General features: G+C 39.2%; 17 protein-coding genes, 3 long non-coding RNA genes, 1 other non-coding gene and 1 pseudogene across 35 annotated transcripts; 11 read left to right on the top strand and 11 right to left on the bottom strand.

Annotated features, from left to right (window-relative positions):
* Positions 1-4,151: 4,151 nt before the first annotated feature.
* On the bottom strand, positions 4,152-23,787 carry LOC144646596 (exportin-2-like). 2 transcript variants are annotated; one of them, XM_078506246.1, is made up of 32 exons: positions 23,562-23,787; positions 20,811-20,956; positions 20,387-20,432; positions 19,597-19,652; positions 19,424-19,489; positions 19,179-19,258; positions 18,583-18,673; positions 18,023-18,130; positions 17,043-17,135; positions 16,815-16,907; positions 16,613-16,687; positions 16,385-16,514; positions 16,100-16,165; positions 15,806-15,915; positions 15,296-15,388; positions 14,537-14,621; positions 13,578-13,639; positions 12,719-12,861; positions 12,157-12,260; positions 11,838-11,935; positions 11,639-11,697; positions 10,589-10,680; positions 9,718-9,837; positions 9,328-9,407; positions 8,704-8,801; positions 8,500-8,585; positions 8,250-8,331; positions 7,490-7,538; positions 6,724-6,818; positions 6,475-6,572; positions 5,581-5,714; positions 4,152-4,920 (listed from the first exon to the last, which is right to left on the bottom strand). In XM_078506246.1, exons 1-32 carry the CDS (start codon positions 23,638-23,640, stop codon positions 4,831-4,833), a joined length of 2,907 nt encoding a protein of 968 aa, XP_078362372.1. In that variant the 5' UTR covers positions 23,641-23,787; the 3' UTR covers positions 4,152-4,830. The 2 variants fall into 2 exon arrangements, with proteins under 2 accessions (XP_078362372.1, XP_078362373.1); XM_078506247.1 differs by having other exon boundaries at positions 12,157-12,254.
* A 23,788-nt stretch (positions 23,788-47,575) lies between these two features.
* On the top strand, positions 47,576-50,708 carry LOC144646594 (acyl-coenzyme A thioesterase 13-like). 2 transcript variants are annotated; one of them, XR_013569455.1, is made up of 4 exons: positions 47,576-47,740; positions 48,882-49,066; positions 49,971-50,372; positions 50,403-50,708. XR_013569455.1 is itself a non-coding variant. In XM_078506243.1 (3 exons), exons 1-3 carry the CDS (start codon positions 47,576-47,578, stop codon positions 50,158-50,160), a joined length of 540 nt encoding a protein of 179 aa, XP_078362369.1. In that variant the 3' UTR covers positions 50,161-50,708. The 2 variants fall into 2 exon arrangements, 1 of the variants encoding a protein (XP_078362369.1); XM_078506243.1 differs by having other exon boundaries at positions 49,971-50,708.
* A 124-nt stretch (positions 50,709-50,832) lies between these two features.
* On the bottom strand, positions 50,833-68,785 carry LOC144646593 (ATPase family AAA domain-containing protein 2-like). The gene is made up of 20 exons (XM_078506242.1): positions 68,649-68,785; positions 68,329-68,486; positions 68,161-68,207; positions 67,789-68,045; positions 66,038-66,371; positions 65,507-65,647; positions 64,905-65,092; positions 64,411-64,552; positions 63,856-64,004; positions 63,263-63,511; positions 62,614-63,001; positions 60,183-60,616; positions 58,589-58,807; positions 58,144-58,243; positions 57,516-57,715; positions 56,808-57,053; positions 56,636-56,672; positions 52,798-53,541; positions 52,085-52,320; positions 50,833-51,620 (listed from the first exon to the last, which is right to left on the bottom strand). The coding sequence occupies exons 1-20, from the start codon at positions 68,736-68,738 to the stop codon at positions 51,564-51,566; spliced, it is 4,416 nt and encodes a 1,471-aa protein (XP_078362368.1). The 5' UTR covers positions 68,739-68,785; the 3' UTR covers positions 50,833-51,563.
* Positions 68,786-70,566: 1,781 nt separating this feature from the next.
* On the bottom strand, positions 70,567-89,175 carry LOC144646591 (uncharacterized). Of its 12 annotated transcripts, XR_013569454.1 has the most exons (16): positions 89,048-89,175; positions 88,859-88,947; positions 84,608-84,682; positions 82,359-82,418; positions 82,194-82,237; positions 80,382-81,427; positions 76,993-77,291; positions 76,229-76,312; positions 75,735-75,824; positions 75,235-75,293; positions 74,979-75,160; positions 73,692-73,806; positions 73,305-73,426; positions 72,811-72,911; positions 71,590-72,379; positions 70,567-71,397 (listed from the first exon to the last, which is right to left on the bottom strand). XR_013569454.1 is itself a non-coding variant. In XM_078506230.1 (15 exons), exons 3-15 carry the CDS (start codon positions 84,650-84,652, stop codon positions 72,299-72,301), a joined length of 2,328 nt encoding a protein of 775 aa, XP_078362356.1. In that variant the 5' UTR covers positions 84,653-84,682; positions 88,859-88,947; positions 89,048-89,175; the 3' UTR covers positions 70,567-72,298. The 12 variants fall into 12 exon arrangements, 11 of the variants coding, with proteins under 11 accessions (XP_078362356.1, XP_078362361.1, XP_078362359.1 ...); XM_078506230.1 differs by having other exon boundaries at positions 70,567-72,379; XM_078506235.1 differs by having other exon boundaries at positions 70,567-72,379; positions 74,979-75,139.
* A 4,048-nt stretch (positions 89,176-93,223) lies between these two features.
* Positions 93,224-127,230, top strand: LOC144646595 (multifunctional protein CAD-like). 2 transcript variants are annotated; one of them, XM_078506244.1, is made up of 41 exons: positions 93,224-93,372; positions 94,484-94,753; positions 95,288-95,433; positions 95,547-95,700; positions 96,161-96,332; positions 98,291-98,729; positions 98,841-98,972; positions 99,971-100,204; positions 100,401-100,622; positions 101,229-101,417; positions 101,670-101,903; positions 102,651-102,788; positions 103,195-103,368; positions 104,200-104,247; positions 105,623-105,705; positions 106,026-106,272; positions 106,843-106,941; positions 112,816-112,917; positions 113,459-113,581; positions 113,678-113,860; positions 114,315-114,533; positions 114,875-115,042; positions 115,572-115,754; positions 116,201-116,305; positions 116,917-117,150; positions 117,730-117,978; positions 118,743-118,907; positions 119,388-119,519; positions 120,457-120,658; positions 121,009-121,124; positions 121,510-121,725; positions 122,450-122,651; positions 123,235-123,392; positions 123,557-123,631; positions 124,056-124,197; positions 124,541-124,611; positions 124,843-124,968; positions 125,203-125,358; positions 125,669-125,770; positions 125,894-125,988; positions 126,517-127,230. In XM_078506244.1, the coding sequence occupies exons 1-41, from the start codon at positions 93,270-93,272 to the stop codon at positions 126,617-126,619; spliced, it is 6,711 nt and encodes a 2,236-aa protein (XP_078362370.1). In that variant the 5' UTR covers positions 93,224-93,269; the 3' UTR covers positions 126,620-127,230. The 2 variants fall into 2 exon arrangements, with proteins under 2 accessions (XP_078362370.1, XP_078362371.1); XM_078506245.1 differs by lacking the exon at positions 104,200-104,247.
* On the bottom strand, positions 107,317-111,806 carry LOC144646599 (integrase/recombinase xerD homolog). The gene is made up of 2 exons (XM_078506248.1): positions 111,133-111,806; positions 107,317-108,764 (listed from the first exon to the last, which is right to left on the bottom strand). The coding sequence occupies exons 1-2, from the start codon at positions 111,644-111,646 to the stop codon at positions 107,749-107,751; spliced, it is 1,530 nt and encodes a 509-aa protein (XP_078362374.1). The 5' UTR covers positions 111,647-111,806; the 3' UTR covers positions 107,317-107,748.
* Positions 127,231-128,021: 791 nt separating the features above from the next.
* LOC144646590 (uncharacterized) lies at positions 128,022-132,810 on the bottom strand. The gene is made up of 2 exons (XM_078506229.1): positions 131,764-132,810; positions 128,022-128,950 (listed from the first exon to the last, which is right to left on the bottom strand). The coding sequence occupies exons 1-2, from the start codon at positions 132,144-132,146 to the stop codon at positions 128,230-128,232; spliced, it is 1,104 nt and encodes a 367-aa protein (XP_078362355.1). The 5' UTR covers positions 132,147-132,810; the 3' UTR covers positions 128,022-128,229.
* A 1,017-nt stretch (positions 132,811-133,827) lies between these two features.
* On the bottom strand, positions 133,828-139,063 carry LOC144646589 (uncharacterized protein C6orf62 homolog). Its single transcript, XM_078506228.1, has 7 exons — positions 138,798-139,063; positions 138,374-138,460; positions 137,439-137,528; positions 136,778-136,903; positions 136,163-136,297; positions 134,919-134,978; positions 133,828-134,189 (listed from the first exon to the last, which is right to left on the bottom strand). Exons 1-7 carry the CDS (start codon positions 138,924-138,926, stop codon positions 134,124-134,126), a joined length of 693 nt encoding a protein of 230 aa, XP_078362354.1. The 5' UTR covers positions 138,927-139,063; the 3' UTR covers positions 133,828-134,123.
* A 233-nt stretch (positions 139,064-139,296) lies between these two features.
* On the top strand, positions 139,297-141,091 carry LOC144646588 (failed axon connections homolog). The gene is made up of 2 exons (XM_078506227.1): positions 139,297-139,741; positions 140,212-141,091. Exons 1-2 carry the CDS (start codon positions 139,305-139,307, stop codon positions 140,639-140,641), a joined length of 867 nt encoding a protein of 288 aa, XP_078362353.1. The 5' UTR covers positions 139,297-139,304; the 3' UTR covers positions 140,642-141,091.
* Positions 141,092-142,287: 1,196 nt separating this feature from the next.
* Positions 142,288-144,345, bottom strand: LOC144646587 (uncharacterized; annotated as a pseudogene).
* A 17,067-nt stretch (positions 144,346-161,412) lies between these two features.
* Positions 161,413-164,943, bottom strand: LOC144646580 (tubulin alpha-1 chain-like). Its single transcript, XM_078506215.1, has 6 exons — positions 164,783-164,943; positions 164,282-164,504; positions 162,883-163,031; positions 162,399-162,791; positions 161,957-162,244; positions 161,413-161,795 (listed from the first exon to the last, which is right to left on the bottom strand). Exons 1-6 carry the CDS (start codon positions 164,783-164,785, stop codon positions 161,493-161,495), a joined length of 1,359 nt encoding a protein of 452 aa, XP_078362341.1. The 5' UTR covers positions 164,786-164,943; the 3' UTR covers positions 161,413-161,492.
* Positions 164,944-165,667: 724 nt separating this feature from the next.
* LOC144646581 (tubulin alpha-1A chain-like) lies at positions 165,668-168,529 on the bottom strand. The gene is made up of 6 exons (XM_078506216.1): positions 168,369-168,529; positions 167,895-168,117; positions 167,079-167,227; positions 166,598-166,990; positions 166,183-166,470; positions 165,668-166,037 (listed from the first exon to the last, which is right to left on the bottom strand). The coding sequence occupies exons 1-6, from the start codon at positions 168,369-168,371 to the stop codon at positions 165,738-165,740; spliced, it is 1,356 nt and encodes a 451-aa protein (XP_078362342.1). The 5' UTR covers positions 168,372-168,529; the 3' UTR covers positions 165,668-165,737.
* A 2,333-nt stretch (positions 168,530-170,862) lies between these two features.
* On the top strand, positions 170,863-175,005 carry LOC144646579 (tubulin alpha-1A chain-like). The gene is made up of 6 exons (XM_078506214.1): positions 170,863-170,984; positions 171,265-171,487; positions 172,023-172,171; positions 172,549-172,941; positions 173,727-174,014; positions 174,367-175,005. The coding sequence occupies exons 1-6, from the start codon at positions 170,982-170,984 to the stop codon at positions 174,664-174,666; spliced, it is 1,356 nt and encodes a 451-aa protein (XP_078362340.1). The 5' UTR covers positions 170,863-170,981; the 3' UTR covers positions 174,667-175,005.
* A 1,707-nt stretch (positions 175,006-176,712) lies between these two features.
* LOC144646578 (tubulin alpha-1D chain-like) lies at positions 176,713-179,565 on the top strand. Its single transcript, XM_078506213.1, has 6 exons — positions 176,713-176,872; positions 177,046-177,268; positions 177,559-177,707; positions 178,055-178,447; positions 178,675-178,962; positions 179,168-179,565. The coding sequence occupies exons 1-6, from the start codon at positions 176,870-176,872 to the stop codon at positions 179,471-179,473; spliced, it is 1,362 nt and encodes a 453-aa protein (XP_078362339.1). The 5' UTR covers positions 176,713-176,869; the 3' UTR covers positions 179,474-179,565.
* A 1,805-nt stretch (positions 179,566-181,370) lies between these two features.
* LOC144646577 (uncharacterized) lies at positions 181,371-188,325 on the top strand. Its single transcript, XM_078506212.1, has 7 exons — positions 181,371-181,504; positions 183,216-183,294; positions 183,847-183,893; positions 184,586-185,097; positions 185,687-185,752; positions 186,542-186,723; positions 187,197-188,325. The coding sequence occupies exons 1-7, from the start codon at positions 181,467-181,469 to the stop codon at positions 187,830-187,832; spliced, it is 1,560 nt and encodes a 519-aa protein (XP_078362338.1). The 5' UTR covers positions 181,371-181,466; the 3' UTR covers positions 187,833-188,325.
* Positions 188,326-189,661: 1,336 nt separating this feature from the next.
* LOC144645648 (acid-sensing ion channel 3-like) lies at positions 189,662-197,686 on the bottom strand. The gene is made up of 8 exons (XM_078505204.1): positions 197,524-197,686; positions 194,231-194,815; positions 193,566-193,820; positions 193,037-193,190; positions 192,483-192,545; positions 192,083-192,257; positions 191,382-191,473; positions 189,662-190,608 (listed from the first exon to the last, which is right to left on the bottom strand). The coding sequence occupies exons 2-8, from the start codon at positions 194,798-194,800 to the stop codon at positions 190,466-190,468; spliced, it is 1,452 nt and encodes a 483-aa protein (XP_078361330.1). The 5' UTR covers positions 194,801-194,815; positions 197,524-197,686; the 3' UTR covers positions 189,662-190,465.
* A 3,743-nt stretch (positions 197,687-201,429) lies between these two features.
* On the top strand, positions 201,430-202,781 carry LOC144645647 (uncharacterized). The gene is made up of 2 exons (XR_013569320.1): positions 201,430-201,618; positions 202,492-202,781. It is a non-coding gene; the product is annotated as an uncharacterized LOC144645647 (long non-coding RNA).
* A 1,873-nt stretch (positions 202,782-204,654) lies between these two features.
* LOC144645646 (uncharacterized) lies at positions 204,655-206,895 on the top strand. Its single transcript, XR_013569319.1, has 2 exons — positions 204,655-204,930; positions 206,595-206,895. It is a non-coding gene; the product is annotated as an uncharacterized LOC144645646 (long non-coding RNA).
* A 1,746-nt stretch (positions 206,896-208,641) lies between these two features.
* LOC144645645 (uncharacterized) lies at positions 208,642-209,862 on the top strand. The gene is made up of 2 exons (XR_013569318.1): positions 208,642-208,811; positions 209,511-209,862. It is a non-coding gene; the product is annotated as an uncharacterized LOC144645645 (long non-coding RNA).
* A 1,102-nt stretch (positions 209,863-210,964) lies between these two features.
* On the bottom strand, positions 210,965-211,075 carry Trnai-uau (transfer RNA isoleucine (anticodon UAU)). The gene is made up of 2 exons: positions 211,038-211,075; positions 210,965-211,000 (listed from the first exon to the last, which is right to left on the bottom strand). It is a non-coding gene; the product is annotated as a tRNA-Ile (tRNA).
* Positions 211,076-211,170: 95 nt separating this feature from the next.
* LOC144646575 (mitochondrial ubiquitin ligase activator of NFKB 1-like) lies at positions 211,171-218,032 on the top strand. Its single transcript, XM_078506211.1, has 3 exons — positions 211,171-211,342; positions 215,594-215,808; positions 216,519-218,032. Exons 1-3 carry the CDS (start codon positions 211,235-211,237, stop codon positions 217,213-217,215), a joined length of 1,020 nt encoding a protein of 339 aa, XP_078362337.1. The 5' UTR covers positions 211,171-211,234; the 3' UTR covers positions 217,216-218,032.
* Positions 218,033-219,798: 1,766 nt separating this feature from the next.
* Positions 219,799-232,007, top strand: LOC144646574 (merlin-like). The gene is made up of 17 exons (XM_078506210.1): positions 219,799-220,002; positions 220,128-220,256; positions 221,252-221,464; positions 222,088-222,156; positions 222,909-222,991; positions 224,153-224,228; positions 224,987-225,121; positions 225,377-225,451; positions 225,603-225,716; positions 226,368-226,490; positions 227,185-227,316; positions 227,839-227,927; positions 228,689-228,797; positions 229,158-229,261; positions 229,893-229,941; positions 230,073-230,165; positions 230,715-232,007. Exons 1-17 carry the CDS (start codon positions 219,940-219,942, stop codon positions 230,763-230,765), a joined length of 1,707 nt encoding a protein of 568 aa, XP_078362336.1. The 5' UTR covers positions 219,799-219,939; the 3' UTR covers positions 230,766-232,007.
* Positions 232,008-235,714: the final 3,707 nt, after the last annotated feature.

Below are 235,714 nucleotides of genomic sequence, written 5' to 3'. Positions count from 1 at the left end.
TTGACAAGGGATTTTTTTAGGGGTTATTTTTGGTCCAGAGATTTTTTTGGGTAATGTCGGAAGAGTAAGGGATTTTTTTGGGTCCTGAGTTTTGCCTTCATTCGATCATCCCCGTCATTTACAAGTCGGAGTACTCCTTCTGGGCCAGTACTAGTGTCTACACCACTTAATGTGTAGTATCTATCACCAATAAAGAAATGTTGATAATTATTTTAGAGTAGTATAACTTTTAGTTGTTATCTCAATTTTTGTTTCCCCTAACGTACCGGTACTCAGTGGCACACAATGATTTTAATATGTACGCACCGCGGACCTATTCTTCTTTTGAAAATGACGTAATCACGGCGAGGCTTCTTCTCTGTTGGGGAAACCTGGGTTCGATTTACGTTTCGAGAGTTGATACTTGCCCAACACGTTTCGTTTTCAGTCGAGTTTTATACTGGATTTTGACTGAGAAAAGAGCCTTTAAAGTGTTGTTGTGGATTCTGATATTGAACAATGTATTGTTTACAGTGGCTCTTGCCTCTTCTGCTGATTCCACGCCCGGCGAACTTGCTTTTGTTGCACAATCATTCGATGTTCATGACGCTGTACTTGGCGAGTTTTTTCCTGGAAAGACGCCCTTGTACAATTTGTACGATCGTTTTCATCGCTGCTGTTATTCTTATATGCTACAGTGGGATTGGAAACTGCTTGTTCTTCATGGAGTGCAGTACGTAGCAAAAAGTAAGCTTGATCCAAGGATTTCGTTTATTTAATTGCAATTCATGAGAGCGTATCAAGATCACAAGCCGAGGAGTAGATAGGATAGGATCATTCATGTACTTTGATGTCTGCTCGCTACAATTCAAACGACCACAGCGATTTATCGCTCAACATGCGAGATTAAATGGCTATTTTCATGTGGAGAATTATTTGACGAGAGTTATTTTAATATCATCTTCGTTTCAGTTTGGTTACCAAACTTAAATTTGAGACTAAAAAGTAAGCTTAACTACGCAATCCAAGTATAGAAACGTTGTGTTTTCACAATGCACGGATTTTCAGTACGCCAACAGTGGATTCACTTGAGTCGTTTCTGTCGTTTTAATCATCTGTAGTCTGTACAAAGAATGGGATAACAGCTTTTCGTATTAATTTCACACATTTGTACTACAAGAAGTGCATTCCTAAATACGCTGTTTACAGTACGAAGAGGCGACTTCTGGCTTTTCGCGTTTGTACCCGTGATCACAGTCTATTCATGAATTTTGCGAGAATCAAACTACTTTTGTCGTTATTGCGAATAGATCGGATCAAGTTGGAGCTGCAACCATTTCACTCAAGTTCACTTTATACCGCACATCATCTGCAAGCTGTGTATAATTTTGGAATGCAAGCAAACCGAGGACAAAGAAGCCACTAAAAGTCATCACGAGAAGAATTACGTCGTTTCATTTCAACCCGGAAAACTCTTGTTTAATTTACAACTGCATTTATAGCAGTTGGATTTATACGTGGTTGACGAGTTCAGATAAGTTAATAAAATTGTGGCTTGATCTCCAACCTTTTTTCAAAAGTTAACACAGAACAAACATATTAACTTAACTACAATTTCTCTTGCTCCTGAAGAATGTTAAATTTGTTGGTGTTGTACATGACAACAGCCTAATTTTTTAAAAGTATTGTTTTCTAGATTGATCTGGAGTTTCTAATACCCTGACTAACTGTTGAATAGTGGCAGAAATAACGAGTTTATCTTCACCTGCAGCTGTGGGTGTTTTCAAAATATGTAAATTATGTTTACGTCCAACAGAATGGGATAGTGTTTTTTTTTCCAAAAAAATGTCAGGTTGACATTATCACTACCACTAGACTACTTGAACTCAGCCAGTTGGAAGAAAGTTGACCAATTAAAACAGGCACGTACCAAAACCCTAAACAACAAAACCAAACCACCGAAACAAGCAAAACGAAACCACCAAAACAACTGAAACAAAACAAATTCACTGAAACAAGCAAAACCAATAATGATTACCATTATTGAGTGCTAACCGAAAACAGGCAAATCAGAGTGCATAGTAGGCTAACCAGAGTGTTAGTAGGCTAATAGTATGGATTATTAGAAGGCTAACCGGAGTGTATATTAGGCAAAGTAGGTTAAACTGAGTGGATAGAGTGATTTTACTTCAACCGTGAAATAGTTACTAATCAAATAGATACTATTAGACACTCATTCTATTGTTTTCTTTTGTTTATTTTTCACTATTTAGCACTAATTGTTAGATGTTGTTTTACGGGTTAAATAAAATCACTCTAGTACTGTAAGTGGCAGAAATCTTAAAGTTTTTCAAATTTTGGCTGTTTTGGTTGTTTCAGGTTTTAGTACTTGCCATTAAACATTAATATTGAGAAAAGTGTCTAGCAAACTTTTTCATAAAAAAAATTTGGGTCAAAACTCACCAATCTAAAATTGACAAAGTTTGTGAGAGGTCCACATCTTTGGTGGGTTTCAGATTTTGTTGAAGAACTGTAATCGATTGTATCTGTAAATGTTATTGGTGTGTTTGCAATAACACACCAATTCTTCAGCTGACTGAGAAGAAACTCAATAATTTGCAATAGTTTGGTTAAAAAAGGTCAACATCTTTTGTTCTTGATTTATGTTTTGATTGGTTAATTTTGTTCCAAGTGGCCCGATTCAAGTATCTAGTTTTTTTGTAACTGAAAATCGACTTTCCTGTTCAATAACTATTACTTCTTACACCCATGTGCCACAGCCACGTTGATGCAAACTAACAAACTGTGAAACAAACACATTAACAAGTGACGTTCCAAGACACCTTTGTTTGTCTATAATCAGTGATCAGGATGTTTATTTGACAGACTGTACAAACCCACCAAAACATAAAATCACACAGTTGCCAGAATGTCAAGTTTATAGCTTCACAGAAGGTGGATTTATTACTGGTAGTTGCAAAAAGTGCCGCAAAATCTAATATTACTGTAGGAAGATTGACCCATAAAAATTTACAATTAGTTAGAAATATCAACCTAAGCCTGATAACAATTTGTGTGTAAGAGATGTCAGTGAAAAGTTTAACATGTCACTATAAAACAAAGTAAATGTAAAGAACAATGTATCAGAGGTATATTAATTTTATTTTGAAGAAATACTTTGTAAATATACAGTATTAATTTAAAATACAAGGCAAACCTTTTTATGTGAATGTTTTTGTTGTATTGCCAATATTGAAGAAATTCCATATCAACACCCCTTCTTTCTTATCTTCCCAGACATAGAACCCACTTGGACCACACTTAATACAAAAAAATTTTGCCATAGAAAAGAGGGTTGTGCCAAATCATTTGTGCATTGGGGTAAGGAGCAAAAAAAAAAAAAAGAACTCTTCGACCATAGCAATACCCTTCCCTTCAAATGCCTGGGCTTTAGTAAAAAGTCGAACTTTTGATACTGAAAATTTTGCCTTCTCAACCACTTCCCACGTTATCTGCTTCCAACCTCCAAACCCTTTTTCCTGGAGTACTGTATTGGTACGGTTCAAATGCACCTGTGTCCAGTGCTTTCAAGAGAGGGGAGGGAAAAGACCTGGGGGGGGGGGGGGGTACTTGGGTAAATTTTTGTTGGGTATTTTTTTTTGGCCTCTCAGAACCCCTACCCCATTATAGTCTTATTCTATGGCCAATTATAGACCCCATCTTAGTCACTTCTGGGTAAATTTAATTTTTATGACCCCAACTTAGTCACTTTCTGGGAGCTGTTTGTCAAATATTGAACAACAGCAATAAATACGGTAACATTTTTTTCGGCGAATATTTCCGTTCATAAATCACAACTTGCCAGATTTTCGTACTCTCAAAATCCGGGAAAAGTGTGACCCCATTCTAGTCACCCTATAAAAAATGCTTGAAATGGCGACCCCATTATAGTCAGCCCAGTCGGGAAAATGCGACCCCATCCAGCGGCACATCCCCATTAGCCCATTTATAGGAAGTGCCCCCCGGGGGAAAAGAGTAACGGTAACCTCTTTGCTTCACTGACTTAGAGAAGAATTTGTCTGCAGACATTGTAATCTCTAAACAAGCTTTGAACAAGAGTCAAACAGAGCCACAACTTACTTGCAAGATCATTCTGAAACAAGACTACAGTGTAAACAAATCTAACAGTTTTTTTATTCAGAAACATCTACATTTGCTATACACTTCTTTTAACTCTGTGCAAACCAATCTATTCATTATAATTATAATAATTTTACACAAGACTGTACACTGCTCCAACGTCTATGCCACTTAATTAAATGAACCAGGCTGTGATTTGTTGGCTATGATACACCTATTTCATCAGTTAACAAATTTAATCTGGTTCACTGAATGGATAACAGCACAAGAATGAAATGAAAACCAGCAACCATGAGAGTTACGGCAACAGTAACTAATCTATTCATGGCTTTGGACGCATCCTGCTGTTTTTAAGTCCAGCAGTTAAGTCCTGAACTTCCTACAGTTTTGTACAACAAATCACGTGTCGTAATTAGGTGGTGCTGTACTCATGCAACACCTAGCACTTGCTCCAGTAAGAGCTCTTTGCCATATATATTGCTGACAAAGAAGCCAGCCATTATGGACTACCGCCCAAGGTAATAATTTTAGCATCTGGGTTTCTGTGGCGTCTCTTCATGATCTGTCATTCCAGTGACAAAAAGTTCATGAGTCAACAACTACTTGAGCATCCAAGGAGAATAAACTAAATAACTCTTGTCCATGCTCCTTTTGTTTGTGAAGATCCAGCTTGTGTGATTTCAACTAATTTTATTCTTCATTATGTTGTTTTCATCCCAGCGTAATGCCAGCTTCTTGAAGATACTTCTGCAGGAAGCCTAAAGCATCTGCGTGCAGCTCAGACTTGATCTTTGCATCAATCTGTACGGGACATTAAATTTGTTAGACTGTTAGAATATACAATAATTTCATTAAACTAAAACACATATCCAATGCCGTCACTAGCTTAGTGACTCTTTTTTGCAGCAGCACTCAATATACCACAACTGTTGACTGATGGTTTAAAGAGAACTTCTGCTCTTGATGCAAGTTGACGTTGCATGAGTTGTTTTAAATAATGCCTAAATTGCAAATTTGACTGCACAGGGGAAAAATTATTTTTGTTACAGCCATAAACAGAAAAGATTAGAGATTTTAAATTTCCCGCGCGGCGCCATTTTGGAACTTATGACATCAATGCGTTGTGCAATTGTTTAACACAAAAGAACCTATGCCTGCTCGCAATACTAGAATTCAAATGAAAAAACTGCGACTTTTAACAAGCAAAACGGTTTTAGACTGTGGTAAATTTATTATTTTGCCCAGAACTGTTTTACAGCGGAAGTTCCCTTTAACATGTATGCTGTTCACAGCGATGTTATTTAGTCTTGATTGTAGACATGAAACTTGCCTCCAGTTACCGGTAGTTATTTGGACTGCAATCTTATTACAAATAGCTTTCTGTAATAATTGCATAAACTAATTATAATTGAAAATGATTATTATTTTAAGTAACTGGATGGTAAAGTTATAATATCAAACCTTTCCAGGGTGTGCTGCTGACAGCTTCTGTAGTGACTGTGCAAGGAAGACTTTGGCATCAGGAATTGTTCCAGAAAATGGATCCCTCTCCTTCTTACCGGCAAATGCTAGCTGGGAGTAAGCTGTCTGATAACCTGTTAAAAAGAAATCATCAATTTCATTATTATAACTACACAACTCAGTTTGAAAGCCTAGTAGCCCATTAGGCCAGAGCTTATCCCAGTTTCCATAGTATGAAGCAACTAGGAGTATTTCTTCTCCCCCTGGATGGGATTGCTAGTCCAATACAGGGTTACCCCCCAGCATTAAATTTGCCAGTACCAATGAAAAGAGGCACAATGAGAGTAAAGTGGTTTGCCTAAGAACACAATGCGCCAGCCAGGGCTTGAGCCTGGACTTCCCAACCTGACCTCCAGTGCATTAACCATTGGGCCACTGTGCCTCCCTCAGTTTGAAGAAAACGTTGGTTAAATGTCTTTAGCAATAGGAATCTAGCTGTAGGTACCAAAGTCACGGGTTCCCCAGGCACCAGACAAATTGATTGCCAGTGCCGGCGGTGTTCAGCATCTCAACTGAATTTTTAAGACCAAAAAAACATCAGTTATTTCCAACCAATGAGCACCAACTTCTTTACTCTTGGACAAAATGTGCTGTTCCAGGAAAATATCCATCCCCATTCTAACGAGTGTAATGGGAAAGGTAAGGGGGAATAGCGCATAAAAGCCAATGAGTGCTAAATCTGGAATTTCCAGGAGGTTGGGAGGGGGGAAGGGGGTCAAACCAAGAAACCTTTTGTGAGAGGGACATGGATATTTTCTGGAACAATGCAATAAAAGTATCCATGACAACTCCACCACAGTCTTTTCAAATGCCTAAGTTATATGGTTACAAAACCTGGCGTGTCTTCAATTTCTATGAAGTGCTCGTCATCAGGAATGGAATCATCTTCAGGTAACTCAAACAAACCAATCAAAGCTTGTAATAATGGCACCCTACAACAGCAACAACATATTATGTAACATTGATCAACACTGTATAAACAATAAAATAAATACACAACAAAGGGTTTACACAAATTATTTTCAGTAGAATGAAATATATTATATTATTGTAACAATGGTTGGCAAGTAATATATGCTTTACCAAAGATTGCTGTAAGTATCTAGAAATTTCGGACATTCAGCAAGTAACTTGGTCATTCCAACAGCACAAATCCTCTTTTCAGTTGACCCAGATACCTGCAAGTGTTAACAAGGACCAAATGTCTGAGATACTAAAAGGACTTTAGCCTTGATATTATTTAAACCAAAACTCTTGAATGAACACAAAAACATTTTGAACACAGCAAGGTTATTCACTGAGACTACTGTCAACTTCTTTTATAATAATTGTTAAGAACAGTATTACATGCACATGACTGTGATTTTGATGTTTTCATCAATGAATTTTCAGGACTTAGATTTTTCACTAGGAAGGAGTTAACTAAACAGCATAATTTTGCAAAACCATTATTATTTTTTACCCTTCATTGCTATGGATATGCTTTTGTAGTTAGGTAAGTGGGCAGGTTAAATCTGTGTTCAAGCCTCATGGCCCATCAGGCTGACAATTGTCTCCAGTGTCTATAACATGAAGCAACTAGAATTATTTCTACTCCCTCCTGGATGGGATGCCAGTCCACTGAAGGGTTACCTCCAGCATTAAATTCACCGGTACCTATATATACACCTGGGTGGAGAGAGGCACTATGAGGGTAAAGTGCCTTGCCCAAAAAGTACACAACAAAATGACCCAGACCATGGGTCAAAATCGGACTGCTCACTCCAGAGTCCAGTGCACTGACCATTGGGACACTGCAACTCCCTGCCCCTGTACTGTACGAATGCACAATATTATATAACTTTCTTACCTTCTGTACATCAGGGATTAAAATTTTTTCCACAATATTTCCAAAAAGTCTGCAGGTAAAAAAAACAACAATAACATGTACAGGTGCCAAAAACATTACAATTTAGAAATAACAGGGCTCGAGACTAACGGTAGCCAACTAGCCAAAGGCTAATAAAAATGCAGTTTTGGCTAGTAGGTTTTGGCTTTTCACTAGCCAAAATGGCTAGTGAAAAAATCAGGCATTAGTGGCAAGAAACCGCATTTATTAAAATCGTCTCTCAGAGAATATAACTAACAAGTAAACTGTTGACATTATAGAATGTGTTGACAAAAACGCATTCACATGTGCAATTGTTATAGTAAAGAACAAAGCCCAATTTTGTAAGAAAAAAACATGAAGATTTAAGGAACATTTTACGGCTCAAGGTTTAAACATTATCGCACATTGTTTTCACCCTCCCCCCCTTAAAAGAAGAACTATGCATAAACATTGTAGCTTGTAGAAAATAAGTTTTGGCTAGTGAAGTCAAAGCTGTCACTAGCCACTTGGCTAGTTAGCAAAAAAGTTAGTCTCGAGCCCTGAATAAAATAAGCCAGATACAATAACTGTTTTTGAATGTAACGGTACTATTGAATGTGGCTACAAGATTATTGCCCCTTGTAGAATAAAGTTTAAAGGTAAATAAAGTTCATTTATTTTTTCATTTGTTTGTTTGTTTGTTCATTCATCCCTCCCTTAGCTAGAGGTAAACTAAGAGCAGATTTTGTTGATATTTTACCCTGGTTGAATGGTGTCTATAATCTCCATCAGAGCAGTACCACCATACTTTGCAGCATAAAGACACAAGAACACCAGCAAACCTGCAATAAGAAATTAATTATCACAGAACAATGTTAAAATACAGCTTAATCCTAGAAAAGAGCAACAACAAAAGAAAACAATTTGGTGGTAGAAATGTAGGAAGGTATCCAATCAACAGAAGTGGAGAACAACGGAGAATAAGGAAGCAAAGTCTTGGATAATGTTACCTTTAACAAATTTTGTAGTTTTTGAGCTCTGCAACCGTTGAAATAGTAGGATAAACACAGACTGAATATGTTTTGATAATGCAGAACTGTACAATGAAAAAAAAAAAAACAAGTGGAGTCATTAACAGTGAAACCAATCACATAATAGATCACTGTACACTAATAATGGTATTATATTGACGAGAGAGGATGCAGTGAACTTACGGCTCAAAGTGTTCCACCATGCTTCCCAGCAGATAAAATCCTTCATGGTCATTGCTCTTTGACGCAATCAGCTTTTGGAAAACACCTAACAGTCCCATCTTTTAATAATAAATGACAACAGAAAAATGATTATTAACAAAGACATGGTGAGGCATACTCACTTTAAGAATTGTACAATAGGCGTTTAGCTATTAAAGAATGGCACTAGAAAAATTTTTTTGAAGTCCTACCAAAAATTTCCTTGTCTTGAAGTTTTAAATTTAAAGAATGTCTTGGAGTCAAAAGATCTTAAGGACCCTAGTCAGCCAGACCATTGTCTTTGTTTACATACGAGAATTTCGGTATTACCGGGTATGTTTTACCTGGAGCGTGTCTAAGCCTGACAGCAGAGATCACTGTGAAACTGTTAAAATAGACTTCCAGTAACACAATTTACAGCACTGTAATAAGATTTCGCTTCACAATACAATTTTTATAATTTAAAAGCCATGAAAGATGGCGGACTCACTCCTTCTGACTAGGTTCCCTCAAGTGCACTAAAATCTCAATGTGACCAAACTGATGGAGGTCGAACCACAGATGTACAGGTATGTTGTTACTCTCACAGAATCATTTTAGACAAACCTCTTTCTTTGACTCAATGATAATCTTGCTTCCCTTTTCAATATAAGCTTGAAGCAAACGGACCAAGGGAGGTATGTTTCCTAAAAATTATAAAAGACAGTCGCTCAACATAAATGGAATAAACTTCAGCTATTAATAGTACAAACTTACCAATTTCTTTAAAACCTAGCCAAATAAAAAAGCGCAAGAGAACTGCTTGCATGTGGATGCATGCAAGCCTTGGGGCACATGCACACCAATGCATATGTGGGATATATAGTGTTGACCATCTTTACTTTCTGGGATAAATTGCCTTGAAGTGCTGTTGTAAAGACACTACTATCTAATCACACTCACTTAGTTCACTTAGTTATCAGCAAATAAAATTCCCAATTATAATTGTGACTGTACCATTTCTTTCCCAGAGGACTGGAGACAGAAGGAGAGGGAACAACTTCATGTAAGGCTCTGGAATATCTTGACGAATTTCCAGCAACAATGATAACACTTGGAAAACATATGGCAGGAACTCTGAATAAAACAAAATGGCATCACATTAGTTTTTTTTCCTTTTCTTTATCAGGGCTTTTCCTGAAAACAGTTTTTTATTGTACACTGCAGGAGTGTATACCAGTTTCCATAGCATGAAGTAAATAGGAGTATTGTTAACATCCCCCCTCCCTCCCTCCCCCCCCCCCCCCCCCATGCCACAAAGCACGATGAGGAGCATGTTGTGACAAACAACAATTCCAAGACTTTTTACTGAATGTTTAAGAGGAAATCCGCCAGGACTTCGAGTAGTTATTGGACAAAATTATGTACCAAAACTATTTACACATGATTGCAAGCTTTTATGTTACTGCTTCAAATATCTTATCGAAAGAAATCTTTTCTAACAACACCAAACATCGAAAACAAATTTCGAAGTTCCGCTGAATTCCACTGAATCGCTTAAGATGAATTTACAAAATGGCTACAATGAAATTTTGCCTATACCTTGTGAACTTTGAAATTCACTTTCTCAGACTCTGATAAAAATTGTTGTTGGTGTTATCACGGATAATTACTTACATCTTTACCTTTTATTAAGGGTACGCAATAGGATTTAAATTTTTTGGGTACTTGATTTTTGTCCAACTTTAATAAATATTACTTGACTTCCTAATGGATTTCGTCTTAATTATTTTTGAATACTCTATCCACGCCTGCAATTTCAAAAGATTTGCAAAATTTTCAAGAACTCCCTCTTCTCTACAAACTCTGCAAGTTACTGACTACAAACCTGTCACATCATTTGAAAGAATCTCTTGAATTACAGGAAACAGTGTTGTCTCAAAGCCAGTTACAGCAGAGGCATCAGCTTTGCATATTACCCTGATAATAACAAAAGAACCATACACATGTGACTACACATAGAAACAATGCTATAATGTTTTCTATAAAAGTTTATCAAATTAAACATGCTCTGCTTTGTTGTGTGGTCATTTTGTGGGGTAAACATGGCTACATTTTGCTGGCTTTATTAAATAAAAGAAATAGAAAATGGCTGTGATGTTGTAACATAACTTGGGATGTAGACTCAACAGAAAAAAGAATTGAAGTAACAACCCCCCCCCCTGAAAGTAGGGATCCCTGAGAGTAGGGACTCCCAAGAGAAATGGCCACTGACAGTAGAGACCCCCAAGAGTCGTGACCACTGAAAGAAGGGTGCCAGGAGAGTAGGGACCACTGAAAGTAGGGGCCCCCAAGAGCAGGGACCACACAAAGTAGGGACCCCCGAGAGAAGGGACCACTGAAAGTAGGGACCCTCCAAATGTAAGGATAGAAAAGGCTTCTAAATCAGAAAGTAACAAGGTTGGTTTAGTTTGAAACTTTGTGGTATATAAACCATCACGTGTGGCTCAGGTTAAAGTTAACTCACAAACTCCCCCAATCTCCCTAGAGCCTGCATCCCCCTTGACCAGCAGTCAGGAACGCAACAGCTCTGGGCGAAACATCAAAACCAGAACCAGAAATTTCTGGTTCTGGTTTGCTTGTGTGCATGCATCGGAGATTGTGGATAAAATGAACAACTTTTCTACAGCCAATCAGATTTGGCCATCTTTTTGGCAGGCTTTCAGTATAACCCAGAGGTCTCAATCCCTGGTGTAGACCAGAAGGATTGTAGCCTCTGGGGATGAGATTGAAACTTTCTCAAACTGTGTTGTTCTTATTTTGAAAAATGTGCGTGCTTGCATCAGACTATGTACATGTAAACAAATGCACCATTTTCCATTTCTTCTTATTATTTTATGCCTGGACTAGCTAGGACTTGGCACATTTTATAACAAACCTGATAGCACAACAGATTGCCTCAAACAGATAGTGGTTAAACTGTGGTTTGCTGGGATTCTGCAATCACAGAATACAAAATTCAGATTTCCATAAAATATCAGCAATCAAACAATGATAGAGAAGGCAACATGTGCATAATTAGTGTGTAGATTAGTTACCAATAAATGGAGTGGATTAATACCTTCAATCAGACTTACTTTGCTGACAAGAATGAGTTTAGATGCCAGATTATTGATAAGCACAGCAACATAAGGCAACATGGCTTCCTGAAGCAAAGAGAACGACCTCATAATAGCTGCAAAACAACATACAATTCACTTAGTGTTAACTTGAACCAAAAAAAATATTATTTAGTTTATACATTTATATATATATTTTGTAGTTAGATTCCAGATATAGAGCTACCCTGTAGATAAGCTGGAAATAAACCACTATTTCATTTCCCACAATTAGCAGGGCTATTCAAGGTGAGAGGTGAAAACAAGGCTTGCCTAAACAATTGTAATTTCCTTGTACCTTTCATGACATATTCATTCTCCTGTGAACCAGGAACTAAAAGCAAGTTAAAGAGATTTGATAACATCTCTTCTAAGAATGGCTGAACTTCTGCCTTGCTGATTCTGTAAAAAAAAAAAAAAATTAACATGTGAACATGAACATGTGCATAAAAACTTTAATCCACAGATTCTTTATTATCCACTCTAAACCAGTCAAATAAGAAATATCTAATCTCATTAAAAGAAAAGAAAACACCCACTTTGGATCAGTTGTGGCATTAAAATATTCCAGTTCTATTATCTCTACAATATATAGTTGCAACAGCCAAATAATTGAAGTATCTGGAATTTGAATATTTTTTCAGGAAAACAAATCTAATACAAAACATGGCATTACAATTTGCATGATTTCAGAAACCAAACAACATGTTATGGTGAAATAAGAAAGGTGTTTGACGATAAACTTCAGTTACTGATTTTTTTTTCAATAGCTTTTGATTGTATCCAAGGATTTTACTGAGCTCACATGCTACATGCAGTATTATAACATAAAATGGTAAGGGGAAAAAAACTGCACATACGGAAGTCCTCCTTGGCCACCAGGACTCTTCAGTGTGAAGAGTTTCTCCAGGCAGTTTGCTGAATAACTGTGAACCACATGGCTTTTGGCTGTCAGGTGCTTGACAAGTAACGGCAGACAGGCCACCAGTACTTCACGGGAAAGCTGAAGTGATGACAGAATCAAAAAATTATACAAAGTCATAGCTGCAGCATGTCAACCGCTTGAACAGTCACAAACTCATGACCGGTAACTTATATATTTTAATCTTACCGTTGAATCCCGATAACTCGAACCCTCCCTCTAACTCAAACCTTTTTCAATCCCCCTTCAGGCCATTTTCTTACTTATTTTACCCTTGATAACTCGAACTCCCGATATCTCAAACCTTTTTTGATTTCCCTTGAAGGTTTGAGTTATCGAGATTCAAATTTGGTTGTATGTCAAGACAAATCCTGGTGTTGATTATTTTCTTCAATAATTATTCTTTGTTACACCTGTTTACTTGATGATGTGTTCTTGATACTGCATGACCATCAGTGACCATCACTTTCAATGAAGCATTTAAAGACATATTCTCTTTACTTTCAAATGAAGGTTTTAACGAAACACCACTATCCTAATCATAAATCAACCATTTCATAGGACTTTAATGTAGTTTATTTTACAGATCTGCTGTCAGTAGTTATAATGCATTGCATAATTACCGGTAGGTTGGAATTTCTTGAAAAAGAAAATTGCCACTCCAGACGCTAAGTTTTATCAAAACTTTTATCTGAAACTCCCTGATTTTTCTCTGATTTCATATGGGATCCCTGTAGTAAAATGATAAGACATGCAGCGGCTATGTTATTATTATTATTACACTTTTACAAACTTACCATGTTTCTAAAGATGATCACATATTTAATGGAATCTGCCTTCAGAACTGGATGATCATCGACTGGGAGAAAAAAAGAAACAATTAACAACATCTCAGGTGTAAGGAATATTACAGTCAGCTTATGCCAATATTTTATTTACAGATCTTTGTTCTATATACTAGAAGTTGTATATCCTTAATTAAGCTGGGGTTCACTAAAATTTGAATGAGGTGGTTTGAATAGAGTAACTGACTGTTTGAAAAAATCTTTCTTTTATTACTTAACTTTAGGAGAAAACATAGCCAACTTCTCTAAGCAAAGTAGCCAATGCTTTGCTGGGCTTATTTTTTCTTTTAAATGAACAATAATATTAAAGGGACTGTGTTACGGATTTTAGCTTAATTTAGGCATGGGAAATGACCATCATATTTGTTAAAAAATAAAAATAACCTCTTAAAATTTTTTTCTTCTAGATTTATTTGTTTTCAACCGTTTGGAGCGTGAAAAAGTTACATTTACATCGTCTAGAACTTTCAACCTCTTCAGGGTTCTCTTCAGGACATGATAATCTTAAAACATTGAAAGAACATTTCAATAACACATCATATACAAAAGACGGTACGGATGACCAAAAGCGACTAAGAATGAAACAGATTGCGATATGGGTTTTTGAAATATTGTTGGGCTGAACAGTTTTCAGAGTTAGTCTCGTTTGCTTGAAGCTTTAAATTATAACGCCAGGGAGACACATTTGGTTGCAATGAAGCTATGGTTTTGTCATTTAGATTCAAAGAAGTAATTTCTTTGCAAAAATTAAGTTTCATAGTGAGTATTTGGCAAAACTTAAAAAAATAAACTTAACTCGGCCATGACAAAGTCCCTTTAACTATTTTGATGACTTAAGTTGACTACAAGAGCCAAGAGACAGGGGACGACAATGAAAATTGCCATTGAGCTGCAGATACTCTGCTACTCACCATTTTTTATCTGTAGTTCTGGCAAAATATTCTCCGTGAAAAAGCTCTGTAAATTAACAAGTTCACTGGCTTGCGTCGTCCCATGCTGGGGGGAAAAGATTTTAATGTTAATCGTATCAGTTTCTATAACAAAATTCTTCAATTTTGATTGGTTCTGTGCATGCCTATTTGCTGCGTAATCGGCACACCATCACTGGGTGTCCAATTACAGGTATCCAATTTGAACAACTTTAAATTGGATATCTGTAAATGGACACCTATGTCATTCGCGCGTCAATCACGCACATTTAAATGGTTTTTTCTTGCTGTTTTCCTAGTTTTTGTACAAGCAATTGAATTTACCTTTGGCTTTTTCTCACAGAAAAAGTTCTCAAAGACTTACTAACCTTGAATTTTGTTATTGATAATTATGATTATTTAGTAATTGGACCTCGTGTCGTACAATTCAGAAAGTAATCCTGCTCGTAATTTTAAATCGGTCTCGCACTGCACGCTTGGCAGATTTTAAAAATACTCGCTCGTTTACTCCTTGAATTGTACTCCACTGGGTCCAACTACTATTACAAATGTTTTAGTTGAAGACTGTGTCACAGTAGGTTCTTTCTGCAAAATATCACTCACAGGTTTAGATTTCCAATAAGAGCTGCTGGACTTCAGCGTAGCCCTTGTGGCAGTTTCGGAAAGCTATGACCTTTATATACCTAAATGATAATAAATTATCTTTCCTTTTTTGGTTCAGGTAAATGTTGTTGTTGATACCTTAGCAGTTTGTTTTTTGCAAGCCAGTGACGTGACAAGAAAGATGGCAGCATCTTTAGCTTTCCAGTTCTTCTCACTGTCTAACTGATATTGCTGAAAACAAGAGAAACATATTTACTAATAAGGAGACATAAAACTTGGCTTGGAAAAAATTGTCTTAATGTACCAATAAATTCTCTTTTGCGCTTTTCAGTAACACACAAACTCTGAAGTTTTTAGATAGCGTCAATCATAATTATGGTGACAATCAACCAACTTTGAAAAACAGAAACAAAGAGAAAGGATTGAAAACTACCAATCACACCTGACAGATGTGACCTTTTGACCTGGTTGAAGTGAACTTTTTTCCTGTGAGGCCTACTTAGATGATTGACCGCAGTCTGCTTAGATGATTGACCGTAGTGAAAACCATAAACCCGTTTACCCGTTGATTGAGTAGAAATCGCATATGTTATTGAAAAGCGCAATAAAAGAAATATCTAACAATCAGCAAGGAGGGTTCAAAGTTACCTGAAGCATTGCCACTACATGGTGAGAAAATATTTCTATGACCCGCTGTTCATGGAATTTACACAATCCACGTACAAGGTCGGAGGCTGCACGACGTCTTGTGTCTACATCTAAAAACAATCAGATTTTGTAAACTTGGTAATCTTTTAACAAGTTCATAAAACAAGTAAAAAAACAATAGCCAAGGGTGAAAACATTGCCAACTGGGTTGTTACAAAAGCATTAGAAGTTTCTTTTCAATTTTCTTAGTTCATACACCATATGTTTGACTCTGGCGAAATTTTCTTAGCATACCTGAGCCCTCAATGTCTCTTCTGATATACTCTTCTGGGTTGTCCTCAAAAACTTCTTCATCTTCCTCTGAAAAAAAAAGTTTACTTAGTAATTTAAGACGTTGCATGTGCAGTGTCCTTGGTACATCTATCTGTTGGTCATACACTTTGGAGGAGAATGAATTCAAATTGCATGAAGGAGAGTTAGATCAACTTTCTCTCAGACCTACAGGCACCAATAAAAAGTGGCAAATATCGATAACCAACAACAAAGAAACTCTAATGGCAGTATAAGGTTAAGACCTACCTCTAAACTCTATGTTTGGAACAACCACATTCTCACATATGCTTTTTAAAGTTTCTTGTTTTTCAAACAGGTATTTATAGTGATTTCTCTCTGATGCTGAAGCAAGGAACCCAATAGCATTACTGACAACCTGTAAAACAAAACATGACACAATGTAAGATCTACTGCATACAATAAAATTCTTACAACCAATACTGAAACAAGTTACTTCATGACAATGACACTTACAATGTCGTGTTTTGCTAGTTTTTCTGTTGAGACAAGGAGTTGCCAAATAGCTTCCACAAACTTTGGCAGGTAATTCTGAAAATAAATCATTGAAAGTTTTAGATACAAATTAGACAAGTCACTCTAGCCAGAGGAATGGTAAGAGCTGAACGCCAAAATAATCAAGACAATGCAAATACAAAGGGTTTCTTTATGGTTTTACCTCAAAATCTTCATCATATTTCTGTGCATACAATGCTACATTGTCACAGACTTGCGATTTGATCAAATCTAAAGGTCCAGTCTCATCGGTCTCCTAAAAAAAGTGAACAGAAAAATTGAATCATTAACAAATAGGTACACAATTTTGTAATTTGGAGTAAAAAAAAGCCAACTGTTGCATTCAAAGAAAAATGCCTAACAGCCAGATGAATGAAGAATGAATTAAAACCTCTAGTTGCAGTTGCTTGCTGTCTGTTGTGAGGAGAATGAGAAAGTTTTTCATCCACTTCTCCATGTTTTCCTCAAAGTGTTCAGGCAAGTCCTATAACATTTATTACAAAGAAAAAGTTAATAATCTGAAAATTTCCATGCAGAAATAAAATAAGGCAAGAATTGCTAACAAAGCTCAATACAATGGATTACAGGGCTCATAGAAAAAATTGCAACCATTTTTTCAAGGACTTTTCAAGGTCTTTTCAAGGACCAAACTGAATTTTCAAGGATCACCCCCCCCAGGAATGTAATTTCACATTAATGCACATTCCCAGTCCAAGGTAACAGGTTTTAAAGGTTTTTAAATGCCTAAAATGCATGCGGAATGTGCAGGACAATTAAGAGTTCTATGCAAAACCGCTGGTGAATTTGTTTCACTGACATTTGAACTCATGTGCGCACTTGGATTACTTTACTTCTCAATTTCCCTTTATCAGCTGCTTTTACACCCGGCTTTTTCAGTGTTTGAAGCTGCTTAACACAGGAAAAGACCAAAGTCTGTGTACAAAGCAATTCTCTTTCGACCCCACTACATTCAAAGTTGAAGAAAATTCAAGGACTTTTCAAGGAAAAATGGAATTCAAGGACTTTTCAAGGACTCCCCCTAAAATTCAAGGACTTTTCAAGACTGTGCAAGCCCTTGGATTAGCAGACAGAAGTCAAGAATAATAAAAGAGAATCACAATGCATTCAGTGCGCAAAGAAAGTCTTGTCTCTGGCTATGTCTTTGGGGCTTCAAAACCAACTGTTTCCACATTTCTCACCTTTCGTAGGTGCAGCTGCAGTAAGGCACAAAGAATGGCCTTCAGACTAGTGTACAATGGCTCCAACTTGCCAAAGAGCAAGATGGAAAATCCATTTTCTTTACACACTAAAATTGGATATAAATTTTGTTTGCTGTGCATGACAAGTTTAGATTGATATGAAAATGATCACCTGAAAGTTTAAGCTGTAGAACACTTTGCAGATGAGCAAGATGGAGCTGAGGATGTCTTTAAGTTTTGCAAGGTCACCGCCGCATCTATTGGCTTCTTCCATAATGGCCTGGAAAACAATGGAAAATTATGAGTACATGAAGAGAGTTTTTTCATCCAATACATCCCACTCTACCTAAGATCAAGCAGTCATTACAGTCATTAATGACAGATTTCCAAATGTGGGGTAAGAAGAAAAGCAAGGGAAGGAAACAAAATGACAAAGTTAGTAAACACTAAGTTATACTTGCAGAGCACACAGAGAAGCCAGTGAAGACTGCTCTCAGTGTAAATGGAGTAATGGTACCATTAGGTTAAGATTGCTGATTATTACTCTGGTTTATAAGCATTAACAACTTTGCATATTACCCCTCCAATCTCCCCTCCCCCCACTCACTCCACCAGGACTCTGTAGAAAGATGTATTGGGAGTGTGTCTTGCCTAAGGACACAACATGAGTGCAAAGAGTAGATTTGTCTACTTCTCCAGGGTACGAGGAACAAGCAATCATAACGCACTTACCTCAAACAGATTTGTCAGATGCTGTGCAAAACCATCCAACACTAACTTAATCTCAGTCCACAGTTCCTGAGACTTGAATTCATGACGATATCTACAGAATAATATTTAAACAATGTATCAGATGTACTGATTGAAAACAGTCAAGGACCACTGTATGCCCTCATGGAGTAAACACATTAGCTGATTAGCTTCTAATTAACAATTAGACTACGAGCCCGAGTTTTCTATGAGCAAATAGTCAACGAGGCGCAGCCGAGTTGACTATCGCTCATAGAAAACGAGGGCGAGTAGTCTAATTGTTTTAGTAGAAACTCTAAAGGATTGCAGTCCAAAACATACAATATTGTGCACCTTGAAGACAAAAATCAAGAAAATTTACAGCTTAAAGAGCTACGCGAGCGCGCGACTGTTTTCTATCGGCGAATAGAAATCAGTGGGAGAACCAATCAAATTCGCGGATTTCCAAAAGAACACAGCTGAGTTTCTACTAATTAAAGATAGCACTGAACCCTGAGTTGGTGTTTTCCCTTCATGAAATTCTTTAAATTGCCTTTTTTTCACAACTTATCACTTACGATAAAGCACAGCATACAAACCTCTTAAACAATGAGTGGGCTGTCTGTAGAACTCCATTGATTAAGTGAAAATCTCCACTGCCAAACTTGGCTACAAGTTCCTTTAAAACACAAGAACAAAAAGAAACTCATAAAATTGTAGCTACCATTCAATACTTTCAAAGTCTGTCAATATTAATTGTTGACGATACGTGGGCTCCTCATTCCAGCCATTCATGTCATCACTGAAAGTACAAGTTAGGCCTTTTGTTTTTCAATGTACTTACTGGTAACAAGTTTGCCCACTTATCAGGAAAATCTTCTCGGCCTATCACACTGACAGCATCACTTAGCTGGAAAAAATCAATCAAACAATCAATCAATCAATTAATCAATCAATCACGTTATGCAACTTGGACTGCAAAGAAGAGGATATGAGACAAGCTGACAGCCTCTTTACCTGTTTCTGTAGCTTTTCTGGACTTCTAAGCATAAGATCAACAATCTCTCTTTTAACTATAAACATAAAAAACAAATTATTATTGAACAACACGGTTACACCAATCAATACTGACTTATTACTTTTTTTTTCTTTAGGGGGATGGCTCTACATGAGGATTAGGTTCCTCCCAGCCCAACCCTTTTGCATTCTTTTCTATTTTTTGCAATAAAGTTGTTATAAAATTATATTTACATTCTTATATAATTATTATTTTATGACACATTGTGTCAAATGATTTAAGGTCATTGCCCTGTATTGCATTGCGCATCCTTACTGCGCAGAAGTTTACGCGTAATTAGCGCGCGCGCGCGAGCACATCAACAAAATGGCGGTTTTTTTCTATGCGGCTTAGTCCGCGAGAGAAGTAAATTGTCACTTTCTCCTAAACGAGCCTGGTAACCTATCAATTTTTTCTCATATTTTGGGTGTAGCGATCAAATTCTTTCTGTAAAATGAAAACAGATCAATTCATGTGTTTAAAAAATAAATTATCGCTAAAAAAGTGTACTTTGCCAGTACTCGCAGAGGAATTATAAAGGAACTATATGGAATATACATGGTCGTCCTGCTCCTAAACGAATCTGGTGACCCCCCTTTTTTATTTCAAAATTTAAGTTCCCTTGAAGTAATAAACCAGTAGGCGAAATTTGGTTAAAAATCTATGTTTAGTTTTATTTCGGGGCAATGACCTTAAGTAACAGTAAACTATCTCATGTGTAAGATGGTAGTGACATTGTCTAAAACATACTTGTTTCTCTATCACTTTCACTGATCTTGTTGGGCTCATCAGGAATCTAACAAAACATAAATAATATATACAATGGCTAAATCAACGTTGTTTTACGAGGGTTGCACGTAACAGTCTTCGACTGACAAACCTGTGGCCCTCGGATTCCCGATCGAATATGAATAACTCACAAAAAATCCATTACAGCCATCAAGATGATAACTTTTGGCTTTCACCTGGTAAATCAGGTAACTTATAAACAAAGGCCTAAGAATTAATAGTCATTGTACGTTTTTAATCATTTTCAAGTCATGAAGTGCTTTCAAAAATGAAAGATGAATTTAACATCTTATGATCAATGCATGTTTCATCCTCTGCGTGTGGTGGCTAAACATTTCCAAATTTCAAGATAAATTAAATCAGCTATTTAACTGATTGAACTCACAATTCTCCAGTTTCGTTTCACACTGTTCTTGAATGCAATCGCCGCAGCAACTCTAATCAATCCATCTGCAGACGCATTGTCCACTATGTTCAGTAGAAGAACATTGTATTTCTCCTTTCCTTCCACTGATTCAAGAAACTTCTCAGCTGTTGTAATGAAAAAGCCACATAGAATTGTCACATGATGTACACAGAATGACTTTGTTTTCTCTCAGTATCTTAACTTGTAACATCATTCAGTTGTTAAGGTATTCATTGGCATATATATGTGAACAACTTGGACATCTTCCAACCAGAATTACCCTTCATACACTGCTGCTATGCATGGCTGTTGTTGACTATCAAACTATAAATTGTACCTGCGCATGCGTAGTCAATCAGCTAGTGACTTATCACTTTGCCAGTTAAGCCTAGTTTTCACTGGCGACGCAAGCACAAGTGCAAGCATAACAGCTCTTATTTCTCCGTGAAAACGGCTTTGACTCAAGGGGCAAGCACAAGCACAAGGATCAAAATCTGTCTTTTTTGCATGATTGCGCTTGTGCTTACGCTTGTGCTTGTGTCGCTAGTGAAAACCAGGCTTTAGCCACTAGATTCAGTCAGGGGAATAAGTGCGCCAACCTTCGTTGAAGCACTCAAAGAGTTTCGAATTATTTCATCCAATCAAAAACTAACGTGATCGCTCACAAGTACTCTGAAAGCAATCATGCATACAAATTTGTCATGTTGCTAAGCAACTTCAGGGACAAAAGCTGTGGGCTCAGTCACTTCTTGGAGAAGTGATGTCGCAATTTATTAACTGGCACTTGTTCCCCTGACTGAGATTATGGAAAATCCACATGCCCTTTCTTTAAACCCCTGCTACATTAACAGTGGAGTTGGAGCCACAATCACAAGGTTCTATACAAGAACTATAATAATTTATAATCTATAAACTGATGATTTGAAGTGTTTGCTCTTGGTCAATTCCAACCATCACCATTCGCAGGATAAACCGGGTGATTCCAGCCAACTCTCGCTTTTACGTGTGATTCTCACACCATACCAACCAACTCATATACCGTCGATTGCATCTATCTGTGAACGCTTGCGCTAAAAACATGTATTCAAATGACGTCAAACGTCAGCGTTTCGGGTGTCAAACTTTGAAGTTTAGCAGACCGTAACGCGAACTTTTGCACTCAAAATACTCACCATTAACACTGAATACGGACGAAACTTTACACTAGAAATGATTCAAGTGAACCTGCGTATGTATATCGACACAGAGCAGCATCAGTTTCTCAGAAGAAGTCTCTATATCTAGTATTTCCGCCATTTCGAAACCGGAATGTGTTGAACTTTCGGCGGGAAAGTTGCTGTTACGGTCTGTTAAACTTCAAAGTTTGACACCTGAAACGCTGACGTTTTTGACGTCATTGGAATACATGTTTTTAGCGCGAGCGTTCACAGATAGATGCAATCGACGATAAGTGTGATTCTTACTACATGTCTTGAAGTTTGATTTCATGAAATAATTCACAGGTTTATCTCTTTTGCCTGGCTCACAAACCCTACCCTCAATTAGTATACTAAATTGTGCTGTTCAGTCTGTTCAATGCAGTTTCTCTTGTTGGTCGATGCTTGGGTTCCAAACAACACACATATTTACAATTACTTGAAAATGTTATTAGCTTAGATGCCCTGTTAGGGCAAATTCCGACAGGCGACACGGCTCAGAAACGGCGACATGAAGGAGCTGAAATGACGACGAACGACAAGATGCTCCCGTGAAATAACGACAGCGACAAAGAAAAGAGCAGAATCGATAGTGACATCGGCTTTTTTTTAAAGTGGCTTGTAGGCAAAAAAGCCTGACCTTGTAAAGACCATTCTCGTGCATTGAACGACTGCAATCTTACGCTCTAACATTTCATTTTTAGGCTGCCTAAGTTGATCCATCATTCTGAAAATAATTCACTCCATGTTCTCTTTGTACCGGCTCAGAATAAAGGAAAACACGTCTTAGTTACTTCTTTTTTTTTTCAAGACCCCCCTAGGAAGGTTTCTCCTTCGTCTGTGCCAACAGATCTAATTGACAGATCCAAGAATAGGAAATCTTTTGGCGACAGAATTACGATTATTTTAGTTTATGATATCTGGACTCAACCATTTCCGATATTATCATTTGCTATGGACGAATTCGAAATTCCGACAGCGACATGCGAACCTTTTGAAATTGCAACATAAAAAGGTTTGAAATTCAGACGGGGACATGAAGACCCCCCTAACAGGGCCTCAGCTTACTTTTATTGAAACTTACAAGAAATTTCAAGAAAAAAAGAGACCTAATTAGATAATAAGTGGCCACTCTAAACAGTCAATTCACTTTGCCAATGTTTTAATTTCTTCAATGATTTAATCATCCCGAGTTTCTGGTGCATTGAAAGGCAAGAATTAAACAATATTTTAACATCAACTGTTACTTCGTTTTAACCACGTGCATAACCCAAGCCAACGCGAGCCTAATCAGATTCCCGCTAAAATAGAACATTACGAAGCTAGTCTGCTAAGCTTGATTCTAGTACACATGTACATGTACGTACCATTTAAATTTGTACAGTAAGATGAACTCGCACTTTTGCGAACGCACTGCTACGCGCTACAGTATAAAATAATCACAATACATAGCTTATAGTGTAAGTTTAAATTGATTTCTTCTATCAAACGTCAACGTTCAAAGATTAATCTACAAAATTCTGGCGAAGCCTACCTTGTTTCCGAACGTTTGCCTCTGGTGATAACGTATTTTTCAAATTCAGCGCCACTGCGTTCGCATCTAAGTCGGCCATCTTTAAGCAGTTACAAGAAACAATAAATCTCAGTGTTTAAACTTCAACTAAAACGATTTATAAACGAAGATTCAAGGAAAGATTGTTTCACAACTTAGAGCGTGAAAATTTCACGTTTTTCAAATCTTCCCGAAATGCGCCATTGGATTTACGCATGTCACATTTCAGTGACTCACATGTTTCGTCCCCAGTCTATCCCCGGAACAAAAATATTTTCCCTTTCATTTCCATTTCATTTTCTTTTCACTTTTTTCTAAATAAGGAAAAATTTATGACTGGTTGTAACTGGTCGGAAAAAGGAGACCAATCTTATGGTTAGGGTGTATTTGACAACTCTTTTATCACAACTTGTTTTTCCTTAATTTAGCGCCTTGACACCTTAGTAATTTACAAAATCCATTGGAAATTGAAAAACAGTTGTTTTGTTTCCCTTTTCAACAAACATGAATGAAAAAAAAAAAGATCTGCCAAGTCTCCCAGATAAATCTGGCATGATGAAAGTACTGAGCCTCCTGAGCAGATGTTCTTTGCGCCCATCACGTTCCTCCCCCAAGTGAAGCACAAACAGCTTTTGCCTAGCTATGAGGCTAGAAAGTACTTTACAGCCCAGGGGGGGGGGGGGAATTAAAGTGACGGGGATGATCGAATGTGGGCAAAGATCAAGACCCCAAAAAATCCCTAGGGCTTCCAACATAACACAAAAACATCCCTAGATCAAAAATTTACCCTTCAAAAATCAACAGCAAAACACATTTCTTTGTACTTTATTCGCAGAACTACGCAGCCAGCTACTACCACAAATCTTCAGATTGTTTTGAATACCCAAAAACATCCCTACTCAAATAAAAAAAAGTACTTGCCAAATTTTCCTACCCAAAAAGTAGACTAAGATGTACTTTCAATCAAATGCTGATCTCCTAAATTAGATTTACCGTACTAAGGACAGCATTTATGTTAAGGTGGCTCGACCCAGTTTTTTTCTAGCGATACCTATCAACTTTGAAACCCTCATACTTCAAGGGATTAATGTCAATGACATATCCACTATATCACATGGATTACACATAGACTGAACTGCAATATGATATAAATTTTTGCGAGATCAGAATAAATATCACGTGACAATGACGTCACACGGGTTTTTGCTCTGAATCGAATTTTAGCCCTTAACCGCATTTTCTCTCGAGATCGTCCACGCTACGTCTACCTTGGGTGTTTGCCTTCAGCTCTGCGGAGTTTCATCGAAATCTACAAGAGGAATTTTGAAATATCTTGGAATTTGTTTTTAGATGGTATAATTTATGCGTAAAATAAAGACAAGACTTCATATAAAGAAATTTGCTTCTTTTTTGATGTTTAATGGGAGGCTTTAACCCTCATTCCTTTTAAAAATGTCCCATATCAGATATCCAAACCGTAAAAAGTAGGTAGACTTGCGCGATTTCGAAAAATATGAAATATATGAATCATAGTGAAGCTCAATGCTTAGCTCTATTTACCAATTTTACACCTATTTTCGCAAAAAGCACGATTATTTCAAAACTCGTCGATGAGTTTTCCCCAAACTTTTTCAGGGTGGCAATTGATCAGTACACTACACAATCCCTGAATTTGATGCTCATTGAAAAATTCTAAGGTTGTCTAACATAAACGCAAAATTAAGTAAATATTGAGGCGATCTCGTAGTTTTGAATAATTTTGTGCTCTGGGATTTCCTATTGTTTCGAGTTGAGCACAACATCGAATTCCTGTGCACCACGCGTGAATTAACTACGCTTGGCCACCTTCCGAAAGCTTATCGAAATCTTTCGGAATATGGTAATATTCTCGAGTTCAAGTAAACAATAATGAATTAATGAAACTCAAAGCCGGTTATGTTCTGACGCCATTCCAGTCATTTACATGACTTGACAGCGTACTTAGAAACTTACCTCGTTTACATTTTCTTTCTTTTGATGTTTAAATCTCTTTAGCCTAGCATTCCGTACTTCTGAATTTCTTGTTCTTGACATTTTTAACTTTCAACTCAGCCAAGACGTCGACCACACAAGAAAAGTTGTGGCGTGACAATTTCTTTTCCATTGTTTTCTTTAAAACGGACCATATTTCGGAGCATAGGCGTACGGGCGATTTTTTGCCAGGGGGGGCGGTGAACCATTTGCCCAAAAAATTATCGCAAGTTGCCCAAATTTTTACGAAAAAGTCGAGAAAAAACGAGGGTCCTGCGATGCACTAATATAAGCTTCCATAGGCCTACATATGAAGAGAAAATATTCTCGTGCAGTTCTTGCATATGAATTTATCATATGAGCTTATAAATCACCTTAAAAGAAATAGCTATTTGCCATTTCGACGGCCGAAGATTTCAATGATACGATCTTTTCATTGTTGACTACAGATTTGGCATATGCCCTTTCAATGTTAAAAAGTGCGATGTTACTGACACGTTGCCCCATGGTGCTGTTGAGGTATGTTTTTAATCTGCGCAATGCACACAATGATCTTTCTGCAGAACACGATGTAGCAAGTATCATGCACTGCGAGGATATGTACCACATAAGGAAACTTTGGAGACATATCAAATAGAACATTCTCGTGCATTGTCTCCAGCATTTCTGAAACAGTCATGTAGCCTAATCCGCGCAAACGACGAAAACTCGCGTACATTTTCTGCTCGGCTTTCAGAATCTCGCCGTCGGTTTTGTAAAATTTAGCAACGCGGGAGAAGCTTTCTTTATCAGGGTCGTGTTTCACCGTGACATAAATTTCTCAAATTAAGTGACCATCATTGTTTCCATTATTAAAGGAAATATGAATTTATTTGTTAAAACGTTTAAAAAAGGAAGCTCATAATAACTGCTGGCTTCCACGTACAAGCAACGCTTCTTTGGTGCATTCATCAAACTGTCCATTCACTGGTTCTTTAAATTTAACATCTCACTAGATTTCGTTCTTTCTGGATGTATCGATTCTCACTGACGTCTCTACTTGAAATGGTGGCCGCCGGAAATTTACGTCCTATAGTTACGAAGATATCAGCGCCTCTCGAAATAAGGAATCTTGGGTACACACATGTAAATTAGGAGTTGTGGCACAAATTGTGACAACTCGCTCGGCTCGCCCGGGCTCGCCTCGCTCCTTGTCACAATTTGTGTCCACAACTCCTAATTTACATGTGTGCGCGGAACGCAAGACGCCTTTCTTACCCCCCTCGCGAAACGAGTTGCAAAAAAGGCGTTGGCGGCACCTCTAACGGCCCGCAGCAACAGAGAGCGCCACCTGTGTGCTATATTTATTTTTCAATTGAACAAATAACACCTCAGGGTAAATGGAGCCAACGAGAGATGTTTTTCAACCAAAAGGACCGAGAACGAGAAAGTTTTACATCCAAAACGAAAAAATTTTTGATCGATATTTACAACAATATGTAAGTGTTGACATGACAAAATTTATACACGACTTGGTTGTAGCAATTTCAAAACTGAAAACTAAAGAGCTTAGCAAAGAAATTTTTGAAGAATTGTTGGAAAGAGACTTTACTTTAAAAAAAAGTATGAAACTGAAAAAACCAGAACTTTTTGGAAAAAGTGAAGACTTACCCAACAGTGAAAAAAACGAAGAATTTGTTCCAATAACGACAGTTTTACCAAAAAAATCGTTAGATTATCTTACTTTAACAAAATATCATGAAGCTTTTTTGAGGTTAGGAGAAGTGTACGACTATGTCTATGATTTTGAAAAAATTCCGGAAAATTTAAGGCAAAAAAAACTGAAATCGCTAAGCAAATCTTGGCTAAAGCTAACAAAAAAATCTGGAAAGCAGTCGTGGAAATGGAACTAAAGAAAAAGCAAAAAAAATGGGTAAACAAATTAATTAACTGCCGGAAGAAGAGCCGACAGACTGAACTTCGTACCAATCATTTAAACCAACCATTGTACTTTAGGGCGACGAACCTTTAATTGACAAAAAAGGTTTAAGCTTGCGACTTTTTTTTTTATTTATAAAAGAAAACAACATTAAAAAAACCTTCGCTAACGTTAAACGCGCTAAAACCATTTTTTCTGACCGTTTACAGACACAAAAAAATGGTTGCCCTGCTAGCGGCACGCAAAATCGCGAGCGACTTACGTGAGTTGCGTGACATTTTCAGAGAGAGTCTGGAAACCATATTTCTAGTTCTCAGGCCCTTGGACGAGCAGAAAGAAAAAACATGGCTGCCTAATCAGGATTTAGTGTTTGGGCCGATAAAAAGCGAAACAGAACAGATATTACAAAAAAAATACGCTCAGTTAACGCGCTGTAATTTTTTGTGCCTCCATAGAAGCTGGCGAAGTGAAGCGAAGAGAATAAATCGAGAAATAACAGGATTTGATCACAGAAGTTTATCGATCGATCGAAAGAACTTTCCCGAAACATCGGACTCAATCGGGCCTGTTTATTTTTTTTCCGCTTCAAGCATTGCTTCAACGACTTGATATGTTATCTGTCTGACCTCATTTTGCCAAACGGGAGTAGAAAGTTCGGTTAAAATAAAGCAAATCGCTTGGAAAAGCACCAACATTTTAGCCTATTTACCAAACTTTACCAAGTGTCTAATTAATGATGACATCACTTATGTATTTTTAGATGACAATGCGAGAAATAGAAATACATCAGAGGAGTTTTTATAGGGCAGAGCTCAGTTATAGAAATGCCGTCATGGGTGCATTTTTAGAATATAAACCGATAAATAGAAATGGCGTCAGGGATGTATTTTTTAAGCAAACACCATAACCAAATTTTGGAACCTAAAAGCCAAAAAATAATATTTTATAAGATAGATCAGATTCAATTGAACTGTTTCAACAACCAGAGAAGTGAAAAAAAAAAATCCTGCGTAAAATTATTTTTGCTTATACAGCACATTCCAAATCGCACAATAGAAAGGACATTCCAAATCGCACCACACATTCCTGTTCGCTTGTGATTTTTTTTTTCACGAAAAAAAAATTTTTTTAAAAACGCTGAAAATCAATGGCGAATCGGCATGTTTGGCATGTGCGTGTGACGTACCGGAAGTCCAGAATATTCTAAAGCGACATGATTGTAAACAAGCCGATGTGTTAATCAAGCTTTAAACGGCTAAAGCAAAAAAATTGAGAATCAACTGGCAAAAGATTAAAAATTGGTAGAAAAGACTCTTGATTGAAACAGTAGTACAGAGAGTATTTGACAAAAACCACAGCCGGTGTTTGTCATTGGCGATGAGTCATGATATTACACCGTCTAAAAATATCATTCGGGTAATACCCCGACTTTGTCACCCACGCACGCAAACACAAAAAAAAAATTTGCATGCCGCTGTGGGTCACGCAATTTCTCGCTGTTCGCTTCAACTTAATTGTATTTTTTGCACACTCAGATTTAATCCTTTCGACTCGGCTGAAAGTCACTTTAAGCACGCTTTAACCTTTTATTTTGCCTCGTTCAGGCAAACAACAACCTCTCTTGTGATGTCTCGAACATTTTTTTGCAACTCGAACGACAATGCTTCCATCACAAAGTAAACGACAAGATGAGCGCAGACAATCATTCTTTTATAAAATGAAAAAATGTTTTATTGGACTGAAATTTTATTTCGAAATGTCGGTGGCACTTTCGAGAAGTTTTTTTTCCAATCTTTTGCGTTCTTCTCTCTTGATTTCTTCCCGAATTTTTCCGATGTCTGGCTGAAGTGAATTTGTTTGTTTTTTTGCAAAGTTTGAGCGTAAAGTATCTTTAAGTTGGCGATATTTTTGCATTTCTCGTGTGATCAGTTGAAACTCTTTGTCAGAAACAAGATTATCATTCAGAGCTTGTGAGACAGAGCTGTTTATCGAGTCATGTTTTGCAACAGCCAGAGCGAGGATTCTTGAGTGCTTATTAACTTTACGTTCAAGCTTTTTGTTGATAACTGACAGGCCAGTGGAAGCTGCGCCAGATATACCTGCTACTGCTGCAACAGGCGCGCCGATAACAATTCCAACACCAGTAAGTGAAGTCGCAACAGCTCCAGAAGACAGAGCTGCCGTCACGGCGCCAAGACAGACCACGGAATAGTGAATAACTTTCCGGACTTTTTTATATTTTTTTAACACAAGCCTGTAATGCTCAGCTTCAGCGGATATTTCTTTTTCAATTTTACTTATTTCAGTCAGCCGAAAATTCTCGGCATTTGTTGGGAGGCTTGGATAAAGTTGTGTTTCTTCGCGATCACCATAAGCAGGGGCACTCGGGAGAACATTAGCAGATGACATGGTCTCGTATACATAAAAGTTATTTTTGTATTTAATTTAATTCAATTCCAACTCATATGTAAGATTTGTGCCGTTAAAATCGAATGGCTTTCCATTCTCATCTCTAATCGAAAGAGTCAGAGATGATACATTTTCTTCAGCAGAAACGTCGCGCAAGACGTTAAAATGTGTATTTTGGTAATAAACTTTTTCATACGGTTTTCCACGTATGTCAAAAAACGCTAAAAGGCTTGATGGCTTACCATTTAGCAAGCTTTGTTGCTTGTCGATAAGGTCACAGTTGATGAAGTAATTTTTAGGATTTGAAACATTATTTACCTCAATTGTTTCAAAAAATTCCTTTTCAATACTTGCGTAATTCTCAAACCCAGGCAAATTAAAGAACTTAATAAGACTTTCGTTCAGTCCAAAAGCTTTTAAATTGGGCTCTTTTGCTTTTATTATCAATGAACGACCTGCAATGCCTTTTGTTACAGAAAACATGTTTTTCTCTGGAAATCCTTTTTCAAAAATACTCCCAATGTCATCGAGTGAGAAGTTTCCTTGCCGTATATAACGCGCCTTCTCTTCCTTGTTCACTTGTTTATAAAAAACTATTCCATCCTTTTCCAAACTATTCCAGCTGTTGTAAAGAGAACAACTTAAAAGCCGGATATAGCTTGGTTTTGGAATAGGCTGGTCAAAATAAACAGTGTTCGGATTTTCTTTTGTGGTAACAGTCAGCACAACCATTTTTATATTAAATAAAAATAAAAAATGTTTAATATAAAAGAGGACCATGGATGCAAAAACAAGAGGTTTTATGAAGTGGATGAAAACCCCAGAAGCAACTACAATTTCTAAAACGGCAAAAGACAATGCATGGAAACCTTTTCTTGCAAAATATCCAAACGCTGACCGAACAAAATTTGTTGCACAGGTTGAGTTCGCGTACAACCACACAGCAACGGCAGACATTTATTACAAGGCAGGGCAAGGCCATTTGATAAATGTTTTTGGCTCTGACAGCAAATATTGGAGCCCAGAGATGAAAAAAGCACTGGGGGTGAATCAAATTTCAGGCGGTTTTCCACAACAGCTGTCACCAAGCGGCGCAAAAGGCTCATCTTTGCCAATTCCAGCTGTTGGATTTCACGAAGCCGCACCAAGTTTGAAAAAAATATTTAACAGCAAAATCAACATCTACGTCACACCAGACCAATATTTCACAACGAAATTAAGAGAGATTTTTCAAAAAACAAAACTGAAGCATACATCAGGAAAAGAGTCAAAAAGGTGGCTTGCTAGCCAAAATATGGGCTATTGGCCACAGCAACTTAACTTTGCGGTATGGTGCGCGACAACAGGCTGCGGTATAAGTCGAGATATTTTCGATGAAGAGCACTCAGCTCTTAGCTTGCCACCGATTGTGCGTAATTTTTATCTTTTTCACGTTTATTTCACGATAAGGCGAATATTGTTTCAGATGGGGGGAATTCAGAGCGTAAGCGCCTTGCCAGGCGACCCCACTTTTAGCCAGTTCGACAACAAGTACGACGTGGCTTCTTACAAAAGAATATGCGCTGAGTTCGGTGTCGACCCGTCAAGCGATTTCCGTTTCACAACAGGCGCAAACCACGGACTTGGTAACGTTTATATCTGGATTACTAACATTGGACCAAACAAAACTGGAGCAAAATACCCCGATTACGATAAATTTTCGGACGAAGGGGGAGCTGCAAGCAAAGGTAACTTGATTCAATACATCGAGCCAGACGACGCTGCATATGCACAGGCAGACTGGTTTTGTCCTAACGGCACTGAAGGGCTTACTCAGGCAGGTTTGTCGAGAGTAAACCAGTCGATAGAGGCTTTTGTCTACTGTATTCTCGGTTCGCAGGTGAACGTTCGAAGTAGCATACTTGGAACAGGCGGCCGTGCAAAGGAAGCGCAAAGTGAGTTCCTCGTGTTGGTTGAAGACGCTATAAGGCAACCTGATCTGGCAAAGTCGGTCCAAAGATACCAACTAGCCATCGACGAAGCTAAGGTTCGGCTTAACCTTGCAGTCTGCCCAGGTGCCTGGCTGATGCCCGCTCGTATGGTGATAAACACAGAAAGCGTTGTTGGCTACAATAACCAGCTTAAGCAGGCTGTTGTTGGGATGAAATTAGGAGTGAATGATGAGGTTAATAAAGCTACAAAAAAAGTGGGCGCAACAAGTATGAGCGGTTGGCCATCAAAAGTTAATAGACCAACAAGTCATTCGTCAAACCCGATTCACAAAGCTGCAAAAAAAGAGCCGGCGCCACATACGCCTTCAGCGGGTACTGTGACAAAAACAGACGAAAAGCAGAAGCCAGACACTGAAGATACAGCACACGAAAAAAACAAGACCTACCTTATTGCTGGTGCCGTTATTGTTGCGTTTGCAGTCAGCCGAGCTCTTTGAGGGTGCCCAAGGGGCACCAGAAACCCTTCGGGTTTTCCCTCTAGCGCTTAGCGCTCGCTTCGTTTTGTAACTCGCTCGATAAGAAAGATAGCAACACCGACAATCAAAAGCCAAGCATTCTTGCCGAGGAAGCTGATCACCTGGCCGGCCGTTCGAAACACAAAACTGGCGATCGAGCCAAGGAGGCCCGGCAGAATACTTGCAATTTTTTTGCCAAGTGTCTGAAGACCGTCACCAACACCTTTTGCTAAACCTTTTAAACCGTTTGAGAGAGAACTCAGAATTACGCCAATAGTCGTGCCAACGGCAAGCAAAACTGCTGTGACGGTGAAGCCATATTTTTTGAAAATCGCTTTTACCTTTTCTCTTAATTTGTCTGTTAAAGACAATCTTTCGATCTCTTCTTCTCTTTCATTTTCTATTTCATTATTTTCTTGATTCAAGTTATCAACTCTTTCGCGAGCTTGTTGTCTTTCTGCTTGTGGCCTGTTTTCGTCGTTTGCAATATTTTCTTGTTCTTGTCTCTCTTGTTGTATTTCCACTTCCCTTTCTTGCCTTTCTGTTTCGTGTTGCTGGAATTCTTGTAAAGGTATTGTTACCCCAATCACAGGCTCGTACTCTACTTTTTTCAACCGATCTAATTCTTTCTGTAGATCAGTGCGCCTTTCAATTTGTAGTTTTGCTCTTTCTTTAGCTTTTTTTCTTTCCTCCGGGCTTTCATTGTTATCTTCTGCTGTTTTTTTGTTGTTAGGCTGCATTCATTATGTATCCTACAGGGGGGGGCAGAGGATTTTAGGGGGGGTTCTCAAATTTTTAGAGCAAAAAAAGGGGGGATATGAAAATTGTTAAATATCTACTGGGGGGATGCTTATTTTTTGTAAGATTCTGTCTAGCTTTTGTAATAGTTTTAAAAAAGTGAAAAAAGAAATGATAAGTACAGCAGCTTCTTTCAAGGATTGTAAGCAACAAGGGTACCTCTAATATTATTCTGAGAGACTATAGTAGCTATTTGAAGTTTTCAAGTAGTGTGCCTGGCCTGTAGATGTAATGTTTCGATACAGCATAGAAAGTAAAACATCTAAAATGGAAACATTTAATGCAACCTCAGTCTAAACAGTGCAACTTTATTGAATCAATGAATGCAAAAGAAAACAATGTAATTCAGTGCACAGTTTTATGAAATTGAACAACAAATGTGCACTTAAATGTTAATGAAAGGATACGAACAATATGACTGGAAAACTATCGCGTCCACGTTTGAAAATATGAACAAGCTATACGTCAAAGAACTTAACAAATATTTAGACCGTCATAAACTTTCTCTCCTTGGGAAGAAAAATGATAAGATAAGGAGAATAATGGCACACGTCGCACTTGAGAGAAATGATGCTGAACAGCAGGAAAATTAGGGTGAAGAGGATGGCAACAGCGGAGATGAATCCGTGGATGAGTGTGATAGTGAGAGTGATGATGATGATGATGATGAGGTTGTTGCTTTTGTCGACGAGAGTGACAGTGGACCGGAGGTTACTGTCAATACTCCTAGTCCTGGTAGTACTCGTACACGAGCTGGCAGGCTATCTATACCTAATTTGCGCTACTTAGACTGGCTGGCATAGGTATGACATAAACTGTCAAAACTCTCTCGATGTTGTTATTAAACATGTCTCTTGAAATCTCAAACATATATACCTTATTATAGGAAATTAACGATACATGTTATTTACGCGAATTTCAAAAATTCGCGTTAATTTTATTGATGTTAACTTTTTTACTATAAGGATTTAACCAGAACCTTTCTTGAATTCGCGTTAATTTTATTACGCGTAAATTTTGTTTGCGTTGTTAAAATGCTTCGTTATATTCCTATAATAAGGTAGTGTACTATTATACAGATATTTATTTTGATATTTCTTGTGAGGGAGGAGGGGGGGGGGTATTCATTTTTCGGCTAATTGCATGGGGGGATTATGAAAATTTGTATGGACCTTGGGGGGGATATAAAAAAACGAGCCGCTGAAAAAAAAAATCCTCTGCCCCCCCCTGTAGCATACATAATGAATGCAGCCTTATTGATGCCTTCTGAAAGACCTCTTATTTCATTTTCAAGAGTTAATCGACGACTTGGACCAAGGGCTTTTAAAACTTCTTTGGGAAGTCTTATATTTATCTGGTATTCTTCCTTGCCTTGAATTTTGGTTGTTAAATTATAATAAGGCTTACCTGGTTTAATTAACCCGACTTGCAGCCTTCCATTTCCATCTATTTTGTATTTAATCTTTGATTTGTCAGCTGATGGAAACTCTTTGTCAAGATAACTCGAAGCAGTGAAGGTTGTTGTCGCACTATCGTCGGGGATTTCAGGAAACATCGTTGTTGTTTCGTCCGGCCTATTCATTGTGGTTCTTCTCCCAGGTATTCCTTCACTAGGTCCGGGCGTTGATGCCCCTCCAGGTTGGAATGGGCCTGTTGTATCGCTGTCATCGTTGTCATTACGGTCGTCACGGTCGCCTGTATGTTCCAAAAGAGGATCTCTGTCACCAAAGCCACCTTCTGTCGCCATGTTATATTAAATAAATACATTTTTTAATTTAAATATACAATGGCTGTCGTGAGCGAAAGACACCGACCAACGTTCGAAGAGAAAACACCAAACGCGCTCAAGGCAGACAGAGTGCGACATCGCATTACATTTAACCCGAATAAAGCGTCTCCAGAAGAAATTCTGAGAGTTGCTGTGCCTAAGCTTGAAGAAGGCGTCGTTCTCGTGCCAGGCTCCCTGGCTCTTGTGTTCAACTTGTCGGTGAGCGGCCATGCCAACAACTTTCTCGTAAACAACGTCACCCGGGCGCTTGTCTCAAGGATGGTGGTCAAGTTTGCAGGAGAAACGCTGCAGGATACGAACGCTTACGACGTCTACAAACTTTTCGAGGACCTTTTTCTGCCGGCAGAAAAGCGCAGCAACATGTTTCTTGAAGGTATACAGTCCGAGGATTTATGCAAAATCCGTTCAAACGCTGGTGACAAAAAAACCTCAGGAGTTGACGCGGAAAAGAAGCTGGCAGAAGTTTATGGAAGCAAGTATCGTATCCCGCTTGATCACGAGATTTTGAGAGACCATGGCGTGTTCTATCCGCGCGCACTCGCAGACGAGCTTGTCTTCGAGATAAAACTGAACAGTCCAAATGTGGTTGTAAGAGGAACAGATTCATCAAAACTTGGGTATGAGCTAACTGACATCCAACTCGAATACGAGGCTATTTATCACAAAGAACTTGCAAGAGAAGTAGAAAGCACTTACATTAACGGCAAAAGTTTCTTTTACGAGCATGTGCACAATTACAAAACGATCACAGTAAAAAAAGCTACTGACACGATAATAAACGAAAGCATTAACGTCCCAAAGCGCTCCTTGAAGGGACTTCTACTTCTTTTTCCTGAACCCCACGCCGCAGGTGCAAGAGATACAGAATCTTTCTTTAACCCTGACATAACAAATGTAAAAATCAGCGTGAACGGCGTTCCAAATAAGGTGTACAGTCAGGGCGTTGAAGGAAGAGACATGTGGGAGGAAGTTCTCAGGTTCTTTGGCAAAAACGCAGACCAAAAAATGTTTAATAACGCCACAAAGTTTTATGCAGAAAAAAAGTTCGGGCTTTTCATTGACCTTCGCTCCATGAGCGACAACAACATGCACGGCAGCGGGCTCCGCTTGGTGAACACAAAGGATGGCGTTAATTTAGAGATACAGAGAACAGCCTCAGGATCAGGGAATGTCAAATGCTACATTTTCGCTATCGCTGATGCACAATTTTCTATTGTAAATAAAGAATTAGAAAGTGTTGAGTATTGATACAGCTTTCGCAAAGCGAAGCATGGATCCTGCCAATATACCCTTCAACGCTCTCATTGTTGGACCAACGAACTCAGGAAAAACAAGGTACGTGGTCAATCAGCTTTGTGGCCCTTTCCGAGGCAAGTTTGACTACATAGTGCTCATATGCCCGACTTTCGAGCACAACAAGACTTATTATCGCTTTGCTGAGGAAGATATTCGATTTTTTGTTTTCATTTGCGAGCAGCACGAGGTGGAATCTTGGTTAAGGCTTTCAAGATTTCTTTTTGAGGGTACGAACACGCTTATCATCCTCGACGACTGTGCTGCTTCGAAAGATGTAAAAGGAAGAACAGGGGAGTTGGTGAATCTTGCTTTCTCTGCTCGCCACGCAGGCTTGAGCATATGGGTGTTAACTCAAAAATTGACAAGCATAACATCCTCATTCCGCGAAAATGTTGCGGCAATCGTTTTCTTTTACACCCCCTCTGCCAAGACCACGAAGGCAATCTTTGAGGATTACGCTGGCGAACTTGCCCATGAGGATTACAAAGAAATCATTTTAAAGCTAAAAAAAAATAAGTTTTCGCATCTTGTCATTTCTCATCGCCACCCTTACGGCACAAAATTTTCTTATTGAACATATTTTTTAGAGTAATAAATGGCTGACCCGTTCGCAACTTCTCCTCCCGAGAGCGTCAAGGGCGCTGCAAGTGAACAAGAATTAGCTTCCGTAATGGAACTGCTAGGAGCTGAACCAGAAAGTACAGAAAGCGCTATGGCACTCATTCAAGGCCCTGACATTCCTGCTTTGCGTGAACAGCTTGCAATCCTTGTTTCAACAGGAAAAGCCAAAGAAGCAATCGGTGTGCAACTGACACACGAGCAGGTGGAGCGCTTGACAGATAAAGAAGTTGAAAAGTACTTAAAGAGATATGAGGCATACGTTGGATCCAAAACAACCGACAGCTTGATTGACAGCTTTATTTTTCTTGTTACCAAAGTCGTTGGTATGGCCGTAAATATCAAGGACGTCAATGATTATCAGAAGGAACTCAAAAACGACTACATTATCAGTAAAGAGCTGTCCACTTTGGCAGGCGGTCTGGCTTTGAAATGCGGCCGATTTCTTGCCGTTGCAAATGCTGCGCTCATCACAACAAAGCACGTTGATTTAAACGAAGCTACAAAGTCGCACACTTCGCTGTGCGAAACCAAAGGCGCTTCCAAAGATGCGGACACAAACACTACTGAAGATTTTTCTGAGCAATGCTAAGAAAATGCTAAGTAATTACTGAACAATGCTTAGCAATTGCTTAGCAAAAAAGTTTGCTGAGCATTGTTCATTTAAATATTATTTTTTTCTCATTATATTATGGCCGAGCTCGAACCAACTCCGATCGCTCAAGAAGAACAGAAACAAGTTACTTCAACAACTCCAGCAACAAAGCCTGCCAAAAATCCAAAGCGAGTTGCTGCTGGCAAGCTTGCAGCTGAAAAAACAAAACAGGCTCGTGAAGCACAGAAAAAAGCTGCTGTTGAGGCTGCTGCAATAATTGCAAAAGAAAAGGAAAAGAAATCTGCGGCTGCAAAGCGAAATGTAACACCACCGGCCGTAACGGAACCAGCTCCGCCCGAGGCTCAGCCGCAATCAAGCGGTCTCACCACAAATCAATGGATATCTTTGCTTGGTATCGGCGTTGCAATCGTTACAACTTATGTGAAACGCGAAGACATAAAAGCCTTTATAAACGAAAAAAGAAGTCCAACATTTAAAGCTCCGCCAACTCTTATAACTGATGACACACCAGTTACAGCAGAAAGTATTGGAAGGGTTGCAACGCGTTCTTCAGACACGCCTTCGACAATCCAAAATGCCATTAGACCTCGCAAACAAAGAGGAATCCGTCCGATGGATTAAAAAATTTCTTTTGAACATTTATTTTTCATTTATTATACCGACAATGTCCCTTGGTTTTATTCTTGACAGCCTTGTTAAAGGTGCAGCTATGGCTGGTATTGCTTTACTTTGGTTTGAATTTTCCAAAACTTGCGCTAAAACCGCTATTCGGGTGCAAAAGGATGAGGATACAATTTTTAAAAGAGGTATAAAAAAAACAAAAGAAGTTGAATCTGGTGAAGAAGTTGCAAACTTTGCTTCGCAAAACGGTGAAGAATAAACAAAAAAATTTTTCAATTGAATATTTTTTATTATTTTATACTGAACCGCCATGTCCGACAACAAGCTCGTGAAAACGCTCATGGATGCCGCCACCATTACAGGTCTCGCCGCCGGAATCGGCTGGGCTGCAAAAAAAGTTGTAAAAGAAAACTTCACATCCGACCCAAGCAGCAGTTTTATGAACTATGTAAAGTTCACAGCCGTCATGGCTGGCAGCGTTGCACTTAAACAGTATCTCGAGGACCAGAAAATTCTCCCAACCAATTAAAAAAAAATTAGAATAGTATAATAACAAAATGGCAAGCGTCGCGATTATGGCTGGCGGAGCTATCTTGAACGCTGCTGCTTTCATTGGCGGCAACTACCTTGCTCGAGCTTTGGGTGGCGGAGATGACGCCGCTTTAAAAGAAAAAGAAAGACACGACAAAGCTCTCGAGGCTTACCAGGCAGCTTACGCGAAATACTCTCGCGACCGCACGAAGCTTCTCGACTGGATCGAAACCAACAATGAGATCAAACAGCAAGCGAAACAAAACTTTACGAACACAGACTACGCTTTCAAACTCTACAACCAGGCACATCCTGACAAACAAATGATTCCTCCGAAAGAACCCAAGTTCTCTGATTTTTATCAGCCAAGCGAGCAGCAGAAACAAGGTGAACTTATGTTCGTTGGCGCAGGCGCTCTTGCTCTTGGGTACGCTGCCTTTCGGTTTCTTTAAACGTTTCTTTTTTTTCTTGTATACGCATGGATGCAAAGATCTCAAAAGTCTACTATAGCCCCCAGGGCTATTGGAAGGGAATTGCTGCGATAAAAAAATTAGCCGAGGCTGCCAAGGTTTCCGAAGATGCCGCAAAAAAGTGGCTAGTTAAGCAGGCCCTTTGGCAGATCTACCTTCCGGCACCACGATACGTTCCTCGCCCAAAATTCGATGTTTCTTCTCCAAACGCGGTCCACCAGGCGGACCTTCTTTTTCTGCCACACGACAAACTGCCGCGAGGGCGAAAAGTTTACAAATACGCGCTGACTGTTGTTGACGTTGCCAGCCGTTTCAAAGAGGCCGAGCCTTTGACCTCCAAAGATTCAACTGAGGTTGCAAAAGGTTTTCAGACAATTTACAGGCGAAGTGCACTAAAATGGCCACAGATGCTGCAAGTTGACCCTGGTCGCGAATTCATGGGAGCTGTTACTAAAGAAATGGAAAATCACAAAACCTATATTAGACGCGGGCGTGTTAACATTCACAGAGATCAAGCTATTGTTGAACGTTTTAATCAAACACTGGCAGGGCGCCTGTTTGGTTATCAGTACGGTGTCGAGATGAACCTGCCATCTGGCCAGCGGTCGACAGCGTGGGTAAAAAGGCTTCCCGAAGTTGTTACCGCTCTGAACAACGAAGTTACCAGTCTTACTGGAAAAAAACCTGCTACTGCAATCAAAGAAAAGGCTGTTTCGTCAAAACCGTCCTCAAAATATACAAGACCTGTTGGCAAGAAAGAAAAAAAACTCCCCTCTCTCGTTAATGTGCGCTTTCTCTACCAACCTGGCGAGCTGGAAGGCGGCGTAAAAAGGGCTACAGATCCGATTTGGTCATTAAAAGTCTACAGCATTGAAAGGTCTGTTACTAAACCTAATCAGCCAGTTCTTTATTACTTGCCCGATGGTCCAAAGCGCGGCTTCGTGCGTGAAGAATTGCTTGTTATTCCTCCAAATACACAGTTACCACCAAGCACTTAGTGCTTGAGCCCCTTGGGCTCAGAAAATCTCTAAAAGTTATGTTTATGTAGGCTTTGTTTCGCAAAACTTATACCCGTAAGCATTTGTATGTATCCCATCATCCGCTATCCATCGCTTTGAGTCAAAAGGCGACAGCGATTTTTTGTTTACCACTATTGAATACATCTCGTGGGCATAGCTTCTTAGCATGTGCATTTCGTGAAAGCTTTCCTTGTTTTGAAAAAGTGTATCTTTGAAGTTTTCATGATCTATCTTATTCTTTGTCACACACTCTTTTACCCCCTTTGCTTTTTTTATATATTTTTTGTCTTCTGTCATTATTGAATACATTTTTGGCCTCAAACAAACACACTCTGAAATTAGTTTTCCTGCGCATTCGTCTTTCATTTTTCCCAACACCTTTTTGTTTTCGTTTGAATGAAGTGAATGCTCTTTTGGGTAGTCGCTTGTGTCGTACTTGTCAATGTTTTTTGCCATGTCCGCGTAAACGTCTTCTGTTTCTATCTCAAGCAAAAGGCTGTCTGTGTCTGTATACAAAAGCTCGCAACGCTCTCCGTACTCCTTTTTCAGATGGTTGTAAAAGAAGTCATACATGCATAGCTTGCTTACGTCAAGGATGGTCATGCCTGTGTAGACCGGTTTATTAAGAAAAAGCCTGCTTTTTTGCATGTCTATTCCAACTAGATCGTTTGAAAACATTACATGCCTTGAATACAATGGGCTTGCAACTAATTTTCTTATTTTCTTTTTTTCGTCGCTGCGCACTATTCTTATGTCTACACGGTTTCTCAAGTTTTCCATTGTTTTTCCAAAAACTGAGTTATTCATTAGCTTGTAAAAGTTCTTTTCAAAGACGCTTTTCGCTTCTTTTCGGAATTCTGTGTTCATCCGGATGTACGGCTCCATCCACGCCTCTTGTTCAAACTCTAAGACCCTGTGCACTTTTTTGAGTTTCATTCCCTGTTTTAGATAAAACTGCAAGTTTCGGTAATGCACGACGTAATTGGTTTTGTCTTCAAGAGTTAAAACAAGCTTTTCGCTCTCTGGCAGTTTTAAATCAAGATTTTTTATTGTTTTGTTTTGGTAAGGCGAAAACATTTCTTTGTTTATTTTCTTTTTCTCTGGTGCTAATGGATAGCTGTTGTGGGCGTCATGCAGCTCTTTCGGGTATTCCAAGTCCACCTCTAAAATCCATCCAGCTTTTGCATACTCTTTTTTTGTCGTTATTTCTTTTTCTGTTGGCATAACCTTTTTCCATCTAAATCCACTTTTTGGAAGCGGCTTGCTCATTGCCCACCCGTAAAGGTTATTCGCATCGAGGTACGTTATGTATTTTTTTGGCTGGCTCGGGTCAAATCCCTCAACATAAGGGTTGTTCGCCTTTGCATACCTCTTGCTTACCATCGAAATCCCGCCTCTTAATCCCCTTTCAACAAAAAGATGCATTTCATAGTCCGTAAGTAACTCAAGCTCCACGCCTGTCTTTTTCAAAAGTGCGTCCCAAGAAAGGCCTGGCGTCGTGTAATAATTCGCGGGATCTAACCCGTACTTCTCAAGACAGATTTTTCGGAAGTTTTCAAAAACGTCAGCCAACAGAGAAACGTCTGTCTTAACGTACAAATCGTGGTAGTCGCCCAGGGTCTGGCAGCCAAAGGTTTCCCACACGTTTTGCGCGTGTTTGTACTCTTCATCCGTTATGTTCTCATCATTAAGTTTGCTGTAAAACTTTTCTTTTTCAGGCAAACTTGTTTCGCTAAATCTTTCCCATGAGTCCATGTATTCGTAAGGATAGATTCCCTTTTTGCAAAGAAGTTCAAAACTTTCATCAGACTGTGTTGAAATAGATTTTGTTATATTTAATGACTCCTTCGGTGTCGCTGTTACAAGTGAATCAAGACTTCCTTGAAGAAAGTTTAAGCTGTCAATAAAACGCAGTCCGCCAAATGAAAATGTGATGTATTTTTCCATGTTGTTTGCGACACATTTTACCTCTTTCTGTGCCTCTTTTGAAATCTTTGACATTGCCTGCATTAAATGGTGCGCATCATAGCCCCTTAGGTTGTGAAATACAACTGGTATTTGGACATTTTTTGGATTTATTCTCATCATCAAGTTACAAATGTTGTGCGCGGCTCCTCGAAACTTCCCTGTTATGTGGCAGTGGTCCTTTACCACATCTTTGTAGTTCGGCTGGATAAGCGGCTTGTGGCACTTCAAACATTTTTTTTGGTTTTTTGCGGCCACTATGTGTGTGTTTTGTGTCAGCTTTTTTAGCTCATAGTGGTGTTCGGTACCAAGGCTTTGCTCCGCTTTTTTCGTGCTGTAATAACATTTTTTGTGAAGCTGCCCAAAGTAATTAAGTTCGCCATAATACCCAATCCAAACCGGCAACGAGTCTAAAAAGTTTTGTTTCATCAGCGTTTTTTCGCAAATGTGGCAATCGGTTGCATTTTTGAATTTTTCCCAGTCTTCCGAAGTCATCACAAGGGGTTTTTGCTTTGACAATTCAAATCTTATTTTTTTCTCTTCACTTAAAAGGCAGTTCAAAAACACTTCAACGGCGTTTTCACCCCTGTAAACGTAAGGTTTTTCGTGTTTGCCGTCGCTCCTTACAACTGTGTAAGCAAATCCACAAGCCTCGTGCTGTTCTGTCTTGTCTGTGTAGCTTTTTTTCTTCAAGTCTTCCAGTTCTTCTCCTTGTTCTTTTCTCTTCTGGCGGTCCTCGGGCGTTTCGCGTTTACATCCTTGCATCTTTCTTAACAATGCCTCAAAGTCGGCGTAAATTACAAAAGGCGCTTTCATTTGTTTTTGATAGTTTTTAAAAGAAAGAGTGTTTTTCCCCTCTTCCGGCATTTCGATTCTTGTTGGCCTGCCGTTAACTCCATTGCAATATTTTTCGTGCTTTTCGAGCAAGTCTGCTCTTGTAAAACCGGTCAAGCACATCATGCAAAAGTGTTTTTTGTTGTGTGATTTAGTCTGATCGTAAAGCAGAGCGCTTACTCTTTTTACAAAACAGTAGTGCTGAATTAATCCTGACTCAATTAACATAAGGTTTATACGGGAAATGCTATTTTCTTTTTTGCTTGTTCTGAGAGGTATCACACAGTCGTCTTCCCATCCAAACACATTTATTGCAAGGTTGTTGTTTTGCGCCTCAAGCCTGTCAATCTGCTTTAGAGGCGTTGGAAAATCGATTCCATTGTAGTTTATTCCGTCGTCAACTGGGTATCTGCTTGTTCTTTGCGGATTTTTTCCATCTCTTGGCGGAAATAATGCAGCTCTCAAAGCCCATTTCAAACATTCGTTATCCCTGTTTTGCACGTTAATAACTGCTTTTTTGTTTGCCAATTTTGGTGGTAAAGGCAGATAACTCCCCCCTCTCAATGGCTGATAACGCGCGACATTGATATACGCCATTTCTATTCTTTCAATTTTCCACCCCGAGCCCTTCTCTGACCAAGCCTCAATTTCTCCCTTTGCTTTTTCGATAAATCTGACAAACTCTTTTTCGATTTCTTCTTTGGTGTTTTTTGAAAACACGTGCGGTTCTCTTTCACTGAAATAGTGGTTCATGTGTTGCGTAACTCCGTCTCTTTGTATCGAAAATTTAACTTCAAGTCCAAAGCTTGCTTTTAAGCTTCGTAAGTCATCAATTTCGCTTTCCAAAAGATCATAAAACTTTTTTTTGTGTTTTTTTGCAAAAATTAAAAGATCTTTGTTGTTTGTGTCAGTTTCGGGTATGTCCATTTTCCATACTCTAAGCCATTCGTTAAAATCGGTGTGGGCGAGTGAAAAAGACAAATTTCTTTGGGGGTTTCTTTGAAATTCACGGAGGTTTTCCTCCATCTTAGCTTGCAAAACTTCTGACGAATATCTTGCGGCAGCCATCTGTTGCATATACTAAAGAAAAATATTTGTTCAATTGAAAAATAAATATAGCACACAGGTGGCGCTCTCTGTTGCTGCGGGCCGTTAGAGGTGCCGCCAACGCCTTTTTTGCAACTCGTTTCGCGAGGGGGGTAAGAAAGGCGTCTTGCGTTCCGCGCACACATGTAAATTAGGAGTTGTGGACACAAATTGTGACAAGGAGCGAGGCGAACCCGGGCGAGCCGAGCGAGTTGTCACAATTTGTGCCACAACTCCTAATTTACATGTGTGTTGGGTAAATCTTGTTAGTGAATCTGGTCTCACATTGTCAAGAAAATAATAACCACGCCGACTTCAGGTTAAAATAGAAAATATCTATCTTTTCGAGAAAAAAAAAGAAAACTACTTTAAAAACTGGCTTTGCCCAAATTTCTCTTGCTGCCCAAAAAATCTGAGTTGCCCAAAATTTGGGGGGGGCTGCAGCCCCCCCAGCCCCCCCGGCCCGTACGCCTATGTTTCGGAGAGATTCCGGTAAGCTTTCGGAAGGTAGCCAAGCGTAGTCATTTTACGCGTGGTGCACAGGAATTCGATGTTGTGTTCAACTCGAAACAATAGGAAATCCCAGAGCACAAAATTATTCAAAACTACGAGATCGCCTCAATATTTACTCAATTTTGCGTTTACATAAGACAACCTTAAAAGATTTCAATGAGCATCAAATTCAGGGATTGTGTAGTGTACTGATCAATTGCCACCCTGAAAAAGTTTGGGGAAAATTCATCGACGAGTTTTGAAATAATCGTGCTTTTTGCGAAAATAGGCGTAAAATTGGTAAATAGAGCTAAGCATTGAGCTTCACTATGATTCATATATTTCATATTTTTCGAAATCGCGCAAGTCTACCTACTTTTTACGGTTTGGATATCTGATATGGGACATTTTTAAAAGGAATGAGGGTTAAAGCCTCCCATTAAACATCAAAAAAGAAGCAAATTTCTTTATATGAAGTCTTGTCTTTATTTTACGCATAAATTATACCATCTAAAAACAAATTCCAAGATATTTCAAAATTCCTCTTGTAGATTTCGATGAAACTCCGCAGAGCTGAAGGCAAACACCCAAGGTAGACGTAGCGTGGACGATCTCGAGAGAAAATGCGGTTAAGGGCTAAAATTCGATTCAGAGCAAAAACCCGTGTGACGTCATTGTCACGTGATATTCATTCTGATCTCGCAAAAATTTATATCATATTGTAGTTCAGTCTATGTGTAATCCATGTGATATAGTGGATATGTCATTGACATTAATCCCTTGAAGTATGAGGGTTTCAAAGTTGATAGGTATCGCTAGAAAAAAACTGGGTCGAGCCACCTTAAAACAGTCCTGCTTTCGAGTTGATTCGATTTTCTATAATGCCCTCCCCCCAAAAACAATGTCAAAATAGTATTGCATGGTTGGATGGATAGAAATCAACACTGCATTGGACTGCATTGTAGGTGGGGAGGGGGAGGTTAAGACATGCCCATTTTTCAGTGAAAGGGTAAAGTGTCCCCTGACTTTTGTCAAGGATTGTAGTATAATATCAGATGTGATAGACAGCAAAAAGGACCCACTACACTGTACTACTACTGTATCATAATTTCAAAGCTGTTAAGATTACAAATATAAAGTTTTATTGTCTTAAAAGCAACATTACACAGAAGAAACTTTTGTATTAAAATTCAAACAGCAACATGAGTTAATTTAAGTTCTACATCTTGACTTGTTCATCTAAACACTTGGTTTCTTCTTGTCCTGAGGCAGTGAAGACCATTGAATGCTAAATTTCTGTACCTAAAGAAGAAAATAGACAGTGAAGAACTACCGGTATAGCAAACATCATAGTAATAAATATTTACTAAAAGATTTTTATTAGAGCATTTTTGCAAATAATTACTAAAACGCTAACTTATTTTATTTATTTTACAGTGCTATAAGGGGAAGGGGGAGGGGAGAAGGGGGAGTACTGTTGAATCTTCCAGTTGGTAATAAATAATAACTAAATAATAAATGGGAATTTTCAGTTGCACTTTCAGAGAGTGACCTCTTCGTCCACTGTTCCCAATCTAATTGGAATTTAGCAGTGATGGTTTTGTGGAGGGAGGAAAACCAGAGAGCCTGGAGAAAAACTCTTGGAACAAGGAAAAAAACCAACATCAAACTCAACCCACATGGCACCAGGTCCTGGAATCAAACCCAGGCCACATTGGTGAGAGGCTTATCTATCAATAACTTACATTTTAATGTAAAGTGAGTGAAGTTATTCTTCTTTCCTCTTGGGATTATTGACTGCTACAAAGTGGTACAGAACAACAAGAAGGAATAGAGACACTCCCAGGATGTTTGCAAAGGCTGCTAGTTGAATATCAGTGATCATGGCTGAAATCAAACAAAGCGGACTGTTCATTAATAAAACAGATTAATTTTATGTTATTTTTGGGGAGGATAGGCTGAAGGGGGTGCTAGATGTAATGTGATATTGTGGTACAGTTGTTAGTGGAAAAAAGTAATGATTCATAGCACGTGAAAATTTGCTGCCTTGGGCAAAATTAAAATTTTTTGAGTGTTTTTATTTGGGGCTTGAATAATGAATTGATCTTGAACTTTGCTTTTAAAAATAAGTTTTATGAGGCCCTGCCAGGGTCCAACAAGTGACATGGCCCAGAAAGTAGCGACAGCACATTACATAAAATTGCAGCAAAACACAACCCTTTTGGATAAACTTAAATTCCAACAAGGACAAGCAACTTTCCTTCAATTCAACTACCGACAGCGATGGGAATTGTGATAAAACAGCGACACGGGACATTTTTAAATTTAGACAAGCGACACGGGATCTTCCTTGGCAGGGCCTCTTTTATGAGCTTCACCAACGCAATCTGGCTATTTGGAGAGGATATTACCTAAGACCTTTATTCCTTAATACAATTAATGAAAGGAGTATACTAGTAAGCTTATGTTGTGGTTTAAATATATATGTTTAGTTTTTAAACCAGTTTGATTTTTATTTTTCATTGTCTCATTTTCATAATCATAATCTGAAACGAAAGAAAATAAAAATCAAACTCGTTTAAAAAAATATAACCAAAGGTTAATTTAAACCACAACATATACAGTGCTGAACACAAGAACAAGTTTATATTTCACACAAAATAAAGCTCATCACGTTCAGGAAAAAAATCGCAATGTAAATAACATAAATAATTATTCTCTAGCATAGAAACGATGTCTGCCTATGCTTATTGTACCAACAACGATTGTTTCGTAAAGAAATTACGGCAAAGATATGAGTTATACGAAAAGTTTTCAACAGCATGAAGACAAACAATCGATCACTTTACAAAGGAGATCGAATGTTGCAGACATAAGTACACGTGTAAAGTTTTTCATGCAAGCTTTAGCAGAGAAACGTAACATCTGTAGTACGAAATGTACATAGAAAACTAAAGTAGAATGTAACTTACTTCTTCTTAGGCGAATGGACGGATCTAAAAGCTTGAAAACTGCGCTTTGTTCCACAAAACGAACCTTCCAATTCCTGGTTTACACGAAAGAGGCCGAGAATACGCAATGTGGACTGGGACGGCACTGTGCACCGCAGGGGGTTATGGGGGGATTAAGGTCAGTATTTCATGTAAGCCAACATTAAATTTCAACATGGCGATGCTGCAGAAAATTCGGCAAGTTATAATGTCTGCATTCTCATCGAAAGGATTTGACAGATTGGCAAAAACGGTAAAACAAAAAGCGTTTTTTTCGATTTAATTTTTTGGAGTGTTTATTAGTGTTTTTAAGCAAGCCCTGTGCCTGTGCCAATTCTTTCCCTATATCTCCTCTCACAAAAAAGACAAAGAACAGTTTGGCTTTAATAAATTTAAAGCTTTACAATCATCGAAATTGTATGAGAAGCATCCATTATTTGAAACCTAAATTATTTGTAGAGAAAGTTCCATTTTGGGGGTATACTTCCAATGCCAACCCAAAGTGCAATCAGTAAGGGGAGTAAAATCACCCCCTCCCCCCTCATGCCATACTAGGTGCAGCAAGGGGGGGGGGGGGTGTTGTTTATTAATGGGATCTGGGTGAAGGTTGGGTTCTTGTTTACTCTAATATGGAGAGGAGGGCATGCATATGTAGTCGCTTGTTAACCTGGGATCAGGCGGGTTTTTTTTCCTTGCAAAGACAAGGTAGAGAGGAGGGCATGATTTCAGGTTACCGTAATGATTCGATTTAGCGCCCGGGGCGCTTATTTACTTTTGGCACCTCGAGGGAGGGCGCTTATTCGAGACAGGGCGCTTATTCGGGACAGGGCGCTTATTTAATTTCTTGAGAAACAACCAAATGTATCTAACAATAACAGAAACTGTAACAGTTAGAAATTGTTTAAAGTTCAGCTACTTTTAAAATAATTGTTCATTTAAGCAGTAAATATATACATGAACTGTACGGCGAACGGTCAGGAGTTTATCTAGTTGATGTCAATGACTTCAGTATGGGCAGTTATCCACAATAGGGGCACTTATTAGAATAGGGGTGCTTATAAGAACGGGGCGCTAATTAGAATGGGGGCGCTTATTGGAATAGGGGCGCTTATTTACAAAACCACATTCGAAGGGGGGCGTTTATTCGGAAGGGGGCGCTTATTTGAAGGAGGGCGCTAAATCGAATCATTACGGTACTTGTTAGCAGGAACTACAGTGCCCTGCCCTCTCATGCACAGTTTAAAACCTAGTCTCCCTTGCAGCTGTTGCAGTGTCATTGTGCAATGCTCCTCCCCACAATTGGAAGGGGCGTTGTGTTATGACACTAAAAAGGGCTGTGAGAGAGACTATTAAAAACCTGAACTATTTTAAATACAAAATTATTGTTGGTACAGGTTGAGCTCCTATCACTCCAAGAAGGCAAAGCATCATTTAAAATGAAAGTGGATGAAAGCCATTTAAATGGAATTGGTACCCTGCATGGTGGAATGACAGCATTCTTGGTAGACAATTTAACCACTGCTGCTGTTTTAACTAAGCCACCACATTTACCAGGTGTTAGCATTGACATGAACCTTAAGTAAGTCTGTCATTTCTGAGTAGTTTTTGCCTATTTCAGTTAACTTATTTTATGCTCTAAAAATATTTTAATTTTTTTCTGGCAAAATAGAATGATTGGTAGCCTGCGAACACAGATGTATTTCCTGCCTTCGTTCCTCTCTGCTGAAAAGTAATTAATTACTTTTCGACGGAGAGAAATGACAACTGAAATTATGTCTGCATTTGCAGGCTAAATCATCATCATCGGTCCTTTTCGCCACATTGGAGGCAGGCTAAATGGTTTATTGTTTATTTTCAAGAATGCAAAAGGGAAAAAAAGTGTGGATTGCAAGATCTAGATGAAGCCAAAAAAAGAAAAAGAAAAAAAAGAGAGAGCAGACTGAGGGAGAATGGGAGGGTAATGAAAGGAAATGCCTTCCTTCCTTCACCCTATCTCTATCAATATCCAAGCTGTCACACACCTCTTATTCTCAAAAAATAAAACAACTGCTACACAGCCTGCAAGTCTGTTAGCCACTAAGACAATTATAAAAATCTAGATTATTAGTATTTTTTGAAAAAAAAAAAAATAATAATAACAACAACAACTGTTCCAACACAGGTTATGCTGTGAACATAGTTTGATCATCTTGTTCCCAGTTCTCTTGTGGATGAAGCTGATCAAGAGATCTAGGGACAAGCTCAGTCTGATCAATGGTTTTCACTCCACAGACCATCACAATGCCTGATTCCCTCTATGGCATGCGCCTGCAGGGAATCATGGTAGTTGTATTCATCAAATTGTGTGCAAGACTTAGCAACGATGAATACAACTACCATGATTCCCTGCACGTGCATGGCATAGAGGGAATCGGGTATTGAGTGTATACAACTTCCCCATTGTTAACTGAATTGTTTTTTATTTTACTTTGGTTTACCTACAGCTATTTACGAGCTGCTCCATTAGGAGAAGAAATTACCATAAATGCAGAAGTTGTTAAGATGGGTCGGACGTTGGTCTTCACCTCAGCTGAACTGTTAAACAAGGACGGGAAACTTATAGCAAAAGGAAGCCACACAAAATTCATTGGGCAAGCCCCATCTAAAGACAAGTCAGGCGATGAGTCTGGGTAGACAGAACATTAGGGTTTCTGGAAGGGAACCTTTGTTTTGAATGCAACAATAATTCAATTGGCAAGCCTTATATTATTTTTCTGAAAGAACTACGGTGTATTTGTCAGTGACTGTTCTTCACACACAGAAAACTTTTCTACCAGGAGTTAGATTGTTATCAATTTTTCAATCAATAATTACTTTTATAAAGAGAATGGCAGAACTTTATACAGGTAGTCAGTAACAACATCAAAGAATTTTAGTTTGTATAAAATGGATGTTACGGTGACTGGCAACCACCATTTTATTGCACTGTTACACCCACTTCATGTACAAATAAATTAATCCGAGGTAATATTTGTAATAAATCTGGCAGTGATTTACTAGCTGGAAAAAGGCCTGGGGTCAATTCAATAAATCATTTACACGTGTAGTTTACAAGTGTAGCTATTGTTTTAGACCTCGAAAACAAAAGCTACACTTGTAAATGATTCATTGAATTGACCCCTGGTCAAGGTGAAAAATCACTGCACATAATTATCAGTAGAATGCACATGTTACAAGTTATGAAATTCATTGGGTTAGTATCATTACAAATACCCTCATCATTTGGATGAGATATTTTAGGGGTAGTTCATGCTAAGCTTGTGACGTTGGTTCCTCAATGCAGTCAAGATTAACAGACACCGGAAATATTGGTAAATTATTGTTTTTATTTTTCAAAGCTTATTTAACTTATTGGTAACTTAATTACTAAAGCTGTGCATGGAAATGTTGTTTGATGTGCAATTTCTTTAAATGATGTAGCAAATAGAGATGTGTTGCACATTTACTGTTGAACACATCGTAAAGAAGTTACAATTTCATAAAAAATATTTTTTGCACCAAATTAAGCTCAGCATTACAAACTTATGACTTAGCCTATCCTTTCACCTTTTTGAATTTCAACCCCCTTCACCTCTCACCCCCACCCCACCCAAAACATTTGAAAGTGAGCAAATTTACATTTTTAAAATTAGAAATACTCGCCAGCTGAGTTATTCAGATGCAATGTCTTCTTGCTTTTAGTCAATTCAAAAACAAGAGTTTTTTTTTCAAAAACCTTAAGTTCATATGTTGGGTCAGTAAGGAATGCGATTATGTACAATAATTTTAGTAACAAATTGTTGGCCAGTTCCTCAAAAACACAACAGGTTTAAAATTAAATGATGTATAGAAATGCTATTGCTTTGTCAAAGTGTTGATCTGTACAGTAGCCATTCAAAAGATAGGAAAAATTGCTTTCTTTGGTTGTTGTGCATTTTCACAGAAAATAGCAAAATAATTTAATTTTCAATAAATTAATAACCACCAATGATTGAACAATAATCAACATATTTTACAAAATTTGTCCCATACGCTATTTGTTTGATTTTTCTGCGTGCTTATGTTCTTGCTGTTCTTGAAGATTGTCCAAAACCTTTAATCATCACTTCCAAGTCCTGAAAGGAAAAATTACCGGTAACAGAATGACAATCAATCAATCATCTATCAATCAAACAGTTGGCCATAGTCAAGATTTAAAATGCAAGCCACTTTCCAGTGAAATATGCCAGCTACTGCAAGAAATTCTAATGAATTTACTACCTGCACTCCTCAAACTGACACCAATAACAATTTCTGTAATTTTTTACCTATTTAGTTTGGCTCATGTCAACCTGGCAGTGAAACCCCATGTTAAACAACAGCCCCAGGTGTTCAAAAGATGGATAACGCTATCAACCAGATAAATCACTTTCCGGTGGATAGCGCGGTTTGTTTTTGTTTACTTCTTACTTCTCCACTGCATAGCAATCTATCCGATGGATAGCGTTATCCACCCTGGTTAACGTAAATCCCAATTACTATTTAGGGTTACCGGTAATAGGCTTTCAAACAACGAGGAATGTCTTCATACACTACCCACCTTGAGAAGCTGTTTCTTGTCACGGCTGTGTCTCTGTTTATGAACACAGCACTGTAGAGCACTGTAGTATCTCTCCAGCATCTCTATTGATGCCCCCTTAGTTGTATCGACTAACAAATCCAATAAAGACTCCAGTTTCTCTTTGATATCTTCAGTAAGCGCACTGCTGTTTGCTAAACTGTCCTCTACTGAATTGTCGAGCTCTTTTTGAGGCTGGTTGCTTGAAGACTCCTCTTCTGTAAAGAGCATCACAAAGCAAACTATTTAGCACTGCATGTAGATGGTTTCAACACTATCAGAATTTTTATACTCTCATTACTTTGTTGTGGACTAAATAGAGATGTCAAAACTACATTGTTTGACTACATTGTAAGTGATTAAAATTAACTTGAGAATTTGTTCTTGAAAAAAGTTGGTTGCGTAAAATATATGGGACTGTTCAATTTTAAACTTGGTATAATTTGCCATTTTCTTTTGTTTTGGTGTATGGTAAGATGATAATGAATAGAAAACAAAGGAAAACTCTAAAGTGTAAAATTGAACCACACGATTTACATGAACACTGTTAAATTGATATACCCAAAATGTTTGTGGCTTTTCACAATATGACACTATTTCTAATTGAAGCACAATCTGTGAACTGCCAAATGTAGAAGTTTTGAAGCTAAATTCTGTACCATTATTAAAAGAAATGCTATTTGAGCTGTTCTCACCAATATGTTCAACATCACATTCCTTCTCCTCTGAGCAAACATCTGAAGTGATCCCATTTGGTAGGCTGGATTCTTTTCCAAACAAAACATGATTTTTCAGAGTTCTTTCAGGCAAATGTGAAGCATTCTCTGACTCATTTTGAAGAACAGCATCTGAATTCAAATCACCGTTTTGTAGTTCACTTCCCAGATTATTTGAGTCTAACAAAACCACATCCCTATTTACAGATGTGTCACCATTCTCCATCAGCTCAACATCGTCCTCGTCATCTTGATGATCCGTGGCATCATTTTCTTCATCACTGTTCGCATCCTGTACATTTTCATGTTCTTCATCATCAGCAGACATGTGTGCCTTTTCAGTTTCCTCTTCATCAGCAGACCTTTCTCCTCCAGAATTGCCAGGAATATCTTCAGTGTCTCTCTCGGCATGTTCACCATTTTCCAAGCACTCTCCAGTAGCCAAATCAAGTTCAGAATCTAATTTCCGCTTCACTTCTGATTTTTTTCGACTAGGTTTCTTCCCCCAGTAGATTGGTGCTTTCCTCCGTCGAGGTTTTTTCCTCTGTCTGGAGCTATTGCTCTCTGGTTGTGACTCTGACACAAAGGTGATGTCTGATACTCCCAGTGCTGCTTTGTCTCTCTGTTGGTCCCCAGACAATGTGGAGGCAACATTAGTTATTGTGCTTTGTGTCACTGGAGCAACAAATACAAATGGAGGAGCAGCAGCAGTTGGTTTATCACCTGAGGAAAAACAAAATGAACATAATATTTTACTAGCATAATTTAAAATTAGTGGAATGCGTTCGGTAGGGTAGGGTGATAGGGGCGAAGGGCAGGGAAAGCTGGAGGCATGGGGTGGGAAATATGATATTATAGTTCCATATTTTCTTGATATCTGAGGTCTGTTTGTCATGTGCAAACTACAAAAGGTCCATGTATGAAAATGTATGACATTGCCAAGCTGATGAAACCTGATCTGCTTGTACCAACCCATCTTTCTACAAAACCATAAAAGAAGAATATTAAAACCCTTTTGATTGTGCCAAGCGAAGTGGCTAAAGGTCTTAAATGAATTCAAAATAGAATTACAATGTATATCAAGAAGATACTCTGGAAAATGCTCATACACCGTATACCGGTAGTTATTTGTGATATATACTGACAGTAACAAAAGACTACTAAACTGAAAATGTAGCCATTCCAAGCATTTTGATACCAGTCGATTAGTAACAGCTTTTTATTTCCTTACAATTATAAAATACAATAGATGTAACTCAACAGTAATTTAAAATGGCTCAACAACTTGAAATAGTGACCAATAGTCTGCAGCTTTGCTTAGGGTGGCCGAAGGGAATATATTGGTGTATTATAATATTGAGTCTCACAAGTCTCTACGCAGAGAGAAGTTAAATCGGTTTAGTAAAGCAGCTGAGTTGACACGTCACAATTCGGTGTCTTCACCGGGGGCGAATTGCAGCCTCTGTTTCCTACAAAACAAACCACTACACAGCTTTTGATAAGTAGCTTTAGTCATATTTGCTACTCAGTACTGATGCTCCAAATATAGATACAACTTCACTTACAGCTTACCTTAGAGAAAACTGCGAAAAATATCAAAATATAAATAAGCGAAGGCAAAAGAACGAAGAAAACACCTGTGAAAGCACAGTCGAAAGTACATGAATTACCAGCTTTGAGCCTGTTATCCTTTCATCGCTGTTGTTGTGTTGGCGAGAAACAAAAATACCAGTGCCTGTCGCCGCGATCGGTGGCGACTAAAACTCTACTTCCCTGGCTAAAACCATGTTATGCTTTTCATTTTCGGTATTATTTTAACTTTGGATAAACATTTTGGCCACTTCTTCAAACAAAACACGTTTGGGTGATTCTAAAATGGACGCCATATTGAAACACCACGAACCACATGGCATGGAGATGACATCATTCGCCCCTGAAAAATTTTCTGGGGTGGCCAAATTGAAAACCATACATAGATAGCCCAAAAAACTCGAATAAAAACGGAATTAGGCAGCATTCTCCTTCGTCGAACGCAATAATGTGAAGTGATGTAATGTTTTACTTTTCAGCCTTGCTAAATGATTTTACAGTCAGTCAGGAGGCACGGTGGCCTAATGGTTAGTGCACCGGACTTTAGATCGTGCGGTCCGGGTTCGAGCCCTGGCCGGGGTCATTATGTTGTGTTCTTGGGCAAGACACTTTACTGTCATAGTGCCTCTCTCAACTCAGGTGTATAAATGGGTACCAGCGACATAATGCTGGGGGATACCCTGCGATGGACTAGCATCCCATTCAGGGGGGAGTAGAAATATTCCTAGCCCCTTAATGCCACAGAAACCAGGATAAGCTCCGGCAGTATGGGCCGCATGGCTCGAGGCGTTACTGTAGCATTACAGCCGATGTCAGTGCAGCATGTAGACCTGGGTTTTTCAAAATGAATTTCATTCTGCTGCCACAACTCTTTACAGTATATTTAACTGGTGCAGATTGAACTCTTCTGCAGTTAAGTTGTCAGAAATTGCTTTGCTTTGCTGAACCATCAGAAAAACAAAAAACACCAATAAAAACAAAAAGTACAAGAATTTTATGCTCAGCTAGCCATAAACATATGGCAGAACTATTTTCTGGCTGTCACGCTTTGTATGAAATTAATTTTCTGTAAAGGTCTGTATACTGTTCAGATTCATCCACTTGACAAACACAGAAGGCTTAAGTTTCTTAGTTCCTTGCCCCCGGGCGGGGGATAGGGCTGAAAAGATTGAAGTTTGCATCTCTCAAAATATTTTCAAGAGCCTCTGCCATATAAAAAAGTTAAGCTTGACCAAATTTGTGCATGCATAAAAAATATTTATCGCCACTATCATGATCGCCTTGGACGAATGATCTGTGGTTGAATGATGTTTTGAAAAATATGGGTCTACACACTGCACTGAAATCGGCTGTAAAACTCATCCTTCAAATATAACATTCCTAGCTATACATGTACAGTAAGTATGTATTTCTTAAAAGTAGTATCTCTTAAAAGCCAACTTAATGGCCGATTCCCTCTATAGCGCACGCCTGCAGGGAATCACGGTAGTTGTATTCATCAAACCATGCGCGAGACTCAGCAACGATGCACGTTGCTAAGTCTCGTGCAACTATGTAAGCAATGTTTCACACAATCAAAACACTAAAGAGTGAAGTTTTCTCTTTAATGATATCTGCCATGTGTGATTTACTTTCCCTTTCCCTTTCATCCACTGTTCAACATTGTGAGCTTCTCACTAATGACAGGGGGTGATTCACAGAAAGGTCCTTGTAGTCACCTATCTGCTTGGCAGTGGGGGGGGGGGCACCCTGTATATTTTTGGGTGGGGGTGTGCCGCTGGGACAATGAAACCCTTACCCTATACCAGACCATCTTCAACTGGTTTTGCAACCCTATACTAGACTAGATACCGAAAATCCCTACCCCATCCCAGACTTGCTCCTTTTTAAAACTTTATCACTATAAGTGTTTTTAATGGAAAACCATCCGTCAACCAACAATGTCACAATGATTTTATTCACGTCTAAGGAAGCCTCTTTCTCTTCTGAGTTCCTATTCCTATTCTGGACTTAATTCTTCATACCACTGATCAGTTTCTTGGCAAATGATACCCTATTCTAGACCAAAACTCTCTGATTTCTATACCCTATCCCAGACTAAACTCCTTGAAAACCATGCCCTTCACAGCGGCACATACCTATATAGCTCATATATGGGAGTGCCCCCCCCCCCCCCTGGGAACTTACACTACCATAACAGAAGATACAGGTTCAAGTCATATCTTACCTCTTCTTTCTCTTGATGCTATGATTTCTTCACAAGTCTGTATAAGTTAAAAAGAATTTTCAGAGTCAAACACTGATTTGAAGCACGTCTCTAAGTTTGTGCTAGGAACTGAGATCCTCCCCAGGTGGATTTCTGTAATCTTCTAATTCACCCTTAAATTGCTACATCTTACCTTCTCAAACTCTGGTTCCAGTTGCGACTTGATTATGGAGTTTGCCATATCACTGAGTTCACAAGCCCTGTGTCGGATAAGCTTGTCCATGGGATCCCTGTCAGGGTTGTACTTAAGAGCATTGCTCGTGATCAAATCAACATCTGCCAAGTACTGTGCACATGTACTATAGTGATGACAGTCAATTCTGTGCATTATTGTTGTCAGATCCATTGGCTCATCAATGACCTCAAGGTAGTCAGGTACCTGAAAACAATTTTTGTAAGAAAAAACAACCTTGTTACTAACAAAATAATAACTTTTCAGTCTCTTTCAGTCTGTTCTTGTCGATCAGTAGGTGTGATTTCCATTCTCAAAGTGTGTCCATTTGGACCATCAGAAACTTTGCAAATTTTGAAATCTTCAAATGAATTTGCACTGAAAACTGCAGAAATACACCTTTCATGCTTAAATTTTGTCCTCAGACCCGTCTAGGAGGGTGGGGTCAGGCCTAATAACAATTTTTGGATGTCCACTTAAAAAATCCTGGTGAAAAACCTGATGAAAAGTGCAATTTCTGAAATCTTTCGAGTTGGGGAAATCTTATCAGGTAAAGATAGATGCCCATTTACTCGGGCTAATAACAAATGTCATAATACCGGTATTATTTTTGACAATCAAATTTAAAAACAAAATTGCTGCTCAAGGTACTCTGTGCACACTTTATACCTCTATTAAATCCACTGGTTTTGAAAATTCCTTGAATCTGCGATCTTGGAAAAGTTTGGTGTTTACATCTCTGAGGAAGATGCGTAGCTCTCTCATGGTGTTCTCTTCATCTTGCCGAGCTTTCTGCAGTTCTGCTTCTGACAGCTGCCGAGGAGGTGGGGTAGGAGCAAAAGGCAACACTTCCACCACTTGATCTTTTTCTACAATACAAAAAATGTGTGTCACATACATGTATCAATCTAGTAAATGGCCCAGCACACCACAAGTCTCTCGAAGCTCAGTTGGTTAGAGTGCCCAACCAGTATCTGGGAGGCCATGGGTTCGATTCCCGTGGGGTACTAAGATTTTTGCTTTGTCACATGCTTGTGTCATTGTTGAACAATTCATATTCAATACAAAAAATGTTGCTGTACATTTAAATGATCTTCATTGCTTAAACAAATAGAAGCAAAAACAAGTTCTCACCAATCCTGATTAACCACCATGTAGGACATCAATGTTTCAAATTCTGACTAAAAACACTTCTTGCAAAACATTTCTTGACCGAGTCACTTACATGTATTACTACACTTTTTTCCATGTTACAAAATTAACATACAGTGCTGAGATGACTGGACATAGTTCTTACTGGATTTCTTTGGTTTGGGTTGCTGTACAGCTCCTTCAAGGAATAGACTCTGGAAAAAGGCTCTTCTTTCATCTGAGGTAGGATCAGCCACACGGAATACCTGGATTAGAACTCAAAGTCATCAGTGTTGTGTACTAAATAATATCATTACAGCAACAACAATATACTGGGCTCTAAAGCAAACCTCATTTAACATGGTTCTATACTTTAAACAAGCTGTAAATGAAATGCTAGCTATTGGACATTACTTTCCAGCTGCACTCTTTATTGTCTCTGTTGTACAAGGTAGGTGTGCAACCATTCAGATGGAAAAAAGGAAGCTTCACTCGAAGTTTGTTCTCACATCCTTTAAGCCCTCCTTTTCAGTTTTAAACCTCCAAGGCTTGATCAAGGCATCAGAAAACTGCTCAGAAACAATGTAGCAGATTAATGCTTATGATTATACCTGTCCTGTTTCCTCAGAAAATAGTTCCTTCATAATAGACGGAAGATAGCACCAACTGTCATCAGCAGTTGCCAGAAACAACACAGGAGCAAGTGGCGGAAGATCTTGAAGCAACGACAGCAATGTAGCATGCAGGCTGTCTCCTGTGGCATTCCACAATGCATCAAAATGAGGTGAGTACAACACACAAGGGGATGCGCGACGTGCTTCACGGAACAACTGAAATGGCAACAAACAAAGTGATCATAAGTATTCTTTTATTGAAGGGCTCAGTGCAAAAAGGGTGTTAGTGATTTTGGGCTAAAAATGAACATCACTGATACAACTTCAAATTTCTTATGTCAGGGTCCGAAATTAACTTTTTTACATCGGCGCCAGCTGGCGACCGGACCGAAAGTTTTAGTCGCCAGATGGCAATTTCTGGTCGCCAATTTTTTCGATTGACTTTCCTTTTATACTTTAAGATGAAACACTTGTTTTGCTTCTGCTTCTGCTTTGTATACTCAAAAACAGCTTAATTAAACCACAAAACAACGACGATATGAAAGCCAGTTCTACAGACCGTAACCACTCAAAGAAATGCTGTACTTGCCTATAAGTAGAGTCTTAAGAAGTCTTCTTTATCGAATGTTAACTCTCTAACATTTAAACAGAAAATACTTTACAGTCTTACTCAAACATTCCGCTCTTAAATATAAAAAACATCGGGAAAAAACATCATTTCCACCAACTTTCTGACATATTTCGACAGGCAGTTTTTCATTCAACACAGTGAGAACAATGTTGCGTTCGTGGAACGTTGTAGCGAAAGCACATTGCTCGGCGCGCCCGCCGAGCAATGTCATAGGGAAAACCGCTGAGATAGACAACATGGCGGCTCACAATGTTCGAGTCGTGTTGATCGCAGCTGTTGGCTGAGCTGTTGGGGAGTTTATACATTATGTAGGTAGAAATTTACTTCACTGTTATTTCAAGGACATCGCCAAGATAAAAAGTGAGTCAATAAATTGTTAAAAAACGGCTCCGAATTTTATCGTTAATCAATTTCTCTGAATACTCTTACAAAGCATCTTAGTCGCCAGCGGGCGATCAGTTGTGAAATTCTGGTCGCCAGCTCTCAATATTTAGTCGCATTGGCGACCAGGAAGGCGCAATTTCGGACCCTGTATGTGGGTTTGTCTGAAAAACATTGTCCTGTTTTATTTCCTCTTGTTTTTGCTGTGTTTGTTAGAGATAACATATGCAAAAAACCGGGGTTTGTCCAGTCAGCGTCTTTTAGTAGTTCCTTTGTTAATCTTAAACAAAGAAACTTCTTAGACACCGATTGGAGAAACCACGTTTTTTTAAATACATTATTTTTTGGAAACGAAGCAAAAGCCAGTGAAATTAAATACAGTGCAATGTTAAACACATGCCAAAAAACCTGCACACGAAATTTGGAATTGTTTTTTGCAATGTTCACTTTTAGCCGAACTCCCTAATGCCCTTTTTGTGACCTAACCCTTCAATTAAAATATTGACAATAAAACACCATATTTACTAACTGACAGATATTTCCTTGTGGAGGCGTCATAGTAAAGAGACAGTGTTGTACCTGTGAGCAAGCTTCTTCAGGGGTTTTGGAGGTGACTCCATACAGAGCAGGCAAGTCCAGACAGTGCACAGTCATATGTTCCATGGCATGCAGCAAAGCAGGAGCAATGTGCGTCGACTGACCCATGCCTTGCCCCCCACATATCAGAAATCTGGGTCGATATGTTGACTGCCCTCTGGTTTGGCCATTTGCCGAGCTGAAGAAAGAAGAAGGGTGAACTTCCATTATTTCAGGATCGCAAGAGAACTGCTGCACTCGTCGCATATATCGTTCACTTCTTGATGAGCCAGGAAGAGACTCGAAGATAGGAGGTCCCAAGTCATCATCTGAGCTGGCCTCCTCATCACTCAAGACAGCAGCCACCCTGCTGCGCTGCTCCTGACGGCTGCTACTGCTGGGATTTCCCATCAGGCTACTGGGACTGCTCTCTGTCACTGTTTAAAACAACAAACAACAAAATAACACACCGTTAGAAGACTTAATTTCCTTACGTCTGATATAACAGGGCACAAGTAGACAGGTAATTCTTGACATGCTGTTCTTTATTTTTACCAAAGAATACTAAAGTTTTTATTAACACTGAAATATTCTGGGGGGAGGGGGGTATTTTCAGATGGAAATTTGTATTTCAAAAAGCTTTGGGTTTTAATTTGGAGGGGATACTGTGACTGAAAATTTTTGGTGCATACAAGAATACCCCATAGTAAAGCTCTCTAAACAGTGATTTGAAACTCAACAAGTCGATCGATACGAGACATTAAGTCAATTTTACTTTTTAAGCAAGCCCTGAAGAATGAAGTTTTTAGCTAAATTTTTTATCCTGTGCCTTTTATTGTGCACCTTAATACTATACATTTTATATCTTGTAAATTTTTAAATTCTTAAACTACTTTTTAATCTCTTAATTTTTAGGCGGTAACGCCTATATGCTATGGCCCGGTGGACGGCCGTGTGAGGCCGGAGTGAAAGATTACTCCAACCGAGTAGCACTGGGAACTAGGCACTTTGTTGTTTACTCAGTTTCGGTACGCCATCTTTGATTGTCAATGAGTATGGATCAACTTTAAGAGCATCCATCGGCAAAACGCGTTTGATTTCTAACGTACAGTTAAACGGAGTTTTGGGGTCAGGGGAGAATGATGTACTGGATAATTGTGAGCTCGCTTAAAGAACTTTTTAACCGTTGTACGTGTATTCGAAGTCGGCATACGTGATGGCAGACTAAGTTGACTGATGTTGAATTTGACGAGTGAAGGCCGGTTAGTGTCATAACTTTTGAAACCTTTCCAAAAGGGAGACCGATGGCAGCAGTATCTTGATTTATAGATTGCAAAGGTGAGCTATCTGAAATCATTGTTTGCTTTGACGTGCATTGTTGTCGATAATATTTAACTTTTCCCTTCGCGACTCGCCATCTTCCTTTTACTGCTTTTGATAATATTTATTCGGGTATTTATCTCAAGCCATTAAAAATAACACAGTGACGGTATCCGTATTCCTATTTTTACGAGAAGCCAGAGTTCACTCAGAAAGAACTTCTACCCTATTGCTGATTTAGCTGATCTAAAATGTTTTGTTTGATAAGTTGCATAAATGCATGTAAGTGATTCTAGTAAGCGGTGTTGACTTCATTACATTTCAGACCATTTCAATACGGAAATTTCACACAATCTTCAGTATCGACTAGGGGTGGAAATCAAATCTGGGCCTTTCTGTTGCTAAATGACGAAGTTCATAATGATTTAATGTATTTATCTTATCATACTGTAGGTTTGTAATGTATTGGAGGTTCGTTTTGTAGTCAAGGCAAATAAAAATTAAAATGAATAAGAAAAATGCAATTTCTGGGATCATTGTAAAGCGTTATCGCCTGTGCATGCATGTATGCGTGCCGGTTATTAATTTGAACTATTATTTTGCAGGGCCTCACTGAATAACACCTTTGGTGATGTGAGCTCCCTGGATAAAAAACATTATTATTATTATTATTATTATTATTATTATTATTATTATTATTATTATTATTATTATTATTATCACACTGAGCATTCTCTAACAACATGAATAATGAAACAAGTTTGAAAATTGGGGATTAAAATAAAAAAAAGTTATATAACAACCCTCCAAGTTAAGACCATTTTAGTCGCCATGGAGACTAAAATTTTGGAGCTGGTGACTAAATTGGAACCGAAGTCGCCAGCCTGGCGACTAAAATTGAGAAGAAGGATTGAAAGCGTGGGCTTAATTTAGCGACTAAAATTTTTCACTGGCAACCAAACTTGAGTAGTCGGTGGCCAAATGGCCACTAAGGATAAAAATAAACTTGAAGGGTTGTATAAAATCAATATGGGCTTATATTCAGAAGGGCTTTATTTTCAGAAGGATTTTTGCATCTGAGATATGGGATAGTATTTTTGGAATTTTACAGTACCTGTCTTCATGTGAGCAGGGGGGAATATCTTTTCCAGGATTTCCACTGCCTGAGTCAAACCTTTCTTCAAAAGTGGCCACAACAGGGGTGAGAGAGCTCTCGCTGGTGAAACCACGGATCGCTGTGATGCAGGAACTATTGTCTTCATGGCCTTCAGGAAGTCCTTAGCAGTCACCTCAATGGAATTGACATCCACTAGCAGTTTCCTCGCACTGCTATAGATTTGTGGATAACGTCTCCTCAATGCAAACAGTGCTGCTTCTGTACACAAGGCTTTGATGTCGGCACCACAGTAACCAACACAGCGATCAGCTACCTCACTAATGAAGGATGGAAGAAGTTTTGGTTCCCATTCACGAGTATGAATGGTTAAGATGCTTCTTCTTGCCTAAAAAATAAAGATCCAGCTCTTATTTTATAGGAAATAGCAAAGTTAATTGTTATACGGCAAGGCATACATAATCCAGTACATTGCATGCTGTAAACAGGCCTATCTTGAGTTGCTGCAAATGTGAAATGTTTGGTTCTCTCAAGGTTCATACCTTGCTATTCTTGGTCTATGATAGGCCTATATGTAATGAACTCAAGCTTGTGAAGAATTGTCAAATGTATTAAGCAATGGTAAAAAGCTATTTCAAACAGGGCTTACATTTCTATCAGGAAGAGCAAATTGAAATTCCCTGTCAAAGCGTCCAGGGCGCCTGAGTGCAGGATCAATAGCATCAATTCTGTTAGTAGCACCAATGACCACGATTTCGCCTCGACTGTCCAAGCCATCCATTAGAGCTAACAAAGTTGATACAATGGAACTGTGAATCTGGTCCTGACGACTGGAACGAACAGGTGCCAGTCCATCTATCTCGTCAAAAAATATTATAGAAGGCCTCATGCTGAATGCCTGTATGGAGAAAAAAGCATCAGGCTAAGATTATGAGACAACAAACCTGGTGGACTGTAGCAAAATACTTTGAAAACAAATGGAACATCCAGTGTCAACACCAGTTAATCATGAGTTTAAACAACCAATCAGACTGTAAAAACAATTTTTTAACACATAATTTGCGAGGTGGATGTTATATATTTATTGTACATTTGAATAAGTTTTATCAACAAATCCAGGTTAATAGCCAATATATAAAACATTCCAAATACCTTCTATTATCTAATAATAATGAACGACCTTCAGCTCAAGTTTTATAAAATTTCTTAATTAAGACAATGCAAGATCAAAGTAAACTATACCTGATCAAATAACAATCTCAGTTGTCTTTCAGATTCGCCAACCCACTTACTCAGACAATCTGCACCTTTTCTCATGAAGAATGCAACTTTCTTGTCACCCTGACTACACTCGTTAGCAAGAGCTCGTGCTACAAGTGTTTTACCAGTACCTGAAATAAAAGATTCAGTTAGTCACTTTCTACATTAAATGTTATCTTTATGTAGAAGTGAAATGCATGTACCAACACATACAGTGTATTAAACCATGTTGAGAGACATGCTACAGGGCTGTCATTAAGTTTTTTGGCAGCCATTACACTAAAGTTATACGCCATAGCATTTTGCTCTGTATGCAAGCATAACAATTCCAGTCAACACTTCACCTGCAACATCAAATGAACTCAGCCATAACAGGTGTTAGGGGTTACAGCCCTTAACTCAATGACAGCCCTGTGCTAGACATGTAATAGGAATATAATAATTCATGCATTTATTGAAATGAGAGAGCTGTCAATGGGAGCCAAACTGATTTTTAACTCTTGTACAGTGGATAATGAACAAAACAAAAGATCACACCTGGTGGTCCATGGAAGAGAACCCCTCTTGGGGGAGAAATCTTGAATTTCTCAAACACTTCAGGGTACATCAGTGGAAACAATACCATCTCTTTTAGTGCCCTTATCTGCTTGGTTAAACCACCAACAGCGTCAAACATTACCTGAAATAAAACAACAAAATTTCATGATGAATTTGTATTGCAATTTGTTGATGGGATAAATAATTCAGCCTTGAAAACAGGCAGCTTTTAAATTAGCAAAAGTTTGATTGGTTTCTCCTCAATGTGGGTGTTGCTGTGATCAACAGAGAGGAATGCACAGATGAATTAACACAGAATATAGAAAGCCTTTGATTGTCAGTGCAAATAAGCCAACCTAAGTCTTTTTAACTGGCAAAATTCACAGAAGACAAAAAAAAGCTGAAAAAAAGAAAGAAGCAAACAAACAGAGACAGCAATTTTCCTGCTTAGAGCAATTTTGCTTGTAACTGCTTGTAAAATAACCTAAACAAACCTTGTTGTCAATGTTCATAGGATCCACATCAGCTAAACTTGAACCAATCCTAGCTCTCTCTTTGAGAAGTCCAGTGGCTGCGTCATCCATGGTAAAGTTCATTGGGAGACAACGGCCTCTGGCTTTTGCCATGCTCTTAGACTTTCTGCGTTCAAACTTTCTTTCATCTTTCTCATTGTCTGAGTCATCTAGAAAGCATAAAACAATAGTGCCTCAGATGTAGTAACTACATAACTTACACTTCAAACTTTTGACAAAAAGCTAAACCACTCCCCTTGCAACTTTACTAGCTTAACACCAAAATATTCTTCCTCTTATCTTCAAGACTTATTTACCATCACAATAAAATGCACAGTCTTATGAAACAATATTGTATCAACCTCCTGATCTCGAATATCCTCAACTTTAAGTTGTAAGGAAGATTGAAGGGTATTGAACTAAATGTGTATTTGGACCCTTTTCCCCACTCTGCTGTCTCCAGTAAGTGTAGATTGTCTAAAGGATTTGCTTTGGGTGGTCTGGGAGGGTTCAACTACTCTAAGTTCCTTGCCCTCGGGTGGGGGATAGGGCCGGAAACTGTACATTTTAAACAAACTCCCTACCAGAAGAGGAAGTAGAAGAACTCATGTTGTGAGCTTTCCGATGGTGTCTGCGCATTTTTCTCACAGGAGAGGCATACTGTACTTGTTTCTTTCTTTTCCCACCCTTTCGTCTTACCACTGCCATATGGAAGTCTCTCTTTCCTGTAAAATACATACATTTATTTTTACACTAAATAACTGCCAACATAAGGAATGGATACTCAGGCAACAGGGATGGAAACCTAATTTCGATGGTAATCGCCTTCAAGGTGAGTGACCTTGAGTGACTTTATTTAATGTACTAACATAAAAAGCTTGAGACTTGCCTATAGGAGAGGGTGAGTGTTTTCCCAACCTTTTGTACCCATAGACTAAACTAAAGTTACGGCAAATCTTTTGTCAACTCAGCTGAAACAAGTAACAACAGCAAAGAAAGTCCTGAAGGGCTGTTTGGACTGTTTTTGTTGGCACATGAAGTAAAGGCCTTCATGCTAGTACACAATAGCTCCATGGGGCTTTGCACCATGTAAAAGGGCACTTAAAAAAACATACCTTTTCTACCAGACGTTAGAGGTGGTGCAGTATATCTGTTTGGTATAGGTCGCCTCTTCCTTAGCTGATAGCCTTTATAATCTTTCTCCACTTCCTCTCCATCTCCATCATCGTCTTCATCATCATCATCATCGTCGTCGTTGTCATCATCATCATCATTGTCTTCATCATCATCCTCCTCGTCATCTTCCTCTTCCTCGTCACTATCATCAGGCTGTTCCTCCTCTTGGTTATGGTATCTACTGTTTCTAGTGTGTCGTTTCTCTGGTGTTGGAGTCTGGTCGTGTTTTCTCTTTACAAGATCATACATACTTGGTGTTTTAGAAATGTTGTCCTGGGTGGAAGATGAGTAAACAAAACTATAAATTTAAAAGTGATAGTGAAATATTTGGACCATCAGAGAACCAATTAGAATGTCGTTTTCATCACGAACCAGATTGCCAGAGCAATCCCCTTATCTCCCTCTATGTCCCCCATTATATATTTAATTAGCAAATGCTTATGAGGGATACTGTCAAAAGCTTTGCAAAAATCAAGAAAGATAGCATTAGTTGAATTAGACAAATTTCTTGAATTAGCCCAGTCATTGACAGCAGATAACATTTGGGTGACAGTTATTGATTGCCATTGATTAAGTGTAAGTTCTGCCAGGAATTGGTAATCCTATCCTGAACAATTTTATTGAGGTGGTGGATATTGGACGGTAATTTACTCTCAGGTGTTTGGAGTCCATCTTCTGTTACTAAGGGTGTTATATTGTGGTGTTATATTAACAGACTTCCATTTTTCAGGCAATAAAACTGTTTGGATTGATTTGTTAGTTCTCCTCATTGGAATGATTTGTTAGCACCACTCCTCATTGGAATGATTTATTAGCACTCCAGTTAGCCTGCAAAATAGCACTCCTGGTTGGGGGTCACCTTAAGTGAAATGGCATGGACATCATTTTCACTCTGGTTTGCTTCTGTTAAGCTTTTATTTGTAAGTAAGGCAATACTATATGTTAAATAAAGGCGTTGACATTAGAAAAAGGAAATACTATACCTTCTTAAAAGTTTTGTTTATGTTCAATAAAATTGGTGCCATTCTTTCATTCCACCAAAATAAGGTCACCCGGGTTAGCCTAAACAGCACTATGGTTAGCCTAAATAATGCCTGTTTACAGATAGCAATCAATAACAGTAATGGCTTTTGCTTGTTTCAGTGATTTTGTTTTGTTTTACTTGTTTCAGTCATTTTGTTTTGCCCCTGGCCTGGGAAACCTTCATGCATGGAGATTTGTAGTTTACAAATATTTATATTTGCACATTTTGTTAACTAGGGCTACAAAATTTAACAACATTTAAGCCTGCTTTCCCTTACATAATTTTGTCACAAGAAAATCACTAAAAATCAGGACATAATTTTGAGAAAAGCTTAGTTCCTTGCCCCTGGGTGGGGGATAAGGTTGGAAATTTTGAGAAAAAGTGCGAAATAATTCAGCAGCTTGGACTTACACTCATAATATAACACATGAAGCATTTCATACTTTATTTGAAAAGGTCAAAACAATCATCATTCAACCTAAAGTTCACAAAATTGTCATTATAAGTGATACAAAATTTCCACTTATAGTAGTAAATTTACAAGGAACTACCCAGGAGACATAAAGTTTCAGAAAAAATCCCTCTCGTGAGGCTTTATGCCATTGGCGCCAAAAAGTAGAAATTGGCGCCAATTTCAAACCAAACAACGCAATATTCAAATTTTACCTCGTCGCCTTCGGTTTGTGAATCGCTCTCTTCCTCGTCCAAATATCTTTTCCTTGCAGCTTTCTTCTTGGGAGATTTTGATTCTTCAAATCCGGTCAAATAACGATGATCTGTCAACATATTAACATTCAAGGTTTCGTAAACCTTTGTTCGCTTTCTGTCGCTGCGGCGAACCAAATCGTTCTCGTCCACGAATCTGCTCGTGTTTTTCTTGCTTCCCTTCTCGGTAACGGAGCCTGAAGGTCTAGTTCCTTTCCCTGCCGTAACAAAACAATAAAAAGTCGAGTAGTGAAGTAAAAAAAGTACTTAAAACTGTAGAAAGGAAACATTAAAAACACAAGCGCCGGTGTAAGAGGGCTTCCCAATGCATACCTCGCCGTTCCGAATTCCTGGTTTCGACGGAGGGGCCATTGAGTACTCTGAAATGAAAACAGGAATATGTTTCAACTTTCGGTGTTCAGGCAATTGAAAAGCAGGCAACAAAGCAAGAGCTGAGTTCCATCAATATGTCATTGTTAACAGATACCAATATAAAGTTACCTTTGGTTTTGGCGAGTTGAACGTGTTCGAGTTAGCGGCACGGTGGCCTCAAGAACAGGACATTTCAAGCTCACATTGTACTCTCCGCTATTCCGTAAACGACGTTTCTTAGCAGGCAGAGGTTTTGCCTCCAATCCGCTTTCATCACTTGACGGAACCTTTTGGATAAAAATACAAATTTAAGCTATTAATTTGAGGTTTACATTCTAGAAAGCTAGACAATGCAAAGCATGCATGCTTGTACAGTGCAACTTGTTATCATAAACGCACGTAGCTTTTTAACCTATAAGTATGGATAGAATCCAAATATTTACACTCACTTTCTCTTCTCTATTTCCTATATTTTTCCCCCTTCCATTACCAGACCGTAATGTGCGAACAAAAGCCGTAGTTTCCCTGGTTTTTACCATGATGGTCGCTTTACCTCGTCCGCCATTTTCTGCATTGAGCCATTGTTTGGAATGGATGTCCCGGATTTACCGTTCAGCAGGACTGCCTGTACTCTTTTCCGGCTGTCCGAGTAATCCCGCGGGATCTTCGCTTCTTTTCAATTTTCTCCTTTTCTGTTTTTCCCTCTTTGAGGTAGTCAATCAATAAAACGATAATAACCAAAACGCAATTCGCATATAGCTATATACACCATGATCTCGAAAATAATAAAAAATGAAACAGATAGATGAAAAGGACTTCTTCCGTCCCGTTGGTAAAAGTTGAAAGTGAAATGTGATCGGAAAGTCAAAGGTCTCAATCGAACTTCCCTTTCGTTCACATTAATGTCGGATTCATCATTTTGAAAAGCATTCTTTTTTAGTCTTAATTTACTGTGGATACGAATATATTTTTAAATATAGCGGGAGACGCAATCTTTTGCAGCGACTCAGGGGACATCTTAATTCAAAAACAGCCGCAAAGTAGGCGCAAAAAAAAAGCTTTGGTCGGAGCAGTTGGTGACTCTGACGAAGAGCTAACTTTCGAAACTTCAGCAATTTAAAACCAACTTAACTAGCTTCGGTTGATTAACGCCGATAAGCTGGCTCGTTGGCTTCCCGGGGGTGGGGTACTCCCTATAACGGCCTATACGGGGTCAACGGGGAGGCTCCGCCCGAAAGGGGTACCTTTTTCAGGTTTCAGGTATATAAAAGGGTAGGGATTTCACGAGTTTAGGTATATGAAAGGGTATGGAAATCTGTCACTTTAATAGGTATTTAAAAGGGCCTTTAATTAAAATATTTCGAACAGACGCAATTTGTGGCCGTGTTATTTTTATTTATTAAGCGCTACATGAAAAATGACAAGAAAACGTCCTGTTTTTAAGTCCACGCCACGTCGTTTAGGTATATGAAAGGGGTACCTTTTTCAGTTAAAGGTATACGAAAGGGGTACGATTTCTGTCAAAATGGTATATAAAAGGGTAAGGGGTTAGAACTCGGGGCGGAGCCTCCCCGTATAAAACTTTTTTGAGTACCCCCCCCCCCACCGGGGTTGGCTTATGGTTAGTGCGTTGTACCCGTTCCGGGTTCCAGCAATATAAAATGGGTGGGGTCATTGTGTTGTGTTCTGACAGACAAAGCACTTTACCCTCACAGTAACCTGAAATCATACCCTCCCTCCCTACTACTGCTACTCTCGCTTTCGTAAAAAGAAAAAAGAACGCCTGATCGCAGGTTACCCTCACAGTGCCCCTCTCCAACAAGGATTATAAATGGAAACGTAAGGAATGTAAGGACAAGCGATACGCTGTAGAAGGATAAGTTAGCATTCCATTCAGAGAAAGTAGTAATACTCTTGGTCGCTTTATGCTCTTAAAACCGGGATAGTGAAGACAACGAATTGCGAAGGCTATGGGTTCTCAACTGAATAGACTCCACGAAGCAAGTTTAACTCTTCCTTTTGCCTAAAAGGCAAAGCCTGCGTTCGGGCCCAGTGACCCACCATGCTTCAACTTATCCTCAAGTCACTTATTATGTGACTTGGACCGCTTGGTCTTAAGTCCAGCGCGCTACCCATTAGGCCACCGAACTTCAGCTAGAAAGCAGAAAGGAAAGGGGTATTTCTTTCAACAAGCGCGGGCAATCCGTTCCGCACCTTACGAGCAACATGCGCGCGATACAGAACCAGGCCGCGATTTCAAACCATTTTCAGTGCTTCAGCGATGGTTGTAAAAAAGTATCTAAAGGGAAAGGAGGAAAATTGAAATGGAAGACTTTATAAAAGCACAAAATAAGGCAATCCTTCATGTACGTTTTTAAGTTATTCCACTGAAGGAATAATTTATAATTTTATTGACGTTCCCAAATGTTACATACTTTATGGACTGATACTCTGCATTTTGATTTGACAATATACATAGGTATTTATATATATAAAATTCAATATATAATATGTAATAATTTGACCATTCTGAAGAACTTGAATCTGGACATTATTTTCTTTCAATTCAAATATCTTTCTAAGAAACATTAACTCTTTTGGCGCACGCGCAAAAACAAACTAGAAAAATCAACGGCTGGATCACAATAGCAAAACAAAATATTTGCTTTAATGGATAAAAACGAGACTCTCGTCTCGTTCTGCGAAGCCTGCGTCTCCTTCACAATCGTTATTTGGATCGTCACGCTTAGAAGTGTCGCGTGACGACAGAAGCGTTGCGTGACGAGTCAAATGACGGCTGTACAGGAGACCAGGAAGCCTACGACTAAGAATGAATGATTGACACTTTATGAACTGAAACCTTACAAATTATCTGGACTATGCGTTACAAAAGCTGTACAGACATTCTGCTTAATTTTATAGTTATATAAATGCATGTGATCAACCCCAAAGTGGCCATGGGACAAAAATGCAAGTATGACAACAATACGTTTTCTTTTACAATTTGACTTTCTGTCTCCTTAACCCTTTTACTCCAAGAGACGGCCCCTGAGTCAATTAATACAGCAAGTATGTGATCATTCAAATATAAGCTATTGAGAAAAAGTTCGATATGACGCTCTTGCTGTACAAGGTGGTTCTAACTCTGTGGATAAAACCCTAGTGTGTGACTATTCAAATAAAAGCTATTGAGAAGTACTTCCATGTGGTACTGTTAAGTATGCTGTACAAGGTGATTCTAACTTTTAAGTCTGTGGATAAAACCCTCGTGTGTGACTATTCAAATCAAAGCTATTGGTGGTTCTAGTTTTAACGTCTGTGGATAAAACCCTGATGTGTGACTATTCAAGTGAAACCTATTGAGCAGTATTTCGATGTTGTATTGTTTACTATTTTACTTTACTGTACAAGGTGGTTCTAACGTATACGTCTGTGAATAAAATCCTGGTGTGTGACCATTCAAATGAAAGCTATTGAGCAGTACTTTCCTGTGGTACTGTCTGTTATGCTGTACAAAGGTGGTTCCAACGTTTAAGTTTGCGGATGAAAATCGAGTGTATAACCATTCAAAGTGAAAGCTACTGAGCCATACTTTCATGTGGCACCATGCATTTATTTCGGTGTATAAAGTGGTTCTAGCTTCCACGTGTGTGTATAAAATCCTAATGTGTAACCACTAAAATGAGTGCTATCAAATAGTACTTTGTGTGGTGTTGTTTGTTTATGGTCTTTGGCAAAATAACGTCTGAGATTTTTTGATAACTTTGAAATTTTGAACTTTAGGACTCGATCGTGGGAGTAAAAGGGCTGGGCAATAAATTTAAAGTTTTTTAAAACTTAAAAGAAACAAGAATAATTGAGTCTTAAGATGAACTTCCACTTTGGGTTATTTGCTTGCATAAAGTAGAACTAGAATTCACCCAAGTAAAATATCATTGGGTCTTCCATCCCTCCCCCCTTACAATACGCATTTTTAATACCACTTGCACCACCAATGTGTATCTGAGTTTCATTTGTCGTTCATTTCTCCCCCATTTCTCTGATATGCAGAAGAACTATTATTTATGACATTACAAGTCTTGGAAATTTAATAAATCCTCTAGAGATGTCCCAGATCTAATGCATGGTGGAGGTTGATTAAATCTGTGTGGGTACCAATCCGCCAGAAAGGGAATCCCATCTGAAACAAAAAATAAATGTTGGCTTCAGTAATGATAGGCAGTATGATTGTTCACAAAATGTAAGCAAAATGGGTGCTTCTGTATGGGTGTGGCTTCTTTAAAGTAGTACTGTTATCAGCAGCTGGTTCGTTTGAGGGTCCTGAAGGGGACCAGCCTATCTTTTAATCCAAATGCCAGTCCCATTACCATTCTTTTGTTTGTGATTCCCAGAATACCAGTCCCAGTGACCCAAATCCTATTTTTCCAGTCAAAAATATGCAAATTCCAGTTCCCATTTAACCCCTTCAGGCCCCTCTTGTTTGGCCTCCTTGAGCCTTCTTTGTTCCTTTTATATGGTCAAGAAAACTAAACATGTCTTTTTTATCTTCCCAATCTCCAGACTACGTAATAAATATTGACTCTTACAGTGTGCAACATAAGATTTATTTACCTGCTTGCTTGCCATTTCTTCATCCCTTCCATCTCCTACAACTACATATGTACATTTCTTTCCAAATCGATTTGAAATTCTTTCAAAGCAGGTTTCCTTTCCTGTAAATAACAAAGTGATAAATGCCATAACTTGTAACTTGGCTTCCTGCCATAGATTTTTACAACTACATTGTCTGTCTATTTCTCAGTTTTAGTTTCAACTGACAAGATTTAACATACACTCGAGATAGTGTTTCATCACATTTCCAAACACCTCTAAGTTCATCAAAAATACAACACTGTGCACCGCATTGTCAACTCTCTTCTCAGTGCTTGGAAATGTGATGAAACGCTCTCTGTCCTGTTTGATATATATTTCATAACACATTCTAACCCCTTATAACAGAAATGAACAACAGACCAAAAGTTGCCTATAGGACTGTCCTGTATAATTCTGTTTTAAGGGAACACTACCCATGCTTTATGATTTTGTTTTACGCTACCATCACTTACCAACTTTGGTTGCACTATAAATATTTTCCAGTGGAAAAATCCCACCAAGTCCGTAAAGAAGACACTTTGCAAGTGCGGGGACAAGCTGTGTAGTAGTAACCATAACATTTAAACAATTTGACCTGTAGATGAAAAATAAAGATTTCAAAATTGTATTATAAGCTCTCCTTATGGACACAAAGACAGCTGACTGCACACTTGCTGTTGGTAAACTTGGTTAAATTACACTTCACATCATTTTACTTGGTATTTGAGAACAGAGAATTCAAATAATCTCTTCCTCAAAAATATTGACACCTCCACTAAACAGACACTCGGCTTAGATCTTGACTGTGGCATGTTAGTTCAGCAAAACAAAGTGAAATGTTTACAGCAAGTATTCCTTACCTGGAGTGGATTAGAGTTAATGCTTTCAAGGCAAGCGTCAACCATGAATCTGTTGTTGCTTCTAATTCCATGCGTAGCTGCAGCCAAGTTTCTCTCTTAGCTGGACCAAGAAGACCTTCAAGGTAAGGTAAGGTAAGGTAAGGTAAGGTAAAAACTTTATTTATGCAGGGTGGCCCATTCAGCACAGTGGCTGGTCTCAAGAGGGGCCCTGCTAAATACAATGTCTAAAAATATAGAAATTGTCAACTCTCTTCTCAGTGCTTGGATCTTGACTGTGGCATGTTAGAGAATAGCAATACAAATTAAAACCATTTCAAAAATGTAACAGTCTAAAACCTATAGAGAAATGGGCATCTTGTACATAACTGTTTGCAGTCGCCACTACACTCAATAGGCATGCAATGCATGAAAAGGATTACAACAACATAGATTTCTGCATACACTGTAGCCCTTTGCCAGCCATAATTAGCTGAGTATTTGCACCAGTATGGAAAAGGTGCAAACCCCCCTTTTTTCTGAGCCTTCGTTGTAATGGATTAACAAGATCACGTTTTATTTTCTTTGTTCATCCTGTAAGCAGTCAGTGTTAGAAGGTAACCATGACCAAGTGTTTTCAGATGACCACTTATGATATAACCGCCGCCTGGTTAGCTCAGTTGGTAGAGCGCCGGACTGCTGTGCGGGAGGTCGTGGGTTCGACTCCCAGACCGGACCAACACTCAGGGTCTTAAAATAACTGAGGAGAATGTGCTGCCTTTGTAACTACATCTGCAAATGGTTAGACATTCTAGTCTTCTCGGAAAAAGGACGATAAACCATAGGTCCCGTCTCCTGTATCTTCAGTCTTCTAACAGGGGACGTTAAAGAACCCACACACTAAGAGAGTAGAGTAGGGCACAAAGCTCCCGGTGTTGTGGTCTGGCCTTTACAATTGTATCTTAAATTACAGTATGTGTAAAGCGCATTTGAACATATATATATGGAAAATGCGCTATATAAATGCATTATCATTATCATTATCATTATAACACACAGTGGAATCCTGATTTTTGGAACCTCGAAGGGAAAAAAAATTAGTTTCAAAAATTACATAGTTTGAGAAATCAGGGGTAAAATAGGAGTGTTCAACTGAGTGAAGGAAAACTGCTTTTGGTTCAAGATTTCAGGAGGATTGAAAAATCAAAGGTTTGAGAAATCAGGATTCCAATGTATCTCTAAATGTTGGAGGAGCATTCACCTGCAGCATGTTACGCCAGTACATTATTACACAAAAGAATCACATCCTACCTCCCACATTATTCCTGTAACTGTTGTAAATTTCCTTGATGCGTCTGTATCTATATGCTAGTTTCCTCATCCAATCTACTCCACCGCGGACGCCGGTTGCCAGGCACAGGTTGGCTGATGTGGCAGCAGCGTGAAATCCGTCGCCCTCAAAATTGTAGGTACTGCACACAGGCAAAGAGGTTCTGGAGTGAATATCATCAAAATACTGAATAGCTCACTCTCTGCCTGATCTAGACAAGAAGCAAAACAACTATACCTTAAATCTAGTCCATTGTCATCAGCAGCAACATCGTCAATGTGCACTTGATCACAGTCCTGAAAAGCAGATATGACACGTTTGATCTATTTTTCACGTTAGCTCAAGATGACCAGAGTTTTGGAACAAAGTACATGTATTAGTGAGCAAGGATTAAGAACTTCTCAAAGCTCATTGATATTAGCAATCAATACAGAGTTGACTTTCAGCTTTTTCCAAAAATTCTACAAAAAACTGAAACATTTATAATAAGCGAACAAGGAGGTTGCCAATCTGCATTTAGCTTTTGAGTGTTAATCGCACATGAGAGAGACCTAAATTCTAAGAATAGTTTTGATTTAAGTAGCAAATAAATAAGTAAAAAAAAAGAATAAAATAATGCACATTTACTTTTTTGAGTTTAAACTCTTAGGATTTAGGGAAGTTATTATCAAAATGGATGTAGAGATTTAACTACAATTCATTATCAGGTACAACATGAAGTCTTCTACGGCTCTTACCTCTAAATCATTAAAAAATAAATGAGTATCTGCTAAATTGAAAATCATTTCCTCCATGCGAAGTCCTAATGACACTGAGTTGGGAGCATCCTAACCAACAAAAAACAAGAAAATTGTAATTACAAAACACATAAATAATTCATAAAGAAAATACAAAAGAAATTAATGTTTAATGAGTGTCTTTATATCTGATAAAGACACGGCTAAACTTTACCTCCAATTTTCTAGGCCAAAATAACCCCAAATCTAAATATTAGTGCAAGTCTAAAATATATTATCAATATTATCAAGTCTTAAACACTAGGCTGCGCCTCGTGTTTTACACTTGATAAAACAAGTTGCTGCTCACTTATTAAACATTACAAAAACAGAGATCTAATTTAATGTGTGAGGCTGTTTCACTGAAGAACAAAATTAGACATCTATGTGACCTTTAGTTCCAACAGACTTGATACATTTCAAACACTGATATTGCAGGCTTTAAAATCACTTACCTTGCCAAACTTTGAAGCGAAAGTTCCCGTTAAAAGTGAATGGAAAATAATAATTGTTTCATCGAGATCCCATATAAAGATCCGCTAAAAAATAATGGTAAAAAATACAGTGAGTTGAAATAGAATATATTTATAAGGTGCGTGGGAGGACTTTAATAATGCCTGAAAAAAAGCAAATCAAGGTTTCTGTGAGTCATAAGACTGAGGAGGAACGATCACTACAACTACTAGATAAAGAAGCAGTTCCAGATATCAGAACATCAATTATATAATTGCCCAAAGGCGGCTGAGCAAGGGAGCTGTAGCCCCCCAAACGAAAATTTGGGGGGCTCAGTCCCTCACGTAATGGTGCCGAAAATAAAGCGAGCCCAGCGTAAAATTGGTCTGTCAAGATATTTTGTCTCGTGAGTAAGTTCAAACATCTTCAAAACTTCCTTGGAAGTCTTTAGGAAGCTTCGTTTTTATCTTGGGAAAAGTTTGAAAAATGATCAGTAACGTTCGTATGTCTTTCGAACAACAATCAGAGAATCTTCGGAAAGGAACAGCATTGGGCCAATATTGATAACAGCCTTACCAAGTCATCCCAAAATTAATTATCCATTAATTTGTCAGGTGAGCTATTTGACATTGTCCATTTTTTTACCTGAGACTGCATTCATATCTGGGACACTGACCTTTCCAAGCTCTTAGTTAGTTCTGCATCTTCTGCGCAGAATAATTGTTAAAATATTGAATCACAAAAATATTTCTACAAATAACTATACCTCGATGTTATGGTCAATTTCAGGTGGAGGTCCAGAAGTTGATCTTCTTCCCCTACCACCACCCCGTCCCCTTCCACCTCTGCCCCCTCGACCACGCCCTCTGTGTGCTCCTTGGACTAACATTCCTGGGGTGGTCCCCCCTGAATCAACAAGGACCTGCACTCCATCCTGTCCAGGAATTCCTACATTTGCAGACACCATAGTGACACTGTTAAGGGGGGTGTCTGTTCCTGTCCCAGGTGAGTGGGGAGGGCTTGGGGTCGATGGTAGGTTTGGCGAATACTGAATGGTGGCATTGCCTGAGGACAAAAATAGTTTTCGAGAAATGAGTCCTAAACTGAACTAGTACAAACACAGATAGCTTCTGAAGCCTGCATAACAAGAAATATTTTTTGGTGAAATACGGTAGAATATTATATTCGTGTGGCCATGTGGTACCAACAATCATACCACATTATACCTTTATATGAGATCAAAGTAATTTACAGTTTCACAATGGTTTGCTATGAAAGATGGCAAAAAACCTCTTGGGTGTTATAGTCAACAATAAATTAAAGCATGATGAACAGCGGCACCTTTATATGTTGTAGCACAGCTTTGTTAAGGAAAAACTATGTTAGGAACTTGAACAGAAAAAAAAAAGTTTTTTTAACAAGTGCAAGTCTAATTCAACAGCACAAAAAGATGACCTGTTCTTCAATTCACATTTGCATTCCCAACAAAATAATTATGTCTTTCACATTTGTTTTTACTAAAACAAAGTTGAATGCACCTGCATTCTTATCTTCTAATACATGTATTTAAACAAGCAGAAGTAACAGAAAAAGAGGAAATTTTAGAAATAACACATCATTTAGTTGGCCAAATGAAACCTGTTTTTTTTTTTAAATTTTCCTTGCCTTTTCTTAAAAAAAAAACAATGATTCTGAAAAATAACTATTGATTTACATAAAAAGCCTCTTTCAACATAAAAATGAAAAGAGCTACTTTGCATTGTTTGCTTTCTCAAGTGTATGTATACATGGACTCCTCCAAGTCTGCTAAAGCTTTTAGTAAACCTAATAAACAACAGGAGCCTGTAACCAATTAATGCCCCCTGCTTTTAAGTGATCATCACTCAACACAAGTCAAACAAAGATGAAACTCATTTCCCTTACTTTGCAAACTTCCTGCCTGGTTAAAACAAAAACAAGCACTAAAATTAAGATGCAGCCGTGTCTATGTACATGTGTAGCTGTAGTTAAGTTGTTGTGCTATTGTAATTTTAATCAACTCTGTCAAATTCACTTTATGTAGCAAACAGCTGTTTGTTCATGCTAATGGACTCCTTCCTGTCTCCGTTTATTTTCATCACAGGGGAAAAATAAGTGATTTTCACTTTAAAAGCAGTAGTCAAAACATTTTTTTTACAGATAGCAACTATAGTGATTATATTTTCAAGCCAGAAATGCAAGCAAGACATCAATTTTGTCTGAGTACGCAGATGTACACAAACCACTTATTCGCATTGAAGACAACATATGTGCCACTAATGGTTTCTTTGCCACCACAGGAGACTTAATTCATCAGAATATAAAGTAAACATTTGTACCATTAAATGGATTGTCCATTTAAACAATGCTCTACATCAACGGAACACATGTCACGAAAAAAGGAAAAGAATGACTTTTTAATTAAAATTCTGATAGGATTTATTCCCACTTGCAAAATACTAAAAGTTTATGGTGATAAAACTGCTTAACAAGTTTCTTAGATAAGATAGTGTTTTCATCACTCCAACTTGTTTAAGAACAATAGAATTTTACCAAGCTCCAAGTTTGCTAAAAATTATTAATCTCCTTGTTATTGACACAAAATAACCACTGGCAATGTCCTCACTAGAATATTGACCAACATAATTGTGTGAGGCCATCTTTGACTTCTGACAACAAACTATATGCTTTTTATCACTGTTGGAGAGTGTCAATCTATCAGATCAGTCGGACAACTGAACATTAAAGTTATCAATGAAGACTTCTGGCTGATTACTTGTGGAATCTGCTAAAAACTTCTTATCAAAAAGGACCACATCACATGAGTATGTGGGCAATACAGAATTTATTTCTGAATATATGAGTATCGAAGGCACAATGTCATAACTCAAAAACGTTTATAGGGCAAGTGTAAAAAGAAACCCATAAATGTACACTAAACGCTGTTTAGAAAACAGAGATATAAAATATTTGGGACACAAAAAATGTCCATATCAGAAAAGGATAAAAACAATAGTTATAATACACTGGTAAAGGTAAAATAAAGAAGAAACCATCTACTAAAAAAACACATTTCTACCTCACAGATCATGAGTACACATACACATAAATGGCTGTTGGTTTCAGGACTAAAATGACTTCTTATCTTTACATCTTTTAACATAGCTTTCAAAAAGTGCTTAAACTATTAATTTAAAAAAAGTTGAGTGTTTTCTAAGGGCACTTGCTGTTGTCAAAGATAACAGAAAAAAATTGAAAACACAATAAATCCAAATCTAAAGAGACAAGCACTTGCTTCTTTTATGTTTATTCAACCACACATTCACAACCGCGCAACCATACATTTGTTTATAATAACGTGAAAGCCAGCAGTTTGTGGTAAAGTCGTACTGAGAAAAAACACTGGAAATTGGAAGAGTGTTCATGAATGACACAACCAAAAATCTACACATTTGACACGACCACACATTAATTTGTTTTTGTGAAAGCCAGCAGTTTGTGGTGAAGTTGTACTGAGAAAATCCACTGGAAATCAAAAGAGTTTTCATGAATGCTTGACCATTCAATACCCAGTCATGATAAAAAAATAGCTCTTAACTTTCTGTTCACTTAACAACAGATTTACATAGAAATTGTAAAGCTATAGAGCGTTCTCTACCCAAAAAAAAGTTTAAAGTCACTAACTAGCTATCACTGCCTGACAGCAATCAGGCAATCAATAAGCTGAATAAGAGAGATCAACTATTTTACTTAAAATAAACCACACAATTTCTGCAGAGGTATGATCATTTCAACATAAAAAACAACAGGGATATGATGGGCAAACAACTAGAGCACTGGAATCTGCATAAACAGATCCAGGGGTTCTCTCTCCTTGTACTGAGTTCTTGGTAAGTCAATTTTCTCATGCACAATCTCTTTCTCCCCCAGTTATTAAGGGGAACTGGCGTACTTGACAACCTAAAAAGAATGCCAGGGGTGGGAAATTTGTGATGGACTAGCATCCCATCCAGGGGGGAGTAGCTACACTCCTTGACACTTTACTTTACAGAAGCTGGAGCCTAACACTGTACTAGCACTGATGAACCACTCGGCTCGGAAAAATAATTTAATTGCAAATTTTATCAGTAGCCATACCTGGGTTTGCAGTGTGTGCTCTTTCACCATTGGTTGTGACACCTTGATTAGCTTGCCCAGCCACAAGTTGGGTGAGTTGATAACTGCTGGTTTGACCAGCCACGGCATTAGGGGGCGGCGTATTGTTTATCTGCCCAATGTATTGTGATGGTGAATAAGCTGGAGGGGGAGTGTTCAGGTAGTTGAATTGATAAGTCTGCGGATTGCTTGTAGCATATCCATATTGAAAAGAGCCTTGATCAGATTGCTGAACAGTATACGCTGTGGTGCTAGACGTCGGGGTGCCTGTTGATGCTACATATGCTGTCCCATAGGGTGCTTGATATGGATTATTACTATATACTGCTTGGCCAGTCTGAATAATAGTGGGGTATGTTACAGTTCCGTAGGGATTACCATACTGGCCTGCTGGTTGCCGAAGGGTTGATATATCCGGGATATTGCCTCCATGGGCTTTTCCTTGAGACACATTCCGAGAATCAGCTGTGGTCTTCCCCGACGCATTTACACCAGGGTATCTTACAGTCTGTACCATAGGATACCCAGCTTGAGATGCTGCCTGGGGATACACATAGCCAGCAACCTGCGTTATACCAGTTCCTTGTATAACACCTCCAGTTGTCTTGTACTGCTGCATACCCGGTTGAGGGGCAGGAACAATATGAGGATATGGCCGCTGTCCATAGTACCCAGCCGTATTTGCAGTGTACTGCCCCGAGAGTTGCTGGTACTGACCTGAGCTGTCTGTCACTCCAGTTGCAATAGCCTGATTCCCAAAGCTGCACCCATCCAAGTTTGTCATGGTGGTAGAGCCATCAGACGAGGGATAGCTTAGTGTCACTGTGGACACAGGCGCAACAACATTAGGTCCCCCAACACCAAGATCAGCACTAGTAACAGTAATGGTAGCTTCACCAACTGTGCCTGCATCCCATGAGGAATCATTTTTTTCTGTGTCCTGATTGGTGACCACTGACTTTCCATCTCTTGAGGAACCATTAACAGGCTGCTGGGCAGGAGATCCATCCTGGCTGGACTCGTCACTGCTAAAAAGATAAAGAACAGTGAGACTGACGGCTAAGAGGGAGGGGTGTAGCCCTGCAAACTAATATACACATTTGATTGGTATTTGCTACTGGACATGCTTTAAGGGAGGGAGGAAGTGTGGGATTTATGGCAGGAGGGCAGGATGGAGGGAGGAAGGGAGTGTGGGAGTAAGTTAGTTACTTCTTTCCACACCCTGAGGCACATAAGGCTGTAAAGTGTGGGAGTAAGGGAGGGAGGAATTTAGGAAGGAGGTAGGGAGAGTGGGAGTGTGGGATTTAGGGGGGAGGGAGGGATAGCAAAAGTGTGGGATTTAGGGGGGAGGGAGAGAATGAGGGTGTGAGAAGGGGAGCGAGGGGCAGGAAGAGGAGGGCCAGGAAGGGGATGGGAGAGAGGGAGGAGGAAGGGAATGACAATTCCCCTAGTGACTGTGTTCTAAGGACAGTAAGATAGGCTCCAAGGGTGTGGGCTAAGTGATGCAAGTGTGAAGGAAGTGTGGGATTTGGGGAGGGAGGGAGAGAGGAAGGGTGGGATTTACGGGTGAGGGAGGGAGGGAATGAGGGGGAGACAGGGAGAGAGGGAGGATGGAGGGCATAAGTGATTTTATTCTAAGGACAGCAAGATAAGCTCCAAGGGTGTGAGCCAAGTGATCAGGGTCAGACTTGTGAATCTTCTAGTAGTGGCTCCTCTACCCAGGCATCCTCTTCCCTTCCCCCTTAAATGCATGTACTACATTTACCAATCATTATCACTAAAACAAAGAATCACCTGTCTTTTTCATTGTCACTGTTGTCTTGTCTGGCCCTTTTTGCCTGAGGAAGAAAATTGATTAGTTAGTGAAAGAGATTTGCAACTCATTTCAAATGAAATTCTATGCTATCTAAGTGGAACTCTTATTTCATCTTCTTGTTGCCTGTCAGTGTGACAACTTACTGGTGGTATTCCTTCCAGGACGCCACTTGATTCCGACTGTACCTGATCCGTAGCCATCCCCTGCAGGGCAGAAAGGATCAAAGAAAAAAAAAACATTCCTCACTGGCAATATAAATACCTTCTGCTATACTTCAGTCAATTTGCCAGCTGAGTGTAAAAGTAAACAAATCAAGACAGCTAAAATTCAACTTGAGGACATCCATACGATGATATACAACACACACAATGTTTAACAGAGATTCGTGTAGTGTTTCTGTTTCATTGTTGCTTGATCATGATTTTTTTGAGCACCAGTTACAACCAATTGATCAAAGAAAAGGAACTCTGAGAGCTTCATTACTTTATATTGGGAATCTCAGATGTGTGCTTTAAAAAGGCACATCTGTCTACCCAAGTTAGCTAAGATCTATGATGTGGTGTTTCACTATCATGTACATGTATACTAGAAAGTAACCAAACACTGGAACAGGCTTGAAGTACATGTAATTCTTGTCCAGGCACCAGTTGTTCAAAAGACATATATAAACATCAATTTGAAACATTTGCAATTTCTACCACTTTAAAGCATGTGGCATACATTTTGGACAAATGGGCAGGAAACAACTAAAACTACAAAACTTGCAGACTTTGCAAAATGTCAATTTGCAACAGATCTCAACAGAAATGAGAAATAAATCTTTTTTGTCTCCATGAGTGGAAGTGGAACAAGAAATATTCATGGCAGCTAATTTCATGCTTTTTTTTTACTTTTCTTCTAACTAGCTTAGAAGGAGGTGACCATACTGTTCCCTGGCAGGTTTTCATGATAACATAATTATGCCGATACAGCAAGAGGTGACTTAAAAAAACTGTATTATGAAGGACTGGTGGTTGTGAGTACTGGTGGTAATTAACGTTAGAGCAACGAGCCCAAAAGTGTGACCACTTTTCATTGAATCACATTCTTTTGCACACACATCTATCCAATCAAAAGCCTAGGATCGCTATCCTCAGCGTCTGATTGGAAAATCTGCATACAGAAAGAATATGAATTAATTAAAAGTGGCGACACTTTAAGCTCTTTGCTGTAAAACAACTTTGAAGTTTGCAAAACAGATTCAATGTGTGTGCTAACAACTATTCTTGTTCCTTCCACTAAAACACCTTGGGCTTTGGGGGAGATTGTACAGGCATTTTATTTTTCAATACATTTTATCACTACATATACATAGTTTCCAGGGATGGAAACTTAATTTTGACAGCACTCTCATCTGGGTAACTGACCCCCTCCCCCCCCCAAAAAAAATGAACCAAAAATTGAAGAATTTTGTTATTCTGCCAAATTAAGGATCGAGATTTGTCTGGGTGAGTGGGTGGGTGCTTATTCCCAGGCCTGGAGATCTGAAAAAAGCTTTTTCTTTATTAGTTTCTGGACAATCACCAAGTTACAGAATACTGTTAGCAAAAAAACACACAATGAAAGCTTTGAAAGAGGAAAATATCAAAAACAGATGTACCAAAGCCTTAGGACAAAGTATGAATTGATAGGGCACAAGGTGGATAGATGCTGAAAATTATCCAAATGCTATAAAACAATCAATTACATGCATACTCGGCTTTGCAAATTCAGAGATGTTATAAGCTTCAACTTCATGAGGATTTTATGTTTTATGACGAAGAAATGCATTCTCTGGTAAAGCAGTGTCTGCCCTGTTCATGTCTTGGCTTAACATTAACATTAATAAGGATGACTAACTTTAGTTGAAGACAGATATTCACAGTGGGTTAACAGTTAAACAATTTAAACTACCACCTATTCACCTTTCTTAGTTAACAGATTTTCCTTGGTGAACAAGAAAAAAAATCGAATAACAAATTTACAGTTTAGTTTGTTGTTATTTCTTGTCGGAAGGCAAACACCATACCAAGCAGTAAAAGAGATGATTGTATAACAGAATTATCTCCTTTCAGTCATACAGTGGCTTTGTAAGATGTCTCGCACCAGATCTCTTAAACTTACTTTGGTAAGGCGGCTAGCACCAGAGCTCTCAAACCTACCATATTTCGACTCAAGAGTCAGAGTCCTTCATTTGAATTTTATGCAAATACTAATGGAAAATGCTCAGATTAACCACATTACTGCAAAATCTGTAACACCTTTCAATAATTTAAAAATTTATGAAGCAGTCTATATTTCAAGTTTATGAAGTTAATATTTTTAACAGTTTATCATTTTATTAACAGTTTATAATTTATGTATTGTAATATACCTTGGATCGCATGGCAGGGAAATATCTTTGTCCGCAAAGAAACATTTGGTGTCCTGGCTAGTTCTCGTCTGTTAGCTTGAAGGAATAAAACTGTGTTAAGTTAACTTTACAAGTGCAACATATGTCACGATTACTTAATAAAGTTTATTTTAAAACAACATGTTTATATCAGCTACATTATACCTTCATTAAGATTTGACAGAAGTTCAAGGGAATAGATTTTGACAAGCTGTTCTTACGCAATATTAGCTCTGGATTAAGAAATCCTGGTTCACGTAAATAACTATTCTGAACAATTCAAAATGTCATTTTGTTATTTATTGGACAGCTGTATCTCTAAGGAGAAACCCAAATCATGGCAGTGCACATTAAATAACTTTTAACAACATTTGCCAAGGAAGATTGATTGCAGCTTTTCCTTTGAGAACACCACAGTTGTAACAGACTGTAGCAGATCTAGGGGAAAGAAACCTTGCCAAAAACTGCAAGAGCCCAGAGCCAAAAAAATTACCCCTTAGCTTGCTTGTTCAGAAATAAGAAAAGGCTCACGTTTATTCCACCTCCTCTTTTTTAAAGCAAGAAATACCTCATATAGTCACTGTGGAGACGAGACTTCTCGAACACTTTTTTTTAGACCTCCTGATGACTTGACCAAAAAATCATTTCTCCTTCCCTCACATCGTCAATTTTACCCCAATTTCGTGAATTTTCTGAAAACTCGAACCAATCTTTGTTTCTCTTGGAGCTTAGAGTCAGGATATTCAGTTTGCCACACATGCCACAAGCCCCCACCCTCCTCTTAGCTCCACTGCAACACCACACCAGTTGTGCGCCGTTTACTGTTTGCTTTAAAGAAAACATGCAAGCTGATAGGGAGGCAGCGTGGCCGAGTGGTTAGAGCGCCGGACTTGAAATCTGGAGGTCCCGGGTTCAAGTCCCGTTCTGACCACTATCTGGATTTGTTCTCGGTCGTCCCGAGTTCAAATCCTCGGTCATGCTTGTAAATAGCCAGCTGGTCTGCCTCCTGCCAGTTGGGATTTTTAATCATGTTATGTTTATTTAATATATTATATTTGTTCAGTATTTGTTTCATATACACGGCCCCACAAGCTTCTAGCTTTAAACACAAACCGTGTATAAATAAAGTTGCTTTACCTTTTTTTTTTATAGATAGGTCAGAAAGCAGGCCAAAGTTTAACTTCATTAGTTTTAGTTCCCTTTTGTTTCAAAAAAAAATCTAGGATAATTAAATTTACAATTTTGTGAGCATTTGATTGTTGAAAGATCTTTTCACAGCACTAAAGAAGAATTTGATTAAAATTAAAATGAGCAGAAGAAGCCCAGAGCATCCCAAATTTTAAGCAATCGGTGAATGCAAAGTTAGTTATCATCTATACAACAAATTATATTTAAATTGGTAAAAAAATTAATTACTAGTAGACATCAACTCACTGAAATATATTCACTTTATAAAAGCATTTTTACTCATGTATGATTTATTCAAAAACATATTTCATTAAATTTAATAGAGAAGTGCATTCAACCACAATCATGTCACTTTATTTGACTGATTGGAAAAATAGTGACTGAATGAGAATACACATCTAATAAAACTAAAATTTGGAAACAACACGTTCGATAACTGTTGTTTTGCTTTGTCTTTCTGAAATTTAAAAATAAGGTTAGATTAATCCTCAATTTTTTTCCTTTAATTTATTCAATAAAGATTGCAAAAAACGCCTTTAAAGCTGAGGCAGTAACACAAGCAAGTTTATTTATTTCTTGTTTACATACAGGAAGTCAAAAATCAACAGAAATGTTGGCATGTTTTAAATAACAGCTGAACTGTTCAATGTAAAGTAAATAACTAATAAACAGACAAAGCTCTCTCATCAAATTAAAAGGGAAATCCTGAATGTACTTGATGTTCCTACTGTTGTTCCACCTTGCACATTTCTCCAAAACTGTCACGGAAACCGATTCAACTCAACACAAATTAATTCTCGCTTTTCTAACATGATGAAAGAAAATTTTGGCATGGCCACAACAGATATTTCATTTGATGACAAAGAATGAAAACAAATTCATAAGTCAGGTGCTGTACCTGAACAAACTTTTGTTTCCACAAGTCCACTCAATGACTGATTCTTTTGACTGCTGAAGACAGTAATTTTGTTATGTGAAACTTGGACAGGGCACAAGATTAAAAAGGAAATTAAGACTTTGCTGACAGCATGCAAAACAACTGCGCTTTAAACCAATGTTTGCTTGGTAAGGTTTGCATAATCAAGGTTTTACTTTAATTTTAAATTTTAGACCGATTCAAAATGACCTTGGGCTTCTATATTAAATTCAGTTATTTTCATAATTTTTCAGTAAAAAAAAAATAGAGAAAGGAAAAATTCTTTAACTATTAGAAAATATTATTTTCCTACATGACCAACGTGTCAGTTTTATGTTTAATTTTCAACTTTTTCTACCCGATTCAAGTTTTCGGCAGTTTCCTTGCATTCAAACAAACCTTTTTATAGAAATCATAAACTAGCTAGGCCATTTTTTGTCTGCTACAAAAAAATTAAACGTTCAATGGCAACGTTTTCTACAAAAAATGCGATACTAATAATTTGTTAGAAAGAAAGGCAAAAAACAAACGACAAACAACAAAGTATTGAGCGGGCGTTTGTAGTGTTTTTCAAAAAGATCTCTTTCGATCCGAAAATCGGCATAGCGAAACAAAGAATAGCAATGGGTTGGATTAAAAATGTTGCAATAAAAGAGCTTAACGACTATCAAAACTGGTCGGGGATTTACTTGTGGAACTGTAATACCTTAGATAAACATCGGAGGATGAAAATAAACTTACTTGTGAGGCTGGAAGGGAGAGAATCCAGTTTGCGCGCGCTTTGACACGACGAAAGTTCAGACAATAGTGAGAAAGCGAAATTAACCCACGCAGTGCTAAAATACTAACCGCTTAATAATTGTTTCTTTATGTTTTGTTATCCCGTAGAAATTTTCCACATAAACATTTCAATTAAGAACAATATGAACGGCGTGCGTAATTGTTCCGCTTTTTGTGTGAAGAAGTCCTCGCGTAATTTCAGGCAATTATGTTAATCTTCTGCAGGATGCAAAGCTTAACTACTATGTTTGAATTATTTTCGAAGATTGTTGCTAAACGGGCTAAAGCTTTTGTTATCACGATAGTTTTTGATAACAGCAATTTAGTGGTTTTATATCTGCAGATTTATCTTGTTTGTTTCGGGCGAATATTCATGCGAGTTTCACAATGAAAAAGACAACCATGTCGATTTCCCTAATTCTTCACGCCTTTACGATCACAAAAAGACGTCAAACCAAGGAAACACACATCTGATTACACATCTGAGAAAATTACATAAAAATGACCACTATTGTCAAAAGTGCTGAAAGTTCACGTTTTTAACAAAATGAAAACTACAATCCTGAGAGTGCGATTATTTTACGATGCACGATCGATCGTTTCGAATCTAGCAGGCAGCTCAATTTCGATCGACAGGCTTCGATTCGCGATGTCCTTCAGTTGGCACATAAACAAAAGAATTTAAAAACAAGAGAACGTAAATAGTAATCTGAATGATTATGAAACACGTGTAATGTTGTTGTGTGAAGAATGAATGATCCATTAGTTCTCAAGCGTGCAAGTTTATGCCGCACTACAATCGCTCGTATCAACCACAAAGGAAATTAACTGAAATTGCTTCCATTAAACGTAACAAACTCGTCTAAAGAAAAGAAAACAACAAACAAAAAGCCACAGCAGTCAATTCAAGCAGAAAATTAAAGAAATAGAAATGGAAATCCATGCTCTCGTCGAAAGCGCAGCAGATTTCTGTTTGTTTCGATGAGCGCGCGCGTTTGCGGCAAACACTTGCGATGGAAAACAGCAATTTCAATCGAAAACTCACTCATGCATTCAGGGGCTTCCTCTTTTGTCACCCCGCATATAAAGGAGAGCTCCGATAACACATATGGCGAAAACTTTCAAAGTTCCACATCCCAGCGAAAGAACTGCATAAAAAACTGCACACGAAGTTAAGGAAAAAGCTGGCCCCATATCCAGGATAAACGCGCCCGTTGTGCTCGAAGGTGTCACTTGAGGTCTTTTTCACACGTGTTTCTTAAGTCACGGCTCCAGCGACACCGCACAAAAATAAATAGCACCGACGATCCTTTTATACAGTTACGATGCGAATGAAGTGCTCAACTTACCTTAATTCACCATTCACCGCTTGCAATCAAAACTCGCGCTTCAACTAGGGGACTCGTCTTACATAGCAGCGATCTACGGAGCTCGTACCCTGCAACAGAGAATGCTCGTGAATTCACGTCATATTCACGCACGGAGCTCATAATCGGACGAATCAAACCTCCACCCAGCTAAAGCTCACATTTCCGTACCAAGGATGCTATATACACTGCGTTCAACCTGTAAGAGGAAGGTGGAAAATGCTAAACTGTAATAGGAGAACACCAAACGAACGCAACGAGCTAGAAACTCCCTCATCAATTTTCACGAGGGAAGCAGGTGGGGCCGCAAAGTCTTATGGGATGGACGCCGGCGGCTCTTCACTTTGAAGTTTACTGAGGCAATTAGCGTAAACCAATCAAGGCTTGTGTTGGTCAATTTTTGGCACTGCGATAAGAGCAGCAGGCCTAATTAGTTTAATTACTGTGAATTGGTGACACTCGGAGACAATTGAAAGCATCAAACAGACTAAATTGGGAAGTGATGATGTATGTTTTCCTTTGACTCGCGAGTTTTTGTTTTCCGTTCGCAAAACCGAGGCAAATCGGCAAATCACCCCGTAAAAATCATTGACGAATGTCTTCTACGATATTCTTTTAGCTATTTTTTTTTTATCAAGATGACTAATGTGGGGTTTTTCAGAAAAAAATTAGTTAAGTCCTTTAAAGTGCCGCCTTCTTTGCCCTTCGGCAATAGAACAAATGCCAGCCGCGAATACAAAATCAATTGTCTAACACCTTTCGTGAAAAAATTGAAAAGTTGTTAGATTGCCTTTATTTTCACACTCTCGCGCCGTTGTTTTGTTCCGCAAGTCACGAAAACGGTGAATAGACTTGTTTAGTTCTCCCCAATCTCGGATCTATCTAGAAAGAGGCGGATAGCGCGGGGTGGACGGTAAAAGGCTTAGAAAACAAGGGGTCGAAAGGTTGATCACTATCTTTGGCCTTGCTTCGTGTATAAACAAACATTGGCTAGATTGAAGAACCACGTATTAAAGGAAAACACTTCATTCTATTTGAAAGAGCTGTTATCTTAATTTTATCATCAGAAGACAGCATAATAACCCTTTTCAGGCTTGCGCGTGCATTTGCCTGCTGGCCACTGAATCACTTCTTTGAAGTACATCTGCCAGTGTCTTTATTCGATGAATAATTTTCGCCGCTCTTGAACCCAGATGGAGCAAAGTTCTTACTTTGCAATGCTCGCGGGTTCCATTTGAGCTTTTTACCGCCCGCAAGTTTACAGGAAATACTTGCGTGCTCATTTTCTGTTCTCAGACGCTTTGGGAAGCCTGCCAGTCTCTTTTTCTGTGCAAAGTGAATGCCGCTTCGCAGCGATTGGACGGTTTACAAGTGATTGGCAGGTGATCTGCTGGAGATGAAAGCTGCTTCGCGGATTATGAAATCCCGCATTGCCAAACGCTCTTTGTTATGACTTTTTAAGAAGAGGATTTCCGGTCTGTTACCGCTAATTATGCTTTCGATTTGGGTCGGGGGGAAATGTTGCAAGAACTTTTATGCTTTTTTACCATAAACAGTGATATTTTCATTTTCTAATCACTCTATTGGAGTAAATTACTACTTGGGTGTTCACTAAAAGCGTCTAGAAATAATGAAATATTACGAGTTATTTCCCTAAGTTATTAATGTCATAAGCGAACAACTATTAATCACCACCTTAATCACAAATATTGAATAACATGAGCAATTCATAAGACACACTGGAATTATGCTTAATTTTTTTTCCTTTTCGAAGGGCAAAAAAATACACATTAGTAAAATTGTGTTTACTTTTAATATTTGCGTTCATCTGTAATTTTAAAACATGGCGCGTTTCCAGCTCATGTTTATTCACTGAATATTGTTTATAGAAAAATAGCGACATTTTTTCTGAAAGTAGACCGAAGACTAAGGCTTTGCTTTAGTGGTGTTTTCACAAACGAGTAAATTTTTGTTACAGAAAGAACGAATGCTGGGTGATCGATGTGCACTAAAGAAAACAATTTAACAAAACGACGGATACCGATAAAATTAATCTGACAAAGTGCCCGCCGGCATAGTTTTGTTTGTGTTATTTTTAACCATTCAGTTCTGCTAAGCAACAAATTTCTCTTAAACAATAATTAATGAATAAAGAAACACTGATCATCAAAAGGTCTTGATCAAGGCCCGATTCTCCCAACTAGTGCTATATAACAGCAGCATAGAGACCAGTTATGAGAATTTGTAGCTTGGTACCATAACCTAGATGTTCCCGGATAAAAAAAGTTTTATTAAAAATAGTTTGCAGGCTTAGCTGGTTGTGGTTAAGGTTGGAAAGCGTTGATCTCTTATTAGCGACCTTTGGAGGTTTTTAATGAACGAAATTAGCCTTAAAAACAAATAAGTTCGTTATAAAAAGCTCCTTCAAGCAGCAAAGGAACTCTAAACAAAACAAACCGGTTTTCAAGGATACTTGACCTGAGAAATGACCCATCATCCTTGAAATTTCGACTTATTGCACGTCTACAGATCGCAGTTCACGTTAAAAATACAGTTACTAACTCACTCACATCAACACTGACTCATCGGGAGTTAAAGTACAGTCTGACAATCGTAAACGTTGAATTTTTAGTTATTTCTTTTTCTGTGTACAGAAGGCACATACCGTATTTGACCGTATTTCTTCGAATAATCGCCCACCCTGAAGAATTACAGACCCATCGCATCGTTTTAGCTCGTTTTGAACCAAATATTTCTAATAATCTCCTTCCATAAAATAATCGCCCCCTCCCCCTTTTTAAAAATTTTATATTTCTCATGACAAATACGTCTTTGTGTGACCAAGACTGCTGCATTTAGGCTCGTTTCCCGGGGGGTGGGGTTCTCCCTTTAATTAAAATATTTCGAACAGACGCAACGTAAGGCTGTATCATTTTATTTTATTAAGCGCTACATGAAAATGACAAGAAAACTTCCTGTTTTATGTCATGTCATGTTGGCATAATAATAATGACCTTTTCAATAAAAGATATATGAAAGGGGTACCTTTTCTTTCTGTCAAAATGGTATTTAACAGGGTAAGGGGTTGGACCTCAGGGCGGAGCCTCACCCTATAAAATTTTTCACGCCAAAACCCTTTCCTGTCACTATTTTCACGTTCGCCCAGCCGATTGTCTTACAGGTGGGGGACTTAGAAGTAACGAATGTCAAGGTCGTGTATCAAGACTATCAACAGGAGCCCGCATTATGGCTTCTGGTATCATCAGTTTCATCCAGACTGATTTAAACTCATTTAAAATTAATTTCACATCCATTGTGACGTGAAGAACGTGCACATGGGCCACTTCACATGCATTTGGTCACCCATCCAAGCCCGGCAGGACTTAGCCTGACGAGAACCGATGCGTATCTTGGGGCTTGGGGCTGTCCCAAAGATAGGGCTTTCCACAAGTTGCTCGGCAACTTTTTGGCAACTTTTGATGATTCGAGCAACTTTTTCCCCTTCGAGCAACTTTTTTCCTCTCGACTTGTTGCATTTTGAACAATTTCCAGACCGAAGATCTCCGAAGGTTATCCGAGTGTTGTTCAAAGGCCATACGAACGTTTCCGAAGTTTTAAGAAGTTTGCCGAAGACTTTCGAGGAACATCTGAAGACTATATTTAGAGAAATTCTCTTGATTAGAAGCAGCGTTTTGGAATTTTTGGAGCATCTTTCGAACAACTTTTATTATCAGAAGCAGCTATTTTGGATTTTTGGAGCAACTTTTGAGCAAATTTTTGAGAAATTACGGACAAATTTTTGGGAAATTTCGAGCAACTTGTGGTCGTTGTGGAAAGCCCTACCCAAAGATGCTCAGCATCTTTTGGCCAACTTTTCATCTCTCGAGCAATTTTTTTTCTTAGTGGAGCAACTTTCGAGCAACTTTTTGCAATTTCAAGACGGAAGATGTTCGAAGATTTTCCAAGTGTTGTTAGAAGGCCATACGAACGTTTCCAAGGATTTTTCGAACTTCTCCAAAGATAAGCAAAATTTGCCAAAGATTTCCGAGAAAGTTCAGAACATGGTTCAACTTTCGGACATGAGGTCATCGGTATCTGTTCTTATGGTAAGAAAATTTTTGATTTGAATTTGGATCAAAGCTTTTACCAACTTCTTTCCTGTTTCTCACAGTTAACCAACAATTTAGTTCTTAGCCAAATCCAAAAAAATCCCTTTTCGCGCTCTCCTGCTGCTACAAGTTTATGTTTTTTTAGGCGAGTCACGTGCCGACCGCGTCACTACAAGACGATAGCAGCCTGGGTTCAAGTACTTAAATCACGCGCCAAATTTCTTATTCCTTCAGAGTGGCTAATGGCGATTTGGCCACTGGCGCAATTTTAATACAAGAAGAAAATGGCGTCAAACGGTAGGAAACTAGCGAGTTTGATCCTAGACGATGGTACTGTGTACAAAGGAAAGTTGTTCGGAGCTTCCAAATGCGTTGCCGGTGAAGTTGGTAAGTCAAAAAGGCTGTTGTTGGGGTTTTTGTGTCGAAAGTGCGGGAGCGAACGATGGTTGTTTAGCCGCCACGAAAGTGTTTTTCTTGCTCAGTAATAACCAATATGACTGAGATGATTGCTGAAAAAGCTGTCGAAAAGCAAATGCCGTTGTCATTTATCAACATTATGTTGTTTTTTTGGCTGTCAATGGCAGAAACTTACGCATTATCAATGTTCGATGTAAGCGTGATTCAATTTATCGCACTAAAGTTGATCGACGAGAGGAGTTATTCGCTGTATACATTACACGTTTCGATTAAAATTTTGTTATATTAAAATAATTCGAAGAAAATCACAGGCTCAAGTTAAGAAAATGACTTTAAATCAAGTTTTATAGAAGATTTACAAAGCTAAAAGTCCGCGTAAACCGAGCGAATGCTTCGCACGTGGAACATTTGAACTTCTGAATTTGTGAAGTTCCCGGATGACGATCAAGCGGAAACCAGAACGCCACCGGAAGTTGCCTTTGTTGCTAAGCCAAAGTTTAGCAAAAATTAAAAAGAAAGACCTTGACACAGCAAGTACCAACAAAGACAAATGATTTTGTAATAAAACTTCAAGTCTTCAATTTACATTTCTAGCACTACTTTTTGAGGGTCACAAATTTCCAAGCGTCGTTGCTTTCTTGAATCTAAACCTGCACCATGTTGGCCGAACCATCTTAATACAGTATAGGCGTTTTCAATATGTGTAAAGATAAAAAGGATTAAAACAGAATAATATACTGCCTTTGGTACAACAATAATCTAAAACAACTATTTTGGAGGGTGGTATTTTTTGGAAGTTGATGGTTTCTTAAGAAAAGTTGTGAATCACCACTAAGAATTTATGGACTGATATATGCTGTGTATTTTGTTACATTAAATTTTGGCAACACGCTAATTTAGCGATTTTGAAAAATCCGTATTTAGCAACATTTTAATTTAGCGATTTTTTGAAAAATTGCTAAATTAAAGTGTCGCCAAAATTTCTTGTTATAAGGTATATGAATTTTAAACTGTTGTGTCAAACTGTTCTTATAAACTCAATCAGGTGGCATGTACCTAAAAGATAGCTTTTTTCTTTTAGTATTTCAGACTGGCATGGTTGGATATCCAGAGTCCCTTACAGATCCATCGTACAAATCTCAAATTCTGACTCTCACTTACCCCCTGATTGGAAACTATGGAGTGCCTGAAGGAAAGAAAGATTCTTATGGCCTAACCACAGAGCTTGAGTCAGACAAAATTTGGGCAGCAGCTCTGGTTGTAGGGGATTATGTTGAGGAGTACAGTCACTGGAATGCTAAGAAATCTCTTTCACAATGGCTAAAAGAAGAGGGAATACCTGGGATAAGTGGTGAGATATCATTCAAATCTACAATATTATTTTTCTACAGGAAAAAAAAATTGAAATCCACTTGCCCAGTAGGCCAGTGAATTTGACTTTTTATTTGCCCCCATTTAAATATTTCTTGCTGTCACTCAGACAAGACTACTAAGACTAATTTCACTTTCCCACAGGGCCACTAAACTTCTCTTTCATTTGCCCAAGAGCAAAATTTACTTGCCCCAGGCAATCAGACCTGGGTCTTTCCTGCCCTACACTATGTGTAGTAAAATAACAGTAACCCTCAAATATTGCTGTTTTGCTTGTCTGATGAACTGTTGAGCCCTCTAAACAGATTAATAATGCAGTATTTTTTGTGTGGCTGGGACTATGACCCGACACAAAAGTGTCCAGTTATTGGAGGTGTCTGCTTAAAGGGGGTGTCTACTAGGGGATGTTCAACTGTACTTCTGTAAAAGGCCACTTTTCCCCTCTGATCACAACAACAGCTACAAGGCTGACGTGTAAAGAGATGTCTAAGGTCCCTGATAAATTATATTTTAGGTATTGACACAAGAGCATTGACAAAGAAGATCAGAGAAAAAGGAAGTTCCATGTTAGGGAAAGTTGTTATTGAAGGTGTTCAGCCAGAATCTGTTCCATTTGACGATCCCAATCAAAGAAACCTAGTGGCAGAAGTTTCATCAAAGGTCTGTGTAACTTGCCTTTTTATTCTGCTATACTTTGTATATAATATAGTGGTGTAAATTTGTCTTTGGTGAACATGACACTAATATTTTGTTGCTACTAAATTTGTTTGTAGACTCCAGTGGTTTACAACCCCAGTGGCGAGTTTAAGATCATTGCTGTGGATTGTGGAATAAAGTACAACCAAATTAGATGCTTAATGGCTAGAGGGGCTTCTGTCAAAGTTGTTCCATGGAATTATGACTTTAATAAAGATGTTGAAAAAGGAGGTATATGTACTAATTAATTCTAACTTGGTCTATAATTCTACACTAGTTAGTACTTAACACTTTTTTTTGCTTTGGTTTAATGACCTTAATTGAACATGGAGTACTCTATTAATATTAAATGGCAATAGTTAACATGCCCAAGTCCATTGCCCAAGAACACAAGAGAAGTGCGTAGTGGAGCATGAGGCATAGCCAAGTGCTTCTTGCACTTTACCGGTACTTTATAGATAACTTGGCAATACAAAAGGAGTCAGTTGACAATTTCCTTTCTAAAATGTTCAAGAAATTGTATGTGATGAAACTGATGACTTGAGTTGCATTCATAATAACTCAATAAAGCACAGCGTAAAGTAAGGTGGCGTGCTTCATAGAAATATAATGAACTTACCGACCAATTGTGGTGCACATAATTTCATGAACAATTAATGAAATGTTATTATGTTTTATGTGCTACTTTTAGAGTGTGATGGCGTTTTCTTGAGTAATGGTCCAGGAGACCCCACATTCACCACTGAGAGTATAAAGAACATCAGAAAGTTTACTGAACGTACTAATCCCAAGCCGCTCTTTGGAATTTGCTTTGGACATCAGCTCCTAGCCTTGGCAGTTGGTTGTACCAGCTTTAAAATGAAGTAAGCACTTACTGTTGCAATAAACTATTTATCTTGTAGAGTAAAAAGTAAAGCTGTTTTGGAGCTTAGCTAAATACAAAAGAATTTCAGGTGGCAGGACCTTTCACGTCAGCGCAACCCGCCTCTGGAACAATGTTGACGTCTCTATTCGTAATGCTGCATCGCACAAACAGTTTACAGGAAAACTACACCAAACGCTACTAAAACAAAATGCTGGACTAGAACATTTTAAAATCAGTAGCACTTTTTAGCTCTTAGTGTATTAAATTAAGTTTAAATTTTTATCATTTAGTTAGGTTTATATAGAACATTTTAAAATCAGCAACATTTTTTAACATTTTTTAGTTCTCATTGTATTGAATTAAGTTTAAATTTTTATCACTGTCTTAAGTATATAACATGTAGTTAGGTTTATAATATGTAGTTAAGTATGTATTATGTAATTAATTAGGGAGGGCCATATTGCAAACTACTGGGCCACCAGTAAATTATGTTACCCTCGTTAAATAAAGTCTTTATTATTATTATTATTAGTGGCACAACAGCCCGGTGGGGGTACTCCCTATAACGGCCTATACAGGGAGGCTCCGTCCGAAAGGGGTACCTTTTTCAGGCTTAAGGTATATAAAAGGGTATGGATTTCACAAGTTTAGGTATACGAAAGGGTATGGAAATTTGTCATTTAGACTTGTAAAAGGGCCTTTAATTAAAATATATTTCGAACAGTTGCAATTTATGGATTATTTTTTTTTATTTATTACGGCGCTACATGAAAATGACAAGAAAACTTCGAGTTCTAAGTCTATGCCAGGTCTTTCAGGTGTATGAAAGGGGGACCTTTTTTCAGTAAAAGGTATACGAAAGGGGTTCAATTTCTGTCAAAATGGTATATAAAAGGGTAAGGGGTTAGAGCTTGGGGCGGAGCCTCCCCGTATAAAACCTTTTTTTGGTTCCCCCTCCCCCCTCCCCGGTCACAACAGGTCTGTTCTCAATAGGCCATTTTACAGTTGTCTGCTCAGTCACTTGGCCTTTGAATGGAAGTGAGGCTGGAGGTGACCTTGTTTTGATACAGACCTCACTGCTTTTGTTGTGTAAATCATGTTGTTCTGATGCGATCTAGTTTGGATTTACATAATAAAGCAGAGAGGTTTGTATCAATGCAAGGTCACCTCCAGCCTCACTACCATTCAAAGGCCAGGTCACTTAGCAGGCAACTGTAAAATGGACTATTGTGCAGTTCCAGAAAAAATCCATACCCAGCCCATGAAAGATCACTGGAAATTCCAAGGGGGTGGGGGGGGGGGGGGGGTCTCAAAAGGCAAAATTTTTAATGGAAAGTATGGGGTTTAACTGGAATTCCCAGAGGTCCTCTGGGAATTCCAGTCAAGGGTCTGAGGGGTGGGAGGATTCAAACAAAAAAAAGACCTTCTGTGAGAGGGATATGGATATTTTCTGGAACAACACATTCTGGTTTTCTGAAATAGCTACATAGAAGCAGGTGCTACTCCCCAAGAGTGAATGGGATGCTAGTGTATTGCAGGTTATCCCTCTATATTTGGTACGGCTTCCCCAATTCTCTATTTTCCAATTGCCCATAATGCACTTTGTTTGCCCCCCAAATTTTTCATAAACTATTGTTTTGGAAATACGCAGTCCTCCCAAGAGAATTTGAAAACAATAGTTTATGCAAAATTTGGGGGGCAAACAAAGTGTATTATGGGCAATTGGAAAATAGAGAATACAGTGTATTTCAGGGGTAGAGAGAGAGGCATTGTAAGAGTTTTAGTGTTTTGCCCAAGAACACAACACAGTGAATCCACTGGTGGTGCTTGAAACAGGCGTGCATGATCAAGAGTGCCGCCCCAACCCTCAGGCCACCACATTATATCTCTTGTACAGTAGTTACTTTGTGTTATTTTGTTCACCTGTTGATGAGCTTTTCTTTGGTTTCTTTGTAGATATGGAAACAGAGGTCACAATATTCCATGCATACACCACGGAACAAATCGTTGTTTCATCACAACACAGAACCATGGCTTTGCTGTTGACACAAACTCCCTTCCATCTGATTGGTCTGTTTTATTTACAAATGCCAATGACCAAACAAACGAAGGCATCATACACAACAGCAAGCCTTTTTACAGTGTCCAATTTCACCCGGAACACATGGCGGGACCACAGGACTTAGAAATGTTATTTGACATCTTTATATCAACAGTGAGACAAAACAAACAAAATGTAGAACCCTCAATATCAGTCAAGGAACGGATTCAGCAGGCACTTAAGTTTGATCCGCTAGTATCTCCAAGTGAAAAGAGACCCAAGAAAGTGATGATTTTGGGTTCTGGAGGTTTGTCCATTGGTCAGGCAGGGGAGTTTGATTATTCTGGTTCACAGGTGAGAGTCTACACTGTACATGTGCATATATAGGTCACAGAGAGCATCTGATTTTAAAAGTATTTGTCGCAAGACAGTTTGACAACATCTTATGAATATTGACTTTCGCAGGCCATTAAAGCTCTAAAAGAGGAAGGAATACAGACAGTGTTAGTGAATCCCAACATTGCGACAGTCCAAACATCAAAGGGGCTAGCAGACAAAGTATATTTTCTCCCCATCACAGCTGACTATGTCACTCAGGTAATGAAATAAAATTTTTAGCTTTCAGTGTCTGAATGTCGATAAAATGGGTTGATTAACAATTTTTGGCAATGATAAGTCAAGCCAAGCGCATACTCTGAAGGCCTTTCGTTGTACAACTTAGAGATGTCACTCAAGATGTTATAAATGTACAGTCGACTCCCCATAACTCGAACCTTCAAGGAAAATTGAAAATGGTTTGAGTTATCGGGAGTTCGTGTTATTGAGAGTTGAAAACAAATGACTGGAAATAAGGAAAAAACGGTGTTTACTGATTTTCAATTCATACAATGTATACAAGTGTACATTTTAAACAAATTTAATTAGAGTATAGAGAATCCAAAAGAAAAAGGGACAATATTCTTCTAAATCACTGTATAAACCAGAACGTAACGTAACGTAAAACAAAGCAAATCAGCTGTGAACGTTGCAGGTTTCAAAGAGAACAACACTATAGGCTACTGCTGCAGAGTTTATGCGATTTATTTTTTCGAGAAACGGTCAGTTAATTCGTCCTGATGATAATCCTGTAAAGTTTTCTAAGGTTGGGTTTGAAAGAATCGCTATCAACCCTTCACAAACAAACTGAATGTCTGTAGCACTAGTAGTCAATGGCGTGGCACATTTCGTGTTTTGAGGGGCGTTTCGGGACGGCTCTGACTCATGTACGTTTTTATTTCAAAATTTATTTAACGTTTTGGACTACAGTACACTGTTTGTTTTGACCTGTTGGGTATTGACAGACATGGTTTGAGTTATCGAGGGTAAAATTATATACAAAATTACCTGAAGGGAAACGAAAATTGGTTCGAGTTAGCGGGAGATTCGAGTTATCGAAGTTGGAGTTACCGAGGGTAAAATTACAGTAAATGTATGACGGAAATCCAGGGGAAATCGATTTTGGTTCGAGTTAGGGTGAGGTTCGAGTTAGCAAGGGTTCGAGTTATCGGGAGTCGACTGTAATTATAAATTGATGATTGTTTTGCTCCATAATTCAGGTCATTCAAAGTGAACATCCAGATGGGATCTTGCTGTCATTTGGGGGTCAAACAGCTCTGAATTGCGGCATTAAGCTACAAGAAAGTGGTATCCTTGAGAAGTATGGTGTGCATACTCTGGGAACACCGATCAGCTCTATAGAGTGTACTGAGGATAGAAAGCTATTTGCTGAGAAACTTGCAGAGATTGATGAGCGGGTCGCACCTAGTGAAGCTGTGTATTCTGTTGAGCAGGTGTGTTCAAATAATACCGTATTATCTGTTAAAGGATTTGAAGCAGGATAAACAGTCTGGGTGCAAAGAAAAACTTGTTTGCAGTCTCAGTAGTGTTCATTTGTAGAGTGAAGTGAAAAACTGTTTGGTTGCCTTCTAAATCCTCAGGCTTCCTGCTTGAAGGTATGTTAAAGCTTTTCTTGTCGTCTGTATCTAGGCTGTTGCTGCCGCTGATAGACTTGGTTACCCTGTGTTGGTACGAGCAGCATTTGCGCTGGGTGGTCTTGGTTCAGGATTTGCACAGGATAAAGAGGAGCTGGTTTCTCTAGTCAATGGAACATTCGCACATACCAAGCAAGTGAACCTGGACAAGTCATTGAAAGGCTGGAAAGAAATTGAGTACGAGGTTGTCAGGGATGCTTTTGACAACTGCATCACGGTAAGTTTATATGCCTGAGATACTTGATCACTTCTGGAGATAAAAAGTATAATAATTGTTATACTGGTAAGTGGGGAAATCATTGAACATTTTTTTAAAATGATGAGCATTTCAAAGAAAGTTGCAGCTTCAACACACACATGTACATTTACAAAAACCAAATGCCATGCCTTTTACAGCATTATATCTACATTACAGACTTAAATTTTGTTTCTTGTTAAAAGGGAATAACATTGTGTTTACCATAGGTAGTCAAATCCAATATGCCAGTCAATATATCAGCCGACAGTCCACCAACATATCGTTCAAGTCGGCCAATAGTCTATCTACACTCTTTTTATTTTATGACCGACTATTGGTCGCTATTGAGAGTAGGCCAATAGTCAGTTGGTAGTCGGTTAAAACTCAGTCGATAGTCTACTGATTGTGGGCCGATTATCGACTGACTGACTATCAATGGAGTGTCGGCTGACTATCAGTCAATGTGTCAGCATTATACCGACCAACAAATCGGGCAAGACTACCATAGTAAATTCGAGAAATCATTTAAATTCCTGTCACTTCATGAAATGGTGATTCTGATTTTGCTTTGCTCTTGTCTTGTAGGTTTGTAACATGGAGAATGTGGATCCGTTGGGTATTCACACTGGGGAGTCCATTGTTGTGGCTCCAAGCCAAACCCTCACTAATTCTGAATACAATATGCTACGTAGCTGTGCCGTCAAAGTCATCAGGCATCTTGGAGTTGTAGGAGAGTGTAACATACAATATGCTCTCAATCCAGACTCTAAAGAGGTATGCTTGTCATCATAATGGCCAATACTACATTACTTTTCTTCTTTAGTCTGTGATCATTAACAAGTGAATTTGTAGTTGTTTTGCCACCAAATTAGCTTAGCAATGTACAATATTGTTTTATTATTTTATATATTTACTTTTATCAGGAAAGGAAGATTATGACTTCAATTTTTATCTCCATGTTCTTGTCCTAAAATGATGTGAACTTCTTTAATCAAGTAGTAATGTATATATTTTTTTATATTGCAGTATTTCATCATTGAGGTGAATGCACGGCTGTCACGTAGTTCAGCTCTTGCATCTAAAGCCACAGGATACCCACTAGCCTATGTTGCGGCAAAGTTGGCTCTCGGCAAACCCCTGCCAGAACTGCGAAACTCAGTCACCAACTCTACAACAGCTTGCTTTGAGCCAAGTTTGGATTACGTTGTCGTTAAAATTCCAAGATGGGACTTGAGTAAATTCAGCAAAGTTAACACAAAGGTAGGAATCGAATGTAGCACTTCTGTATATACTGGTAGCACCTTTAATCATATCACACATGCATTCCTTTAAACAATAACCTTAATCAGCAAGTTATTTAGTCTCATTTCATGGGTGCAGAATGAAGGGTTGTCACAAAGTGCGAGGCAGGGAAGTGTGCGATTCATTTCAGTTAACCTAAATGGCACTCTGGTTAATCTAAATAGCACTCTAGTTAGCCTTCGGTTGGCTTAGGGAGCTTGCAGTTAGCCTTTTTATTTGAAGTAGGGATTTCTGACTCCCATGCCTCGCTGCCTCGCACATCTGTAAGATGCTGAATTAACTTGTTGAAGAGCTAGGCCTAAATGGAGGAAAGCATTTATTGTGAGTAATGTGTTGAATGTCAATGGAGCATGAGCAAAGAAAATTGCAAACAAAAGTAACTGTGACAATGTCAGATGGGTCAGCCTTCCCCCCCCCCCCCCCCCCACCATACTGACTAAGGACCAAGAGGTGGGTTACAAGGCAGAATACCGACCATGACAAAATGTGAAAGCAAACCACAATTGGCAACTTCTTTTTGGAAACAACAAAAATGCACAAGTATCAATAGCTCACCTGCTGGCCAATGAACTTACTAGTAAATGTGAGAATTAACAATACCAGGGTTGTTGACTTGAACTGTTTCCTGACTACAATCATAAAGTACAAATTTAAAACAAATCCATTGAAGTGACCTCTATTATTATATTGTTAATGTACCTGCAGATTGGTAGCTCAATGAAAAGTGTTGGAGAAGTAATGGCTATTGGACGGCGTTTTGAAGAAGCCTTACAAAAAGCTCTTAGAATGGTGAGTGAGTCAAACTTGGGTTTTGATTCACATGGGTACAGTGCATCAGACGAGGTAAGTTTCATTTAACTGATATTAGTCAAGCTTTGTTATTTTATGGGAGGCGCAGTGGCCTAATGGTTAGCGTGCCGGTCTCCGGAGTGGATGTTCCGGGTTTGGGCCCTGGCCAGGGACTCAGTCTTGTGTTCTCGGACAAGACACTTAACTCTCATAGTGCCTCTCTCCACTCAGGTGTATAAATGGGTACCAGCAAAATTATCCTGGGGGGTACCCTCTGATGGACTAGTATCCCATCCAGGGGGAGTAGAAATATTCCTAGCTTCTTAATGCTATCGAAACCGGGATAAGCCCTGGCAGTATGTGTCACTTGGCTCAAGGTTGCCCCTTTTTTTGTTTTTCAAACCCCGGGCCAAATGTTAACAAGTGTACACCTTGACTGTTACTATTTTTTACTTAACAGGAGTTGAAGCAGCCTTCTGATAAACGTATTCATGTGCTTGCGGCTGCATACAAGGAGGGATACACCATAGATAGATTGTACGAGTTGACCAGAATTGACAAGTGGTTCCTGAGTCGTATGAAATGCATCATGGATTATGCACTGATGCTAAAAAGCTACAGAACAAAGACTGAGGTAACAATAACGTTTTTGAATATCTGTCTTTCAGGTGTGACAGAGTTCTCATGTTATTTATGACCCTGCTTACTGGTATTCAGCTATATAAACAAAATTTCTCAAGTTGTTACTGGAAAGGCATCACGTCTTATCTCGGAAAATACTCTAAAACTTTTATAATTGACAAAACAAAAGGTGGCATCTGGCAGATTTCCACCCAATTTCTGTCAAGATAAAAGTAGCTGTCTGTTTTGGATTAAAAATACAACGCCTGGTTTATGCAGCTAGTGGTATGTTGTCACCTGATGTGGGTATGACTGGAAGCCCAGAAAACATCCCTGGTGTGAATTGTAGTGACAATTTCCCAAGAAAAAAATCCCGATGCTTGTCAGAGATAAGATGGTGTTTCAAAGCTACATGAAGTGACTCAATAACATATGTATTGAGTTTGTTTTTAAAGTCATTAGGGATAAAATGTAAAAGTGTGTTGCTGTTAATTTTCTAATGCACTGTTTCACCTTTATTTTTTATTGTTGGTTTATGCTCCTTGTAGCTTGGCCAACCTGCATCCACATCTGCACCCTTAACTCACAAAGAGAAGGTAGAAAGTTTGGATGTTTCACTCACACTAACCAATGTTAACCCACTAAACATTTTAGTATAAAATTATGCACAGTAATGACTAGAAAATGCATATTGTACATAAATAAAACGAGTTGTTATGTAGTTGTAGTTTTAATAATTTTTAGGTCAAAATGATTTAAACCAGTTTGATTGACGTAGTTCCTTTGTTCCAGATTTATTCCCATAATCCTAAAACATGAAAATACAAATTTATGCTCCTTGTAGCTTGGCCAACCTGCGTCCACATCTGCACCCTTAACTCACAAAGAGAAGGTAGAAAGTTTGGATGTTTCACTCACACTAACCAATGTTAACCCACTAAACATTTTAGTATAAAATTATGCACAGTAATGACTAGAAAATGCATATTGTACATAAATAAAACGAGTTGTTATGTAGTTGTAGTTTTAATAATTTTTAGGTCAAAATGATTTAAACCAGTTTGATTGACGTAGTTCCTTTGTTCCAGATTTATTCCCATAATCCTAAAACATGAAAATACAAATCAAACTTTTCTAGTCTAAAATCATTTTTACCTGAAATTCATTTTAAACTTCAACATAGTTGTAAATTTGGACTACTCATCAGTAAAGATTAGAAATTCATGATCTTATAATTATTATGAACTTATACAATTCATAAAAAAATGAACTCTCATTTTGCGTTTACATTTAAAAATTATAATTGACTTTACAAAGCAAGATTTCACACTGAATAATACCTGTCAACACCAATGCAACTTTATAGTCAGTAACTTTATTGTGCAAACTTACAGTTACAATAATGATTGAAAATTTAACATTTCCATTGCTGGTTAAGACTCAATAAGTAAGATCATCATCAAACAGTAGAAAACAGTGTCAACAAAATGATATCTTGATGTAACAACACTTTCTCAAAACTAACATTAATTTTTTTTAATTTTTGGGTGACCCTATTTGACAGAATGACGGAATGTCACTAGTTTGCTTGGCGGTTAGCTTCACCCTCCAGTTTGCTTGCGGTTAGCTTTTATTTGTTGGTTAGGGCAATATACTATCGTCATTATGCCATTCCGCCGAATAGGGTCACCCGAATTTTTGGTAATTAGAAGGGAAAATCAAGTAAGGTCATGCTCTGTCAGAATTAACTGGTTTGGGTTTCTGGTTTGGTTGTGGTTTATTATTCTATTGGAAGAAATCTGTTTTTGCCTGGTTTGGCTCACTGGTGTCAAGCTCAGCAATTGATTTGGTTGAAGACTTTTCTACCACATGGTTGGACAAATTGTATTCAACACTCCTGTCAACCAAGCCAGCTGAAAACCAATCAACCCAACTTGATTGATCAAAATGGAAGATGGTCAAACAGACATTGTCAGTGTGGTTCCAGAAAATGTCCGTACTCACCCCACAGAAGCGATCGGAAATTCCTGGGGTTGAGAGAGGTCTCAAAGGCCAAAAACTTTAAGGAAATGTATAAAGCTTGATTGAAACTTCCAGAGGGGTGGGTGTCTTAGGAAAAATCCCTTCTGCTGGAAGGTATGGATAAAGAACTACACATTGAATCAAATCAATCAAAAGTCGTAGTCTTGTAACTGAAATGGTAAGTCTCAATACAGCATAGAACACATAGTGTCACCAGCACTTGACGTCATCTTGCTCCTTTTCAGGCAGCTGAAGTGTCTTATGAGGATTTACTAGGTGCTAAACAACTTGGATTCTCTGATAAGCAAATTGCCAAGTGCATTCACAAGTAAGTTAACTTAGCACATTTACACTTCAAATGTTAATCATGGCACCATGTAATAACATCTGTTACTCTGCATCTGAGATTCTCTTAAACCATTTCAGGGATGTAGCTAAGAAAACACTACACCAGCTCACCAACAAGCCCAGCTGGCTTTTCTGGGCTTGGCAGTTCTAAAAGTTTACCTAAGTCTTTGTTTTCATGTGAAATTTCAGCCGAATTTAAGTTCTCTTTCAGCCGGTGAAATAAGCCAACAGCAGGCCCTTAGCGACATCCCTGCCATTTATCACATAGGGCAGCAGTTAATATCTTTTTTCTATTTTCAGCACTGAAATTGCAGTACGTAAGGTTCGTCAGCATTATGGCCTCACTCCATTCGTAAAGCAGATCGACACAGTAGCAGCAGAGTACCCTGCCTTTACTAACTACTTGTATGTGACTTACAATGCTTGTGAAGACGATGTTGACTTTGAAGGCGGAGCCTGTATGGTGATTGGCTCTGGTGTGTATAGGATTGGGAGCAGTGTGGAATTTGATTGGTGCGCTGTTGGCTGCATTAGGGAGCTAAGAAAGGTACATTGTGCACATTTATTTAATTGTCTTTGTTGTTGCTACATTGTTACTTTGTAGTAATGTTTGGTTCCCTGAAATATCCATGCCCACCCCAAGGCAGTTCATTGGAAATTCTGAGGCAAGGGAGGGGGGACACAAAAGGCAAAGTTTTTAATAAAAAGAACAATGTCTAAATTGCTAAATTTGGTGGGGAGAGGTGTGCTCAAACCTAAAAACCGTCTGCAGAATGGCCATGGGTATTTTAACAACACAACAACTGTAAGCCAGCTAACTAGATTTTTATCTCTCACTTCCCCTATAATTTTTGTTGTCGATGTTGTAACCAAACCATTGCTTATGTTGGTTTTGGGGTCATCAGTGATCTACTTGGTCTAATCATAGTGTTTAATCTGCTTAGATGATGTCTGCATCAAACATTAACTTTTAGTCTGTTGCTACATGTACATGTAATTGTGCAAATGACTTACCAGTAGCTTGTACATGTAGTTACTTGGTCACATAAACTGCCTTTTGATCTGCCTCTTGTAGTTAAGGTAGAATCTATTGATAGAGATCTGTCCTAATTTTTAGTTGAAAAAGAAGACAATTATGGTGAACTACAATCCTGAGACTGTCAGCACAGATTATGATGAGTGTGAGAGGCTGTACTTTGACGAAATCTCATTTGAGGTAGGTGCTACAGTTAGTGTATGTGTTGTGGTTTAATTTTTTCTTTGGTTTAAAATTTTTTAAACCAGTTTTATTTTTATTTTTCATTGTCTTATGTTCATTAACATAATCTCAAACAAAGGGAAATAAAAATCAAACTGGTTTGAAAAATTTTAAACCAAAGAAAAAATTAAACCACAACATATGTATTGTTTTCTGTTCTAGCCAATTTGAAAGTCAATAGAGTGCTTACAATAAGTTGAGCCTCTTTAGAGGCCAGTGGCTCAACAGAAAGGCTATTAACTCCAGTTTCTATAGCACAAAGTGAATAGGACTATAATTATTTACATAACGCTCCACACCGAGACGGGAGTAAAGACGCTGACAACGTTTGGGCCAGAAACGAAACAAAATTTATTGACAAGATAAATTGTCCCCTGGGAAGGGAGGGAGGGAACAAGATTCGACTAACAGCGAGCATGAGGAATATGACATCCGAGCCTACGGGAAATTAAATGATGCAACGCGACTAACAATAATTAACTAGTTTTAGCTAACGCCAACAACATTCAAATTATTTACATAACGCTCCACACCGAGACGGGAGTAAAGACGCTGACAACGTTTGGGCCAGAAACGAAACAAAATTTATTGACAAGATAAATTGTCCCCGAATAGAGATTGAGGAGGCCCAAACGTTGTAAAAAAAAAAATAAGTAGGAAATGAATTGAAAAAATGTAGAAATGAAAAAAAAAAAAAAAAAGGGGATTAGCAAATTAAATTGAAACGCGACTCTATGGTAGAATGCTAGTAAATGATCAATAAAGTCAGGAAACCATAAGGCCAGCGGCCATTAAGTCCGCAACCACAGTTCGTTGGGTGAGGGAAAGTGACAAATAACGCCGATAGGCGTCTGAACGCCAGTCACCATGTCGCTGAATAAGGCGCTCTGGAACTCCCGCCTGAAATGCGAAGGTGGCGCCGCCCCGACGGAAGCTGTGAGGCGAGAAATTGGAGGGAGACAAACCAATTGACGATATGTGAGACTTGATTGCTTTGGAGAAGACATCGTGGGTTAAAGGACGCAGGGAGCCATGAGAAGGAATGCTGAAAAACGGCGCAGAATCTGGGGCCGGAACCAGGGTGAAATACTGCACGATGGCGGAGACGGGGCAGAGAGCTGAGCCGGGGATACGCGGCAACGGAACAAGTAGGAGGCGGTCTTTGTGCTGTAGAGTCTTTGTCCACTTAATGCGGAGGACCGCGCCGTGTGACGTAAACTTGATGTCGTCGCGACAGAGATGGCGAGTAGGATCGAAACTGGAGGGTGAGGACACTGTGAGATTAGACTTCCGAAGAAAAGAGAAAAAGGCTACCGTGAAGAGGCACCAAATGGCTGCGTCAGCTGGAGTAGTGAGGTCGAGGTGTGACTTGAATTGAAGGAGAAGCGCGGGAGTGATGGGAGACTTCTGATGTGTTGCAAGGCCAAGAACACGTTTGAGCCCCTTTTTAGTTAATGAGACCTCGAAGGAGTCTAACGCAGTGCAAGGAGTGTTCTGTAGCAGGTGGAACAAGCGCACACCGTTTAACTTGTTGAGAATGGTTTGGTAAGATGAGGTAAAACATGCCAAGAAGACGGCGTAGGACGAGATTGTCTGAGGAGAGGCCGGCAGGGGAAGGAGCCCAAAGGTGGAACAAAAGGAGAGGTACGATTTCCATTGAGACCGCAGGTTTCGTAGCGTGCCAGGAGCGTACGCGTGAGCCTGGACGGAGGCGGTGAGGTCCGATAATGCTGGTAAAGAAACTGGAACGGCACTGGGGCTGAGTGAAAGCTGAGGAGGATCTGTAGAGAGTTGAAAACGAGTTAATAAGAGAAGAAAAGGTCACATCTGAATGTCAAAATTAAAAAGCTCTGGTGGGCAGTGCACTTGAGAAGTAACGATGTCAGCAGTCAAGGAAAGGAACTGGGCCTCGTGAGAAGGGGCGACATGCCAGCGGCTGAGGTGATCGGCGATGGTGTTGGCGCGACCGGGAATGTGCTCGGCACGGAATTCAAAATCGAAGAGAGCGGACAAAAACCAGATCTCCCGAAGACAAGCCTGCATGCCAGGTGCTCGGGAGCGGCCAGAGTTGAGAGCCAGGACGCTGTTTGCGTTGTCACAATGTAGGAGGAAACGCTTTCCCCTGAGGCGATCTCCCCAGAGCTTGAGAGCTACCATGATAGCGAGGAGCTTGAGGGTGTTAATGTCATGTCCAAAGGACGACAGGACAAAGTCAGGGAATGGTGTGTGGAAAAAAAAATCCCTCGAAGAAACCGCCGGCTCCGGTTAGGCAAGCGTCGGTGGACAAGAATAGAGGGTCAGTGATCCATGGGTCTATCTTGATGATTGAGACGCCGTTATACTGTGAAAGAAAAGTGCACCACCAGTGCAAGTCCGATTTGAGATCGTCAGAGATGTGGCAAAGGCGCGAGGTGGAGGAGCTACGCAAGGCGTTGAGAAGACCGTTCATGAAAATGCGGGCGGGCCGGACGCAGGCAGTGACGAAAGACATCACCCCAAGAAGAGATCGCAGGTTGGCTATGGTGATGGTCTGTTGAAGGAGGGTGGCTTGGCACTGAGAGAGCAAGTCCGAGAGGCGATCAGGGGTGACGCGCATGGACATGTCCAGTGTGTCGAAAAGAACACCAAGAAAGACCATTGAGGTGGCGGGAGGGCTGTCTTTGTCCGGGGAGGACTGGAGGCCAAGGTCGGACAACAAGGTGCCGAGGGCGTCGAAAGCGGCGGCGGATTTGGCGGGAATTTCTGCGCCCCCGAAATCATCGATGTAGTTGGTGCAGTTGAAGCCGAGAGCGCCGAACATGTAAGTGACCGCAGAGGTGGTGCGTTGGCACATCATCGCGGCGGAGCGGAGGCCGAAGGGGGGCGCGATGTCGAAGTAGAGAAAGCCATTGTGGCGGAAACCAAGGTAGTTGTAGTCGCGGGGATCGACGCGAAGCTGTCTGTAGGCGCGGCTGAGGTCCCTTTTGAAGAGGTGACACCCGGGGCCTTTATCGCGGATAAGGGCTTGAAGAGCGTCGGTACCAGGGAGGCGAAGAGAAAATGGCGCGTCAAGGTAGGTGTCTTTTGGAATGCCACTGTTGACTGACAGAAAAGGTGGGAAACTAAGGTCGACGACAACGCGCGGTTTCCCGGATCGGCTACTGGCGATCTGAAGTGGGGACACAACGAGTGGAAGCTGCAGGGGGTTGACTTCAAACGGGCCGCATGTAGCCCCCAGAGAACACTCCTTTTTAAGGAAAGAGTCAATGATGACAGGTTGAGCGAGGGCAGATCCGTGATTTTTGCTGGAGGACTGGGGCTGAGTAGATTTCGTGTACCCGATCGGCCAACCGAACTCCAAGAATTCGCAGAGTTCCTGATCGTGATACGAGGTGAGGCGTCGTCGCCACTCGGGAATGTTCAAACCAGAGGGCACGGAAAGGCGAAGTGAAAAGGCGTTGGGACGAGCGGATTGCTGGAGCAGGGCGTTGAGCTTAACGACTGTGCTGAGAAGGTCGGGCTTGGATGGGAGGGGCCGAGTTCCGGCATGGCTGGACGGGTTGACGACAGGGAGGTGCGAAGATGCGGTGACTGAGGGCGGGGTTAGGACGGAAGCGGGAACAATTTTCGGCTCAGTTAGTCAGCTTGATGGCGGCGTGGGGTCCTGGCGACGAGTAGGGATGTCGAACTTACGCTTGGGACAGTGTCTGGCTTGATGGTCGGGCCGCTTGCAGACGATGCAGATGTGTAGTTTAGCGCACGCCTCGTTGCTGCAGTCGTCATACCACGACCAGTCGTCGCAGATCTGGTGGCGTGAGGGCTGCTGGGAGGCAGGAGGGCGTTGGCTGGTTACACGGCGCGCTTTCTCGACCGCTTTTTCGGTGCTTGGCGAACCCACAGACGGAAGAAGGTTAGTGGGGATAAAAAAGGGCTGTTTGAAACCGTCGAAGGAGTCGCCCCACTTCGCGAGACCCAGCTCCAAAGTGCGCAGGACTTTATAATGAAACGCGCGGACCGCTGGCCATTGATAAGTACACGCGAGGCTCATTAAATCATGTAGGTGATGCAAAAAGAGAGATTTTTGCGTTGCGTCTGGGCATTTCTCGACGATGGCGAGGTAGCCGGCGGTGAACTCTGCGAGTGTTAATTCGTTATAAAGCTTGGGCTCACCTGGTGCCAGAATGTGCGGCCATTGTTGCGGGTAGAGTGTTCGCTGCGGGGCGCGAAGGTCTCCCAACGATTTTGCTTGTTCGTGCGGTTTGCCTGGAGTGGATTCGTCAGGAGTCGAGGAAATCGACGAGGCCTGAATCCTGGCCAGCTCCAGTTGTAGCTTGAGCTTTTCGACCTCAATCATCTGCGTCTCTTTGGCAAGCAAAAGACGACGAAAGTCTAGATCTTGCGGTGGATTTGGTGAGGCGGCTGGTGCTGCTTGTGCGAGGTTTTGCAACTCGACGTCGGGCACGGAATTTGTGTCCCGAGGTGGCGGCGGCGGAGAAGCTCCGTATTGGGGAACTGAGTCTTTAGAAGGCACCAACGAAGGAGAGGAACGACGACCTAACTCAGCCATATCGGCGGACATTACGGCCAAATCGGCGGTAAGAGCGCCTAAAGATTCCCAAGTGTAGTCGTCGTCCAAGGGCCTGCGAGGAGGTCGGCTAATCCTGCTTGACTTTTTGTGTGACATAACGAAGACTTAGCTCCCGAGAAGGAAATCAAACTCAGACGAGAAGCGAGAGGATTTAACAAGATTCGACTAACAGCGAGCACGAGGAATATGACATCCGAGCCTACGGGAAATGAAATGATGCAACGCGACTAACAATAATTAACTAGTTTTAGCTAACGCCAACAACATTCATGTTACACCCCTGGATGGGACACTTGCATATCACTGGTTACCCCTCACTGCTTACCTTTTTTCAGGTTGCCTCAAATAGTTGCCAGTACCCATTTGTGAGTGGAAATAGGCAGTGTGATGATGAAGTGTCTTGTCCATGAACCAGGGTTTTAGACATAAATTGAAAAAAGAAGAAGAAAGAATCGTAAATTTTATATGGTGTTTAAGACCCCACCCTCCTGGATAATGGTCCAAAGCATTAGGGGCATGCTCCCCTAAAAAAGCACAAAGTTAAAGCATCTATGGAGTATTTTTTTATCAGTTTTGAGTGCAAATTTATTTAAGACCTTCCAAATTTAGCAAAAATGACTCCAGCAAGAAATCAACAATCCACATATTATGAAAACATTCTCCAAGATGAGGGCATCCACAGGGCACCCATCTTGCTAAGCGCCTGCTATGAACATGTGAACCTGGACCACTCAGTCCAGAGTACAACATGCTAACCACTAGGCTGCAGTTACTCTCACAAAGTTATTTTGTGTAGATTTATTAAGTTAAATGTATGCACTAATTTATTAAGTTCAATGTATGTGGATTGTTGATTTCTTGCTGGAGTCATTTTTGCTAAATTTGGAAATTCTTAAATAAATTTGCACTCAACCGCCGCCTGGTTAGCTCAATTGGTAGAGTGCCGGACTGCTGTGCGGGAGGTCGTGGGTCCGGACCAACACTCAGGGTCTTAAAATAACTGAGGAGAATGTGCTGCCTTTGTAATTACATCTGCAAATGGTTAGACATTCTTGTCTTCTCGGAAAAAGGCGATAAACCGTAGGTCCCGTCTCCTGTATCTTCAGTCTTGTAACAGGGGACCTTAAAGAACCCACACACTATTCACAAAGAGTAGGGCACGAAGCTCCCGGTGCTGTGGTCTGGTGTGTAAAGCGCATTTGAACGTATGGAAAATGCGCTATATAAATGCATTATCATTATCATTATCATTACTATCATGTTAGGTTGTCATGGATGTGTATGAGAGGGAGAATCCAGAAGGCATAATACTGAGCATGGGAGGACAGTTACCAAACAACATAGCCATGCAGCTTCACAGGCAACAGGTAAGCGTCAATCCACCCATCCATCTCCCCCTCCTTTGTTCCTCAATCAGTAAATCAGTCAACAATCCAACCAACCAGTCAGTCTGTTGGTCGGTCACTTGGTTGGTGGGTCCATTGGCAACCCTCCAAGTTAAGACCATTTTAGTTACCATGGCGACTAAAATTTTAGAGCTGGCAACTAAATTGAAACCGAAGTCGCCAGCCTGGCGACTAAAATTGAGAAGAGGGATTGAAAGCATGACCCTAATTTAGCCCAAAAATTTTTTTCACTGGTGACCAAACTCAAGCAGTTGGTGGCCAAATGGCCACTAAGGAAAAAATAAGCTTGGAGGGTTGATTGGTTGGTTGGTTGGATAGTTGTTCAATCAACCAACAGTAATTGAGCAGTCAGTCGGTTGGTCAGTTTCTTGGACCTATTTAAACAAAACAATTTAAGAAAAAAATCATAATCAAGGGCTTGCTACATTATTTGGATGTTTTCTGTTTTTAAAAAAATTGAGTGCACCTCAAACAGTAGCTAAGTTGTATCTTTGTTGTTTAGGTTCGAATTCTTGGCACATCTCCTGAGATGATTGACAATGCAGAGAATAGATTTAAATTTTCCAGAATGTTGGACAATATTGGAATCCTGCAGCCACAGTGGAAAGTTCTTACAACCCTTGAGGTAAGAGAGACAAGGAAAACCTGTCTGTTGAAATTTTAAGTTGCCATTTGATGTAAGTAACACCATTTGAGATGTTTCCTTATTTTCATCTTGTAGGATGCAAAGAAGTTTTGTGCCACTGTAGGTTACCCTTGCCTTGTGCGACCCTCCTATGTGCTTAGTGGGGCTGCTATGAATGTCGCACACTCTGATAATGACCTTGTTCAATATCTTGGAAGTGCCATGTCGTTGTCCAGTGACCACCCAGTTGTCATCTCAAAATTTATCCAAGATGCCAAGGTGAGGTGCAGGGTTTTGAAATTTGATCTTGACTTGTGTTCATTCTCATCCCCATTGCCCTTATTGCTTCTCTTAGCGGGCAAGGCCTTGGCACGAGAAACTAAGGGCTCTGGGGACACAGGATAAAACAAGGGATCTGGGGTCACAGATTCCAGTCCTAGATTCTAGGACTTCCGGTCTTCACTTATGCAGTCATGATGTTTTAAAAGAATGTATGAGAAAGCGTTGCATTTTTACTTCTGTTCAAGAATTCTTTGTTTCAAACTGCCAATCAAACAAATTCAAATTAATTTAAAAATCCTATGTCCCCAGAGCCCTTCGTTTCACGTGCCAAGGTTTCACCAGCTAAGAGAAGCAATAAGGGCTGTGGGGACAAGAATGGACTTGTGTTGTGATGTGTTTACATACCATTGTTGTCATTTTTTTCACTTCATTACTTTGCCGTCCCCATCAGGAGATAGATGTCGACGCAGTAGCCTGTGATGGTGAGGTGGTTATCATGGCAGTCTCTGAACACGTGGAGAATGCTGGAGTGCATTCTGGGGATGCCACCATGGTCCTTCCTCCACAAGATCTGAATGAGGAGACGCTCAAGAAAATACGCAAGATCTGTTTTGATATTGGACAAGCCTTGATGGTTACTGGGCCTTTTAACATGCAGTTGATTGCTAAGGTATGTTTACTTGTAGAGTTATCACCTGCTTATCGAAATAGAAATGCATGAATTCAACTGTTTGGCTAAATAATTGAGATGCTGAAATACTATTGACTACAAATGATATTATTAGACTATTGTCTGATCCAGGAAAAGTAGCATCACCAACATAAGGAAAAATCTTGCATATCAAGTTCTTTTTTCAGAAACATCTGGAATGAGCAGCTTTACTTAACTGAAACCTTTGAAGAGTTTTGTTCTACTTTGTTATTTGAAAGCATACATTTACAAAAACAAACATTTTTGTCTAGATTGGAAGACCGTCGAAGAGTAAACTTTCTCTTGTGTTTGTTTTGCAGGATAATGAACTTAAAGTGATTGAGTGCAATCTCCGTGTCTCTCGCTCGTTCCCATTCGTGTCCAAGACTCTTGATCATGACTTCGTTGCTATGGCGACAAGGGTGATTTGTGGCGTGGCAGTAGAACCAGCTTTGGACTGTGCAGGGAGTGGTCGGGTTGGAGTTAAGGTAAATCACATGCCTGTTTTATGCTAGACTATTGGATCATGTTTTGTTGTAGAACCCGGGTGTTGGTGTGAGGTGCGGTGTGGCCTTATGGTTAGTGCACTGGACTCTGGATTGAGAGCACCAGGTTTGAGTTATGGCTGGGGTCATTGTGTTGTGTTCTTGGGTAAGACACGCCTCTCTTCACCTAGGCGCATTTGACCCTAGTGGGAGCAGAAGAAAATTTAATACTCCAAGGCCCTTCATGCTACAGGCACTGGACTGAAGCTACATTTGTCATTACACTGCACTGCACAGCGCTGCACAAGTCTACATTACATTACATTACATTGCATTTACAAATAAGCTACAAAATGCTAGGCCTCACATTTCATTTTGTTAGCGTCTTATTTCATAAATTATGACTCATATTCCATACATATATGACAGTCACTAAAATAACTACGAACAGGAAGAGTTACAATACATTTTTATATAAAAGATAAATTAAGTGCGGTAATGTACTTGTAATTCTATTATTCATCCCAAACAGGTCCCCCAGTTTTCATTTTCGCGTTTGGCTGGAGCGGACGCCATGTTGGGTGTGGAGATGTCAAGCACAGGAGAAGTGGCTTGCTTTGGTGAGAATCGATACGAAGCTTATCTCAAGGGAATGCTGAGCACCGGGTTTAAGATTCCTAAAGAGTGTATTCTGCTGTCTATTGGAAGCTTTAAGGTATGTATGACGAAAATTGTCTTTAAATCTACCTGGTTTTTAAACTTCCTCCTCAAAGTTATGATCAAGTTTTAACAAAGGAAACCATAACCATGACGGTGGTTTAATTGGATATCTGATTTAATTAGCATAGATTGTTACGATTTTATTTCACCGTTAACTCCTTAGTGTTAGTTTCGATTGAGAAGATATGCATGTAACAAACCAGCACGCCAGTACTTTTCATTCTCTTGCCATGTGATCACTAGCAGTTTCTCGTTTACCAAGAAACTCAAGAAATTTATCAAACATGAGAGAAAACGAAATTGATCGCTGTTTCTAAACACTGAGAAGAGAGTTGAAAATATGACGTGCAGCGCAGTTTTTTGACAACCTTTCAAGGTGTTTGGAAATGAAGTGAATCACTGTCTGAGGTGTTAAATACGTGTATGTATAAATGGTTGTAGTCCAAAAGTGAGATGCTACCCAGTGTGACGACATTACAAGAGTTAGGATTCCAGCTATACGCTAGTCCGGGTACAGCTGATTTCTACACAGAGCATGGGATCAAGGTCAGTGCATCAGTTCTCCTTACTAACAAGCACACATGTATTGCAATATAGGTTGTGAGAAACAATGAAAATAGAGTGTTATAAAACCAAAACCAAGATAATCGCTCTGGCCAATCACGAAGGACACAGACCATTCAGTGAACAAATCAAAACTCGAAGGAAATATGTGTAGCCTGCACGAAGCGCGCGAAAACACGTGAGAGTCATAATTGGTTCAGTTGGTATTACTTCTGATTGGCTGAGAAAGTGGCGGTAGTTTTTCAACCAGTTTCTAAGCATAGTAGTGCAAAACCAAAACAAGTGCAAATTTATCATTGTGACACTCAAGTTAAATTCGTTTTTCCACTATTTGATAATTCAATTGATCATGGCTATGCTATGTTATTTATAAAATGAAAAAAACTTGTGTGTTTAAGTGGGTGCCAGTAAATCGTTGGGGCAACAAGACCAAATTGCAGAGAGGTAATAAGCCATAGTGGAAGTAGCAACACAACTAGTAACTACTGAAACGCCAGGAGTGCCAGCTTTATGGAACACTTCAGTAGAGCAAACATCGTCATTATTAGCAGTTGACAAGTTTTGAGTAATGTCTCTTTAATCTTGACATACAGGTTAAGCCAGTGGATTGGCCGTTTGAGGAGGGCGGTAATGGAGCCACTGAGCAAAGTATTCTTGATTACCTTGCACAAAACAAGTTCGACATGGTGATCAACCTTCCCTTGAGGAACACAGGCTCCAGAAGGGCATCTTCATTTATAACACATGGATACCGCACCCGCAGAATGGCTATAGATTATTCCATTCCGCTCATTACAGACATCAAGTGTGCTAAGTTGTTTATCGAGGTACTGAACATAATATATGTTGTAAAACAGCTTGTGTTCAGCTAATGATTAAAGTAATTGCACATACGGATGGGAAAATCAACTTGAACATAATGTATTTTTAAAGAATGATTGCAATGTGCTGTTAGAATTCTAGCAAAACTTAGAAGTATAAAAGTGATTCAGTATGTATGTTTAATGTGTACGTTTAGATCGAATAAGCCTGTTCTAAGCGTTTGGTTCGTTAGGAAGCAGGGAGAAAAAAAAGCGAGCGAAAAATAATTGGAGTGGTCTGGGAGAGAAGGCAAAACCCAAACTCATCGCAGGTTATTTCTAAACGTCATTCTTAGCGCTAATCCCGTTTTTCGTGCTGCACTTCAACTGACAGAACGCCTGGAAAAAGATAAGAGCGAATTGCAATGAGGAAGTGTTTTACTCTCTTGTATGGCAAACCTCCCTGAAGATTAGTAAAGAAATTGCAATCCAACCAGTTCAAGTAACAGTCACGTCCGTGTCTCTAGTCATAACTCTTGTCCCCGCCGAAGGAACTTTCAAAATGGAGCCATATCAGTAATTCTTTTGTTTTGCAATTGTTTTCAGGCCCTGAAGAGAGTTGGTGGAGCGCCCAAACTCAAGACACACATTGACTGTATGTCATCAGGGCGTGTGGTTCGTCTGCCTGGGCTGGTTGACGTCCATGTGCACTTGCGCGAACCTGGTGCTACTCACAAGGAAGATTTCTCATCCGGGACAGCAGCTGCCCTTGCTGGTGGCGTGACAATGGTGCTGGCCATGCCCAACACTAATCCTGCTATTGTCAATGAATCATCGTTTAATCTGGTTAGAAAGGTAAGGCTAGTGGCTTGAAACTGGTGCTATTTATGAAATACGAAGAAATATCAACTGCTGAGTTTTGTTGGTGTTCAGTTCAAGCCAGTGTCTTAAGAAAAGTCTGCTTCTGGAAAGGTTTGTGTTCTGTGTAAGGTTGGCTACTGTTAAATACAGTTCGGTTGTAACCCTTCCCCCCCCCCCCCTCCCCCACAATTGATTACTCCCCCACCTGGTTATAGGCCCATCTGTCTGCTAAAAAAAAGTCTTCCAATTATAATCACTAGTATGCATACGTTAAACGTGTTATAATAAGCCCCTGCCCCACGAGTATAAGCCTCGCCTTCTAAGTTATGAGAGCAGAGATCGCAGCGTTTCATTAAGGTTGCTTTCTAACAGTAAATCCCGCATCAGTTTAAGCCGTTTTATGTCAGTTCATTTCCAAATTTTTTTTTCCTACCGCTTATAACCACCCCCCCCCCCTCCCGCCCCGAATATAAGCCGCCAAAAACCACTACACACTCGGCCTTCACGCTGCGCTGTCGATGGCTGTTGCCTGTACCTCATCCCACGTTCTCCAACCATTCCTACCCCCGATTAAAACTCAGGAGAGAGGGAACTCTGTAGTGTTCGTTGTGTTTCCTCAGGGAGTAAGTACGTCTACACAAAGGTACTTGCGATGTCGTTTAATTAATCCAAGGCCTTATAATCCAGATTTGACAGTATATCGCGTTGTTTCTTGATGGGATGATGTAGGTTTTATTTTATTTTTTACATTTTTCCAGCTGGCCTCAGCTGGTGCGCGGTGTGATTACGGTCTGTACGTGGGAGCCAGTGCTGATAATTATTCAACAGTGAAGGATTTGGCTCACCTGTCAGCTGGTCTGAAAATGTATCTGAATGAGACATTCACAACGCTTAGACTTGATGAAATGTCAACGTGGATGAAGGTGAGAGACCTATCTCTTTACACAAAATAACGATCTCATCAAGTATCGTCCATAACTTGACAAGTTAAGTAAGAATGAAATACTCGCAAACATAACGGCTATGCAAGGGCAGTCAAATTTTCTATAGACTGCACTGGGAGCGCGCACAAGTAAAATTACAAACCAAAACTATATATAAACAACTTTGTCTAAACTTTTTGTTGAATAGATCGGACTCTGGTCAGGCTAAAATAATTGGATGGCTCGCTCTCAGTTTCTATCGACTTTTGATAGTCAACATAATGATACTGCGATGTAAATGCAACTTTAAAAGTTGTCTTAGCGTGTGTAGGATATTTTACAAACTGAGATTTTTGTGAACAACAACACGTGTTTTGTCGGGTTTTTTAACGCTTCGATCTTGTGACAGTCCTTGACTAGGGGGAAAATCAGACCTTAAAAAAGAAAGAAAACTGACGTTGAGTTTTTTTTTTTTTCCAGCATCTTGAGCAGTGGCCTAAACACATGCCTTTAGTGTGTCATGCTGAGGGTCGCACTACTGCTGCTATCTTGCTGTTAGCAGAGTTGGCTGATAGACCTGTTCACATCGCTCATGTGGCACGCAAAGAAGAGGTAAGGAATAAACAGTGTAGGAAACAAGACTTTGATTAGATGATTACTTGCCATCAGGTACAAAAGGAAGTTTTATCTGTCGGTTTGTCTCTTGGTTTGTGTAACTGTCTGTCTGTCTGTCTGTCGTCCTGCCTTTCATCCTGACATCAGGTAAAAAAGGATGTTTTATCTGTCCGTTTGTCTCTTGGTTTGTGTAACTGTCTGTCTGTCTGTCTGTCTGTCGTCCTGCCTTTCATCCTGACATCAGGTAAAAAAGGAAGTTTTATCTGTCGGTTTGTCTCTTGGTTTGTGTAACTGTCTGTCTGTCGTCCTGCCTTTCATCCTGACATCAGGTAAAAAAGGATGTTTTATCTGTCGGTTTGTCTCTTGGTTTGTGTAACTGTCTGTCTGTCTGTCTGTCGTCCTGCCTTTCATCCTGACATCAGGTACAAAAGGATGTTTTATCTGTCGGTTTGTCTCTTGGTTTGTGTAACTGTCTGTCTGTCTGTCTGTCGTCCTGCCTTTCATCCTGACATCAGGTAAAAAAGGATGTTTTATCTGTCGGTTTCTGTCTGTCTGCCTGTCAGTCTTCCTGTTTGTGGTTTTTCAGCCTGACTCTCCTACCTGCGCACTGTCTGCCTGCCTTCCCGCCGTCTTATTATTTCGCTGTTTGTCTGCATGAAGAAGACATCCCTGTTTGCGTTTTGATTCCCCTTTATTAGCAAGTTTAACTTCTGAGATTGAAAGTACTGGTACTATCTATTTACAAAACCATTCCTTATATTAAAATTCCGTACTTTTACGTTTCGGTTACTTGGTTAAACTACATTTTACTTAAAAGAAATGCTCGTATGACAGCAGTTCTTGACTCACGTCGCACAGAGAGTGCTGCTGCTAAACACGCTCTTTCCCTCCCTACTGATTCTTGGTAACTGTGCGTTCATGCATTGTTTGACAGATTCTTGTGATTCGTGCTGCTAAAGAGAAGGGAATACAGGTCACGTGTGAAGTATCGCCGCACCATTTGTTCCTGACAGAGGATGACGCAGACAGGATTGGCCTCAAGAGAGTTGGAGTCAAGCCTCCGCTTGTCACGGCTGAGGACCAGAAGGCACTCTGGGACAATATTGACGTCATTGACTGCTTTGCTACTGATCATGGCAAGTGTTATTAATAACTGCCCTTCTCATTCTTAGGATAGTTTTCTCGCATTTGAGTTTTGCCAATCTTTTGCGACTTGGAAAATATAGAAATCAATAGTAAATACCCTTGCAAAGAAGGGCACGAGGGCAATTAAATAGCCAACAATAGATTAAACACACGTACGCGCACAGCTTGCAGAAACACAAAGTATGTTTCACGCAGTAGTGGCCTTAACGTTTACAAGACAGCTCATAAGTCACGTTCTACCCTTGAGGTTGGACGCTCTGTTCTGTTGCACGATGATTATGCATACAGTGATACTGATCAGTGTCACGTTGTTTTAATATTTTCTTTGTTCTTTTTTTAGCACCACACACACTGGAAGAGAAAGATTCTGAGAAACCTCCGCCTGGATTCCCTGGCTTGGAGACCATGCTTCCTCTGTTGCTGACTGCAGTGCACCAAGGACGATTAACAATTGATGTAAAAGAAATAACGAAGATAAGAACACCTTTCGTTAATAAGCTATATAGTTTTGTGCCAGGACTGCCACAGGAAAAGTCAGGGAATTTTATTCTAGTCAGACTAAGAAAATCGTTATTACAAAGAGTCAGAAAAATTGAAACTTCGACAATACTGATTCAAAAAATCTGTAAAGAAAAAAAGGCTGTACTGGTTATGGCTTGTCAAACTTATCCTTTTTTTTACTATTTATTTATGTAAATTAGGATTATATGTAGTATTTTTAAAAGCTGATGATTTACCTGTGTAAAAATTACCGTTCCTCTCTGACATCTTATCTTAAACAATAGCGTAATGGTACGAGTTGAATGTACAATGTGAGTGTTTTCCCGTCCTTTGTTTGTAGGATATCATTCTTCGCTTGAGCACAAATCCACGAAAAATCTTCAGCCTTCCCGAGCAGAAGGACACTTACGTGGAAGTGGAGATTGGTGAAGAATGGACGATTCCTTCAGCCATGACTTACTCAAAAGCACAGTGGACGCCCTTCGCTGGTATGAAGGTCAACGGCTGTGTCAGAAGAGTTGTACTGAGAGGCGAAACGGCTGTCATTGACGGCAAGGTATGTTTATCTTTTCATTTTGTTTTCACATCCAAGTAAGAGCTGAAGAAATTCGTCAGACTCATGCGAGTTTCAAGTGGCTAAATCGTTCACCTTTTCTCATTTGAGAGCTTAAGCAATAGAGAGATTAGGCAGCACGTTCTAACGGCAAACGTCGGAATGCTGCTGATTATGTTCCCTTTTTCTCTAATTATTGAACAAATCTATCAGAAAAATAGAAAATAAATAAACCTATTCACAGCAAACACGAAACTACTCACTTTGACATATAAGCGGCAGACGGCGACGTTATTTTTTTTTTTTTTGCCGTTCGCAGGAAAACAAACGTGATGCTTAATCTCTCAATAAAAGATAAATATATCATTGAAGAGATATTAGAAAGAAAAATAGAAATTAAAAGTTTGTCCTTGTGGCTTGCGTTGTCATGTGACGCAGATTTTGGTCATTTCACGTAGTCGTTTGCAGAGGACTGCTTAGAAATGTATCAAAATGTATGACGTACATGTATGTAGTAGTCCCTTTGCAGCCTTGTTTGGACTTGTCACGCAACGCGACGCAGTATAAGAGGGAGGAGTGTTGCGTGACGACTCAAGTAACGGCTGCGAAGGAGACACATGCAGAAGCATCAATTTTTCATTGAATCTTTTGTTTGCTGACGTTCTTGTTGGTCTAGTAGTCGTGATCATGAACTTCTGTTTGTTATTCTTTTTTGGAACTGTTATAGGTCCTGGCAACACCTGGATCCGGTCAGGATGTACGAGTCATCAGCTCAGTGGTACTCCCTCCTCCTATCTACCAGCCACAGCCACTGGTACCACCTGGCAGCCCGAGGAAGACAGACAGTCGCTGGGCCTTTCCGCCTTCTGTACATCGGTTTGTCGATACGCACTACGGACCTGAGCCTCTCGCCTTGCCATTAGGAGGAGGTACTGATAATACATGTGTATGAACATGCTACTTCCATAATGCCCGCGAGCACCCTAACAGCGGTCAAATGCACGGCACGTGCAGGGATTTAGTTACGAAAAAGCTAAGCAGGTTTATTAACATAGCCAGTGTTTCTGGCCTGTGTATTCCCAAGATTACCCCAAGTCTGTAGTAAATAATAAAGATGGTAAATTTCAAGCTCGGTGATAAATAGGGAAGAAATCATTCAACATGACACGAGCGTGGGACAAGTCGTTGTTTTCTAGTGAAATTTCAACTGGTAAAAGGTTTCGTTTAGCCATTGAAATAAGCCAGTTGCAAGCTCTTAGCTACCTCCCTGCACGTGTGTGCATTCGTTTTTCCATGCACTCGCCTTGTTCGTCTTCCTAGAAACTGGTTTATTAATTTGCGTGGCTCTTACCTCGTTTTATTGGCATTTGCTATTGCTTTTTTTACTGCAGCTCAAACTAGTGACTAACGCACAAAATGTCAGCCGCTTGAAACTTGGGCATTGCGGTGGTGATCGAATCTTTGTGTCTGTCAGTTTAAATCAATAACAAACTTTAATACTTTTCTTTCCAGAAGGAACCCCAGAATCTGTACCACACTCTCTCCTCACCCCTCCCCAGCCAGTGTCACCGATTGCTCACCCTCATGTTCCAATCACAATGCCACGTGTACCAGCCAACGTGTTTTTGGGACAACACATTCTGAGTGCCAGTAAATTCAACAAAAATCAGGTAAATTGTGGCCCCTTTAACTTTTGCTTCAACCAAATCCCCTCACTGGTCTCATAAATTCTTTATATTGTCAATGAGAATTTACCTAATGATGTTATCTTACTGATCAGTTCCGTAACTCCTTTAATGAGTTTAAACCAACTTACGTATTTGTCTTTACACAGCTTCACTACTTATTTAATGTGGCTCATTACATGCGGCTAATCGTACAAAGAGAGGGTGGACTGGATCTACTAAAGGTAATGACTTCTCTTGTTCTTATTGGTTACAACTTACCACGTGACATTACACCGTGAACGTGTTTGTTTTTGCACGGGGCTATCGTCAGTTAATCCACCATATTCGAGCATAGCATTTTCATTTGGAAACGTTTTTAAAAACTCAGTTTGGCTTTTCGTCCACAAAACTATGAATTTTCTCCGCAACTTTAATAAGCCTGACGGTTTAAATGAGCTCTCTTCTCTCTTCGACAGTCCCTGTGACCGTAGGAGCCTACATTGATTGATTGATTGATTGATTGATTGATTGATTGATTATTGATTCTGACTGTCTGATTGATTGATTGTTTGATTGATTGATTGGTTGGTCGGTCGGTCGGTTGGTTGGTTGGTTAATTGATTGATTGATTGATTGATTGATGATTGATTGACTGATTGATTACAGGGTAGAGTAATGGCCTCATTGTTCTATGAAGTCAGCACGCGTACGTCATCCTCGTTTGCTGCAGCCATGCAAAGACTCGGTGGCTCAGTGATCTTCATGAAGGAAAACGATTCCTCGGCCAAGAAAGGAGAAAGCTTAGCAGGTAACACTCTGACTAGCCTGCGAACAGGCTTTCTGGAAAACGCTCGGCCGGCGGGGAAAGCCTGTACGCAGGCTACACTCTGACAGTACTTTTCGTACCAACACGTCCAGTAAGCTAATTTTTCTGCACTGGAAGTGCAGAACATTCTTTAATGGCTCGGTAAATTATACAGACACATCTTTTTGAAATTTGCTCTTCAAACGCAAAGTAATATCTCAATTTGTTTTCCGAATGGAAATGAAAGCGACTTTTAAATCGCAAGCACATTACTTAAAAGTAATGTGCTTGCTTGTTCAATGGCTAGACCATTCTGTTCTCACGGATATGTACTTGTTTGTTGCAGATTCAGTGCAGGTCATGTCATCTTACTGTGATGTGGTGGTGATTCGACATCCTCAACCAGGAGCAGTTCAGGTATGGAATCCATGTCTGTCTGTCTGTCAAAAGGCATGATGAGTTAATTAAACAGCCAAATTTAGATAATATTTTTGTGATCGCGAAACGAATCAATTCATCAAAAAACCGAGAATGTGACTCCTGGAATCATTTTCTGATTCATATGGAGTTTTTGTGTAGTTTTCAGTACATTTTTTGTTTAGAAAATATTTCAGAATAATGCTTGCATATGAATTTTCCAAATTACAGCAAGCTGCAGAGCACTGCCGCAAACCAGTCATCAACGCGGGCGATGGAGTTGGAGAGCACCCGACCCAGGCTCTTTTGGACGTGTTTACCATCCGTGAAGAGATTGGTACTGTCAACGGTTTGACGGTTAGTATTTAGAGAAATCGGTTTCATTTAGCAAAAAGATGGTAAAAGAAATAGTGTAGACCTTGTATGCTAATGATGTCTTAAGTAGTTGTTTCTTTTCGACTATGGAAGGTTGTTTAAAGGTGAAGGGGGTTTGTAGAATGGATGTTTCCGTGACGATTGCCAACGCTCGTTTTCAAGGAAGTAGACACCAAGAAACCTTCCTAAACTTGTCGTTTGTTTTGTTGTTTCAAGGTGACAATGGTGGGAGACTTGAAAAATGGTCGCACTGTTCACTCATTGGCTAAGCTGCTCTGCCTTTATAACGTCACGCTCCGTTATGTTTCACCCGCTGCACTGCGCATGCCCGACTCAGTAAAGGAGTATGTCCGAAGCAAAGGAATTCAACAGGTATGGGGCAGGTTTTCGTTAGAACAACAACGCATTTTGTGTGCAAAAGTCTGAAGAACAATGATTCTTTTTTTGTTTTGTACTCGCACATCTAAGCTAGTTAAATGTTGGCCATCGTTTATTTCTGTTTATTATTACTTCTTTGGTATTTTATACGTTAGAAAATTATTAGTTTGAGATTTCCTTCAATTTAAAAGAAACTTTGTAAATCTGAAAAATGACGTTTTTAAAAATCAAGTTTTACCAAAGAAGATTGCAAAAAGGCCTGTTGCTATGTATGAGGACCTAATTGGCGGTGGTTTTTTAACAGGAAGAATTTCTAAACCTCATGGATGCTCTTCGTGACACAGATGTTCTGTACGTGACGAGAATTCAACGCGAAAGATTTGATAACCAAGAAGAGTATGATAGGGTAGGTACTTTAATTGGTTGATTGACTGATTTGCTGACTGACTGACTGATAACTGACTGACTGACTGACTGACTGCCTGATCAGTTGATTGATTGATTGATTGATTGATTCTGTTGACATCAGGTGTTTGGAAGTTACGTCATCACACCTCAGATTCTAACAGAAGCTAAAGAGAAGATGGTTGTCATGCATCCCTTGCCGCGCGTGAATGAAATCAGGTGAGTCCGCAATACTGCATTCAACTGCAAATATTTCGTGTTTTAGGGGGTGGGGATGGGGCTGGATTGTCTTTCGCTATCCACACCGTTTGCTGTTTGTAGCGTTCGTTCGTTTGTGTTAACAGTGTTCACTTATTTTAAGTCTTATCCAAATTGGCCTGGAAGGAGAGTGACCAATACCTTAAAGCCGATAACTGTATCGCAGTCCTCCAATACCAGAAAACCTGTAAAAAAAAAGGTTCAACCACTAATTCCATTTTGTCTGCCTCATTGTTTCATTGTTTCTATTGAGAAAACAAAAACACAACTCGCCGTTGATTAGCTGATTGACCTGATTAGCTAATTGACCTGATTAGCTGACTCGGTAGAGCGCCATTCTAGTGAGCGGGAAGATAATGGTTCGACCGCATCTCACGTCCTGACAAAATATCAAACCAACTAGGAGAAAAGAAACATAACTACCTTCTAAATACACCGTTGTGCTCAGGAAATTGATTTGTCTTTTGTTTTGTTTTTTCATTTTCTCAGTGTGGAGGTGGACTCTGATCCTCGCGCGGCATATTTCCGTCAGGCTGAGTACGGAATGTACATCAGGATGGCTCTGCTTGCTCTTGTTTTGGTGAAGAGCTGATGGATTGCTAACCCGAGGCCAGTGTTTTTTCCACAACATGACAATCTCAGTTAAACTGAATCCGATGCTTGTTCAAGTTGTTGTACGGGGTGCCCTTCGTACGCGCGCTGTTTTTTTGTTTTGTAAACTGAAAAAAAAAACATTAAATGTATAAACTTCTATTCGTGAGGAGTCGCAAGGTAAACGAGGAAAAGTGAGGATTTGTAAGTTTGTTTTTCAAAGTTCGAGTAGAATATTATTCACAAGTGCCTGTATGCTAGGAAGACTCCGCAAATCCCTGGTTCACGCACGCTATGCGGCGAAAAACCTGCAAAACCATCCGCAGCTTGCTGTCCTGTTAAAAGTAACCTCTTGAAGGTATATGCAACCTTACGGAAGGATTTAGCGACAAACGGTATTATTTATGTTAAAGAAAGCAAAATATTTTCTTCTTGTATTTGTATTAATCACGGGATTCTGGCGAGTGTGTGCTGTTTGTTACTGTTAGCTTAAAAGCTGTTTGATTTGATGAATAAAGGTTAGGATATGGTGAAGAGCTTGTCAAGGGACATGGTTCCGAACACACCAACGCATTTTTCAAATAAAAATATTAAAAGACGCTTTAAAAATTGTGTTGATTTGGTGTCGTTGGTCTAAAAATAACTAATAAAATTGTATCTTAAATTGATCGATATTTCGGTTTTATTACAAAAACCTTCCTCAGGGCAACTCAAATTGAAGTACACTTGTACCCTTATGTAACCTAGTACTCAATACACTATCGAGACCTAAGACAGCAAACGCCGGTAAAATTATCCTTATTTTTGCACAAGGGATAGTGACGCAATGGCCTAATGGTTAGTACGTTGTACTCCGGAGCGGACGTTCTGGGTTCGAGTCCTGGCCAGGGTGACTTTGTTGTGTTTTTGGGAAAGACACTTCTCTCAGCTCATAGTGCCTCTCTCCACCCAGGCCTCGGTTGTTCAAAGGGTGGATAACAGTACCCACCGGATAAATCGCTATCCAGTGGCTAAGTGCTGACAAAGCATACTGCGCTGCGCATTATTCAACCTCCGAACAACTGGGGCCAGGTGTATAAATGGGTAATGGCAAAGGCAACCTGACAAAATGCTTGGGGTGGGGGGTGGGGGGAGTGCACTAGCATTCCATCCGGGGGGGGAGGGGGGGAGATTGTAGGAATGCTTCTAGCTGCTTCATGCTATGGAAAGCTCGCCCGCTCCGGCATCGCGGGCCACTTTACCCGGGTGCAAACCTTTTATATTAAACCAAGCGACAGTTGTGACTGTTATACAATCGGGGGAAAAAAAGGAATACTGAAACGTCGGGTGGAAAAGTTGCTCAGGGTGTAAGCGACTGGTGAAATTACCGCAAACCGTTTCTTCGAATTATGAAATCCAACAGATTCAAAGAACACATGAGATTTTTATTCACTATCGCGACCATATTCTGTACAGCCGTTTGTTTTCTTGTACGTTCCTAGCAAGACGAGTTATTTGTGGGGAACAAATCCTTTCGAATGTTTCGGGTACGGCTCGCGTAGGACTTGTGAAATTTCGTTCAATTTTGTGTCTTAGTTGCGCCCCTGTCAGTAATGTGGGTCCGCAATATGACTATTTTGTTGAGAAATTATACTGCTTGGCTGGTTGCCAAGCTATTGGTAATTGTCTTTTCGGACTTGTTTCCCGTTCATGAGTCCAAGTGCTTGAAAAATGTCTTCTAGTACCTCGGCTTCTTCTGTTAAACGCTTCAATAGCGGGGATTGCTGAGAAATGTCTTTCTTCCCTACGAAAAACAGATTGGTTTAGCGGCGTGGAAACCGAGGAATGCCCTAAACGAACTCGGTCGTTAAGCGGAGATTTCGCACCAGAGGAATAATCACTCATTCTGTTAGCTTGTCCTCTAATGTCATAAAAATATGGCATTTCGTTCACACTTCGGTAAGTGACTCCAACAATGTTGAAATTTTCTTTAGGTTGTGTTGCACTGTTGATCGCTTTAATTCGTTCATTGTGGTTGAAGTTGTGCTCAAATGAAGTTCTGCTGGACCCTGAGAATTCTTTGCCAACATAACGTCCAGTTTTGCTATAGCCTGAGTCGTCATCGGAACCAAGAGCACGGGAGATTGTTAATGAACGCCTAGCTGGTTGAATTCTCGCCAAATCTGGTTTCTCCAGTCTGTTTACAGGGTCTTTAGATGACAGTAAATGGCTCAAATCTTGTTTAAAATAACTGTCTGCAGAATTCCTTGTCGACATTTCGCGAAAGGATCTTGCAGGCAGCTGACTTCTATTCAAATGATCTTCTTTTTGCCGATTTGGTGTCGGTGTTTTCCAGCCTCGTCCCCAGTCGTCCCCGGCGAATTTGGATGTGACGTCACCCGCCAAGCTTGTCGGGGAAGTTCGCCTAGGACGCCTGGCAATAAACGGCAAATCCAATATGGCGGAGCCTGTCCAACGATTGAACTTCAGTCAACTTCTTGAAGAACTTAAAAACGCGTCAGAATTAGGCTGGGATTCCTTCATCCATGTCTGCCAGCAAACTCGTGAAGTAATTGGAGATTTTTTATTTAAGGTAGAAAAATTAAATGTCGATTTTTATGCGCAGCAAATTTTACCATTTAAAGAGCTTAAAGAATATGTTCCACTAACTGTAACTGGCGATGGGAGCTGTCTCTATCGATCGATTTCTCTGTTGGTGTCTTGGTGAACGGAGATAGAATAGTGGTCGTTCGTGGAAAGTTGTATGATGAGTATTTTTGCTTCTCGCTAACACAACAACAACAGCGGTGAAAAGATAAAAGGCTCAAAGCTGATATCCATCAGTACTTTCAACTGTGCTTTCGTGTGTGCTTTGTTTGTTCCTTTGCCTTCGCTTTTTTCGAATATTTTTCGCAGTTTTATCCAAGGTAAGTGAAGTTGTAACTATTTATTCGAAGTATCAGTAGCGAAATATGACTAAAGCTACTTATCAGAAAATTAGAAAGCTGTGTAGTGGTTTGTTTTCTGGGAAACAAACGCTGCAATTCGCCTACTGTGTTGGTGACGATACCGAGTTGTAATGTGTCAACTCAGCTGCTTAACAGATTCAACTTCTCTCTTGTGAACTTCAGACTTGTGAGACTCTATAACATACCAAATTCCCTTCGGCCACTAAGCATTGACAAGATTATGATTGTAAGGAAACAAAAAACTGTTCCGAATGGACTGGTATCAAAATGTTTAGAATGGCTTCATTTCAGTTTAAAAGTCGTTTGTTACTGTTAGTTAATGTTATATTTATATTGTTACTATTGTTACTATACAAACATTATCCAGAGTATCTTCTAGATATACAATGTACTCTATTTGGATTCATTAAAGACCTTTAGCCACTTAGCTTGGCACAATCAATCAAAAGGCTTTATTCTTCTCTTATGCTTTAGAAAGATGGGTTGGTACAAGCAGATCAGGTTTCATCAGCTGGCAATGTCATACATTTTCTATGGGCAGACCTCAAATATCAAGAGAATATGAAAACATAATATAACACTTTCCACTGCCTCCAGCTTTCCCTGCCTCCTCCCCAAATCACCCCACCCTACCAAATGCACTCCCCTAAATTCCAATAACTACTAGTTTTAGTATATATTGCAAGAGTTGAATACATGTAAATACTTTTGTATACTGTACTGTGTTTATGTGTGTGTGTGTTTGTGTCAGTCAAGCTCAGTTTAATATCTCTGCAAGTAGGAGTTAAAAAGGTGGTAGTTTAAGGAATGGGAAAAATAGCCAGTGTACCCATGTGAGGAAAAATACAAATATTTTTGGGCTATCAAAAATGCAGAATGGGGCTCACAAATTAAAAAGAAACTGGTCCAAAAGCCCCAGTAACCAGCTTTTCTGGAGCGGTTCAAACAATATTTAAACATTATATATTTTGATATTTTAATTTATTTGCAAATAAACATATAAACACAGTATATATATATTGTGTTTATGTGTTTCTTTGCAAGTAAATGTCAGAGAGAATAGCAGAAGAATCATACTTTGTTAAACGAGCTATGTCTACAATGATGCAGTATGTACCTTGTCTAAAGTGGAAAGCAGTGCACTTCTGTTTCTTTTTGAACATCTCAGCAGGTAAATTTGTCAAAACTACACGAAAATTGGCAGCAAAATATATAAACTTCAGCTGAAATGCTAACTCTGCAACTGAGGGAAATTGAAATAAATTTCCACACCTTTTGGGCTGACAAGAACTGTTTGCTATTTAGTGGTGCTACACAATGGAAATGTTATCAATTCACACTTGGAATCTGCAATAAGTCATGACCAGCTGTAATTTTTATTTAATAAGCTCATTGAATTGACGAAAATGATTGAAGCATACTTGTTATATATAACCTGAACATGGCCCAGGATTTGGATTAACATCTCCTGCAAATGAAATGAGCCAGAGTATACAAGAAAAAGACAGGCTACATCAAGATCAAATAAAGTTTTGGTTTACGAGAGTTAGATTATTTCTTTTCTTTCTCTAAAAAGCTAAATAAAAAATTACAGGTAATCAATGACAAGCTTTAATACATGCATCGGGGGATTAGCCCTCTTCTCTCAAGTAAGCTGAATTGTTTCTTTGTTTTCGCACATACTGAAATTTGTAAACAACAAAGGTCGAAAATCCCGACCCTAGCTCTATAAACATTGAGATCGACGCCTTTCAGGTTTAAATAAAACTAACACAGTTACTAGTACCTGGCGAACGTAATTTGCTTACCACAAAGAACTTCTAGATACATGTAGACCCATGTATCACTACGAGTAGTGAACGAAAACAATGATAACAGAATAATTTTCTTAACTCTATTAAATACGACCAATACCATTCTGCAAGGCAGGAAAAAAACGGCATTACAGTTCGTCTCCACCATCTAAAATAGTCCACAAATGTTCAAAAGGGATGCAGTTTCCTCATGAACCAGAAATATTTTCTTTTCCTCGCAGAAAAACGTATATTTTCGTCGAGCTATATCTGGGACTTTTTCTCGCTAAACTGGGACTTTTTTGCCATTTTGTGCCAGGCCTCGCGCTATCGCGCTCGGTTCCAGTCCTCCTCCGCTCACTCGCATAGCGCGGTATGGCCTGGGGACGAGGCTGGGTGTTTTCAGGATTGACTTGAAAGGGCCGCGGTTCGCTGCATGTCCTAATCTAGTCGTTCTATATGATTGCGTTTGTGGAGTTCTTTGGTCTGAATTCGCATACAAAGTAGTCCTAGAAAACGTTTCTAAACTTGTCCTTCTATTCGGCGTGACCGCTCTATTCATCAACGCAGAGCGCCCCGCCACGGCGCTTCTTGCTAATAAAACACTCTCTCGCAAATCCGTATCGCTTTCCTCACGAGCTGGTATATGGATAACCCAGGCTTCATCTTTGAATGATACGCGCTTTTGTAGTTTTTGTGGCTCAAACAAACGACGATTTCTCAATTCCAACACGGCTGATGCCGTCTTATTGCAATCCATGGCCGTCCCAGAATATTCCTCTTGCATAGGTGGTATTGTCTTGCAGTAAAGTCAGAGATTAACAGGCAAAGGACGAATCCGTTGGAAAGAAACGCATTCTTTGGTAGGGATAACAAATATATAGTAGAAAAAAAGGCCTTTGTGTACTCAACAAAATCCAAAACAAAGTGCTAATTAGGCGACGGATGTTAATGTTTGTTTGACTAATGGAGCGAGTCCAACCAATAAAATGATTATATTAATCCTGGAAAACAATTCAGCTGTCGCGCTGTCAGGCATGACGACATCAAATAAGTGCTTGATTAATTTGTTTAATTTGTTTTGACAAACGGACGTTGAGACACCTTGCCCGTCGCTAACAACTTTCAGGGTTTCCAACACACGTTAACAATTTATAAGCGCAGGTGCAAAACAAGACGTATTTATAGAAAGCGATACAAATATGTAACGGATGGCACGCAAGCGCGGGAGAATTTGCGTTGGCTGTCGAATCACGTGGTTTAGATTTGTATCTGATTGGCTGAGGACATCGTTTCTCTGATTTGTTACAAGCACATTGCAGCAGTAAGAATAGCGCAAATGCAACTGTTGCAATTTTAAGGCATTTTGGACAAGAAACGGAGACAAGCGCTTTAGTATAATCACAATAGGCATCATAAAACTCGAAAAGACAAAGTACTCCCGGGAGAACTGGCGAGTGCAGATACCAGTTAGATTCGTAAGCTGCTGATTAATTACAAGTCCACGAGCTGTGAGCAGTGATCTCTTCTCCCAAAACAAACAAATCCCCGCGCAAAAACTGAATGGTCGGAGCCGGGCCAAGGACCATTGTTTTACTCTCGGGTTTTCAGCTCAGTGAGGGGTGTACCATGCGCCTTCTCTAAAGCCTGCTAAAAGGCCAAGAGGCCCACGTAGATGGGGCTAATGGTCAATATGTTTCCCACGCGCATTTAGCGCAATCGAGAACAGAGAAAGCCCTCCCCAAAAGACGGGTAAAATCCAAGTGTTCCACGTCGTCATCACCAAGGTGTTCATTTTAAACTTCGGTCCCCATACAATTAACACGACAAATAGGTGGTTTTCACTGCCACGCCGCTAAAAAATAAATCCAAAACAATTGAGTAAAAAAAATCAAGAATATTACAGGTTGTAGAAAACTACTATATAACCTACTTGTTCAAGTCTCAGGTCTGTACGGTTTTCCGTACTCGAGTTATCCATCAAAATGTTTCACGCAAATTTAGAGAGCACAGTATGGAAACGCCATATTGGAGCCCAACTGCTTGGGCTCCAACATGGCGGCCGGAAATCAACAAAAACATCTGGCATTGACTTCTGCTACAAAAAGTGGTCAGATCAATATCATGAACAAGTAAACATTCACATAAACACTTCTAGCAAACTCTAAACTGTTAGTTAGTTAAAATCACAATATGAAGAATTTTTGTAAGTACACGTGACAGCCTTCTGGCGGCCATCTTTGATCTCGTGTGGCGAGAAACTTCGAAATTCAAAATGCTCTATCTTAAAGACGGCGAATGCTGATCGAGCTAAAAACCTTCAACAAGATATGTATTAAGGTCGTCTAATAGCCAGTGAAAGATAAAAACACAGGGGGGTTGCGATTCTAGATTTTAGAATTTTGATGACGTCACGTGATAACCAAGAATAAACCTCCCTACAAAAATAAACTACTAGACACTGAAAGTTAGTCCTTGGAAAAGAGAACTTTATTGGTCATTAGGTATTAAATCTGATTGACAGTAATTTTAAGAGTAAAATATCTTAAAAAGGCAAAAGTTTATTCCAGAATGAGCCGAAGGACTCGCTTGCACACATGTAGTACGTTCTGACTCTAACCATCAAAACGAAGCAAAAAAACAAACAAAACAAACAAAAGACAACAGAGATAAATTAAATTTAAACGCTTTTAGACAGATGTTTGTTTAAAAGTTTAGTTTTTACAGGGTCAGTCGGACAGCAAAACAGGTAGTAGCAATAGGCTTAGTCAGGCATGAAAGGTGCCAGGACATCCTCTCTGAGTTCACTGCCCCAGTGGGTCAACTGGTCCTATAACAACACAAAACAAAAACAGTTAAGGACTGGTCATTATCTAGAGAGGGGGAAGGGCTGCTGCAAATGGAGGAAATCTACGCTCAAATTCTCCTGACCTTCCCCTTTTATAAATCACATATTTTAGTGACTCTTCCCCTCTTAAAGGGACCGTGTCACGGATTTTAGCCAAACTTAGGCATGGGAAATGACCATCAAATTTGTTTAAATGTATAAAATAACCTCTTAAAACAGTGAAGGAATATTTAAATAACACACCAAATGCAAAAGAAGGTACGGATGGCCAAAAGTGTCGAAGATTGAAACGGATTGCGATGTGGGCTTTTGAAATATGGTCCGGCGGAACAGTTTTCAAAGTTAATCTTGTCTGCTTGTAACTTTAATTTATGACCCCCGGGAGACACATTTAGCTGCAAGGAAGCTATGGTTTTGTCATTTAGTATCAAAGAATTAATTACTTTGCAAACATTTAGTTTCATAGCGAATATTTGGCAAAATTTAATGACATAAAATTAACTTAGCCGTGACATAGTCCCTTTAACCACTCGCCCGGTAAAATCTCCCAGGTTACAAAATAAAACCAAAAGATCATAGTAACAACTTGTCTATAGCAGTGTGTACCAATGAACTTCTGTCTATGTGGGATTGGTACCACAAGCATTCAATGGTTCAATACTATCAGTTTAACGAAAACAAATAAATAAAAAAACTACAGAAGTTTCTTACTTGTGGTATATGAAGACAGATACTTGATATCTTAAACACTGTAACTTTTCTCTTTTCAGTCTGAAAAAGAAATCAAAGTAAAAATTAGTTATGACAATCAAACAGACACCTGAACATACATAAACAAAACCTTCACTTAATATACACAATATTAAAAAACTGAATGCCAAAAGCTAGTGGGGCCTCTGTAAAGCAATTACAGAAAAAAAAAAAAATTTCCTGTTAATATCATTGCTTGATTTCCCAATTTTCTTACAGCATTACAAATGAGCAACATGACAAACGCCTTATTACAAAATGGCAGAAAATACATTATTTTTTGTCTTCCTGTTAATAGACCATATTTGTATTCTTGGTATTGGACTGGAACTAGCTTGCAATGGAGGCTAATGCGGGTAATCTTTTCATATGCAAATGACATGAAGCTGTTTTTTAATGATATTGCCCTGCATGAGCCTCCATTGCAAGCTAGTTCCAGTCCAATACCAAGAATACGAATAAGGCCTATTGGCCCTCATAGCCTTGATTGCATCTGCAGTTCTAATCCAAAAGAATCTTTGGCTTGAAACGAGGCCATAAGGGCAATTAACATGTAGACAAAAGAATAATGTATTTTCTGCCATTTTGGAATAAGGTGTATACACTCTTTTTTTTCTATAAGAATCTTGTTTATAAGAATATCGAGGCTGAAATTTGTGAATTTTTAAGAATATCTTAAGAATAAACCCGAGGCTGATGTTTTTGAAAAGAATATAATTTTGAGTTGAAAATTTGTAACTACAATATAATTTATTATGTTTTTAGTTGAAACAAAATCAGGTGTTTTCATTTCCTTCATTGCATCATTGTAGCCCTGTGAGGAATGCTTTGTTTTTAAAAAGCCAAACCGCCAAGTGTTATCTGACGCGACATCTTGATCTTGCTGGCTGCAAGGAGCGAAGCAACACTTGCACAATGTAACACGATACAGATCTGGACACCAAACACTTGTAATTGATTAACCAATACTTGCTAAAACGGACATGTCAAACGGTATTTTCTAAGAATGTTCGTAAGAATATTTTCAGCCTAAAATCGGCAGAAAAATAAGAATACTCAGCCTGGGTCGGAAAAACTGTATTCTTATAAAAAAAAAAGAGTGTACCCCATCCCCAACTGATTGTAACAAATTTGTTAATAAAGGTTTTTGTAAGAGAAAAAAAAAAACACAATGTAAAATATGCTGCTGCTTCTTTAAAAGTTACCTGTAAATGGTGTTTGTCAACAAAAAGGAACAGTGATTGTGATGGGTTGTTAATGATCAAACCAGTGCGCTCTTTTCTGCTTAGAAGTCTCAGCAACTGATTCTCATAGTCATGAGATTCAAGTTCAAACTTGCCCTGAATAGAGAAAGGCGAAACAACTTTACCTTGAAACATGGACTGGAAAGACATAAAGTTGAAGCATACGTAGTCTGTAGTCTTTTTCGTGCGTGTATGTGTTGCAATAAAGTTATTAAAAAAAACATACCGTAAAGTTCTGAAAATAATGAAATAGTAATAAAAATCTCAAGGTTGTTAGTAAATTCTGAAAGTAGCGTGTACAAAGTGTGTACTACTACTACTACTTCATTGTTATAGCAGTAATATGTTGAAAGGGTACTTTTCTGCCTGAAGTATTCCCACAGACAATTGAAGCAAAGACAAGAGAAATAAAAAATGGGACAATGTTTAGCACACATAAACAAACGGTCCTGCATGCAAAGTTTGGAGTTGTTTTGAACATGTTCAACTAAGCCAAAATTGAAGGGGACATTGTTGCCTGCAGCCCTTCAATTTACTGTTTTATTTAAAAAAAAAAAACGAAATAAAGAAGGTCACCTGAATGAGTCGATATTCAGAAGTTTCATCCCCCTTCCATCGTGAAAACAGCAAACAGACAATCCTATCAATGTCATTCCGAGGCCACAGGAAGAAATCTATTTCCTGCACGCATCCAATCACATCCTAAGGATTGATCAAAATGTTAATAAAAAGTTATTCCAGCTTGGTTTCCTCCCTGGGGGTGCCACTGGGCGTTTGAAACCCTGACCCTGTTTAGGACAATAAAACTTAAAATACCTATCCTGTGTAGGACAACGCCCCTATCTAATACCCTATTTAGGACAAAGGACAAAATTGACAATCATTTACACTTGATTGTGATTGCGTCCCGTACGCGATGTTCGACGCATTGGAATGCGAACATCGACAAGCAAATAAAAATATGCTTTTCACTGAAGCGAAAGCGGAAACAATGTAATACGACAGACTTGCAGTCATACCCTGGCTAGGACAGGTTCAGGCCCTGTTTAGGACAGAGGAGCTTGAAATTATATACCCTGTTCAGGGCCAGAGGAGTCAAAAACCATACCCTATCCAGCGGCACGTCCCCTGGATTTCCTCTAGTAATGAAAAACTATAGCCATTTATATCCCCAAATAGATATATCTACAAGAATTACTGATGCCCATTTGGGTACAGACATGTAAGTTATACTTACTTTTCTCAAACACTGATATCTAGGAGCATGAAGTTGAACAATGTCCTTTTCCAAAAGCTGTTGTGAACTCTCAAGTGAATATACCTCTTCCTTGAGAATGAAAAAGCAGTAAATTAACAGGCCCCATCAAAGCTTACAAAATCAGACAAAGTAATTACCGGGTACACTGTACCCGTATATTAGCTCAGTCACCATAAGAGTATTTTTAGGCACAACCGACAAGGACACTAGCCACTTGTTAATGAACACACAATTCAATATGCTTGCTATATATGATCCAACTGAAAATGCTGGTTAAACATTTTCCAATCAAACTGTGTGGTTCCACAAACTGTGTGGTTTGATGGAGCAGTTGTCAAAGACTAAGGAACTACTGGATATGTACAAAGGTCTGGCTCAATGTAACTATATGTACAAGGGGCCTGCAAGCAGTAAAACAGTAATCGGAGGAAGGATGTTTTAGGCTATGTTTACACGGGACCTGTCCAGAACGGGTCAGTTCCGATTTTCGGACAAGATAGGCTTTCTGTTTACACAGGACCAATCTGGAACCGGTCCGGAACGGATCCAAAACTGGACCTGCTTTTTTGCAGGTCCAGTTATGGATCCGTTCCAGACCGGTTCCAGAACGGTCCCATGTAAACACATGGATTGGTTCCAAACGGTTCGGTGTAAACAGTGGCCAATCCGATCTGGTTCGGAATGGTTCCGGTCCGGTCCCGTGTAAACGTAGCCTTAAAAGATAACATGCTCACTGACTTGGCTTGTCAACCTTGCTACCAAGAGAGGCCCATTATTGCTCGGTAAGGAAATTAGCACTCCCCTATTTGCCCCTGAGAGGGGAATCTCAGCCCTTTCATAGTTCTGAAAATAAAGAGTACTGGGAAACCTGCTTGGTTAAAAAGTAGCAACTGTTGTCAACATCAGCCAAGTACCTGGACTCCTTTCAAGATGCTGTCTTCATAGTTGTTGGTCATCACAGGAATCACTTCTGCTATTTCAAACAAGGCAGACTTCTTTTTCTGTGTTAAACAAGCATCAAAATTTGGAACTTAGGTCCTAACTTCTTATAAGGGTGAAAAATAACATTTATTCTAGATATCGCAAACACCTGAATCAAGTACGGTAGTTGTTTACACTTGACATGAATGATTTCACACAACCGACTTATTAAAATAATACAGGGATTGTTTAAATCAACAGCACTGCAGGAGAAAGATCAGCACTTTAAAATTAAACTACTTAGAAATAAATATATGCACCAATCACATGGGGGCTGTGTGAAAGTCTTGTTTTTTAAAGAAAAAAAAATCTTAAACATTTTGCCTCTTATAACCAAGTATTAAAATTCTGGCTCACCTTATCTTTGAAAACAACAGCAATGTACATTTTGAAGTCAAATTGTTCCGCCAGTGATTCTCGCTTTCGTCGAAGCTGCGAGCGTAAACGGCTTAGTGTCGCTGATTTTCTGGAGGCGGGATCCGCCATTTGACACTTGCTCTTGGTTTTAAAACTTGTCCAGCTTTATAACAAACGAAAACTTAAAAAATACGATTGAAATATGTTAAAAATAACAAGCTTCGTATCAGCTGGAAGCACAGTTGATGATTCACTGGCTGTTTTCGCAAAAAATACTAAAAAATTTCGGTCTAAAATCCTTTACGGTTATTTTATGCAATCTAAAATTTTCATTTTTGGCATTTTGATGGTCCTCGCAGCGCCTTAATTTCTTAAAATTCATGAAAAGTGCTGTTGTTATCGACCGTTCCTTCTCGTTTCTGTAGTTCAAGAGTAAAGATGGCGTCCAATGACGTCATTGACCTCGTTTTGAATTCTCATAGTTCGAATTCCTAAAATTCCATCAAGATGGCGGTCGACTTGTACAAATTTATTGGTGTTGTTGTTTCCGCCTGTGTTTTCATCTTTCTTCTACTGGTGGTGCAGGCTATTTTAGTCTTTAGGAAACTAAAGCCAAAGTCAAGTCGAAAGGCTCGCAATGGAGTGGTTGTCCTTCATCAAATGCCTCCTAATTATCGAGTTTTAAATGCTTCTCCACCTTGTCTCAAGTTAGAAACATACTTGAGAATGAATAAAATCCCTTATGAGAGCGAATACGGGTTCAATATGTCGAGCAAGGGTAAAGTTCCGTGGATTGAATACGATGGAAGCGCCGTCGCTGATTCTAACTTTATAATTCGTTTCCTCAATGAAGAATTTCAATTTGACGCAGATGCTCATTTGAGTGTTGTGGAAAAAGCTATTGCACACTCGATGCTGGTCACACTTGAGGAGAATACATACTGGTACGAGCTCTATAAAATATTTTAGTTCATTCTAGTGATTACTAGGAATTGCATTTATAGCAGCTCTCTTTATAACATCTTGATCCGCACATTTCTCACCCTGAAGGGAGCCAGGGTGGGCGTGGCATATTTGACCAAGGTCTGACATTAATTAATTACTTTATTTATTTATTTTAAACAAAAAGTTTTTTTCAGTATGTGTTGATATGGGAGAATTAGCCAATATTTTTAGATCATTCCTTCCTTATTTAGGTGACTAAGTAACACATGCTCAAATATAATTACAAGGCTCTCCATCAAAATTTCAATCTAAACTAGACTGCCAAACTGTTTTAAATTATAAATATTACTTCAGAACCCTGCTCCATTCACCCCTTCCAACATTATATGGCATAATTATTTAAAAAAGTTTTCTTGAATCATATCTAGAACAATAATTCTAAGTAATATCATGTTTAATTTCATAACAGGACACTAATATATCACAGCTTTGTGGCTGATCTGCCAGATGCAAGAACAATGTCACCTTTGCTAGGAGTGATGCCCAATCCACTGAAACATGTAATGTCTTGGTTGATATCTCGTTACATGCGGCAGACCCTTTGGAGTCATGGGATAGGACGGCACTCTAGAGAAGAAATTTTTAGCATTGCAGAAAAGGACTTAAGGGCTGTGTCACAGTTGCTTGGAAAGAAAAAGTTTGTGATGGGCAACAAACCATGCCTTTTGGATGCCGCACTCTTTGGATTAGTCTCAGTATTCCTTTGGAATGTTCCAAACAGTCCACAGGCTAAATTGATTCGATCAGAGTTAAAGAACTTAGAAGCACACTGCTATGCCATAAGAGAGGATTACTTCCCAGACTGGGATCAGCTAATACTTAAGCATAAACTATTCTAGTTACATTTAATAAAAAGTTTCTTAGACTATACCAACATAACATGTAACTTTTAAAAGTACTATTTTAGCAAATGTTGTACATTGACTACACCCATAAATAATAATTAATAGACACATATACTTGGTCTACTATGGTAAAATGGAACAAAATAATAATACAGTCATTTTCCTCATTCATGGGATTTCCATTACCTCTAGAAAACAACCCCCCTCCCCATATCTTACACACAAAACTCACCTAAACCTGACAGCCAAAATTCTTACAGAAGTTCCACTGTATAATAAAATAATAATCCAGATATTTTTTCTAGTTGGTTACAAGTAACTCTTGTGTAGTAAATAGAATATATTTTAGTAATCAAACATAATCCCTGGATTTGAGTTTAACTTTAGTTAATTGACTTCAACCAGTAATAAACAGAACCAAACATAAAACTTTCTGTAACTGATGCCCCATAATTCACATAGAAGCATGTTTAGAAAATGTTTAGTTAAACATGGGTGATAATTATTTTCTTTATATATGCTATTAAACTGAGGTTCATTTAGTTCAAATTTGGCACAGTAAAAGTACAAATTAGAGCTTACTTAAACTTCAGTCTCTCAGAAGATAAATAACAGTAAAAGCCCTCTAAGAGGACATGTGGTTACGTCTCTGTAGTAATTAAGAACGACAATGATGAGAGAGGAGTTGTATGTTTAGGTTTATTGGAGAGTACTGGTACTTAATTCCGCAGGTGCTAAATTTCGCAATTTTGATGAGACAGTATTTACTGGTGTTTTATTTTTGCGATTTGGACAAAAAATATGTTACAAACATTGAAAATATGTCAAAAAACGTTAAAAAATACGTTTTTTGGGTCTTCATTTCGATTAACCTTCAATGCACTCAAGTAAGCCTGTTTACTGTTAACAGCTCTTTTAATTTGTATGAGAAACACAAATTTAAGTTAAAATTGAAGAATGTTTGATTGAAGTGAACTGATAGCCTAGTGGTTAGCGTTGTTGCTCCTGATGCGTGTGAGTCCAGGTGCTATAATAACCAAGACCTATTTAAGTAAAGTCTGTGTCCGAGCCATGAGGCTCATACAGCCGGAGCTTATCCCGGTTTCCGTAGCATTAAGCGACTAGGAGTATTGCTACTCCCCCCTGGATGGGATGCTAGTCCATCGCAGGGTTACCCCCCAGCAGTAAATTCGCCGGTACCCATTTATACACCTGGGTGGAGAGAGGCACTGTGAGAGTAAAGTGTCTTGCCCAAGAACACAACGCAGCGCCCTGGCCAGGCCTCGAACCCGGGCCGTTCGACTCGGAGTCGAGCGTGAAAACCATTAGGCCATCGCGCCTCCCACAGACCTATTTACAGTTTTCTATTTACAATATTTACACTTTGGTTGTCCTTGGCTTCAGTTCTTTCTAAAAGGTTCGTTAGCTTTGGTTAGTCCTCTAGTAGTTTGGCAGGATGTTCCACCATTTAGCCCCACTGTATCTGACTGTTTTTTTTTATGGAAGCTTGTGTTGGGCTTCGGTAGAACAAAACAGTTTTGAGTCATAAAGTATTGTGAATATTCTACCTGAGAAGATTTAGCCAGCCATTGGCAAAATTTTGAAAAATAACCCTCAGTGTGAAAATATTAGGCATTAGGTTTAATCGTAGGTTTAATACAACTAATGCTTACATGTAAACATATTTAAGAGGTCATGTCTGTACCTTGTGACTGATAAGAGCCACAAACCAGACAAAACTCGCTCTTGGCGACCAGCTTCTGTTAATTTGTGGCTTACTTTGAGAAAGTACCCTTAGAGAAACAATAATATGAAACAACTCATAAAATTTTAATTGGAACATGCTGCTAATACATGTAAGTCCACTGTTCCAGAGAGGTGACTTACTTGACTTATGGCCAAAGCCCTAAGTGGGCATAGGGCCGGACATTCTCCTGCGCCATGCTGCACGGTCGGGGGCAGCCACCGCTGCCTCGTTCCACGAGCCAAAAAACGAACCCGCTCTTTCTTTTTCAGCAGTTCGTCGCCAAGTCTTCCAGAGAGGTGCAGTGGCTTAATGGTTAGTGAGTTTGGCTTCAGACCTCTTGCTGTCGTATTAAGACCGGGTGCATTCGCATACGACTGTTTTGCAGTCTAGGGCCCTGGCTAGGTTCATTGTGTGTGTTGTTGGAGGATACCCTGTGATGTACTAATTATTATTATTATTAATATTATTATGGACTAGCATCCCATCCAGGGGTAAGTGGAAATACTCTGTTGTGCTTCCTGCTCTGGAAACTGGAATTAAGTGGTGACCTTGTTAGCCACCTAGGCTTTAAAACAGACAATACTTCTTTAACCGACTGGGGGAGACATTGGGAAAGCAAACACTGCAGTACTGTGAAAAAATGTGAAAAAAAACAATGTGAAAGCCTACATAGCTGGTGGTTTCATTATCATGAGGGCAAAAAACAAGGCCAAAAGAAGCTGCAATACTGCAGTAACAAGGCCCCAATGTCCCCCCTTTTAACCACTAGAGTCAGTTGTCTAATTGTGCTTCAACCCGAGGTTTGAGTTAAGTGAGAAGGAAATGACTGACATTGTGCTTTTCCACAAACATTGCAATAATGTTGTCAGAGTCATTACAGTTATTATAGCCTGCGAGCAAGCTCCTGAACCGAGAAGAGCCTGGAGAGCTTTCTTTTTGCCCCATCCTTGCAGGAGAGCTTGTTCACGGGCTACAGTTATTATTTTCAGCTGGAGGAAGGGGTAGGGGCTGTGACAGAACAGCCACCACAAGACATTTGGCCACTCTTATAACATGGTTTCGGTTCTGGCAAATCTTTCTGCAGGGTGTCTGCATTCTCATCCATAGTTTGTCTCAAAATACAACATACTTTTCTTCCTTGATAATCATATTTTGCCTTCAGAGTCACATAGCCTCGACTTTTCCCTGTGGCACTATCCAGTGGTAACATGGATTGAAACAGCAGTTCAATTGGTACCCAATATGGCGGATACTTGAACCTTGCCGTGTCAAACAAGAGAACAGAGTTGGTTTCTTTGTCCAGTGCAGCAATGGGACTAAAATGACCATCACCGGTTTGTCCGAGGGCTTTCCTCGAATACGCTATGGCCATAAACTCATCTGGATTTTCTTCGTCGACATTTTCACCCTTCACTTCTCTACCGCCAGTACAAACTCGCTCTAAGGTTTGCACAAACGCCTCAAATTGTTCTTTCGTGTCACTTGGTCGCACAAGGTTCGCCACAGCCCCATTGCAGTCTGCCAAACAGAGAAATTCTTCCAAAGTAATTCCAGTTTTCTTCACATCCTCCAAAGGGCGACAACATTCAAGAAGTTCCTCAGAATACCATCGCCAAACGGTTCTCCAGATACGTTGAGGATCTACCCTCAAGGCGTTCAAAATGATGGCTAACGTGCTGATTCCACAATAGGCCGGCTCCGCTTGAGTATTAAAACACGAGGACAAAGAAAGGTACGGGACAGCATAGCCTGATTGCAGAGCGCGACACAGCCGAGTTTTAGATTCCACAGAGCGGTAGTCAACCAGATTTTGTGGCAGGGAACGACCATAGAACGTGTTCTTTTTAGAAGGATCTATCGACATCTTGATTTGCAAATAGTGCCGGGGCGATATTTAGCCTGCGAAATGCCAAGCAAAGTAGGAATGCCAGCCCATAATGCAAACTTTTTCGGTGGGTGGATGTGGAGAGGATCTGGAGGAGCGCAGGCTCATTTCTCGAACTATTGTAGATACGTCATGTAACTATCATATAGTGGTTTGACTAAAACCAGATTGCATTGATTGCAAGGCTGGGCAAGATTTATTAATCGGGCGTGGCCGATTTATAGTTTACCCTTTGGTCGTCCTAGAGCGTAGTCTCCTGGCGCGGCCAAAAAGACGGGGATAGCTTGGGGTTGCTACAAAACCGCTACGGGTGACGCATACCGCAATGGTTTTCACACTTGGTCGACTTTTGGGTTAATGTGTAATCAGGTTGTGGTTTTTTGCTTCGGCGGAAGGACAGAGAAAAAAGCTTACGGGGCAAAGCACAGTATGGGGGCCAGTTCTCGGCCACTTTTGACGTAAACTTGTATTTCTTACCTCAGAAGAACCGCAGGAACTTGAAATTTCTCCCAGAGCTAGCTACATTATTCAGCTTTTTGGTGTAAAGCTATCGACCGGTCAAAAATTAATTTGCTCGAGCAATAATAAAAATAAAAGCTCCATTTGTGGGCCCAGTTCTCGGCCACCTTGGCCCAGTTTTCGGCCACTTTTGACGTAAACTTGCATTTCTTACCTCAGAAGAACCGCAGGAACTTGAAATTTCTCCCAGAGCTAGCTACATTATTCAGCTTTTTGGTGTAAAGCTATCGACCGGTCAAAAATTTATTTGCCCGAGCAATAATAAAAATAAAAGCTCCATTTGTGGGCCCAGTTCTCGGCCACCTTGGCCCAGTTCTCGGCCACTAAAAAGCTTGTGCGTAATTATCTGTAAAAAAAATGCTCAATTAATTTTCACAGTCATAAAATCACTCTGTAAACCTATTTATACTCTATCGATCCCAAATTATTTTTATGATGCTTTGTTTTACTTTAGAAAAGAAGGATTTTAACGCGCCTAGTTGCCTATGTGCAGGTTCTGGCAAAACCGCATTGTGTGACCCGTGCATTTAGATGGTTTATTTTGCAGTGAAAAGGTCTTGAAAGATTTAGGTGTTGTAGAAATAATAGACAAGACAAGAGTCAGCTCAAAACTTAGAGCTAAGATTGAACTTTATTTTTAAAACATTTATTTCTTTCATTCTGGCAGCAGCAGATGAAATTATATTAAAAACCAAGCGCTAAGCTGTGATAGCGAGCAGGGTGGCCGAGAACTGGCAGATACGCAAACGTCGCAAGAAAAAATTTCGAAGTAATTTAAGACCAAAAAATACAACGGTTCAACGAAAAGTTAACTAAAGCAGAAAACTGAATTATTCTACGTTTCACATGCCAAAAATTAGCTCGTATGGTGGGGGCTTTTGGATAAAATACGAATTTAACTACATCCATGAATTTGGAGCCGTAAACAAACAACTTTTTCGGGAATGCAAATTCACCTACCTCCGCGTAAACTCGACGTGTGAGCTTTCTATATCGAATTGAACGATCAACTCAAGATACTTAAAGCACATGAATCAGTCTATCGTTTGAAGGAAATACCTATTTCTTTTAATTCAACTGGAGTGTGAAAAAACGCGTTAAACACAAAGTGGCCGAGAACTGGACCCGGCCGAGAACTGGGCCCCATACTGTACTGATATTCACCATTGTGAAATTGCACTTACTTTGACAAGTTAAAGTTATTTTTGTAAATGAAAAAGGTAACGTCATTGATGTCACGCAGTGTTTTTTTTAGCAAACTAGATGGTTTGCTGGTTTCTGACTATGAATGGGGGTGTGATCTTGCGGTATATTTTTTGAGCCTGACTCCGCCGTAAAACGTTTTTTTATTTAGCAAGAACTGTGTCGATTTTCATTTCTGAACAATTGGTCGTCAAGTCGTTTGTCACAAAGAGTAGAATGTTTGTACAGCATGTTTTGGAATTATTTTAGATTTGGTTAGTAAGACGCTTCTGAAGACCTGAGCAAAACATTGGGAATGTACAGTATTAATAGGAACTTGAATGGAATTTTTCACAAGTTGGATAAAGGTATCAACTGAAAAAAATGAAATTCAAAATGAGAACTTGGATTTTGTTGTAATTAAATTTTATCGCGGATTGGATGCATAATATCACGGCTTTGAAAGTCTTCAAATAATTAGAAAGGTTCCTTTCTTCCTTTTGATCTTATTGTTATTTTCATGTATTGATTATTCGAAAGTGGTTTTCGTTGATACGAAAAAAAAAAAAACGGGTTTTCACTGAATTGCTTGAAGTATTTTTAGACGTGATAATATTGGCTTAATCAAATTACATTGTGCACGAAATATTTGTTATTCTTTTGTCTTGAAACTTTGAGGAAATTGAATTTTTGTTTGACAGTAGTGTATAAAAGGCATTTTATAGAACTGAATAAAAAATAAGAAACATTGATAAAGGTTATTTCAAAGATTTATTTTGCCTGATTTTGAAGGGTTTCAGGAGTTTTAAAGAGTGCTGGTAAACGGCTGTATGTTGTTTGTGATTACGGATCTTATTTAGTTTCGAACGCTCTAATTTTTGAAAGGTTAAAACAGGTTAAAACCGGGCGGTTTCATGAGTGTTTTGGGTAGAAAGGTACGGTGGTGGTCAAAAAAAAAAATGTTTAGAAAGGAATGACTGTAGTAGCACGTAAGTCGGAGGTTTGCGTGAGTCACGGGGTATACTATGCGTGAGCTGGATTTCCGGCGTCATAACGGCATGTTTTGTTTACTGAAAGATACACTCGACGTTTAGTTAGCTTAGTCGGCTTGGGAAACTATTTTAATCAAAGAGCTCTTCGAGCCACAACTGAATTTTTTGCCAAGTTTAAAAGTTTAGTTTTCATTCTTTGAAAATTTATGAGCAGCAAGGTGATTCAAACATTCCTTTGATGCACATGATAACAGATAAACGGTGGAATGTCGATTACATTGATATAAGATGTTTTCGTCTCACGTGACTAAGTACGTCTAAGTAGCGCAGTCGGGTAGGCAACTGACTGCGGATCGAAAGGTCGCGAGTTCGAGTCCCAGAGGGGGGTTTATTTTTTTTTTCCTTTTTTTTTTCTTTTTTTAACCCATAGCACTAAAATGGTTTGTTTATTATATCGCTCCGTAGGTATGCATTGCAGAATAATTTACATGTAGGCTGTTAAGTAATAACGCTGTAAAAAAAAATATAATAGACTGATTCAGGTACAAATGTAATATTGTGCTGTTTCATCTGAAAAGCTTTTCCTTTTCTTGGGAACAAGCAGCCACGCACTCGATTTTAGCCAACGCTCTGGTTTCTAGATAGATCCATCGCTTATGAAGCTTATGTGAAACCCGATTTAGTTTTCGAATGCTCCTACATTCGACTACATGTACTACGCTAGCTCTAAAGATAGACACGAAAGTCATCGATCGATTAATGCAGATTACTGGCTCTCAATGTTCACTTTTTTGGCGGTCGATTACTTAATTCTTCACGTAATTGTCAGCCATATTTTGTTTCTTTGCTTCTGGTTTTTCTTGTAAACCCCTTTAAATTTAAAAGACCGCCTTTATACGGCCGCTTTTATACGGCCGCCTTGCTACACTATTTCTACAAGTATATCTGCTGGTCAGCGGAGTTGCAATGACAAGTCTACAGATGATGGAACGACCAACCATGCGAGTGCCATTGGGCTAGCTACAATACTCCTGAATAAATTCAGTCGTAAAAATGAATGTTGTAATAGTTAAGAGTGTATCCATAAGAGGACCAGGCAACAGGTGATACAGCTCATATCACCGATTTCGCCCAAACTTAGCATAAATGTTGGGTATGGTGAGCTATTTACTGTGACAAAACATCAACTCAAAATATTTTATTCCCTTCAAGTTATGGCACCTTTTGCAAAAATGGCCATTTTTCACTAATTTATGCATATTTAATTAGCTGACTTTGATTGACCAGTACCACAAGAAAAAAAGACTTCTGAAAATAAATTTCACTGCATTATATTCTGTGGTTATTAGGCTTTAAGTACAATAATTCACTTCAACCGTCTGATTTGATTTCTTCTCCTCAAACGGTCTTTTGGAAGGTACACATTTCGTACTGTTGGAAATAGCCTTTAACTAGTGCCCATTATCTCCCATGAGCAACAACTTATATACATTATTCTTACATGGGTAATGAAATCCATCATTAAACTTCACAAAAATGCAACAAAATGTCTGGGGACTTCAATATTCTATTAGTATTGAGGAACTAAACACACGTGACTTAACGATTTCTTGCTATTTCATCAAAATTCACCGAAACACAGAAGCCATTTATTTGCCTCAATTTGGCAAAAAAACGGTACGAAATAGCTAATCAAGCATAAATTTATAGATAACAATCAAAATATTGGCGAAGATTGGCAGTTAGGGCATTTTTCGGAGCGTTTTCAGAGCCATATAATTCTTTTTTTTTTTTTTTATAATTTCTTGCCATACAAACATACAGTACAAAATTACAAAGAAAAAAGAAACACTACTTACAATTTAAACATTACTTACAGTCCTAACGCTACTTACTTACACTAATACAATACTTACTTACACTACCACAATAAATTATTACAAGCTTAACATTACTTACTACAAACAAGCGCACGTTAAAAAATAAACAAGGTATATTATGCTATGGAGAGCAGAAGAAAAAAGAGACATGCAAAGCAAACACCAGCTTTCTAAACAAAAGGTCAAAAAGCAGGTTTCGAAAAAATAGAGTGACCTAAAATATTTTCGGTTGAGTTTTTTAAAAGGTAGAGTGGAAAAAGGAAATAGTCTAACTTAATACAGGAATAAAGATATTCCATTTTCTGTAATGTTGAGCAAGTGTACCTTTTTTCCTGGCAATGTAAAATTCTAATTTAAGAGTAGCTCTTAATTTAGCCTTAAAAACTGGTAAAGAAGGTTTAATCTTATCAAGCTTACACCTATAAATAAAATATTTTCCAAGAAGAAGAATATGGTTAACTACCATAGAGTCTGTATCGATATCAAACTTACCAAACAAAACATCGGTGAGAGAAAAATTTAAAACTTCATTCTTATGGATGGCCAACCACGACAATACCTCTTTCCAGAATACCTCGCTTGCTTTACAAAGAAACAATAAATGCTCGAGGGATTCATCTTCAGAGTAACAGAAAGCACATAATGGCGAGTCTACAATCTTAAATTTATAAAGTCTGTCATTTGTATACACAATATGGTTTAGTAATTTGTACTGAAAAGCTCTTAACTTTGTATCCAGAGTAACACTAAACGCTAGAGAATAGATTTTCTTCCAATCGACGGAGAGATCTGGATAGTCATTTTTAAATTTCTTTTGGGCAGTAGGAGGAATTACTTTACGAGAAAGAAACTCTTCATAAACTATTTTGGAGGGAATGTTAGAAATATCCAACATTTCCCCCTTTATTGGCACTTCAAAAGAATTTGCAGGGCAGGAGTATGGTTCACGGTATATACTCTCACCCTTGATAATGGAGCGCCATTCCTTTGGAATGGTACTGACTACTCCCATTAAAAGGAAAAATTGACTAGGTGATAGTTTTGACCTGAGAACTTTATCACTTTCCAGAAACGTATTGTCTTTAGAGACTAAATCTCCGATTTTGCTTATCCCACAGTTTATGCGGAAAAAGGCATGATATAAAGATTTACCTTCACATAGAATGTTTTTATTATTCCACAAGTATTGGTTCATAACATCCCCGTACGAAACCACTTCTTTACTTGAAAGAGTTGACCACGCAGCAAGACAATCTTTGTAAAACTCGGGTAAAAATATGGGCAATTTTGGGCAATCAAAATGACACTGCAAAATGAACTTTCCGCCTAGTTTTTTCAAATAGTGGTTTAAGAAGATCTTCCAGGGACTAACATAGTCCTCAATATACTTCTTCACGCACATTATTCTTTGCGCTAGAACCATAGATTCTATATCCAGCATCTTAAGCCCTCCATTTTCAATGCAATTAATCAAAGCTAACCGTTTAACCTTATCCTTTCCTTTCCAAATAAAGCTGTAAAGTTCTTTATTGACTGCCTGTATGAGATCTTTAGAGACATGAATAAGCGACGCTTTCGACATAAATTTCGGAATAGCAAAAGATTTAACGATTTGTATCTTTCCTATAAGTGTGAGTCCCCTCCATTTCCACATGCCTAATGTTTTTTTAATAGACTTTATAATTGCCTCGAAATTATCCTTTTTCCTAGAAAGTTGATCATAATCAAAGTGTACGCCTAAAATCTTAATTGAGCGTTTAAATTCATAGGAAGGTGATTTAGACAAATTTTGGACCCCTAAGCAAAAAAATTCTGTTTTTTCCTCATTTAATTTTAAACCTGAGAATCTCGAAAACAGATCTAAATTAACAATCAGGTTCTCATACGAAGACTTATTCCTCAAAAAACATGTCATGTCATCCGCGAAAAGAGAGATTTTCACAACTTCATCCTCAATTTTGATCCCTTGAATCTTGTCATTTTGTCGAATACTGCAAGCTAGAACTTCTAAACTAAGAATGAACAAGAGAGGGGATAACGGATCCCCTTGTCTCACACCACGGTCAACATTAAAGTAACTTGTCGCAAATCCATTATTTATTACGCAACTAGACACGTTTGAGTAAAAGGTGCGAATCCACTGAATAAAAGATGGTCCGAAATTGAATGTGCGAAGGACCTTCAATAAGAATCTATGGTCCAAAGAATCGAACGCTTTCTCAAAATCAATTGTTACAAGGATACCCGACTGATCACTACATTTTGTATATTCTAATACATCATCAATGGTCCTGACGGCGTCAAATATTGATCTTCCTTTCACATAAGCGTTTTGGTTGTAATGAATCAAGTCAGGAAGTATATTCTCTAATCGTTTAGCTAGCGCTTTGGAGGCTATTTTGGTGTCCACATTAATTAAGGAAATCGGTCTCCAATTTTTGATCAGCCTTTTATCTTTTCCTTTCTTTTCTAATAAAGTGATCACCGCTTGTTTCTGAGAGTTAGATAACTCTCCGTGATTATGTGCATAATTGAGACAAGCTACCAAATGTTTTCCAAGAATAGGCCAAAAGGCTAAGTAAAATTCCGTTGTAAGGCCGTCGTTACCAGGTGTTTTGTTCTTTTGAAAACCATTCAAGATGTTGAAACATTCACCGATAGTCAATTCTACCTCACACTTCTCTTTCTGTATTTCAGACAGTGTGGGTAAGGATACGCTGTTAAGAAATGCGTCTAATGAGGCTTCACTTTCTCCAGTAGAGTTCACTTGGTAAAGATTTGAGTAGAAACTTTTAAGTTCGGCCATTATTTCTTTGGGATTCGTTGTCAGAGATTGATCCTCCTTAAGAATCTTTCGGATTGTGCTCTTTTTACCCCTAGAGCTCTCCAAGTTCAAAAAATACTTGTTGCTTTTCTCTCCTTGCTCGTACCATCTTGCCCTTGAACGGATTATAGCGCCTTGTGCAATGTATTCATATTGAAGGTCATACTCGGTTTTCAAAATCTCTAGCCTATTCAGATTATCCGTAGATGGATCCTGGTCACAAAGCTCTTGAAGGATTGTCAATTTTTCCTCTAGAGATGTCAATTTCGCCTTCCTTTCCCTCGCTTTGCGTTTACTGTATGAAATTGTCTCCTGTCTAATTTTGAATTTAATGAGATCCCAAAGCAATCTGGGATCTTGTATATCCCTAAATTCGTCAACCCAAACCTGGTATCTATCGTTTATTAGAGCTACATAGTCATTGTCATCTAATAAACTTGCATTGAACTTCCAGAAGGAAGGACCGTGTGATTTTTCTTCTATTCCATTAACTGACAACAGAATGGCTGAGTGATCAGACTTTATGGAAGGAATAATGCTCACCTGATCGATCTCCTCCTGCAAGGCATTATCGGTTAACCAAAAATCAAGCCTCCTTTGGATCACAGGAGTTTTCTGTGTCCAAGTAAAACGTCTTATTCCTGGGTTCCTAAGTCGCCAAATGTCTACTAGATCGTACAGTAAGCAAATATTCTCAATCTGCTTAGCTGATTCCTTTAATTTTGGTTTGCCCCCACAACCATCAAGGTTGGGGTCTAAAATAACATTAAAATCTCCCCCAATGATTATTCTACAGTCGTCATCTATATCAATGTTATCCAATTCCTCCTTGATTTTGTCGAAAAAGTGAGTTTGCTCACTCGTTTTGTTTGGAGCATAGATGTTTACTAATAAAAACTTTTGATCTTGCACCATCAAAATTCACCGAAACACAGAAGCCATTTATTTGCCTCAATTTGGCATAAAATCGGTACGAAATAGCTAATCAAGCATTAATCTATAGATAACAATCAAAATATTGGCGAAGAAAAGGCAGTTAGGGCATTTTTCGGAGCGTTTTCAGAGCCATATAATTCGGCAATGTTGTGATAGTAAATGTAAAAATAGCAGCGAAAGATTTTCTTCAAAAGCTCGCTCAATTCAACATTTAGGCACATCAAAGTTAAGAAACAAGAAAGTAATACTACATACATGCCACTTATCGACACACAGATGCTTTCTTTTGAAGAATTTGTTCTTCCTCGCTGCACTTCGATCCTTCGATCGATCTCAATTGACATGTACTGTTGCTTTGAGGCGCGATGAACTTAGCCAATACATCGTGGTTCATTCTTCGTGAAAGGTGTAAACAGGTTGTCAATAAAGTCATTCAAAGAGCTGTTTAAAGTTCACGTAAGGGCACTTATCTCAGCCAGTTTGAATGAAATAAATTTAACTGGAAAATAAACAGCCGCCATGTTGTATTTGTACCTTTGAGCCTGCCGTTTCAGTCAGCGGTAAAGCCGTACACTTGGGCAAGTACGTAGTGTAGTCATCATATAGTTGTTTGACTAAATCCTATATAGGGATGTTCATAGAGGGGATACATAGCCTAGCCCTGCACAGCTATACACGCCTATACATAGCCCAACACAGCTATACACAGCTATACACACGCGTGTTCATTTGCTTTTCCTTCGCAAATGTTTGTTTTCGTCGGAATAAGTAGCGGATGGTGTTATCTACCCTCTGAACAACCGGGGCTTGATCTTAGCCTTATAAGTAGTGTGCGTTTCTTGTAAAAGTGAGAATTTTTTCAACTTCTCCATTGAATTTTTGGATCAATTTAGGTTTCTGGGAAACTGCTCACCTACCCCTCCCCAAACCTAACATTAACCCTTACTTATCGCTTTGGGCAAAATGTTAGGTTTGGGGAGGGGTAGGTGAGAAGTTTCCCAGAAACCTAAATTGATCCGAATTTTTTTGATAAATAGTTGAAGAGAAATACACTGGATGCAGTGTAATGTATGCGATGCAATCGGTTTTGATGCTCTGAAATTGAGCTCTGAAATGTCGGAAACCATTAAATAATCAGAGCAAGTTTTTCCATCTTATATCAGGTTAAAACTAGTATGTTTATTGTTTTTTTTTTTGTTGTTGTTTCTGTCTTTTTTGGGAGGTGGGGGAGGGGGTGAATATGGACATTCGAAGAAATGGCGGTCAGGTTGTCAGCCTGGCCTGTGTACATCTATTCCTTCTGTTCAAATCGTCTATATTATATTACACTTTGGCAGCTAGGATACTGAATTTGTACCCACTCCCTTTTTCGGGATCCCACAAAGTTCTCCATCTGTCCATTTACCGATAAACGTCATTACTGCAGTTTTATTAATTTGTTTTAGAAAAGGGCTTTTATGGGGACAAATTTTTCCTCCTGAATGCCCACATTGCAAGTGACGAATTGCGGCTTCAAATGATAATTTTCTTCATCACCGACTCAATTTAAGTGGCTATGTGAGTTACAAAGACGCGGATGCAGACTTTTGTAGAGAGCTTAAACCCCGCATTAAAACTAAACAAATTTATTGTAAGACTAGGACTACGCAAGACGACAAAACTTATTAGCTAATGTTTCAACCAGCACAGGTAGCCTTCTCCAAGCTTGCTCGGGACCGTACTGGGCGAATATTGGCCCTCGGTCTTTTTTGTACGGACCTCGCTGCGCTCGATCCGTACTGTTAAGACCTCGGGCCAATATTCGCCCAGTACGGCCCTCGCGCGTGGTTAATAAGAGATTTATTTCACGACTGGAAACTTTGTGTATTAAGAATTGCTACCCGGTAGATGTCGTGGAAAACAATATGCGGCAAAACTTTTACGCGCGCCAAAGGAGTTAAAATTATTTCTGTGTTGAAGGTCATTTCATTTTCAAAGCAATAAAAACTCCGAAAAATTTTTACAAAAAAAAAATCTTGCAAAAAATCTTGCGCTAAATCGCGCGGGAATTAGTGCGGGATCATCTGGGACAAAACCCGGTCCGATACTTGGAAAATATCGGCCCTCGCGGGACCGGAAATAAAGTAATCTGATTGGCTGATTTAGTTATTGGCCCTCGGACCGCCTTAGTCGTGTAATAAATGTATATATTTGCTGCGCCATATAGACTGCGTCCCTAAAGGCATTTCGTACGTGAATTCTTTGTTCAGTTCAGCACAGACGCTCCCCCAACTAAAGCACTTGCGCAAGAAACGATTACAAAACCTACCTCGCTATCCACCGTATAGTGATTTATCCCGTGGTAAACGTTATTCTCCAATTTTGCTGAGTTATTCATTTTTTCCCATTTATGCCCCGGGGTAGGGGAATTTGGTCAAAAAATGTAATCGTTATGCGCGGTATTAATCACTATTCCCGCCAGGGGAGGGGAATTTGAACAAGCAATAAAAAAATACAAATGTCTGGAAAGTAACTGGGAGACGTTGAAATTTTGATCTATTTAACTGTGTAGCGTCTTTTATGCTAAAAATAATTGTTTATGTTCCAAAATGACGCTAAATGGCGGTATAAAACTGCTCCGACGTTTCGGCAATACTGCCTTCTTCAGGGTGCCACCCCCAAAAAGGCAGTATTGCCGAGACGTCGGAGCAGTTTTATACCGCCATTTAGCGTCATTTTGGAACATAAACAATTATTTTGATTTGGTTGCCGTGCATGCCGACCGTTAGCCTGCGTAGCAGGCGTCTGTGTAGTTTTTAGCGCGCGTAAAAGAGTGCGCGATCGCGAGAAGGCCACGCGAGGTAAAAATCGAGGAGACGCCGTCTTCTCGATTTTTTCCTCGCGTGGCGCTCTCGCGCCTTTCGCGTTTCTCCCATGCGCGCGCTAGAAACTAACGACGCCTGCCACGCAGGCTAGCCGACCGTTGAACAGAAAAATCAAGAACTCTGTCTCGGTGAAAGTCAAATGGAACAGTATTTTTTCTGGAAAATCTCTTCGGAGATTGACGGAACGTCAGAAATTTTCTTACCATTTGTAAGGTTTCCCAGTTCTAGTTTCCCATGCATCAGGTCTCCCATCAACGGAAAGAAATAACAGGAAACTGAGCTACAAATGGTAAGCGACATCTATTTCGGTTAGTTTGCAAATTTTGGAAAGAAGCCTTTCCATTTTTCAGTGGTCATTCCAACCGGTTCTCTCCAACAAATGGTAAGCACCCTAGAGTTCGTTCAGCATCACATTGCGGTAAACACGTCAAGCTGTAGCGGAGGAAATTGTTTTCCCTACGACAATTTGAAAATATTCTCATTTTCATCACAAACGCATCCAACGAACACTCGGGGAGGAAAAGCAAATGATCGCGCGTGTGGTGTGGTCACGCGTGATGGACGCGTGATGCCCAGTGAACAGCCGTACCGCTGACTGAAACGGCAGGCTCAAAGGTAGAAATTCAACATGGCGGCTGTTTATTTTCCAGTTAAATTTATTTCATGCAAACTGGCTGAGACAAGTGTCCTTCCGTAAACTTTGAACAGCTCTTTGAATGACTTTATTGACAACCTGCTTACACCTTTCACGAAGGATGAACCACGATGTATTGGCTAAGTTCATCGCGCCTCAAAGCAACAGTACATGTCAATTGAGATCGATCGAAGGATCGAAGTGCAGCGAGGAAGAACAAATTCTTCAAAAGAAAGCATCTGTGTGTCGATAAGTGGCATGTATGTAGTATTACTTTCTTGTTTCTTTACTCTGATGTGCCTAAATGTTGAATTGAGCGAGCTTGTAAAGAAAATCTTTCGCTGCTGTTTTTACATTTGCTGTATCACAACATTGCCGAATTATATGGCTCTGAAAACGCTCCGAAAAATGCCCTAACTGCCTTTTCTTCGCCAATATTTTGATTGTTATCTATAGATTAATGCTTGATTAGCTATTTCGTACCGATTTTATGCCAAATTGAGGCAAATAAATGGCTTCTGTGTTTCGGTGAATTTTGATGAAATAGCAAGAAATCGTTAAGTCACGTGTGTTTAGTTCCTCAATACTAATAAAATATTGTAGTCCCCAGACATTTTGTTGCATTTTTGTAAAGTTTAATAATGGACTTCATTACCCATGTAAGAATAATGTATATAAGTTGTTGCTCATGGGAGATATTGGGCACTAGTTAAAGGCTATTTCCAACAGTACGAAATGTGTACCTTCCAAAAGACCGTTTGAGGAGAAGAAATCAAATTTGACGGTTAAAGTGAATTATTGTACTTAAAGCCTAATAACCACAGAATATAGTGCAGTGAATTTTATTTTCAGAAGTCTTTTTTTCTTGTGGAACTGGTCAATCAAAGTCAGCTAATTAAATATGCATAAATTAGTGAAAAATGGCCATTTTTGCAAAAGGTGCCATAACTTGAAGGGAATAAAATATTTTGAGTTGATGTTTTGCCACAGTAAATAGCTCACCATACCCAACATTTGTGCTAAGTTTGGGCGAAATCGGTGATATGAGCTGTATCACCTGTTGCATGGTTCTGCCCTGTTCTCTCACGGGCACACTCTTAATTAATAGTAATCTAGAATTAACCCACTCTCGATTGGAGTCTGTTCTGGATTCGCGCTACCTTTTCGCCGCGAAGGAATTTTGTAAAATTTCGCTAGTGGAAAGAGGTACTGTAAGAACAGTATCAATAACTCAAAAGGAGGAACTTCTTTGTAGCTCTGAATTAAGACGTACGATAAAATTTTAGAATAAGAAACTTTCGATATATGGTTTTCATATTGTTTTTGTCAATTTCCTTTTGTGGCAGATTTGTTGAGAATCAGCTTTTCTTTCGTGTGATGACAGACACAGGACAGAACGAGAGGTGGATGAGAAAGATGCCGAAGATGAATAGGCACCGAAAAACGACAAGAACCGTCAAGGACTTATCTTTAGAGGGCGGGGAGTTTTGGCATACTGTATTTTGAGGACTGGACTGGACTAGTAAAACGCGGACTAGTAAAACGCGGACTTGTAAAACGCGGACTAGTAAAACGCGGACTTGTAAAACGCGGACTAGTAAAACGCGGACTCAGGTAAAACGCGGACTTGTAAAACGAGGACTAGTAAAACGCGGACTTGTAAAACGCGGACTTGTAAAACGAGGGCTTGTTAAGCACGGACTTGTAGAACGCGGACTTGTAAAACAAGCGCTTGTAAATCGGATAAAACTAAACGGTTTAGCGAGCGAAACAATTTGTGTTTGAAGCTCTTGTGTGTTTCTTCGACGGCATATTTCTAGCTTTTTTGAGCACTCTATGGTCTGTTTTAGCGTGGAGATGTTTTTGCAGTATAGCACATGTTCGTTCTGCAAACCCCTACTAAAACAACGGGATTGATGCTATGAGTTGTGTGCATATGTTTCTTTCTTTCCACTACTTGACGTCTGTTGAGTGCAGTCGTTTGTATTGCTCGCACGAGGTAGAACGGGGCCCGTCCAGAAATCAACAGTCAATCGTAAATAAAGGTGACGGGCCTACACGACTCCTACGTTCGTGACATTAGAACATTTGCCGTTATATGTTCAAATTCGGTCTTTCGACCTTATTTGCTTCTGACTTCTTTCTGAGGTTACTGTTTTTTTGAGACATTATGTATTGAAGAGAGCCGTAAGATGATTGTGGCCAAGGAATTCGAAGTGTCTAGAGGCGTTTTACAAGTCCGCGTTTTACTAGTCCGCGTTTTATTAGTCCAGTCCAGTCTACAAGTTAAAGACACATCAAGACCACCCCACTGTGAATTGCCATAGCACAGACAAAATTATAGTCAATATCTTATGTGTTTTTAAGAGAATTACATAAGAACCAAGGCATGTCTTGTCTTGCCTTACATTGACATGCAATAATTTGGAAATACTAAGCTCGTAACAGTTTAAGACAGAATCCATCAGGAATTTGAGTAACATTAATTTTAGTTACGCAAAAATTGAGCACCAGAATAATTTAAATCCTTGTGTTCTTTCATACCTTGTTAAAGGCTTGACATGTGATAACACCAACATAACACCAACAACAGTTCTTTATCAGTGGGGATTGAAGAAAAAATGGAAACATCATCACACAGTTGACCCCCATGCAAAAACACTCCAGGATGTCACGGGACTGTTTGGTGTCCGTCTGCCAATTTCTAACTTCAAATTCCAATGTTAAATTCACATTAAATTTTCAATATTTCTTAGTTGTCTAAATTTTACTAATTCTTTTAAAAAAAACTATCACCTGCCAAACATCCCCAAAAATCACTCAAAAAATTACAAAATACCGCAATACATAGATACATGGGATGAGTGAAGTTTCCTTGGATTCCTTGAAACACCAACAAGATATTTCCGTTTAAGGTGGCTGATAATGGGTTTCAGTATTTCCCAGTCCTTATACTTTGGTTCAGGACTAAAAGCCTTCATCAATTGCTATTACAGTAATGGTATGAAACAAATGTTCAATCATTCATCAACAAGTTGTGATCATTTTCTTGACAATAGTAGTTCCCCGGTAAACAGTTGTAGTACTGTCCCATCAAAGTGCAATGCCTGGAAAATACCGAAAAGCACACGACCTTCAGGTGAAACCGCACCTTACAGTATTGTGTGAGATACATTTATAAATTGAAACCATCATGTCATTAAGTAATAATGCAATCTCGACAACGTTCTAGATATTATATTATGCACACTAATACAGCTCATGCAAGCCCTGTGACTTACACAAACACAGTCAGACTGAGTGCTACTTAAGTAACTGCTTCGTGGTTTCAGCTGTACTGAACCCTGCCTTTCAAGGCAAAGCGCCCGATTTTAAGCTTCTCAAGCTTCTCAATGTTCTTGTTGGCCAATATTTCAACTAGCAGAGCTAGTCTTCTTCAGGGCCAGTACTACATAAGGATTGTAGTACTGGCCCTGAAAAAGACTAGCTCTGCTAGTTGAAATATTGGCCAATAAATCTTGCCCTCCTGCCGTTGTACCAGCCTTGCAATTACCGGTAATCTCAGGGGCACCCATCGAGAATATAGTTCAAAACCACTTAAAGATAGCACCGTTGAACGTATTTTAGTATTTAAACGGTAGATATAAGCATATTTTTATCCCCTAAATTTTTTTTATCTGTTCGGATTTCCTAGCTGAAAGTCTAGTGATCCGAAAGTTACAGGGATCAAAACTTACCTTTTCACAAATTCCAGCCAGAGAAAGGCTCCCGAAAATTCTAGGTGACCTTTTTAGAGTAAAAAATCCGTTAAAAATGAACAGTTATACCATTTTTTAGATATTCGAAAATCCTAGGAAAGGCAGGCAAGCAAAAAAATTTACAATGAATGTTCCGAAAATTCTACATCTCAAATCGTCTTCAGAACAGATATTTTAACGAAATATTCCGTTGGGTGCCCCTGTAATCTGGTTTCGGTTAGCACCAGAAACCCATAATAGGTTTCTGTTAGCACTTAAAGTGGCGTCTGGTACGAGCAGTTCTTGAACGGGATCTGGCAGCAGACAAGCCAAGCAGTTTTTTCTTCGTTGCGTGGTCCCCTGCATCCAAACTGTTTTTGGTTTGACTAAGACGTGTCCATGGCTGGCTCACTGGCTAAGTCCATAGCAGAGTCAGTGTATGATCAACTTAAAGTAAGGGAAACCTCACTTCAGCAGGAATTTAGGATGGAGCTCGAGGGGTCTCCGGGAGCGGGGGGGGGGGGGGCAAGGTCCATATGTTCCCATGTTCCAAACAAAATATTCCTAGTGCCCCCGTCTTCTCTTTAAGTATTACTTCGATTTTGGTGCTCCCTGTTCCCTAAAATACGCTCTTGTTCCCGAGTTCCCAGTTCTATTTTCCTTTTGTTCCTATGTTCCCAAAAAGGAAACAGCTATGTTCCCTTGTCCCTTGAAACCCCTGGGAGAGCCTCAGGACGGGTAGACAAGATGAATTTGGGTACGATAAGGCAGAGCAATATGACACAACGGCCAGGACGTTTTGTCCGAGTGTGAAAGAAATGCAAATGCACGTCAGACAAATATCCGCAAGACTAGCCGGTGCTTAAACATTCCCATGCAATCTGGCTCAACTTGGCTGTATGACCTGTATAAAAGGATTTGTGAAAAAAGTTTACTTGCAACATCAAATCTTTACCATATCTTGTTATAAATTTTCAAAAAAAAAATTATTATATAAGCGTTTTAGGCTGCATACCAGGGCCGTAACAAGCAAGAGGCAAGACGAGGCACTTGCCTCGTCTAGTTTTTAAGCAATCTTTTTTAAACAAATACGTTCAGGTGGGAAAATAATTCCCAAATGGCACCTGATTGCTTTTCTGAAGAAATACCTCGTGAAAAATGCTAAAAACAGTGTCCCTGAGCTTCTACATTTAAAAATTTTCTTTCCGGCCCCGCTAATGGCTCGTGCCTTTGACATTCAAAACTTTTGCCTCGTCTATGTAAATAGTCCTGCTACGGCCCCGCATACTGTAGCTCACCGTATGTTACCTTTACAAACTCAGTGACAGTGAGAGGCCGGATGGGCGAGAAACTGTTATCCTCAAATTTCCAAGCCGAGAAACAAAATTCATTTCAATAGTTTCCAGATTTTCGATACAAAAGAGCCTTTTCCTTTTATTTAAGAATGCTTTGCGCTGCGAATTCTTTACCTTTTTCCCTTTGAATCACACAGTCAGCACGTCGCATAACTATCCTAACTTATATGATACTGCAATTTATTACACTACAAAATAAACCACAACGTATCCAGTATCATGAAACAAATCTTTAATGATCAATTTTTGGACACTCGTTTTAGTTGATTCCGGTGATGGTAACTGCGTCTCTAATACTCGTCTCCTTCTTCTTCTTCGCCTTCTGCGTCAGCAGAATCCACGCCAACTTCCTCGTAATCCTTCTCCAGTGCAGCCAAATCTTCACGAGCCTCTGAGAACTCTCCTTCCTCCATACCCTCACCCACATACCAGTGGACAAACGCACGCTTGGCGTACATCAGATCAAACTTGTGATCCAGACGGGCCCAGGCCTCAGCAATAGCTGTGGTGTTACTCAACATACACACAGCGCGCTGAACCTTGGCCAGATCACCGCCAGGAACAACTGTGGGAGGCTGGTAGTTGATGCCAACCTGAAAAACGTTGTTGTACATTTGTCATCAGTATAACTCGCTCAACACAGTTAAGCATTGAATAACGGTACAATAAACTGTTGTCGAAGGAAAGGTTAAAAGAATGGGGGGAGGGAGAGATTAAAAGAATTGATTGCGTTTCACGCAGTTTTAATACCAACCTTGAAGCCAGTAGGGCACCAGTCCACAAACTGAATGGTTCTCTTGGTCTTGATTGTCGCAATTGCTGCATTCACATCCTTTGGTACTACATCACCTCGGAACAGCAGACAGCAAGCCATGTATTTGCCGTGACGTGGGTCACATTTCACCATCTGATTGGCTGGCTCAAAGCAGGCATTGGTGATTTCAGCAACACTCAACTGTTCGTGGTAAGCTTTCTCGGCAGAGATAACAGGAGCATAGGTGGCCAGAGGGAAGTGAATACGTGGGTAGGGTACCAAGTTGGTCTGCAGCAATAAAACATATGAAAATCGTGACAACCTTAAATTCACGACGTATCGTTTCCTCATTTTAGTTACAATTCGAAACAGTGCGTAATTGACAAACGACCGAAAGGAAAGTCACAAATCAACCACATCGTTATAAGATATCAGTAAATACCTGAAACTCAGTCAAGTCAACATTCAGAGCACCATCAAAACGGAGTGAGGCAGTGATGGAGGACACAATCTGACCAATCAGTCTGTTCAGGTTGGTGTAAGTGGGTCTCTCAATGTCCAGGTTGCGACGGCAGATGTCATAAATGGCCTCATTGTCCACCATGAAGGCACAGTCAGAGTGTTCCAAGGTGGTGTGAGTGGTCAGAATGGAGTTGTAAGGCTCGACAACAGCTGTAGCAATCTGTGGGGCTGGGTAGATGGAAAATTCAAGCTTGGATTTCTTGCCATAGTCGACAGACAGACGCTCCAAGAGCAGAGATGTAAATCCAGAGCCAGTACCACCACCAAAGGAATGGAACACGAGAAAGCCTTGCAAGCCTGTGCACTGGTCAGCCTGTGCAAAGAAAAGCATTAGACAATCAGATAAAAAATAACAAAGCCATACAAGATATGAAGCTTTTAATACTAACTACTTCATGGCTTACCAATTTTCTGATCCTATCAAGACACATGTCAATCAACTCCTTCCCAACAGTGTAGTGCCCACGAGCATAGTTGTTAGCGGCATCCTCTTTGCCGGTTATCAATTGTTCTGGGTGAAACAGCTGTCGGTAGGTACCAGTGCGGACCTCATCTGCGTGAACAGCAAGAAAAGCATTCATTAATTATTTGGTACAACTGCTTCAATTTCTCTACAGTTGTAACTAGTAGGTGACAGACTCCATTCACAGAGAAGAAAGTCCACTACCAGCTGGCGAGCTTCACGTGCACAGAGCTGTTGAGAGCTGTTAGATTTTCTTAGCCGGAGGGGCCTCAGAACGAGTAGTTCATTTTCTCGGGTCCAGTCTTCGTCGACTCTAAAGAGACTCAGAAAGTTCTGGGAGCGACAATGTTGATAAATTGCCCAGTCTGAGATAACGCGTTACGACCTCAGCCTTTGAAGAAAAGCGGATTATCAGGGATTATTATTTATGATCAATGAGCTGAAAAATTAGACAACTGAAAAATTGAATTTGATCTATAATTAAGCTACGTTATTGAAAGTACCTTTAGTTAGTCAGGTGTGGCAATATTAAAATTGCATTGAACGTCTAGTACCCGGGGTGAAGTATTTTCTTCCAGATTGTAAAATTTGCAAGAAGTTTTTCTTTCATAATCTTGTGGAGAACACGTCCACATTTACAAATGTGGACTTTTTGATAAGACCTATTTGCCGAGAATTCTGATTTTCGACGTAAGTGTCCCGCAGAGCGCAGTCTGGGAATTTTTTTTATTTATTTATCTCGCTACCCGGCGACCTTTGTTTCGAGTGAATCCAGGGATGGTACCTGCATAAATGAAACTATAAATCTGTAATGTTGTTTAAAAGGCTTTTGGGAAAGGTTTGAGAAAGGGTTCAACGGCGTAATCCATTACTATCCATAAAATTAGCTAAAATTATATGCGCTCGTCATACCATGCATTTCGCCATTTCCTACAATATTTAAGGCACAGTATTAGCTAATACAATCGACCAAAGGAGAACTGAAAAATCACACGAGAAACTTGGCATTGTCAACTCATGCATAGCAAATCTTTCGAAGCCAGCTGGGTCCAAAATTTCTTTCTTGACGCTTAGGTGAAACAGTGTTTTGTTCACGGCGCTCAAAAACACAACTGAAAAACGTGAACTGAAAGTTTCGCAAGCTATGATTATGATATTCAGTGTGCTTCTAATATAGCGGTGGGCAGTACGTTGCGAAAAGATTCCCACCGGAAAACAATATTGTTCCTTCTAGTCGTATTCTTAAATGCATTTAACAACCGCCATGATTTAAACAAATATTTTTATCAGCGAATTATGGTAGGACAACAATTAATAAAACACGTTTCGGATTGACTCACCGACAACTGTGGGTTCTAAGTCAACGAAGACGGCGCGAGGAACGTGTTTTCCCGCTCCAGTCTCACTGAAAAATGTGTTGAAGGAATCGTCTCCTCCGCCGATAGTCTTGTCGCTCGGCATTTGGCCATCAGGCTGAATTCCATGCTCCAAGCAATACAACTCCCAACAAGCGTTTCCAATCTGAACTCCGGCTTGGCCAACGTGGACAGAAATACACTCACGCTGTTAGAAAATTAACAAAGCGGCGAAACCGGTCAATATAATATAAGTGCAAATATTTTACATATTCTCTCATGAAAACCTGAAATTTTGTAAGTTTGAAATACATCACATTTTAAGGATTATTCATTTGGCCAAATAACTTAAAGAAACATTTAAGTTAGCTAGTCAAAAGTTTAAAAAATCACCGCAACACCTGCCCGGCGAGTCAGACACGCAGAGCTCTGCTCTCTACAGCGGTATAACCACGAAAATTAATAGAATTCGACGGTTTAACTTACCATTTTGAGATGTTGTAGATTTTAACAGCAACGCCAAAAAGCAATAATCGCCGAAAAGTTAAATGACCCCTCCTTCGTGAAGCAACCAACGAACAGAGACAAATTGTAACCGACAGCTACTGCGTTATCAGACCTCGCGGGCGACGCACCCTATTTATATTGCACGTGTGACGTCAGGTCACCTGACATAGGGAATAGTAACTTGTCCCCGGGGTGCTGTGCTGTTCCCACGAGAACTTCCAGTGACTAAAATTAGAACTCGGGCCTGGCAGCACATAGCCTGCGAATACAGTCGCCTCTCATCACTCTCGCTTCTACGTTCGAAACGCGAATCGCAGACGTTTCTCTTTGCTTTTCGCACGTATTAGCGGGAACGATCAGAGGCGGCTGTATTCGCGGGTTACGCAACACAGAAAGGGCCACACGCGTTACATTTCTGTGCGCGCGATGTGGAGCAAGAACACAAAGAAACTGGCGATTATTTCGCTGTCCCAAAAAGGCTAAGTCGTTGAAAGGACTGGCACAAAGAAAGCCTGATATCACTGAAATTAAACCGATTATCAGAAAAAAATATCGCTCCTCGAGAAGCCACTGCTTTTATTTTCGAAGACAACTCTCTCAAAGTGACACTAACGAGGATGCATTGTACTTTTTTGAGGTTTTTGTATCGCTTTGGGTATTCTAATTCAATTTATCAGTTCTTAATATTTATGGTAAATTCGATCAAATAATCCAAATGGCTAAGGAGCCGACTGGTACAGAGTGGCTTTCCGTCAACGCAATTTTGTGGTCTTTTTTTTGTTCTAGCCAATAAATTGTATTGAAGGTTTTTAAACTTTCTTGCAGGGCGTAACGTTTTAGTTACAAATACTACCACACATTCAGTGCACTCAAACAAATCTTTAATGCTCAATTTTCCAAACACAGTTTTCCTGACAAAAATGGAGCAACTTGTCTAGTACTCGTCTCCTTCTTCTTCTCCCTCAGCCTCAACAGAATCCACACCAACTTCCTCGTAATCCTTCTCCAGTGCAGCCAAATCTTCACGAGCCTCAGAGAACTCTCCTTCCTCCATACCCTCACCCACATACCAGTGGACAAACGCACGCTTGGCGTACATCAGATCAAACTTATGATCCAGACGGGCCCAGGCCTCAGCAATAGCTGTGGTGTTACTCAACATACACACAGCACGCTGAACCTTGGCCAAGTCACCACCAGGAACAACTGTGGGAGGCTGGTAGTTGATTCCAACCTGAAAAACGCAAAGACATATAGTATCAGTTGTCCTTGTTCATCACAGTTGAACACTGAACAGTACAGTGGGGGAGGGGGGGGGGGGAAGAGAACAGATGGGGTGAATAGGCTTGATTGTGCTACTTCACAGTATCAATACCAACCTTGAAGCCTGTTGGGCACCAGTCCACAAACTGAATAGTTCTTTTGGTCTTGATTGTCGCAATTGCTGCATTCACATCCTTCGGTACTACATCACCACGGTACAGCAAACAGCAAGCCATGTATTTACCATGACGTGGGTCACATTTCACCATCTGATTGGCTGGCTCAAAACAGGCATTGGTGATTTCAGCAACACTCAACTGCTCGTGGTAAGCTTTCTCGGCTGAGATCACTGGTGCATAGGTGGCCAGAGGGAAGTGAATACGTGGGTAGGGTACCAAGTTGGTCTGCAGCAATAAATGAAAAAAAAAAAAAAATCAGCTCTAGCCTTTACAAGTGTCCTAAGCAAAAGTACATAATGGAAAGCAGCTGTCAACAAATTCATTTGTAAAATTATAAGCTGATTATAAATACCTGAAACTCAGTCAAGTCAACATTCAGAGCACCATCAAAACGGAGTGAGGCAGTGATGGAGGACACAATCTGACCAATCAGTCTGTTAAGGTTGGTGTAAGTAGGCCTCTCAATGTCCAAGTTGCGACGACAGATGTCATAGATGGCCTCATTGTCCACCATGAAGGCACAGTCAGAGTGTTCCAAGGTGGTGTGAGTGGTCAGAATGGAGTTGTAAGGCTCGACAACAGCTGTGGCAATCTGTGGTGCTGGGTAGATGGCAAATTCCAGCTTAGACTTCTTGCCATAGTCAACAGACAGACGCTCCATAAGGAGAGATGTAAATCCAGAGCCAGTACCACCACCAAAGGAATGGAAGATGAGGAAACCTTGCAGGCCAGTGCACTGGTCAGCCTGAGAAAAATGACAAATCAAAGAATCAGTTGCGATCAGGTATCAAGACTACACCAAAACCCTCATGTAGCATCAGACTGTGGCTTACCAACTTTCGGAGCCTATCAAGAACCAAATCAATCATTTCCTTCCCAACCGTGTAGTGACCACGAGCATAGTTGTTAGCAGCATCCTCTTTGCCGGTTATCAACTGTTCTGGGTGAAACAGCTGTCGGTAGGTGCCAGTGCGGACCTCATCTGAAACAAAATCTTTTGTGAGAACTTTGCCAAGAATAGGTCTCACATCACAATCCAAATTTTTATATACATTTACAAAGATCAAAACAAAATCAAAAACTTTGGACTACAGATTTCCATGAAACTAGATCATAATCAAAGTTAATCAAATGTTTTATTAAGTTGCTGTTTACATGACATCATGTAAGGCAAATTTAAGCAAGGTCTCCAGGTTATTCATTTATCGACATATTACACTTTGTCCGATCTGTTTATCGTATTGTTTACAGTAGTTGGGAGTAGTTGCTAAGGTCATGCATCTTGTTGGATTTGCATGTTATTATCACCAAAACTCACTTGACAACAAGGATAAACCTTAAACTCTCGAGAAAATTTTATCCCCGAAATGAAATAAATTTAATGTTATAAAATTCCCTGCTACACAACTCCTTATTTTTATAAACCTTTGAAAAATCCAAAAATCCCAACGAGTTAATAATTAATCAAACCGAAACGTGATGCACAAAGGAAATTATGAGTCATGACAACGGAATGAACTTGAATTTTCAGAATTTTGCTGACTAGAATCACAATCTGTCGATAACGTCCCAGACCAAAGAATTCTAAAAGCTGTTCTGTTGTTTGTTAGCGGACACAAAGACGCTCGCGGACATTTTGGTCGACTTACCGACGACGGTTGGTTCCAAATCAACGAACACGGCGCGAGGAACGTGTTTTCCCGCTCCGGTCTCGCTGAAAAATGTGTTGAAGGAATCGTCTCCTCCGCCGATAGTTTTGTCGCTCGGCATTTGGCCATCAGGCTGAATTCCGTGCTCCAAGCAGTACAACTCCCAACAAGCGTTTCCAATCTGAACTCCGGCTTGGCCAACGTGGATAGAAATACACTCACGCTTACGAGCAAAGATGGAAGAAAAGAAACGTGTTAAATTTGCAACACTTCAGTTCTAGTGTAAACTACACGTAATGTACACGTTTTAAACACACAGTAGATTTCCCTGTATTCTAAATAAAAAAATGTTGCCAGTATTTTTACTGGGCGTCAGAGGTTCGTAGCCTGTCTATCAGTTTGAAAGGAAGACATTTTCTCTCGGCATGAACTAATTTAGATTATCTAGAGCCGCAAAAGAAGAACTCTACTTACCATCTTGATGTAGGATTGGTAAAAACGAGCAGTCGAATAAGTTAAAGCTTAAATTTTGGGCAAAGATTCTTCTCTTGAAAGGCAACGGCTTTCGCTGGAAGACAGTGTCCGTTTGTGAATGAGGGAGTGGTTTTGCGCGCTCCTTATAAGTACATTTTCATAGCAACCGCGTGTTGACAGCTATTTTGTAACAATAGAATTTGCATAATTTGCGTAACAGAATTTCCTGAGGGAGAGGGGTGAAAGTGGGTAAGTAACCAAAATTAATAACTATGAGAAGACCAGCACTAGAACCCAACCGGAGTAAAGATGCCAAATAAAATTATACCGACATGCAAGATTTAAACATGGATGCGAGGGAGTTGCATGCAAAGGCTAGCTTGAACCAATTATCCACAAGTTGTACCTGTACCTCCCCCTGCTAGAATCCAGTTTTCAACGCGAGAGAAAGTAAAACTGTTGACAGTTTAGCACACAATGGTACAATGGGATTATTTTCGTCGCTTGGAAACCATATACTGTAAATGGACATTTTGCATAAAGGGCGCTCAAATTTGAATAACAATACTTTTGTAGTGAAGAAATTATTCTACATGACACGAGCGTGGGGCAAAGAAAAAATCTGAGTCCCCGACGGGAATCGAACCCATGGCCTCCCAGATACCGGTTGGGCGCTCTAACCAACTGAGCTACGTGAGACTCGCTGTGAGCTAGGCCATTTACTAGGTACATCTTAAGTCTCATGTGCACGTGTGGTTGTTTTTTTGACAGAAGATCTATTATGTGAATGTGAGGCCTACGATGTTAAGGTTTTGTTATTCAAATGAAGACGCAATTATATCATATATGTCGCAGTTTTCCGGCCGGTAGCTCAAAGAACAGCACCGTTACGATGTGTACAGGAAAGCACATCTTAGATTTCCTTCGCATCCCTGCCTCGTACCCAGACGCTTCTCTCTTTTGTTTTTGCAGCGCGGAAAGTACGCCTGAGGAGGAGGCTAGTCGCAGCCCGTTATTTGAGTCGCCACGCGACGCTCGATGACCCAGAGGTGACAAACTAAAAGTCGAATCCCAATTTCTGGAGGCCTCGATTTCTGACAGTAAGTCATTTCCCTTGGATCTCCTTCAATCAGTCAAGCACCGCAATTTTTCCCCAAATTTTCCAAACTACAGTTTTCTTGAACAAATTCTCGTTTCCCTTCCCTTGTTTATCGCTTCAGTACACTTGCATGGTGATCTTTAACAAAATTGAACCACTATTCGTAGTTTCCATATGTCTTTAGGCTCTTGAGTTTTTAATAATAATAATTTGGAATAATAAGAGTTTTTGAAGTAAAAACTGGTGACAGTGTCCCTTTTAAGGGGTAAAAAATTATTATAAAGGATTATAATCTGAGGTTGCGATTTCAGAATGTGGCCGATGGTGGCCTCTTCGCCTCCTCTCGGCTTTTTCCCGAGAACCCTTGCACCATAGGCGCTACTGCGCTAGGCGACGGAGCAAGGGGGCAAGGAGGGGGGCAATAGCCCCCCAAACGAAAATTTGGGGGGCTGGCAGCCCCCCACGTTTTGGAGACGAAAATATCGCGACCGCAGTGCAAAATTAGTTTGTTAAGACAGTGTTAAGTTATCCCGTTTCGTGATCGTTTCAACAGGATCGTTTTTGGCGAAGTAATAGGACTTTCAATTAACAAACCTCCTCTCTCCAGAACGCCACTAGCAGAGGTCCATAAACTGTTTACATTTATTATTATTATTATTATTATTATTATTATTATTATTATTATTGACGTTATCTTTGAAATGGGCGACTTTAGAGCCTCATTTTATGCCCTCTGGCGACAAAAGAGCTACACAAGATGCGAGGATCAAGAAGCTTCATGAAGTAGGATCGTCTGAACTTTCCTTTACAAAAAATTAGGGCCATTACTTGTTAAATTAAAAGGATTCTGAAAGGGATTTCTTTCACCGAGAACAATCGCAAAGAAATCGATGACGTCTTATCTGCTGATGAGCTTTTTAGGCTGAACGATCGAAAGTTCAAACATCGAAACTTTCTCTGAAATCTTTAATTTGGTAAACTTCGTTTATCTTCGGAAAAGTTCGAAAACTTATTGGATACGTTCGTACGGCCGTTCGAACAACAATTAAAATCTTCGGAAATCTTCGATGTAGAAACTACTCAGAATGCAAAATGTTGCTAAAACAGAAAAAGAACTTGCTCCAAATATGAAAACCATCCGAGTAATTTTGGGACAGTCTTTGACCCAATGCCCAAACCCCAACGCCGCCCCCCTCCCCGCCCGAGCCTCCTACGTTCCAAAACGCTCCCCTTGGTCTGTGCACGACCAAGGGGAAGTGATGCCTCAGCTTGGAGACGAGTCTGCGATGCGACAACACTCTCCAATGTAAACCTGCTGGAGTTTATGTTCCATGGCTAACCGCACCAGTTTTAACCTGTAGTTTCCCGTAGTTTTTAAACAAAATAAAACGAAACAAGCAAAATACTATCATTTTAATCCTCGCTCGAGAGGCGACGTTACTACTTTTTCGACAGAGGAATTTTTCAAATCTTCAGTTTTTAGGATCATTTTTCGACGCATAACTTTTTTCAAAATGGTAAGAACTTCAGAATCAACTTTCAAATTGCCTTTCACTTGAATGTAAAAGATAAAATTTTCAAAGGTGTCACATTCTTGAAGTTAGGGAAAATGCTATAGAATGCCGCGAAAATGAATGAGACTTGATCCAATTTATACATTTACAGTGGATTTAGGCTAGGAAACACTTTACTTCATGGTTAATATTTATAAAATCGGGTGGGAGGACCTATTCGCAGTTAATACAGGGCTACTAAACGTTAACAGAACCGCCTTTCTATTATCTACTCCGATTAAAGCGTGAGTGTATTTCTGTCCACGTTGGCCAAGCCGGAGTTCAGATTGGAAACGCTTGCTGGGAGTTGTATTGCTTGGAGCATGGAATTCAGCCTGATGGCCAAATGCCGAGTGACAAAACTGTCGGCGGAGGAGACGATTCCTTCAACACATTTTTCAGTGAGACTGGAGCGGGAAAACACGTTCCTCGCGCCGTGTTCGTTGATTTGGAACCCACAGTTGTTGGTAAGTTAACAGGCAGTTACTAACCCGGGGTGTCTGCTAAATGTTGTTCAAAATATAGATGTAAGAAATGATTTCTTTTGAAGCTGGGTATAGCGTTGTTAAACTTCGTTTTGCTTGCTTACTTACTTGTGGCTTTTTTTTTATCAAGTTTGTAGGTAGGCAATTAATTGATAATGCCTTTTACCAAAAACATGAACGCGCTGTTAATCTACAATGTGACTAGAAAAAAAAATACATGAAAAAGAAAGAAAAGCTAGGCAAAACGGGGGGGGGGGGGGGGGGGATATGAAAAGAAAAGTTTTCCTCTGCAAACTTTTGTTTTAGTTTATGCACCTCTGCAAACATTTTTTTTTTAAATTCAAACTATTTTTTGTTATACACATCGTGTTTGCGGCAAACAATTTATTTTGTCTTTTTAGACCCTGCAAACAATTTTTTCTATATTTTCGATTCCATACCGACCTCCCTCTAAAAAATAATGGTCCGTCCCTAATGATGTTATATGTCCAATTGATGTGAAAACTGTTTGTTTCAGACGAAGTCCGTTGCGGCACCTACAGACAGTTATTTCACCCAGACCAGTTGATGACTGGCAAAGAAGATGCCGCTAACAACTATGCCCGTGGGCACTACACTGTTGGAAAAAGCATCATCGACCAAGTTCTCGATAAGATAAGGAAATTGGTAAGTATCATGCCATTGTAAGTTGGTTGCTAAGAATCAATGTCCCTTTATTATTGTGTACATGCAGCCAAAAAAGCAGGATTTTCCTCGGAGTTTTTTTTGAGGGGTGTGGGGGGGGGGGGGGGGGAGCGGGCGGCTGTACACAGGCTATTAATTCGTATAACTTCAGCAACAATTTTTGTTTTGGTTTATTTTTCAAAGGCTGACCAGTGCACTGGCTTGCAAGGTTTCCTTATCTTCCATAGGGAAGGAAATGATTGATCTTGTTCTTGATAGGCTCCGAAAGTTGGTAAGCCACAGTCTGATGCTGCATGAGGGTTTTGGTGAAGTCTTCATACCTGATCGCAACTGATTCTTTGATTTGTCATTTTTCTCAGGCTGACCAGTGCACTGGCTTGCAAGGTTTCCTCATCTTCCATTCCTTTGGTGGTGGTACTGGCTCTGGATTTACATCTCTCCTTATGGAGCGTCTGTCTGTTGACTATGGCAAGAAGTCTAAGCTGGAATTTGCCATCTACCCAGCACCACAGATTGCCACAGCTGTTGTCGAGCCTTACAACTCCATTCTAACCACTCACACCACCTTGGAACACTCTGACTGTGCCTTCATGGTGGACAATGAGGCCATCTATGACATCTGTCGTCGCAACTTGGACATTGAGAGGCCCACTTACACCAACCTGAACAGACTGATTGGTCAGATTGTGTCCTCCATCACTGCCTCACTCCGTTTTGATGGTGCTCTGAATGTCGACTTGACCGAGTTTCAGGTATCTTTATTGAATATGCGCGCGCCATGTAGATATTGCCAGTCACTTTTTTCTGAATTTTAAGCTCCAGTATTTTTCTGACTACACCTTTTATAAACCGGTGTTGGGAAGGTCCTGAGTGCAACTCTAGTTGGAGTAGTTCGGAATTTTTTTCGGAAGAGAATGTTTCATTTCATTGAGTTATACAGTCAACTCTAACTAAGACGGACACCTTCGGGACCGGCCGCAGCTGTCCGTCTTAGAGAGGTGTCCGCCTTAAAGAGAGTCGAGGTAACACGACACCAATAATTCTGAGATAATAAAGCAAAACCTATGCACAATGCAACAATTCTTTGCAAACTGCAGCAAGACTGAAATAATAACAGGACCGTATTCGCTTCTTAAAGCAAAAGTTGAGAGCTTCTCTGACAAACTGTGGTAATGTAAGTAGAAAACGACCCCTTTTGTGCCCATAGACGTAAGTAGAGAAGTAATCTAGATCTGTTAAAGCGTCATTTTTTTCGCTAGTACGCTTGGTATACACGTATCCGTAGGGCGCTGACTAACTTTACTTTAGGTCGTTACGAGGTTTGGAGGTATTTTCACTAAAAAACTGACATGATAAAAAAAACACTTCTCAAGTGTCCGTTTATGATTTCAAAGTCTCCGTTGTTAGAGAGGTGTCCGTCTTATAGGGAGTTTGGGTACAGTAAAATGACTGGAAAACGGCATGGAGGTGTCCGTCTTATAGAGGTGTCCGTTAAGAGAGAGTTGACTGTAATATATTTCCTTTGTTTTCATTACAGACCAACTTGGTACCCTACCCACGTATTCACTTCCCTCTGGCCACCTATGCACCAGTGATCTCAGCCGAGAAAGCTTACCACGAGCAGTTGAGTGTTGCTGAAATCACCAATGCCTGTTTTGAGCCAGCCAATCAGATGGTTAAATGTGACCCACGTCACGGCAAATACATGGCTTGCTGTTTGCTGTTCCGAGGTGATGTGGTACCAAAGGATGTTAACGCAGCTATTGCAACAATCAAGACCAAGAGAACCATTCAGTTTGTGGACTGGTGCCCTACTGGCTTCAAGGTTGGTAATTTAAGGGAAGCTATGTGATAATTCTACTAGGAGCTATTTTACAATGTTCAGAATGGAATTACTACTTACATTGTGCAGGAAGTTAACCTGTTTGAACCAGCTTATAGCCTAGCCGGTGTCCGGAAGGTCATGGACTCGGCTTTCGGTGGGAGTTCTTATCTTTCTCGGGGAACCCGAAGAAGCTGGTCGGGTCGACGGGATTTCGGACGAAAGTAACCTTTCGCCCAGTTTTTCCCGACTAGCTGCCCCCTGGGTCACCAATCATCTCCGATCATCCCTTCTTCTGACGCTCGTAGAAACTGTCTTTTATGTTGTCATATATACTGTAATTTTCTTTTTTTAGGTTGGAATTAATTACCAGCCTCCCACAGCTGTTCCCGGCGGTGACCTGGCCAAGGTTCAGCGCGCTGTGTGTATGTTGAGTAACACCACAGCTATTGCTGAGGCCTGGGCCCGTCTGGATCACAAGTTCGATCTGATGTACGCCAAGCGTGCGTTTGTCCACTGGTATGTGGGTGAGGGTATGGAGGAAGGAGAGTTCTCCGAGGCTCGTGAAGATTTGGCTGCACTGGAGAAGGATTACGAGGAAGTTGGCCTGGATTCTGTTGAGGCTGAGGGAGAGGAGGAAGACGATGAATATTAGTTATGTTCTCTCTCAGTAGTAACTGGACAGGAAAATGTAAATTAGGAAATTCGTTGTATTTATTCCTGAAACTGCTTTCAAAACTTTTTCACTATACGATAAAAAAAGTGTGATTTTGAAAGGAACTGAGAGTTTTGTGAGATGCAGCCTAAACTAATTAGTGCTACTGCCTGTAATCGAGACTGTAATCGACGCAACCTATAGTTCTCTAGGATTTCCAGTCGACGGTGATAGCCACTGGCTGATCTTTGATTTGAATGAATATCACTGTTCGCTTGGGTATCTGACCAGCTATGGCGTATTGTTTGAATAAATTACCTTCATTGGTTTGTTCAGTCATCTTTGTTTCGTGTTTTGATTGAGCGTGGTTATACAGGAACTAAATTTTACTTGTGATTATCGATTAAACATCGATTGCCTGAAACCAACTGACGAACAACTGTGTGAAGCAACTGACAAACAACTGGTTGTTGTGCCCATTCGCGAGCGGGGTATTTTCAGCACGTTAGAAAAAAATTTGATTACAATTAATAGACTGACGGCACCAATTTAGCATTTAAGACCGGGACATAGAGTGCCACACTGGGCGCAACATCCTGAGATCAGGAGAAGAAAACACCAAAATTAAAAGAGTGTTGTTGCAAGACGCGCAAAATTTGCTAGAATGCGATCAAAGAAAGTCCAGTTTTTCCTGTTAGAAAGCATTTGATCTCGTTTCCCTTTTCTCCTAAAAAGAAGCGCGACTAAAGGCCTGGCTAAACAAACATTGTTGCGGACTCAAATGTTTCCCAGTTTAGCCACGCGGGAAACATATGTTGCGGAAAAAAATTTTCCTTCACGGAAACAAAAAATGTCCTCATCAAAAACATTTTTGCTTGCCGGACACAAATTTTGCTTCCGAAACATATGTTGTCCAGTTTAGCCGCCACGGAAACAATGTTGACTAGTTTATGGGCATGCGTGACACTTTGTTCCCGGAACATTGTTCCTAGTTTAGCCACTCGGGCAGCAAAACATTTTCCTTGCTTTCCGCTAATTTAGCCACCTAGAAAACATGGCAAGGAACAATGGTTCCGCAACAATGTTTCCTAGTTTAACCAGGCCTAAAGACTCAGACGTAGGCATTCTTGCAAGCATGTGGCGATTTAAAGAGACGTCTACAGATCTCTAAATTTTACAGGCCAACAACGCGGCTGAACGCGCGGCTGGGCACGCGACTGAGCGCATGGCGAAGCGCGCGGCTTAGCTTATTAGAAATGTAAATTATACGCATGCCTGACTGCAGTCTACCGTGAAAGCCTACATGAGTTGGAACCCTTATCCCTTATTTCGTTCTCCATTTTTAAAGCGACTTCGAAATTTATTCAAAAGCAAGTTTCCTTCCCCCAGCTAACAATCACACGAATGAAACTAAGAGTTTAAATTAATTATGCGGATGCATTTTATGACAAAGCATTCTTAATTTGAATCCGGCACTCCCTCATACATGGATTAATGTGACACTTGGATAAAAAGGAAACGAGCTTTTATATTTGTGTTTTCGGCGCAAAAACGAAAAAACGAATATCAGTTATGTTTTGATTCTCTCATTTCAGTTAAACCTTTATACGCATATAGGGCTGTCACTGAATATATTTGTTTAAGGCAATATTATTGGCTAAAAAAATACCTTGCCTTAAAAAAAAATCCATCACTAAATCTACATTCATAACATTTATTAAGACTTAGGTTTCAGTCTGTTTTCCTTCTTAAGTTTAATTGAACGTAACAAGACTGTCTGCTTTTCAGTAGAGTTGTCAAAACAAATCGGAGGAGGCACAATGAAATTTTTATGAATAGAAAATAGTATTGTGATTTAATGGAAACCACACACCGCGTTGTCAACGCTACAATTAACATGAGTTTCTCACTCTTAGCCAATCAAATAATCCAGAACAAATGTTATCATGTCAGAATTTAGTCTCCAACTGATCATCTTTTCAATTTTTTTTTAAATTATGTTAATTTTTCTTCATCATAAAGTAGAACCATTAAGTTTTGTAACAGCTGCTCTGTCAAAGCAACAAAATCGTCGCGCTCGGTTGATTGTATTCAATCCACTCCCAGTTCTTTGAAAGACGTTGCTACTTTTTTCGGAGCTCGGAACTTCCTCGATTATTCCGTCGCTAATTTTTGCGGATACGAAAAAAAAAGCGAATTGAAAATGGTAATTCTGGTTTTTGGAATCAAATACCAACAGGATTTGGCAAAATTTCAAAGCGTTTTGATCATTCAAACCTGTTGTTATGAAATGTATTCAAAATCACTTCGGGGTTTTCGCTTCAGATTATTTCAATTGCAAAAGTTTTTTAAAATGTTACTGGTGTTTTTTTCTTTTAGCGTGAGTGTATTTCTGTCCACGTTGGCCAAGCTGGAGTTCAGATTGGAAACGCTTGTTGGGAGTTGTATTGCTTGGAGCATGGAATTCAGCCTGATGGCCAAATGCCGAGCGACAAAACTATCGGCGGAGGAGACGATTCCTTCAACACATTTTTCAGTGAGACTGGAGCGGGAAAACACGTTCCTCGCGCCGTGTTCGTTGACTTAGAACCCACAGTTGTCGGTAAGAATATTACAAGACACCTCCCTTTTTATTATTCAACATTTCTATTCAAATGTTTGAAAAAATATTCAGGATTTGTCAAAGCTTGGCGTTGCCCGTCGACATATGTCCTTCAGTTTTTCATCACAATCTCGTTAATAATGAATTACTTCTTTCAACCAAAGCATACTAAGCGAGTTCGGTTAAAAGGTCTTATAGTTACTTCCAGTAATCGAAACTTTTTGTAATATCTTTGTAAAAACGAAAAAATAGAAACATTTCTTTACATCAGTATGGTTTTATTTTGTCAGACGAGGTCCGCACTGGCACCTACCGACAGCTGTTTCACCCAGAACAGTTGATAACCGGCAAAGAGGATGCCGCTAACAACTATGCTCGTGGGCACTACACTGTTGGGAAGGAAATGATTGATTTGGTTTTGGACAAGCTGCGGAAGTTGGTAAGTGCGCATGTCTTAAACTGACAATCGAACCTCTCTGTACAGACACCTTTCTAATATGTCCTAACAAAATTCTCATACATTTTCTTTAGAAAAAACCTCGATAATACGAACCCTCTCTAATAAGAACCCGTGTAAGAAAAATAGTGTTACCTGCAGTGAAAAGCGCGCGAAAACTCTGTCGACCGTAAAGACAATCGCTTCTCTCCAATTGGCTAAAGGACGATGCAAGAGTAGTTATAACCAATTTTAAAACTCGGAAAACGCGGCATGAAAATAAACATGGAGAAAATGCTTGTTTGTAATTCCGGCGAAACGTGCTTATTATTATTTTGTACGCTTTCTAGGCTGACCAGTGCACTGGCCTGCAAGGTTTCCTCATCTTCCATTCCTTTGGTGGTGGTACTGGCTCTGGATTTACATCACTTCTTATGGAGCGTCTGTCTGTTGACTATGGCAAGAAATCCAAGCTGGAATTTTCCATCTACCCAGCCCCGCAAGTCTCCACGGCGGTTGTGGAGCCTTACAACTCCATTCTGACCACTCACACCACCTTGGAACACTCTGACTGTGCCTTCATGGTGGACAATGAGGCAATCTATGACATCTGCCGTCGTAACCTGGACATTGAGAGGCCTACTTACACCAACCTGAACAGACTGATTGGTCAGATTGTGTCCTCCATCACTGCCTCACTCCGTTTTGATGGTGCTCTGAATGTTGACTTGACTGAGTTTCAGGTAGGGGACCTTTTGAATCACACGCGAACAGTCATCAACAACAACAACTACAACAACAACAACAACCATTTTTTTTGCCAGACAAAAAAAATCATTGTTTGACCAGTCCAAAAATAACATTAACACAGAATAGAACAAATTTTGAAAATTACCTTTTTATTTGACAATTTTCTTAGTGGGTAAGTGTGAGGTTAATTGTTCCAATCTTTGATTTATTTTATCAACAGACCAACTTGGTGCCGTACCCACGTATACACTTCCCTCTGGCCACCTATGCTCCTGTTATCTCTGCCGAGAAAGCTTACCACGAGCAGTTGACTGTCTCAGAGATCACAAACATGTGTTTTGAGCCAGCCAATCAGATGGTTAAATGTGACCCACGTCACGGCAAATACATGGCTTGCTGTTTGCTGTTCCGAGGTGATGTAGTACCAAAAGATGTTAATGCGGCTATTGCGACAATCAAGACCAAGAGAACCATTCAGTTTGTGGACTGGTGCCCAACTGGCTTTAAGGTTGGTATTAACACTGCGTAAGGCAAACATCAACCCTCAACCAATCCTATTCCTCTCCACATCCTCCCCTGTCCCTCTTCCACTCCACCCTGCGCTGTTCAGTTCCTAGCTAGGGTACCTTTGCATTATGTTTAGAACGATAATTCAGTGTTCAACAGTGGTAAACGAGTAAGACTGACGATAAATGTACAATTACGTTTTTCAGGTTGGAATCAACTACCAGCCTCCCACAGTTGTTCCTGGCGGTGACCTGGCCAAGGTTCAGCGCGCTGTGTGTATGTTGAGTAACACCACAGCTATTGCTGAGGCCTGGGCCCGTCTGGATCACAAGTTCGATCTGATGTACGCCAAGCGTGCGTTTGTCCACTGGTATGTGGGTGAGGGTATGGAGGAAGGAGAGTTCTCCGAGGCTCGTGAAGATTTGGCTGCACTGGAAAAGGATTACGAGGAAGTTGGCGTGGATTCTGCGGCAGGTGAAGGCGACGAGGAGGAAGAAGGAGATGAATATTAGGAATTGGCATACATTGAAGTTTATCGGTCAAGTCTGTAACCGTTCCGATACAAATAAAAACTGAAAGATTGAATAAATGACTCTGAAAACGATGCTATGTGTACGACCATTTCAGAAAGGTTCTCCGAATCTAAAAATAAAATAATTTAATTATGCTGAATATAGTTAATATGCTGGACAAGCAGACGTTTACGGTTGTAAACCAATGATAAAAAAATTCTATTAAGCTACCAAACAAAAATCTTTAGCTTTCCGAAAGGGGTCACCAACGGTGAACTGGTCAAAGGGGAGGGGGGGTTGTTCCCAAAAAAAAAAAATTTTATAATATTTTTCACCTCCCTAATTTTTTCCCTATTTTCACCGCCACACAATTTTTCCCTTTTCACCACCCAAAAACCCTTTTCCCCCCTCGTCAAACAATGGGAAAGAGCTTGACTATCCCACTGAAAGGAAGACACATGTCTTCTATTATTCTGAATGGTGCAGTGCAGAATAGGCTTCTAAGATTACAACTTACTCGTAAACAGGCAAACAGCTTGTAAACTTACTCGTGATCATGGGGGAGCGCATGGTTTGCTCTTTGCTTACTTTCGGGGTAAGACTCTCTTGTTGAAATAGAGATTCAACTGATTTACGTTAATATCCATTTTGTCGGCGAAACAAAATAGCGAGATTGCAGTCCGGTCTTAGTTCGTGGTGTCCCAGTGATTTTGGTATTCCCGAGTTTAAGGTTCGATTAAGGTACCCCCTTACCCAAAAATTACTAGTAATTTGGGTATCCCCAGATGGGATACCCAAGACACTGACAGCGTAGAATACAGGAGACTGGGACAAGTGAAGTCATTCCCGATTCTGCTCAAAATCTATTTATCTTACTACGAAGCCTTGTCTCAGTAAATTCAATTATTTATAGTAACAATACGTCAGTGAAAACATAGTTGATAGAGGGAAATGGTTAGGAATCCCGACAAAGTTCTTTGTTGTATGTTTTTGTTCGCTATTTTGGGGGTTGACCCTGCACAAAACCTGACAAAATACAATAAATGGTTACGTGTGTTCAGGTAGCTAACCAATAAAAACATTACGATTACGTAATTCATGCATAGTGTATGAGCGCAAAACAAAAGATGTGCAGGGTCGTGGACCTTCCAAATAAATCTTGGCCTCTTTGTTTGCTCCTTTGATGTTTGCCGGGCTTCCTAACCATTTCCCTATATTAACTATGGTGAAAACAGTCGTAAAGCAAAAATACCGTCTGATTGAAGTCCGCGCATTTAAGACGGATTCCGCTGAAAGTTCGAGCAATGAGTGCAAAAATAAGTACCAAAAACCTACTCATAGTACGGTAACATTTTATATACTATTTCAAACACCTCCCTAAAGTTCATTTGTCTTAGTGCCCCGTGATTAAATTCTAAAGCATTCTTAAGAAAATTAAAGTCGAACCTCTTAAAAATGCGTAAAATGCGCGTCATTTTGTTTTAACCTGGCGTGAAACGTCCGTTTTTACTGAAATTAGTTAATTTCAAATCCATTTTTCTCTGGCGGGGTCTGCTTGAGAGCTAAAGTTTTGGTAGGTTTTTGTTAGCTGTACTCAAACTGTTACCATGCTATGAAGTCTCTTTGGTAACTTTATTTTTGCCTGTATTGCTCGAATGTTCGACGGAAACCATCTTAACCTGTACGGGGGTACCCAAAACTCGCCTGGGATACCCAAATCCCCCCGGGGGGGGGGGGGCCAAATCACTATGACAGCGGCGTTTCTGAGACGCGTGCGGGGACAAGTCACGTGCGGGTCTTTTCGCACGGATTCTCGAGCGTTACACGGAGGGACTGGGACGGGAGACTGTCTGAATATGTCCTCTGGGAACTCTGGGATAGTTCTGTATGTGAAAGAGTTTCATCAAATGTGTTCGTATGCAAAGTGTGTGAATGTTTTCGTGTTATCAAATTGAGTTTTTCGTCGTTCCATGCGTACACCGTTTGCAAAACAATGGAGGAAACGAATCAAAGTTCTACTGACCATCGTGGGTAAGTTGATTTCGTTGATAGTCGCTCGGGACGAGTTCGTTTTAAAGTGCACGCATTTGGTTTGCATTTGGAGTGTGAAGCTATGAAGCAAGTATACAGATGTTGCACGAAATTAGTTGGTTTAGATTAAAAACCAATACTCAGGGCCATTTGGTCTTTTTAAACAAATAATCAATCTGACATTACTCACGACAATCAGAGCTGCGGTTTTAAGGCTGTGCGACGGTCTAGTGAGAAATTTTTTATGTTGTACAAAGTTATCTTCAAATACAAGCCTGGAAACCTCAAAATAAAAGTTTAGTAAGGTTTTAAAGCACTAATAAAATAATAATAATAAAAAGAAACAAGGACTGTTCTGATTGAGGTAGATAAGAAGTGCCAAAATTGAAAATGTTAGCCTAAATTTTTTAAGATGCATAATCCATGATAGCCTCCTTTAAGCTAGTATATACATGTGTATTTCTTAAATTTCCCCCCTAAAGCTATACATTTCTTTATTGTTATATAGCTGAAAATTTTCCCCTGACAACATGCTCTTTTATTGGCTAATTTGAGGTCACATGACATCTAACAATAAAAACTGTTTCCTGCCAAAAGTCTCTGAGCGGGCAACATTGCAAAATGTATGGTAACATTATATTGCAATGTTGCCTGCAAATGTTGACCGATGAGCACCATTTTTCTAAGTCTTTGTCATGGTATATATGAAAAAAAATTAATGACAGATCCCTCGGGAAACCAGTTCATTTTGTTTTCCATTAAATCTCAATGTTTCACTTGGCGACATTTCAATGTATTTTGGTGTCTCCTGAGGGCTCTTGACTATCAAGATGGCATGGTCGCACAGTATATTTATTTGGAGTTGTAGGGGGCCTCACAACGCACTATAAAGGATAAGATAATTGCTAACAGAAGGCTTAACTTACATGCACTGTTGCAGTAAGATTTTTTCCCTGATAACTGTTTCATTACCTAAAATTTTGATGTTTCCTTTATATGCAGATCCTCTCAATTAGGTCGTTTAGACAAAGATTACTCTTATATGGTGTATCATTTTAGCCCATTGCATGATTAACATTGATTGATACCGCCGACCGGTTAGCTCAGTGGTAGAGCGCCGGACTATCGTACGGGAGGTCTCGGGTTCGACTCCCAGACCGGACCAACACTCAGGGTCTTAAAATAACTGAGAAGAATGTGCTGCCTTTGTAATGACATCTGCAAATGGTTAGACATTCTAGTCTTCTCGGATAAGGACGATAAACTGTAGGCCCCGTCTCCTGCATCTTCAGTGTTATAATTAGCAGGGGACGTTAAAGAACCCACACACTCATCGCAAAGAGTAGGGCATGAAGTTCCCGGTGTTGTGGTCTGTTCTATTCCATGGGTTGGTGGTGGGGTGAGATCATACACATGGACGGATAGCGGCTGCCATAGGCGCCTTATATGCTGATGTCCGATCTCATCCCTTAATTCTGTAAATTGTAAAATAGTTACTGAAAAGCCCTGTGGGGAGCTGACTATTAAAAAAGTTTACATTACATTACATTGCAACTTTGAAAAGTGTGGCACTCATACAAGATATTTTCTTACCTCTGCTAGTAATAAATTATCCAAGATTGCAACTGGGAAGTCACATACTGGTAACTCCATCTTTTAAATGCTTGAGGTGAACATGTACTTTAATTTGATACCCATTTGCAATTTTCAGGCTTAAACTTCAAAACATTATCCAGAAGTTATCAGAGCACTGTGATATAAAAAATCCTGAAGAACTGGACAGTGTTGCTGTGAGTATTTTGGCCTACATTGTTTGTGCATATGTGTCATAGTTAAATGTGGACATGTAATTTGATCTAAAAATTATCATTGTAAAGGAAGGCGTGCAGGTCACCAAGGGGACTGGATTTACCTGTGGTCTCCTAAACATCACGATCTGTTTGTGAGCATGGTGGCTCATCAAACCTTTAAAAAGTAAATTGTTTATTTTTCTGCTCAAGTGGCTCAAAGCTCTTGGTACTTGACTTTGAATTCTGTAGAATGAAGGGACTCAAAGTATTGCTTCTCTCCATGGATGTGATGATAATATAGTACACCCCAACATTCTGTCAGCAACAGAAACAGCAATTGCAACAACAGCGGCCACATCAATATTGGAACGAACAACCTAAAATGGTCATTCTTTATTTGATGTTTGCTTTCTTTATATAAATTATATAACAAACCAAAAAGAATGTTAAATTAGCTATTATTATGGGGTACTGACTGCCTGGAATACCCATAAGAGCTAGACCTGTAATGTTTTTTTCAAACTTGTTTATGTGTTTGTGATCAAATTTTAGGTTGACGAGGAAATAGAGTCCGAGCAAGGTGTTCCAGAAACCAAGAGGTGAATGTTCTCATTTTGTTACAATATTATTGATTTGTTCTAAATAATAAATTGTAGCAAATGAAGTAGCACAACCAAGATCTCTAGGTAGTGGTATTATATCATGTGCTCCCTTTTTGGTAGTAATCAAATAAAATGGGCTAGATTCATATGGAACATGTACATGTAAGTGACAGGACCAGTTGGTGCAAACACTGCATTAAGTAATACCATATACAGTACCGCCCGAAACTACTTACCCATTTGCCGCAGTGATACCTGTACCATAAAATCCCAACTTCATAAGGGGCTTTTTTGGTGGGCTTATAAATGTAGGGGCTTATAATTATCCAGCGGGGGCTTATAAGTGGAATAAAATTAATTGTTTCGAAACGAGCCATAGCAGGGTCGATAATAATATGTTTTTAAGTTAAAAAGTTAAAAAGCAATATTTAGCCCCGTTGGGGGGGGGGGGGGGGGGGGGGGGGGGGGGGGTGTTTTTTTTTTTGGGGAAAGGGGGGGGGGATAAAGGGGGGGGGTAAAAAAAAAAAAAAAAAAAAATTTAAATAAAAAAAAAAAAAAAAAAAAAAAAAAAAAAAAAATACAATAATTCTAGGAGTTGGAAGTGTGATGAAACACAACACTCTCAAGTGCTTTTTGTATCTTCTCAGTCAAAACAGTGTTTAATAATGAAAAAAATATTTTATCCACAGAAGAAAACAAGATACCAGTGAAACCAGTGTTAATGGAACTGGCAACAATGCACTACACTCTTCAACAGAAAAAAATACAGATGAACAAAACAGTGACTCGAAACAGAGATGCAATATCACAAAATCTGAACAGCAAGAAGATACTTCTTGCAAAGCAACACCAACAATCCCTCCTGGAAGAATCAGTGCTCGAATAAGAAGTTTGAAATCTAAGAAGGTGGCTTACAAAGAAGACTGGGTGGACCCTGACCAGATAAGACTTACAGGACAAAAAATACCTGTACAATCAAATAAAAACACTTCACAGGAAGAAATCACTAAGACTAAGACTGTTGTTAGGAAAAGAAAACGGAAAAAGAAGGAGAGTTTTCAAAGTATGGAAGATTATGTCAATGACGCACCTGTGATCCAAGTTGGTAATTTAGTGGGTCTGCGGCAGTGCTGCTTGTGTGCCGTGATGTTTGTGGAGAAAGAACAGCTTATCAATCATATGAAGGCTGTCCATCATTTAGGTGAGTGAAAACATTGGGGTAAGTCTTGATGTTTGGGAACTGTTGTTGGTTACATGTAGACTTTATTCTTTTGTGGTCTGGGTATTGTTTATTATCTTTTAATAATAATAATAATTAACAACGTAATTAATTAATAATTTAACGATTGTATCATAGAACTGTTTATTGTAAATAGTTTTCTGCCATTATTTAGATAATTATAATAATAATAGTAATAATAGTAATAACAATTTTTTTAATTCTTTTTAGTGCTGAATAAAGTTTATATTAATTTTATAATAATAATATTAATAATAATGATGATGATGATATAATAAAATAAATTTCTATAGCGCTACATCTACTAAAAATCTGTAACACTTTACAACATTAACAAGATGAAAAATATAAAATATCGCTAAAAGATAAAATCTATAAATTTACACAATATGAGTAAAAAAGAAAAATAATGTTAATAGTAAAACTACAAATTATAAGCACGTTTAAACAAGCGGGTGTCAAGTTTTGACTTAAAATCCTCTAAAGAGGCACATATAATAAATGTCATTGAACTTATCTGCTTGGAAATTTCTCTTATTCTTGATTGTAGATGACAAAATAAACATCAAACAAGACACTGCTGCAGAATCATTGCAGAGTGATGACAAAACAAATGGTGAGTCTGCTCCGGGTTGCCTGCAAACCCAGGTGGAGTTTTGCTTATAGTTGCTGTGGCATGTTCAAAACAATAGGCAGAAACCTGTTTCATCATGCCCAGGGGTTCACTGGAATTTCTTTCGCCTTCACCTACATTGTATCCTCTTTATGCCGTATGGCATGTACATGTAAGGCCTCTACACTCTGCTGCTAATCAGCTCTGTTGCCTGCTGCAGTGTACACCTTGCTCCTTGGCCTCCATCTTGTTCTTTCTTTCTGGTTCTCAGCTGTCCTGGTCCATGTTGTCTTGGGTAGCAAAATTCCTTTACCTCCTAAAATATTTGTATTTAAAAGTACAATAACTTGAGAGGAAAAATGAGCCAGTGACCATCATGCAATTCTCCTGAAAATCTCAATGCAAAGTCTTGATGCAGGCTATGGGAATAAAGCAACTTATTGCTTGGTGGAACTGTTGTTATGCCCAGTGACAACTGAAATGCCTTTATTAATTGGATGAAAATGTATCATGTGACATGCCTCATAACAATTCCCTAGGTGAACACTTGATGTGTGTGATTTTTCTTTACATGTGAATGTTGTAGTTCAATTATTTTGCCCTTTGTTCAATTAGGTATTTTCCTTTGTTTTATATCCATTATCATATATTACCATACACCAGAATAAAAGAACATACCAAATTGAACTAAGGGTAAAATTGAACCACAACATTACCATTGCTTGATGTCCCAAAGATCATCCACAGCCATGCAGAGAGGGTAGATCAACCATGTTCTTTGTATTTTTTCAGATGAAAAACCCTTTAAATGTTCTCAGTGTGAATCATCATTCAGGAAGAGCAGTGGGCTTAAACAGCATGTGACAAGACAACATTCTCAGAATGCACAACAGAAGTTAACATCTCAAGCCCAGGCCAATCAAGCATCTGTAAAAAGGAGCAGCTCTGCTAGTGACAGGCCTTATGCATGCCAGGTAACATCCCCCCTCCCTCTTGCCAGCAGGCGCATGTGTTGGAGGCTATTCTGCACCACTCCCCCTGATGGGATGCTAGCCCATGGCATCTCCCCCCCCCTCCCTCTTGGTATTCTGTCATACAATTTGCAGTTATTAACACATACACTTGGGTTGATAAAGAGAGATGCATTGAGAGAGTAAAATGTTGATTTATGTTATGCCCCCTTGTTGGAGCAAGAAAGATCCCACTCTCACTCCAGCACCCCCCCCCCCCACCCCATTTTTTGAGCAAGAAAGTACCATCTTTGGACTTAAAATTGGTTGAAATCCAGGACTCTTCTTTGTCTTAAAACCAGACTTCTCAATCTGGAATCCACTCTACTACTTTTTGCCTACCAGAGGTTTGCCTGTTGGGCTCTAATAATAACTATTGTTGTTCAATCTAGCAGATTTTATTTGCGATGTTAACCAAACCAAGTTGTTTCTCGTAGGTTTGTGGGAAAGCATTCAAACGAAAACACCATTTACAGGAGCACAGTTACATTCACTCAGACGACAAACCGTACAAATGTGACACTTGCAGCAAAACATTCAATCAGAGAATATGCCTCACCAAGCACCTTCCATGCAGAGAACATGAAAAACAACAACGAAAACCTAGCAGCACTAAAACTCAAGAGACAAGCACAGACCAAGCAACACACGAGCAGCCTCAGAATCAAGCGACTGACAAGCTGTGTGACTCTAAAGAAACAAAAGTAAGTTTAACAGAAACCGGAAAAGGACGCAGACTGGCTAATGGTGTTGTTTCAAAGTCTGGGGAGAGTTCACATGGAGACCACTGTGGTACACCACAGGTCAAGAGTCACATGAGTAGAAGTGAACGTGATGGTAAGATACAAGTGACAAATGGAGAACCCTTGCGTGACAACGCTACGTCCAAAGACACACAAAAACCTTTACAAGGTCACGCTACCTATGCTGTGGATTCTAAAGAAAGTGGGACAGATAACAGCAAGTTGAATTTTTCTGGTTCTACTGTAACTGCAGTCACAACGAACGATCAAACTTCTTCTGTTAAGAATCCAACACTGACTTCACAGAAAGGAACTAAGGAAGCATCCTGAAATCAAGCTAAAACTAACATCGTATGTTAGCTGGCATCTGTTGTACGGTTTCCTACACCTGCGAGAAAAAGGCCAGCTTTATGTGTCTGTCAAAGGATTGTGAAATAACTACATTGCAAAATTATCTTGGCATATGAGTGGCTCATTTACTGTAGTTGCAAACACACATGAATTGTTACGTTATCTCATTTTTTTAAATGAACAGGACTGATCAAAGAATATGATTCTGAAGTATCCGCTATTAGCAAACGTTGTTTGAATACCCGGGCAACATAACTTGAAAAAAGCTTTTTATTAATATACAGTGGTCTTCCTATAGACCTGTGTTACTGTCCATTTTGTAAGTGGGTGAGTCTGTATTATTTATTATTTGTATTTGCAAGTCTCACCTGCATGGCTTGGGAATAAGTAGATTACTGAAAATCCTCTACTTTAATATCCCCTTGGGTGGGGCCAAGAATAATGGAGAAATTGTGGGTCGAGAGGAGTGGGGTGAGGGTACGGTGGCAGCGGCTTGGTGGGGAGGGTGCGGTGGCGGCAGTGGTTTGGGGGGGGGAGGGTGCGGTGGTGGGAGTGGTTTGGGGGTAGGGTGCAGTGGTGGCAGTGGATTGGGGGGAAGGTGCGGTGGTGGCAGTGGTTTTGGGGGGAGGGTGCGGCGGCGGCAGTGGTTTAAGGGCAGAGTGTGGCAGCTGCGGGTTGCTTGGGGGGAGGTTGTAGTGGTGGCAGTGGTTTGGAAGGTTAATGTGCCTTTCTTAACCAAGAGGCTAAGTGGAGGATTTTCGGTATTTGCAGCTCTCATTTAAACAGCACTGATCTATAACACGCGATTTACCTTATTTCAGAAACTTATTTTTATAAACAACAATAGAAACTAGTTACTTATACTACAGAAGCCTGACCTGTACTGGAATTACACCAAAACTTACATAAAAGGTTAAAATAAAAAGGGTTTAAAAAAACTTCATTTGTGATCAAAATTCCTATAAAAATCAATGTACAAATTTCAACTTTTTAATCCTGATTTAGCTGGTGTGAAAAAAGTACTGATTAATGACGCAAAGAAAATGTTTTCATCCGATAAAATATTGTTTTATGACCAGTAATATTAAGCCTATGGAATGCAAATAAGTTGTGAAATCAACGTCGAAACGATAATTCCGATAATTGTATTCCCAGTGAACTTTATACAATATCCAGCTGCAATGAAAAATCAATAAAATTTCGGTAAAAACTGATTTAAGGTGTGTAGTGGATTCTTGTGTTCGTTCAATCTCTCGAGTCTTCTTGACAAGGCAAAGATACGGAAATTGATGTAGGAAAGTGGGAACTTTGTCCAGTCTGTAGGCAGTTTGTTATAATAAGTACGTACACGTTCTTCTCGGCTCGCTTTATTTGGGGAGAAATTTCATGAGGTCACCTAATGACAAAAGCGCGCGAACGCGTTCTCTTTCCAACGACCGTTTGGTGGGTACGTTCGAAATATGACAGTTTTCCCTGCCACTTTCTATACTCCAACTCGTGACCCATGCAGCCTGAAAAAGGTACCCTTTTTGGGCGGAGCCTCTCCGTAGTCCACTATAGGGGGTACCCCCACGGTGAAGCATTGGTCGCCGCTACTATCTTTTAAAAACAAAAAAAAAACAAAAACCAAAAAAAAAACCTAATCCCCCCACCTAAGACGCTTGGAAGTTTAAGGAACCGTAGACAAAATAAACAACAAAACAAAACAAAAAAAAACAATACCAAAACAACAACAACAACAAAAAAAAAACACAGAAAGCCCAACCAGGTGAAAAATAAGCCAGCTGTACGCAAAGGATTTTTTTCACGATTTATTAATATAAATTTCCCTACTTCTAACCGGTTTATCCTTTGTTATAATTTCATCATTAAATTTTACAACTGATATGTAATATTTATTTACCTTGCTCTAACCTACGAGCAAGAGATCTTGCACGCAGCCTACCTTGTTCGAGATAAATCGTTGGTACAGCCATCTACCTTTTAACAAAAGACTCGAAACGATATAAAAACAAAAAAACAACAACTCTAGCTGCTGTAACTACCCTTACTCCACCTACATAGTCAAACCCTTTTACCATGGAATGAAACTTGACTTAGCCTGCGAGCAGGCTCCCAAGTGGGGCAAAGCTCTCCACCCCTCCGCCTTTTTCCCTCTCTCTCCTTTTTCTTCCCGCTTTCTTTTCACTGCATCCTCAGTCGGTCAATAAAGAAGCGGATAAAAAAAGAGGAAAACTGGCCGCGCTAATCAAACAAGACGCGCGTTTTGCCTCCACATTTTGGCGACCATGTTTTCCTGTGACTTTTATTCGTTTCTTCCTCGTCGATTTACGGGAAAAGGGCGATTGTCCTTAGTCTAGAATGAAATTGCTTGCAAAGAACTTACACTCGGCATGAACTCACTACACTGAATATACACAATACTCTTTAAAAAATTGTTAACTCCAGCAACGGTTTGAAATTGGCATGAGAGAATTTTTTCGATATGATGACGATGATGTTGGACTCGGCATGATGCAAAAAAGAAAAGAAAGCTCTTTAGTATTGGTGCGTATGTGCATTCTGGACTTGCTTTAAGTCCCAATATTCGTGAGAAGCGGCTCACACATGCTTCACTGAAATCGATCTCCCTTGAGATCTACCGCATTCTTCTTCCGCCAACAGCGAAGACACATAATTACAATCAGATCGACGAATTCACACAGCGTTAATAGACTGCAGCCAAGAAACAATCCCATGTTACCTCCAACGTCCGCTAGAAGGAAAAAAAAGAAAATGGATAATGAATAATAAATCATGGACATGACTTTCTAACTCTCTCTTAAAAGATTTCGTTTCCTGTTCTGTTAATCCCCTTTTTTTAGCCCAGGGAAATGCATTGCTCCCCCTTCCCTCCCGGAATAGCTGAAAATTTTTGCACTTCTACTACCACGTTTCTCTAAGAGCTCCCTATCCTAAGTAACGTTATATAATGTTAATAGATAACTATTTGTAATTAGTTTTTTTTAGGACAGCAGGTAGTTTTAGTAGTTTCAATGATTGTATATTTTATATTTTAGAACTGTGACATTTGTACTTCCTTTTAGATTTTAATACTTTTTTATTTCCCATTTTTAACCTTAGTTAGTAGTATTTTAATCCTTGTCCTAGTTTTTAATCTTAGTTAGCATACCACATAGGTTTTGTCTTTTTATTGTATTTTAGATTTTAATGTATTTTAAGGTTTAACATTTATTTTCTCAGAGGACCCTCCTGAAAACCACCCCCTAGGTGATTGGAGGCCTCCTCTTAAAATATTATTTATTATTATTATTATAAATAGATTTAGTGGCTTTGTGGCTACTTGATAGAGGCCGGATTTCTCAGGTACCACAATGGTCGTTGGTTCGAGTCCAGTTGAGGCGTTGTATGCATTTCTATATCTTTCTTTCTGTATTTCTTTTCTTTGCAACTGCTTCACAACTGACAACTAAACTTCACCACTGAGTTAACTAGTTTCAGAGCCGGTATTTCAATGACATTACTTACACCCAAAATCGTTGAGGTCGTAAGCTGGCTTTTCTTCCGTCACTTCTGTGTCCAGTGTTTCGTAATATATATGTACTTGTACCATTCTTTGCCTAATTTAAAAAAACACAAACGCACAAAAAATAATATTCAGATAAATGCATTGAGCACCATTTTTTTGACAGTATTCCATTAAAATGTAATCATGAGCAGTTTTCGTCCCTATGAAGATATCACAATGATTGTTCAACGGAAGGCCTGTATACCTAATTGTAACATCTACTGATGTACTGATTATGGATTCGAATTTTTTGTCAGAGCTTCCGCCAACATATGAGCAAATACATTCGTCGAAACACAATAAAATATATAGTGGTCCTGCACTAAATCGTTTAGAAAATTGTTAAAATAAGGGAAATGACTTAGCCTAAGTGGCCATACCCATTACCGTATTATAAATCGAACCAGCACCGCCTCCGATTAAGCCGCCCCCTCCCCCGAAATATCTTCGCACATGACAGCAAAAATTTAGTAAGCGCCGGACCTCAAATAAGGACCCCACCCCTCGCGAACGTCTGTACTGGTTTGTTCCAGCCTTGCCACGCTACTCTAAGTCAATCTATAAGTGATCCTCGAGTTTCGCTTTGAAATCGCGCATCTTGTTTTCGTTTGAGATGAAGCCTAGTCTTGCCCGTCTCTTTACGTTAGAGTTCTTTTGTTACCTGATGAACTTTTGAAACTCGTCGACTTTGCCGGTGTCATTCAATGTCAAGTTGAACAAAGGAAATATTGTGTCCCACAAGTGATTTGACGGCGCATATGCCATGGAGGCCTGGACATGGTAGGTAATCTTTGTACACGGCACTGGGCAGTCACAGTTACTGGGGTTAAAATTGCCTAAAGATAGAATAAGAAAATAAGGTTTTATCAACCTCCACTGTAACAGGCGACTTGTTCTACATCAACGTTATTAGTTTCTTAAGAAACTGTTGGCGAGCAAGTTAAACACTTAGTTGATTATCAACTGGAGGTTGGTAAAGGTAAATAAACTGCCGCAGCGAATTGTGAAATGTTACAAAATCAAATCAATCAAATCTAATTCAGTTGGAGTTGTTCACTTACCGAATATTGGAAAAACACACTCGAAGATCTCCTTTGCGCTGCAGTATCTCGTTTTATTTACACCTGTTACAAAACAACGAATAAGTTAATTATCAACTGTGGGCCTCTGCAAATCTAGGCAAGACTGCCCAGTCGGGCCTTACGAGATCTCGGCAGCCACTGCTGACTTTTTGAGCGTTAGTCGTTCATCCTCTTCGTCAGAGAAAATTTGATGAAGTGATTTCATTTGTCCGCCGTTTACGTAAAAGAAAGCTTTTCCGCGTTACCCAAACTTTTCAGAGAAATAAAGAAAACATAACAATCTAAACTGAGAAAGGTCGGTGGCCATTTAAGATCAATCCAACAAATTAGGAGCTAAAAAGTTTAAACACGCCAGCAACAAAATATAGAGTTTATTTTGCAGAGAAGTTGTGTATAAGACTGGGAATTTACACGTTTTGGAGTTTTTTTCCCTAATCCGAAATGCAAGTTTGAATCGTCAGGGGGATTCGAACTTTAAAAAGTTAATTCGTGTCAGTTATGCGTGAACTTTTTAAATGGGTCCAAGCTCTTACCAACATTTGGCATCGATATCAAACGGCAGCCGCATTTCCTTACAGTTATATTGGTGTAACACTCTGTAAGACAAGCGTATTCTGAATACACCTTGAAACTTGTCAAGTTCCTTGAACTGCAGTTGGACTTAAATGGCGATTCAAGGCTGATAAGCTGCAATCACGGAAAAGAAAATCATTACAACATTCCATTTTCCCGAAGACAACGGCGCCGTTTTGCAGAAAGATGTATGAAAAACTAAAAACGCGATTACTGATTTCCCACCCAGATAGATATTGTTTTACGGGTTAAATGAAATCACTCTAACGAGGGTAGCACTAGAATAGCATTAAAATGCGAACAAACGAGTGGCCCTCTTAAATTCTCTTAAGAATTTCTTAAATTTTCTTAAGAATTTAAAATACAACAGAATAAGAATACTAAAACTATGGCTAATCTATGAAATAATATAACGAACAAAAATACAAGAAATACGAGATAAAATAAGTTTTAAAGTATCGATTGAGGTTTACAACAAACGTTATTTACCTTGTTTTTGCGCACGCGTATATTGGTGGTGAATCCAGGCGTTACGTCCAGAGCAAAGTCCTCAACGTTTGGGTACAACTCGCTCTGATCGTGAACCAAAATCTTAAAACCTGTTGCGTCATAACTGTATGGCCCATAATACTCCTCAGGCTGTGCATCCAAGTAAAGAGACAGAGCTTGCATTTTTCCTGCCGTGGTTACATAAATCTTCGGATGACCCGGCTGACCAGAATTGAACGTGTGGCACACACCTCGCTGAAACAAGGAACACATTTTGTGCTTTAAATCTGTGTTAAAAATCCAAAATCGACTTTTGAATTATCTTGATCATCACTTATTGCCGACAGTACCTAACTTAAATGGCGTTAAAATTACAATGTTATGACAAGAAATTTTAAGGGTTGTTTTTGATTGGCTATATCATAGCTCTGCAAGGCGTGCAAAGGGCTACAGCTACATATCTGCTTTGCACATCATTGCGTGCCTATAATACTTGTATGATTATGATACATAGCTGCTCTGCACACATTGCGTTCCTATAATACTAGTATGATAGGTCTGCAATGTGTGCAAAAGGCTTCAGCTAAATAGCTCTTCGCACACATTGCATGCCTATAATGCTAATCCCCCTTAATTACGTAATCCAAATAAAATTAGAAGCTTACCATGAAAGACAAGACTGAAGTAAAGTTAGCAGTGGTGCAAGGCTCTTTCTGCCAAGAACACTCCTTCATCATCTCAGAGAGATTATGACTGTTTTTTCTCACGCTTTCTTCAACATTGAAGTTCGGGCTGATCTCTTTCTCCAAGGAGGTTTTGCCAGAGACCTTAGCCTTCACGTCATCTTGCTGGTCAAGAAATGTCTGCGCGTCTGTTCCCATAATTTTGCTTTTTCGCATCATGTTCTGGTTGCAAATAGTTATTGCCGGGAATAGCATCTCCTGGCTGTGTTCAAGGTCTTTGCCTATAACACTTCGGTTGCTTCGTAATTTACGATAGTTGTCGCGAAACTGGAAGAAGAGGAAACATATGCCCAAAAGTATCAGTGTGACCCAGATAATTCTTCGTATCATGGAACCGGAATCAAACACGAAGTGAAATCCATGTAGTGTAGTGTACGAGCCGAAGTCCTTCATCACTCGTGAGGCTTCATCCCTCTCTGACCTCAAAGCTTCTTTCGCCTCCTGCACACATTTGTCTCGCTTCTCTCGTATTCCCTTCAGTTCAGTTTCCATAGTAATGCTGGTCCTCTACAGAAAAAAAAGCAAAATAAAATTCGTCGGTCTGAAAGCTAATGTGCGAAAAATTTACAAGGAAAAGGAAAATTCAACAGATAAGTGTAGTTTTAAAACTTAAATAAAAACAAGAAAATGCTTGTTTTGAAATTGAAAGTTCAATTCTACTTCTAATACTAACTTTTAAACGCGCTGTTTCTAGAGGCAGCTCCGAGCTTCGACCTCTTTAAGTTTGTTTTTTCTTCTATCTCAGCTTTAAGTATGTCTTTATTGCCTTGTGATAGGTAATACATTACAATTTGCAGGTTTGACAATTACAATTATTGTGTTTATGCTGCCTTCTAAAACAACATCATTAGTTCTTAAGTACACACTCTAATGTGTAGGAATAAAGCGTCATTACAGTATATTGAAAAGTAGTTTTTGTTATAAAAGATTGGAAACCACGCGCATAGTCGGAGGAAAAGCGGCCGGCACGATTCTGAATAGATGGTATTCCCTTTTAGTTCACCATCTGGGGTTATTCTTACTACACTGAAATTTCTACCACTAATACTTTGTTTATGTTTTTTTGATGTGAAGTGCAGTGATTAATGGCCTTTGCCAGCCCTCATAACATCATTAGATACGCGGTCAGGCTTCAATTAACGGCATGAAAACTGTATAAATTAAGACTAAGTAACAGATCTTATCTTTAATGGCCATTTCAGCAGGCCTTATGAGTTTTTCATAATCTATCTGAAGAAGGTTTTTCTTTTTTCACCTTATAATTCAAAACTTTTTTAAGATATAAGTGAAATATGACCTTTTGAACTTTTCCTCAAAAAAACTTTCTGACAGCCTTGTTTTTATATTCGTGTATATCAGCGACAACCCTAAAATTAATGCCCAAAAGAATAAAAAAAAAGTTGCGTATTATTAGCAAGTCGTTATGCATTTGAAATTACTTTTCTAAGAAATTAGTACACATCTTTTGACCGTTTTATGTTAATCTCCTTGAGTACTTCGGTTTTTCTCAAGAAAAGCACAGCAACGCACTAAGCAACACAGAGGTCGCTAAAGCTTGCTTACAAAATAAATACTAAATACTTGACTTAATTAATACCAACTGCATGAACTGTTATCATTTGAACGTTGCCACCGGCAGGAGTCAAACATTTATTTTGTAGACGGACTGCTCTTTATATATAGCGAAAAAGAAGTATTCTGTAAGAACCTGCTTTATCTCCGCCGTAAGACGCGTGACTGTTTAAAAAAATTCGGGGTTTGAATTATTTACCTTACATGGTAACATCGATGGGCTATTGATTTTAGATGCAACGAAAGAGAAGATTAAAGAAATCAAATTGCGTAGGAGTTTCTGATGAACCGAATAACAGTGGTCTGTTGAATTCGAAATGAAACTGGAAAAGAGGTTTTAGCCATCCAATGTGCTGAGGATTATGATACATTTCAGTGTTGCGCTTCTCATTGCTGAAAGTGTTTGGTATTAACAATATTCACTTCAAAGGGGAGGGTTTTTGGCAAAACCTCAAATATATTTACAATACACAATTTAGTTCTTGTATTTGTACAAGGATGGGGTTCATCGTATCAATGAATACATCCTTCTCCCCTGCTTAGCTCATATTGTTCACCAAATAACGTAATTTCAGGCCATTGAAAGACATCTTTTACCGTTATTTGATGACATCTTCTCTCCTAATTTTACCATTTCCTGTTGCTAGATTAGAGTTTATTTCATTGCTTTTCATTTGATAATTGTGTAATATAAATAGTAAATTATGTAAGCATGTCAACTTGAACACTCCTTCGCTTATAAATAGTAGTTTTTCGTTTTGCTTCAGAGTATTTCGTTTTCCTATCTCATTCCAACAAAACTACATGCCTGAATCTTCAAATCCCTTCCCTTCCTAACCGTCTTACCATGAGACAAAGGACATAATTGTTTTGGGGTTACATTATGAATTAATTTACTAAAATTGCAAGATCACAGTTGGGCGGGAATCTTAACAAAGGTTACAAAAAAGATGATTTTATGGTTGAACGAAAACGTAACAATTGAACGCTGTGAGGTTATAAAGAAATGCGTCCCCCTTCTGAGACAGATGTAAATTTCCTTGCGCAAACACTGAACACCAAAGAATCGGTAAATTGCATTTTAAAATAACTGCGTAATTTGTTGAATGTTTTGCACTGGATTTTTCACATCTATTTAATAGATTGATTACCCGTTAACCTTGTCTCCTTTTTCGGATTTATATTTCTTGATATGATTATGGAACGAAGAAAACAAAAACAGCAATTTTTTTGTAAGAAATAAAAATTATAAACACATCGGTTTCCCTTTAGTACTCCATAATGTCAAACGGAATGGTCAGTGCGTTAATTACGTTTTAGTTTCTTCGAGTTGATCCAAGTAAAATTCGAACTCAGTCGAACTACCCCCACAAAGTATACTGTACCGTGTTATATACCGTTATTCGCAAATAATCATTTTCGCATTTTTCGGGCGTCGAAAATGGTGTTTTTTTTTTGCGATATGGAGAATTGATGCTGGATAAATAACCAAATGAGTTGTGCTCTTTGTATTTGGATGGGAATGGAGACAAAGTTATCTACAATGTCTGCTACAATCTAAAGGAAAAGCGCGTAATTAATCGAAATTGTACATCGAAGCAACGAGCACTTTACGAGCTGATTCAAGGCTCATAATCACTTACCTTATGTACGTCTGTGTAAAAGGACTTGCTAAGTTTTCCTGACTGTCACAGAGCTGTTCATCTGCAGTAAAAATTCATTGCGCTGAAATTTTCATTACGTGAGTGGAGTTTCGTAATTAAGGCTGGCTGAACCCATGTTTGTAATTGACCGCTGGGCTTTTGTTCTCTGCACCTGTCGGGAACATTGTTTACAGTAATCATACACTAAAAAAAGTACAAAAGAGCGAAATGATGAGATAACTACAAGTGAACTAAGAAGAACTGCATGAAACATAACCACCTGGGAAAGCTCACGGAGTTTCAAAACTTCGTTTCATTATGTGCTATTAGCTGTGTCAACGAAAACACCAAAACTGTCTCCTTAATGACTGCCATTTTTGGGAAAAAATTGACGGGAAAATAAATAATATTACAGAATAAATTAAAGCAAGCTGTAATCGATTACAAAAGTTGATCTATTTTTTATTTATGGCGACTGGTTGGTTTTTAATGTTGTTTTTTTCTGCACAAGGCCGGGTTTGCATATAAGCAAATTATTTGCACATCTTCGAGCTCTCAAGTTTGAAAACTATCATCGACAAACGTTGTATTCGTTACTTGTATTATATGGTTTTAATTTTATTCGAGTCCCGCTATCGCTGCACTTATACTAAATAAATAAAATATAGTTTGAATTATATTTAAAAATTATGTAGTGGCAGGTTTTTTTTAATAAACACAGAAATTCGTATGATTTGCAGTGTTACCTTAGAGATGTCTCCCTTATGTAAAATTCGTTGGTTTTTATCGTGGTCTCACGCAGAAAAAAAAAATGAGCGTCAGAAATTGATTTAATCTTTCTGTAAACATTTTTCTGAGGAACACGTTATTGGAAGGGTATTAATTAAAGAGAGACGAGATTTAATTGAACATATCGCATGTTTGACTTAAAAACCAAAAAATAAAAAATAAAAATGAAATTGTTCTTCAACATATATTTTCAACAACAGTAATGGAATATCTGCATTATTGCATGCCATGCAATAAAAACAATATCTTTTATGGAAACATCGATAACCACCCACCTGAATGTCACTCACTTGAAATTACATTCAGATAAGTGGTCAACGTTTATTTAATGTTTTTTTTTTTTGTCAAGGTCTGGGAAATTGCACCAGGCAACCACTGTAAGCTTTGTCTTTATTCATTGGTCACCTACATCATCGATCACCTTTTACAAAGTCCCAACTTTCGTATTTCACTGTATTAAACCTGTATTTAAAGTTCACTGAAAAAGGAAAATATGGGGCACTACACTCGTTTCCCATTTATCATTTTATTTATATACAGAACTGTCGCAATAAAACGATGTATACTTTTGAAGGCTAAACTCTAGTGAATTTATTGTTAATGTTCCTCAATCAAATGAGTTGAGCGCTCTACGAAATACATCATCTACTTAAGAATTTGTATTTATATATTTTCAATATTTCCCGTATTTGCATTTTCCCATTCTTTTTTTTCTATTCCCATTTTTCATCCGTCGTCTATCTCTCTCCGTGTACTACAGACACCCATATCTTGAGAAGCAAACTGAAATCCCATTTTACGCATTCAGTCAGTGACTTTTCAGGCAAGGTTCAACCTGTCAGTTAAAATCAGTGTTAAGGTGGCATTGATGTATTTGGTCAGAAGCACACACACCCTTATAAGCCAAACATTTTATCTATCTCCTTTTTCCGCGATTTTTTTACGTCATTGCGCTTCATAACGCTGCCTTAATTTTAGTACTTAGGACTCTCAGACTGAGTTCTTGTTTGGGCCAAATGTGGCTGCAATAACAAGATTGATAACAATGAATCATATTTAAGGACTTCAAAGGAACTGTACATAGCAAATAAAAAAGCAAATGGGGCGAAATTTTACGTGAGGTAATGTGACTGTGTTGTTGAATAAGACAATGTAGTTCGGGTTCAAACTCACGTTAGAGGCCAAGGTTTAGAAATTGGTTTCTGGTCAATTATACATCCCTTGTATATCAGAAAGTTTACAAGTAATCAATCAAGTGATTATTACAGGGAATAAGTTTTATTTCACTACAAAAAGACAGCTTTATTGTAGAATGAAAAAGCCCACTGATAAGAAAAAAAAAAAGATTAATTATTTGTATCTTTAAATTTAATTTGTTTTCAACGAATTGACGCGGAAATTGATAAAGATTGTTTTGCAAGGTTTCCGGTGTTTAAAGCTTCCTTTTCTTCAACAAAGAACACAGTTTATTTGGTTTTTCTCTAGAATCAAATTCAATTTCGTTGGCTATGTAATTTTGGACCACATACTGTGTGGACTAGCGTTGGCGTTTCCAAGAAATAAATGGTCAAGTCCTTTTAGCCCAAAATCCACATACAAATTCTCCTGACTGATCTTCATACATTTCCTTATGGTATTGATTGGGAGAATTTGTTAAAAGAATCAAAGAATTTATCTTTGGCGATCATTTTACTGATTCTCATAACCTTTCCTTTTGATTAAGTATTGATACTGTGAGGAGAAATTTGATGTTGATCACTCTTGGGATTAAAAGGGTTGAGAGATTCAAAATAGACCGATGTTAGTGAACGACATCATTAAATTAAATTGATAAAATTTAAGTAGATAATCAGATTAATCACTTCTTTCACATAAGCCCTTTTTAATTTAACCATATTCAAGAGAATATGAAGTTTGCTATGTTCTAATAACAAAAGTTTCAAGCCTATGACCACTTTGCCTGTGACGACGTAGAGTTTTACAAATTTCTTATTACGGTGGCCGGTTTGGTTATAGGGTTACATAGCTAAAAACAACTTCTCAGTTGTTTCTTTCAACTTTAGCACAAAAGTCTAAAGAGTCTTTGAAGTGAAAAAAAAAGTTTATCTAAGGAACGTGTGCAATATCTTCTAGACTTGGTGTACTAATTTCTAAATATTCTTTCCAGCCGACGTCATAAATTTTTTTCTGGCTTTACAATTGACCCAGAATTGCTCTCTTTTCTCTTCTAGGTATTTTTGCTTAATTGTCTTTCATACAATCTAGAACTTCCACATCTACGAACACTCGAAATTGTAGCAATTTGAAATTCTTTAGTAGTGTAATTGTTGATTAATAGTAAAGCGGTTGCCTAACAACTCAAGAAAACTTTATCTACCTGTTTTTAAACAGGTAGATAAATGATTTTTACAGAATTGATCTGTAAAAATCATCAACACATGCCTCTAGCGTGTTAGAAAATGATACTATGATACTATTATTTTCATTCAATAAAAAATAAATGAAATACTAAACAATTACTAGAAATTAGACAACTATACTTCAAGTTATCTTGTTTTTTTTGTAAAGCGGCCATACGAGATCCGGAAATTGTTAATTGATAGCTTGCGTGGCTGTAGGTCAGATGCGTTGTTTTTTTTTAATTGGAAAATTAAACTTTGTTGAATTAATTGCGGATATTCCAGCATTGTGACTAAACGTGATTTTGTTTCAAGTCATAATTATATCCCCCAAATATTCCGCCTCAGTTCCATCCATGGGGCCATTTTCAATGGCATTGTGATCTCTGATCATCCCTTTCGAGTAAACCTCCTTGGAGAAGGTTCCGAAAGCATACTGCGCCGACCAGCTGCTTGTAGGCGGAAATGCAGGTAAAGAGTATACAACACCAGGGAACGGAAAATTGGAGGAGGATACTAGCTTCTTGACGAGAGGAAAAGCTTTTAGAATCAGATTTAACATGAAAATAACTCACACCGTGTGTCTAGCGTCAAGTTTGAGCGCGCATTCAATTATGTTCCTTCTAACTTTTGAAAGCACTGTTTAACATTCCTCGCTTTTGAATTTCGCAGGTATAAATAAATGGTCTTTGAAGTTTAATATTGCTATCAGACCTATTTTAAAGAGCAACGGTGATATCTCTCCTCGAGCACTTACGAATTATCAAATATGAGTAAGGTTTTAGTGTGTTGTTTGATTTTGCTGTGCCTGGGTTTTCAATACGTTCATTGTCAACTTAGCTCGGCACGAGGGCGGCATGGTAGAGTAAGCGGAAAGCGAAGATTTGATTCAGGACTCTACTATAAGGTTAGTACAGGTTATTACTTGAAATAACTACCATTGTATCTTTACAATTAATATTAGCACTATAATTGTTTAATTCCGCTTGTTAATTTGTTTGCCAAAGCAGTTTTTGTTCGGTATGACGACGACGTACGTATATTACAGTGATTAAAACTGAAATAATTCGTTCATTTTGTTCTAGTTGAGGGAGGCCGGGAATAGAATAGTTGCATGTTTCTTTTTCTGGCCACAAAATCGCAACCTTTACATAAAGTTAATGTTCGTTAGAATGTTTTCAAATAAAAATTTTCAGAATTCTCCAAATTGATTCAAATATGGAATCAGTTCCCAGACATTGTGAAAATTATATATAGGCACAACGTTTTGTGTGCCCGAAAAAAGGCGACTTGTAACTGATTTAACAGTTCTTATAAAAATCGGTTCCTCTTTTGAATTCGGTGTAGTGTTAATAACACCTTTTTGCGACAGAAAAATGATAAGTTACATCAGCACCAGACAAATTGAATCCAAGATAAAACCAAGTGTGAGAAAGCTCGAGATCTACATTCGAGTGCATCGGCCTGGCCAAGCCACTACATTCGATCATGTTGCTCGTTAACCAGAGGGATCAAACAAAGGAAAAATGAGCTTGCAGTTGAAAGACGCGTGTCACATATGAACCTAGTAAATGGCCCAGCTCACGAGTCTCTCGTGGCTCAGTTGGTCAGAGCGCCCAACCGGTATCTGGGAGGCCATGGGCTCGATTCTCGTCAGGGACTCAGAAATTTTTCTTTGTCCCACGCTCGTGTTACATTTCATATATTTTCTCAAAGGAAAATTCACCAAAAAGTAAACATATATCTGAAGGCCTAAAATACTTTTATTATTTCATAACAGGACGTTGCAGGACACGAGGAAGCAAGGAGAGCAAATTACCTGACGGGAGATCGAATCCAAGAAAGAGAATCAGATGATGTACCGGCCGCCGGGCGCTTCAGGGACGATTACATGTACTAAGAGAAAGAAAAACCGCGCACGAGAACTTTAACAGTCACTGAATTTCTCAGTCACGACCAGACAAAATGATATAGTTTGACAAGTGAAGAGATGCCTAGAAAAAGAGACACTGATTATAGTAATTTATGTCAAGGATAGTACAACAAAATGAATAAAATACTAAAAACTGAGTTTACGATTTTTAATCTTGATGACCTGGTCAGCAGTTATCGAGTAAAATATTTATTTCTCGCCCCAACTTCAATACAGATATCGTCCTTTTAGAGTTTTTGACCTGACATATTTATAACGACAACTAGCTAGTGACATTTGGGTCTATAGTGCTAAGATGTCTTTTTAAACTCTCCTAGGTACGGTACATGTGTACTACACACGATGCACGGTTTTCTTCCCAAAATGCTGCGCGCGCTGTGATTGATCAATCAAATCCAAAATAAAATGATTCAAGAATTTAATTGCTCACTTTAAAATGGCTACATTGATATCAGGGTGTCGGTGTCAAGGGGGGAGAAGTGTTTACATAATGAGTTGACAATCGCTTACTATCTTGTTTGAAACCAACCATCGGTTACTGTACCCCTTCCTTTGCTCTTTTGTGCGTGCTGGCGATTGCATTGCGGCAGCTAACAGTTACGCTGTTGGTTACCATAACTAATCTTACTTTCATTAGTTTCCTCAGATGCGTTTACAGACATCTTTGACGTCTGAAAACACATCCGTGGAACATCAAAATGCCATCGCACGTCTCTTCTCGCGTAAAATTCTCGCGCGCCGCGTGCTCGCGTGCTCGCCTGTTCACTCATGCCCCTCTCGGCTGACCCTGAGAAACATGAGGTACTACTAGTAGTCTAAGGTTTTTGTGACTTGGATTACATTGAGTTCGAAGACTGATGACCTGGCGTACACCAGGGTGTGCATGAAATGTTATGTGTGGCCGGTTTGGAAAGCCAGAGCCGGCTTTCAGTAAAAAATTGCGAGCTGGGTGGGGTTGGGGCCTTACCTGGAGTTTTCGCCGCCAATGGACATTAGAGATAAGCCCGAGGAGTTTACAATTCAAAGTATCTTATTCTTACATATAGTAAAACGAGGTTTTGCTATGAACCTCGTTCCCAGGGTGCCTTGAAAGGGAAAAACTGCTCCCCGGGCCGGGAACGAGGTTGTTTGACTATCAGTGGCAAACACTCGACGGTGGTCAAACAATAGAAATATGTAAAAAAAAAAAAAAGAAAAGTACTTCAAAGATAAGGTTCTAATTTTCACTGTTCAAAGATCGATACTTAACCTGTATTCTGATGGTTTACTAAATTTTTTGGAGCTTTACTAAAAGAGTTCTGCGTGTTTGAAAACAGGTGAATACGGACTTGTCGGCGACATCTGGCAAAAAAAAAAAAAAAAAAAAAAAAACGTTTCAAAGCAATAAGTTCGTTTGCGGAGAGTTTAAAAAGTAAAATACTTACACTCAGCAACTATTTTATCTATCCTTGCTCATACTTGCTCTTTAATATAAACGAAATTCCCCGAAATAGAAAGAAAAACTGCCTGAGACGTTTGACCGCGGTGAAGGCAAACACGCCACTGTGACGTGTTGGTTCTATGCCGGATGCGTTTTTTATCAAACTAAAAAACAATGATTAAACGATTTTAAATTGATAACAGATATTCCTGATAGTCATAATGCATCGAACACTTAAACGATCTTTTTGAAATCATTGTGTCGTCCTCCGCTTGAATTCAATACACGGGGCTATTTTTATTGTCACTGTGATCCCTGATCATCCCTTACTGAACCTCCTCGGAGAAAATTCCGTATTCATACTGCGACAAACGGCTGTTTACATGCGGAAGTGTAGCTCAAGTGTATCTTTGTTTTTATAGACGGGCAACAATGTACTCCAGGGAACGGGAAAATGTAGGAGGATATTAATTGGCGCGGGGAAAAGTTTTCAGATTCAGAATTAACATGAAAATGATTCACACCGTGTGCCTAGCGCAAAGTTTAAGCGCGTATTCAATTTTTTTCCTTCCAAGTTTTGAGATCTTTTGAGAACACTGTTTAACATGCCTCCCTATTGAATTTTTTAGGTATATATAAATAGTCCTTTAGTTATATATTGCTATAAACTCATTTTAACCCGCGAAGAACAACGGTGATATATCTCGTTGAACACTTACAAGTTATCAAACATGAGTAAGGTTTTAGCGTGTTGTTTGATTTTGCTGTGCATGAGTATTCATTACGTCCAATGCCAACTTAACTCGGGGAAAGCGGCGCTGGGTATGGTCGGAAGGCGTATATTTAACTCCGGACTCTCCTACAAGGTATTACTTGTTATTACTATAGAAAGCAATTCTCTGACTTTATTCTTTTAGTTAATGTTAGCGCTGTAATTATTTAATTCCGCCTCGCTAATATGTTTGTAAACTGAATCGTTTTTTTATTACGGCAAACAAAGTCAGATTGAAACTAAACAAGTCGTCTGTTTTGTTCAAGTTGGGTAGAGGCCAGGGATTTCTTGTTTTTGACCGCCACATCTTTTATTTCGCGACTATTCTAAACGCAAAGTTTGAGAAGAATTATAAGTCGGCGAAATGTTCCTAAAATTGATTTCATTGTTCCCAACTTGATTCAAACAGAGGATTAGCTCCCAGACATTGCGATAGATATATATAGCACATCGTTATTTTTTGGCAATATAATTTTTTTATCCTTTTTAGCTGTCCGATCAGCCTTGCATTCAGTTTATCGTTTTTTGTGACGGCCAGAAAAGGGGACTTGTAACAGAGTTATACAATTCTTTTAAAGGGACACTGTCACCACTTTCACTTCAAAAACTCAAGAGCCTAATAAGACATATGGAAACTACGAATAGTGGTCCAATTTTATTAGAAATCACCATGTAAGTGTACTGAAGCGATCAACAAGTGATATTATTCCAATGCCATCAGGAACTTAAGATCTCAACTTGAAAAAATCAGCCTGATTTTTTTCAAGTTTTGTCCTTGTGGAATGGAAAATCACCTAAAAATTATTATGACTTCCTTCTTCCTTAATGAACAATTTACTTTATATCTCCATCTTGATGTACTAGGTACATTTCATGTACGAGAAGACCTATTCGTCGGTATTAGTACTTTTTACCGAAAAGCATCAAAATCCCCGTGACAGTGACCCTTAAGATTCGGAGAAAACTTCATTTCATGAATTCAGAGTACTGAAAAGCGACACATAAAAATAATAATTAAAAAAAAAAAAATACATGTTTATAGTGGTCATGCACTTAGCTTCATATCTCAACGAGATAGCTAGTTTACAGGTATGCCACTGAAACAGAGGAAACAAATAATTTTAAATGAACATAACAAGGTTAAAAATCCCAACTGGCAGGAGGCAAACCAGTTGGCTATATACAAAGCGTGGTCGAGGATTTGAACTCGGGACAACCGAGAAACAAATCCAGCTAGTGGCAGAGGCAGGTCTTGAACCGGGGACCTTCGGATTACCAGCGCCCCAAACCACTCGGCCACGCTTGCCTCCGTTGCCTCCATTGATAAATGAAAACAGAAAACTTGGAATCAATCAGACTACACCACGTGTAAAGAAAGCCTCCATACAATCACGGGCAACATTTTTGTTCATCTTGTCTCGCAGCATTGTTGCATTGCAAGTTAAACGAGTTGTTGCCCGTATTACTACCGCGCGCTTAACTTGTCTCGCAACAAATTTCGATGGTGCAAGTTGCAGCAACATGTTGCACAAAGTAGAACCGAGTTCTACTTTTTGCAACAATTTTTTTCAACTTGCAACACCGAAATTTGTTGCGAGACAAGTTGAGCGCGCGTAATACGGGCAACAACTCATTCAACTTGTAAAGCAACAACGTTGCGACACAAGATGAACAAAAATGTTGCCCGTGTTACCGGGCCTTTAGTAGAGATATATTTAAAAATGCCTATAAAAATTGTCATCATTTATTTCGTAACAGGACGCTGCAGGACACGCGGAAGCGAGGCGTGCGAATTACCTGAGTGGAAATCGACTCCAGGAAAGAGAATCAGATGAAGTACCGGCCGCCGGGCGCTTCAGGGACGATTACTGACATCACTGATAGCAACAGAAGAACCACGCATGAAATCTTAACAACCATTGAATTCTCGGTCAGAAGAAGATATAGTTTGACAAGACATGCATAGGGATAGAGACACTGATTATAGTAATTTATGTCAAAAGGTACTTATAATACAATACAATAGTAGTCAAGAATAAAACACTGAACGCTGAGTCTACTGATCGTCTGTCTTTTTCTGTCTGTCCGATCTTTATATATCGCAGGTCAGCAACTATCAAGTAGGGTGTATTGTCCTATTTCTCGCTCCTAAAACATATAGATATTTTCCTTTTGAGTTTTCTGATACATAGAAGGATATCCACCTAGCTAGCGCGACATCCCAATCGATGCCCCCATCATTGTTTACTCGACGAACCTATTCTGTAGGAACTAAAAATGTTTCTTTGATCGATCGACACACAGTTTGGGTATATTTTTTTGCCGTTGACATCAAAACTACTGCGCGTGTTTTGATTGGTCAACCAAATACAAAAGAAAATGATTCAAGAACTTCAATCATCAGCTTAGTTTGTGCTGAACTTAAATGCGGTAGATTAATCAATAATAAATGATTAACTTTTTCCGAGCTTTCCTGTAGCCATTCACTATGATGATTCTTCATCGTGGCAATGTTATCTTACTTTACAGATATTCAGATATCTTAGACCGTAATAAGATTTGAAGGACTCCATAAGTAATAAATCACATATTCAGTGCCAAATTACGCTGGTGGGTTTACCACCGTTATATTAATAAAACCGTTCACGAAGGAGTGTTGTAAATATACAAAACAGTTCGCGGCCTTCCTCAACCTCAACTAACAGTCGTCCCTCAGCCGTCCCTCGATTTATCGCCCTCTCAAGAATCGCCCCGCCCCATGCCTCCCTTGGGTAATCAAACCCTTTCTATCTGTCTTCCCTTCACCCCTTCCTGTCAATTAAATAATTTAAAACTAGCATAGGAATATTGAAACCGAAAATTAGTCAAAGAAACTGAATTAAAAAAAAAAACTTAGAAAGCCCGCGTTCAGTGTACTTGATGTGACTATCTTCTGATTGAATGGGATAACAAAACAAATAATTACGTCACAACTTTCAACAAGCAGTATTTGAAATAATCGCCCCCCCCCCCCCAAATCGATTAATCGTTTAATCGTCCCCTTTTGGTGCAAAAAAGAAAATGATCGCCCACTTCTATTATACGAGGAAATATGGCATGCTTGCAGCAACAAATCTCATAAAAAGAAGCCTTTTACATGCGACAAGATAATATTTTATCGTTCTAAATTTGGTAATTTTTATCTATTGTGCATTGGGAATATATTTGCGATTCAACTTAAAAGTTTGTTCTTGTCATTCCATAGACAAGATGGGATGTATGTTTAATGGGTGTATGAACGAGTAATTATAACAAATGGGCCAGTAAGTCGGTGAATCCAATCTGAAACCAAAAGATAGATAAACACAATTGTATCTAGTAGTCTGTGTGTAATTTAGATGATTTAATTAAAAGTTTTACTTCCGAGTGTTAGCGCAATTTTCTTTTTATTTTCCTTTTTGCTTTCGCGTGGGACAGGTTTTCCCACGCGAAGGCAAGAAATAAAAAGATGATCTTTTAAATTTAAAGTGGATCCCGTGGAGTTTATATCCTTTTTCCTTTAATAATAATTTATCAATTTTCTAAAGATTTCCTTCCTCAAGTTGTCTTGATCCGGATCATGGTAATCTGAAATGAAAGAAGAAGAAAAAAATCAAATACGAGAGCGGAAAACACTATATAAAGAAATACGATCGAGGCAATGATAAAGGAAATTTCCGAGAAATTAGTCACACCATGTTACAAGACGCGTCCTTCCGTCTTAAGATCAAATGTTTTAATCAAATTAATTTGAATGTATATTTATATAGGGTTTTAACTTCTGTTATTGATATTCAGCTAAGCCGCATTTCTCAGGAACAAATGTGTTGTAATCAAAAGATGGTTAGCTCTTTGGTGTGTTTTCTTGTTCTTGTTCTGCAAGTTCAATTTATACGCGGGCAACTTGCACAGAACTTCAGAAGTGGTCGCTCAGATGTGTATGAACCGGGATACACGGTATGGTCATTTAAGTCTGTTTCGTTACTAAGATTTCTAACTCGATCTGGCTTTTTTTTTTTTTTTTTTTTTTATAAGAACGCCTGATTTTCGAGGCGCGTTGGTCTAACGGTTAGGGTGCTGGAATCCGGATCAAGCCGTCCGGGTTCGGGGTCAGTTGTGTTCTTGGGCAAGACTCTTTACTATCATAGTGCCTCTCTTCACCCAGGTGTATAAATGGGTAACAGCAAATTTAATGCTGGGGCAACCCTGCGATGAGCTAGCATCCCATCCAGTGGGGATCGGAGTAGAAAAACTCCTAGTCTACTAGTTTTTTTTAGAAGAGTCAGAGTATTGAATTTCGTATTTATAACTCGATACTACCGAGCTACCGAGGCAGCTCCACTGTATGGTTGCTTCGGTAGCTCAGTGGTTAGAGCACTTTCCATGAGGTCGGGGTGTCTTGGGTACGAATCCCGCTCGGGCATCTGATTTTTTTCTGACATTTTTTCTGTTTAATATGTAGTTAGGTATATCAGATCGATGAGTTGAACTCTCTGATAATAAACAAGGCAAATACTATTTCTAAAATAAAGAGCATAACCATCATTTTAGCCTGCGAATACAGTCGTCTCTCATTCGCGCCCCGCAACGAAGAGCTCGAGACATGCTATACGGCGTCTGAGATGAAGGATTAAACGTTCTTTGTTCTTAATATAGGACCACGCAGGATATCAAGCCGTGAACAGGGATTTAACATATTCTGATAATGTTGGACAGCAAAAGAGAACAAGAAACGATGCAAGGAGATTACACAAGTTATATGACACCCTGAAGATACAGAGGAACTATGAACCGAATGGATATTAAGAATTTTACTTGAACAAGTACAGGCCTAACTGTGATGCAGAGCCCCCTTACTTTGGTGCAGAAATATCAAACATTGAATAGCGTTGACAAATAGTGTATCGAGAAAGTTATCTTTTTTCAATGTTCTTAATCTTAACCTTATCCCTTATCACGAAAAAATGTTCTTGTAAAGTATGTGACGAACAATATAAATGAAAAAAACAAACCCTTAAAAAATGGTCAGTCATGGTAATCAATGTCCTCTTCTCATCTGCTGATTCCGTTGGCCGCTTGCGCTAACAATAACAAAATACTGATTTAATAATACCATCGCATTATTGCATACACCGTGATTAGAGCTATCAATTTGTTACTCAGAATTGTTCAAAACCCTGAAAATCGTCCATATTTAGAATACCCCCCAACTCAATTTATACACCATTATTTTATTTTCCTCATTTCAGCCAGGACTGTTGCTGGTGTAATCCATTTTTCCTCAGCAAAAGCAAATAAAGCGTTTTTTCCCGTCGCCTGACATGTCTAATGGTGGATTTCCACTGACGCGTAATTTTTTACGTGCGTAAAAAATTAAGAGACAATGTATGAACGGCTTGCGTAAACGTTCACGCAAGTCCTTCACAATTGTCTCTAAATTTTTCCCGCACGTAAAAAAATACGCGTAAGTGGAAATCCACCATAACTGTCCAGTGTTTTGAATAGAGTAGAAAAATCCGTGATATTCTTTCTCGTTTGTTTTTAACGTTTTGCTATACACAAAACAGCCAAGGTATTCTGACGTCCATTGGGCCCGACAGACTACCTTGAATACTTGCACTAACGATACATGTTATTAACGCGAATTTCAAAAATTCGCGTTTATTTTATTGACGTTAACTTTTCTACTATAAGGATTTAACCAGAACTTTTCTTAAATTCGCGTTAATTTTATTACGCGTAAATTTTGTTCGCGTTGTTAAAATGTTTCGTTATATTCCTATAATAAGGTATCATTTAATAATGTATAGAGATGAGAATCCGATTGCGGAAGAAATCTCCGACACCGAAAAGCATGGATTAAGATTAAATCTAGTGGTTGGTTTAATTTTTGTCCTCGGCTTTCGAATCCGGACGGTAATTGAAAACAAAAAGAATGCCGTATTTTTCTCTAAGTTCGGGAAAAAATACAACAGAGATGTTCCAGCGGGATTGAAATTGCAAAAAAGCAGAAAAAAAAAGAATAAATCAGTAACTTTTTTTTATGTTTTCTAATATTTTGTTGTACTCTAAGAAAAGAAAAGGAAAAAAAAGGAAAAAAAAAAACCCTCTGCTCCCGGGGGGGATTGAACCCCCGACCTTCGCATTACTTGAGCACCCTCGGCGAATCTCGCCTGTACTGCTTATAAGTACGACGCGCTAACCGACTGTGCTACGGGAGCTTGGGTTGAAAAATTGTCGACTCTTTAAATAATTATAACAAATACCACGTGGTTGCAACAGGTAAGTTTGCGCAGTCCTGGTACCCAATACTGAAACAATATGGCGGCTGTGTTGTAGAAGTTTTGAAGCCGTAGAAGAAGTGTTGATCTGGTTCCAAAATGTCTGATTACTTCTACTGTATATGTGCTGGTCTAGGTAGTGCTGCCGTGTCTGCCATTTTCTACGCAGTATACAGGAACAGAGAAGGAACCATACGAAGTTTGCAGGTTCGTATATTTCTGTCAGCTCAGCTTGATTTCGTTTTGGAAATTGTGCTTCGATCAGCTTTTCAAAGCGTAAGAATCATTTCTTTAAGCTTAACAAACATGGTGGAAAATATCAGTTTCCAGTGTGAGGCTGAGAAATTTCCCCGATTATTATCGTTTGAGATGCGAAATACTTAAATTGAAATACAGGACAATCAAACCGCAACCAATATATGCACAGGCAGACAAGTCTCTGTGTTTGAGGCCGCGTGACGTTACTGTAATTTGTAACGATTGACCTCCGCTTGAGTCAACTGATCGTTAGAAATGCTCCATAAAATACTGAATTTCGCATCTTTTCATCCTAAACTTTGATCTACTGTAAGCCAGATAAATAAAGTTCACTTACCTTTCATTTTTGTGTGATCTTTTGTGTTTTTATGGGGTTTTTGGGCCGTTAATTCCTCCATGGTCGTCACCGCCCCGAGCTAAAGTAAGAAAAAATGACAAGGCTGGCAACTTCGATGGCCCGCCGAGATCGACAGCCTCCCAGTTTTCGGCCAATTTCTCCAATTCCACGCGTCGCTCGCCATCCAGCCTCTGGCAAGTTAAAGGTAGGTAATTTTTAAAGATCTGTGCCAAAAATCACCGCAATCGATCGGTTCTAACACGCTTGAAAGCCGCCGCGAATTTCCAAGTTCGCTGCGAAATCGCCATCGTCGAAGGATGTGAGAAAGAGAGGTCAATCATAACGCCGATATCAAATTCAAATTAATCGAAAACAACGGTCAGATTACGCCCGCCAGCGACAAAATTAACGCTTTCCCCATCCCACAGCGCACAACGCAGAATTTGCGTTTTCTATAGTTATGCTTTAAGCATTCACTTTTTCAATAGCCCATTCATTAAAATTGTGCCTCTTTTTTAGGAAAACAAGATGTAGAGCTAGCAAAAAAGGTTATGCAGTTTGCTGTTATCACAGACATGCCTTGCGCTGTGGGATGGGGCAAGGGTTAATTTTGTCGCTGGCGGGCGTAATCTGACCGTTGTTTTCGATTAATTTGAATTTGATATCGGCGTTATGATTGACCTCTCTTTCTCACATCCTTTGACGATGGCGATTTCGCAGCGAACTTGGAAATTCGCGGCGGCTTTCAAGCGTGTTAGAACCGATCGATTGCGGTGATTTTTGGCACAGATCTTTGAAAATTACCTACCTTTAACTTGCCAGAGGCTGGATGGCGAGCGACGCGTGGAATTGGAGAAATTGGCCGAAAACTGAGAGGCTGTCGATCTCGGCGGGCCATCGAAGTTGCCAGCCTTGTCATTTTTTCTTACTTTAGCTCGGGGCGGTGACGACCATGGAGGAATTAACGGCCCAAAAACCCCATAAAAACACAAAAGATCACACAAAAAATGAAAGGTAAGTGAACTTTATTTATCTGGCTTACAGTAGATCAAAGTTTAGGATGAAAAGATGCGAAATTCAGTATTTTATGGAGCATTTCTAACGATCAGTTGACTCAAGCGGAGGTCAATCGTTACAAATTACAGTAAATGTATGGGATCAAATAGCGCATACCGTGACGCTTACGTCACGCGGCCTCAAACACAGAGACTTGTCTGCCTGTGATATATGCTAACAATCTGATGCAATCCACTGTGCAATCTGAACCATGCATCCGAATAACAAAACCCATAAAGGTTTGAATTCACCCCCTTATGAGTTTCTAATAAGACTTAATTGTCCTGCGAAATCGGTGAAATATCGGCTGATACTTAGACCATATTCCGCAAGATTGAGCAAGGTAATTCTTTTATTATTCAACAAATTGTCGACGAAAAATATTTTAAATCTAAAAATACTGTGGTTATTCAGCACTTTGCAAGACTTCAGATGAATCTTGGCAACTAACAAACGATTATTCAATTAAATTAATTCCACGAGTCGGCATTGGATAAGAGATGGTAGATAGGCAATGGGGCGTGTAGCACCGAATTGGCTATAACTATCTCATATCCAACAGGCACGAGAGGTATAAATTATTGTTTTATTAAAAACACCCATAGAATTGCGATATTTGAGCTTCCCAGCTGTTTTCGTTGACGTACACCTTGTGGTCCATGGTATACGTTATGAACTCAGATACCATGTCAAAACTCAGGATTTGCTTTATACCATGGCTGGTTTTTAATAATTAACAATTATCCTGCAAAATTGCGTGAATATTGCCCGATACTTAGCCGACGAGGCCGTAGGCCGAGTCAGCTAAAATCAGATGTTATTCCGCTTTATTGAGCAGGATAATTGTTTTGTCAATGAAACACATTTTGCAGCTAGGAAAACTGTGGTTATGCAGCACTTTGCAAGTCTTCAAACATTGTTGGTAACCTACATATATCGCAGGAAATCTGTTTTGTATGAATGACATTTAAAAAAAAACATTCTAAATTCTGACCATACAAGGGCAACTTGTGCATTTGTTGAATAACAAAGCTTTATTACAGTCAAAATAGTCAGTGCGTGCTGGGTATGATTCCAGAATAGTTTTGATTAACGGCGAACGGATTGCATTATTCGTTTCAAACATTCAAATTCAATTTGAATATTGGAAATCAACCAACCGTTAACACGTGCACACGTGAACCTGTCAAAAATAAACCAATCAAATTCGATAATTTTTGACAGGTTCACGTGTGCACGTGTTTACGGTTGGTTGATTTCCAATATTCAAATTGAATTTGAATGTTTGAAACGAATAATGCAATCCGTTCGACGTTAATCAAAACTATTCCGGAATCATACCCGGCACACGCTGACTATTTTGACTGTAAAGCTTACAGTATACAGCTGTTTTGTGAAAGGTTGTCTTACAGAAGCATAAAAGTGCATCTGATTCCACTGGGAGGTATTTTGGATAGTGTGGCTTTTTTTCCCCAGAATCCTTATTAAGCATAATCAAGTATAGCTACGAATCTCAGCTTCCCTTGTCGCTTTATATTCAAGCCACAGACAAAGTCAAGTGAGCACTTTGTGATATTCTCCAGTGTTTTTATATCTATATATTTTTTTTCCATCGTGCATATTGTCTGGGGCTTTCTCCTCTTGGCCCATAGGGCTAGTAGTTAGTGGTCCAGGTTTGATCTCCTGTCTTGGGTCATTGTGTGTTGTGTTCGTGGGCAAGAAACCTTTCTCTCACAGTACCCCTCTTGACACAGGGTCACCCATCTGTGTAAATGGGTACTGGCAAATCAATAAATGCTGGGAGTACCAGTCTGTGTCTGTTTCTTTGCTAGTCTATGGCTAGTTGGCAATTGCCTTCTTAGAATAATCAACCTCCTTACTCCCCTCAAATAGTTGTTGCCCTGGCTGTAGAAATTCAGGGCAACTAGCAGGGTGTAGTAAAAATAGGACTTATTATTGTGCTGGATTTGGTGGGGGGGGGGGGGGAAATTGTGTGGGATTGCACAATTTTGGGACCCAAATATTTAGTATTTGCAAAGAAGAGTTCCATAAGCAAGCTTCCAGGTGTAGTTCTTCTCAACTTTATTGTTTGTTCCCAGTGCTTGCAGAAGCAAGAGAAGTCTCAACAAACTGAATTGATCATTTTTTTTACCATCACATACAACTGACATGTATTTAGAATTTTTCTCACCATGGATGTATCCCTTGACAAGATTTTCAAAATGATGGTCAAAATGATGGTATCTGGGTGTCCTGAGGGCCCAGGGGGGGGGGGGGGGTACTCCGGGTTTTAAGTGATGGGGATGATCGAAGGATTTTTTTGGGTTCGAAATTTTGGATTCCGGGATTTTTTTCGGTAGGAAAATTTAGCAAGTATTTTTTTGATTTAAGTAAGGATGTTTTTGGGTATTTAAAACAATCTGAACATTCGTGGCAGTGCTTTGGCTTCGTTTTACTGTGAATAAAGTACAAACAAACATGTTTTGCTATTGATTTTTGAGGGGTTAATTTTTGATCTAGGGATTTTTTTGGGTTATGTTGGAAGCCCTCAGGATTTTTTTGGGTCTTGAATTTTGCCCCAATTCAATCATCCCCGTCATTTGAAATCCTGAGTACCCCCCCTGGGCCTGAGGATGCCCCCATTTAATTCTCCATTTCTTTGGAAACCCAGGGATAGGTTTGTAGACAGGGTTCATGTAGGTAGTGAGAATCAGGATGAGCAATCTATTCCTACAAACAGCTTTGTAGTATTTTGGGGGTCATTAGCAGGAAACACATCACAAAAAAATTGCATTTGTTTTCTTCAGGATGCAGTGGTAATGGAAATCGGACCACAGCTGATGTCCACCTTGTGGGCATCTGAGAACCATTCAATACCTTATGGCGTGATTAGAGGAGAGACAAGACCCTTAAAAAGTAGTGAAGTGATAAGAAGTCCTCATGTGTCAGATGTCACTGGAGTTATACAGCGGATAAGGACCCGAGAGCACAAAAGTGAATGGAGTCGAACAACAAGACTGTGGTATGTAACATATGGGTCTAGCATTCCTACCAGTAACAAAGTAGTGAATTCGTTAATGGAAATTAATTTCATGAAAATTCAATATTCAAACCCCAATTTGATTCAAAATGGTCAGCAGGTTATTGAAGCAGGTTATTGAAGCAAGGCGATAATCAAATCAACATTAGAGTTTTGAACGAAGTTGCAGTTTAAATATTGAACAGTTTCAAGATAAATTAAATTTCCCTGAAATAAATTCACCACTTTTGTTAATGGTAGGAAAGCTTAACCTGTTTTTACTATTATAAAAAACACCATGTATGATAATGAAATATAATTTAGAAGACCAGCTTGCAACTAATGTAAAAGTTCTATTAGCCCCTTGTTCTATTAATATCCTTCTCTCATAAGCCCCCAGTCTGCTGCGCTGTGTCCTTTATGTGAAAACGAGAATATATTTCGCAGTCAAACTTCCTGGGCTGGTTCTAAGCCTGCGAGCTTCTTGTTATTGATTAAAACCATTATTAGCAAACTTTAAAGCAGAGGTTTCATTTCATTCTGAGACTAATCTGTTTACAATGGAGTAGCATTAAGAAAGAACAGCATTTTCAACAGAATTCAAATTGGTTGGTGACATGGCTGATTAATGCCTGTTAGTTCTCCACTATGTTACTTTTTTGCTGAATTGTAGTACATGTAATTCAATTTTTGTTTTCCTTATCAACCTGCAGGCATGACTTAGAACGAACAATAAGCTCTGCATCTACTTCAGTTCCATTCTCCCTGTTTAACAATGGTGTCGCTGTTAAAGTGATGGAGCCTCTGTCAGCAGAAAGCCTTCAACTTAAAGTAATACATGACAAGTTTGAACCTGTAGCTAGCACTGTAGCCGAGTCCTTAGTCCAGTGGGCCAGCGGCGACAAAACGAAAGGATTTCAGACAATTGAGCAAATGTTACCTGTCGGTACAACGCTGACTGGTATCGGAGAAATCACCTTGACTGATAATGGCATAAAGATAGGTCCTCCCAAGTCTGGTCTTACTTATTATCTCTCTCAACTCACTCTGGATGCTATCATCAGACAGCTGCAGTCTGGAAAGAGAGTCTGGAAAATCCTAAGCGCCATCTTCGCTTGTGGAAGTGGGATTCTCTTCCTTGTTTCATTGTATTTCTATCTCAAGCGGCGTCGTGAGAGGCAAATTGAGATGGAGTTTATTAGGAGAATGCGAGAAGAGGTGAACATTCTGGATGCTGGCGAAGGCTTGGATCAACAGGAAGCTTGTGTTATTTGTATGGACAGACAACGTAATGTTGTTATTTTAGACTGTGGACATTTTTGTTGTTGCGGAGAGTGCGCTCAGAGGGTTAACAACTGTCCGGTTTGTCGGCGCGCAATTGCCCGGCTTGTTCCTACTTTTACCCCTTAGTTAAACTTTACTGATTACTAGCTCTGCTAAATAGATTGACTGAAACACACAAAATGAATTTTCCATCGAGTCCAGTTCTTCTAATAAATTTGTAAACAATGTTTTTAGTCTTTCTAATGATATGTTGAAAAAGTCAAATTGTCACAAAATGCAAGAGCAAAGTACGATATTAGCTTCAAATGCTCAAGACTGATTAACATTTATTATAGTTTTTACGTAACGTTATTTCGAATTTCAAGAACTAACATTAATGGAAACGCATGAAGTAAGTAAAGAAACTTAATATATAGACATATAAACGGTTTGTTGCGTGGTTACTGGAAAGTTAAATTAAGACTGGATTAGCTATTGGTTACAATAATCATTTTTGCGGGTCAGATTGCATTTTAGTCCTATTCCAAAGAGGAGAACGCGCTCAGGACTGCCAGAGAAAGAACAGAAACGTCAATCCAGTCCTGACGTGACTAACAGTCCTAACACATGTATTCCCGCGTTTGGTGCCAGTTTTCCCGTGCAGTCAGCGGTTGCAGGCTTAATTTGGTTCGCATTAACTCGTATTCTGTTTGGTTATTGCATAGTTAGTAGAGGGGACTAACTATGTTTATTGTTTCTTGTATGTTGTGGTTTAGTTTTATTCTGTTAATTGGATCGTGTATGACGCTATGGCTTCCTGATAAAGTGTTATTTTTTAAATATGTAATTTTAGGACACCACAATGTGCAGTAGACTAGCAGAGTGCTGAGTGTGTCTTTACTAAGTGTCAGATTGAAAACAAATGAAAAGAAGAAAGTGAAATAAATAGACGAATGTCATCTGTCCTGCTTTAAGACTTTTCACTTTTTAATACAAGAGTAGTACATCTTTTGTTCTTTTACGTTTCGTGTATGAAGCTACTGTTTCAATTTTTGACCCACCCTCCTCTACCATATTTTACTCCAAGTATGTACACCTCATTGCCCGGGCAAAATGATTTCTTCCGTAACTTATCAATGCCTAGGCTATGAGTGACTATTGTAGCCGTGTAGATTGATTACTGTTGTGTACTGTAAGTATAACACGGTTGTGGAGCTCACTTGTTTTACACGTTTCCCCTGGTGAATTCAGTGAATTCAAATGATGTGGTATCGGCTCTGAAGTAAACAAACAAGCAAAAAAACAAAACTAAGGAAAATAATAGGTTTGTAAGTTTCGCTGTAATCATGTGATCGATTGAAAAAACCCGAACTTTACTACAAAACTGACCAACCAGAGACTTGAAGTTTTAATCAGACAGTTTTACAACGTCAGTCATTATTAAAAGTGTTCCGAAGGCTGATAATGAGTGTTTCACTTCACTGCCAACTACTGCCAACTTTCTCTCTCTCTCTCTAGTTGGTTAGACTACGAGCAGTCCCTATTTTTTCGCAAAGTCCGTCGAGCTTGAAGCGAAAATTTTTTTTCGAAAAAAAAAAAAAAAAAAAATGAACGCGCGGGGGGAGGAGGCGGGGAGAGGCGAGAAGCGACTGTGGCTTTGCGGGTAGTCCCTATTGTTTTCGCTTCTCGCCTCTCCCCGCCTCCTCCCCCCGCGCGTTAATTTTTTTTCGCTTCAAGCTCGACGTACTCTTCGAAACAAAATTTTCGCTGCAAGCTCGACGGACTCTGCAAAAAAAATAGGGACTGCCCGTAGTCTATAGTTGGTAGCTGGGTGCCGGCGGACGTATCGAGCTCCGACGGAATGGCTTGTTGCATTTGTTTTATTTTTTAGGGCGACTTCATCTTTCATATTTTGCGGACTTCTGGGCCTAGCCTCTGGCAAGTACCGTATTTACTCGATTAAGCGCCGCCCCCGAATAAGCGCCGCCCTCGAATAAGCGCCGCAGTCTCGATGCGGTGCTTATTCCAGAAATTCCGTTAAAAGAGCACTACAAAGCAACGCTAAAACAAACTTGGACATTTCTTTCCATCAAAAGCGATGTTTTGCAGTTCAAAGTAATTGTTTTACCGCTCGCCCATTAGTTTTCTATCCAACATTCTTACAATACGTTGTTCTGTAAATGTTGTGAAGGCCGCAAACTTTTCTAGGAAAGCTAGCGCCACTTCTCCCTTGAGCAAGAAAGACGAATACTGACAATCAAAAGACGCTATTTTCAATTACTGTAAAATATTAAATTCTTTGTGGGTCCAAATTTTAAATAAGCGCCGCCCTCGAATAAGCGTCGCACTTGAGGCGCAAAAAATTAAATAAGCGCTGCGGCGCTTATTCGAGTGAATACGGTAGGCTGCAGAAGTTCGCGCGCTATATTTTTTTACGTACGTAGGGTCTGCGTAAAATGGACTAACATCTTCGATTCGCGATTCCAAATTTCTAATGCCCTTCCAATGGGGTAGTTTTGAAAACCACTCCCCTTTCTCTCTTCTTTCTATGTCTTCAACACAGGCATTAATTGGAGGGTGCATGGTTTTGAATCAGTTGAACTTTCAGAATTTGAATCGTGAACTTTTACCTTGAGCTCGCGCTCTTTCAGCATTTTTGCCCCAAAAAAGACATTTTGTGCCTTCTACACGACGGGGGTGAATTAGGTCAGCGGCAGCTCTTGACGGATGTTTATAGGCAGGCACGTCAAAAATTCTGAACATAGCAAGCATTGGTTTGAGTCGAAAAAAAAAGTTTCTGAGATGTAGATTACCAAGAATAGTCTAGTAGAATTTGTGTTTTGTTAAAACCTTCCCAGATGGTGCGGAAATATGCCGAAGACATACGACGTTCGTGTAACGACACTCGATGCCGAGCTCGAGTTCTCAGTGGAGGTAACCGAGTTGATAAGTTTACAAAATTTTGATGTTTGCTCGAGATCTATTAGGTCTTAGTTTACTTTATTCTTTGTTAACGCTGTTACTATGTCAATCTCTGTCCTTTTGTTTATTTCATGTAGAGAAACTGCACGGGAAAAGATCTTTTTGATCTTGTTGTGCGAACCTTGGGTGTCCGAGAAACATGGTATTTCGGCTTACAGTTCGTGGACAAGAAAGGTATCTTCACATGGCTAAAATTCAACAAGAAGGTATGGAACGAAATCAAATCACTGTTGACAAATGATCGATTGAAAATGTGGAGAATTTACGGAATTCTCAAATCAATCTTCGTTATGACAGAAATAACCCACGCTCGCGTGTAAATGGACAGTAGCTTCTAATTTTGTCGACTGCTCACTAAGTAATTCTTCATTAACCGGTTATTTTTCTGCGTATCCATTAAACGCCAGCACCTTAATTTTAGATGCTATCTTTAATGCTGTGTTTTAGTTCTGCCACACAAAACTTGTATGTTAACTGTTTTCCATTTTCCCGATAAGCGCCATTTATTACTTAAAAACCATTAGAGTCGCCACACTCAATTAAATATGACTTAAAACTGATTGATTCAAAATTAATAACCGCTCAAACTCTGTGATAAAAGTGGTAAAACCTTCCACAACGTGAAGGAAATTTTGTAAAAATGTCAGTACTTAGAACTAAGTAACTCTGATCGGAGCAGAACAAAAGGTACACGCTTATAAAAGTTTGCTTTAGGTAGCATGATTGTCACAAAATGGCTTCTGTCAGCAGGTGCTCTGCATTCAATGTTTGTCTTGTATTGTATTTTCCATGTTTGATCAGTTTCACGCACGCCCTTCGATTCCAACAAAAGCCAGCTTATGTTCGAAAGTTATGAAGTTTTCTTGTCTTAATTTGCTGCATTCAACAAAGTGAAAAGGTCAAATTATGATAAATGTTGTATTACGCTAATTATAATCTGAAAGGCCTTAAGTTTTTTTATTTTTGAATGCGTAGTGTATTATGCAAAATTGTAACTTTTGAAAGTCAATTTTGATTACTTTATCATTATGTTGTAATTAGTTACTGTTCCTTCACTAACTTGTCAAAGTGGTTCTCTGTTGTAAACACATGTAAGTACTCTTTAGTTTACAACTCTAACATACTCATCAGAAACATAGAGTACCTTTTTTTACTCAGACTACTACACAATTATTTAATATTTTGTTTCTTTATTTCCAAGGTTTTAGATCAAGATATTCCATTTCCCAAAGAAGAGCCGGTCAGTCTTAATTTCCGCATCAAGTTTTACCCTGAGGACGTAGCGGAGGAATTGATGCAAGAAATAACACAGCACTTATTTTTCTTGCAAGTCAAGGAGGCCATTCTAAACATGGACATTTTCTGTCCTCCGGAGGCATCTGTTCTGTTGGCTTCGTATGCTGTGCAAGCTAAGGTGTTATTATCTCCACCATTTCCATCATAATTATTGGGGTGTCGAATGGTAAATGGGGGGGGGGGACAAGGTAAGGGGTGCTGCGGAGGTAGCAAGACTTTGCGAGACAACAACACTGATATCTTTTCTGTGAGCCTGAGACCTTATTAGCCTTGCAAAAGAAATCCCCTCTTTTCTGTTAGCCTGAGACTCCAAGAAGGTGTCACAGAAAAATTCGAGACACCGAGACCCCTGAAATTTGGCTAAAATTTTGTGAGATACGCATTTTTTGGAGGACCATTCACCACCCCTAATTATGTGCCCTTGGGGGTTGAATTTTAACTACTATGGAAACCCAATTTTTTGGAACCCTCAACTTCTCTAACCTCCTGATAACTCGAACCCAAAGTGGTTTCCCTTGGATTTGCTCTACTAGGTCAAATAGTGTAATTTTATCCAAGATTTCTTGAACTTCCAATTTCTCATACCGAGTTTCCACTGTATGTAATACTTTTGGAATTAAATTATAGACTTCCCTCAATCATATCTAAGCACAAACAAATTAAAGGTGATATGCTAATATTACCTTGTCACGCCAGTAACTTTTCCTTGCTCACACAATGAAATTTATTTGTTTTTTTCAGTATGGAGATTATGACAAGGAGTTTCACACTCCAGGATTCCTGGCAAAAGATTTATTGCTGCCTCAGCGGGTTGGTATTTGAGGGAAAAATATGAAAAGAGACTTTTTTTGGGGAAAATTTTTTTCCTTCAAAAACGCTTGAATTTTTGCATGTGCCTTTTAATTTTGTCTTTGGCACTTTAATTAAAGACATATTGAAAACAATGCTTTAATATTAGTCAGTAGGCTCAATATGTGTTTGCCTTTCACTCCTATTTGTACAGGTCATCAACAGTCACACTCCACATCCTTACAGTCTTGTTTCTTATCAGACCTTTGTGTCTTTTTTGTGGTTCTTCCCTTCCCCCCCCCCCCCCCCCCTTAATGTAGATGTATACGTAGGTCATCAACATTCAATTTTTTTTCTGCAAAAGAGTCATCTAAGGTTCAAGCTGATTGGGTATCAGCAATCTGTTAGGAAAACTTGATGAAGACATTGGGGTAACCCGAGGTGACCTACCATCCCATCCAGGGGGAGAAGAACTACTTCTAGTCACTTCATGCTACAGACGCTGGGATAAGCTCTGTCAATGTGGGCCAGTTTGGTCTGAGTGCGACTTAACCTTTAAGTTTATAAAGTACATTATCTTATTTCATTTTTTTTTTTTTTTTTGTTAGGTGGGGATACAATACCAACAAGCCCCCCCTTTGGAAAATTACCCACCGGTGGCCGCCCCCCCTTTAATATACCCTTTCATATCCAATGCGCGCTTGTGGAATATTGTTAATTATACCGTACATGTATCTTGCAAACATTGGTTATTTTTTTGTGTTGTGGGTTAGGTTATTGATCAATATCAGATGACATCAGATATGTGGGAAGAGAGAATCACTTCTTGGTATGCTGAGCACAAGGGAACGAGGAGGTATTACTGTTGTCATTTAATTATTCTGTTGTATATGTTGTGGTTTAATTTATAATGAATATGAGACAATGAAAAAAAAATCAAACTGGTTTGAAGAATTTAAACCAAATATAAAATCAAACCACAACATATACACTGAAAAAAGAAGCTTTAAAAGGGGTTTCCAAACCTTGTTTCATGAAAAACAAAACAACCATGATTTCGCATTAGTTTTACACAATAATTTCACAGCTGCAAAAATGTATGCTTCTTGTTTAGAACTCCTTCTTGCATCACATTTTACATGAACATTGTGTATGAGGGATATAAGTCCATTCAATTTACATTTCGTGCCAACATTTATCAGATCACAGCTCTCAAAAATACCCTCACACCCTCCAAGTTAAGACCATTTTAGTCGCCATGGCGACTAAAATTTTGGAGCTGGCGACTAATTTGGAACCAAAGTTGCCAAACTGTTGGCTAAAATTGAGAAGAAGGATTAAAAGCGTGAGCTTAAATTATTATTTAGCGACTAAAATTTTTCACTGGCGACCAAACTTGAGCAGTCGGGGCCAAATGGCAAGGAGGGGGGGGTTTTTTTTCTTTTTTATTTTGGGCCCCCCTCCCCCCCGGCAAGGAAAAAGTAAACTTGGAGGGTTCCCTCAAGTTATCATGAGAGCCTAACACCTGACAGCCAACAAAAAATGTCACCTTAAGATAAATGTGGTGGATAACTATAGCATAAATTTACATGCACATGTAGTTATGACTAAATGAGCATTTTCCTGCCCATAAATTTTCCCTGTAAAAAATCCAGTCATTTACTAGGCAGAACATAAAAAATAAAACCTAATGCCCTTGGATTGCAGATCAAATTTGAATTTGAAAATGTTAGTTTATGTGAAGGGAGAGAAATCCATTCAATTGTCTATATAGGAAAGTAAGGAAAACTTGGCGGCTTCTTGGAGTTAGACTGGGTGGGTGCTTGGAGGATGGAGTGGCAACAGATAAGAATCATTGAAGTTCTTAGTTGGGGATTTTAATTTGAAGGAGTGCCTAGAGGGGTAACATGGCTTAAATTATACATTCTGCTTTAAGTTTGCTTTCATTCTACACTTTAAAGCAATAAGTGTGTTATTTAGCAAATCCTTTTAATGCTCTCCACTTGTTAAATCCCAGAGATGAAGCAGAGATGGAGTACTTAAAAATAGCACAAGATCTGGAGATGTATGGTGTGAGCTACTTTGAAATCAAGGTACTAGCCCTTAGAAAAGACTGATTTGTTATATATTCTTTTGAGCTCAGAAACAATTAAACAAAAGTAAAATGACTTTATTAACAAGGGTTTCACATAACAGTCTTACAACTGACAAACCTGCCAACTTTGGATTCCATGGCCAGATCAAATTTAGAAATATTGGTTTTTATGGCGGGAGGAAAACTGGGAAACCCAGAGAAAAACCCTCAGAGAGGCAGGGATGTAGCTAAGAAATCACTTAACCGGCAAATCAACAAGGCCAGTTGGCTAAAGTTTCTGTTGACAGCTCTAAAAGTTTAACTAAGTCATTGTTTTCATGTGATATTTCAGCCGGATTTTAGTTCTCTTTCAGCCGGTGAAATTAGCCGGCAGCCGGCCCTTAACGACATCCCTGGATAGGGGGGTCCGATATTTGAAGCTAGGCTACATTGGTTGGATGTTAGTGCTCTTACCCCTTCTCCACCCTCCCCCCCCCCCCCCTGTATTCCCAGTTGTCAATGATTTAAATTACTCTGACAAAACCTAGTACTGATGAAGAACTAATAGAAAAAAAAAGGGGAAATAAAAAAAAAAAAACAAAACCACACCAAGGAAACCCCTACAGTATGCATGCTGTCTTTATACAAAGTAAATATCCTAATCATCTGCCCGCACCCATAAATACTCACGAGTGGAGAAAGGCACTGTAACAGTTTGTGATTCAGTCAGTTGAGTTGTACTTGACTTAATTGTCCATTTTTGGTTTTCCTTTACAGAACAGGAAAGGAACTGAGTTGTGGCTTGGCATCGATGCTCATGGCCTAAACATTTATGAAAAAGACAACAAACTTAATCCAAAAATTTCTTTTCCTTGGAATGAGACAAAGAACATTTCCTTTCATGACAAACGGGTAAGTATAAAATCCCTTTCTTAACCTTAACTTACATGTAACTGACAACTGAGAGTCATAATATCTGTGAATGAATAAGAGCACTCATGGCTTTATAAGCCGCCGTTCTCTTTAAACATCCGTGTCTAATAAGCCTTCTTTCTAGAACTTCCTCAGGCTGAATGATCTCTTGTGTATTTATTTACCTGGGGGCTTGAATTGGCTGTGTTTGATATTGGTGCAGGTGATTAAATTGTATTATTTAATATCGTTTAGTTTCAGATCAAGCCAGCCGACAAGTCATCTCCAGATTTTATTTTTCATGCAGCAAAACTACGAGTCAACAAAGTGGTATGTAAATTGTACATGTGTAAAAAGTGCATTGTAGTTTAACAGAGTTACCTTAACGGCAAATGTGACTACACTTTTATTACAGTCAGTCCGTTTAGGCCTATTTGTATGAATGTATAATTATTTTTTTATTAAATTCTCCTGACTGCAGATTCTTGACTTGTGTGTTGGTAACCACGAGCTTTACACGCGAAGAAGAAAACCTGACACAATGGAAATACAACAGATGAGATCACTGGCTAGGGAGGAAAAAATGAGAAGGCAGGTCAGTGCAGTCGAACACCATATAAATCAGATGCTCTCCTTTGATTCCTAACCATTGTGCACTCTCCTTAAATTTGAATTTGCTGAAAGAATTTTTTGAGAGTCCACTAGAGTTTTCACTGATTTGACAAATGACAAACAGTTGTTAACTTTCGCCACTCTCGGCTCATTATTCAGTGTTAAAACCGAAAACGGCAAGCGTATGGTAGTCAATGAGCTGAAAGAAAACAAAGAAACCTTTTAAAAATTCACCTCTTGTTTGTCGATCGACCTAATTTTACTTAACAGTAAAATGAGATTTGATTCAAACGCCTTTATTGTGAAAAACATTTCTTTGTGGTGGGGGACAGGGGGTGGGAGACCCGGAGGATAGAGGGTGGGAGGGGTACGGGCGGGGGGGGGGTACCGGGAGGCGGGGGAAGAGAAGACGGGAAGCAGGATTCCTAAGGTGGGTGGAACGGGTAGAAATTGAGATAAATGTTCGCATGTTTTGCAATAGATATAGTACAGGGCGGCAACCACTAAGGAAGGGGGGAGGGGGGGGGGGACCGGGAGTAAAAGGTTCAGGAAGTGGGAAGTACAGATACAGACCCCCTGTCCCCCCACTCCTTTTAACTTGGCTATCTTCTTAACAGTAGTGCTTTATTTTTAGATAGAGAGAGACAAACTTATGAAAGAACAACAAGCACGAGAGGAAATGACGCAACAAAAGGACGAACTAGAGAGAAGGATGGTAGAATATCAAGAAGAAGCCAACAGAGCTAAAGAAGCACTGGTAAAGCTCACACAACTGAAGTGCTTTTAGTTATTAGGACGGATATTGGTAGGATTCTTTCAACTGACTGTCAAAAGCATTAACATGTTTCTTTTGGTTTCGCGTTTCTCAAGCTCGTTAAAGTTAAAAAAAAAAAAACATTGCAATGTGGACTTACCAATCAGACCAATCAGGAGAAAAATCAAAACCAATCTTGACTTGGCTCACGCGTACTTTCCAGAGTTTGGCACCGGGAACATGTTTTCCCGTGCTTGGGACAGGCTGCGTGTTTTCCCGCGTTTGGCGCGGGTTGCATGTTTTTGTTTCGAGTTGAGATTGGTGTATTGCGTCTATTTCCGATTACAAAGCTACTCTACGAAACTCTGGTTATACTAGCAGTGGTATATAACGGTCAAGTTAGCTGCAAGTTGTCAAGTTGTGCATTTTGTTAGGCCGAGTAGTCACGCTTGTTTTCTTAGCGATATTCTATTTAACGGTTAGTCTACAAGATTGAGTTTTCAACAAGCGAACAGTCGGTAAGATTGCCAACCGTGTTATTCTTACGCCGCACAATCCGCGCTAGTTTAGCTTTTTGGTTTTTAGCTTTGTCTTCTTTTAGTCTGTTTTATCAGCTTTTGTTTTACTAATGTTTGCCATCTCAGTTCAATTAGGATTTAGGATTTTCAAGCAGGATTTGCTTTTTTCGTCGCTTTAGATTAAATCAGAAGAAATGGGAGAATTATTAGCAGAGAAAGCCCGAGTAGCTGAGGAAGAGGCCGCCTTACTTGGAAAAAAGGCTTCTGATGCTGAAGAAGAAATTAAACGACTACGATTGTGCGTTAGTAAGGTACGTGAAGGGTTTTGAATAAGAAATCTGACACGAGAGACAGTGTTTCATCAGGATCCCGGAGAGGTACGTGCGCGCGGAGTATTGCGTTCGGGTGTTTGGATGCCAATGAAACCTTCTCTGTGATTATCTTCTCTCGAAACAAAACACGCAGTAAACGGAGAAAAATCGTAAAATCTATTCACACCGGGTATCCTCCTTCACGGTATGATTTCTTTTTTAAATTGGTGAATTACTAATTAGTTTGACAAATAAATATCTGACACGGCTTCAGCTAAGAAACGCGTGTAACGTGCATTTTCGCTAGCCAATCGGAGGGTCGCTAATGTATTTTTAGCCAATCAGATGCATTCCAGTGGCTATGACATGCCACTTTTCCCGCGCTTACCCCCAGACGTAGTAAAAATAGCGATGGTGTTTTCTAGTTGCGGGGACACGGTGGAGAAAAGAGAATGTATGCTAGCTGCGTTTCCCTATAGTTCCTTATCTCTTCTCACGCTTGTATCTTTATTTTTATCGCAGTCAGGAGATGAACGAATTGCCATTGAGAGGAGAGCGCGTGAAGTAGCGGAGGAAAGGTTGAGAAGAGTCATGCAAGAAGCTGAAGCCAGGTAAGTGATCAATAGCTTATTTCTCCTACAAATGCCGATACAATACCAAGCTGACAAGTGCTGAGAATAAAGAACATCATCAGTAGGTTGTCTTGATGTATTGACAGATTCTTAGAACTAACATAAAAAGAAATGTATGGTGATCATTAGGGAGAATTGATTTCTCAAACTTGTGAATGTAAAGGATAAAAGAGATGCTGTTCATCCTCCGTAATCGAAGATGACCAAAGACATCTAGTTTGTTGATAAATTGCTACGATGTGTCTGGAGGTGGCTGATGAGACTAATCCAGGCAAGGAAACCTCTCCCACATGTAGGGCAGAAGTGGCTAGGGGCTGTGCTGTTGGTGCTGGTAGCTCTTTCCTTGCGTCCTGCTCGCTTCTCCTCGGCTATAAAGGAGATACGTCACGGATGGCTATCTTGAAAAGATTGATTTCACTTTTTAAAGTTTGTCTTTTGTAATCCTTCTCAATCTTCCCCAATGCTGGCCATCCTTGTTTCTTACTAGTTTATTATTACCTTTTTGGTCTTTTCTTCTTTAATTAATCGAAAATAAACAATTATTTTGAGGTTTCCTTTGATAATCTTGTACTTTTTATACACTAGGCTTGATTTCCGCCGCGCTCTTTCACGAGCCCGGGCTTCGTTGAGTGCGGGTTCATTTTCCCGAGCTGCGGCTGGAAATCGGGCCTAGTTACACACATCCTTGAATTTTTGAGCCTGTGTTTTCCTTGTTGTTCACTCATTTTGTTTTCGTGTAGAGCGAGAGAAGCGTTGATGCTGAGAGAGGATCTGATGAAGTCTAGACAGGCTGAGCGGCTGGCAAAACAAAAACTATTAGAAATGACAACATCACCTGATTTATTCTCTGTAAGTACAAAGCTACGTGATGGCATAGTATTATAGGGGGAGGGAGGAAAGTATTTCGGTGTCACACTGAAAGCACAGCCCACTACACGCGTGGTTTGGAGTTGCAACCCTAGCGAAACAAAAACTGCAGTGGAAATTGCATCACAAGTCGCCTTTGTAAATGGGCTTTGCCTTTAAAGGGGAAAATAAATCTGCTATCACTGTTTTAGCTCTACAAACAGTAAGTTATTGCAATCTGTGAGCATTGTACCTTTTTACGTCAGAATCCTGTATGTATCCGAGAACTTTCTGAACCAACAGTTTCGTAAATTTACGCACTAATTGTAACGTTAGCTAACGTTCGATTGTCTTATTTTCTAGAGGTACAGTGATCCCAGGGAAATAATTGCTGATATCGACCGCAGCGTAGAACAATTAACAGATGGCGAGGTTTCTCAGCTGTCGCGAGAGTATGAGAGAGAAAGGTAATAATACTGAAATATGAAACTTTTGCTTGTTTTGGTACGTTAGCCGCAGCCAAGCTGCCCATTAAGTTTTAATTGCCGTTTTGACTTTCTTCATGCAAAGTTTTCTTATGCGAACGAGGCTGGAGGGGAGGAGGAGGGGGGTCGGGTGGGTGAAGACGAAGAGAGGACGAAGTGTGAAGATGCTGTGGGTTCTTCTTGTTCAAAAAAAAAAAATGCATGTAACGGGGGAGAGGTGCCGGGCTGAAGGTTGGAAACAGCTATTTATTACAACAACAACAACAACAACAACCATTTTATTTTGCCAAATTAAATAGAAAATAAATTACAGCATAACATAAATTAACTAATATAGGCAAAAAAACTACTCAGAATAGAAATAAACTAAACGAGCTGAGTAGTTAAAAATATGTAATTGCTTTGACAAGGTTGTACATAAAAGAAGACAAAAGTAAAATAAGACAAGTAATAAGTAATTAAGTACCATGCAGAAAAAATAAATAAATAAGTACAATGTAACTAAGTATGTATAAATAATAATTTAATTTAGAAAAGTAGGGAAAAAAAGGGAGCATGGGAAAAAAAGAAAAGACAGTAACACTTTAACACTTTAACACTAAATCTATTTTAGAAACAGAAATATACAGCAGCAGCTGCGGGATCTCAAGTCCCAGATGGAGGTGACGAGTTTTTTTTATTTACAGTGACCGTCTATATACTCGATTTATACTAGAGAAGTATTGAATTTGGCGTTGTAAAGTCACTTCTGTTGTCAGTTTTTACGTACCATTTATTTGTTTTTTTTTTTCAGGGACTTAAGATAGATGATAGACAAACACGCTGGGATTACATTCACGACGAAAATATTAGGCGCGGGGAAAATAAATACTCTACGTTACAGAAAGTAAGTGATAACTGTGTTAGTGTAGGAGCATGTTAATTTTCAAGCCGTGACGTTGACAGTGCCTTGTTACCGTGCCGTACTGTCGCTACTTGGAAATCTTTGATTTGACAACTTTCAAATGGCTTGCGTGTGTTGACACCTTTCTTTCTTGTCGCAAAGAATGTAAGACTAAACTAAACTGTTGTTTAATGTCCTTAATTAGTCACCGTTATAAATTAAACCCCTTTTTTCTCAAGAGTGATCAAATTCTATTTTCTCCTTACAATATCAATACATTGCCAAGCAGACAGGTGATGAGAATAGATTGCGTCATCAATTTGGGGATATCACTTCAATATTTCCTAATTACTTTCTACCCATACATAATTCTTTGGCGTTCCAAAAGCCTGTTAGCCTGCGTAGCTGGCGCCGCTTGCTTATGCGCGCTTTAAAAACCCAACAATACCGCCAGCTACGCAGGCTAGAAGCCTGTCATGTACACATCAGTGTTTACCACACGTTGTTGTTGTTGTTGTTGTGTAATCTTTTGTTCTTTATTTTTTTTTGTAGATTCAAACTGGAACTTCCACAGCAAAGATTCAGTTCTTTGAAGAGTTATGAAAAAGAACGTTTACTTTGTCTCTAAATTAGTCCTCAGTGATACATAAGAAAGAGTACAGATTCTCTCATATTTAATTCATTTCTTAACTGAGATATTTAATCCAGATTTTTTTGACAAGGCATATCCACCATTCTTTTCAATGATGAAACTTATAAAATAGAAAATATAAAAACGCTATTTCTTTCTCAAGAACAGGTGGTTATATTAGGTAGTTTATGTCGTTGTTAGCCCCAACAATATGAAATTTATCAGAGTTATCTGTCAAAGCAGTTCTAATATATCTTGATAGTGTGCTTTAATTTATGCAGCGTACATTTGCTCTCTCCTCAACAAAAACTAATCGATAAAAGTTTTACGAGGAGAGGGCTTAAGCGCGATTTTCCAGGGAGGGGAGAGTGTGGATATACATCGGCTAATTTATGCATGAAAATACCCGGATGAGAGTTACTCCTAAAAAATTTTGGTGGTGGTGTGCTGTCCTAGTGTCTAAAACCCCTGTCCTGTTTTAGACATGCAGCTCTACATTTCACAGTTGATCGTTTACCACCTTTGACCGTTATTTCACCCACCTACCTAAAGCTGCCCTTAATTGACCAATTCTTTGGTTATGATTCGTTTGAAGCCTTTGAAGACTACCCTATTTCAAACCCAAAAGGGCAGAACTCTAACCCTGTGACGGTCTAAAACGGCACAAAATCGTACCCTTTTAGGCGGCACATGTCCATCATAGCTTATATAGGGAGTACTTCCCCACCCGGGAAGGATGACGGAAAGTTTGTGATGTGTTAGTAATTTATTTGAACGAGGTACATGAAGGGTAACTCAGGTACCACGGAAGATATTTCCGTGTTTTACTGTTAATTTCATACAACTGAAATTTTTATCGTTTTAGTTTATTTAAAAATTAGATAAGTAGGTTTTGTTGAAGTTTTCTAAACAAATGTTTACTTTTTGCGCAGGCAAAATCGATCAAAATCAGTGTTATTCGTTCATATACGGTAGCTCATCGAATGATGTAATGATAAGTTATTGTAAAAAAGTGATATCGTAAGTTTAGATAGTGTATATTTTAATTGAAATATGATAGTTCTCAACCTTCCGTTATTGTAACGAGACATTAAAGTGGACTAGAGAATTGGGCAGGAAAAATGAAGAAAACCGGCTTATCTCTCTTCCCAGATCCCTCTGAATTGCACATGCATACTGCTGGCGTACTGAAATAAAGCAAACAGTTTAATGGATACCGAAGCAGTTAAGCGTTTCACCAATGTAGAATTCAGTTTTAGAATGATCGAATGTTCGCTTCCAGAACATTAGAAGGGTGGCCATTTCTAGCCTTTAGGGCCGTCAAGAAAATATCTGTAACTTTAGAGGTAGAACAGTTTTCAATTGAGTGTCGTAAAACCAAAACCAAAGTTATCACTTTAGCCAATCACAAAGAACACAGACAATCCAGTAAAGTAAATACATGTAGCCGGCACAAAGCGCGGGAAAGCGCTGGGAAGGGCTCTAACTGCTAGTGTGTTTTCTGATTGGCTGTCACTTTGGCGGGAAATTTCATAAATTATATATTTAAAAGGGATGATTTTAGCGCGATGTTCAATTCTTGAAAATGAAAAGAATGTATGGCTTATGTATGGCATTTTGACGTGGTTGCACGCTTGGGAAAAAAACGCGTTATACAAAGTTCCATAACTTTACGTATAACAGTGCAGGAAAAGGGGTAACATGATCGGCTAAAAGACTAGAGTGGTCAGCTCAAACTGAAGTTTGCTATAATTGGATTAGTGACAGAGCAACTACTTTAGTTGGAATAATTGATTGCTTTTTATCCTGAAAGAAAAAAAAAAAAACAAACATCTCAGATATTTCCAACTCATTGAAGTACTCTTTTGTTTGTCCGTACGCGGGGAAATGGGTACTACTCGTTCCCAGTACCTCATACGCAACCTCGTCCCCAGGGCCTTCTCGGCGACGAGTTTTCAAAATGGCGGCTCGTCGAGAGAAGACCCTGGCAAAGGCTGGGTCACGTGGTACAAAATCTCCAAAAATCTTGGAGATTTTTGTCACGTGACTTTTCAGAGAAGCCAAAACAAAATGGCGGTCCAGTTTGAATTCGAATTGACTCTTCGACGGCGTTTGAGGGCGTAAACTTCATGCAGGAGGCAGTGATTACTTCGTAAAGCATAGATATTATTTCAGGGATTTCAAAATGTTGAAGTAGGCGTCAGCAACTGGAAGAGTAGGCGACTGTGACAAGCCAAGCTTGTTTCTTACAAGCTGATTGCTACGACCATTAAACTGGTGACAAAAATCAAGTAGCTGGTGGAACTCCGGCGGCTGCCCGCTTGTTTTGAAAACCCTGTTATTTTCGCCAGGTGTTCGAATGTAGACCGTGAGGTATGAGAATCGGGAAGGTACGGAAAGTAAAAAAATTAAATGTTACACAGTCTGTAAGCTTATGTAGTCTATGTACTGTTATTTAAGTCTTAATATATTTACTTTCTGTATTTTGATTGAGTGCAAGAGAAACTAAAACTTAGCTGCTTAAAGGTAAAGAGGCAAAATGTGTGCTTAATACCCTACAAATGTATGATCAACATATCAATCGATTTCGGTGGCAAATTTTTCTGCTTTATAATTCATTCTAACTTATTACAGTGATACACATAACCTTGACCCTAAAAGCTTTAACTAAACTCATACATTTTCGCTTTTATATGACCAAGTTCACTCTGTTCTACAAACTTTTACATAAGGTGAAGTTGTAACTGAAATTATGAAATATCCATATCCATATTATGGCCATATACCCGGCCACTCTTTTGCATCTCATTGAATAACAAAGTGCCTGTTGTGTTATGCCTCATTCTTTAAAGCATTCGGACACATGTAAATGAAGTGACCGGGTATTCTGCAATCGCTCCCCCTGAAAGCTTAAACTCAAATTTATACATGTTTGAAGCTTACCTTAGTTGAGGCCAATTTCACTTTGTTTTACAAACTTTTACATGAGGTGAAGTTCTAACTGAAATTTTGAGATATTTACATCCACTTGAGTGGCTATTTTGTACATCAAAACAGGTGAACCCACATAACTGTAATCTTCTGGAATTAGTTTTAACTTTTTTACCACAGCAGTTTAAAATATTGACACTTTCATTTCAAATATGTTATGCACATAGTTATGCACATAATAGACTTAAACAGGGTGTAGAACTTGGGATTACACCTGTGACCACATATGGCAGGCTAGTTAATGTTGTGTTGCTTGAAATGATGTCTAAATCACAAATTTTACAGGAGAAGGATGATTTAACATTTTATCAGAATACAAAATGCTAAAAGATGATCACTTTTACATTTCCCACATGTTGCCATTTTGGACTTTTTGACATCAGTGTGTTTCCACTGTATTGTTAGGAAGCATGCATTCTTTGCATGAAACAAATGGGCAATACATTGATGTCATAAATTCCAAAATGGCATAATTTGTGTAGAAAATTCCTGTTTTAAAATACCTAAAAACAATTTACGCTCGCTTCTTAAATTGTCTCACAGAGGGATGTAAAGGGCGCCCCATGCCTCAACCCCCAGCTACACTCTTTAAACAGGAGCAAAAAAATTGTTTTGACTCAAAACAGTCATCTTTAAAATTTGTGAGACTGTCCACACAGACACTGTTTATCCCCATGAAAAGAGCTCTAAAACATAAGAATAGACTTGTTAGTTCTGAATGCCATTGTTGGATCATTTGGCCTCCAGTGATCCCATACTTGTAAAAAGATTGTGCTGTGCAAATAATTAATCACTCAAGAGAGTGAAATGGATTTTTGCGTAGATGGCATCTGTGGACTTTAATCACTTTTCAGCCTTGTAAATATTAATTTTATGATGATCATGTTCTGTTAGTTTCAAAAAAATGCTGCCTGTTTTATCACAAGAGAGTGAAGGTGGTACATAATATCTAATTTGAAGCTCTACATAGGCGCGTATTGCTGTATGTGGAGGAGGGGTTTTAACCAATTTTGTCTGGGATAGGGTAAAGAAATCAGAGCCATTTTGGCCTTAAGTAGCTATTGCTGGCATGAAAAAGATTAGAAAATAATACTTGAAATTAAAAAAAGCATGAACTGTTAAAGCAATGCACTGCCACAGCAAAGTTTTTGGAAAATAGCAAATCTTGTGAAAGGAAGAAATGTTTTGCATCTTATCTAGCATAGGCTTTAAAGGCTGCAAACAGCCCAGGGGGTACTCAGGATTTCAAGTGACGGGGATGATCGAATGAGCGCAAAAATCAAGACCCAAAAAAATCCCTAGGGCTTCCCACAGAAGCCCAAAAAAATCCCTGGACCAAAAATTAATTCCCTTATTTTTATTAAAAAAAAAATACTTACAAATTTTCCTACCCAAAAAAATCCCGGAACCGAAACTGTCAAACCCAAAAAAATCCTTCTATCATCCCTGTCACTTGAAACCCTAAGTACCCCTGCTGGGGCAAACAGGGCTGGGCATCATCATCCAAGTGACACATGACTTCCCAAACATTTCCACAGTACAATGCTTTCAGGTTTTGATGTGCAATGAGCCACGTTAAAACAGTACACTGATAAGGTTTTCCTTATAAAATATCCATTTAGGGAACCTAAAGACAAATCAAAACTATGACAGTGAGATAGGTAAATGACCTCACAAAGAACATATTTTGTAGTTTTATTTTCCTGATTTTTCTCTTTTTTAGTCTCATTTAAGTGTTTGATCACATTTTCAAATACCTCAAGTTTCATCAGAAATATTTTGTTACAAATTGTTTTTAAATTTCAATATACTCTGTCTGTCATGTTTGCAATCAGCCTTTACTGATCATGAGGTAACTGTAAAAGGGAAAGCAAGCAAGTCTGAGACAACATATTCTGAGAACAGTACACGATACAACTTTAATTTTTTA

The sequence above is a fragment of the Oculina patagonica genome, chromosome 3 (assembly GCF_052425735.1).
Source record: "Oculina patagonica isolate OP01 chromosome 3, crgOcupat, whole genome shotgun sequence".
Taxonomy (NCBI): domain Eukaryota; kingdom Metazoa; phylum Cnidaria; class Anthozoa; order Scleractinia; family Oculinidae; genus Oculina; species Oculina patagonica.
The sequence above is the reverse complement of the archived record's forward strand: the minus strand, read 5'-3'. Positions and strand labels throughout refer to the sequence as shown.

What these genes read in the sequence shown, in the direction of transcription:
- LOC144646596 (XM_078506246.1), bottom strand. Translation starts at nt 23,640, where the DNA reads ATGGCCGACTTAGATGCGAACGCAGTGGCGCTGAATTTGAAAAATACG. An exon ending in AAGAGACATTGAGGGCTCAG is followed by an intron (nt 15,916 to 16,099) that starts GTATGCTAAGAA and finishes GATTGTTTTTAG; the next exon opens with ATGTAGACACAAGACGTCGT. An exon ending in AGTCCTCTGGGAAAGAAATG is followed by an intron (nt 9,408 to 9,717) that starts GTACAGTCACAA and finishes TATAATTTTTAG; the next exon opens with GAAACATACCTCCCTTGGTC.
- LOC144646594 (XM_078506243.1), top strand. Translation starts at nt 47,576, where the DNA reads ATGTGGACTGGGACGGCACTGTGCACCGCAGGGGGTTATGGGGGGATT. An exon ending in TTGACAGATTGGCAAAAACG is followed by an intron (nt 47,741 to 48,881) that starts GTAAAACAAAAA and finishes TTGTTGGTACAG; the next exon opens with GTTGAGCTCCTATCACTCCA. An exon ending in AGCATTGACATGAACCTTAA is followed by an intron (nt 49,067 to 49,970) that starts GTAAGTCTGTCA and finishes GTTTACCTACAG; the next exon opens with CTATTTACGAGCTGCTCCAT.
- LOC144646593 (XM_078506242.1), bottom strand. Translation starts at nt 68,738, where the DNA reads ATGGTAAAAACCAGGGAAACTACGGCTTTTGTTCGCACATTACGGTCT. An exon ending in AGCATCAAGAGAAAGAAGAG is followed by an intron (nt 53,542 to 56,635) that starts GTAAGATATGAC and finishes GTTTTTCCTCAG; the next exon opens with GTGATAAACCAACTGCTGCT. An exon ending in ACAAGAAACAGCTTCTCAAG is followed by an intron (nt 51,621 to 52,084) that starts GTGGGTAGTGTA and finishes TTTTCCTTTCAG; the next exon opens with GACTTGGAAGTGATGATTAA.
- LOC144646591 (XM_078506230.1), bottom strand. Translation starts at nt 84,652, where the DNA reads ATGTTTCTTTGCGGACAAAGATATTTCCCTGCCATGCGATCCAAG. An exon ending in GACAATGGACTAGATTTAAG is followed by an intron (nt 75,161 to 75,234) that starts GTATAGTTGTTT and finishes TATTCACTCCAG; the next exon opens with AACCTCTTTGCCTGTGTGCA. An exon ending in AAGAAATGGCAAGCAAGCAG is followed by an intron (nt 72,380 to 72,810) that starts GTAAATAAATCT and finishes TTTTTGTTTCAG; the next exon opens with ATGGGATTCCCTTTCTGGCG.
- LOC144646595 (XM_078506244.1), top strand. Translation starts at nt 93,270, where the DNA reads ATGGCGTCAAACGGTAGGAAACTAGCGAGTTTGATCCTAGACGATGGT. An exon ending in AATTTATCCAAGATGCCAAG is followed by an intron (nt 113,861 to 114,314) that starts GTGAGGTGCAGG and finishes CGTCCCCATCAG; the next exon opens with GAGATAGATGTCGACGCAGT. An exon ending in CGTTTAATCTGGTTAGAAAG is followed by an intron (nt 117,979 to 118,742) that starts GTAAGGCTAGTG and finishes ACATTTTTCCAG; the next exon opens with CTGGCCTCAGCTGGTGCGCG.
- LOC144646599 (XM_078506248.1), bottom strand. Translation starts at nt 111,646, where the DNA reads ATGTCACACAAAAAGTCAAGCAGGATTAGCCGACCTCCTCGCAGGCCC. An exon ending in GCCGCACATTCTGGCACCAG is followed by an intron (nt 108,765 to 111,132) that starts GTGAGCCCAAGC and finishes AACTCTCTACAG; the next exon opens with ATCCTCCTCAGCTTTCACTC.
- LOC144646590 (XM_078506229.1), bottom strand. Translation starts at nt 132,146, where the DNA reads ATGCAAGAGGAATATTCTGGGACGGCCATGGATTGCAATAAGACGGCA. An exon ending in GGCCCTTTCAAGTCAATCCT is followed by an intron (nt 128,951 to 131,763) that starts GAAAACACCCAG and finishes GGGACGAGGCTG; the next exon opens with GAAAACACCGACACCAAATC.
- LOC144646589 (XM_078506228.1), bottom strand. Translation starts at nt 138,926, where the DNA reads ATGGCGGATCCCGCCTCCAGAAAATCAGCGACACTAAGCCGTTTACGC. An exon ending in CTGTTGTTTTCAAAGATAAG is followed by an intron (nt 138,461 to 138,797) that starts GTGAGCCAGAAT and finishes TGTTTAACACAG; the next exon opens with AAAAAGAAGTCTGCCTTGTT. An exon ending in GCATCTTGAAAGGAGTCCAG is followed by an intron (nt 137,529 to 138,373) that starts GTACTTGGCTGA and finishes TTCATTCTCAAG; the next exon opens with GAAGAGGTATATTCACTTGA.
- LOC144646588 (XM_078506227.1), top strand. Translation starts at nt 139,305, where the DNA reads ATGGCGGTCGACTTGTACAAATTTATTGGTGTTGTTGTTTCCGCCTGT. An exon ending in CTTGAGGAGAATACATACTG is followed by an intron (nt 139,742 to 140,211) that starts GTACGAGCTCTA and finishes ATTTCATAACAG; the next exon opens with GACACTAATATATCACAGCT.
- LOC144646580 (XM_078506215.1), bottom strand. An exon ending in TTGACTTGACTGAGTTTCAG is followed by an intron (nt 162,245 to 162,398) that starts GTATTTACTGAT and finishes TTATTGCTGCAG; the next exon opens with ACCAACTTGGTACCCTACCC. An exon ending in GGTGCCCTACTGGCTTCAAG is followed by an intron (nt 161,796 to 161,956) that starts GTTGGTATTAAA and finishes AACGTTTTTCAG; the next exon opens with GTTGGCATCAACTACCAGCC.
- LOC144646581 (XM_078506216.1), bottom strand. An exon ending in TTTGGAACCAACCGTCGTCG is followed by an intron (nt 167,228 to 167,894) that starts GTAAGTCGACCA and finishes ATTTTGTTTCAG; the next exon opens with ATGAGGTCCGCACTGGCACC. An exon ending in TTGACTTGACTGAGTTTCAG is followed by an intron (nt 166,471 to 166,597) that starts GTATTTATAATC and finishes TTATTGCTGCAG; the next exon opens with ACCAACTTGGTACCCTACCC.
- LOC144646579 (XM_078506214.1), top strand. An exon ending in TTTGGAACCCACAGTTGTTG is followed by an intron (nt 171,488 to 172,022) that starts GTAAGTTAACAG and finishes TGTTTGTTTCAG; the next exon opens with ACGAAGTCCGTTGCGGCACC. An exon ending in TCGACTTGACCGAGTTTCAG is followed by an intron (nt 172,942 to 173,726) that starts GTATCTTTATTG and finishes TTTTCATTACAG; the next exon opens with ACCAACTTGGTACCCTACCC.
- LOC144646578 (XM_078506213.1), top strand. An exon ending in TGGACAAGCTGCGGAAGTTG is followed by an intron (nt 177,708 to 178,054) that starts GTAAGTGCGCAT and finishes TACGCTTTCTAG; the next exon opens with GCTGACCAGTGCACTGGCCT. An exon ending in GGTGCCCAACTGGCTTTAAG is followed by an intron (nt 178,963 to 179,167) that starts GTTGGTATTAAC and finishes TACGTTTTTCAG; the next exon opens with GTTGGAATCAACTACCAGCC.
- LOC144646577 (XM_078506212.1), top strand. Translation starts at nt 181,467, where the DNA reads ATGGAGGAAACGAATCAAAGTTCTACTGACCATCGTGG. An exon ending in GGTGTTCCAGAAACCAAGAG is followed by an intron (nt 183,894 to 184,585) that starts GTGAATGTTCTC and finishes TTTTATCCACAG; the next exon opens with AAGAAAACAAGATACCAGTG. An exon ending in GAGTGATGACAAAACAAATG is followed by an intron (nt 185,753 to 186,541) that starts GTGAGTCTGCTC and finishes GTATTTTTTCAG; the next exon opens with ATGAAAAACCCTTTAAATGT.
- LOC144645648 (XM_078505204.1), bottom strand. Translation starts at nt 194,800, where the DNA reads ATGGAAACTGAACTGAAGGGAATACGAGAGAAGCGAGACAAATGTGTG. An exon ending in CTTCAGTCTTGTCTTTCATG is followed by an intron (nt 193,821 to 194,230) that starts GTAAGCTTCTAA and finishes TCCTTGTTTCAG; the next exon opens with CGAGGTGTGTGCCACACGTT. An exon ending in GTGTGTTTTTCCAATATTCG is followed by an intron (nt 192,258 to 192,482) that starts GTAAGTGAACAA and finishes TTCTATCTTTAG; the next exon opens with GCAATTTTAACCCCAGTAAC.
- LOC144646575 (XM_078506211.1), top strand. Translation starts at nt 211,235, where the DNA reads ATGTCTGATTACTTCTACTGTATATGTGCTGGTCTAGGTAGTGCTGCC. An exon ending in GAACCATACGAAGTTTGCAG is followed by an intron (nt 211,343 to 215,593) that starts GTTCGTATATTT and finishes TGTTTTCTTCAG; the next exon opens with GATGCAGTGGTAATGGAAAT. An exon ending in AGTCGAACAACAAGACTGTG is followed by an intron (nt 215,809 to 216,518) that starts GTATGTAACATA and finishes ATCAACCTGCAG; the next exon opens with GCATGACTTAGAACGAACAA.
- LOC144646574 (XM_078506210.1), top strand. Translation starts at nt 219,940, where the DNA reads ATGCCGAAGACATACGACGTTCGTGTAACGACACTCGATGCCGAGCTC. An exon ending in CGTATGCTGTGCAAGCTAAG is followed by an intron (nt 221,465 to 222,087) that starts GTGTTATTATCT and finishes TGTTTTTTTCAG; the next exon opens with TATGGAGATTATGACAAGGA. An exon ending in AACTACGAGTCAACAAAGTG is followed by an intron (nt 225,452 to 225,602) that starts GTATGTAAATTG and finishes TCCTGACTGCAG; the next exon opens with ATTCTTGACTTGTGTGTTGG.